The following is a 288,358-nucleotide window of genomic DNA, read 5'->3' on the forward strand; positions in this document are numbered from 1 at the left end:
TAACATTAACATGCAGTGCTTCTTTCAACATTGGTATTCATATTTCAAAATAGCAAACAGAATAGCTGACATATCCACTTACACTCATTTTTCAAGAAAGTGTTAAATTATAAAAAACAAACATTTTTATAGAAACAAATATTAAGAATAAAAACAAATTGAGAAAAATTGTTGTGTAATTCATTTCTGATAAAAATCAAGAGAAACCAGTCATGTTAAGCTGAGTTATTCAATGATTGTAACAAAAATAGCTAACTGTAACAGGTGATGCAATAAATATTTCCACCGTTGTAAATCCCCTTCTGACGTTATTTTGTTGATCGTTGCACGTTCTAATGCCACTACGTAGTAATTGTGTGCGTCGAGCGTTTACTGTCGGCTCTATGTGCAACAGTTCTAGTTGTAATTCTTCTACTCTTCATGCAGATCCTAAGAGGTTTGAAGTTCATTTAATCATCTCTATTAAACCAGGAGGGCAGCGCTATGCTAGTACTGCAGCAGAAATTGAATAATTCCCGACCGATTACACTCTGCAGAACCAGGTAGTTGCCGTGGAGTGCAACTGCGATAGCCCCATCAGCGATGAGATTGCCGGAGAACAACATTGCAGCATCACCGCGCATTTAATTCGAACGCTATTACCAGGACAAGCGGTAACATGATAGCAGGAGCGCGAACGGGATGAGGTTTGCGGTTTGTTGAGCGGGCGCTGTTTCTGGCGCTGGCTTTAGAGCCGAGCTGCTCCGTGGCGGGGTATTCGCAGCCCGTGCTGGCAAAATCAGAGCGTCTGAGCGAGGCGTGCTGTTTCGGAGGCAACTTGCTCCGGACCCGGCGCTGCGCTTCGCTACCGAGCCACAATACAATCAGCTAATGAGGCTGGCTCGCAGGCGAATCTGTGGAAGTTCTTGTGCCGCGTACTGCAAGCAGACAGAAATACCCGCGGTAAACAGTCAGATTAGCTCCACTGGGGGCTTATGAATAAGTAACATTATTAGTGAATGGTTTCCGGCTGCAGCTTTGATTAAGGAAAATTACGAATTTTGTACTAACTTACTGTTTCACCACTGAAAGAGAGATAAGTGATAACTGTTATTATTTACACACACTGAGGTGCAAAGGGCTTGGTATTGATATTTTCACACTTATAGGAAATTTCTGGTGTAAATATAGATACTGTATCAGTCGTCTCTCTTTCCAATCCACTCCTTTCCTCTTCAGTATATCCATCAGCTTGTTCCACCGAACTCTGTCAAAAGCCTTTTCCAACCAGCCTAAAAGCCTTTCTTAACAGAAAGTAAGGATAAGGATTGGAAATAAAATATCAGAAGGAAGCAACATTGGACGAGGTGTTAGACAAGGTTGTTGCCTTTCCCCAGTGTTCTTTAATGCATACCTTGAAGAGATTATTGCGAATGGCTTAGATGGGAAAAGAGGAATATGTGTTGGTGGAAACAGAATAGAATGCATAAAATTTACTGATGACATGGTATTAGTGGCAGAAATTGAGCGGACAGTGAATAACATGCTGAAAGATCTGAATGAAGCTTGTGTGGAATATGGGATGCAAATAAACACAGCAAAAACAAAGAGTATGGTCATCAGTACAAGACGCAGACTGTCCAATATTAAAATAGGACAGTCTACCATTGGCCAAGTAAAGGCAATTAAATATCTTTGCTGCACAATAACTGAAGACTTGAGATGCCACCAGGAGGTGAGAACTCGAATTGCCATAGCGAAGGAGGCATTCAACAGAAAGATGAGACTATTATGTGGCAAATTAAATAAAGCTCTAAGTAAAAGGCTTTGCAGATGTTTTGTCTGGAGAATGGCACTAAATGGGACAGAAACATGGACTCTGAGACGAGGGGATGAAAAAGGTTAGAAGCATGTGGAGGAGAATGGAGAGAATAAGCTGGATGGAAAGACTGAGTAATGAAAGAGTTTTGGAGAGGATTGGTGAGAGAAGATGTCTGCTAAAGATTGTAAGAGAAAGGAAAAAGAACTGGTTGGGACATTCATTGAGAAGGGATTGCTTGCTAGCAGATGCCTTGGAAGGAGTGGTTTGTGGGGAAGACTGAGAGGAAGAAGGAGATACAAGATGATAGACGACATAAAGTGAAGAGCAAATTATGCAGACCTGAAGAGGATGGCAGAAGACCGGACAGCCTGGGAAACCACAAGGTGAAAACCTACCTTTAAGCAGAACACTGATGATGATGATAGGAAATTTGTGGTCAGGTCTTATGGGACGAAACTGCTGAGGTCATCGATCCCTAAGATTACACACTACTTAATCTAACTTAAAGGAACTGACGCTAAGAACAGCACACACGCCCATGTCCGAGGGAGGACTCGAACCTCCGACAGGGGGAGCCGAGGGAACCGTGACAAGACGCCCTAGACCGTGCGGCTACCCCGCGCGGCTTCAAACTTATACTTGGCTTTAGTATCACGTATGCGAGATTTAAAAGGGCAGTGAATTGGCGTAGCTGACATTTGTACTCAGGTGATTCATGTGAAACTGTTTCAGACGTGATTACGACCCCACGACGGGAGTCAACAGATTTTGAACGCGAAACAGTGGTTAGAAATATACGACATTCCGTTTCGGAAATCGTTAGGCAATTCAGTATTCCGAGATCGACAGCGTCAAAATCGTACCGATGATGCCAGATTTGAGGCATTACCTCTCACCATGGGCGACGCAGTCGGCCTTCACTTAACGACCCAGAGCAGCAGCTTTTGCGTACAGTTGTCAGTACTAATAGATAAACAACACTCTGTGAAATAATCGCAGAAATCACTGTGGGGCGTACGACCTACGTATCCGTTAGGACAGTGCGGCGAAATCTGAAGTTAATGACCTGCAGCAGCAGACGATCGATGCGAATATCTTTGTAAACAGTACGACATCGCCTGCAACGCATCTCCAGGGCTCGTGACCATATCGGTTGGACGTTAGACGACTGGAAAACAGTGGCCTGATCAGACGAGTCAAGATGTCAGTTGGTAAGAGCTGAATGTAGGGTTCAAATATGAAGCAGGCCCCACGAAGTCATGGACCCAATCCCCAAAATGGTTCAAATGGCTCTGAGCACTATGGGACTTAACATCTATGGTCATCAGTCCCCTATATAACTTAGAACTACTTAAACCGAACTAACCAAAGGACATCACACAACACCCAGTCATCACGAGGCAGAGAAAATCTCTGACCCCGCCGGGAATCGAACCCGGGCGCGGGAAGCGAGAACGCTACCGCACGACCACGAGCTGCGGACCCCAGTCCCCACAATGGTGTGGGCTGTATTTACATGGAATGGACTGGGTTTCTAGGATGTGTTTACACGGAATGGACTATGTCCTCTGGTCCAGATGAGTCGATAATTGCCTGGAAATTGTGATGTTCAGGTACTTGGAGACCATTTACAGCCACTCATGGACTTCATATTCCCAAAGAACACAGGATTTTTTTTATGGATGACGATGCGCTGTGTCACTGGGCCACAATTGTTCGCGATTGATTTGTAGAACATTTTGGAGAATCCGGACGAATGGTTTGGCCTCCCAGATCACTCGATATGTATCCCACCGAGCATTTATGGGACATAGTTTAGAGTTCAGTCCGAGCACAAAATTCTGGATCGGAAACGTTTGAACAATTGTGGACGGCTGCAGAGGCAGCATGGATCAGTATTTCTGCACGGGCTCCCAGTGACTTTTTGTGTCCACGTCTTATCGAGCTGCCTGAACTACACGGCGAAAAGGGAGATCCAACATGATACACTCCTGGAAATGGAAAAAAGAACACATTGACACCGGTGTGTCAGACCCACCATACTTGCTCCGGACACTGCGAGAGGGCTGTACAAGCAATGATCACACGCACGGCACAGCGGACACACCAGGAACCGCGGTGTTGGCCGTCGAATGGCGCTAGCTGCGCAGCATTTGTGCACCGCCGCCGTCAGCGTCAGCCAGTTTGCCGTGGCATACGGAGCTCCATCGCAGTCTTTAACACTGGTAGCATGCTGCGACAGCGTGGACGTGAACCGTATGTGCAGTTGACAGACTTTGAGCGAGGGCGTATAGTGGGCATGCGGGAGGCCGGGTGGACGTACCGCCGAATTGCTCAACACGTGGGGCGTGAGGTCTCCACAGTACATCGATGTCGCCAGTGGTCGGCGGAAGGTGCACGTGCCCGTCGACCTGGGACCGGACCGCAGCGACGCACGGATGCACGCCAAGACCGTAGGATCCTACGCAGTGCCGTAGGGGACCGCACCGCCACTTCCCAGCAAATTAGGGACACTGTTGCTCCTGGGGTATCGGCGAGGACCATTCGCAACCGTCTCCATGAAGCTGGGCTACGGTCCCGCACACCGTTAGGCCGTCTTCCGCTCACGCCCCAACATCGTGCAGCCCGCCTCCAGTGGTGTCGCGACAGGCGTGAATGGAGGGACGAATGGAGACGTGTCGTCTTCAGCGATGAGAGTCGCTTCTGCCTTGGTGCCAATGATGGTCGTATGCGTGTTTGGCGCCGTGCAGATGAGCGCCACAATCAGGACTGCATACGACCGAGGCACACAGGGCCAACACCCGGCATCATGGTGTGGGGAGCGATCTCCTACACTGGCCGTACACCACTGGTGATCGTCGAGGGGACACTGAATAGTGCACGGTACATCCAAACCGTCATCGAACCCATCGTTCTACTATTCCTAGACCGGCAAGGGAACTTGCTGTTCCAACAGGACAATGCACGTCCGCATGTGTCCCGTGCCACCCAACGTGCTCTAGAAGGTGTAAGTCAACTACCCTGGCCAGCAAGATCTCCGGATCTGTCCCCCATTGAGCATGTTTGGGACTGGATGAAGCGTTGTCTCACGCGGTCTGCACGTCCAGCACGAACGCTGGTCCAACTGAGGCGCCAGGTGGAAAAGGCATGGCAAGCCGTTCCACAGGACTACATCCAGCATCTCTACGATCGTCTCCATGGGAGAATAGCAGCCTGCATTGCTGCGAAAGGTGGATATACACTGTACTAGTGCATGCTCTGTTGCCTGTGTCTATGTGCATGTGGTTCTGTCAGTGTGATCATGTGATGTATCTGACCCCAGGAATGTGTCAATAAAGTTTCCCCTTCCTGGGACAATGAATTCACGGTGTTCTAATTTCAATTTCCAGGAGTGTATTAGGAGGTATCTCATGACTTTTGCTGACTCAGTGTACAACGTATTTCACTGAACCAGTAGAGGCGGTAGAAACCCTAAGCCATGTCATAGAAAATAAGTTTAAAAAAATTATATTCGGAAAATTTGTTGGTTCACAGGAGGTTTTTTACGATGTTCGCAGGAATACACTATTTAAAATTTTGAAGGTAGAACTGATAAAGATGCGCAGAAACCATACTGTGGCGATGAGAGTCGAAGAGAAAGAAAGAGGAGCAGTGCTTGAGTAGGGGTCACACAGGATAGTAGGATATCCACGACTTTGTTCCAACTGTAGACTGAGAAAGTTGTAAACCAAGAAGAAACTGGGAGGGAATTAAAGTTCTTGAACCATTAACAACAAAGAGGAGGATTTCTGACGACATTATAAGTCAGTCAAAGGCATCAAACGACTGTTTAAGACTTCATAAGGTGAACAGAAACAAAAATAAAGCCAAGGAAATGAAACGTGGTGGAATTAAGTAGACTGTGCGAATGAGATTAGTAAATGAGACATTAAACTGTTAAATAAAATTTGTTACTTGAGGATGGAAATTACTGAGTTGGCTGACGTAGAGAGAAGATAAAATACTGATTGGCAACATCGAGAAAAACGTGTTTGAAATAGAGACATTTGTCAAAATAGAATATGAATTTAGATACCACAGACTCTTTTCTGTGGGTATTTATCTGGAGTTAAACCTTGTATGAGAGTGAAACGTTGAAGGGCTCACACAAGCAGGAGGATAGAAGCGTTCGAAATGTGGTGCTGTAGGAGAATTTTATAGACAGGTAAAACCGCAGAACTGACGACGACGTTCTGAATGGAATTGGGGACGAGAGAAATACGTGGCACAACTTGACTGAAAGAAGGCATCAGGATATAGGACACATACTGAGCCGTCAAGTAATCGTCAGTTTCATAATTGTGGCAAATGTGGCTTGGGAAAATTCTAGGAGGAGACCAAGGCTTAACTGTAGCTTGAAGGTTCAAATGGACGTAAGCTGCAGTAGTTACGCAGAAATAAACAGGCTTGCACAAGATAGACTAGCTCGAAGAGCAGCGCCAAACAAGTCTTCGTAATGAAGATCACAACAAACACGAATAATTAGTAATAAATGCGTAACTTACTTAATTTCAGAAAAGGTCCCTACAGGGACTTACTACAGTCATTCCCGTGTTAGAATAAACACATAATGGCACCTATAGACAAGGACTTCAGCCGAAATTTCTCCAAGAGGAGTAAGACACTAAAATTGTCAACCTGATTCTGTGAGACCGAAAACGTGATGTATCCCAAGAATTTACTGTATCTCAAACGATTGCTAGTTATCCACTTAATATTTTTAAGGTATGTTATTTTGAAACCCATTGGATAAACTTTAGGGTGGGTAGCGTACCCTGAGGTGCTAGGGCAGCCACGCGGCCACACTCAGGTGGATGTGTCCGGAACCCTTTGCCTCTTCATTGGCGTGCATTTCACCCCACTGTGTTCACGCAGCAGGAGGGAGAGAAACAGGATGGCTGAAAAAGCATGATCACGCTTTGCTGCTACGGGACACAATCGAATTTCGTAACATGGCTTTGAACGGTCCCTGGAGGTTTCACCCAGTACACCAGAGCAAAAATTGCAGTCGCACGATACTCCGAAGAGGACAGGTCACGATGTAAACTCATTTTAAGTAAAAAGAACACCTTTAACGACTAGACATAGGACATTCGTATTCACAGGACATGTACAATAGCACGTTCCGCAGAAATGATTAGCATTTCGGTTACCTCGGTTGAGAATGTGTCCTGTTGTCCATCATGGGCCCTACAGTTTGTTCCATGCGTGATGGCATCGACGCGTAAAAGACGCGAATGGCGTCCTGTGGTATAGCAATCCATTCACTTTGTTCCAAAGTTAATCTGTGGTAATTGGCATTGGGTTCCAGACTAGAACCCGTCGTTTCATCATATCCCACACATTTTCGATTGACGACAAGTCTGGTGAACTGGCGGGCCAAGGAAGAAGGCTGAGATTCTATGACACCATGAAGGCACGTATTTGTGCAGTAACATGCGGTCGTGCATTGTCTTGTCAAGAAACGACGTCTGGGGTGTTGTGGAGAAAGGTTGTGGCTACAGTTGCAGTTGCTACGTAGGTCACACTGGGCACTGAGCCCTGGACACGCACCAGCTGTGATTTGCGGTTGTCCGACCCAACAGCATTCCACAACACAAGGCCTCGAGATGGCGCTGTACTTCCTGTGCGAATGCAGTAGCTGTGATGATGCTCCTCCTGTTTGCGGCGAACAGGGCACCATGATTTTGCAGCATTTCAGATAAATGTTTAAGCCACTTTTCAATCAAATTTAAAACTTATGCGTCGCAATGGCAGACAATTACTGGGGTTGCGAGAGAGTGATACTTTTCTGAGCAGCAGGCACTGTTGCCCATTAAATCTGCAACTCCGGAAAGGATAGCCAGTTGCGGAATTTTCTTATTTTGCTTGTACATTATAGTAGGGATACAGTATTTACTTGGCATGTGATTTGTGGTAGAAAGCGTGCAAAGTATAGTAAGAGCTAATGCTACTTCTAGTAGCTATAATGCCTCTATCCTGCCTGGATGCCGAATCGACCTGAGCTTCCATGACATATATGATTATGTCGTTCAATGCAGCTTGAGCTTGTTCAGAGTCGAACAGTCGCTGTGTCTGGTGATGCACCAGTGCCTGGGGAACACATCGCCAAATGTGTTCAGTGTCTGAGAGAACTGGAGGGCCGCGCGGTGTAGCCGCTCGGTCTTAGGCTTCTTGTAACGGTTCGCGCGGCTCCCCCTCATCGGAGGTTCGAGTCGTCCCTCGGGCATGGGTGTGTGTGTTGTCATTGGCATAAGTTAGTTTACGTTACATTAACTAGTGTATAAGCCTAGCGGCCGATGACCTCAGCAGTTTGGCCTCATAGGAACTTACCACAAATTTCCTAAAATTTTCAAGAACTGGAAAACGTGCTGGCCAGGGCAACAGTAGCATAAACCCTGTATCGAGGTAGCCAGTGATAGAAGCGTGCGAGACACGTAGTCTTGCAATAGCTTTTTGAAAGGTAAGGTCACGGAGAAAGCTGCCCGCTTTACCTGGTCAGATACGTGACGACTAACGCCCAAATTATCAGTTCTTTGATCCAGAAGTGATCTACATCTACATCTACATAGATATTCCGCAAGACACTATACGGTGCCTGGCGGTGGGTACTCTGCGCCACTAATAGCCATTATCTTTCCTGTTCCACTCGCAAACAGAGAGAAGTAAAAACGACTGCCTACGTGCCGACGTATGAGCCCTGATTTCGGATATCAGCAGACCAGCAATACTCAAGAAAAGGTCGCACCAGCGTCCTATACACGGTATCCTTTACAGATGAACCACTCTTTAAATTTCCCAATAAACCTAAGTCGACCATTCGCCTTCCCTATCAAAGTTCTCACATGCTAGCTCCATGTAACATCACTTGACAACGTTATGCCCAGATACTGAAACGACTTGACTGCTTCAAGCAGAACAATAGTAAGACTGCATCCGAACGTTAAAGGTTCCTACTCACCCACATTCATTTACGTTCTTCCATATTTAGAGCTAGTTGCCATTTATCACACCAACTAGAAATTTTGTCTAAATCGTCTTGTATCTTCTTACAGTCACTCAACTTCGACACCTTGCCGTACACCACAGCATCACAGCAAACAACTGCTTATTATGGTCCATCCTATCCGCCAAATCATGTATTTATAGAAAGAACAATAGCGGTCCTATCCGACTTCCATAGGGCATTCCTGACGATACACTTGTCTCTGGCGAACAGTCGCCATCTAGTACAACATACTGGGTCCTATTTCATAAGAAATCATCAAGCCTCTCACATATCTGTGAACTTATCCCACATGCTCGTGCCTTCGTTAACAGCGTTCAAGGGTTGGGGGGACGGGGGGACGGGGGAGGGGCACTGAGTTGATCAAATGGCTCTGAGCACTATGGGACTTAACAGCTATGGTCATCAGTCCCCTAGAACTTAGAACTACTTAAACCTAACTAACCTAAGGACAGCACACAACACCCAGACATCACGAGGCAGATAAAATCCCTGACCCCGCCGGGAATCGAACCCGGGAACTCGGGCGTGGGAAACGAGAACGCTACCGCACGACCACGAGATGCGAGCACTCTGAGGTGATCCTTCACCGTTGTGAGAACTGCCAAAGGTGCTCCCTACACGCCGCTCCACTCACCCTGCCCCTCCCCGCCACTTTTTTTTCAGGAAAAACGATGTTTTCCCAAATATTTTCTCCACAGATTTAGCAAATTTTGTGGCACTTCCTATTTTTTGTTTTTGTTGTGTCATTTGCTAACAATTTCTATTTGCTCCTCCTAAGCTGCTTATAGTACATACATTATCAGAAATAAAATGAAAAGGGCTACAGTTAAGAGTTCTGTCTGTTTTACGTTTGTTTACATGTGGGTTCAATTACGTTGAAAAGAACACAGCTCTCTATAGGAACAAAGACTAAAAACTCTACTCACGTTATTGATCAGCCAGAGATGGCATATTCCTGAATTCAACAATATTGCTACTCACCATAAAGCGGAGATGCTGAGTCGCAGATAGGCACACCAAACAGACTGTCACAATATAAGCTTTCGACCATCAAGGCCTTTGTCGAAAATGGACGACAGACACACAAACAAGAATATTCTGTCTCTGGCTGACTGATTATGTTACTGGAGTTGTCAGTCATCACGCCTGTAGAGAGCTGTGCTCTGTTCACCGTGCTTAAACCTCCGTGTAAACAAATGTAAAACGGACAGTTTCTTAACCCTTAACTGCAGTCCCCTTTATTTTAATTCTAGAAATGTAAGCACCGTTAGCTTCCTAGAAGTTTCTAAGGGGAATTTCCGAGCACCCTGTATTCCTTTCCCTCGCCGATTCTGCGGAGAGTCTACTCGTGCCCTACCTCATCAGTCTATCTACATTTAAACATTCTCCTGAAGCTCCACATCTCAACCGCTTCGCTTCTTTTCTGTTCGTGATCTCCCACAGTCCATGTTTCACTACCATACAACGCTGCGCTCCAAACGTACATTCTCAGAAATTTCTTCCTCAGATTGACGCCTATATTATGTTTGATACTAACAAAATTTCTTCGCCAGGAATGCCCATTTTGGCAATGCCAGTCTGTTTTTCATGCCCTCCTTGCTCCGTCCTTCATGAATTATTTTGCTGCCTAGGTTCAGTATTCCTTTACTTCATGCACTTCTTGATCACCAGTCACTACTTTCTTTCGTCTTCCTTCGGTTTACACTCAGTCCATATTCTGTACTCAATAGACTCTTCATTTCGTTCAAAATATTCTATAGTTTTTTCTCACTTTCACTGAGCATAGAAATGTCATCAACAATCTCATCATCGATTTCCTTTTACTTTGAATTGTAACCCCACTGTGGAACCTTTCTTTTATTTCCGTCGTTGGTCCTTCGATGTATACATTCAACAGTAGGGGCGAAAGGGTACATCCCCGACTTATGCCCTTTTTAATCCGTGCACTTTCTTCTTCGTCTTCCGCTCCTGTTAATACCTCTTGGTTCTTGTGCATCTTGTATATTATCGACTTTCTCTACAGCTTACTCCTATTTTTCTCAAAAGTTCGACATATTGCACCATTTGATATTGTCCAACGCTTGCTCCAGGTTGACAAATCCTACGAACGTCTCTTTATTTTTCTTCAGGCTTCCTTCCATTACCTATCGCAACGTTAGGAGCCTTTACTTTGGCAAGGTCGACCTATCATAATCTAACACATCCTCAGTTTTCTTTCCCATTCTTCTGCACATTATTCTTGGCAGCAACTTGGATGCATGAGGTGTTAAGCTGATTGCCAGCTCTTGCAGTCTACGGATTCGTGTGGAAGAAAATTTCCCGAAAGTCAGGTGGTGCATCGCGAGACTCACGCATTCTACACACCGAAGTGAATAGTCCTTTTGTTACCATAGCTTCCAATGATTTTAGAAATTCTGATGGAATGTCGTCTATCTCTTCTGCTTTATTTGATCATAAGTTTTCCAAAGCTCTTTTAAAATCTTATTCTAATATTGTTCCCCTATGTCTTCTAAATCGACTCCTGTACCTTCTTCTATCACACCAGACAAATCTTCTCCCTCATAGATTCGTTCAATGTACTCTTTCCACCTATCCTCCCTTTATGTGCGTTTAACAGTGAATTTTCGTGCACTCATAATGTTACGTCCCTTACTCCAGCCATTTTGGTTTAGCGTCCCTGCACTTCCTATTTACTTCATTCTTCAACGATTTGTATTTCTGTTTCCCTGAATTTCTCTGAACATTTAGTACTACCTCCTTTTATCGATCAGGTGAAGTATTTCTGGTGTTTCTTTGTAGCTACATTCTTTGTACCTATGTTTGTATACTTCCATTAATTTTCCTTCGTGATCAGACAGTCCATTACATTTGTGTGCACATTGTCTATAAAAATGTTGTCGATCTGGGTCCAAAACTTAAGGACGAGATAGTTAACGTATTATAATATATTATCTACACGGTGGAAATGAATGAAAGAGCGGCAGCATTTTGTTGCTAGAATTATCCCAGTCTTGCACAAAAGGTTGGACGTCATATGGGATGTAGCCAGAGTGACTATATCGATAAATAGGGCTTGCTGTACAAAACGGGTCAGTTGAAGGAACGGCGAGAGACTGTGTGTAATTATCGACGAGTAGTTACGGTGCTCCGTGGTGTGTTCCTCATTGCGACATGGCTCGGAGTTAACATTATGATGATTTCACACAAGGAAGAATCATCGTGATACTTGAAGAAGGACAAAGTGGGACGAGTGTAGCCTAGGAGTTTGGTATTGTCGGCAGCGTTGTTTCACGTGCATGGAGAGCATTCCCACCCTCAGGCGCTGCTACTGAAAGGAGAGAAGGTCGTCGACCACGGTGTGCTGTAGCAGCACATGACTGTTACTTGGTGCAACAGGCAAGAACGGACCTATGTCAAACAGCGAGTGGAGAACGTTCTAATTATTTGTAATCTTAAAATATATATATACACTCCTGGAAATGGAAAAAAGAACACATTGACACCGGTGTGTCAGACCCACCATACTTGCTCCGGACACTGCGGGAGGGCTGTACAAGCAATGATCACACGCACGGCACAGCGGACACACCAGGAACCGCGGTGTTGGCCGTCGAATGGCGCTAGCTTCGCAGCATTTGTGCACCGCCGCCGTCAGTGTCAGCCAGTTTGCCGTGGCATACGGAGCTCCATCGCAGTCTTTAACACTGGTAGCATGCCGCGACAGCGTGGACGTGAACCGTATGTGCAGTTGACGGACTTTGAGCGAGGGCGTATAGTGGGCATGCGGGAGGCCGGGTGGACGTACCGCCGAATTGCTCAACACGTGGGGCGTGAGGTCTCCACAGTACATCGATGTTGTCACCAGTGGTCGGCGTAAGGTGCACGTGCCCGTCGACCTGGGACCGGACCGCAGCGACGCACGGATGCACGCCAAGACCGTAGGATCCTACGCAGTGCCGTAGGGGACCGCATCGCCACTTCCCAGCAAATTAGGGACACTGTTGCTCCTGGGGTATCGGCGAGGACCATTAGCAACCGTCTCCATGAAGCTGGGCTACGGTCCCGCACACCGTTAGGCCGTCTTCCGCTCACGCCCCAACATCGTGCAGCCCGCCTCCAGTGGTGTCGCGACAGGCGTGAATGGAGGGACGAATGGAGACGTGTCGTCTTCAGCGATGAGAGTCGCTTCTGCCTTGGTGCCAATGATGGTCGTATGCGTGTTTGGCGCCGTGCAGGTGAGAGCCACAATCAGGACTGCATACGACCGAGGCACACAGGGCCAACACCCGGCATCATGGTGTGGGGAGCGATCTCCTACACTGGCCGTACACCACTGGTGATCGTCGAGGGGACACTGAATAGTGCACGGTACATCCAAACCGTCATCGAACCCATCGTTCTACCATTCCTAGACCGGCAAGGGAACTTGCTGTTCCAACAGGACAATGCACGTCCGCATGTATCCCGTGCCACCCAACGTGCTCTAGAAGGTGTAAGTCAACTAACCTGGCCAGCAAGATCTCCGGATCTGTCCCCCATTGAGCATGTTTGGGACTGGATGAAGCGTCGTCTCACGCGGTCTGCACGTCCAGCACGAACGCTGGTCCAACTGAGGCGCCAGGTGGAAATGGCATGGCAAGCCGTTCCACAGGACTACATCCAGCATCTCTACGATCGTCTCCATGGGAGAATAGCAGCCTGCATTGCTGCGAAAGGTGGATATACACTGTACTAGTGCCGACATTGTGCATGCTCTGTTGCCTGTGTCTATGTGCCTGTGGTTCTGTCAACACGATCATGTGATGTATCTGACCCCAGGAATGTGTCAATAAAGTTTCCCCTTCCTGGGACAATGAATTCACGGTGTTCTTATTTCAATTTCCAGGAGTGTATATATATATATATATATATATATATATATATATATATATATATATTCTCCGATGTATATTTTAAAACAGAATATGTTTCACCTTTTTTTATAGAATCAAAATTTCGTTAAACATGTAATACGTGTGGCTGAATAGCGATTTCTCCTGCTGGCAGCGGACACCACTTGTGGGAAATAGAGATAAAAAAAAAAAGTTTTAAAAGTCACATAAATGTTTGTATTTAGTTGTCTGCCGAAATATCGTGGCAAGAAGAGGATATCTTGTAGCAGGAAAGCTACTGCATATCAACTGATACTTTTCTTCTGTCTCTTACCTGTGCAGTGTAGGACGCTATACATGCTGTTTTTATGCTATGCAGAAGTATTCTCAACAATATCACTAGCTGCTGCAATTCCCCCAACAGATGTTTACTGACAATAAAACGTCGAAATTATCGTAAATCTAAAGACAGTACATTATAAAATAGGTGGTGCAGTATTATGTAGAATATATCACAAAACTTGTCAGAGGTATCCTTGTTGAAAAAGCTTAAGATATCCCTTTGGAAAACACAGCTAATTCCTACACATTGTGTAAGCACTATTATGTAAACACAAACTGAGGAACTGTGACAATAACTTCTGAGTCTGAAATACCAGACTGTTGACTAGTCATTTCGCTGGGCGGAGTGGCCGCGGGATTTGAGGCGCCTTGTCACGGATTGTGCGGTCCCTCCCGCCGGAGGTTCGAGTCCTGCCTCGGGCATGGGTGTGTGCGTTGTTCTTACCGTATGTTAGTTTAAACAGTGTCTAAGTATAGGGACCGATGACCTCAGCTGTTTGTCCCTTAGAAATTCACAGACATTTGAACTTTTTTTTTACTAGTCATTTCGAAACATTGCAATACGAACTGCTGAGAAAATCCTTCGAGAAACAGCGCACAGCTTTTTGAAATATATAGCGGCTGAGTGCGCTGAGGAGGTCGGTATCGATATGGAAGAGTAACTACAGCTATCGGAGTCTCATTAAATTTTATGCCCCATAGCACGATCTTCCTTATCACCGCAGAATAATAAGGAAAACTGCCTCCAACGCTTCGCTGGGGACCGACGACAAACAACCGCATTTGGGTTGTTCCTGAGGGAGAAAATTGCTCTGTCAAAACGATAGGCCAGGCAACAAGTTTCACTGTGCACGAAAGCAACTGTGGTTTGGCCAGTACAAAATATGATACGACGCACAGGTGTTCCGCCAGTAAAATGTCCTTAAAAAGACTTAGTTTTGTTGGTTGTCCTGCTATTGAACAACATTCAAGCAACATCAACAACAAAAATAATTAAAATAGTCAAATGGACAAATACGTTTTAGGTAACGATTATGGTGCTGTAATTCTATATTGGTGAAATACGTAAGAAATGCTACAGCATACAAAAATGTTGTCAACGCAGGGTCTCACTGCACTGTCCTCGTTCTCAAATTTATTATTAGGGACCAAGCGAAACAGTGCTGTCATTAAAATAACGCAGATACTTTTGAGGGGACCAGACTTCAATCATCGTCTGGCTAAAGTGAATACCGGTTTACGTATGCTCTGCTAAACACTTAAGATCAAAGCCGAAATATTTGCTTTGAAAAGGACACGGTCGATCTTCACATCCAGTCCTTCACGAGTCAGAACTTCGTCGAGGCAATATTAAACTCTAATCTTCCAACTTCCTTATTTATTGTGATAATACTTCCAGTAGTTAACTAAGCAAACATGTTTTACATTTTTTGTATTAGTAAGATCAGTTTGTGTCAGAACACGCAAGGCGGTACTGACTCTAGGAATCATGGAAAAGGCAAATCTACGTCTTTCGTATGTGTATATTTAGAGAAAACTTCTGACAACTATGCTAGGAATTTATTTATTCAAGTCCTGAAGATAGTAAAGGTAAAATACAGAGAACCAGAAGTTACCAACAACTTGTACAGAACCCAAAGTGCAGGTGTAAGGGTCGAAGGTCGTGAAAAGAAGAAGGTAACAGAGAACGAAGCAAGACGTTGTTGTAGCCCGTCCCAGATGATATTATCCCAGCACACTGAGCTACTAGTAAAAGAAACCAAGGAGTAATTGGAGAGTGGAATTAAAGTCCAGGAAAGGAAATGATGGCAGCTGGGTTGGCCAGTGGAATTTTAGTTATGTCAGAGATAGCAGTGGACTTGGAAGAGCAATTGAACGGAATGGATGGTATCTTGAAAACAGGTTATAGCTCCAAAAAAAGTAAAACGATGAACGGAAAGCAGTCGCAATAAGTAAGGGAATTAGACTGGGAAATGATGCGCTAAAAGTAGGAGATGAGTTTTGCTATTTGGGCAGAAAAATAAGTGACAACCACCAAGGCAGAGAGAAAATGAAATGCCGACTTGTAATAACTTGAAAAGCTTTTCAGTAACCTTGTGCAGAAATGTAACGTGGATGATAAGCGTTTTAGATTAGAAAAGAATAAAAGCTTTGGGGCTCGTAACATTTCACCACGTTCTGCTCTCTGAAGGAAAACATCCTACTTGTCCTTCTTGGCTATAAACAAAATATAAACTAACATCGGTGTCCCAACAAGAGAAGCAATGAGTGACAATCGCTACGTAACTACGCACCTGAACCACTTTCACTGACTGGTACGGTAGGCGATAGCCTTAGGGAGGTGGGTGGCTAGTCCCATCTGTAAATTGTCTGCACATTAGCAGTGTAGTCAGCCCTCGCACTTTGTCCACCTGTAAGCTACCTTACTTTAACTGCAGTGCTGACTCTCATGCGTTGTTCGGCGCCCTGTGAGTTCTGTCTCTGTACAAAAGAGTGAAATTATTACGTGGAAGATAAAGTTTCCCCACTATTAAGGAAAGTAAAGTTCTAGTACAATTGGAGAATATTCTTCAGGCGCGTTAGGCTCTATAACCCATCTTAAAAAGTTTGAAGAACATTTAATGAAATTAAAAAAAAAATAAATATAAAATGAAATGATTTTGAAAAATGTACGGGGGGGATTGTAAATGTTACTTTTTAAATTGTTTTTTGTTATTTTATCTTTCTTTCAGTACGAACTTTGTTGTAGAACCCCTTATTTACGTGTGGTAATAAAAATTCATTTAGACAGAATTAAGCACATTTAAAATTGTCCATTATAATTATCCGGGCTGTTATGCCGTGGTCGGTTGATGAATTCTGTGGTGATTCCCAACGTTTCGTCTCCGACTGCGGGAGACATCTTCAAGGGGGTCCGTAGCTTGATGGAAGGTCCAACACACACACTGGCTCGCTACTGACTGCCGCTAAATTCCGTGTCCGCGCGCCCCCGCGCCGCGGCGTGACGTCACGTGTTTTGAAAACGTCAGTGCAATTGGCCGCTGTCCGTCGCCGTCGATCGCCGTTGCCATCACCCAGTAGTGGACGAGTGGTACACATCTTCTTTAACACCGGCATTCATATACCGTTTAATCTGACGCCCTCCTCCTTTCGGTTGAAATTATTTGAGTTTTTAGCGATTTCGATTGCCTCCCTTTAGAGCCTTTCGTAATATCCGCTCGTGGCCACTAGTACTTGCGTCTCCTCGAAACGAATATTGTGGTTCCCTGGCTGGAAAGCATGCTCCGCAACAGCTGATCGTTCCGTTTCTCCTCTTCTACAATTTCCCTTGTGCTCTTCCAAACGTTTGGAAACAGTTCTTTTAGTGGTACCCACATAAACATCACCACAGCTGCATGGGATCCTATACGCTCCAGATTTTTCCAATGGTTTGGGAGCGTCCTTGGCAGGCCTAAGGTATTCCTGTATCTTCCTGGTGGGCTTGTAAATTACGGTAATATTCCGCTTCGTCAAGATCCTACCTATTCTTTCCGTTACATTTTTAACAAACGGCAGGAAAACCTTAGATTTTGCAGTAGCCTGTACGTCAGTATGATTTCTGCGTGGCTGCCTCAACGCACGTTTTATTTCGGCGGACTAATATCCGTTCTTCGTTAGTGCATTGTGGAGATGTTCCAGCTCAGCGTCGAGCAACTCAGGTTCACAAATATTTCTAGCTCTGTCCGCTAACGTCTTGATAACACCCCGCTTCTGTTGTGGGTGGTGGTTCGAATCCCGGTGCAAATAACGGTCCGTGTGCGTGGGTTTGCATGACACTGAGTGGCCCAAACTACCATTTTCGTTTCTAAACACAAGCACATCGAGGAAATGTAGTTTGCCGTCTACCTCCTCCTCCATTGTAAACTGAATTCTTGAGTTTGTGTTGTTCAGATGTTCGTGGAACCGGCTTAGTTCCTCCCTACCATGTCTCCACAGCTCAAACGTGTCATCCACATATCGGAACCATACATTTGGTTTCTTGCTGGCAGTACCTAAGGCCTGTTCTTCGAATTTCTCCATAAAGAAGTTTGCAATTACGGGACTTAGGGGGCTTCCCATAGCCACGCCATCCGTTTGCTCACAAAACTGTTCATTCCACTTGAAGTATGTGGTCGTCAAACAACACTTAAACAGCCTTAAAATATCGGCAGGAAAAATTCGATCCAGCTGTTCCAATACATCATTAATTGGAACCATGGTAAACAGCGATACCACATCGAAGCTGACCAATACGTCCTCCGGCTGGACCACTATGCCATTCAATCTGCTGATTAAATGTGTCGAATTCTTTATATAAGAGTCCGAACGGCCCACATGTGGTTTTAACAGCGTAGTCAAAAACTTGGCTAACGAGTAGGTGGGCGAACCAATGGCACTTAGTATCGGTCTTAACGGAACATTTTCTTTATGAATTTTGGGCAATCCATAAAGCCTCGGTGGTAGCGCAACCGAATTGCAGAGACCTTTCTGTACACTCTCTTCAATGGAGGACTTTTTTATTAACCGCGACACAGTTCTGAGAACGTTGTTAGTGGGGTCCTTATTCAGCTTCCTATATGCTTACGGATCCAGTAGATCCGTAATTTTTCTCTTATAGTCGGCCACATCCATAACCACCGTTGCGCTTCCTTTGTCAGCTGGGAGAACCAAAACACTATCGTCGTCATTGAGGAGTTTTAAAGCTCTTCACTCACCCACAGTTATATTACTTTTCGGCGGTGTTGCATTGGCTAATATTCTCACTGTTTCTATACGGATTTATTCAGCTGTTACAGAATCTACACTGCGAATTCCTGCTTCTACATTGCCTATAATTTCTTCCGTGTGCACAAAACGCGGACTAACAGCAAAATTTCTTCCCTTGGCAAGCACAGATGTCTCATCGTCACATAACGAACGTTTGGACAAATTGATAACGGTCCGGGAAACGTCTAAATGGCGAACAGTCTGATTAGGTAGCAAATTATCAAACTTCTTCTTCTGTCTACTAGACGTCGTCAACACACGCTTCCCCATGGTATCATGCAGTAGTCTATCAATTTTATCCCAGTCACCGCTGCACAGTTTATTACTGATCGTAATATGGAGAGACATTAACTTACAGTTTGTGCTTGCCAAGTCCCGTCGGGTCTGCTGAACGCGCTCTCGTAGTAAGGCCTCCTAAGTCCGTTTGAAAATGCGTTGTGCCTTTCCCGAATAGAACAGTCGCTTTATCTTCAGAAACTTCGGTGTAACGCCGACGGCTCTGCAACGAGACAGGAATGTGAGGGAACACAAAAGCTGCACTCGCTTCTTCTGGAGTCCTTCCAGGCGTCGCACTTCTCTTGACATCTCCTCCCCGTAGAGGCGTCTGATACTAAAATGTAAACTTTCACGGCCGGAAATATCATGTCCATTATAATTATCTGGGCTGTTATGCCGTGGTCGGTTGATGAATTCTGTGGTGATTCCCAACGTTTCGTCTCCGACTGCGGGAGACATCTTCAAGGGGGTCCGTAGCTTGATGGAAGGTCCAACACACACACTGGCTCGCTACTGACTGCCGCTAAATTCCGTGTCCGCGCGCCCCCGCGCCGCCGCGTGACGTCACTTGTTTTGAAAACGTCAGTGCAATTGGCCGCTGTCCGTCGCCGTCGATCGCCGTTGCCATCACCCAGTAGTGGACGAGTGGCACACATCTTCTTTAACACCGGCATCCATATACCGCTTAATCTGACGCCCTCCTCCTTTCGGTTGAAATTATTTGGGTGTTTAGCGATTTCGATTGCCTCCCTGTAGAGCCTTTCGTAATATCCGCTCGTGGCCGCTAGTACTTGCGTCTCCTCGAAATTACGTGAACTTAGTCAACCCTCTCATGCTGATAAATTCATATTAACTGATTAAGAACATTTAGTTGAGAATTGTATAAATTAAATTTTTTTTATATATTTCGGCCTTGGCACACATTTTCTAAATGCAGTGGTTTTTTTTTTAAATATTTACTGAATTATTTTCCGGGGTTAGCTATGGAACACAAGACTGTCTCTGTTAGCAGAAAATGGTTAAATATTGCCAAGCCGACCTGAACGTTTAATTATAATTGATAAAACACACTTCACTATACGTTTAAGTTATTTGCTTCAGAAATTGAAAGAACCAACAAATTGTTAAACTTCAACGTTAACTATCCGCCTATGAATGCACAAATGTGAAACTAGTAATAAATTCCGTCAGTCTCAGGATCGCTGTAAAAGAAAAACATTTTCTTAATTCACTGCTACTTTTTATCTGCTCCTGATTTACGGGTTTGGTTAATTTTTCTAAGCGGAACTATTTTTTAAATGTGCCGCCGCTGCAAATCGTTCGGTCGCGGCACAGCCCAGCAACACCAGCGATAATTGCTAAAAATGCTGAAAATTCTTTAAAGAAATATTATAGATGACATGGGCAAGCTAATTTACATTAGTAATACACACTTTTGATAAATTGCAATGTATTTAGACCACAACAATAATTCAACTTACATTAGTTTGTAATTTCTCCTCTAATGGTGGCTAAATCTAGATACAGACAAATGAAGTCTACTCATTCATAAAATGCTACGTCACAGGTTCCTCTCTCTCTCAGCTCTCGAGGAACACGACAAAGAACCTCACACTATGTATTCCTATTTATACCACTGCCGACCGTTAATGTCTCTTTGCAATCTGCGGCTGTATTTTACATTTTTCTTGTCGCAGATATTGACATATTTCGTAATTATATTATGAGTATAGAAATATTACAATCATAAATAGATCGAGAATATTATTACAAAAAATATTACAATAATAACGAATATCCTTTATACAAAATTAAATAATATTTTTTGTTAAATAATTACAGTACATACAAATTGCTTCATAGCGGCGTATATAGTACAATTAAATCTTAGTTTATTAATAGTGTGTGTGCTGCCAGGGAACGTTTCAAACATCACAACTTCGTACTGCGCGACTCACTCTCCATTACGATGAGGACGTGTCGGTATGCCCCTCTGTGTGACTCTTACGCCATTGGTGCATTTTCCCGGCCGGTTCAGATTTGTAATGAATCTCATCACAATTGTGCTAACCCTAATTTCGCTCTCACGCGTATTTCTCCTCTATAGTACCAGTATTTTTCCAAAGAGACGATACGGAGCTAAACTGCCACAGTTGAAATTAGTAGTCATCGTAACAAACTGGTTGCCATCGACCGCTGCTCCACCGCCAAAGTGCAGAGCAGCAGCAGGAGCAAGCGCAGCAGCTGACTTACCATGTCCGAGGCATCTGTCTTGTTGTATAGAATACGCTATGACTTTGTCACCGTCACAGTCCAAATTTAACTTTAATTCGTAGTTATAAAATTGCGCAACCTACTTGCATGTTACTTGACACACTCTGGCTCTGTATGAGCACAGCACAAGACTTATTTATAAGATAGGAGGTAGTGACGCTGACAACCACTCGTCCTATTCGTTTCCAGAAATCTCATTCCAAACAATGGCGTTCCTGGAGCCCTTCCCTTTCTCTGTACCACTATTGCGTCATACACCGTCTTTTCCGTAAAACTTCGTGCTCATGCTTAACTCGTTGTTGTTGACTCCATAGCACTCCAATTGTTTTATAAAATTTTTACAGGTACTTCCTGCTTCACTTTAATAGTTTACCAACAGAACCACTTTATCTTTGCCGGCCGGTGGTGGTAGGACCAAGTCGCCTTTCCCAACGCGGAGGAGTGTCCGCTTATGGACACTGTGTTACAGTTTATGTCTACCTTTCCCCTGGCTGTATACCTCCGCTTCAATGCTCGTACAGGTCCCTGCTCCCACACGCCGACATCCGATTCGGCTCACTCCGTAAGCATTCGGCACTGCCAACCACGCGATGTCAACCAGCTCGCCTCAAGGCCGATATAAAACTGACTTCTGACTAGGTCCTCTTAAATAAAATCACTATAGGTTCTGTTTCGCTGCTCATATGGATATCCCATTTGCATCGCCAATAAACAGTTACTCTTATTCACGTATGTTGCAGTTTAAAAGTGGTACTAATACCAGTGTGTTAGCATGTTTGCTCTTTACATTGTTACGTTTCGGAATGTAATGGTGCAGATCTAACGGAAGAGAGCTGATTGCCGCAGGCAGGCGCACGTCATAATATGATTGCACCCCTTTACGCCGTTTACCAAAACTGGGGATACACTGTATTGTAGCAGCCATATCAAAACAAGCCAGTTTTGGCATGGATAAATATTTCCTGTGTGGCCAGACTGATCATGGCATCCACGGTTTATCAAACTGGCTAGTCATCGAGTCAGCATCAGCCGCAGTGTTGGCTTCTGTCGTGAGGCAGCTACAATTCTATCGTCACCCTGCCAGGACAGCCTACCTGGGTTCCAGCCACAGCAGTCATTGGCCCAGGGTCGAAGGCATGCGCTCCTAACCAAGGAACCACTTGGCGAAGCGCCAGCTACTGCCAGTCGGATACAACTTGGGTCTCATTCATATATGCTTCTCACGTTTTACGCTGGGCCGACTGCTATCCAGACACCCTCGCCTACGACCAAGCCGACCATGCCACCTCACACCACAACTGAGACAGCAGCCTAAGAATGCTGACGTTACGTGTCACTACGCTGAGCTAGACATAGTTCCATCAGCGCTACGCTCCCTATACTGATGTCCAACACCACGAAATCCACCATCCAGTGCCTGTCTGATGTGGGTGTGACCTTCAGTAAAATGTTGTGCAGTAGATATAGGCTACTACTAACATCGGGCTGCTTTCGTGTCACCCTTACCCATCACCCTCCTCTGGATAACAACGAGCTTGTTGCATATTCAAAACAGTTGGAATAAAAAAATGTTGAGGTAATCAACATAAGGAGGGAGAATAATTAATGACACATTCAGAGTAAAAAAGTGATCAATGAATAGGACACGTCCTGGGGTATCGTGGACCCCTCAGTTTGGTGATGGGGGGAAGTGAGGCTGTTAAGTTTCTACAGAGAGGCCGAGGCTTGAATACAGTAATCCAGTTCCCTTGGATGCGAGTCGTACTAGTAATTGTACAGCATAGGATAGCGCGGAGGGTGGTATGAATCTTAACACAACGATAAAAATGTCAGGAGACCATTCAAACTTATCAAACGTTTGGCTCCCGTGACTGCTTCCTTGCCTCGAGACATTGTCGCTATTTGCTCCCCCCACCCCCTCCTCCCACTTTACACATTCACCAAAAGGAGGGCCAAACGATTTCCTGGACGGTCGTCTTCTGACCTATGTCAGCTACGCTGCCGAAAAGCCGTCCTCACGGGGCACGCGTTAGTAACGTTGCCGTCCAGCTGTGCGAGTTTTGTGACGTCACTTCCTGCTATTTCGTGTTGAGGAGCTATACCGCTCTGTGACATACGAAAATAGTCTGCGATATTTCGGCAACGTACCTCCTAAAGTAGAACCAATAAGAAGCAAGAATAGCCTCTACGTCATGAGCGGAACTTTAGAGACAGCATATTGTACACTCCTGGAAATGGAAAAAAGAACACATTGACACCGGTGTGTCAGACCCACCATACTTGCTCCGGACACTGCGAGAGGGCTGTACAAGCAATGATCACACGCACGGCACAGCGGACACACCAGGAACCGCAGTGTTGGCCGTCGAATGGCGCTAGCTGCGCAGCATTTGTGCACCGCCGCCGTCAGAGTCAGCCAGTTTGCCGTGGCATACGAAGCTCCATCGCAGTCTTTTAACACTGGTAGCATGCCGCGACAGCGTGGACATGAACCGTATGTGCAGCTGACGGACTTTGAGCGAGGGCGTATTGTGGGCATGCGGGAGGCCGGGTGGACGTACCGCCGAATTGCTCAACACGTGGGGCGTGAGGTCTCCACAGTACATCGATGTTGTCGCCAGTGGTCGGCGGAAGGTCCACGTGCCCAACGACCTGGGACCGGACCGCAGCGACGCACGGATGCACGCCAAGACCGTAGGATCCTACGCAGTGCCGTAGGGGACCGCACCGCCACTTCGCAGCAAATTAGGGACACTGTTGCTCCTGGGGTATCGGCGAGGACCATTCGCAACCGTCTCCATGAAGCTGGGCTACGGTCCCGCACACCGTTAGGCCGTCTTCCGCTCACGCCCCAACATCGCGCAGCCCGCCTCCAGTGGTGTCGCGACAGGCGTGAATGGAGGGACGAATGGAGACGTGTCGTCTTCAGCAATGAGAGTCGCTTCTGCCTTCGTGCCAATGATGGTCGTATGCGTGTTTGGCGCCGTGCAGGTGAGCGCCACAATCAGGGCTGCATACGACCGAGGCACACAGGGCCAACACCCGGCATCATGGACTGGGGAGCGATCTCCTACACTGGCCGTACACCACTGGTGATCGTCGAGGGGACACTGAATAGTGCACGGTACATCCAAACCGTCATCGAACCCATCGTTCTACCATTCCTAGACCGGCAAGGGAACTTGCTGTTCCAACAGGACAATGCACGTCCGCATGTATCCCGTGCCACCCAACGTGCTCTAGAAGGTGTAAGTCAACTACCCTGGCCAGCAAGATCTCCGGATCTGTCCCCCATTGAGCATGTTTGGGACTGGATGAAGCGTCGTCTCACGCGGTCTGCACGTCCAGCACGAACGCTGGTCCAACTGAGGCGCCAGGTGGAAATGGCATGGCAAGCCGTTCCACAGGACTACATCCAGCATCTCTACGATCGTCTCCATGGGAGAATAGCAGCCTGCATTGCTGCGAAAGGTGGATATACACTGTACTAGTGCCGACATTGTGCATGCTCTGTTGCCTGTGTCTATGTGCCTGTGGTTCTGTCAGTGTGATCATGTGATGTATATGACCCCAGTAATGTGTCAATAAAGTTTCCCCTTCCTGGGACAATGAATTCACGGTGTTCTTATTTCAATTTCCAGAAGTGTATTTGAAGGTTTCAGTAGAGACCCACGTATATTCGACATCAACATGCAATAACCACTCACAAACAGTGGAAGGTATATAAAGAGTGTCGATGGGGGAGGGTTGTCTGACGTCCAAAACGGCATGATCATTGGCTTCCAGGCCAAGTGTGGTGGCATTTACAAAATGGCTAAGGCTGCAAACCGTTCTGCCGGCCGTTGTGGCCGAGCGGTTCTAGGCGCTTCAGTCCGGAACCGCGACGCTGCTATGGTCGCAGGTTCGAATCCTGCCTCGGGCATGGATGTGCGTGATGTCCTTATGTTAGTTAGGTTTAAGTAGGTCTAAGTCTAGGCGACTGATGACCTGAGATGTTAAGTCCCATAGTGCTTAGAGCCATTTGCGCCATTTGAGCAAACCGTTCTGGTGCCGCTGTGGTTAAAGTGGGCCGTGCATGGCAAAATGGAGCTGGCCAAAATGCCACCGAGGCCACTGTGGTGCACCTCAGGCCATGGGTGACTGGGATGAATGACGGCTGCGGACACGTTTACAGGCGAGGAGACGAGCAACTGTTGCGCAAAAGACCACGAACCATGGGACTATCAACAGTGTCACATCAATGGCCGTTCGGCAAACGTTGCTGCGTATCGGGCTTCGCATCAGGCGCCTTATTCATCCACCAATCCTAACTGCTGTTCATCAGCGACAATGGGTGGAACTGGAACGACAGTACTACGACTGGATATCCACTCAGTCGGGACAGGTGGACTTTTCAGATGAATCACGCCTTATGCTCCATCGGCCTGAACCGTCTGAAAGCAAACACCCTGCAACAATCGTCGGAATTTTCCAGGCCGGAGGAGCGATGGTGGAATATTTTCGTGGTATTTTCTGGGTGATCTCGTCAGTCAGGATGGTATAATTGTACAACACAAGTATGCGTCTATCCTTGACAATGGTGTCCAACCCTTCATGCTGTTTATTTTTCCCCGGTCCTATGGTATCTAGTAGAAGGACAATGGAACATGTTACATAGCTTTCATTGTACGCGCGCTGTCTGAAGAACACCACGATAGCTTTGCCTTACTCGCCTTTGCACCTAGTGCAGCTGGATACGGCACAGGAGTCAGTACGGCCCCACATCCCTGTCATTACCGCACACAATCTCGTTGACTCTCCTACTGCACATCTCGCAGTGGTTCACGTTGCAAAAGTTTGCTATTCAAACTTTTATCAGGTAGTCACATTAATATGACTGGACAGGATGAGTCACCGGACTTCCCCACCGAAATCACCTCCCAAACCACAAAAAACACTGAATAACCAATTCCGCAGACCGAAAGAGAGGAGAGGGGCTGGTATAATTGGTCAATACAAACCATTGAGAAATACACGGAAGTATGATTTTCAACACATACTTATGATTTTTATTAAATGGAAACCTGTTATTATTTTTAGCACAAATGAAAATAGAAAAAAATACTTAACCAATGCCGTTTCTTACACTGTAAAATGTTAATTACATTATAAGCAATTTGTAACGTAAAGTTGACGCTTGCGTAAGTCCTCAGCAGTTCGATCGTGTGTACTGGAGAGAACCGAAATAATTAGGGATGCAAAATGAACATGATGTAACGTAGGTACAGAAAAGACATGAACAGCATGTTACATCCACAAGCTAACATTTTTATTAGTCTTCTAATCTGAAGAATACTGTACGGCACTGATTTGTGAGAAGAAAATCTACACCAACATGAGAATGTAGCTAAACTTACAAATTGGTTTCTGTTCACAATTGCAGAAAGTAAAAGAGTCTGTCCTGACATTTCAGGCCAATAAATGTTCAAAGTGGTGCCCATCATTTGCAGCACACATTCGCAGTCTGCCGTGTAGTGAATGTCTTACACAACGCAGTACATGTGAAGTAATGTTGCCAAAGGCTGCCTCTGTACGATGTTTTATACCCTCTGGGTTTGTAGCACGTCACGGTAGGCGTTGTCACTTAACGTACCCTACAGACAGAAGTCTAAAGGTGTAAGATCAGGAGAAAGGGCTGGCCAATTTATGCGTCCGCGACGTCCTATGAAACGCCGGTCGAACATTCTGTCAAGGTTCAAGCTAGTGTTCATTGCAGAATGAGCAGGAGCACCATTATGTTGGCACCACATACGAGTACGTCTACGCGTTTCCAGCGGGACATTTTCTACCAATGTTGGCAGATCATTTTGTAGAAACACTATGTATTTTGCAGCTGTTTGGGTGCCTTCAATGAAGTGAGGACCAATGAGATGGTCGCCAATTACTCGGCACCATACATTTACATTCCACGGTCGCTGTTGCTGTACCTGTCGAAGCCAGCGAGGATTGTCCACGGACCAGTAATGCATGATTCGTATATTCACTGCACCGTGGTTTGTGAAACCTGCTTCATCGATAAACCGGTAGAAATGCAACGCAGTCTCTTTTAACCCTCATTGACAAAAATTCACTCGATTACTAAAGTCATCTCCATGTAATTGCTGGTGCAGCGAAACATGATACTGGTGAAATCTGTGACGATGAAGTATGCGCATTACACTACTTTGACTAACTGCGCTGCTTCTAGCGATGACATGTGAACTCATGTGCGGGTTCACGGCAACAGTAGCTAACACACCACCTGCACCTGCTTCTCCTGTGATGGGTTTGTTACGCACCCGATTGCGTGTTACGACCATACCTGTTCTATACAATAGTTTGGAGATGTTTTCAGCTGTGCGGAGCGTTGGATGATCTCTGTCCGGGTACCTTTCTGGATACAACCTGCAGCCTGCAGCTGCGTTTCGTCCACAATCGCCGTAGATGGTTATTACCTCTGCCTTTTCAGAGTTAGAATAAACCATTTTCACAGTTCTTACAATACTGTACACACTGTTCCTACTGTGATTAATTCTGTTCTCACTAGTGTACAGTACACTATCACAGACGTCTGGTAATACAGTGTACTACAGTTATTCTGAGTACAAGAACTAATTCAGCAAGCGCTGCAAGCAGACACTGAGACAGCCAAACTAGTAAAATCGTAGTCTTCGTAAATATACGCCTACAGATCTTGTTTGTCACAACACTCCCTGAACGTCTGAGGTTTCAAGCGTCAGCTTTACGTTACGAACTACCGCGGAGGTACTTAACATTTTACAATGTAATAAACGGCATTAATTATTTGTTCTAATTTTCATTTGTGCTAAAACTAATAACAGGTTTATTCATTATTTGTTGAGGTTAGGTAGGTGTTTCCAGTGGGCGCTAGGACCGCAAATAACGCCAACTGACACGTCCCATGGGACGCGGACGCTGCTCCTCTTAACGCTGGATTTCCCGTCATCGCCCACGTCAACGTTAGCTACCTTTTCCCGTGTGAGGACGGTTTTAACAACCGGTTCACCGCGGAAGCGACCCGCGATGGGTCAACGCTACACCTCACTGAGGCCAACGTAGAGTACTAACCAACCAACTTGGCATAGATTCGTTTTTATAAAAAACTCAAATCGCTAAAAGGGCTTCAGCCAAGTATCCCTTAAAGCCCTGGAACACGGTAGTAGGAACATACGATAGGGTGGGGCGTCAGCGTATACAGGGTGTCTCTCCTAAGTGGCGTCACACGGACTTTCTCTAGTGTTCCAGCAGGCAATTGCCATTTCGTTTTAGCATTGTGTAACTGGACTCAGCCCAGACAAACAACGCCCAACACGTCTGTGATGCAACACCCTGTGCTGTTGGGAAGAGTGGGTTTGTTACCCGTCTCGAAGAAAAGTATTTTTAATATGCAATTTTACGTCCCTATGCGCACAATAGAGTGGTCCCAGATTCGTCTAGTACGATACTTGTTATATCGGTATGTACTAACAGGGAGATTATACACTCCTGGAAATGGAAAAAAGAACACATTGACACCGGTGTGTCAGACCCACCATACTTGCTCCGGACACTGCGAGAGGGCTGTACAAGCAATGATCACACGCACGGCACAGCGGACACACCAGGAACCGCGGTGTTGGCCGTCGAATGGCGCTAGCTTCGCAGCGTTTGTGCACCGCCGCCGTCAGTGTCAGCCAGTTTGCCGTAGCATACGGAGCTCCATCGCAGTCTTTAACACTGGTAGCATGCCGCGACAGCGTGGACGTGAACCGTATGTGCAGTTGACGGACTTTGAGCGAGGGCGTATAGTGGGCATGCGGGAGGCCGGGTGGACGTACCGCCGAATTGCTCAACACGTGGGGCGTGAGGTCTCCACAGTACATCGATGTTGTCGCCAGTGGTCGGCGGAAGGTGCACGTGCCCGTCGACCTGGGACCGGACCGCAGCGACGCACGGATGCACGCCAAGACCGTAGGATCCTACGCAGTGCCGTAGGGGACCGCACCGCCACTTCCCAGCAAATTAGGGACACTGTTGCTCCTGGGGTATCGGCGAGGACCATTCGCAACCGTCTCCATGAAGCTGGGCTACGGTCCCGCACACCGTTAGGCCGTCTTCCGCTCACGCCCCAACATCGTGCAGCCCGCCTCCAGTGGTGTCGCGACAGGCGTGAATGGAGGGACGAATGGAGACGTGTCGTCTTCAGCGATGAGAGTCGCTTCTGCCTTGGTGCCAATGATGGTCGTATGCGTGTTTGGCGCCGTGCAGGTGAGCGCCATAATCAGGACTGCATACGACCGGGGCACACAGGGCCAACACCCGGCATCATGGTGTGGGGAGCGATCTCCTACACTGGCCGTACACCACTGGTGATCGTCGAGGGGACACTGAATAGTGCACGGTACATCCAAACCGTCATCGAACCCATCGTTCTACCATTCCTAGACCGGCAAGGGAACTTGCTGTTCCAACAGGACAATGCACGTCCGCATGTATCCCGTGCCACCCAACGTGCTCTAGAAGGTGTAAGTCAACTACCCTGGCCAGCAAGATCTCCGGATCTGTCCCCCATTGAGCATGTTTGGGACTGGATGAAGCGTCGTCTCACGCGGTCTGCACGTCCAGCACGAACGCTGGTCCAACTGAGGCGCCAGGTGGAAATGGCATGGCAAGCCGTTCCACAGGACTACATCCAGCATCTCTACGATCGTCTCCATGGGAGAATAGCAGCCTGCATTGCTGCGAAAGGTGGATATACACTGTACTAGTGCCGACATTGTGCATGCTCTGTTGCCTGTGTCTATGTGCCTGTGGTTCTGTCAGTGTGATCATGTGATGTATCTGACCCCAGGAATGTGTCAATAAAGTTTCCCCTTCCTGGGACAATGAATTCACGGTGTTCTTATTTCAATTTCCAGGAGTGTAGTTCGGAGAATAACCAGTACTCTAGTAGTGATTGCAGTACCCTGGTCCACTCTGACTGCTACGGCCAAGCAAGCAGGGCTGCTGGATTGCTTTTTATTCTTCGCATTCTACTGTCTCTGTTAATACATATCTATGAAACGAATATCAGACTTGACAAGATTGAGTATGCTGCATCGAATGTGCACATAAAATTCCGATTGTAATTTTGTTTGTAAACGAAACTAAAAACTAAACTGATCTCCGTCCGAATACGCCTTGGAAGGCCCAACGGCACCGACCGATCGCTGTCTCATCCTCAACCCACAGGATGCGGATGTGGAGGGGCATGTTGGTCAGCACACCGCTCTACCGGCCGCATGTCAGTTTAAGAGACCGGAGTCGCAACTTCTCAGTCAAGTACCTCCTCTCTTTGCCTCACAAGGGCTGAATGCACCCCACATGCCAAAAGCGCTCGGCAGGCCAGATGGTCACGCACCCAAGTGCTAGCCCAGCCCGATAGTGCTTAACTTCGGTGATCTGACGGAAACCGGTGTTACCACTGCGGCCAATCCGTTGGCAATTTTGCTTGTAATAGACATGATGATAAGTAATTATCTGGGATGACTCCACTTACACAATGCAAAAACGAAATTGCAAATATCCATCGCAACATCAGAGAAAATGCGCCTGACATCTCTTAGTAGACACATTCGATGTATACGCTGGAATAGCTTGCCTATGGTCCCTCTCACGTCTAACGACGAAGTCAAAATACCCGATATATGTTCATGGAAATGAAACCTCGCAGTATGATGTCCCTTGGAACTGCCTGCCAGATTCTAACAGTGTGCTGGACCGGCTCTCGAAACTTGGACCTATACCTGTCATGGGCATGCACGCTCCTCCACCTTAGCTATCGAAGCAGTTCATACCACCTAACCCTCACAGATTTACTTCCACCAAAGGAATCACACTGCACTACAGAGTGAGAAGTCACTTTCGAAAGCACCCTCTACCCTGTTGCTAAGCCATTTCACGACAGAGTATTTCATTCTGGAAGTAATAGTCCCGCAAGGTAATCCGAAGAACTTCCGCAGAATTTGGAGGTTAGGAGAGAGCTAGCGGTAGAAGTAGAGCTCTGAAGAGAGGTCGTGAGTCTTGTTTGGGTACTTTAGTCGGTAGAGCACTTGTCCATGAAAGTAATAGGCCACGGTTTAGAATTCCAGTAAGGCACACAGTTATGATCTGCTAGGAACTCACTAATCAAATGGTTGAAATGGCCCTGAGCACTATGCGACTTAACTTCTGACGTCATCAGTCACCTAGACCTTAGAACTAATTAAACCTAACTAACCCAAGGACATCACAAACATCCATGCCCGAGGCAGGATTCTAACCTGCGACCGTAGCGGTCGCTCGGTTCCAGACTGTAGCGCCTAGAACCGCACGGCCACTCCGGCCGGCAGTCACTAATCAGCGCTCACACTGCTGCAAAGTGAAAATTCCTTCTAGAAACAATGCAATACGCTGTGGATATGTCAATTCTTCGTAATTTTCTTCCTTCCAAGCTCGCTAGTCCCGTAAGATAGATCTGATGTAACAGGAAGTTTAAAAAAATTGTTCAAATGGCTCTGAGCACTATGGGACTAAACTGCTGAGGTCAAATGGTTCAAATGGCTCTGAGCACTATGGGACTTAACAGCTATGGTCATCAGTCCCCTAGAACTTAGAACTACTTAAACCTAACTAACCTAAAGACAGCACACAACACCCAGCCATCACGAGGCAGAGAAAATCCATGACCCCGCCGGGAATCGAACCCGGGAACCCGGGCGTGGGAAGCGAGAACGCTACCGCACGACCACGAGATGCGGGCAACTGCTGAGGTCATCAGTCCCCTAGAACGTAGAACTACTTAAACCTAACTACCTAAGGACATCTCACGCATCCATGCCCGAGGCAGGATTCGAACCTGCGACCGTAGCGGTCGCGCGGTTCCAGACTGAAGCGCCTAGAACCGCTCGGCCACTCCGACCGGCAGGAAGTTTCAGATCAGCACGCAGTCTACTGCAGAGTTAAACTTTCCTCTGGAAAAAATTATGCTGGCTGTGGCTAAGCCATTGCTGTGTAGTTCATGTTGATAATTATTGACAAATTTTAACATCCCTTACGGATTGATTTCCTTTCTCTACCACGTGTTGGCGTTTTGCCTGTAATAACAGTTCAGCTGTTGTCCGTAAAGAGAATGATTTCGTCATCTAACATGGTTGCAAAGTCCCTGATGTATAACAAGAAAACATTCTTAATTGGCTACCTTGAGGATTCTTATATTACGGACTACGGATTTGATAAATATTTCATGAACATGTACTACCGGTATGTTTAACCTCTGTGTCCTGGCCTCCGGATGTAATAAGCACTACTAATTTTCTACCTGCAAGTTGGCCTGAGTCTTAGTAGAATTTTATAGTATAGTATGCTGCGTGTATGTACTATACGCAACATAAGGGAATGGTTCCAAGTGGTGAAATCTCATGCTGTCTTCAAGGCATTTATAATTTTACTTTTTCAGTTTTCAACTGCATTCCCTGTGCAAACACTGCTTAGCTCCTCAAATGTGCTGTCCTCAAAAATTAATATAGGTTTTATCGTACCCTACAGCCTGATAACTGAAATGAACTTCTCCAGTTTCTCGTGTACTCTTCGAACTTCATAAGATATTTAAACAGTACCCTTATCAGAAAATTGTCACCAGTATTTCGTGGTGTTGTTGTTGATGAATTGTATGCAACGCGCATTATAGAAAAAGCCAGACACTAAAATAAGTAATACGACACAGTTTTTTTCTGAAAGCTGTTTAGGTTTATGCAGGATTCCCAAGCTCCATATTATTCTCCACTTCTTGGCTACTGAACTCTATTTTCCAATATAATCTCCATTTCAATGTGACGGCCTCACGCCACGTTACTGGTAAGGCCTGTGTTCCCGCACTGGTCGACGTCGGAGGCAACGTCTTGCAGCATCAGTAATCTCCACGCTTCCCGAGGAATGCATCGTTCACTGCGCCAAAGATGCGAGATCCTGGCTGTTGGGTAGATGAGGACGAATATTTCGATGCAGTTTTGTGAGCTTACCTAGGGTGCACAAACTTATGTGTCGCCTTGTTTTGTCACGGAGGAAGAGAGTTTATTTGCATTTTTGTGACGAAAAACACGCTGAAGTCGTTTCTTCGATTTGGTGAAGGTAGCACAACATACTTCAGAGTTGATAGTTGCGTCACGAGGGAGGACATCAAACAGAGTAATCTCTTCAGTGTCACGGAAGGTCGTAGTCATGACTTAACCGGCTGTGGGCGCGGCTTTGACCTTTTTCTCCGGAGAAGAGCTAGTGTGGCAGCAGTCCATAGACTTTTGTTTCTTTCCGACACGAAGTGATGAACCCATGTTTCACCATCTCAGACGGTGTTCGACAGAAAATCTGCCGATCATCCTCGTAACGCGCAAGCAGTTCCACACAGGTATTCCCTCGTTGCTGTTTATGATTTTCGGTTAGGCGACGAGAAACCCAGAGGGCCTACACCTCTGAGTACCCCAGGTGGTGGACGAGCATGTCAGCACTACCAACAAAGGCGAGTGATATGTTTGATTGTGATCAGCTGAGGATGTCCGCGCGTCCTAGCACTGCAGGAGACACAGCTGTGTGCCGCAGGTCGGCACCCGAGAGATCGGGTAGATTTACACGACCTTGTTGCATTGACGACAGGCGCCTCACCCAACGACTCACAGTGATTGTGTTCACAGCCAGGTCTTCGCAGACATTTCGTTAGCGTTTGTGAACATCTGCGATGCTTTAATAAAATTTTCTATGGGCTTCCAGATTCGTCAGGTGGTTAAAATCCCACGAGCTTTCGACCGAGCTCTCCTCAGTCATTGTCAGGTGGTAAGAATGACTGCTGTGTCGCCGTGGCCGCGCCGTTATACAGGGTGTTACAATAGTGCTCTCTTCCTCGCCATATACGGTAATGTTTTCATCCCGCGTCCGTCACACCTCTTTTAACCTCGCGATGGCCGAGTCTCAGGCTGTGCTGAGCTCCAAACCGCCGTCCTTGTTGATGGTGTTTTCAGAGGTTTTTATTTCAATAGCTTCTTTTATGAGGCTATCCCAAAATCCCTTCGTCCTCATAACGACAGATGTTTCGTCGAATAGAAGTCGGTGTTCATTTTCTAAGGCGTGTTCTGCCACGGTTGGTTTTTCTGGATAGCGTAGGCGTAAGCACCTCTCGTGTTCCGTCCGGAGTTGCTCCACCGTGCGTACTGTTTGGCCGACGCACTAACAGCCACACTGACGTGGTATCTTGTACACTCCAGGCGTTCTAAGCCCTAGATCGTCCTCCACAGGCCTCATGAGCTGTCGAATTTTTGTTTGGGGCCTGAACACCGAGAAAATGTTATATCTCGTCAGGAGCCGACTAATCTTTCCCAACACTGTACCACAGAAAGGCAAAAACACAAGTTACATGCTTTCTTTTTCGGTGGTGTTCTCTTCTATGTTGGTGTGTTGCTTGCGAGGTTGAAACGGGAGCGTGGGACGCGGGGTGAAAACATTACCACATATGGCGAGGAAGAGAGCACTAGTGACGTCACAGCCAGCAGTGCGGCTATATAACGACGCGGCCACGATGACACGGCAGTCCTGCTATGCATCTTCCGAGGCGCTTCTCGACGCGCCAACTCCACGAGAAGACCGGGATCCTGCCTCTCCGAGACAGGTTTCGCGCCATCGCCTGGAAGTTCTACAAGAAGGCGGGACGCTCCCGCAACCGGCTCATCCGTGGACTGGGCCAACAACCTCATCACAGGCCAACAACGCGTTGGCCTGACCTGCTGAGGGATGAAGTTTTACTAATCCCTCAACAGAGTGTGTCTCTCTCTTTTTCAGGTCACACCAGCTACGACCAATCAACAAGAGTGGTAACATATCTTTCTCTCTCTTACAGGAACCACAGGAATGACAAATTTTGTCTAAACTGCACCACCACGAGCCAAAGACAGGCTCGTCATTCCAGCGTCAGCGACACGGCAGTCAGTCTTAACACTTGACAATGACTGAGGAGAGCTCGGTCGAAAGCTCGTGGGATTTTAACCACCTGACGTGGCTGGAAGCCCGAGAATATTTTATTAATTCATATCGCCGCGGAACCATGCATTCATACATTTGCGATGCTGTCTTTTTCCGCCAAAAGAAACTCAATGACAGTTGTCTGCCTGGAACTCACCTCTGTTACATTTTGGAGCGTACGTACAGCACCGCCAGCTATCGGAACTTGATGAAGCTCTGAAGAGGGATTATTCCACGATGTCCCACAATAAATTTCGCATTTTTTCAACCGAAATTGACGGGGGAAAATACGTGTTGCATTGCTCATTCAACGCTCCTCGTAAAATCTGGTAACGACTAAAGGGAAACATAACAAGTAGATATATTTAAAACACATTTCTCAAGTTCTAGAATTTAAGAAGATGTAATTGTACCTTGTCATGTTGTTTAACAACACTGAATATGTCCTACGTATAATTCTTTGACAACGTCAATGAAGCACTCAAAATTTAATTCATACATGGTGTAAAACAGACAGCTTTTTTAAAACGACTGTCGTATATCATTGTATCCTTTCACTGGAATTCTCATTCTGTACACTGCTATCACTGCCATGCAAATTAGTAGTCAGGGTGCATGGGATAACCACGAGAGCGCTCCTGCAGTCACACGAAATCGTACACCAGACCATAGCTCCAGGTGTAGTTCCAATGTGTCTAGCAGGCAGGTAGGGTTCAGGCCCTCAAGTGTCCTCCTTCTGATCAAAACATATCACAGCATGTCACAGAGGCACAACCAGCTTTCTTTAGAAGACACAACTAGACCGCCATCCGGCACTTCAATGAGCTTTCGCTTGACACCATTGAAGTGGGAAATTGTGGTTGTTTGGTGTCAGTGAAATGCTGCTGTGGATGCTACAGGGTGTCTGACTCGGAGCTGTCTTTAAAGTAACCGATTTTTAACAGTTCGTTGTGTCTCTGTGGTGCCAGTTGCTGCTCAGACTCCTGCTGCAGGTGGAGTACGATGCAACAAAGCCATCCACTGAACACGATGGCTCTTACTCTCGGTAGTGTTAGGAAGCCGTTAGGACTTCTGTTATCTTGCGAACGTACGTATTCATGACTCCCACTGTGAGCAATCATGAACATTGGCTACATTCTTGCCAAGTTTTTCTGTAACATCGGGGAAGGAACTTTCATGTTCTCGCTGCCCCATCACACACCTGGTTCGAAGTCAGTGAGGTGTTGATAATGGTGTCTTTGTGGCTTTAAAAGTATTATACACTAACATCAACTCACCACGTCCAGTTTCAAAGCTAACTAATGCTCATGACCGTTACAGTTTATATTTAAAGTAAACCCGATTTGGATCCCCATAGTGGTGCTACAACCGAAATTTGAATGTTGTTGTTGTGGTCTTCAGTCCCGAGACTGGTTTGATGCAGCTCTCCATGCTACTCTATCCTGTGCAAGCTTCTTCATCTCCCAGTATCTACTGCAACCTACATCCTTCTGAATCTGCTTAGTGTATTCATCTCTTGGTCTCCCTCTACGATTTTTACCCTCCACACTGCCCTCCAATGCTAAATTTGTGATCCCTTGATGCCTCAAAACATGTCCTACCAACCGATCCCTTCTTCTAGTCAAGTTGTGCCACAAACTTCTCCTCTCCCCAATCCTGTTCAATACCTCCTCATTAGTTACGTGATCTACCCACCTTATCTTCAGCATTCTTCTGTAGCACCACATTTCGAAAGCTTCTATTCTCTTCTTGTCCAAACTAGTTATCGTCCATGTTTCACTTCCATACATGGCTACACTCCATACAAATACTTTCAGAAATGACTTCCTGACACTTAAATCTATACTCGATGTTAACAAATTCCTCTTCTTGAGAAACGCTTTCCTTGCCATTGCCAGTCTACATTTTATATCCTCTCTACTTCGACCATCATCGGTTATTTTACTCCCTAAATAGCAAAACTCCTTTACTACTTTAAGTGTCTCGTTTCCTAATCTAATTCCCTCAGCATCACCTGACTTAATTTGACTACATTCCATTATCCTCGTTTTGCGTTTGTTGATGTTCATCTTCTATCCTCCTTTCAAGACACTGTCCATTCCGTTCAACTGCTCTTCCAAGTCCTTTGCTGTCTCTGACAGAATTACAATGTCATCGGCGAACCTCAAACTTTTTACTTCTTCTCCATGAATTTTAATACCTACTCCGAATTTTTCTTTTGTTTCCTTTACTGCTTGCTCAATATACAGATTGAATAACATCGGGGATAGGCTACAACCCTGTCTTACTCCTTTCCCAACCACTGCTTCCCTTTCATGCCCCTCGACTCTTATAACTGCCATCTGGTTTCTGTACAAACCGTAAATAGCCTTTCGCTCCCTGTATTTTACCCCTGCCACCTTCAGAATTTGAAAGAGAGTATTCCAGTTAACATTGTCAAAAGCGTTCTCTAAGTCTACAAATGCTAGAAACGTAGGTTTGCCTTTTCTTAATCTTTCTTCTAAGATAAGTCGTAAGGTTAGTATTGCCTCTCGTGTTCCAACATTTCTACGGAATCCAAACTGATCTTCCCCGAGGTCGGCTTCTACTAGTTTTTCCATTCGTCTGTAAAGAATTCGCGTTAGTATTTTGCAGCTGTGACTTATTAAACTGATAGTTCGGTAATTTTCACATCTGTCAACACCTGCTTTCTTTGGGATTGGAATTATTATATTCTTCTTGAAGTCTGAGGGTATTTCGCCTGTCTCATACATCGTGCTCACCAGATGGTAGAGTTTTGTCATGACTGGCTCTCCCGAGGCCATCAGTAGTTCAAATGGAAGGTTGTCTACTCCCGGGACCTTGTTTCGACTCAGGTCTTTCAGTGCTCTGTCAAACTCTTCACGCAGTATCTTATCTCCCATTTCGTCTTCATCTACATCCTCTTCCATTTCCATAATATTGTCCTCAAGTACATCGCCCTTGTATAAACCCTCTATATACTCCTTCCACCTTTCTGCCTTCCCTTCTTTGCTTAGAACTGGGTTGCCATCTGAGCTCTTGATATTCATACAAGTGGTTCTCTTCTCTCCAAAGGTCTCTTTAATTTTCCTGTAGGCAGTATCTATCTTACCCCTAGTGAGACAAGCCTCTACATTCTTACATTTGTCCTCTAGCCATCCCTGCTTAGCCATTTTGCACTTCCTGTCGATATCATTTTTGAGACGTTTGTATTCCTTTTTGCCTGCTTCATTTACTGCATTTTTATATTTTCTCCTTTCATCAATTAAATTCAATATTTCTTCAGTTACCCAAGGATTTCTATTAGCCCTCGTCTTTTTACCTACTTGATCCTCTGCTGCCTTCACTACTTCATCCCTCAGAGCTACCCATTCTTCTTCTACTGTATTTCTTTCCCCCATTCCTGTCAATTGTTCCCTTATGCTCTCCCTGAAACTCTCTACAACCTCTGGTTCTTTCAGTTTATCCAGGTCCCATCTCCTTAAATTCCCACCTTTTTGCAGTTTCTTCAGTTTCAATCTGCAGTTCATAACCAATAGATTATGGTCAGAATCCAAAATTTGAATAGGCATCATCTTTTAGGTATGGAAACAAGGCTGTCAGCTCTCGTGTATGTCACACAACTCCTTTTTGGTATTGCGACTTTTTTACGTCAGTATATACCTTCTGGGGAACAGAAACCCATCATCTGAGTCTCAATTCTTGTTTGTTTTTTAAAATTTATATTATCATGTAAGTATGTACAATACAGCCAATACAATGTCACATAAGTGGTACATCTGACGTTTAGATGGAAGTTCCGTAAGATTACAAACATAAAATAGTAGCTAACAATAAAATGTAGTAACTCATCACGGAAACAAGAATCACGAAAATTCCTTAAGTTTATTTAAGAGAAAAGCAGTAGATAGCAGCGCAAACAGATTAATCTGTTCTTAGGTGAAGCTGCTACGGTATCTTACATATTCGAGGTTGTTCTGTAAGAAATACCTCCTGTTCTGGTGAGGTGTTGTGACTATTGTTAGAACTTAACTCTTACCATGAGTAGTTAAAAAAAATCTGAGTTATTAAGCTATGCTGTAATATGTGAAACCTTACGTCCCAGAAAACAAACTGGAAATGCTCCATCACCACATATATTTAACGAAATAGTCACACATACTCACTCACACACACACACACACACACACACACACACACACACACACACACACACGCACGCACAAATGGTTGAAATGGCTCTGAGCACTATGGGACTTAACATCTATCGTCATCAGTCCCCTAGAACTTAGAACTACTTAAACCTATCTAACCTAAGGACATCACACAACACCCAGTCATCACGAGGCAGAGAAAATCCCTGACCCCGCCGGGAATCGAACCCGGGAATCGAACCCGGGAACCGGGGCGCGGGAAGCGAGAACGCTACCGCACGACCACGAGCTGCGGACACACACACACACACACACACACACACACACACACACACACACACACACACATCGGCACAATCATATGCGAGCAAAGGAAATGAATTTTCCATTGCCATTTGTTCACACATTAAGCAATAGGCAATTTTTCACCAAGAAACTGTCCAAAAATTATAGTGTGTGCTTGCTTTGGCTTTTATCCCAAGCAGAGCAACCGAGGATGTTCCCTCTCTCTAGTCTCTGAATCTAGACTGGAAAGATTAATGAAACCAGTACTTTCTTCAACCAGTAAGATTAGAATGCCAGATCACTATACACTGAATTCAAAAATCAGCAGTCCTCTAGAACAGCAACCGACGACTTACCTTCCCCATCTAAAACCTAAGTCCTCGCAAAGAAGTAGAGTATTTATTGCTACTAATTGGTTGCAATTGTAAAATGTAATTAATTTAGTTAACTATTTTTACCCTTCACAGAGCATTTACGTGATTAAGCCAACAGCATCAAGTTTGTACAAAAAATGGCGGACTAGCTGCGTTAAGCGGAGATAATAAATGAAATGACGTGGCTTATACGATTTAAGCAGAGAACATTATAATCTTGCACGTACATTATTCTCAAAAGAATGCCGCTGGCTTACAAAGTCCACATAGGTCCTGAAAGTGGCAAACACAGAAGACTGTCGCTAAGAATAAACGGAAGCCTATGCTCTCATTACATAACTTCTAATAAGACAGTTACTGTTTTATAACGCTGGAGGGAATGGTAATTTTGCATCTATAGCATGACGAATTGAAAACGAAGTATTTGATCCTAAAAACTTTCATTTAACTTGGAATTTTGAGAGTTTCTATTTCAATACGCGGAAGGAAATTATAACATGTATGAACATGGAGTGATCGCAAGTTAACTGTTGAGAATTTAGGAATACACTTCTAAAATAAACTATAAATTCAACTGCTAGTTACCACGCCAAGTAGTTGGAAAAGATCTCACCCATTTTCTTCATCACTGCATACACTTTAATCACCTCGCATCAACACCTCACAATGACTTACTGCCTCGAAGAGAACAGAACAGAACAGACCAGAAAATAACACGACGAAAATCAGCATCACTGGAGAACGGCGAATACACATTTGAACTATTTGATCTTGTAGTTCCAAAAACTACTACGATTTCTGTTGGCCGATACTGAACTTACCTACAAAGATGCGAACCCATCACTGTCGATACAATATGCGATCAAAAGTATTCGGAGACCTGGCTGAAAAGACTTACAAGTTGGTGGCGCCCTCCATTGGTATTGCTGGAATTCAATATGGTGTTGGCCCACCCTCAGCCTTGACGACAGCTTCCACTCTGGCAGGCATACGTTCAATCAGGTGCTGGAAGGTTTCTTGCGGAATGGCAGCCCATTCTCACCGGAGTGCAGCACTTAGGAGAGGTTTCGATGGCGATCGGTGAGGCCTGGCACGAATCGGAGTTCCAAAACATCCCAAAGGTATTCTATTTCTATTCAGGTCAGGACTCTGTGCAGGTCAGTCCATTATAGGGATGTTATTGTCGTGTAACCAAACTACCACAAGCCGTGCATTATGAACAGGTGCTCGATCGTGTTGGAACATGCAGTCGTCATCCCCGAACTGCTCTTTGACGGTGGGAAGCAAGAGGGTGCTTAAAACATCAATGAAGCCTGTGCTGTGAGAGTGCCACGCAAAACAACGAGGGGTGCAAAGCCCACTGAATGGAAAAGATGACCACACCATAACTCACCACCTCCGAATTTTACTGTTGGCACTACACACGCTGGCAAATGACGTTCACCGGGCATTCGCCATTCCCACATTCCCCATCGGATTGCCACATTGTGTACCGTAATTCGTCACTCCACACAACGTTTTTCCACTGTTCAATCGGCCAATGTTTACGCATCTTACACCAAAAGAGGCTTCAATTGTCATTTATCGGCGTGATGTGTGGCTTATGACCAGCCGCTCGACCATGAAATCCAAGTTTTATAATCTCCTGCCTAACTGTCGTAGTACTTGCAGTGGATCCTGATGCAGTTAGGAATTCCTGTGTGATTTCTGGATAGATATCTGCCTATTACACACTACGAGCCTCTTCAACTGTCGGCGGTCTCTGTCAGTCAACAGAAGAGGTGGGCCTGTACGCTTTTGTGCTGTATGTGTCCCTTCGCGTTTCCACTTGATTATCTCATCGGAAACAACGGACCTAGGGATGTTTAGGAGTGTGGAAATTTAGCTTATAGACATATGACACAAGTGACGCCCAATGACCTGACCACGTTCGAAGTCCGTGAGTTCCACGGAGCACGACATCCTGCTCTCTCACGATGTCTAATGACTACTGAGGTCGCTGACATGGAGTACCAGGCAGTAGGTGGCAGCACAATGCACCTAATGTGGAAAACGTATGTTGTTGGGTGTGTCCGAATACTTATGATCACTTAGTGTTCGAAGGGATTGCTCACAGGGCTTATTTCGGCTATTTGACGCTGACTATAGCAAAAACACGCAAATCATTGGTAAGAAAACTCTTGATTGAAGAAGAGCTCGCAAATATAGTGTTTGTTAACTGGAATAGGTATATAATGTGTTCTGGAGAATACCAGCAGTGAACATCCTACCATATTCCTAAGATAAAAACTATTAAATAGAGAAAATCTTAGTTAAAAGGTTTGCTTTGTAAATGATTTAAGTGAAAGCAACATCATGGCAGAGACTATGGGCTTGATATTACGGAATACTAAGCCAGTGCTTCCCAGATGTCTAGTTTCGTGACTAGCATAACTTGTAATTAACATGGTGGAAGCTTCAGGTCAGGTACTACATGAAATTGAGCAACGTATCTCATTTCTTTATATTCAATGGTTTTTAAGATGATAATCTGAAATAAAAAGAAAACATTAAGTACTTGAAATTCTTAAGAAGAAAGGAAATGCTGCAAACCGACGTAACTGACTTCAGAAGAACTTGACTGTACTGGACGAGGTGGTACTGTGGTTAACATGCTGGATTTGTAGTCGGTAGAACGACTATTCAAGCCCGCGTGTGACCACGCTGATTTAGGTTTTCTGTGATTGCCCCAATCACTTCTGCTAAATGCGGTGATGGTTCCTGTGGAAGGGTGTGGCCGACTTTCTTCCCCATTCTTCCTTAATCCGATGGGACTGATAATCTCACTGTTTGGTCTCCTCCCCAAAATCAGCCTACCTTGACAATTTTAGATAGCTGTCAGACTCATATTCTGAAAAACAATTTAGTTTCAGGCATAAATATCTCAATTGACTAATAACCATTCATGCACATGAAAATGTAAATTAATAAAACGTACATACAGTAGCATAGACACAGATTAATAAGTAACTATTAAATTTTACTTAGACAATAGTAATATGCTCTAAATCACTTTATGTTATTTAATTTGTGTGTGTGTGTGTGTGTGTGTGTGTATGTGTGTGCGTGTGTGTGTGTGTGTGTATACATAACGATTATTAAAAATAAGATTTAGTTATTTTACATTAACGAGTGAGGAAAAGCCCTCTCATGTGGTGGTGTAATAAGAGAAATCGTTTCATTTTAAAGTACTGAATGTAATTACTTACAAATAGAAATGTTCGATGATTACACAACACCTAAAACCCATTATAAAAAACATGATACTGATCTTAGAATAATGAAGAAAATGATAAGGTAATATGTATGTATAATAAGGTAACATATGTGTTACCAGAATGTACTTCCTACAAACATATCCTGTAAGTTCTCTTTTATCACTTTCACCATTAGAACCTTCTGATAAGGTAGTACTTGTAAAGTGAGATTTCAGTATCTGCATCCGAACTGCAGGGTCGCATATTGGCATGGTTCTTGACAGTGCGGGCATTGTACTAGGCATGGCCTTCACCTCAACAGGAATGGGAAGTAAACTGGCTCCACTACTAGCAAAAAATTTAAGGGGGTGGGGTGTGCTGCAGTGACTTGTAGAATAACAGCTGGTACAGGTGTCAGAGCAGCACTTTTTTATGATATAAAGGAAAAAAGAAATAAGATTTTAAGAATGATCAGCTTTGAAACAAAACTTCAGTTTATGAAAGAAATTAAACAATATAATTTATATTGCACCAGCACAAAAAGAGCAATTAGTTAAAAATTTTTAGCGGCCAGTAGAAATTTCGTTTCCATCTAATTTTATTGTCAGGAATCTTTATTGATACAAAACATTCGAGTGCTAAGAAGAAAAATAAAAAAAAAACCACCTGTCTGCATTGAAGAATTACAGTCATCAAACCAAGATGACAATCTGCCTCTCTGAACACCATATGGCCACGCTTATAGATGTGTTTTATGTTATAGGATTTAAGGTAGCATCTCACTTCTGTAGCAGAATTGGAGAACGGAGGAGTTGCCGCATGCGTTTAGCAGTTGTCATAAATTTAATAAATAAGACATTCATAAATTTTAATTGGAACAGCTTGTGAAAGTATGTGTGACAATTAGAATTTCGTAATAATTACTGAGTAATAATAAGTGAATACCTAGTATCTGCAGGTAATTTAAATCTGCTCATAATTCACCTAGAATCTATACTGGCCTAATAACGAGCAAAACCAAAGACATAGGTATTTCTGATAATTTAAATATTTATTTTCTTAAAAATTCTTCCAGTATGAATTTATTACAATCAGGAACATTATTACTCAACTTAATTCATACTATAAACTTTTCAATTAGGGTTATCGTTAATATCTTTATAGAAATTTCTGATGACTAAAGCATATTACAAAAACAATAGTCAATGGCCACAAAGACTATAACGTGCACTTCCTTTTGTTAACTGTTAATTTTGAAAAGGATATAAAATGTAGTAAATTTGAGTTCAAGACAGTAGCCAGTAAGCCAAGAATCGTTTATTTTAGAACACTCCTAAAAAAAATGAACTGGAGTGTTGTATATAGTGTTCATGGGATGAATGAAAAATACTGAAGTCTTGCTAGTGATGCCTGTATCTTATTCGAAAATTGTCCTGTCCCAAAAGTAACTCAGGTTATACTATAATCTACAAAGAAAGCAAGGATTACTCAAGGAATAAAGATTACAACCTGACATGCCGGATCGAGCAGCAAACTTCTAAACTTTTTACTGCCAGCCGAAGAGTTAAGTGCGCTGAATACTGTGGCTCTAAGGGGTATTTGCGCACCGCCGTAATTGTGTGTTCCCATTAAGTGTGGTTCTGCGGAGTCTTGCTGGAAATCTCTTACATTACATTTTAAGTGGACAATTTCATAAAAATATTGTATGTGACAATATCAGCTATATATTTTGATAGAAGTTTATTTTCTCAAATTTCTAAATCAGCTTAGTATACGTTCTTCGAGGCTAAGGAGCTTGAGTCGTTACAGAACAGGCTCACCGTAGAGAGTACATGACTTAGTCGAAGGAATCGTCAACAGCTTTTCTACAGTTCCGTTAAATATCTCTACAACTTTTCATACTATTTCGTAAGTGCCCGATCCGCTGCTCAAGCTATCGTTTCGCCCGTACTGGCTACCAAACGACCCGTCACCTTCGGTTTCCAAAGCTGACTGCCTCCACGTATCTACCTGCGTCTAGCTATCTGTCATTGCATACCTTCGACTCCTTTGGACTCTGATGTCACAGCTTCGGTGTCAGATCGCATCTCACCGGTACAACGTAAGCTTTTACTAACTGTAATTGTGGTTGTAAAATGGCATGCAGCTGTGTCTCAGTTTATACGTTACATTAACGTGTCTATTAACTAATTCATTCTGGGCCGACCTCAGGGTAGCAACCGTTCCCATTCTTCTCATGCTAACGGAGTTCCCCAGACGTCACGCTGTTGACTGAGAACTTTGCAGCTCCTTTGCCCGTAGCCGTCCGTCTTTCCTCTGCTCCCTGGCGGCATTTTCGAGCCCACTAGAGTCCAGCGGCTCTGTACGGAAATTGCCAACCCGAAAGTCCGTTTACTACACCTCCAATAAAGTTGTCTGTAAACGTGGTGCAAAGACTAGTTTACTGGCACTGCTACGTACTTTGTTTGGAATCAACTATGTTTCACCCTTTGCTTAAAAAAATGTTGTCTTTGTGCAGAAATCGTCAATAGTAGGTATTCCAGACTATTTCTAACACTGTACCATTATCTACAAATACAAGAGAAATGCAACAGAATGAATAATACACACATTAAAAAAAGTTTAGCATCACCTCGATTCCGACAGTTCCGGACCTGTACAGAATATTGGAATAGAGATCAATATAAACTTCATTTCCGCTCTTTTTATTGCTCATGAAAACCACACACTGCATGTTTAACCAACATACAGCGAGACCTTCAGATGTTGTGGTCCAGATTGCTTTACAACCGGTCCCTCTGATACATAGTAGCACGTACTCTTGCACTGATGCATGCCTGTATTCGTCGTGGCATACTACACACAAGTTCATCACGGCACTGTTGGTCCACACTGTCCCACTCTTGAACGGCGATTCTGCGTTGATCCATCAGAGTAGTTGGTGCGTCACGTCGTCCATTAACAGCCCTGTTCAATCTATTCCAGGCATGTTCGATACGGTTCATGTCTGGCTACTCTAGTCGAGCGACGTCGTTATCCTGAAGTCACTCACAAGATGTGCACGATGGGGCTGCTAATTGCCACCCATGATGAAGAATGTCCCGCCAATATGTTGCCGATATGGTAGCACTATCTGTCGGAGGATGGCATTCAAGTATCGTGTTGCCGTTACGGCGCCTTCCATAACCATCAGCGGCGTACGTCGCGCCCACATAATGCCACTCCAAAACAGCAGGGAACCTCCACCTTTCTGCACTCGCTGGACAGTGTGTCAAAGGCGTTCAGACTGACTGGGTTGCCCCCAAACACGTCCCGATATTGTCTGGTTGAAGGCATATGCGACCTTCACCCGTGAGGAGAACATGATGCCAATGAAGAGTTGTCCAATTGGCATTTTGTTGGGCCCATCTATACCGCACTGCATGGTGTCGTGGTTGCAAAGATGGACCTCGCCGTGGACGTCGGGAGTGAAGTTGTGCATCATGCGGCCTGTTGCGCACAGTTTGAGTCGTAACATGATGTCCTGTGGCCGCACGAAAAGCGTTATTCAACATGGTGGCGTTGCTGTAAGGTTTCCTCGGAGCCATAATCCGTGGGTAGCGATCATCCATTGCCGTAGTAGCCCTTGGGTGGCCTGAGCGAGGCATGTCATTGACAGTTCCTGTCTCTATGTATGTCCTCCATGTCCGAACCACATCGCTCTGGTTCACTCCAAGCTGACTGAACACTTCCCTTGTTGAGAGCCCTTCCTGGCACAAAGTAACAACGCGGACGCTATCGAACCGCGGTATTGACCATCTAGACATAGCTGAAGCACAGACAACACGAGCCGTGTACCTCCTTCCAGGTGGAATGATTGGAAGTGATCGGCTCTCAGGCCCCCTCGGTCTAATAGGTGCTGCCTATGCATGGTTGTTTACATCTTTGGGCGGGTTTCAAAAAATGGCTCTGAGCACTATGGGACTCAACATCTTAGGTCATAAGTCCCCTAGAACTTAGAACTACTTAAACCTAACTAACCTAAGGACATCACACACACCCATGCCCGAGGCAGGATTCGAACCTGCGACCGTAGCAGTCCCGCGGTTCCGGACTGCAGCGCCAGAACCGCTAGATCACCGCGGCCGGCTGGGCGGGTTTAGTGACAACTCTGAAAAGTGAAAGGGAATGTGTCTGTGATGCAATATCACCAGTCAATGTCTATCTTCACAGGTTCTGGGAACTGGAGTGATGTGTGCATAACATAAATAAGAAATATAAAAATTACTACAGCTCTCTCTGTTGATGAATCAACAAGAAATTTGCCTACCGCTTTTGAAAGCCTCGACAGACATACAAATTTTCTGAAGTTCTTGGCATATGGTTACAGATTGGTATGAAACTTTCCTATGCATTCGTCACACCAAAATTGCAAAGAAATAAACAGAACAACACATGTTAAATGCACCAGAATTGACTCACGCTCACTTTGGTTTGCCTTCCTTATCTCCTTCATGCATGTCGTGGAGTCAGGCGGCAGCGACAGGCCGAGACAGACGCAGCAGCTAGGAAGTAACCGAGTTTTGGCTTTTACGAGTTCCTAACCAGGAGCGAACTGTATGATTTCATCTGTGTGTTTTGATAGTTTAGTTTCTTGAGTTTCTGCGTCTTACTTTAATATCTAATAGGCACAATTATCGCGTTTTCGTTTGTGTAGGAGAGTAACCCGATATTGTGACATATTACAAGTTCCTAATCAGGGGCGAATTATTTAGTTTCACCTGAGTGCTTTGGTAGTTAGGGTTATGAATTTCTGCGTATTATTAGACACAGTTCCTGCGTTTTAGTTACAGTGTACAGTAGAGTTCCGCAGCAATAGCCAACAGTCCGTTTATCTCGGAAGTTTAGTTTTGGCTAATGGCTCTGAGCACTATGAGACTCAACTGCTGAGGTCATTAGTCCCCTAGAACTTAGAATTAGTTAAACCTAACTAACCTAAGGACATCACACAAATCCATGCCCGAGGCAGGATTCGAACCTGCGACCGTAGCGGTCTCGCGGTTCCAGACTGCAGCGCCTGAACCGCGCGGCCACTTCGGCCGGCGAAGTTTAGTTTTCCATGGTCTTTAGTATGGATAGGGACTGCGATTGTTGTGTGCGGATGCGAGCCAAGTTGGTGACACTTCGCTCTCTGCTCCAGACTGTGATGGCTTCGGTTACGCCAGCCGGTGTGGCCGTGCGGTTCTAGGCACTTCAGTCTGGAATCGCGTGACCGCTGCGCTCGCTGGTTCAAATCCTGCCTTGGGCATGGATGTGTGTGATGTCCTTAGGTTAGTTAGTTTTAAGTTCTCGGGGACTGATGACCACAGATGTTAAGTCCCATAGTGCTCAGCGCCATTTGAACCATTTGAGCTTCGGTTACACACCTTTAAGATGCAGTGGAGGAGCACCACTGTTGTGGGACGGCCATGGGGATCCAATGGCCGTCCAGTACGTCTGAGCCTTCTGATCGAACCTTACCGATGGGCAGCCCAGTTACTGTTCGCACTGAAATTGACCCCTCGCCTTTGGTTGAAAGGGAGGTCGCCACGGGGTGTGACATGCGGCAAAAGAGTTCCCAGGGAGCTGTACGTAACGCCTCCATGGTTAGTCTGACAAATATGTTCCAAGTGCTGTCTTTAGCTGACACTGTCGCCCAGGCAGATTCAGTCGCCTGTCCTGTTTCAGAGGAAACGTCTCAGCCTGCAACATCTGGGGAATCACAGAGGGTGAGTTTATTGATAGTTCGGAGCACGTTGTGAGGGCCCCACAGGGACATGGCTGCCAAGAAGGGGAAGAAAGCCTATGTGCACTCTGTGTGCATACTGAGTGGAGTCATTCCAGATGTGGAACAGGTCCTTCAGAAAGCCATGAAGAGGACAGGGTGCAGCCAACTGCATATGGTTGCTCACGTCGGTACCAATGATGTGTGACACTTTGGATCAGAAGAGATCCTCTGGTTTCTAGCGGTTGTGAGAAGTGGTCAAGGCTGCCAGTCTTGCATGCGAGATGAAAGCAGAGCTGACCATTTCAGCGTAGTCGACAGAACCGATTGCTGACCTCTAGTACAGATTAGAGTGGAGGGTCTGTATCAGAGGCTCAGGCGATTCTGTGACCGTGTAGGCTGCATATTTCTCGACTTGCACCATTGGGTGGTTGTCTGTTTCGGGTTCCGCTGAATAGGTCAGGAGTCTTCTGCACGCAAGAGCGGGGGTTGTCTGGCTCGGACTGGGTGGTTTTTCAGAATAGAGTGTCTCGGGAAAACATAAAAACAGCTTCAGTCACAAGGTCCAGGCCGAACACAGGAAGAACGTAGGTACAGGAACCATCGGTATATCTGTAAATGGTCGTAGCTGCGTTGGGAAAGTACCAGAGCTCGAAGCGCTAATAGGAAGCACTGATGCTCAAATCGCTATAGGCACTGAAAGCTGGCTAAAGCCGGAGATAAATTCAGCTTAAATTTTTGCGAAGAATCTAAAGGTGTTCCGAAAGGATAGCTAAACACAGTTGTCGGTGGCCTGTTTGTCGCTGTTTTTGTTATCGCGAAATTTAAGTAGATAGTTTCTGTGAGTTTCTGATCATTCTTGGCAACCGGAATAAAATAATAATTTGATCCTTTTACGGACCTCCCAATTGAGATGGTACAATTGCTGAAAGGGTCAAAGAAAACTCGAGTTTAATTTCAAACATGTGCCCGACTCACAAAATTATAGTTGGTGGTGCTTTCAAGTTACCCTCGATATGTTGGTGAAAATATGTGTTTAATTCCGGAGGTACGCATAAAAAGTGATCCGAAATTGTCCTAAACACATTCTCTGAAAATTACACTGTTCCACAAAAAAAACATTTTTCTATTTCTGATAAAAAATATTGTGATCCTAGTTGTACTTTGAGTGCTGAATTAAAAACTGTTTTCGGTTTTTTTCTGTCAGGGATAGTTTATGAGTAATCGCAATTTTATTTTTCTTTTCAGTTTCTGATATAGTGCAGCAAACGTGAGGTGAAATTCGACAAACAAATGCACATCTTTATGATGTTATAAGTTCATCACATTAATTGAGGGTGAATCTAACATATAACACAGTAACCTTTGTGTATACACTTTGAAGCATTTATTTGACATGAGAAATTACAGAAAATTGACAAACAATGAGCTACTGCCTTGTAATGCACATCACTTTTTTCTCTTGTATTGTGAATCTTTCTTTTCTCGAATGATATTCCAGCAATAATCTGCTAACATAGAAGGTACCCACTTCCCTTCATAACGCCATTCTATGGTAGAAATGTCTTTATGGAATCTTTCCCCATGTTCATCGGATACCTCATTACAACTCTCTGTGAAGTAGTCCAGATGAGAGTCCATCATTGTACCTTCAAAGACATACTGCACCCCAAATCCTGATATGCTTTGATCATATCCTTCACCATTGCTTTGTAGTTAGCAGCTCTTCTTCTTCCGAGGAAGTTTTCCGACACCATCTTGAAACAGTCCCATGCGGTTTTTTCTTTATCAGTTAAACATGCTTCAAAATTTGCATCTTTCTGCAGCTCCCTGATTTGTGGGCCCACAAATACACCTTCCTTTATTTTTGCAGCTGAAAGACGGGGGAATTTGGTAGCTAGATACGCAAACCCACAGCCTTTTGGATCCATGGTCTTCACGAATTGTTTCATCAGGCCAAGTTTGATGTGAAGCGATGGAAGTAGTATATATTCAGGAGCTACCAGACTTTCACGATGTACATTCTTTTCGCCAACTTTCCATCTCCATCTTCGCCTAGGCCATTTCTTTTTCACGTAGTGAGAATTTCGGTCTTGACTATCCCACTCGCAAATAAAACAGGCATACTTAGTGTAGCCTTGTTACATTCCCAGTACCATAGTAATTACCTTGAAATCTGCACATGTATTCCATTTGTGTTCATTGTATTTTAATGAATTTAGCATCCTTTGTACGAATTCGTAATTCTCTTTTGTCAAAGTAGCGCAATCTACTGGAACAGAGGGTATTTTATTTCTGTTATGGAGCAAAACACCCTTCAGACTTGTTTTCGATGCATCTATGAAAAGTCTCCACTCCTGTGAAATATAAGTGAAGTTCAGCACTTTCATCAGGCCAACAACGTCATTGCAAAATGTCAGTGCTTCGTCAGTTGAAAAAAAAGAAATAAAGGCATGTTCTCTATGCCTGAACGCATTGATTGTAGTACTTTGGAGCAGTAGATTATACTCTTGTAAGCTTGAACCAAGCAGCTGCACCTTTTATTTACTTAGGCCTAGATAACGTACTAAATCATTTAAATCTGCCTGTGTTAACAAATGTGGCGATGACTCACTTGTGCAGTGATATAAAGAATCATCATCTGTGATTTCTTCAGTACTACTTATTTCACTGTCACTCGGAATTTGACCTCGAGCTCTTGAAGGTACTGGAAGGTTGTCGGAATGCTGCACTGGCATTCTCGCTGAAGGCAGATCTGGGTAAACAATGTGCCTCTTCGACTTTTTGTTTGTAAAACCCTGAATTTTTGTTAGACAGAAATAACAATCAGTAACATGGTCCTTAGGCTCCCTCCACACCATGGGAACAGCAAACAACGCCACATTCTCTTTACCTTTCCACCACTGAATTAGTCTGCAGTAACATGTAGCACAACAGAAATGTGGTGCCCATTCTTTATCTTGGTCCCCTACCTCTACTCCAAAGTAATGTTTGTATGCTTTCTTTATGACTGAAGAAATTTTCTTCCTATTTCTTGCAAAAGTGAACTTCCCACAGATGTAGCAGAAGTTGTCCGGCTTATATCGACATCCACGACGACGTGGCATTTCTGCAAATTTAAAAATACCACTTTGGTAATACACCTGTATTAAATTAATAGTAGGGAACTAGAGGAACGCTGATGTGTAAAAACAAGCAGTCGTTTTACCTTCAGCACCAGGCTCAATCAGTTTACACACAGGAACTAAAAAATTCAACCGTGCTCGGAAATATGACAGACAGTTACTTGTCAGCCAAAACACCCACTTGTTAAGACTGACACAAATTGCGGCAAACACCACTGTTGTAAACTCGATGCACCTGCCCCTAGTAGGAGTGAAGCTTTACTGCTGAGGCAGCGACCGGCTGTCGCCGTTCGAGTTAATGAGATGTTTCAGGTGGTCTTAATGACGTAGGTGTGGCGGGGGATAACCTAATGATGTCTGATTCTTCTCACCTGCTGTTGCACAAGAAATTATCACGTTCAATCACTACAAAATGCGGCAACATACCCGTATTTCTCTATAACGTCTCTGTGTTTGGCATGAATTGTGAATATACATATATATACATATTACATAAAAAGTATCCCTGACAATGATGTTTTGTTTACATATTCGAATTTCCCACGGTAACATCGTCTAGAAGCACATACTTTAATATCAGAAATAGAACCCATGTCGAACAGTGTTATTTGAGCACTTAGTTCACGAGCCCACGCGGTTGCCAAAACACACTTGATCTCTTAATAACAAATAATCCTGAGTTCATAACGAGCATCAAAACGGATAGAGGAATAAGTGAACAGGGTTGTTGTAGCGAGAATGACTGTTGCAACCCACAAATCCTCCAAAAATAAAAGAAAAATGAACCTGTTCAAAAAAGAAGATATAAATTCACTTTCTGAGAGACAATTTCCACTCATTCCAAATTAATAATATAAGTGTAGACCATATACGGCTTGAATTCAAAGAAATAGTATCTGCAGAAATTGAGAGACTGATACCAAATAAATTAACAAACGACGGAGCTGATCCTCCTTGGTACTCAAAACAGGTTAGAACACTGTTGCAGAAACAACGAAAAAAACATATCAAATTTAAACAGATGCTAAATCTCTAAGATTATCGATCTTTTACAGAGCGATGAAATGAAGCACAGGCTTCAATGCGAGATGCTGATAGTAGTTTCCGCAACGAAACTTTGTCTAAAAACCTGGCGGAAAATCCAATGGGATTCTGTCCCAAGCGAGGTATCCTAGCGACAAGACACAATCAATACCTTCTCTGCGCAATAACAATGGAGATACAATCGAAGATGGTGCTGCCAAAGCAGAGTTACTTAACACAGCCTTCCGAAATTCCTTCAAGAAGGAAGACGAAGTAAATATTCCAGAACTCGAATCAAGAACAGCTGGCAACATGAATAACATAGAAGTAGATAACCTCGGAGTAGTGAAGCAACTTAAAACACATACAAGTCTTCTGGTCCTGACTGTATATCAATTAGGTTCCTTTCAGAGCATGCCGACCCAATACCTCCATACTTAACAATCCTATACAACCGTTCGTTCGACGAAAGATTCGTCCCAATGAGTAGAAAGTTGCACAGGGCACACCAATATTCATGAAAGGTAGTAGGAGTAATCCAGTAAATTGCAGGTCCATATTGTTAACGTAATATGCAGTAGGATTTTGTAACATAGGCTGTGTTCGAACATTACAAATTACCTCGAAGAAAACGGTCTATTGGCACACAGTCAATAAGATTTGAAAAACATCGCTCTTGCGAAACACAACTAGCCCTTTATTCACATGAAATGTTGAGTGTTATTGACAAGGGATTTCAGATCTATTCCGTATTTCTGGATTTCCAGAAGGCTTTTAATACTGTACCACACAAGCGGCTTATAGTGAAATTGCGTGCTTATGGAATGTTGTTCAGTTATGTGACTGGGTTCGTGATTTCCAGTCAGAGAGGTTACAGTTCGTAATAATTGACAGAAAGTCATTGAGTAAAACGGTAGTGATATCTGACGTTCCCAAGGTAGTGTCATAGGGCCTTTGCTGTTTCCTAACTATATAAATGCTTTGGGAGACAATTTGAGCAGCCGTCTTAGGTCGTTTGCAGATGACGCTGTCGTTTATCGACTAGTTAAGTCAACAGAAGATCAAAACAAAACGCAAAACGATTTAGAAAAGATATATGTACGGAGAGAAAATCGGGAATTGACCCTAAGTAACGAAAAGTGTGAGGTCATCCTCATGAGTGCTAAAAGGAATCCGTTAAACTTCGGCTACACGATAAAATAGTCAAAACTAAAGGCCGTGAATTCAACTAAATAACTACGAATTACAATTACAAACAACTCAAATTGGAAGGAACACATAGGAAATGTTGTGAGGAGGGCTAACCAAAGTTGAATATACGGCCTTAAGACCCCAAGTTTAACGGATTCCTTTTAGGACTCATGTGGATGACCTCACACTTTTCATTATTTAGGGTCAACTGCCCATTTCCGCACCATACAGATATCTTTTCTAAATCGTTTTGCAATTTGTTTTGATCTTCTGATGATTGTATTAGTCGATAAACGACAGTGTCATCTGCAAACAACCTAAGACGGCTGCTCAGATTTTCTCCCAAATCGTTTATATAGATAAGGAACAGCAAAGGGCCCATAACACTACCTTGTGGAACGCCAATCAACTCTGTTTTACTCGATGACTTTCCGTTAATTACCACGAACTGTGACTTCTCTGACAGGATATTATGAATCTAATCACATAACTGGGACGATATTCCATAAACACGCAATTTCGCTACAAGCCGCATGTGTCGCGCAGTGTCAAAAGCCTTGCGGAAATCTAGAAATACGGAATGAACTTGAAATCCCTTGTCAATAGCACTCAACACTTCATGCGAGTAAAGAGCTAGTGGTGTTTCACAAGAACGATGTTTTTTAAATGCGTCTTGACTGTGTGTCATTAGAACATTTTGTTCAAGGTAATTCATAATGTTCGAACACAATGTACGAGGTGCATTCAAGTTCTAAGGCTACCGATTTTTTTTCTCTGTACTGGAAAGAGATAGAACCGTGAGCATAGTAAATGAGGCCGCGTTCATTGTCAATACGTCCCAGAGATGGCAGCACCGTACGGCAAATGGAATTTTACCGCCAGCGGCAAGAATGAGAACTGTTTTAAATACTTAAAATTGCGACGTTTTCCTTACTTGAACAGCGTGCAATCATTCGTTTTCTGAATTTGCGTGGTGTGAAACCAATTGAAATTCATCGACAGTTGAAGGAGACATGTGGTGATGGAGTTACGAATGTGTCGAAAGTGCGTTCGTGGGTGCGACAGTTTAATAAAGGAAGAATATTGTGTGACAACAAACCGAAACAACCTCAGGCTCGCACAAGCCGGTCTGACGACATGATCGAGAAAGTGGAGAGAATTGATTTGGGGGATCGCCGAATGACTGTTGAACACATCGCCTCCAGAGTTGGCTTTTCTCTGGGTTATGTGCACACAATCCTGCACGACGACCTGAAAATGCGAAAAGTGTCATCCAGGTGGGTGCCACAAATGCTGACGGACGACCACACGGCTGCCCGTGTGGCATGTTGCCGAGCAATGTTGACGCGCAACGACAGGATGAATGGGACTTTCTTTTCGTCAGTTGTGACAATGGATGAGACGTGGATGCCATTTTTCAATCCAGAAACAAAGCGCCAGTCAGCTCAATGGAAACACACATATTCACCGCCACCAAATAAATTTAGGGTAACCGCCAGTGCTGAAAAATTGATGGTGTTCATGTTCGGGGACAGCGAAGGCATAATCCTTACCCACTGCGTTCCAAAGGGCACTACGGTAACAGGTGCATCCTACGAATATGTTTTGAAGAACAAATTCCTTCCTGCACTGCAACAAAAACGTCCGGAAAGGGCTGCGTGTGTGCTGTTTCACCAAGACAACGCAACCGCACATCGAGCTAACGTTACGCAACAGTTTCTTCGTGATAACAACTTCGAAGTGATTCCTCATGCTCCCTACTCACCTGACCTGGCTCCTAGTGACTTTTGGCTTTTTCCAACAATGAAAGACACTCTCCGTGGCCGCACATTCACCAGCCGTGCTGCTATTGCCTCAGCGATTTTCCAGAGGTCAAAACAGACTCCTAAAGAAGCCTTCACCACTGCCATGGAATCATGTCGTCAGCGTTGTGAAAAATGTGTACGTCTGCAGGGCGATTACGTCGGGAAGTAACGCCAGTTTCACCGATTTCGGGTGAGTAGTTAATTAGAAAAAAAATCAGAGGCCTTAGAACTTGAATGCACCTCGTATGTTCCAAAATCATGCTGCATTTCGACGTTAATGACATGGGCCTGTAGTTTACTGGATTACTCCTGCTACCTTTCATGAATACTGAACGGAGCAGAAACGAATGGGGAACTATTTTAGAGACGATAATGCGGATATCCTCCGACTGCAGTGATCTTCACAAAAACCAGATTGTTGTTGCTCAATACCTGGGAGCGAGCATCTCGGATACGGCGTAGCTGGTCGGCTGTTCGCGTGCTACTGTCGTTAGCATCTATGGGAAGTAGCTGAAGAATGTTGAGACCATGAAAAGGCGACAAGAATTTGGATATCCATACCTCATCACGGAACATGGGGATCGGAGGCTTGCCGTCTCACAATAATGGCATAGGCGGCGATCTGTGGCAGATCTGACGACAGAGATCAGTGACGGTGCAGGCAAGCGTGTTCTGGAAAACGTCGTTCTGCAGCAGGGGACCTCTACGCGTTGCCATGCTGACCCAACTATATAGTCAATTATGATTACAGTGGGCACGAGGTCATCGAGATTGGACCGCGGAGCAGTGAACTCCTGTTGCCTGGTCGGATGAATCAATTTATTGTTAAATTAGCTCGACGGTCATGTCCAGATACGCCGTCACACAGGCGAACAGGAAGCGCGCCATGGACGCTGGCAGTGGGAGTAGTATTATGTTATTAGGAACATTAATCTGGGCTTCCATGGGACCTGAAATAGCAATCGAAGGCTCCATTACAGCTGTGGACTATGTGAACATTATTAGGGACCACCTTAACCCCTTACGGTTCATGTCTTCCGCAGTAGCGGTGGCATCTTTCAGCACGATATCCGTCTCTGTCACAGGGCTAGGATCGCGCTGCAATAGTTTGAGTAGCACGATAGTGAACTCACGTTGATGCCGCGTCCATCAAATTCGGCGTATCTGAGTCCGATGAAACCCAACTGGGACACTATCGGGAGCCAGCTGCGTGCCTACAAACCACCTCCAGTAAAAAACGGGAAGTGTGTAACCTGTGCATTGGAATCTAGTGCCAGAAACATTTGGGAACCAATCACGTACTTTTCGAATCCACAGCACGCAGAATCACAGCTGAACTGCGTTCCACGAGGTGAAACAACACGCTTTTAAGTAGGTGGTCATAATGTTTTTACTCATCAGCGTATTGTAAACTGTCTACCGTTTCAAACGAAGACTACGGGAATAACCTAAAAGTTTTCTACCGTGTGAGTATGCTTAAATGAATGACAGTACCATGGAAATAGACATGATACAAAACAGTTACTCCGTCATCAGTCCCATTTCTGAAATTGCTTAGAATTCAGAGTGAGTATGTAATAATAACTAACAATCAAATTTACGTGTTAACAGTTTTTCTACCTCTAAAGCCATCGGTCGGCTCACTTGGTCTTTCTTACTCACACCATTACTTAGTCCACTTTTACACCACCTGACGCCGTATTTTATAAACGTGGGTCAGATATTACTGGAATACGACGTAGTCTATGGTACGAAAAACTAAACTTTACTCTACTCACAAATATCATTCATAAAAGACACAATGAACCAAGAAGATAGTGTTTAAATGGAAGGCTGAAAAGACGACCCATAAATGACGTTTTAATGCAGGAAAAGTCGTATTATTTTGTCCCAACCGACACGTATCTACTTAATATTCGTTGAAGCATGTGGGTAATTGTGACTCTTATTGCTAAAGATCCCGTATGACATATGAACGCATCATCCTTTTTCACTTGATCGACTTTTTCATTAGTGCTTAAACTCGCAAAAAGCGGAACTGTCACCATAATCAAGTGGAGCGCTTCTTGCGAAAAGCACCTAAATTTCCATATATTTTCTGGCGTAGCTGAAAAAGGTTTTCGCCTTAATTCTGGAAACAATGGCACCGATGGAATGGGCTTCGTCTGTCGCTCCATTGTCCCCTACAGCTGATAACGACGTATGCTTCTTTTAGAAACAACAAAGTAGGCATTACACAGTATCGCAATGCGTTTACGAAGAACAATGGACAACTCGGAGAGAGCCAGCGGCATGGAAGGAGACGGAGATAAGTCGCGTATTTAGCGCCGCTCTCCGCTTATCGCGTCAGGGACCACAGCATTACGTACCTGCGTTTCTTCTTTTGTGAGCCCCCTTCCTTGTACTTTCCTGCTCATGCGGCTTAATGAAAGCAAAGTCCTACAATTAACGTGACTGTTTCCGCAGTAAAACAATGGGCGGAATTGTACTAAGTATTTCAGATGTTTCGGCACTACCTATGGCTCCTTGTAGCGTTACATAAACTTTAATTCGCGAAGCAGTACGGGTCGTAGCTTTGGATATCGAAATTGTTGATAAATATGTCGATGGTAGTATGGTCGTCAGAGCCGTTAATGAATATCGAACGATGTTCCTTCTCGTATACGAAATTGCTGCGACAGTACCCAGGATCACGTTTTGGCACTTTACTCCAGATTATCAGACTATGTTGACACAGATTTGGTGTTCGTCGCTGATAAAACTGATTGATCAATTGCCTTGTTATGCATTGAGAACCAGTCTGCAGCTGGAAGGCATGTTTCGTCAATTCGCACAGTAAGGGGCAGAAGGTTTTATTCCCTATTGGTTATCACCAAAAGCGTTCTTCACGTAAAAGTATGAGAAAATGCTAGGTGACTGACTTTACAACTCGGAAAAAGGCAATGAGACATGAAATCAAGGTGCGCAAATTGTACCGCCTACTGGTTAGGATTTAGTGAAAAACCATCACAGTAATTTTTGATCTGCGTCATAAACTGAAAGTACTGAAGGAAACGAAAGATATAGTGTGATAAAAGGTGATCAGCGACTCTGATGAACACTTACACGTCACTCTGTGATCTCTGATTCTGATTACAAAAGGCATTAGTAATTACAATTCATCCCTTTTCTTGTCCAGCGAACAAAGATTGACCCTGGGTGTCTTAAGATTACCGCTGGTTTAGACGGACTTGATTCTAATAGCTCTTGTTAAAACACAGGTCTCCGAACAATAATTGTAATAATTGTTTACTTAAGCGGTTTCAGAATAGAGCAGTACATCAATTAATTATAAAAAAATTTAATCAAATTACCTTCCATCATGCATGTGGGTGCACCCACCGAATGTCATATTCGGACCAAACAACAGGGGACTGACGGACTAGGACATGCACTGATATCATGAAATAGAGCGTTGATAACGGCTAGACACTAGTTGAAATCTAGATATGCCTAATAAAACCTGTAAGAAAAGGACGACTGATTCCTGTGCTCTATCATTTGAAAATACAAAAACTTTATTTATTTATAACATAGTGCCCTCACCTGAGGTACTGAAGATAGTTTAATGCAGTTTCACTTCTGTTGTGTCGGTCACCATTGCTATTGGCCTAATTTCGTCAATTACTGACCTTCAAGCCTAATTATGAGAAAGGTCATTCAATCTTTACCCAAAGTTAAAGGTAAATGTTTAATCACAAAATTTCTTGTACTTTATATCTTTTTTATCGTCCTGATCGTACAGGACATACGCTGCTGAGTACATTCAGCTTGCCGTAGTCTCTATCAAAGCGAACAAGAATATTGATTGAAAATACAGGCTGGTTGCAATGTGAATATTAGCAACAGTGTAATACACCTTTACATATAAACGAATCCATTTCCGAGTGAATTCCATCAGAATTTCATTTATTCAGCTATACTGAAATATATTGCTCTGATGTTTGTAGAAGTAACTTGCGCAAACCTTTTGCGCTTTTGCCCACAAACAGCTAAGAATATTTACATAGCATCAGTGTGTTGTCGGCGTTATAATTATGTTTGAGTATTAATGTGGTTTTCTGGAAATATCAGTTGTTAACGCAAGGACTGACGATAGTAATTTTAACTTTCATTTACATTTAAAGCAAGTTTAAAGGTGATTTAAATGCAATATTCATGCAAACACAATACGACACGTCACAAAATCAATCTTCTGATTACTGATTTGTCCTAAGCAGTATGGCCGGCCGGTGTGGCCGAGCGGTTCTAGGCGCTTCAGTCTGGAACCGCGCGATCGCTACGGTCGCAGGTTCGAATCCTGCCTCGGGTATGGATGTGTGTGATGTCCTTGGGTTAGTTAGGTTTAAGTAGTTCTAAGTTCTAGGGGACTGATGACCTCAGATGTTAAGTCCCATAGTGCTCAGAGCCATTTTTTCCTAAGCAGTATGATGCCTGTTGATGAATGTAAGTCAAGTGCCTAACTTTCACGATGTGATTGTTAACAGTATTAATGATACGAAGCCGTGGAGGGTGTCTGGGTTAAACATATAAACTGGCGGTTTGCTTCCAAAAGTATGATAACGCTTGTCTTCATATAAATGTGCGTTAGCAGTTATGTGGACTCTTCAGCAGAGGATGTTCTGTGTGCTTTCTTTCGCGGAGCTGAAGTCTATTACTCTGGTACTGCTGTGGCCGTCCATTTCATACATCGTAGCACCTACTGCATCGGCATCCCACTTCACATCTAACCAACACGGGATGCCTGCATCATAGGGCGTATATTCGCCAGGAAAACCTACGTCCTCTGTGTTGTCAACACAAATATTTACCAGACGCTACAACACAACACAAGTCTTCACCAACGGCCGCCAGGGACCGATAACCGTTCGCAGAGCCTGCAGAACAGCTTCACCAGAGGTTGCGGCTAGCCCAGGAACTACTTTGCGACGCCAGGCACGTGATCGCTAATTGTTCCGACAGGTACATCCACCAAACTGGCCTTAAAGGGCGGCGCACTGCCCGCAAAAGGGAGGTCGACGCACCGTTTGGAAGTATACAGAGCTGCCACCCCGCCATCTGCCGCTAGACGCCTCTTCGAGCTGGCCGATCTATTGTAGATGGACTTGGTATAGTCGACGAACATCTTAACATGTAGAATTTTTGTACTGTAATCTCTTCCCGTGAAAAGTCGAGTCTTCTATATTACTGGTACTGGCAGAAGTAAAGCTGTGAGGACGGGGCGTGAGTCGTGCTCGGAGAGATCAGATGATAGAGCACTTGCCCGTGAAAGGCAAAGGTCTCGAGTTCGAGTCTCGGTCCGGCACACAGTTTTAATCTGCCAGGAAGTTTCATATCAGCGCACACTCAGCTGCAGAGTGAAAGTCTCATTCTGGAAACATCCCCTAGGCAGTGGCTAAGCCATGTCTCCGCAATATCCTTTCTTTCAGGAGTGCTGGTTCTGCAAGGTTCGCAGGACAGCTTCTGTAAAGTTTGGAAGGTAGGAGACGAGGTACTGGCAGAAGTAAAGCTGTGAGGACGGGGGGTGAGTCGTGCTTGGGTAGTTCAGTTGATAGAGTACTTGCCCGCGTAAGGCAAGGGTCCCGAGTTCGAGTCTCGGTCGGGCACACAGTATTAATCTGCCAGGAAGTTACATATCAGCGCAGAGTTTTCTATTACTATTTGTTATTTTATGTTTGTGGTGATCCGCAGTTGGGATCGAGTATGTTATTCTTTTGGAGATTGTATTATTGTTTCGGACTTGTGTTTTCAGCATTTCTATTCTGCTAGCTCAGATACTTTAGGTACAATCTCGTTTTCGGCGCGAATAGGGACTGCGACCAACTGGCGATGTTACCACTTACGTACTAACCAAGACATTGGAAAAGCAGATTTGGGAAACAAGTTTATTTTCGATGTCGAGCCACTGCGTCACGAACGCACGTAGTTTCAGAGGCAAATGTGGAATTAATCCGTACATCCTTCCAGTGGATGTTCTTAAGGTATCCGAAAAGCAAGTGGGCATTTAAGCTAGGTATGCAAGTGCGAGTTTTTCACTCTCAGAAAGCTTTCGCGAGTACTACCAGGTGGTTATAACTACTTTCCCTATTTAAAACTTTGAAACTAATTACCGTACGAGTACCAAACTAGGTAGCATTAATGTTCAGATCATGGGGTGTATGATTTCCATACGTCACAGCGCCTCCGTACAGTTCCAACTGTGGCCACCAGATGCCGTGATCAGTCATCGTGTTTCGTAGTCTCACACACCTGACCAGTCGCAGTGCATTTGTTGATGTGTCAACATGAGCTTCCACAAAAGGAGCAAGGAATTATTGGTAAAGCTCTATTACCAAAACAATATTAATGCTGCAGCTGCACTTCGAGAATATCGCCAGCTGAATGATTACGGAAGGGTCGCCTTTCTCCACCTGCTGAGCATGATGAAGAAGTTCGAATCAACTGGAGAATTGGGGGTTGCTTCGGGAAGAGGCCGACGACCAGTTGCACCACAGGTGGTTGATAAAATTGCTGTTGTTATGGCAGACAATGCAGCGCGCAATTCCCGATCGTCAAGCAGTGCGTGTGCTGTGTCACGACAGTTGAACATCCTGTGGTCCAACGTGGGGAAGATGCTTCGAACTATTCTCAAATCGTGTCCGTACAAGATCCACATCGTACAACAGCTTGCATCACAAGACCCACAACGACGTGTTGACTTTGCTCTCCACTTTCTCTCAAGGATTGAAGTTGATGAGGGCTGGCCGTGGACCATCCTATAGACAGACAAAGCTCATTTTTCTCTGACAGGTGAGGTGAACACACAGAATTCCCGACTGCGGGGATCTTCACCTCCAGTCACTGTCCATGAAGTTCCTCTGTAAGGTTAACGCTTCACCGCATGGCGTGGCTTCACGGCTATGTTCGTAATTGGCCCATTCATTTTTGAGCAGGTTGGCGCTCAAGGCCAAAGACGTGTAGTGTGATTGGCCAACGTTATTGCTGTATGCTTCGCCAGAATGTCATACCAGCCCTACAGGAGAGAGACGCATTGAATTAAATACACTCCTGGAAATTGAAATAAGTACACCGTGAATTCATTGTCCCAGGAAGGGGAAACTTTATTGACACATTCCTGGGGTCAGATACATCACATGATCACACTGACAGAACCACAGGCACATAGACACAGGCAACAGAGCATGCACAATGTCGGCACTAGTACAGTGTATATCCACCTTTCGCAGCAATGCAGGCTGCTATTCTCCCATGGAGACGATCGTAGAGATGATGGATGTAGTCCTGTGGAACGGCTTGCCATGCCATTTCCACCTGGCGCCTCAGTTGGACCAGCGTTCGTGCTGGACGTGCAGACCGCGTGAGAAGACGCTTCATCCAGTCCCAAACATGCTCAATGGGGGACAGATCCGGAGATCTTGCTGGCCAGGGTAGTTGACTTACACCTTCTAGAGCACGTTGGGTGGCACGGGATACATGTGGACGTGCATTGTCCTGTTGGAACAGCAAGTTCCCCTTCCGGTCTAGGAATGGTAGAACGATGGGTTCGATGACGGTTTGGATGTACCGTGCACTATTCAGTGTCCCCTCGACGATCACCAGTGGTGTACGGCCAGTGTAGGAGATCGCTCCCCACACCATGATGCCGGGTGTTGGCCCTGTGTGCCTCGGTCGTATGCAGTCCTGATTGTGGCGCTCACCTGCACGGCGCCAAACACGCATACGACCATCATTGGCACCAAGGCAGAAGCGACTCTCATCGCTGAAGACAACCCGTCTCCATTCGTCCCTCCATTCACGCCTGTCGCGACACCACTGGTGGCGGGCTGCACGATGTTGGGGCGTGAGCGGAAGACGGCCTAACGGTGTGCGAGACCGTAGCCCAGCTTCATGGAGACGGTTGCGAATGGTATTCGCCGATACCCCAGGAGCAACAGTGTCCCTAATTTGCTGTTCTAGGCGCGCAGTCCGGAACCGCGCGACTGCTACGGTCGCAGGTTCGAATCCTGCCTCGGGCATGGATGTGTGTGATGTCCTTAGGTTAGTTAGGTTTAAGTAGTTCTAAGTTCTAGGGGACTGATGACCACAGATGTTAAGTCCCATGGTGCTCAGAGCCATTTGAACCTAATTTGCTGGGAAGTGGCGGTGCGGTCCCCTACGGCACTGCGTAGGATCCTACGGTCTTGGCGTGCATCCGTGCGTCGCTGCGGTCCGGTCCCAGGTCGACGGGCACGTGCACCTTCCGCCGACCACTGGCGACAACATCGATGTACTGTGGAGACCTCACGCCCCACGTGTTGAGCAATTCGGCGGTACGTCCACCCGGCCTCCCGCATGCCCACTATACGCCCTCGCTCAAAGTCCGTCAACTGCACATACGGTTCACGTCCACGCTGTCGCGGCATGCTACCAGTGTTAAAGACTGCGATGGAGCTCCGTATGCCACGGCAAACTGGCTGACACTGACGGTGGCGGTGCACAAATGCTGCGCAGCTAGCGCCATTCGACGGCCAACACCGCGGTTCCTGGTGTGTCCGCTGTGCCGTGCGTGTGATCATTGCTTGTTTAGCCCTCTCGCAGTGTCCGGAGCAAGTATGGTGGGTCTGACACACCGGTGTCAATGTGTTCTTTTTTCCATTTCCAGGAGTGTAGTTTTCATCCAAGATGGAAACCCACCGCACATCGCTCGTGAAGTTCACCCGCTTCTCCGAAACACACTCAGAAACGGTCGAACTATGATCACCTGATCAAACTCCCTGTGATATCTGGTTGTTGGTCTGCCTGAAGGACAGGGCAACATTCACACATGTGATGATCTGAAGCGCAGCATATCGACAGAGGCAGCCAACATACCTACAGATGTGCTTCGTTCTGCTGTACAGAACGTAATCCTGCTTTCATACTCTTCTGGACAATGATGGGCGTCTTAGTGAGCCCCTTTTATAGCAGCAATAGTACCGGTATGTAATGGTGTGACGCACGTAGCAGCACATTAAAAGAGGTTCGATAGAATTGGTTCTGCATTATTTCTCTTCCCCATGTCCTTGCTACCAAGTTTGGTACTCTTACAGTAATTAGTTTCCGTGTTATGAGTGCAAAATACGGAAAGTTTAATTATAGCCCCCCCGGTACGAGTCGTGTAAACGAAGCCGGGAGTCAGGTAGCCGGCAGTGTCCGAGAATGGGGAAAGAATTCAGATAGTCGCTATCTGCGAGCTAGACATTTCGTGTAGATGGTAACTTCCATCTCTCGAAAGCTGCTCGGCGTAGCTCTCGGACAAGAAAAACCATAGCGACATTGTCAGGAGAGCTGAGAGTAGTCGGAGAATGATGAGTTGCCGTAATGCATCCCGTATTTGTACCGTATTTCACAGTTTGTGCGCTACCACACCTTGGCGATATATTTAGCCGTACCCTCATATACATTTAATGGAAGTACCCTCGCAACTGCATGGTTTGAGCCATAAGAGCTGTGGCATTTATCTGAGTGAAGAAATAGATCGTTTCACCTCACAAACGAACAGTACGAGCAGCGAGCCAATTTAGAAAGGTCTAGACTTAGACAATGCTACTCAGCAGATTACAAAAATATCGTAGATGCATTATACAGAATTAACAAACGAAAATAGAAAAGTCGTCACTAGAGACACTAGATCCCATATTAATAAAAACCTAAGAACGACCGACAAACGCGCTACCTACGGCTCCACTTCAGCAGTGCAGCGCTTCACACTTCAAATGTGTACAACCAAGGGCGGGACAACTGAAACCACTGTCGCAATGGAGACGCACTAAGAGTGAATGTCAGCGATGTGAATGAGGGAAACAGCCAGTAAGTTATTCAGGTCGAATTTGTGTATTTAATTAGTTTGTAGAGGGGAAGGCCAGCGTTACTGAATGTACGGTTATTGTGCTACAGGGACTGAAATAAGAAATAAAGTCTCTTGGCTGAGGTGGCTACAGTTTTGAATGCCCCCACAGCAGACATTTACCTCATTACCCACAGTGCAAGGAATCGGGCAAAACAGTCTTATAACGCAGATTAATTAACACAAGGAAACAAGTGAAGCTATGTTAGAAAGTCAAAGTTCTGAAACAGAATATTGCCGTTTGACTACAAGTAATACAGCTGTGTCTATAATTTTATATGGCACGGTATGTATTGATTGTATTATTATACTGGGTGCTGAAGAACAGACCTCCAGAGATAAACGAGTTGTTCTTCAAGTCAATACAAGCAAAAATGATCAAATGAATCTATGTCCAGAAATGCTTCATTTATCAGATAACCGCTGTATTAGACTTTCTAACTTCTGTGGGTATCGAGATCAAATTAATGTAGTGTTATTTCATCATAATTGTTACGTTACCAAATATTAAAGAGAATAAATGTTAGTGTCACCAGCAGTGTGTCTTTACCACTAATGAATTTACGCTTAATGTTATCTAGATAGGCGATTTGAGTCCAATTACGAAGAGCATTTCTTCCTTCTCCATCGCTGTCATTCTCGCAAAATTTCTATAATTTTGTGGATATCCCATCAGAAGATCTACAATGAGATTCTCACATGCACCAAAATCATCCTGCCACCTGATCCGCTCTCTTACCCAACACGAACAGGGTCGTTTGCATTTTTTCTTAGGGGCGAACAATGGTAAAAGTGCAGCTGCAGCCAGACGCTCTTCCATCGCAACCTTTTCCTTCACGCACAGAACAAAGACAGAAAAATTTCTCTCAGCTCTCACAGCATGTTTAAGGCCTACTAAGCGTCACAAGCCGCAGCTTAGGGCGCCAAGTTGAGAAGGGCGCCAGAGGAATCACAACTGCACAGTTGTGAGACTTCTGTACAGAACGTAGAGCAATTAGGAACGGTCTCTTGGGAGGGGCAAAGGGGGGGGGGGGAGGGGGGCGAGCGAAGTGGGAATGGTGCCCAAGTGAAATATCGTACAACAGTTAACAGCGAAAACTGAAGAGATGGAAGTGTACTAGGAAAAAAGGGGGCAGGGAGGGCGCCAAATGAAAAGTTTGCATGTGTGGACAAACGTTCTGGGACCGGTCCTGCTCTCAGGCACTCTAGGCCTGGGACGCTTCCAGCATCCGCTCTCCCAAGACGCCCAGACACTTACAGAAAGCACTCACAAGGAACTGTCCTGTCGCTATCATTGAAAACTCGTCCCTGGTGTAAACAGTTCTCAGGGTACTATGTAAGAGAACCAAACTATCTGACAGTAAGAAACCCTCACGTGTGTCCCAGCCCTTACAGTTACCTCGCTCCACAGTTCACGACATCGTACATGAACATTTGCGCCTACGAGTGTATACAAACTGTGAAACTTCTAAATATAATTTTTTACTTAAACCGAAATAACTGAAAAGGTGAAACGTCTACGTTTTTGCTTAAATTGCTTAAGGCAACTAAACCTTCGTAAACTGGTGAGTGAAACTGAACGTACTCTTACTTTGATTTTTTTTTAATTTTTCATTTCACTTCTGACCTACAGAAATATTCCTGACAAATACAACTCAAACTTATTCTTTTATTACCCACTATATACAAAGATAACTCAATATGACTATTAATTAACACAAAAGAATGGCCCCGAATTGGAAGAAATCCTAACAATAACCCATACCTTTGATAAATCACTTGTTGTTGTTGTGGTCTTCAGTCCTGAGAGTGGTTTGATGCAGCTCTCCATGCTACTCTATTATGTGCAAGCTTATTCATCTCCCAGTATCTACTGCAACCTACATCCTTCTGAATCTGCTTAGTGTATTCCTCTCTTGGTCTCCCTCTACGATTTTTACCCTCCACACTACCCTCCAATGCTGAATTTGTGATCCCTTCATGTCTCAAAACATGTCCTACCAACCGATCCCTTCTTCTAGTCAAGTTGTGCCACAACCTTCTCTTCTCCCCAATCCTATTCAATACCTCATCATTAGTTACGTGATCTACCCACCTTATCTTCAGCATTCTTCTGTAGCACCACATTTCGAAAGCTTCTATTCTCTTCTTGTCCAAACTAGTTATCGTCCATGTTTCATTTCCATACATGGCTACACTCCATACAAATACTTTCAGAAACGACTTCCTGACACTTAAATCTATACTCGATGTTAACAAATTCCTCTTCTTGAGAAACGCTTTCCTTGCCATTGCCAGTCTACATTTTATATCCTCTCTACTTTGACCATCATCGGTTATTTTACTCCCTAAATAGCAAAACTCCTTTACTACTTTAAGTGTCTCATTTCCTAATCTAATTCCCTCAGCATCACCCGACTTAATTTGACTACATTCCATTATCCTCGTTTTGCTTTTGTTGATGTTCATCTTATATCCTCCTTTCAAGACACTGTCCATTCCGTTCAACTGCTCTTCCAAGTCCTTTGCTGTCTCTGACAGAATCACAATGTCATCGGCGAACCTCAAAGTTTTTACTTCTTCTCCATGAATTTTAATACCTACTCCAAATTTTTCGTTTGTTTCTTTTACTGCTTGCGCAATATACAGATTGAATAACATCGGGGAGAGGCTACAACCCTGTCTTACTCCTTTCCCAACCACTGCTTCCCTTTCATGCCCCTCGACTCTTATAACTGCCATCTGGTTTCTGTCAAACTGTAAATAGCCTTTCGCTCCCTGTATTTTACCCCTGCCACCTTCAGAATTTGAAAGAGAGTATTCCAGTTAACATTGTCAAAAGCTTTCTCTAAGTCTACAAATGCTAGAAACGTAGGTTTGCCTTTTCTTAATCTTTCTTCTAAGATAAGTCGTAAGGTCAGTATTGCCTCACGTGTTCCAACATTTCTACGGAATCCAAACTGATCTTCCCCGAGGTCGGCTTCTACCAGTTTTTCCATTCGTCTGTAAAGAATTCGCGTTAGTATTTTGCAGCTGTGACTTATTAAACTGATAGTTCGGTAATTTTCACATCTGTCAACACCTGCTTTCTTTGGGATTGGAATTATTATATTCTTCTTGAAGTCTGAGGGTATTTCGCCTGTCTCATACATCGTGCTCACCAGATGGTAGAGTTTTGTCATGACTGGCTCTCCCGAGGCCATCAGTAGTTCAAATGGTATGTTGTCTACTCCCGGGGCCTTGTTTCGACTCAGGTCTTTCAGTGCTCTGTCAAACTCTTCACGCAGTATCTTATCTCCCATTTTGTCTTCATCTACATCCTCTTCCATTTCCATAATATTGTCCTCAAGTACATCGCCCTTGTATAAACCCTCTATATACTCCTTCCACCTTTCTGCCTTCCCTTCTTTGCTTAGAACTGGGTTGCCATCTGAGCTCTTGATATTCATACAGGTGGTTCTCTTCTCTCCAAAGGTCTCTTTAATTTTCCTGTAGGCAGTATCTATCTTACCCCTAGTGAGATAAGCCTCTACATCCTTACATTTGTCCTCTAGCCATCCCTACTTAGCCATTTTGCACTTCCTGTCGATATCATTTTTGAGACGTTTGTATTCCTTTTTGCCTGCTTCATAAATCACTTACCCCACAGAAAATCTTCATGACACGAACTACAGCAAATACAGCAGGTATACAGCCAGCTATACAAAAAGATTCTAAGTACTGTAGGCTCTAAATATTAATAGGCATGAAGTTACAGAAGGAAAGATTTCGTGGCAGTGGAAACAATGTATTTAGCAGATTTTACCTTAATCATGTGACAACCAGTTCAAAAAATTATATAATCGTCAATAATTCCATTACCCACATTTTGCAAATCATGTACAACCAATATTTAATCTCCATGAGGGACAAACGTCCAGACCGTCCACTCGCGCTACTAATACTTCTAGCCTCCATCACTCCTAACTATTAACTTCTAACTGCGGGTCCGACCAGCCACAGTGTCTCCTACAGAGAGCGCACGGCGCTGTCAGTGATATTAATGAAGTCTAAAGCGCTGCAAACAAACAAACATATAAACAGACTACTTATGCAGCTTCGTCACAATACCATGCCCGAGACCAGGCCGCGACGGAAGGCATTTCGGAGACCATTCTGGCAACAATGGATGAAAACGATGCATTCTTCGAAATCGTCTGTTATTAGGACGAGACTACGTTCCTCACTTCCGGCACGATAAACTCACGCAGTTGTTGCATTTGGGGAACTGAAAGCCCCCTCCCCCCTCTCTGTGACTGAGTGCGAAGATAACTCTCCGAAAGTGAATGTGAGGTGTGGATTGTTGAGGGACAGGGTTGAGGCCCATATTTCTCCACGGATCCTACAACTAAAGAAACAAATACTTAGGCACGTTGGAGCTGTATGCTGAGCCATAAATTAGTGACACGATCTTTCAACAAGAATGCGCACCATGTCATTATGTGAATATTGTGAGGGATGGTTTGGATCATTAATTTCCATATCGGCGGTTTGGGACATATTCCCTCGATTGCTTGGCCTCACAGAAGCCGTGGCATGACGTCACTTCATTTTCTTTCTGTGGGGTTTATCAAGAATCAAGTTTTCCATGCAGCATTAAGATTTCGATACAGTATTTCCTGAACTAGCATATCTGCGCCATTGGATCTGTGCAGAAATGGCAGATGTTACACCTGAAATGCTGCAAAACACTTGAGGGAAGTGGAATACACATTGGATGTCTTTCGCACCACTGATACCTGGCTTATCAGGGTGTATCAGACGCGTAAAAAAGTATTTTCAATTGCCATATTTGTAGAAAAACATTGTCAATAAATATCACAGTTACTTCTCAAGTCATTACATTTTACACATTACATGTTTAACCTTGAGACCCTGTATTTTTCAGTGACAATGCGTGATTAGGAATTTTACGTTATTGATAGTGACAGAATCCTAGATCGTTCCCACACGTTGTATTTCTGTTTTTCACTATGTACATCACCCACGAAACATAAAATTGGTGTATTAGTCGGCTGAACTCTGGAATCAGTATAATGGAAATAATTATAGTTAGACCCTTGGATTAAGGGAAAAAATAATACCCAACTAAATAAGATGACACATTTGATGTAAGTGAACGTTGATCATCAGAGAGAATGTCTGGAGAGTTAAATTTTAACAGAACGTTGAAGTGTCAAGTATTACAATGACGAATTTACAATAGTGCACGACAGTACATATATATTATGACCAACCGCTTAGCAATGAGTGGCCAGCCACTGGGACGACGTACAGGAGTGGTTTGGCCGTCCTCAGTGGGTTTCCGGACGTACGTGCTGCAAGGAGTCTACAAACAAGTCACGTCATTCCCACAAATTACGGGCTGGTGGTTAGTGGGCACGAAGCCGGTCGCCTATAGTGTGCCACATGTGCTCCGTCTGGTTCAGATCTGGGCGAGACATGAACATCGGTTTGTAACGCTGGAAATGCATATCCTCCTATTTCCATCTATTGTACTATAAATTTTTTCCTTATTTTGTTACCTCAAGATACGACATTTCTGTGTCTTTATATATTGTAACTGTTTTACTATATATATATATATATATATATATATATATATATATATATATATATATATATATATATATTGAAACGTCCCCTTTGAATAATTTATACAAGACTGTGCTTAAACTGACACACAATATTTTTAGCGCAACGCAATCTGACTTTCAAAAATCCCTACAAAAGAATGGCCCTGACTAACATTAACCTATACCTTTCACAAATCACTTACCTCACAAATATCTTCGTTACTCGAACTACTGCAATACGGCGAGCGCCACTACTGCCAGCTAAATAACAGATTCAAACTACGGAAGGCACTAACTACTGATAGGGATAGTTAGCAAATGAAAGATTTTAATAGAGAACAAACAATGTATTTACCTTAATAATCATAATATATATAGCAGTTCATAACATCCATTCTGTACTCAAAAATCCGCCATCTCATTTCCCACATCCACCACTGCTGGCGGCTCACCTCCAACTGCGCAACGCTACGCGCTGTTCACATCCAGCTGCCGCTGCCAAACGCTACAATGGCAGACAACAATGCAAACTAGCCACAGACTGCACACAGCACAGCCAGTGATTTTCATACAGAGTGCTACGTAACGTTGCCAATAAGAAAACATAAACAGCCTACTTACATAAAGAAAACATAAACAGCCTACTTACATAGCCCCCATGCTCCCCACAAAAAATTTTACAAATTGTTTAGGGCAGTGGCCAATAATGATTTGAAAAAAATTTTCATAATTACAATAACAAAGATATCAAATGCACACACTTATTTATAAAATGTTGGTCAAAAGCTACAATTTTCTCACACTCCATAAAGACAGTCCAGATTGTTCATCACAGTAAAATTTCAGCGGCTTTATTTCAAAGTCTGAGCAGTAAAAGACAATGCTCACGGAAGTAGTGGATTTCCATGCAGTCTTGAAGAAGTAGTTTTGTCCTTCCAACTGAAAGACAGTGCTGACTCTTGACATGCTGACAGGTAATGGGCCACAACAGAGCAAACCCACAGCAGAGTCATTCGACGTTTTGAAGAAGATTGGTAGGTAGGTCATCACAGAGCAGACCCACTGTAGTCCTGGTAGAGAGTATGGTATTGGTGGGTCATCAAAGATGCAGACCCACTGTAGTCCTTGTAGAGATGGCCAGCAGCCATCTGTTGTGACTGTGCGGGTGCACAATTACCATTGACGAGTCTTGCAGGTAATACAGCAAGTCCATAATCACCACTTGTGCACTCACAAAGTTTTGGGAATTGTCCTTAGAACCAGCAATGCTGTTATCCAGTCCCTTGCTGAATTATTAACACACATGTAAACACTAAGAGTCCCTACTTCTCACATATTGTCCATATACTATGACCAACAGAAATGTGTGCAGTGAAATGAATGCTTACAAGTTACTTAATTTGATTAACTGGTGTCAATTACAATATTATAACATGAGAATACAATTACAAAGGTACAAAATACATCATTAAAAACATAACAATACAGGTAACATTTGTAGTAATACAGGCTTTACAACAGAATATAAATAGACATATACATTAGTGTTACAGGAATTATGACATAAGTACATACATAAAAGATCAGAATAACTTTTGAAACATCAACTTCACACATGAGCATTAAAACAAAACAGAATAAATAATGTCTAAGCATATTTACAAGGTAAATCATTAATGCCAATTATGTTTGAGGATAACAGTATTCCTCATCATAGTGAATATAGCTTAGTATTAGAAGAAAAACTTCCTATGAAACTACACCGAGACAGGAAGAAAACAAATACACAAGGGTACACAAAAACATAGTGGGATAACACAAAAGGAAAGGACAGGGTTTGTTTTCAGTGTAACATTTGGCACTGCAGTCCAACCCAAAACTTCATTCCATAGATCTTTCGTCTTATTTCGATATTTGCTCCAGCCAAAAAAATCCTATCCAAGCATGCTTTCTGTATTTTTCTCGTATAACTTCTCAATGCATTTCTTCCAAGTCATCGCAACTCATTCTCTTATAGGCTACCCCCCCCCCCCCTTAAGCTAACTTAAATCTACTGAGCTCAGATGCTAAACTAAGGGACGAGGCAATGCAGCAGCACAGAACAATTAACACAAACAGCAATGACAACAAATTTAAATAGGCAAAGCAATGGCAATATTACAACTAATATAAGGCACTGTGCAGCAAACAAGGAAAATAAATCTGTAGTAAAACTGGCTTAACAGCGTAACACAAAGTCAAATTCAGTAACACTATGCCTGGCAAACAGCAGCAGCTATAACTTATACCTAAACATGACATAGCTCAAGCATAAAAAAAATATTACACCAAGGACAACAGTGCAGACAAGGGAAATGTATATTCACATCTTAATGTCTATGTAATTAAAGTGGTGCACCACAAAAACTAATTCTACAAAAAATTACCAAGTACTTGAAAAGAAAATTATATATGCAGTTATTGTTATTAGTCCCTTCTTATTGTTCTTTCTATTCCAAGAGCTCCTTTTTCGAAGAATGTGGATCATAAAATAATGATTTGATTGATCTGTTGACAGAAAGTGTTCACATTAGCAAATGCATCTAAGTTTATTTTATAAAACTAATGCTGAAACACAACTGGAAACCAGATATTAAACAATATGAGCAATCTCTCAACTACAAAGACAATAGATGTAAAATGTTTCTCATCATTTCATGAGGCATTTTAGTAAATATCTTTAATTAATAGCTCCACAGTGTTATCATGTTTTCAAGTTTGAGGGTGTCGTATTTACGATGCTTTCTACAAAGGAATGTCAATAGCGAGGATAATGGCCTCCCTGTTTTGTTTCTTTTCTACCTGTGCCTCTGAAAAGGCACGCACTAATGGCTTTTTCTCCAGGCGTCTGAAACAGCTGGGTGCTCACCACGCATTACATGCAGGTGGTCACTTAACTTTCTTACGGAAATATTTACGACACCAGTTTCCGCTACAGTGACAGTCTCATATGAAAATTTCACAGGTCGAAAATTTACGTTACAAATGCGTAGAAACAAAATCCTATGAATATAACAGTGTGCAAAAATTTTTCGCCTGCACTGTGATACATTCACGCATTTACACACATTTCATAACTCTTAAAGTACGATTCTTGGTTTCCAACATCCTTTTTCACAACTCAGAGTCCCTAACCACTATTCATTAATCCTTACCTTATTACACATATACATATTCATCGACACGTCAATCGTGCGACGACACTTCAATATTTCATCGTAATAAATACATAGCATAATCAAATTCCTTATATAGCATCAGCTTATTGATCATAAACATATCTCAACAGCATAATACACATCATCATCGTAATAATAACATCATAACACCTCAGTCAAATCTCAAACTCGTTGTAGATTCCTCCAATAATTTCAAAACCTAAAAAAAATTCTCTGCTCATGTCAAAAGTGTCATCTGCCTCAAACGTACTTTAAAAATCGTGATCCCATACCAAATATATCATTCAAAGTTCTCATAATATCACAATGGGTCCGAAAAAATATGAACAGTTCACAAAGTACAGACAAAATACAATTTCATAAGTGTAAAGTTACCCAACTGTGTAATTGCATAAACATGTGTCACTGACGTAATAAAAAAGTTTGTCTCTCTCAGTTAAATGATCAGATAGCTGTGTAATTATGTGTTAGAGAAATATGGTACCAATGTGTAAAGTTGTGTAAGCAAATACCATATTAGCTAGGGCTCCTTGTGCTTGCCAAACACATGATACACAAAGTAGGTGTGTACCCCCCTGACGATTAATGTAATTATACCCTCAGGTGCGATTACAGGAATGGAATGAAATGTATCACGGAAAACTTTCTTTGTAATTCAAAAATCTTGAAAAATAAATGGTTTAAGTACAAAATTAAGCACTCAAATGCGTGTCCTATAGCGCTAAATGTGCGTCTTGCTGTAAGATAATTCTGTGGAAGTGTCGTAGTTATTGTCCACCGAAAGCTAAGTTCTGCAACTGAGTCAATTTTAGCTTGCAGGGTCTCATGATTTTCATGAACAATGGTTTGCAGTTCTTTTATGGCTGCTTCGTGATTCTGTAATGCATTTTCATGCCGCAAAAAATAGGTTGAAAATGCTCACAAATTTGTGTTTTTACGTCATTACAGACTTTTTGACATTTCGATTCAATGTTATGTAACTCAGTAGTTAAATCTTCACGTGTTTGTTCAAGTGTGATGTCTAACTTCGAAGATTTTGTTCCATTGTGTCTAACGGTTGCTGTGTTTGTCTCTGGTGTTGTTCCATCGTGTCTAACTTTTGAAGTTTTTGCTGTGTTTGTCTCTGATTTTGTTCCATTGTGTCTAACTTTTGAAGATTTTGTTCCATTGTGTCTAACGTTTGAAGATTTTGTCCCATTTGTTTCTGATTTTGTTCAAGCGTTGTGTCTAACTTTTGTAGCCTTTGTCCCATTTGTTGCATTAACTGTAATAACAGTGAACTCGTGTCTGAAACATGTTCCTTAGTGCTATTCGGCAGTGCATTTGAACCGGCAATATTCGCATTTTGAAAAGCAGAAAATGTGTCTTGATTCATTTGAGAAAACGGTGAGGACGCAAAACCTGAATCTACAGTATTTGCAAGATTGTGTCCTGTCATTTCGGATTCCTGAGGCAAGCTGTTGCCGACCGATCGATCGATAATGCTTCCCTGTTCACTAATTGTTTCACTGTCCACACCATTGTTTGCCGCCTGTTCCATTTCCCTATGCACAATTACCAAATTACTACTTCGAATGTCTGTTAATTCACTACACAGTGGTGCTGATAAGCTACGCTCTTCGTCACTATTATTTATCAGTTTACTTTGGAGCCTAGTGTTACGTTTTTCACACGCCATTGTTGTCACAATATTTCACACGACAACACAGAAAAGCACAATTTGAAGAGCAAAAGTAAGAGAACACATTAACATAGCACTGAAAATAATATCTAGTTAATTGCAAGCGCAGCTACGAAATACTTGGTGCAAATCTAAATGCATGCCACAACTGTTTACAACAATGAAAAACTACAACTACAAAGGAAATTCTCTCTATAATTACGCGCTAGCAATAAACAAAATCTACACTAATTACACAAACTACAAGAAAAAATCAGAAGATTCCAGTGAGATATCCTTGGCTAAGGGTCGACATATGAAACATCCCCTTAGAAATATTATACATAACTGTGCTTAAACTGACACACAATATTTTTAGCGCAACGCAATCTGACTTTCAAAAATCCCTACAAAAGAATGGCCCTGACTAACATTAACCTATACCTTTCACAAATCACTTACCTCACAAAAATCTTCGTTACTCGAACTACTGCAATACGGCGAGCGCCACTACTGCCAGCTAAATAACAGATTCAAACTACGGAAGGCACTAACTACTGATATGGATAGTTAGCAAATGAAAGATTTTAATAGAGAACAAACAATGTATTTACCTTGATAATCATAATATATATAGCAGTTCATAACATCCATTCTGTACTCAAAAATCCGCCATCTCATTTCCCACATCCGCCACTGCTGGCGGCTCACCTCCAACTGTGCAACGCTACGCGCTGTTCACATCCAGCTGCCGCTGCCAAACACTACAATGGCAGACAACAACGCAAACTAGCCACTGACTGCACACAGCACAGCCAGTGATTTTCATGCAGAGCGCTACATAACGTTGCTAATAAGAAAACATAAACAGCCTACTTACAATATATATATATATATATATATATATATATATATATATATATATATATATATATATATATATATACATACATACATACATACATATATATATATATATATATATATATATATATATGTGTGTGTGTGTGTGTGTGTGTGTGTGTGTGTGTGTGTGTATATATATATGTCGATGTATAGGGGAGAGCGGGGCAATGCCGTACAGCGGGGTAATACCGTGCACCGCTTTATCCAGTTGCGCAGAGAGCGCAAAAAGCGCTGCACGGTGCTGCCACATAGTGCAAGTAACTATAATCAGATACAGAGGCGCAGACGTCTTCGACAATCAGTTTCAACTGATTTCGACGGTTTTCTTATAAAATCTGAAGATAATAAGTGTAGAGGTGAGAGAAATACGTTAATAGCAACAATATTTAAAGTAGCTCTATTTCATTACGCATATCCTTATCTTCTTTTAAACATCAAATGTTAGACGTTTAATTTCGTGGTTGTTGGGTTAGAATTTACAATGGCGAGTCATGTTGTCTCAGGGCAATACCGTGTCTGATGCATGGTATTGCCCCGTGGGGAACGGTATTGCCCCATCTGGTAATTTCTTTTGGTATTTTCGTGAACTACATATTTGGAAGTGTGTGCGTATGTGTGTCATCTTACAAGTTTTCTTTCTTTTTTTATGGCGAGAAACTTAGCCAGGGTGTAGTGCATGTGACACAGCTGAAAACTATATTTGCCACCACTGCCATTAAAACAGGGGATAAATGTGTTCAGAGACAAGTTGACACCATAATCCAATAATATTGTTTTACCAGTAAAAGGATATTCTGTCTTTAGAAACTTTAATAAGTTGTAAAATTCATGTTTTTCAATTCTAAATAAATTCTGAATTTCGAATTTCTTAATTTCATTTATTTTTACAGAGTTTTTGTCATTTTATGTGCTAAGCTGTATCATAAGATATATTGCGTGATATTAGACAACCCCTTGGGGTAATACCATGCAATGTAACACTTTTGTAAAACAGCTGTAGGAACGTAAATCGATTTAATACAGCAAATATGAAGCCATAAACGTGTGTGGCATTGCTTTATTGCCCAATAAAAGGTGTTCAGCATTTCAATTGAGTTCGAAAAATACAAAGTATCTGAAAAATGGCTTACGTGCACGGTATTTCCACGCTCTCCCCTAATTGGTTTGTTTTGTAAATATTATTTGTATTTTTACGATGGGTCTTGCCTAGGGAAAACTATGCTATCGAAAGATTACATCGATAGGCCGTGTGGAGATCCAAAGTGTTTAGGATCTTTCGTAGTGTTAACGCTGTCACATGGAGTGCGGGCAGAGGGGAGTCTGGCTGGAGAAGGGCGGTGGAGCTAAGTGTTTAGGATCTTTGGTAGTGTTAGCGCTGCCGCATGGAGCGCGGGCAGAGGAGATTCTGGCTGGAGTAGGGCGGTGGAGCAGGTGTGTTGTGTGACGCTCCCGCTAGTTGTCGCGCTTTCGGAGTTTGGCAGCATGTAATTGCGCTCGACTTGCTATGATAGTTTCTGACACGGTATCGCAGATGGGAAGCATTAGCTGGCTCACATCAAGAGCCCGTTTTGCCTGGTGACCGTGTCGAGAAGAAGGCGCGCCAACATCCAGCTTCTGCAACAGCGATGGGCGACAATGAGGGACTGTCGCCACCTCTCCAGTCGACGACTGCAACCTTCAGTCAACCAACAAGGAAGACTAAAAGCACATAAAGTTTTAGAACTATATGGCAGACTTCAGTTTTTCAAACTGTTGCATCACAAATAATACAGCAACTTAGCATGAACCTTTGTTGCTCATTGTCCCAATTGCATTACCAAGCAGGGTCCCTTCCTTTTCCGGAATACACTCGAGTGTCATTGAAATTCAAACTCCAGCATTAAAGTAGTATCATTCGATTTCACTGCTTTAATTTCAAAGTTCAGTTAAGGTATTCATAGGTGGCTGCAATATTTGGATTACACAAGCACAAATTAAGAGTGAGAGTTTTGTTAGCATATTTTAGCTTACCTGTGATTGCAGCTCAGCTTGGTACGTACTAAATGTTACTACTGTTAATTGTCCAGAATCATTTAATTCAAGTTCAAAGTTAAATCTCTTATTTCTAAATTGAGTAGATTCAAGTAGCTTTTGAAATGATTGTTGAGATAGCGCAAGAATAACCTAATTTTATTGAATTTCGTAGTGCTTCAGAAACAAAGTTCACTATTAATTTCAGTCACTAAATTAACTTTCAATTTTCCGGTTTTTTTAATTCTTTTGCTAAATTAAGTCAGAGTGTAGCGAAATTTATTACTTCTGACAAACATTCAGTTTTCACACAACACGTGTCAACCTTCAGTTGCGACGCTTTTAGTGCTAATTATATGTGCATTAATCTTTCATTTTCAGCTATTATAGTATATGTCCATAGGACTGGCGATCGCAATTTCCCCCAAATCTCAAATATCTAACTAACGCCAATTAATTGTTAACGTAACAACCGCACATTTACTTTCTATATTAATTTTAACCTTTTCTCAAAATTAATTTCAACCAATTTCATTTGCATTTTTCCTTTCATTTATATGTAACCCTTTCCTCCCTCTTTACCGACAAATTAACGATTGACGTGACGATTGGTTTTCCCAAATTTCCATTAGGTGCACGCAGTTTAATTTTTCGCTGTCATTAAGGTCGATAAGTGAGGGGGACGTTACAGGTTGTCAATCAAGCCGTAAAAACCACCGTAGCACGATTCTGGCATTGCTGCATACACAGTTTTCCTGTTGGAAGACAACATCGTCCTTGAAAGGTAGCAGGTGGTGTGCAATAACTTACACTTAGTTCACAGCCATGATGGTGACTTCTATTATCGCCACAGGTCACACAGGAGTACAGATGATCTGTCAAATAGCAGAATACTGTCCGCAAAGACGGGTGGTGCATGTTTCGACGAGCCGTTCGCCCGAATAACGTCGGCTACAGTCAAGAACATGTCTGATGCAACAGGAGGCGTTGTTCATTAGACCAGGCGACGCGTTTCCATTCCTCCTCTGTCCAACCTCGAATATCCCGCGCCGACAGCCAGTGTTTATTCTCAATACCATTGTGTCAACGTGGGAAAACGTCGTGGCCTTCCACTACGGAACACCACGTTGAACAAGTGCACTCAACGGCGTGACCCGGAAAACCTTTTCGCTCACCTGTATTCTACTCTGCCGTTAGAACTGCCACAGATCGCGGACTATCCTGCTTTGCAGAACGTGCCAGTTTTGTAGGTTCGGTGATGAGCAATGAGATTTGGATGTAAGTGTTGACACCTACTCGTGATTTCACCGTCCTTGAAGCACTTCCCATAGATGCTCACTGGAGTAGCACTCTGACAGCCGACCAGCTTCAAAGTTTCCTGCAGTTTTGTAAGGTATTTGTTCGATCTTGCTTAGATTATGATCTACGGATCAGCCCGTCCTTCCTACCTCATGATGGTAGATATCGACTGGAGCGTTTCGAACCAGCACAGTTCCGAGTCTGTGAGCAGAGGCTGGTGAACCACGATTCTGGATTCGGCGTCGTATCCTTTTGGCTTGACAGGCGCTGAAAGTCTCAGCGTCACCTCAGTCATTGGCATTCAGTTCAGTGGTCCAACCCACCTTTGAACGACTGTTCAGGAATGGGCCCCAAGCGAGCAAGCCATTTGGTATATGTGCTACAGACTGTGTCAAGGATCTGGATCTCTCAGGCATCAAATTACACACCCAGGGATGGAACGCACTGCCGTCTTGGCGTCTTCAGAGGTCCAAAGTGATTTCAACGTTGACATACTGCAAGGAAACTTGTACTCCAGGTTTTGTTTTTACAACTTCGTTTTAGCCTATTTTAAATACATACCACAGTTTTATCGTTATTAATATAGATGGATCCCAGCAGGAGAATTCATCCGGTTGTTCTGCTGTTTTACCTGGTAGGGTATTTAAAGGGAGAGTTCCAGAACAATTTATATGGCATTCTGGTGGCACTGTAGAGTGTTCACAGACATCACCGTACAAAGGTTTCTTGTCTGCTCCGACTCTCTTAATACAGTGCAAGCACTTCACCAAATATATCCAGTAGACTCGCTGATTCAGCTCATCTATGACTCTTCGAAGCGGCTACAACACCGTGGCAAGGAGGTGATCATTCGCTGGGTACCTGGCCACATTGGGATACAGGGTAACGACATGGCCGACAACCCCGCCAAGTAAGCATGATGGAGTAGTGCTGTCCATCAATGTCCCATCCCGTTGCGCTTCATCAATTCATTTTCTGACAGATGCATCATGCGTCTGTGGGAGACTGAATGGTTGCCGGTGACCGACAACAAACTGCGGTGGCTCGAATCGACCACAAAGGCTTGGCAGGCTTCATGTCAGCCTCGCTGCTTGAAGAGGTTTTGCTTATCAGACTGCGCATCGAGCATAACCCTTTCGCAAACGGTTTACTCCTCCGATGGAAGGATCCACCACTCTGTGAAGTTTGTGGCGTGCCGCTTTCAGTTCAGCATATTGTGGCTACGTGTGTCCTGTATACTGATATTAGGGTAGCCCTCAGCCCACTGGAGATCTGCCCACCAGTGTTACATAGCTGGCGAAATTTTGTGAACTGTCAGGTCTCATCCCTAAATTGGTGGGCAAGGGCGGCGGACTTGATTACGTTATAAACTGCTCCACAGGTGGGGACAGCCGTCGTCCCCAGCCATGAGATTTGCATGCTGAATTTTAGTCAGGGCGGTGATGACCATGATGTCGAGCACCCCGTCAACCCAAATAATCATCATCATCGAAGTTTCCTGCTGTTAGTTTCCAGGCGCCGGGCCATAATGATCTCTCCTTTATCAAAGTCACTTATATCAGTGCAGTCCCCCATTTGCGACCAATCATTACAAAGCCATAAAGAAAAGCTGCATGCCCTCTGGAATATAACACGGCTGCTGTTTCCCCTTACTTCCCGCTGTCGTAGTATCAGTATAGCGGATAGTTATCCCCTGCTCCTTCTGAAAGAACTGCTGCTACGTTCAGAAATCACATGGCTGCTTGGCCCTTTGTTGTCGTTGCAACTAAAGAAGATGTTAGATGCTGTCCACTATGAGGGCATTCGGATATCGACTGGAGCCTTTCGAAGCAGCCCATTTCCGAGTGTGTGTGCAGAGGCTGGTGAACCACCACTCTGGATTCGGCGACGTATCCTTTTGGCTCGACAGGCGCTGAAAATATCAGCGTCACGTCCGTCATTGGCATTTAGTTCAGTGGTCCAACCCACCTTTGAACGACTGTTCAGGAATCGGCCCCAAGCGACCAAGCCATTTGGTATATGTGCTACAGATTGTCTCAAGGTGTCTACAAACAAGTCAAGCCATTCCCACAAAATACGGGCTGCCGGTTTGTGGGCCCGAAGATGGTCGCCTGTAGTGTGCCACATGTGTTCCGTAAGGTTCAGATACGGCCGAGACATGAACATTGGTTCTTAATAAAGCTGGACAAACCACAGTACAGCTGTCACTATCGCTGGGGTACGCAAGCCACTCCACATCGGTAACTTCCATGGTTCATTGTGGAATGCAACAATCATAAATGATAAATTGCCAGATATCTTGTAGCTAACGTTACCTTCAAATACTAAATGGTCTGAAGACACTGATATTCTGATTAACGATGTTACAATTTTAGTTAGCAGAATCTACCACATTTCGTGAATTTGTATGTCTCCAAAGGCGTGTATTTTGATAAATTTTGCGGGTGACATGTGAATGAAATTTTGTCATTATAGAAAAGGAAATAAAGGGAGACATTAAGCGCTTGTCTTGTGTTCAAATATGTAACGTGTACGTACGACACTATTATTTGTCCTTGTGTAATACTTATAAATTTGCCATGAATCACTATACTGATGAAAGATCAATAATTGTGCTTCGTTGCATTCACATTTAAAATGCCACACATTCATTGGCTGTGGATGTGATGATGATGATGTTTGGTTTGTGGGGCGCTCAACTGCGTGGTTATCAGCGCCCGTACAATTACCCAATCTTTGCTCAGTCCAATTTCGCCACTTTCCTGGATGATGATGAAATGATGAGGACAACACAAACACCCAGTCATCTCGAGGCAGGTGAAAATCCCTGACCCCGCCGGGAATCGAACCCGGGACCCCGTGCTCGGGAAGCGAGAACGCTACCGCGAGGCCACGAGCGGCGGACTGGCTGTGGATGTGCGCTCGTACACGAGGCATGACACTAGCGCCACATTAAGTTTCCTGGTACTGTTGGCTGTGTAGCCTTCCAGTTTGCTTCTGACTTGCTAAGCAGGAACATCTTCATTGTGACAGTCATCTGTAAACATTTTACAAATCATGTATTGCCATTTTGTTGTTTATTATTAAGATCAGGCACTTTCAGTGCATGTATGTCTCAATTCCAATAATTAATTTGTGTTTATATTATAGTTCCATATTTTTATTTTCTGTACACTGAAAACAATGTACTATTTTTTGTAGCACCAGTAGGCCAGACTTGAGCATGAACCACTTGGTTCGATACTAGTTGCCAAACGTATTGGCTGCATCTGTGATAAATTTGATAACAACCGTTTCATGAAATAATGAAAAAGTTGCAGGTCCCGTGTAAACAAAATGTTGAATTGAAAAAAATCATTGCAGGTATATGTATAAGTAGATATGTTGCGTGACGTAACCTTGTAGCTGTTACGGTTCGTCCTATAGATGTGTATCGTTGGTACAAAGAACTTCTCTCACAATGTATAAAAAAATTATCAAAATACTGCCAATACTTCAAATTTCGCTAAAATGTCCTTACGACAGTTACTTCACAGGTATAATGCACAGTCAATATGAGGAGGGTCCATCCGAGTCAAATCAGAGATGGAGAAACTCAGGTCGGGAAGAATCTCACGCTGACGCCCTCACGCAAGTATGACGTTGAGCCAAGGAGGCTGACTCGTGCATGGGCAAATATTGATGAGTTCTGTGTGCCGCCAGAGATCTGTGTCACGTAACAGATTTTGGAGCCTCCCCAATAAGGTGCATTTTAGGACGCGGCTAAGAAAAATTAAATGCCTCACGCACCTGCGCCATCCATGCCATGCTCGGTACGTGGCTTGGTGTTGATGTCGCCTGCGTACTGTATGGGTGTGCTGCATGGCGGGCGGATAGTACACCCAAGTGAGGAGGTGTTTGGAATATCATGTGGAAGTGTGAAACTTAGCAGTAATCGCCCTGCGTGTGGAGCGTCGCAATGGACGAAACATTACCACCGGATGGCCCTTGAACTCTTGGTTGCAGGTTACTGAGGCGCAGTTCACTGATGATATTCTGGAACTGCCTCTAAGCAACTAGTCCGCCGCTCGTGGTCTCGCGGTAGCGTTCTCGCTTCCCGAGCACGGGGTCCCGGGTTCGATTCCCGGCGGGGTCAGGGATTTTCACCTGCCTCGAGATGACTGGGTGTTTGTGTTGTCCTCATCATTTCATCATCATCCAGGAAAGTGGCGAAATTGGACTGAGCAAAAGCTTGGGTAATTGTACGGGCGCTGATAACCACGCAGTTGAGCGCCCCACAAACCAAACATCATCATCATCACCTAAGCAACTAGAAAACGTGAAAACTGGACTAATGGTTTGGTCATTGGAGTCCTGTTTTACTGTAATGTCCCTTGCCGTGTATGGAGAACAATATGTTTTGTAACGATTTTTTCACATGGTGAGGGAAACTTGTGTTTAAATTACAATGAGAGGATTACCCTTAGCTGCATACAGGCGTTGATATAAGTCAAAGGGGACAGTGGAAAATGTGTGCCCCTACCGGCACTCGAACCCGCGATCTCCTGCTTACATGGCAGACGCTTTATCCATCTGAGCTACCGAGGACAAAGAGGATAATGCGACTGCCGGGACTTAATCTCTCGCACGTCTCCCGTGGGACCCACATTCCCAGCTTATTGACCCGCACTATATTCATAGTGTCACTGCCCATTATACTCATTACTCGCGGCACTGTTTGTGCATCTATACAGAAGAAGATGGTCAAATGGCCGGTGGGCCTTAACTATATATATATATATATATATATATATATATATATATATATATATATATATATAGTATTTGTTCTTTCGGACATGTCCGAAAGAACAGATACCATCTTCATATATAAACGTGTATTTGGTTATTTCTCCAGAAACTCACTATGTTTAAGGCCACGCACACTTTTCTTGTGCGTGGGATTTTGTAATAGATGTCCATTACGATTTTCATGCCGAGAGGTGTGCCATGTATTATTTAGTCCACAGCTACATTTCCAACACGGATTTCGTGTTCCAATAGGCCACTGGCTGGGTGTATCCCTTTTTGTACTTACGTATAGACCGTGTGTATAACACAGCGTTCTTTATGTTGTAGTAAATTGGCCGATTAGTACGAGTGGCCTTTGTAATATGTATTCAACACATTCACCTCCAAGAAGCCGATCGTAATCGATGTGTTGAATCATCGGCTTTACTACAGAGAGGCAGTTTATAATTGAGTCATTACTTTTAAACACTAAAGGTAAATTATGATATTCAATTGAAAATTGTTCCCCTTGTGAATTGTAGTTTACTCCCTTGATTATCTCTTTTGTAACTGTAATAAGGTGATGATTCTTTGTCTGAGGCCCGTTAGCCGGCCGGAGTGGCCATGCGGTTCTAGGCGCTACAGTGTGGAGCCGAGCGACCGCTCCGGTCGCAGATTCGAATCCTGCCTCTGGCATGGATGTGTGTGTTGTCCTTAGGTTAGTTAGGTTTAATTAGTTCTAAATTCTAGGCGACTGATGACCTCCGAAGTTAAGTCGCATAGTGCTCAGAGCCTTTTTTTGAGGCCCGTTAACTGTGGTCAGTTTAAGTGAGCCTTCCTTGCAAGCTACTTTTCTTAAGTGGTGTTAAAGTTTGGTTCTAGCTTGTCATTTAAATTTTGCCAAATTTTCTTTGCAGGTTTACTTAGGAGACAGAGCTTAACAAATTAAAAAAGTCAACAACACGTTGGTCCACCAGTGACCCTTATGAAAGTGCTTATTCGGCTTGCCTGTCATTGATAGACTTGCTGGAAGTCCTCCTGAAGTAATCGTGCCAAATTCTGTCCAATTAGTGGGTTAGATCGTTAAAATGCCGATATGGTTGGAAAACCTGCCCACAGTTCTCCAAACGTTCTCCACTGAGAAGAGATCCGGCGACTTTGTAGACCAAGGTAGGGTTTGTCGAGCACGAAAACAAGCACTAGAGGCACTCGCCGTCTGCGTGCGGACATTATCTTGCTGAAATGTAGTCCCAGGTTGGCTTATCATGAAGGCTAGCAAAACGGAGCATAGAATGTCGACGACTTACAGCTGTGCTGTAACGGTGCCGCAGATGACAACCAAAGGGGTGCTGCTATGAACGGAAATGGCACCCAATACCATCACTCATGGATGTTGCGCCGTATGGCGGGCGACGGTCACGTTGGTATTCCACCACAATCGGGGGCATCTGCAGACACTTAGATCCGGTCTGGAACTTCATTGGGTGGAGTGAAATGTCTTCAGTTACGAACCCTGCTACTAAACGAGCCCCTAAGACCAGCGAAGACGCATCTGGAGACGCTCCAGGCAGAGCTGGGATACTATGCTGTCGCCCGGCATATTGCCCAACAGCCATGGATGATGGGCTGGGGTGCTATTTCTGTGCATAGGAGGTCCCAGCTGGTAGTCATCCGTGGCATCCTTAAACCCCAGTCCTGTTGCAGAATCTCTCCCGATGTTTAACGCCTTTAACGTACCATTTTTGCAACAGTCCATTGCAGATGTACTGATAACGTCTGTAATACACTACTGGCCATTAAAATTGCTACACCAAGAAGAAATGCAGATGATGAACGGCTATTCATTGGACAAATATATTATACTAGAACTGACATGTGATTACATTTTCACGCAATTTGGGTGCATAGATCCTGAGAAATCAGTACCCAGAACAACCACCTCTGGCCGTAATAACGGCCTTGATACGCCTGCGCATTGAGTCAAACAGAGCTCGGATGGCGTGTACAGGTACAGCTACCCATGCAGCTTCAACACGATACCACAGTTCATCAGGAGTATTGACTGGCGTATTGTGACGAGCCAGTTGCTTGGTCACCATTGACCAGACGGTTTCAGATGGTGAGAGATCTGGAGAATGTGCTGGCCAGGGCAGCAGTCGAAAATTTTCTGTATCCAGAAAGGCCCGTACAGGACTTGCAACATGCGGTCGTGCATTATCCTGCTGAAATGTAGGATTTCGCAGGGATCGAATGAAAGGTAGAGCCACGGGTCGTAACACATTTCAAACGTAACGTCCAGTGTTCAAAGTGCCCTCAATGCGAACAAGAGGTGACCGAGACTTGTAACCAATGGCACCCCATACCATCACGCCGGGTGATACGCCAGTATGGCGATGACGAATACAGGCTTCCAATGTGCGTTCACCGCGATGTCGGCAAACACGGATCCGACAATCATGATGCTGTACACAGAACCTGGATTCATCCGAAAAAATGAGGTTTCGCCATTCGTGCACTCAGGTTCGTCGTTGAGTACACGATCGCAGGCGCTCCTGTCTGTGATGCAGCGTCAAGGGTAACCGCAGCCGTGGTCTCCGAGCTGATAGACCATGCTGCTGCAAACGTCGTCGAACTGTTCGTGCAGATGGTTGTTGTCTTGCAGACGCCCCCATCTGTTGACTCAGGGATCGAGACGTGGGTGCACGATCCGTTACAGCCATGCGGATAAGATGCCTTTCATCTCGACTGCTAGTCATACGAGGCCGTAGGAATCCAGCACGGCGTTCCATATTACACTCCTGAATTCACCGATTCCATATTCTGCTAACAGTCATTGGATCTCGACCAACGCGAGCAGCAATGTCGCGATACGATAAACCGCAATCGCGATAGGCTACAATCCGACCTTTATCAAAGTGGGAAACGTCATGGTACGCATTTCTCCTCCTTACACGAGGCATCAAAACAACGTTTCACCAGGCAACGCCGGTCAACTGCTGTTTGTGTATGAGAAATCGGTTGGACACTTTCCTCATGTCAGCACGTTGCAGGTGTCGCCACCAGCGCCAACCTTGAGTGAATGCTCTGAAAAGCTAATCATTTGCATATCACATCATCGCCTTCCTGTCGGTTAAATTTCGCGTCAGTAACACGTCACCTTCGTGGTGTAGCAATTTTATTGGCCAGTAATGTAATTAAGCTTAATGTGTTGCTGCCACACCAAAGAACGCATTGATGGTAGTGGCCGTGTTTTCCTGTGAGTTCGTTTCCGGATGTTACACATCGACACTTGTTGTTCTCGCGTCGTATGGATGTCATTGCTTACGAGATTTAGCTGACAGTGGCTTATATCTGCTGGTGTAGCACATCAGTCATAAGAATTGTAGAGATCATGCTACAAGCTCATCCGCACTGTCGTTTTTTCGGCTGGTCTTCACAATCGTCAATTCCGGAAAGCATCCTAAGACAGACGTTTCACAGAATGCTGGAACGGGGGGAGGAAAACCAAACAAAATTGAAACGTTGTGTCATGTCTGCTACCATCCCCTAAATAGATTGTGCATGTTGATTTGCATATTAGTGTATATACGAAAATGTGTAAAAAATTATTCGTCTCCTAGAAGATATCAAGTTAATACTGTGGAGCGCTGCTGCCATTAAACTTTCCTGTTGATGTGGAAATTTGGCGACAAAGAGCGTCCACAAATATCTTCAAGTGCGTCATATCCAGCTGAAGCCGAGCCAAGCAATGTAAGTAGCCTGTTTATATGTCTGTATGTTGGCAGCGAGATAAACCGAATTAATAACTCTGACACCGCTGTGCGAACTCTGTAAGAGACTCTGTGGCTGGTCGGACTAGCTGTTGGAAGTTAACAGTCAGCGGCAATGGCAGTTGGAGGTGAGCAGTCAGCAATGATGGAAGTTAGAGGTTAATAATTAGTAGTGTTGGAGGTTTGCAGTATAAACATAAACAGCCTACTTACATAAAGAAAACATATACAGCCTACTTACATAAAGAAAACATAAACAGCCTACTTCCATAGCCCCCATGCTCCCCACAAAAAATTTTACAAATTGTTTTGGGCAGTGGCCAATACAGATTTGAAAAAAAATTTTCATAATTACAATAACAAAGAAATCAAATGCACACACTTATTGATACAATGTTGGTCAAAAGCTAAAACTTTCTCACAGTCCATAAAGATAGTCCTGATCATTCATCATAATAGGAATTACAGTTTTTTTTACAAAGTCTCATTAGTAAAAGAAATTGCACACAGAAGTAATGGATTTCCATGCAGTGTTGAAGAAGTAGTGTTGTCCTTCCAATGGAAAGACAGTGCTGACTCTTGACATGCAAACAGGTAATGGATCACAACAGAGCAAATCCACAGCAGAGTCATTCGAAGTTTTGAAGAATATTGGAAGGTAGGTCATCACAGAGCAGACCACTGTAGTGTTGTTAGAGATTACGGTATTGGTGGGCCACCAAAGGTTCAGACCCACTGCAGTCCCTGTAGAAATAATGATATTGGTGAGTCATCAAAGATGCAGACCCACTGTAGTCCATGTAGAGACGGCCAGCAGCCATCTGTGGCGACTGTGCAGGTGCACAATCACCATCGAAGAGTCTTGCGGAGAATATAGCAAGTCCATAAACCACCACTTGTGCACTCACAAAGTTTTTGGAATTGTCCTTAGAACCAGCAATGCTGTTATCCAGTCCCTTGCTGAATTATCAACACACGTGCAAACTCTAACAGTCCCTACTTCTCACATATTGTCCATATACTATGACCAACAGAAATGTGTGCAGTGAAATGTAACTACAAGTTAACAATATGATGAACCGGTGTCAATTACGATTTTATAACATGAGAATACAATTACAAAGGTACAAAATACATCATTAAAGAACATAACAATACAGATAACATTTGTAGTACAGGCTTTACAACAGAATAGAAATAAACATATACATCAGTGTTACAGGAATTATGACATGAGTACATACATAAAAGATCAGAATAATTATTGAAACATCAACTCCACACATGAGCATTAAAACAAAACAGAATAAATAATGTCTAAGCATATTTACAACGTAAATAACATATTATTAATGCCATAAGAATAAGTAAAGAGAAAGTAGGCTCAGTATGTTCAGTTTCACTCAGCAATTTCAGAATTAAATAACGTAGAAGTTTCACCCTCTCAGTAATTTCTATTTAAGTAAAAAATTCATTTAATTAAGAAGTTTCACCAATGACAATTAGGGCCTGAAGACCTCCCAAATGTGGACACCTGTGATTCATTTCACCGGCTGTTTCAAATAGTTGCTAATCAGGCAGCTTACAGGGCCGATCGAAGAGCGACAGAGTTTCTGAATGCTCGAAGACCAGGAACGTAAGCCTGGAGCCAGGTCAAATGTCAAATTAAGTTCCTATGGGACCAAACTGCTAAGGTCATCGGTCCCTAGGCTTACACACTACTTAATCTAACTTAAACTAACACTAACGACAACACACACACACACACACACACACACACACACACACACACACACACATACACACACCCACACCCACACACACACACACACACACACACACACACACACGCCCCAGGGAGTACTCGAACCTCCGACGAGGGGAGCCGCACGAACCATGGCAAGGCGCCCAAGACCGCACGACTACCCCGCGCGGGAATCAGCCATGTGAACATGGGTGTTGGCACCTTGGATAATGGGACTTTCCACCATGGCACACTCATCATTAAAATGTAGACATATCACCGAGAATTCTGACTTTTTATTTTTATTTTTTTAGGCATCTAGAATCAGAAGTAGAACTGAAAAGTTTCACGAACTGCGACATAGTCGCAGCATAGTCCGCAATAACTCAGAAGAGTTTTATTATTCGTTCCATTACTGTACCTTACACCAGATAATATATTTCGGTCTGATACAACCGTCTGCAAGACCTACAGATTAATAAGGGAGAGGCTGTACAAACTGAACTAAACTTACAATGTAAGCGAGCAGGGTGGGCTGTGAGCAGTACATTCAAACCGCGCTTCATCCAACGGACAAGTAATATTCAGAAAAAAAAGCACTAAATTAAAAGATGAGATAATCACAAGAGAATTTAAAACTTTTAAAGGTGAAATTAATGGATTGTTTTATGTACAAGAAGCTCGATTTACTTCACTGTCTGTTTAAAACAGGAATAATAAAAAATGTAAAACGCAAACCATAAGAATACGTTTCAAACATGTAAAATACGATATAATAAAACACTTATCTTAAAAAAACACTTGACTATCACCAAAACTTCAGGACCTCGCCTGGGAAAGTCTGCTGTTGAAGGGGAAAAAGAGCAGCTGTTATGTATGGTAGGAGGGTGAAAGGATGGCGGACTGATGAATATTATCGCTGGAGGAGGAGTGCACGTTTGGAGATTAGAAGGCAGTAGCAGTTGGCTCGGCATGTCCATAATGTGAAGGGGAAAAAGGGATAGGTGATGAAGAGGGGAAGCGTTGTGGAAAGATAGGGAGGTGAGGGAAGGGAAAGGGAGCCCAGGTGAGGTGTGGCTGGTGGGGAGGTTTTGTGGTTGGTGGGATGGGTAAAAGTCAGAACAGAGTTCATGTTTTGGGATAGGGAGACCGATGAAATTTCGTTAGAAGAGGATATGGAGGGCTTGTAACTAGAGGGTTCGTGGGATGTGTCGGTAAACGAGCGACTGCCTTCTGGGATTGGAAATTAGAGAGTAAACAATAGAATTATTGGAATCAGCTCTGTGGATCCTTTCCTCCTCGTCTCACATCCTAACCAACTTATCAGCTTTCCACACCTTCTTCTCTTCCTACGCCACCTTTGGATTCAATACCTTTATCAAAAAAACTGAGTCCTATCACACTGTATCCCATCATCAATACTCTGCTGCACCACTGCATTCATATTGCACACTCCATGTGCTTTCATGACTTCTTCACTTTTTTCCATGTCCCTTCATGACTTCTTCATTCTTTTCCGATGGAATTTCAACCACCTCCCACACCCAAGGAATGAAATCTGACCCGAGATGTGACCCTCATTCGAACACCTAGTCATAATGCACAACCTTACAGCATTCTTTCATTTTTCTCGTTCCATATTTCAACACAGTGCTGATTTTTAGCCACTACCAGCAACTGCACATAGTCCCCTACTGTAACTCATCATTCCACCTCCATTATGACCATGATCATTTTCGTACAGCACATTATCATCAGTGATTATGTTTTAAGTGTAATATAAAATCATCTATAATGATTCAAAAAACGTCAGTATTGTCCACCTCTGAATTTTTTTTAAAAAAATCCCTTTGTCATCTTGCATTATCTAAAAACAGCAACGTGATTTCTGAAAATCGTCACTTACGTTCATCTCTTTTCACTTATTTTAAAACATTTCTCTAAGGTGTCTAAGTTAAGGCTTCAGCACGGTGTTATTCGCTACCAGTCCATCCATTAGTGCGGAATTGAAGTGGCAATATCGCAACCAATGAGGCTCATGCGACGTGCAATTATTGATAGTTGAAAACATTTCAATACCAAGAAAAACTTATTTTAAAGAATGAACTGAAGCCAAGTTCAGGTAACAATTTTAGTACAGCATGAAAACAATTTAAAAGTGTTCAGCACCCCACAGTGGTACATCTGGAAAGCGAGTGTACTCTGTTATGTGAATCTGTTACAACGCATAAATTGATATCTCACTGGCTTACTTTGTAGGTTAAGTGCAATATGCACGGCAAGACACATGTGACATATTATTTTGTAGGTACTGTCAACGACCACCACAGACGGAAATTAATTACCTGAGGAAAAACGTTTAATGGTTTGCAACAGCGTGTAAGATGGGTATTCTATAAATAAAAACATACCGACTAGATTCCGAAATAGAGACTGTCAAGGGAGTTAAATTCATGCAATATACAATGTAATCAGTGCTCATGATAACCTGGATGAGTGGGCCCAACTCACAGAACCACCTCCAGCTCGGTCTGCATCCTTCAGACCCTGCAGATTACATGCGTCATGAGGGCATCGGCGCGTCCGAAGAGGCAGCTCAGGTAGCTGTTCGTCAGAAATTGGATATTTTTGGTAAGTTCTATGGGACCAAACTGCTGAGGTCATCGGTCCCTAAGCTTACGCACTATTGAATCGAACTTAAACTAACTTACGCTATGGACAACACAAACGCCCATGCCCGAGGGAGGACTCGACTGCCCGACTGGGGTAGCCGCGCGAGCCGTGACAAGTCGCTGTAGACCGTGCGGCTTCCCCGTGCGGCCCGTTCGTCAGCTTCTGTGTTACACTGCCCACTGAATCCTTATGCGCCACTATGATCGATGACCTGGGTGAGGTACCTGACACAAACCAGCCATTACATGGAGTTTTCTGGTTGAGAAGAAAACATTCATTGACAACAGCAGTTCTTTTCGGGCTTAAAATCGATTGTCCTTCACAGTCGTCCTTGTCCATGTTACTTAAGAACACTTATGCCACGTTACACGGGTGCGAGTGGATATATCATTTTTACTAAAAATTATACCAGCCTATGTCCCACCATCATCCAATTTAAATACTGATGCACGAAGGATACATCATCATTTGCAGACAGTTTGGACAATCTGCTGTTATACATCATCACATCAGGTTACTTCATTTAAGACATGGGCAGGTCCTAACAGAATAAGCTCCGATCTGTCATTTGGTCACCTTTCAGCATCGACACACACACACACACACACACACACACACACACACACACACACACACCAATTTATTCTATGACTCACGTACCACCTACAGAGCTAACAACGAAATCACTCTTTCTCTGTTATTGGAGTAATTCATATTATTTTATTCACTATGCGTATGAAAGTATGTGTGTATGTATGTATGTGATTGTGCGCAACTGTATATATATAGGGTGGTCCATTGATCGTGACCGGACCAAATATCTCACGAAATAAGCGTCAAACGAAAAAACTACAAAGAATGAAACTTGTCCAGCTTGAAGGGGGAAACCAGATGGCGATATGGTTGGCCCCCTAGATGGTGCTGCCATAGGTCAAACGGATATCGACTGCGGTTCTTTTAAATAGGAACCCCCATTTTTATTACATATTCGTGTAGTACGTAAAGAAATATGAATCTAAAAGATTCTTTTTTCGCTTTGTGATAGATGGCGCTGTAATAGTCAGAAACATATGGCTCACAATTTTAGACGAACAGTTGGTACAGGTGGGGTTTTGAAATTAAAATACAGAACGTAGGTACGTTTGAACATTTTATTTCGGTTGTTCCAATGTGATATATGTACCTTTGTGAACTTATCATTTCTGAGAATGAATGCTGTTACAGCGTGATTACCTGTAAATACCACATTAATGCAGTAAGTGCTGAAAATGATGTCCGTCAACCTCAATCCATTTGGCAATACATGTAACGAAATTCCTCTCAACAGCGAGTAGTTCGCCTTCCGTAATGTTCGCACATACATTGACAATGCGCTGACGCATGTTGTCAGGCGTTGTCGGTGGATCACGATAGCAAATATCCTTCAACTTTCCCCACGGCAAGAAATCCGGGGTCGTCAGATCCAGTGAACGTTTTGCCCATGGTATGATGCTTAGACGACCAATCCACCTGTCATGAAATATGCTTTTCAATACCGCTTCAACCGCACGCGAGCTATGTGCCGGACATCCATCATGTTGTAAGTACATCGCCATTCTGTCATGCAGTGAAACATCTTATAGTAAGATCGGTAGAACATTACGTAGGAAATCAGCATACATTGCACCATTTAGATTGCCATAGATAAAATGGGGCCAATTATCCTTCGTCCCATAATGCCGCACCATACAGTAACCAGCCAAGATCGCTGATGTTCCACTTGTAGCAGCCATCGAGGATTTTCCGCTGCTCAATAGTGCATATTATGCTGGTTTACGTTATCGCTGTTGGTGAATGACGCTTCGTCGCTAAATAGAACGCGTGCAAAGCATCTGTCATCACCCCGTAATTTCTCTTGTGCCCAGTTGCAATACTGTACACGACGTTCAAAGTCGTCGCCATGCAATTCCTGGTGCATAGAAATATGGTACGAGTGCAATCGATGTTGATGTAGCATTCTCAACACCGACGTTTTTGAGATTCCCAATTCTCGCGTCATTTTTCTCCTACTGATGTGCGGATTAGCATCATAATTTGTTGCAGGTCGTGGATGACGTTTCACATGTGGCTGAACACTTTCTGTTTCCTTAAATAACGTAACTACCCGGCGAACGGTCCGGAACTTGGATGATGTCGTCAAGGATACCAAGCAGCATACATAGCACACGCCCGCTGGGCATTTTGATCACAGTAGCCATACATCAACACGATATCGACCTTTTCCGCAATGGGTAAACGGTCCATTTTAACACGGGTAATCCATCACGAAGCAAATACCGTCCGCACTGGCGGAATGTTACGTGATACTACGTACTTACACGTTTGTGACTATTACAGCGCCATCTATCACAAAGCGAAAAAAGTGGTCCCACTAAACAGTCATATTTCTGTACGTACAACACGAATATGTAATAAAAATGGGGGTTCCTATTTAAAAAAACGCAGTTGACATCCGTTTGACCTATGGCAGCGCCATCTAGCGGGCCAACCATAGAGCTATCTGGTTTCCCCTTGCAAGCTAGGCGAGTTTCGTTCTTTGTAGTTCTTTTTAGTTTGATGCTAATTTCGTGAGATATTTGGCCCGGTCGCTATCAATGAACCACCCTGTATACAGGGTGTTACAAAAAGGTACGGCCAAACTTTCAGGAAACATTCCTCACACACAAATAAAGAAAAGACGTTATGTGGACATTTGTCTGGAAACGCTTAATTTCCATGTTAGAGGTCATTTTAGTTTCGTCAGTATGTACTGTACTTCCTCGATTCACCGCCAGTTGGCCCAATTGACGGAAGGTAATGTTGACTCCGGTGCTTGTGTTGACATGCGACTCATTGCTCTACAGTACTAGCATCAAGGACATCAGTACGTAGCATCAACAGGTTAGTGTTCATCACGAACGTGGTTTTGCAGTCAGTGCAATGTTTACAAATGCGGAGTTGGCAGATGTCCATTTGATGTATGGATTACCACGGGGCAATAGCCGTGGCGCGGTACGTTTGTATCGAGACAGATTTGCAGAACGAAGGTGTCCCGACAGGAAGACGTTCGAAGCAATTGATCGACGTCTTAGGGAGCACGGAACATTCCAGCCTAGGACTCGCGACTGTGGAAGACCCAGGACGACGAGGACACCTGCAATGGACGAGGCAATTCTTCGTGCAGTTGACGATAACGCTAATGTCAGCGTCAGAGAAGTTACTGCTGTACAAGGTAACGTTGACCACGTCACTGTGTGGAGAGTGCTACGGGAGAACCAGTTGTTTCCGTACCATGTACAGCGTGTGCAGGAACTATCAGCAGCTGATTGGCCTCCACGGGTACACTTCTGCGAATGGTTCATCCAACAATGTGTCAATCCTCATTTCAGTGCAACTGTTCTCTTTACGGTTGAGGCTTGATTCCAACGTGATCAAATTGTAAATTTTCACAATAAACATATGCGGGCTGGCAAGAATCCGCACGCAATTCTGCAATTACGTCAACAACACAGCTTTTCTGTGAACGTTTGGGCAGGCGTTGTTGGTGATGTCTTGATTGGGCCCCATGTTCTTCCACCTACGCTCAATGGTGCACGTTATCATGATTTCATACGGGATACTCCACCTGTGCTGCTAGAACATGTGCCTTTACAAGTACGGCACAACATGTGGTTCATGCACGATGGAGCTCCTGCACATTTCAGTCGAAGCGTTCGTACGCTTCTCAACAACAGATTCGGTCACCGATGGATTGGTAGAGGCGGACCAATTCCATGGCCTCCACGCTCTCCTGACCTCAACCTTCTTGACTTTCATTTATGGGGGCATTTGAAAGCTCTTGTCTACGCAACACCGGTACCAAATGTAGAGACTCTTCGTGCTCGTATTGTGGACGGCTCTGATACAATACGCCATTCTCCAGGGCTGCATCAGCGCATCAGGGATGCCATGCGACGGAGGGTGGATGCATGTATCCTCGCTAACGGAGGACATTTTGAACATTTCCTGTAATAAAGTGTTTAAACTCACGCTGGTACGTTCTGTTGCTGTGTGTTTCCATCCCATGATTAATGTGATTTGAAGAGAAGTAATAAAATGAGCTCTAAAATGGAAAGTAAGCGTTTCCGGACACATTTCCACATAACATATTTTCTTTCTTTGTGTGTGAGGAATGTTTCCTGAAAGTTTGGCAGTACCATTTTGTAACACCCTATATACAGTATATATATATATATATATATATATATATATATATATATATATATATATATATATATATCATTTAAGACTGATTATGCCTCTCAGCGTTCAGTCTGGAGCATAGCCCCCCTTATACAGTTCCTCCATGATCCCCTATTCAGTGCTAACATTGGTGCCTCTTCTGATGTTAAACCTATTACTTCAAAATCATTCTTAACCGAATCCAGGTACCTTCTCCTCGGTCTGCCCCGACTCCTCCTACCCTCTACTGCTGAATCCATGAGTCTCTTGGGTAACCTTGCTTCTCCCATGCGTGTAACATGACCCCACCATCTAAGCCTGTTCGCCCTGACTGCTACATCTATAGAGTTCATTCCCAGTTTTTCTTTGATTTCCTCATTGTGGACACCCTCCTGCCATTGTTCCCATCTACTAGTACCTGCAATCATCCTAGCTACTTTCATATCCGTAACCTCAACCTTGTTGATAAGGTAACCAGAATCCACCCAGCTTTCGCTCCCATACAACAAAGTTGGTCGAAAGATTGAACGGTGCACAGATAACTTAGTCTTGGTACTGACTTCATATATATATATATATATATATATATATATATATATATATATATATATATATATGTGTGTGTCTTAAGCAGTATGAAGTGAATGGTGTACAGACCTTCAACTTGCCCACACATGACTTGTTTCCACAGCCGACTCCGAGCTACACAGTGTTCGCCATGTGAGCCGTCTACTTGCCCCGACAGCCACGGACCCCCTCGTTCGTTCCGGTGCTGGAGGCCCCGGCGGACGGAGAGCTCGCTTAAGTGGTCCGGTCCGCCGGTGGCGGCGCTGCGGATTAGCGGACCAGCAGGCGACTGCGACATGGCCTGTTAAGCGGCGCCAAGTTCTGCCCGGCGCGGGGCGTGGCGGGCAGCGTTATTAACGGCACTTTCGGAGGGCTCGGTGCAGACGACCCCATAAAGCCCCCCTGCCCCCCGCCTTCCTCCCCTCCCCCCTCCTCCTCCCCCCGTCACCGCCACGCCATGCAAATGAGGCGGAGGTCGGCGCTGACCTTCGGCCTCTGGGATGGCACTGCAGCGGCTGCCTGGTTGCCTCGGCGCAGTGCAGGCCGCCGTCCTCTGGCCTTGCTGCCAGAGTGCGCTAATTACTTTTAAATGTTGCATCCACCTGGCGCGCGCGGTACGCCGTTACTGCGCCCGGCTCGAACGGACTCGCGGCTAATTGCGTGCACTGCACATGCGCCCGTGATCTAGGGGAAGCGCCTTTCACTACTAATCAAAATTTTCTTGGGCCTGGGTTCGAATCCCGTCAGTGTTTGAATCGTTATAATGAGCAATGGCGTCCGAGGACTGCCGGCATAAGAACTCAGTCTCATTCCGCCACTTCTGAAAGAGGACGGAGGGGCAGACTGAGGTTCAGGACACACCCTTGCCTTGGGAGGGGAAACTGGCTCTAAAAAGAGGAAGGATCAGCAGTGATCGACGGCATGAGAATGAAGATGCAGAAGGCAATGGAAGCATCTTTTTACGACACATACGTAATCTATATCCACAAAACATGTGGTTCGTAATTGAAGAAGTGTCATCAGGATCTCTCCACTGGCAAAAGATCCTGGAGTAGTTCCCCATTCGGATGTGTACGAAGGCAATGCCAAGAAGAAGGTGACCATGAGGAAAAGATTGAATAACATCTACATCTACATCTACATTTATACTCCGCAAGCCACCCAACGGTGTGTGGCGGAGGGCACTTTACGTGCCACTGTCATTACCTCCCTTTCCTGTTCCAGTCGCGTATGGTTCGCGGGAAGAGCGACTGTCTGAAAGCCTCCGTGCGCGCTCTAATCCCTCTAATTTTACATTCGTGATCTCCTCGGGAGGTATAAGTAGGGGGAAGCAATATATTCGATACCTCATCCAGAAACGCACCCCTCGAAACCTGGACAGCAAGCTACACCGCGATGCAGAGCGCCTCTCTTGCAGAGTCTGTCACTTGAGTTTGTTAAACATCTCCGTAACGCTATCACGGTTACCAAATAACCCTGTGACGAAACGCGCCGCTCTTCTTTGGATCTTCTCTATCTCCTCCGTCAACCCGATCTGGTACGGATCCCACACTGATGAGCAATACTCAATATAGGTCGAACGAGTGTTTTGTAAGCCACCTCCTTTGTTGATGGACTACATTTTCTAAGGACTCTCCCAATGAATCTCAACCTGGTACCCGCCCCACCAACAATTAATTTTATATGATCATTCCACTTCAAATCGTTCCGCACGCATACTCCCAGATATTTTACAGAAGTAACTGCTACCAGTGTTTGTTCCGCTATCATATAATCATACAATAAAGGATCCTCCTTTCTATGTATTCGCAATACATTACATTTGTCTATGTCAAGGGTCAGTTGCCACTCCCTGCACCAAGTGCCTATCCGCTGCAGATCTTCCTGCATTTCGCTACAATTTTCTAATGCTGCAACTTCTCTGTATATTACAGCATCATCCGCGAAAAGCCGCATGGAACTTCCGACACTATCTACTAGGTCATTTATATATATTGTGAAAAGCAATGGTCCCATAACACTCCCCTGTGGCACACCAGAGGTTACTTTAACGTCTGTAGACTTCTCTCCATTGATAACAACATGCTGTGTTCTGTTCGCTAAAAACTCTTCACTCCAGCCACACAGCTGGTCTGATATTCCGTAGGCTCTTACTTTGTTTATCAGGCGACAGTGCGGAACTGTATCGAACGCCTTCCGGAATTCAAGAAAAATAGCATCTACCTGGGAGCCTGTATCTAATATTTTCTGGGTCTCATGAACAAATAAAGCGAGTTGGGTCTCACACGATCGCTGTTTCCGGAATCCATGTTGATTCCTACATAGTAGATTCTGAGTTTCCAAAAACGACATGATACTCGAGCAAAAACATGTTCTAAAACTCTACAACAGATCGACGTCAGAGATATAGGTCTATAGTTTTGCGCATCTGCTCGACGACCCTTCTTGAAGACTGGGACTACCTGTGCTCTTTCCCAATCATTTGGAACCTTCCGTTCCTCTAGAGACTTGCGGTACACGGCTGTTAGAAGGGGGGCAAGTTCTTTCGCGTACTCTGTGTGGAATCGAATTGGTATCCCGTCAGGTCCAGTGGACTTTCCTCTGTTGAGTGATTCCAGTTGCTTTTCTATTCCTTGGACACTTATTTCGATGTCAGCCATTTTTCCGTTTGTGTGAGGATTTAGAGAAGGAACTGCAGTGCGGTCCTCCTCTGTTTCACAGAGGAGAGAAACCTATGAAACGATAGCGTTCTGAGAGTCGTGGAGCGGGATGTCAGGACTTTTCCTTTGGTAGGGAACCCTGAAAATTTGGAAAGGTAAATGCTAAGGCTCAATCTAGATACAGCTGGGAACAGTGAAATGGAAGGAAGACATAGATTTCCGTTCAGTTGCAGAATAAAATAAAGTCGTCAGTTGCATATATATGTTTATTTCGAACTACCGGTTTCGGCAGACTAAGTCGTCTTCTTCAGAAGCTTAGTATGGTTTTAGACGACGTCAGTATCTTCTTCATAGAAGCATAATGTCATGATATGTCCAAAAATTGTAAGGCATGTGATGATTGTAAACATAGACTAACAATTTACACTATACTATGCAAAGCTTCTGAAGATTACAAATCAATTTGTCCAAACCTTTAAATCGAGATAAAAATATATTTTCAACTGAAGACTGAACTTTATGCTGAAATATATAATAGAGCTGATGAAATTTACAGCCATCAATAAAATAATACTTAGTGACATGAGTGAAAGGTAATATCAATGAGCAGAAAAAAATGGTATAACGGGACTAGGATTCGTTATGAAGAGGAAGGTAGGGGAGAGACTGAGCTACTGTGAATAGTCAGTGATAAGATTGTTCTCATCAGAATCGGTAGCAAAACAACACCGACAACAATAGTTCAGGAATACAGGCCCACGTCGCAAGCAGAGGATCAAGAGACAGAGAAAGTTTATGACGCTATTGAACGGGTAATTCAGTACGTAAAGGAAGATGAAAATCTGATAGTTATGGGGGATTGGAATGTGGTTTTATCGGAAAGGGTTACGGGAAAGTCTGACCTTGGTATTATGAATGGGAGAGGAGAAAGAATTAGTTCCGCATTAAATTTCAGCAAGTAATAGCGAACACTCTGTTCACAAGAGGGGTGAGGTATACTTGGAAAAGACAGGGAGACACGGAAAGATTCAGTTAGATGTCTTAGGCAAGCAGAGATACCGAAATCAGATAGTCGTCTGTAGGTCACACCCAAAAATAGAAATCGGGTCAGATCACAATTTAATAGTGATGAAGAGTAATCAGACGTTTAACAGACTAGCGAGGAGAAACGAATGCGCAAAGAAGTGGCATACAGAGGTACTAAGGAATTAAGAGATGTAGTTGGCTATGGAAACTACTATAAGGATCAGCTTAGTAGGAAGTTCAGTTGATTGGGAATGAGCATCTCTAAAACGGACAATCACAATATGTGGGAAGAAAAACACAGGTAAAGAGAAAATAACTGTAAGGAAACAATAGGTAACAGAAGAAATACTGCAGTTGGTTGATGAAAGAAGGAATTACAAAAATGTTCAGGGAATTTCAAGAATACAGAAATATAAGTCACTTAGGAATGAAACAAGCAGGAAGTGCACGGCAGCTAAGACGAGAAGGCTGCATGAAAAATGTGAAGAAATCGGAAACGATTCTGTGTAGGACTGACTCAACATATGAAAAAGTCAAAGCAACCTTCGGTGAAATGTCAAAGTAAAGATAAGAGCATTGCAATGGGTGTCACTGAGTTAAATGTAGAGGAGAGAGTGGATAGGTGGACAGAATGTATTGAAGTCCTCTGAGTGGGAAGACTTGCTGGTGACGTGATAGAAGAAGATTTGAGAGTCGGTAGGGAAGAGTTAGGCGATCCAGTTTTAAAATCACAATTACGCTTGACGCTTACTGCATAAGAAAATAAAATCTCATTTAATGCTTTTAGTAAAGTAATATATACCTATCAGATCGTACCTGCATCTTCCATGCACCCACAATCTCATCAAAACGCTTTCTTTCAATATGCTATTCACAGAGCTACTTCTAATCCACTCTCGAAAGAAAAATTCGAGGAAGAAATTAATTTAATCAAAACAATAGTAGTTAATACCGAATACGTAACTGCCATAGTGGATGACACCCTTAAAAAGAAAACTGTTAAAAGAGTTACTAACTCGAGACCTCTATCATTGAGTACAGCCTAAGAGGAAGTTTTTTTCTATTCCTTTCTTGGGACCGACCTCCGATGAGATAAAATGCCTTCTTCGTAATAAATACAGCTGTAATGTCGCCTTTTCAACTGGTTAAAAATTTTTATTCATTATTTAAAATCGACCCGTTCCTCTTTGGAAAACTCTGGTGCCTATAACGTATTTTGCCATACTTTCTCTTCTTACTACATAGGACAAACAGGACGAGCCTTTACAGTCAGATACAAAAAACATCTTTTAAGACAAAATGGCACTAGAACACAAAATTCGTATTTTTCCGACCACCTTCTAAATTACAGGTAACGCGTCTAACGTTGTTCAAGCTATCAACATTTTGCACACTGGAAAGAAAGGGCGCAGATTAGATGTTATCGAAGAATTAGAATTTTTTAAACATCTTTCTCGAAATGATGGCTTCATTTTTAATGAGTAGCTGCAATTACGTAATAAAAGCTTCTTCAGCGGTATGTTCCCCCACGCAGTTCCCGAAAAATTTTTTGCTATCTAAGTCGACTCATAATTTTCTTTTATTAAATGGTTTATGTTAACAACATTTCATGTTATATCGTTTTTCTAATCGCTGAGTTGTTCAGCTCCCTTTGTTGGTCTATAATGGCGTTTTCAGACCTTAAACTGTACTTCTAAACTCTTATGTAGACAAATTCTTACCATGTCTGCTGCTGTCAGATAAAATACTGTCTTTCATTTCATGTACTAAATAGCGTTCATCACAATATTTGTCTATGTTTTGAATGTTAAGTAGCCTGTTTGTATTTGAGGCTACCAGATGGCACTCTTGGTGTAATGTTCACTTGCCCGCATTTGCTAACGCGGGCGCCTCAGTCCGATGCCACCGTAGCTCGGCATGTGTGAGCAGCCTATAGTGGCTTCCATTCAATGTATCCTATTTCAAAAATTTTGTGACTAAACCTTTATTTTACGAGTGACATGTAAGTACTGTCTCTTTTTTTTTTGTACTGGTAGTCAGTACTTACACTTAAAATTTTTTTCCTATAATTTTGTACTTACGTTATACGCTAGTTTGAGTGTTTCACTTCTGATGAAGGCACTCATAGTAGTGCCGAAACCTAGATCAAAGACTTCCCTTTTGCGATCGAGGGCTGTTATTGCTATAATTTTATTTAAAAGAGCGCCTGAAACCTTAAATCGAACAGGGCAGAGGGGATGGATAAAATGCTATCAGAATTTCTAAAATTCTTAAAGGAAGTGGCAACAAAATAGCTATTCACGTTGGCGTGCAGAATGTATGCGACTGAAGATATTCCGTCCGTTCGGAAAAACATCATCCACACAATTCCGAAGGCTGAAAGAGCCGAAAAATGCGAGAATTACCGCACAGTCAGCTTAAAAGCTAATGCATCCAAGCTGCAAAGAAGAATGAGGTACAGAATAATGGAAAAGAAAACGCAGGATGAATTAGATGACGATCAGTTTGGCTTAAGGGGGCGCAGTCTTTCGCCCCTAATGTTCAACATATACATCAAAAAGCCTACGACAAAAATAAAAGAAAGGTTCAAGAGCGGAATTAAAATTCAATGTGAAAGGATATCAATAAAAAGATTCGCTGAAGACATTGCTATCATCAGTCGAAATGAAGAAGAATAGCAAAATGTGCTGAATGGAGTGAACAATCTAATGAGTACAGAATATGGGTTTAGAATAAATTGAACGAAGGCTAAAGTAATGAGTAGCAGCATAAATGAAAACAGAGGGTTAATTAACATTAGGATTGGTTACCACAAAGAACAGGAAATAAAGGCATTTTTATGCCTAGGCAGCAAGATAACGCATCGTGGTTCGAGCCATGTTGACACAAAAAGCATACTAGTACTGGCAAATACGGCATTCCTTATGAAGATAAGTCTGCTCGTGTTAAATATAGACCTTAATACGAGGGAAAAATTTCGGAGAATATACGTTTGGAGCATAGAATTGTATGATAGTAAAACATGGTCTTCCAGAAAACTGGAAAATAGGAGAACCAAAGTATTTGAGATGTGGTGGTACAGAATAATGTTGAAAAGTAGGTGGACTGATAAGGTAAGGAATGATGAGCTTCTTCTTAGGCTCGGGGAGGAAAAGAATATATGCGAAACACTGACAAGGGGAAGAGATAGGAGGGTAGGACATTTTTTAAAATTTCGCGGTACAATTTCCATGGTGACATAGGATGCTGAGAGGGTAAAAACTGTAGAGGAAATGAGAGACTGGAATACATCCAGCAAATAATTGAGGACGTAGGTCGCTGGTTCTACACGGAATGAAGAAGTTGGCAACGAGATGAATTCGTGGTGGGCCGCATCAAGCCACCCAGAAGAGTAATGACTCAAAAGGGAAGGAAAAAGAAAAAAAGATAGGGATGCAGTCTTATGCCTTAATTTTCAATCTGTACACCGAAGAAGCAGTGACGCAAATGAAAGAATATTCATGAGTGACATTAAAATTCAAGGAGAGTGCTACTCTCAATGACTGTAATATCTGCGGTCACGAAGTAGAGGATGTTAAGTAATCCTGCTGCTATTGACCAAAGTATTCCGTGACGGATAGAGCAAGGAGTGCAGAAGAAGCAGACTGCCAATGGCAAAAGTACGTTCGTGCTGGAGAGAAGTTACTAGTATCAAATGTGTGGCTAAATCTGAGAAGAAATTTCTGAGAGTGTACGTTTGCAGCACAGCACTGTATAGTAGGAAATGATGGATTGTGGAAAAAACGGAACGGAAGATAACTGAGGCATTTTAGGTGTGCTACTGGAGAGGAATTTTGAGATTTAGTTGGACTGATAGGGTAAGAAATGTGGAGGTACTCTGCTGGGTCGGCGAGGAAAGGAATAGATGGAAAAAACTAACAAGAAGAAAGGACAGGATGATAGAACATGCCTTAAGCCATCGCAGAATACTTCGATGATACTAGAGGAAGGTGTAGAAGACAAAAGCTGTGGAGTAAGAGAGAGACTGGAATGTGTTGTTGTTGTTGTGGTCTTCAGTCCTGAGACTGGTTTGATGCAGCTCTCCATGCTACTCTATCCTGTGCAAGCTTCTTCATCTCCCAGTACCTACTGCAACCTATATCCTTCTGAATCTGCTTAGCGTATTCATCTCTTGGTCTCCCTCTACGATTTTTACCCTCCACGCTGCCCTCCAATACTAAACTCGTGATCCCTTGATGCCTCAGAACATGTCCTACCAACCGATCGCTTCTTCTGGTCAGGTTGTGACACAAACTTCTCTTCTCCCCAATTCTATTCAATACTTCCTCATTATTTATGTGAATTACCCATCTAATCTTCAGCATTCTTCTGTAGCACCACATTTCGAAAGCTTCTATTCTCTTCTTGTCCAAACTGTTTATCGTCCATGTTTCACTTCCATACATGGCTACACTCCATACAAATACTTTCAGAAATGACTTCCTGACACTTAAATCTATACTCAATGTTAACAAATTTCTCTTCTTCAGAAACGCTTTCCTTGCCATTGCCAGTCTACATTTTATGTCCTCTCTACTTCGACCATCATCAGTTATTTTGCTCACCAAATAGCAAAACTCCTTTACTACTTTAAGTGTCTCATTTCCTAATCCAATTCCCTCAGCATCACCCGACTTAATCCGACTACATTCCATTATCCTCGTTTTGCTTTTGTTGATGTTCATCTTACATCCTGCTTTCAAGACACTGTCCATTCCGTTCAACTGCTCTTCCAAGTCCTTTGCTGTCTCTGACAGAATTACAATGTCATCGGCGAACCTCAAAGTTTTATATTTCTTCTCCAGGCATTTTAATACCTACTCCGAGTTGTTCTTTTGTTTCCTTTACTGCTTGCTCAATATACAGATTGAATAACGTTGGGGAGAGACTACAACCCTGTCTTACTCCCTTCCGAATCACTGCTTCCCTTTCATGCCTATCGACTCTTATAACTGCCATCTGGTTTCTGGACAAATTGTAAATAGCCTTTCGCTCCCGGTATTTTACCCCTGACACCTTTAGAATTTGCAAGAGAGTATTTCAGTCAACATTGTCAAAAGCTTTCTCTAAGTCTACAAATGCTATAAACGTAGGTTTGTCTTTCCTTATTCTTTCTTCTAAGATAAGTCGTAAGGTCAGTATTGCCTGACACGTTCCAGTATTTCTACGGAATCCAAACTGATCTTCCCCGAGGTCGGCTTCTACTAGTTTTTCCATTCGTCTGTAAAGAATTCGTGTTAATATTTTGCAGCTGTGGCTTATTAAACTGATTGTTCGGTAATTTTCACATCTGTCAACACCTGCTTTCTTTGGGATTGGAATTATTATATTCTTCTTGAAGTCTGAGGGTATTTTGCCTGTTTCATACATCTTGCTCATTGTCAGTAGTTCCAATGGAATGTTGTCTACTCCGGGGGCCTTGTTTCGACTCAGATCTTTCAGTGCTCTGTCAAACTCTTCACGCAGTATCGTATCTCCCATTTCATCTTCATCTACATCCTCTTCCATTTCCATAATATTGTCCTCAAGTACATCGCCCTTGTATAGATCCTCTATATACTCCTTCCACCTTTCTGCTTTCCCTTCTTTGCTTAGAACTGGGTTTCCATCTGAGCTCTTGATGTTCATACAAGTGGTTCTCTTTACTCCAAAGGTCTCTTTAATTTTCCTGTAGGCAGTATCTATCTTACCCCTCGTGAGATAAGCCTCTACATCGTTACATTTGTCCTCTGGAATACATCCAGCAAATAATTGAGGACGTAGGCTGCTCTTACTACTATGAGACAAGAAGATTAGAAGAAGGCAGTAATTCGCGAGGGTGCATGGGACCAGTGAGGAGACTGATGAGCCAAACAGATCACCTGCTCGATTGTGTACCTATCATGTTATCACAAAAAATGGTTACGAAGGTGACAGTATTTATTATGACAGATATAATGATGGATAAAGGGTGACTTTCAAGAGTATTGTATAGAGAGATCGCTTATTTGGAGGAAGGTAATACACATGAGTCTATTTTGCTCCAAGCGCTAGCCAAACGATTATTGTGGTGTAAACATTTCTTGTGTTTAACATTATCTATGTGTTGTTATCCACGCTGAATGATAAGTTAGGTTTTTAGTGTTGCAATCGGCCTCCTCCCTACACTGTTAGTTAAAATTAATTCGTTAGGAAAGTAAAAAAGTAAATTATATGTAATTTAAACATCGTGTAAAAGTAATTTTTATGGTGTATGACAGTGCTGAGGAAGTGTTAGAGAGCGTGACACCAGTCAAGCTCTGAGAACCCTGAGCACAGTTGTCAAGTAATGATGGTAAACCAGTTACCAACCAATCCAGAAGTAAACGAAAGTTTTTATCCAGGGACACATGCCTAGTAGCCTCTGCCAGCCATCAGAGGGCTGGGAGCAGTTATGTGGGGGATGCGGTTTGGGCTGCCCAGAGGGCCCTGGTACCAAGTGGTTTGCGCTTTGCCAGCTCCCATCCACATATGTTCTCCAGCTCCTCATTTTGGGCGTCAACCTCTGAGTCGCGCTGCGGAAGCCTTCTGCACGCTGGAGTTTGTATTTTCCCTTTGCTTCTACGTAATAGTAGATAATAAACTCCAGTCAATGATCTAAACGCTTCTGGTTTCGCTTTGTACAAACATCTTGGCGCTCCCAGACGCCCACATCACGCATAAATCCTAATCTCGATCCATTCGTGCACAACTGGTGCTAGTCGCAGGATTAAAATTTTCCGTTCAGTCCAGGTTATTGGCACTTTCCCTTGCAGTTTGTTGGCCCATATTAATTCCATGGGAGGCAGTTGGCTGCACACTGTTAGCCCATACCTTTGCTAAATTGGACTGGACTACGTACTGGTCAAAATTTCTTTGCCGGTTCGATGCATCTAGAAAGTGCCAGCCACGTGAAAAAGCGTGAAAGGTGTACTGCCACTGTATTCTGTCGTGAACGGTGCTTTTCGCAGAATAACACGCTAGAGGCCACCTATCTGCCGACCACCTCCACAAAGATGCGGGTGCCAGTCTGGCTTGAGCTGGCGAGAATGGTACCATCATCCAGAATAATGTCTGATACATGGGACGCACTAGCTGCATATTTTTTTGCTAAATACAACGAAATTGAAAGTTTCAGGCGACGTGCACCCCCATATAAACTCCACGGAAGCAATACTCGATGCGACAGCATTGGATATCCTGACTAAAAGGTTAACAAAGCGCTAGCCTGATAAGAGAGGACTTTCTTATTACTGAGATCTTCTATCTACTTTGCGCAAGGAAAATGGTGAATGTTTCGAGGCTTCCGCAGATCCTGTTGTACATATTCGCTGGGAAAACGTACCGTGTAGAATGAGGTTCTAATCTGAGGCAAGAGATGTTGATGTATCATTAGGTGGTTAAACCAGAGGATTGGGACGAAGCTAAAGTGGCTTCCCTCATCTGAATAAACGAAGCTGTGAGACCGGCTGTGAGGCTGACTCTTTTTCGTTTCAACCCCTGCACAAAACAATGAGCCATGCCATACTCAAATTACCATCGGTGAGGAAAGCCATACATCTGAACACTTGAACACTGCTAAGCACCGTGTTGTACGATAGCACACACAGGCGATAGCTACCCGTTAAATAAAAGACGAATTTATCCACAGCGGAATGCTCCACAGAATAGAAAGCCAATATTAGTCCCTGGGGGGGGGGGGGGGGAAGAATGGGGAACAGGCAGTGGGACCCCACCCCTCCCCTTTGCGAACAATGAATCCTGCAAGCAAATGAGTAGTTGATGAGATGGCAAATGTAGCTTTAGAGGGCAAACTCAAATGGAAACCTGTCAAAATGTTTGTAGACACAGGGCCTCAGATAAGCGTAGTATTTGTTTCACAAAATGGTAAGCATGTATTAAAGCCACTGCGTTATAGTATATTTGGATTAAGCAAGAACATAATAGTGTCTTCAGGAACCTGATATGTAAATTTACGGACTGATGGGGAGAAAATTGCGTTTGATATGGAGGCAGCGAGGAAATGTATACGGGATCTCGATGTCATTTTAGTGTACAACATCGAACACCATTTTTAGGTGGTGATGGATTACAAGACACGTACTGTGCAGTTCGGTGAGGCAACTCAGTTTCTTGACAAGCGTTTTTGGTGATCCTCTGATATGAGGCCTCTTCCACAAGCTCCTATAGAAACGCGTAAGTGGGCATTAAAAACTAAGTACCTTGTCACCGTCACCAGAGTTACAGGAAAAGTCGGTATTGATGTCAAAATCCGGAAAACACAGAGATCAAACTTTCTGGTTGACCTCAGCCAGAAAGACATCTCGACTGGTTACAAATTTATGTTAAAAGGATTACAAGTAAACCGGAAGTACTAGGGAAGACGTTTCGACTACAAATATATGTCGATAACTGTGGCCCAGGAGATAAAGGGATTTAACGTGGAACTGTACTTGCTATTGGTAAGTAAGTAATGAAAGCAGAAGTTCAGTTCGAACAAGAGATAAAAGGAAAAAAAAAGAAACAGATGCCAGGAAGAGATTTTCACACAACTGCACCCTTACTAAGAAATCAGTTGTGTAGGCCTAGTTAGCGAACTTCCTTAGTCAGAAAAGACACATACATCCACCACCTGGGTGCAAGTAGAATCTGCTTTCATCGATGAAGACCACGGCATTTAATTCCAAGCGATCGTCCGACGACACCATTCGAGCCGTGCACATGGATGCTGCGGCGCGAGTGGGAGACAGGCTAGGTGTGAGCGTATCGATAGTCTCACTGCTAATAATCAGTTCTCAACAGTTGGTGTCGACACTCCTAGGTTCACAAGCCCTCTCATCTGTGCAGAGTTAGCTGTACGATCTGTCACTGCTGCCCTTACTATAGGTTGATCCTGGCGGGCGTCTGAGTCGCGTGGACGTTCAGAGCCTTGTCTACGCCTGTGAGCCGGCCAGAGTGGCCGAGCGGTTCTAGGCACTACAGTATGGAACTGCGCGACCGCTGCGGTCGCAGGTTCGAATCCTGCCTCGGGCATGGATGTATGTGTTGTCCTTAGGTTAGTTAGGTTTAAGTAGTTCTAAGTTCTAGGGGACTGATGACCTCCGAAGTTAAGTCCCATAGTGCTCAGAGATATTTGAACCATTTTTTAAGCCTGTGAGAATGTTCACTTGAACACTGGTACCATTATCGTTGCACAGCTGACACAGCACGTACAGCTTGAGTGTTAATTCTACGAAAGGACCATACCATCACTTGGTAGACTACAATCTGACCCTATTCAGACCCGCTCAGTGGGCTTTAGAAACCACGAGTGAATCGCCATGGCATGGTTACCTGCTTGCTTTACACGTTTTCATCACACCAGTGTTCTGTCTGTGAGCATTCCCTGTTAGACGGTAGACACAGATGGTGTTGTGGTAGTTATGCCACTGCGCTATCTGTTGGTGGAGGACGCTGAAACTAATGTCAGTATATCTACTATCTCCTAGGCAGCATATGCCGTCATCGGATCAAAATCGACTTTGCCTTTCTATGTACACAAATTTTATCCGACAGTGTATATTGAAAAATGTATAGCCTGTGTCTACCAGAGCGTTTATTAGAGTCTTGTGTGAAAATACGAAATAAATCGGTCTACAACTTCTCCAGTTTTTTAATCAAAATGTATCCCGTTATGCACTGGATATACAGTTATATAGTATATATGTTAAAAAAATATGTAGCCAATGTCTCTCTGAACGTTTTTAGAGTATCGTGAAACACTTAAAGTAAATTGCCCAAGTACTTTTCGAGATTTTTGGTAACAATGCAAATCAACAACTTACACACACACACACACACACACACATATATATATATATATATATATATATATATATATATATATATATATATATATATATATATAACATATGTCCGTCCGAAATAAATATTTTGAATTAAATCGGTCAAGAAATTTCCAAGATTTTTGTAACCTAGTACTACCACATAAAGGCAACTTGCCAAATTGTAGTTTAACGTTATTATCGAAATTATTGATCAGTTTACTTCAAATTTGTGCACGTCACTCCAGACAACAATCGCACAGACGCCTCTACTGTTGTTTTCTGGAGTATCGTGCATAAATTTGAAGTAAACTAATTTAGAATTTGAGTAACAATGTTAAAATAGAACTTGTCTTTATGTAGTAGTATTAGGTTAGCGTTCGCTGCCTCGCTCGCGTAGGCTGTATCGTCAACATTTTTTTCTTGTTTTGTTTTTTCTTAATCGAATTTTTATGTTGTTCACAAGCTCCAACACCTTCTAAACTTTTCATGGTAAGTAAGGTCACAGAAGCACGGTGTTTGCCGAATGTATTTCAGACCAAAACGCGATTCTGGTAGCTGGTGTCCTAAGATTTGCTGGCGACACTCACGTTGTTGTTCCTCTGTTGTCCAGGGAGTCTCCAGTCGCGTCTTCGAGGTGGAATCTCATTGACTGGCATCTTCAGTGACGAGTCCCGCTTCCAAGTGAGCCCCGATGACCAGGAAAGATGTGTCTGCAGAGCCCGCGGTCACCGGTGCCGCATCAACCTGTCGTCTGCCATACTGCGCGACAGCCAGGGGTGACGATCTGGGGTGCCTTTTCTTTTCATAGCAGGATCTCTTTGGTTGTCATCCGCCACACCACTTTAGTCCGAACTGCAAGTGTTTAGGAGCTAATCGCAATTTGCATTTTGTGTGTGGCAGCCTAAACATCTCTCCAGTTAAGTCATTGCTTGTTAAGTCTTCACATATTGGAAGAATTTCGAGCGTGTACCCGACGTGCACTCGGTTCTATGCTCATAAAATCTAAACGAATGCGAATTTCGCTTTGAAATTTTAACAGCGTATTCTTTGATAGTTAAGCTAACGATCTGTGCAATAAAGAAAATTTGATTTTTTGAACCTCCTAATTCGTTTTACCCCTCCATCCCCGCCCCCTCTCCCTTAAGGGGCTCCGGAACGCCCTATACTTGCAATGTTAAAATAACGCTTATAAATTACATCTTTCCTCACAAAGTATTTGAGGTAGGAAGTTGAACTTTTTACAGATTATTTATTGGAATATGGGCTACAACTTAACACAGGGATTTTACAAAATTTTAGTTCAGTTATTAAAGATGATTTTTTTTCAATTGTAATGAAAATTCACAACATTTTTTGCTATTTTTTATTTATATATTCAAAAATATACAGTTTTTTGGAAAAAGGCTGTCTTAAATTATGCAGAAGGTACTGTGTAACATTTACTGAAAGTTTGAAACAAATATGTTTGGAAGATCCTTAGAAAACATGTAATTAGTATGAGAAAATAAAAGTTTTGGGAATCGAGCGACAAAGATTGGATTAACTTTTTAGTGCATTCCAGGTCCATAGGATGGATTATCTTCATCCTCTGCAAACTCCTCCTCCAGCTTCCTCTTGTTCCTCCTCCTGTTTACTCTTGCTTGTATTTCTAGACTCTTTACAGCCCTGTCTGCAGCCCAAAGGCGTTCCTTGTCTAAAGCAAGCATCGCTCGTATCATGTTAGAATGTTATTATTTACAGTAATAACACATACCTTTGGCTTTCCAACATTTCTCCTTTTCTTAAAAGCCTTCAGAGGATTTCTAATAACTTTAATTTTACTCATTATTATACTTCAACAAAACAGAGACTCAAGAAACAGAATTAATTACGAATATTTTCGAGACAACGACAGAGTAAATAAACATGAAACAATCGACAATCACACCAGCGATATATATTGAACCATCACAGGTTAGCCACAACACATACTTTATCTCACATCACTAAAATGTACCTGATGAACACGGACGTTAATAATAATACCATTTGACAGCAGTTTAACAGCGCCACAGTGGGTCACGCCCATGTAGAACACATTTCAAAAAAAATTTAAAAATAGTTGTAGTCTTCGGAATTGAATAAATTATATATCTATTAAAAGGTTATAGTCTGCAGATTCAGAAAACGCAAAAAAGTAAAAATTGAACTTTTCATGATTTTGAGCCTTTCCGGAGCCCCTTAACGGTCAAAGCTATATACCCTTTTATCAGCGGGTTCTCCGCGTAGCGCCCCGACGGAAATAGGCGCCGCTGGTTGCCTGCAGGCAGGGGAGTGGGCTCCCGCAGCTGCGGCCGGGTCTGGTCGTCACCTTGCAGGGCAGACGGCAGTCGGCTGTCTGCATACGACACGGGGCGGGAAGCGACGCGTTTAATTACGGCACGGAGGGCTTGGTGCCGCCGCCGAATGCGTAATGCTCTAATTAGAGGAGTCACTGCAAAGGCCGGGCTGCACCAGCAGTCGCCACCCGCGAAGCCTTTCAGCCTCCCAGCCGCCTGCAGCTAAGCGTCGAAGTTTTCCGAGTAGCTTCTGGGTTGCGCAACTCTTACTGGCGTAATTAAACTTCCCGGATACGTTTCTAAGGGAAATTAATGCATGATGTTCGTGCCACTTTCTAATGAATCCTTTTGTATTGTACGGTATTGAATCAATCGCTAGTGAACGGAGAATTTCCACCCGTTCGTGTTTATAATCATTAACCTTTCAACTGTATCTAACGCCGTGCACGCAAATATCACTAATCCTCTGAGGGGTAAAAGATATTTCATAAATGACGAGTATACAATCAATATAAAATTTTTCTGCGACTGATTCGATATGTAAACTACAACGTATGCTGTAAGTGAGTGTTGACATTTGCCACTCAATATTTTCAACTTCTTTGTACGCAGTGTTATTCTTTCGTGGATACAGGAGCGAGTAATAGTTGCTGTTCATGAACAGCTAATTAAGATATTAATTTAATCCACATCTTACGTAAAATGGTAAAAACGATACAAAACTTTGTTGCTGTATTTGCAGCGTTAGTTGGTAAGAGTAGCTTTGAATGTTTAAACATATACAGAACAGCAAATGTACAAATCAGTCAGTCTCCAATACAATAACTATTCAGCAGATCATGAGCCCTGGCCACTATGAAAGTCTGTGAATGTTATTCAACTGGTAAATGCACAAAATGGGGTCAGTGCATGAATGTTGGAACTGAAACACACCCACCGCTGGATCTCTGGAGAGGGGATGCTTGCATCTCATTAGCAGCGACGTAATTGTTCGTGGCAGCGTCCTCGTGCCACGGTGGTAGATGTACGAAACACGGCGGCTTAATTGGCGGCGTGTTTATTTGAAAGTGCGACCGACTGGATACCGCATACCACTGAATGGGCTAAGCAGACGTTCCGCGAAATGAAATGCACGAATCGTAGTCACACAGTTTTCATTACCAACTCGAAAAAGCAAATTTATGGCATTAGTTTTCTCGTTGTTTGTGGGTACATGCCAACAGTCAGTGCAAGCATTCCATTTCTTCTTCACAGTACCGCAACAAGTAACTAGCGGAGCCAGAACAAAATGGTGCAGCCCATTGATAAATACGAGAATGGTGCAGGAAATCGATTTCTGCATTGAAGGCGAACTACGCCCGAACACTTAGTGCTGAACTGTTGCAAGTTTGAGCCACGGCTCCGCCCAGCAAAGCAGATGTGACAGGGAGAGCAATGCCAGCCACCTCTGCAAGTAGATGCCTTGTAGCAAGAACACACACTCAGCATGCAAGAACCACTACCCAACAATCAGGCACTGTGGGAGACGCCCAATCATTCTGAAACGTGAAGTTGCTACAGCTTTACAGTATCACCGGGTTGTGAAGTTGCTGACACGACGTAAGAACTGGAGTACGATATCATGGTTACTGAGTGGATGGGTGTCACGCTTTGGCTTAGTGGACAAACCGGTATTGTCACAGAAACAACAGCAGACCTGGCTACCACAGAAACCGGCAGATTTAGGTACTCATTCTCGGTCATAAGCAGTCACTAGTCGAGGTGGGGTCCACGCCTCTCTATTCCTAAAGATGGGCCAGCCAGTTGCCGTCACCGGACTCTGCTGTCATTAGCAGCAGGTTATTGTCGGAGGTGATTCAGAATGCTGTCGAACTGGCAGGTTTCCACCATTGCGTCCTCTGCTGATAGTCATGTGCTGTTTATCGCTTTCTTGAAAGAGCAGATCCAAGCTTTGGCCATCAGCTACCTACCCGCCTCCGCCGTGTGCAGACAAACTCTGTCGCTATCCATTGCTAGTGTGGCAACGTGCCTTCGTCATCAGCCATGCCGGAAACTGCGCTTTGACACCGCCAGCCCCAATGTCATTGACTCTGAGTCGCAGGAGCAGGCCAGCAACTGCGGCAGCTTTCTGTGGTTCAACACTGGTCGCCACACTATGTCAACACATCTGCTATTTCATGCCCATTATGATAATCCGGTCTGTTATGCCGTGGTCGGTTGATGAATTTTGTCTCAATTCCCAACGTTTCGTCCACGTCTGCAGGAGACATCTTCAAGGGGGTCTGTAGCTCGATGGAAGGTCGATCGAGCCACCCACAACAGAAGCGGCGTGTTATCGAGACGTTAGCGGACCGAGCTAGAAATATTTGTGAACCTGAGTTGCTCGACGCAGAGATGGAACATCTCCACAATGCACTAATGAAGAACTGATATTTGTCCGCCGGAATAACACGTGCGTTGAGACAGCCACGCAGAAATCATAGTGACGTACAGGCTACTGCAGAATCTAAGGTTTTCCTGCCGTTTGTTAAAAATGTAACGGAAAGAATAGGGAGGATCTTGACGAAGCGGAATATTACCGTAATTGACAAGCCCACCAGGAAGATACAGGAATACCTTAAGCCTGTTGCGGAACATGCTTTCCAGCCAGGGAACCACCATATTCGTTTCGAGGAGACGAAGTACTAGCTGCCACAATCGGATGTTACGAAAGGCTCTACAGGGAGGCAATCGAAATCGCTAAACACTCTAATAACTTCAATCGAAAGGAGGAGGGCTTGAAATTAAACGGCATATGTATGCCGGTGTTAAAGAAGATGTGTACCACTCGTCCACTACTGGGTGATGGCAACGGCGATCGACGGCAGTGGACAGCGGCCAATTGCACTGACGTTTTCAAAACACGTGACGTCACAGCGCGGCGCGGGAGCGTGCGGACACGGAATTTAGCGGCAGTCAGTAGCGAGCCAGCGGGTGTGTTGGACCTTCCATCGAGTTACAGATCCCCTTGAAGATGTCTCCCGCAGACGGGGACGAAACGTTGGGAATTGAGACAAAATTCATCAACCGACCACGGCATAACAGCCCGGATAATCATAATGGACATGACATTTCCGGCCGTGAAAGTGTACATTATAGTAACATCTGCTATTGTGCTGACAGTTGCACAGCGCCAGCCGCTGTCACCGCGCTGGGGAACTTTTAACGTGGTGAGCTACAATTGACTCTGGAATGCCACACTGACTGTGGACGCCATCTTATTCACTGAGGCCATTAACCCCATTTCAAACTCGGTCTCTGCTGCTGTAATTGTTGTTATAGTGGCTTTCTATAAGTAAAGTAACACATTTTTTCTCGGCCAGTTTCTGATAAAAATATGCGAAATTTGTTGTAGGACACTGTGAAATATCCACGCTTCAGTCCCAATAATTTTCTGAAGTTCCAACAGGTGGTATCCGTGACAGAGATGTGATCCAAGTAGAGAGGTGTCATTGAGTTTCTTATGGAAAAATCAGAGCGTCACAAATATTTAAAGACGCTGGCAGAAATCCTACGGAGACCTTTCAGTGAGTGGTCAGTGAGATGTTTATCATCATCGCAACAAGGTTGCTCAAACATCTCCCCGCAGATGACAGTCACCTGTGACTCGGCCTTGTTGGATCGTGCGGACACTCTCATTCGAGGTGATCGACGGATCACAATCAAACGTCTTGCTGATCAACTATATGTGTCTGTTGGTATTCCATTCGTCCACCAGTTGGATTCTCAAAGGTGTGTCTCCTCTGCGTTCCTCGCTACCAAACAGAAGATTATAAAAGCAACAAAGGACCATTTGCGAGGAACTGCTTCCGCACTGAGAGGTTGATTTTGATAATTTTTTGTTGAACATCGTCACATGCAGCGAAACAAGGGTTTATTACTTCGAATAGGAAACAACCGGCAACTGATGAAGTGTCGCCACGCCACCTCTTCTCCGAAGAAAAGTTTCGAAGTCGGACAATCAGCTGCTAGTCATGGAAACGGTCTTCTGGGTCTCTGAAAGGGTATTCTGTTCGATGTCCTCCCTCATGGTGCAACGATAAATTCTCAAGGGTACTGTGATACCCTCAGAAAACTAAACAAACGATGTCAGCATGTTGGTGCCACAAAAATGCAAACGAACTCTTCTCCGTGCCAACGCAAGGCCGCACGCAAATCTGCGCACCCGAGGGGAAATCACAAAACTTCATTGGACTGTTATTCCTAATCCAGCCTACACCTTCCATCTGCTGCACCCAATGAAAGATGCACTCTGCGGGAAACAGTAAGGGATTGATGGGGAGGTCATTAATGAAGTAAGACGTTAGCTCCGACGTTGACTAGCAGAGTGGTGCCATGTGGGTATACAGGCCTCCCCAGTAATGTGGCGTAAGGTCGTCGAACTGAATGGAGATTATGTTGACAAACAGGGTTTCGTAGCCGAAAGAGTGGGGAATGATAAGATGTCTTGCAATCATGAATAAAACCAATCTATTTTCAGAAAAAAATTGTATTTCGTTACTTACTGAAAGCACGCTGTAAAATAAAGGACTAAATCAAACAGCATTCTTTTCATGAAGGATCACAGCCCAACAGCTGCAACCACTCCACTGCTGCCACACATAGAACACATAGAAAATGTTGTGGGGAAGGCTAACCAAAGGCTGCGTTTTATTGGCAGGACACTTAGAAAATGTAACAGACCTATACTAAGGAGACTGCCAGCACTACGCTTGTCCGTCCTCTTTTAGAATTCTGCTGCACTGTGTGGGATCCTTACCAGGTAGGACTGACGGAGAACATCGAAAAAGTTCAAAGAAAGGCAGCACATTTTGTATTATCGCGAAATATAGGAGAGAGTATCACAGAAATGATACAGGATTTGGGCTGGAAATCATTAGAAGAAAGGCGTTTTTCGTTGCGACGGAGTCTTCTCACGAAATTCCAATCACCAAGTGTCTCCATCGAATGCGAAAATATTTTGTTGACACCTACCGGCGGAACGATCACCACGATAAAATAAGGGAAATCACAGCTCATACGGAAAGATATAGGTGTTCATTCTTTCCGCGCGCTGTACGAGATTGGAATAATAGAGAATTGTGAATGTGGTTCGATGAACCCTCTGCAAGGCCCTTAAATGTGAGTATCCATGTAGATGTAGATGTAGATGTTGATGTAGAGCCGGCCGATGTGGCCGAGCGGTTCTAGGCGCTTCAGCTTGGAACCGCGCTACCGCTACGGTCGCAGGTTCGAATCCTGCCTCGGGCAAGGATGTGTGTGATGTCCTTAGGTTAGTTAGGTTTATGTAGCTCTAAGTTCTAGGGGACTGATGACCTCAGATGTTGAGTCCCATAGTGCTCAGAGCCATTTGTAGATGGCTCTGAGCACTATGGGACTTAACATCTATGGTCATCAGTCCCCTAGAACTTAGAACTACTTAAACCTAACTAGCCTAAGGACAGCACACAACAACCAGCCATCACGAGGCAGAGAAAATCCCTGACCCCGCCGGGAATCGAACCCGGGAACCCGGGCGTGGGAAGCGAGAACGCTACCGCACGACCACGAGATGCGGGCATTTGTAGATGTAGACCCCTTGGGACGAGAATTCCATCTCGACCTACATCTACCAATTTCACCTTTCAACATAGCAGTCACTAACCCCGATCACTGTACGTGATGCTTGATAGTCGTGGCTACTAGCAACGGATGGATTATGGACGTCATCGCCTGCTCCAACTTGCAGCTTCGACAATGTAGTGTGGCGAATGGAATTGTTATTTAATCCCTCACCTGTTTTCGTACGAGGTGACAGTATGGAAAACTGATTGTCACAGTAACTTGAAGGTGCACTTTGTGAGGGTGCAGGAAGCTGCCAACCTTTCTCAGTTCAGAGGGAATGATAGGAAAGATTACGATGGTATGCGCCCGGTGAGATGCACAAAATGAAATGTATTGAGTGACAGCACGCCTTGTGCACAGTCACACTCTGTTAAGTGTAAGCAATGCTGGGATTATGGTGATCTTGCCAAGCAGCGTATGGAGTCGATATGGAAGATAACTAGACGAATATTTTAAGACACGGCGCGTGAGTACTGCGAATGCCTTTATTATTGATGTGTTTGTTCTCTGTTGTTCTGTTTTCCTACATTTTCGTGGTTAAAGTTTCTGCAAATTCAGAATCAGATGCGCAAGGTGTTTCCTTACAAGAAGCGGTTCTAGTTTTGTTAGATCAAATAGAACTAGAGCTAGGCGACATGTAGGTGCAGAACGAAGTAGCTTAACTCAGCGACGGCAGAGCTTCGTCCACTGTACCACGCCTTTCTCAGATTCAACAAGGCCAGTCTGATTGCCCCTGTTTCGGACAAGATAACGGAGGACGTCTTGGCTTTCGTAGGAGACGTTGAAGCAGGTGCAAGGCTGGGATTCTGTACCGACGGATGGCTGTTTTACATGCCCAGATTGCTCCTAAAGTATGAAGCTGAGACGCATGTCATGTACGTATCACCAGAATTTAGAAATGTGTATACGTGTCAACTACTTAATTGAGGGCTCTTACAACGCTATCAAATGCAGAATAGTACGCAGTTCAGTGGAGTGTGTTAGGAAGTGAATGAAACAGTGGTGAACTTTCTTGATAAGATAAGGAAGTTAAATGCACAGACATATCGTTTGTTGCAGAATGATGAGGGAACAGCGTGTATAGCATTAGCTGCATTTCTAAGAGTGCTCTCCCCCTCCCCCGCCACCACCATGTCGACCAGAGTGGGTGCAGAAAACTCGAAGGATTTGCCCACCGCCATCAGGGCAGCCACGCATCTACTTGTGTTATTCCAGACAAAATGGATGTCATCACTGCGTATATAAGGTGCTATAGATGTTGGCGTACAGCAACTTTCAGAAGCACTGACACCAACTGCGGTGTTACTAGTGTCGAGCAGTATTGTATCAATAAAAAGCGGAACTGGGAAGGGCGAAATAATCCATCATTAAATGGCAGTGGAGACGCCATATTCGCCGGGCTATGTTCCGAATACGTTAAAGTGCTTTGAAGACGTATGCTGAGGCGAAGTGTTACTTATGTGGCGTAGTAAATATTAGACAGCGTGAAACTGGACCCAGGGACTCATGTGCCTGCGACGTGTCTCTAACTCATGGATAAAAGGGTATTAAACGCTCCACGTTACAGGTTCCATGAGGTAGGGAACAACGAAATGTAATCGCTATGTCCAGCGATATTTTCAGATGGGAACAACATGATTCAGGGAGGGTATGGAAGATTTGACCTGAGTGGTTACATACTAGTGCAATGTGATTGGATCTTTTAAATAAACGTCAGGAAAAACTCATCTTACGCAGCTCAAGGTGGAACTCGGTGGAAAATACTGCTGCAAATGACGCACTGCCGCGAGTTTCTCCTGTCATGACGTTATAACCAACTAAACTGCGTACCAAGTCATTAAGACTCGATTCGTGTGATAAAGTTCAGCAGGGAACAGAGATACTGCTTTTGGAGAGCTTAGGTGGCCGGCCGGAGTGGCCGAGCGGTTCTAGGCGCTACAGTCTGGAACCTCGCGACCGCTACCGTCGTAGGTTATAATCCTGCATCGGGCATGGATGTGTGTGATGTCCTTTGGTTGGTGAGTTTTAAGTATTTCTGAGTTATAGGGGACTGATGACCTCGGCAGTTAAGTCCCATAGTGCTCAGAGCCATTTGAACCATTTTTGAGAGCTTATGTACAGACCTAAAGACATACGTACATGTTATGCAACTAGGCCGTCCTGGAACCTTAGTTTACCTTTGCCAGCTTCGTACCTGATCCCGACTGAACTTCACCGGAGATCGGTTAGTTCCATATGAGTTCATATGCGTGGTGTAAATCAAACTCACGCAGTAAATATTGCAAAAGATAACCCTCCAAAATGCACACAGATTCCGGTCCTGCATTATCAATTAAGAAGGACAAAAGGGCAGGGGATGTCTGAGCTCTGAAAAGAGAGATTGAACGCAGGTTGTTCTATTTTATTTACTCTAGTGTGTACACACAACTGTATTAGCCTTAAAAAGATAGAGATTTTACATATGAAGGAAAACAACATTAGATTACGCATGTCGTTCGTGTGGACCAGGAACTGGGAGGGTAGATTAGAAGAATAGTCATTCCGAACAATCTGGCTGAAGGCGGCTTTGGGAACTTAGATAGAGATGAATGTTCTGGTAATACTGTATGTTAATATTACTCATCCCTGCAAGGAGTTAACTGTTCGGACGAGGCACCGTATGGACAACAAAGCCGAGAAATGCATGCCCAAAGATCCACTTGGATGACTACGATCGGAAGTTAAAATAAAACACAAAACATTATCGCGATGCTACAAGCAACCACGCGTCCCCACAAGAACTCTCACTAACACTAATTCATGTTCTGTTTTCTGAATCTATTAACCACGTGCCAAAACAATGCTCACTATTGAAAAAACGCTTTCAGGTATCTAAAGACGTGTTCTGATGCCAGCAAAACGTCCGTTAGAGGCTAAGACCGCTTTCGTCATGGTGCTGCGTCAGTCAGCAAACATGTGTGCCCGTCGGAAGCTAAGAGTCAGGGAGCTCTTGTCGGTGACAGAAACACACCGTTCTTGTAGAAGACTCAAAACCTAATGCATCTAAAAATCTTCTCTGTCTTAAGTGTCTCAATAGAGGAAACGCTTCTAAAACTGCGCTATAGGTCATCGGAACAGCTAACTTGTGGTCACACAGTTCAAGAAAAATACTTCAGTCAAAAATTGCATGCAGAAAAGAGAGAGAGAGAGGAAAGTAAAAGAGGGAAAGAGAGACAGAGAGAGAGACAGAGAGAGAGAGAGAGAGAGAGAGAGAGCTGTTTTCACTGCCGGGCTAGTGTCAAGTTATTCCAGGAAACCTAACTGTGCATAACTGCCTTCATGGGCCCGAAAGAAACGCCCACACATCGACATGAAGAACAGGCTTCAGCTCGGACTAGTTGCGTTTCACACACCTTTCTTTTAAGCCATTCCTGTTGTGAGTCTTTAGAATATCAGCGAAACTCACCAGCATCGAGGGCCGCAACACAGTTCAGATGGTTCAAATGGCTCTGAGCACTATGGGACTTAACATCTGAGGTCATCAGTCCCCTAGAACTTAGAACTACTTAAAACTAACTAAACTAAGGACATCACACACATCCATGCCCGAGGCAGGATTCGAACCTGCGACCGTAACAGTCACGCGGTTACGGCCTGAAGCGCCTAGAACCGCTCGGGCACCGCGGCCGGCCGCAACACAGTCTCATCCCAAAGTACCACTTGGTAAACAATCCCCATATTTATTTATGGAAAGTTCTTATGTAGGCACCACAGGTCTGGCTGTCGGCTGAGTGGCACCATACTGGGCTCATCGGGATTTGTCGCTGGGTCTCTCCACTCCACAGTTTACGAGAGAGTAACCGATAAACGCGTGCTGACAGAGAGGACCCCTAATACGACTCTGGGTGCAAAAGAGTTTGTGCGCCGCTATTTCACAGAGTGGGTACATGTGTGGCCTAACTTGTGTATCCTCAACTATTGGAGAGACGATCTCCTTCTGTTCGACCTTACAAAGAAGGTCCTCACTAACTGCAGGATGGCCGATGGCATGTCCCTAACCACAGCTCCTATCTACATCCGAGTTGGAAATTCATGCCCATATTGGATAAATAAAATTTGCCGATGTCATGCCTCTACTGCGAGAGTCATCTGCGTTACTATGACAAAAAGGAGATCAGAGACGGGTAGACACACTGCATTTGAACCATTGTCTCTACTACTTTTCGACTATTATTTCCATTCCTATTGCCAATGTGGCAAAAACTAGTATCATACACTCCTGGAAATGGAAAAAAGAACACACTGACACCGGTGTGTCAGACCCACCATACTTGCTCCGGACATTGCGAGAGGGCTGTACAAGCAATGATCACACGCACGGCACAGCGGACACACCAGGAACCGCGGTGTTGGCCGTCGAATGGCGCTAGCTGCGCAGCATTTGTGCACCGCCGCCGTCAGTGTCAGCCAGTTTGCCGTGGCATATGGAGCTCCATCGCAGTCTTTAACACTGGTAGCATGCCGCGACAGCGTGGACGTGAACCGTATGTGCAGTTGACGGACTTTGAGCGAGGGCGTATAGTGGGCATGCGGGAGGCCGGGTGGACGTACCGCCGAATTGCTCAACACGTGGGGCGTGAGGTCTCCACAGCACATCGATGTTGTCGCCAGTGGTCGGCGGAAGGTGCACGTGCCCGTCGACCTGGGACCGGACCGCAGCGACGCACGGATGCACGCCAAGACCGTAGGATCCTACGCAGTGCCGTAGGGGACCGCACCGCCACTTCCCAGCAAATTAGGGACACTGTTGCTCCTGGGGTATCGGCGAGGACCATTCGCAACCGTCTCCATGAAGCTGGGCTACGGTCTCGCACACCGTTAGGCCGTCTTCCGCTCACGCCCCAACATCGTGCAGCCCGCCTCCAGTGGTGTCGCGACAGGCGTGAATGGAGGGACGAATGGAGACGTGTCGTCTTCAGCGATGAGAGTTGCTTCTGCCTTGGTGCCAATGATGGTCGTATGCATGTTTGGCGCCGTGCAGGTGAGCGCCACAATCAGGACTGCATACGACCGAGGCACACAGGGCCAACACCCGGCATCATGGTGTGGGGAGCGATCTCCTACACTGGCCGTCCACCACTGGTGATCGTCGAGGGGACACTGATTAGTGCACGGTACATCCAAACCGTCATCGAACCCATCGTTCTACCATTTCTAGACCGACAAGGGAACTTGCTGTTCCAACAGGAAATTGCACGTCCGCATGTATCCCGTGCCACCCAACGTGCTCTAGAAGGTGTAAGTCAACTACCCTGGCCAGCAAGATCTCCGGATCTGTCCCCCATTGAGCATGTTTGGGACTGGATGAAGCGTCGTCTCACGTGGTCTGCACGTCCAGCACGAACGCTGGTCCAACTGAGGCGCCAGGTGGAAATGGCATGGCAAGCCGTTCCACAGGACTACATCCAGCATCTCTACGATCGTCTCCATGGGAGAATAGCAGCCTGCATTGCTGCGAAAGGTGGATATACACTGTACTAGTGCCGACATTGTGCATGCTCTGTTGCCTGTGTCTATGTGCCTGTGGTTCTGTCAGTGTGATCATGTGATGTATCTGACGCCAGGAATGTGTCAATAATGTTTCCCCTTCCTGGGACAATGAATTCACGGTGTTCTTATTTCAATTTCCGGGAGTGTATAAAGCGAATATGGGAGGAGTCAGCAGGAAAATTGGCTGTTGCCTTTCGTCACCTGGAATTCGACAAAAATACAATCTACAGAGCTTATAAATAATGTAAAACCTTTTGTAAACTCTGTAATTAAAAAAGCTTTACTGAATTTTAGGAAAAATGTAGAACTTTTTTAAACAGTATAAAGACAAAAAACTTTGTTATGTTTTAGTAAGCAGATATCAAACCGGGCAAGAAATCAAGGCTACAGTATGACGATCGGCTCAAGCCTATACTAGTATCAGTCCAATAAAATCATTTTTTTTTTAAATTTGATGCTGGTTGCAGTATTTCGTACATCGTCATTTACGAATTCAGGCGCTGTCTTCACTACTACAGCCGATAAAGTAATGGAACTAAAGGAAGAAATAAGAATAATTTCAAGAAATACAAGATGCCGCTGAGGCCTTACAAGAAATGAAAGAATGACAAAAGAAATATGCGAACAAAATTTCCTACAGAAACAAGATTCAGGAAAGAAATGTCAGAGTTCATTATATCACGAAACGAAACTTGAATATTTGTTTTCTGTAAAGCAAGAATAACAAAACCTGTTGATATAGAGATTTAGAACATATTCCTGGAAAAATGCCAGTATAAAAGCACGAGAAGTGGGAGTTTCAATTTCACTGCAACCGTCCATACTACCAGAGATATGCTGAACAATTCTCCGAAATTTTGGAAACAGAATTAGGAAGAAATCGGTATATAGAAGTACCATGTGAGGAAGACCACGTTGTATGCTGGGTGAAGCAATGCTTGCCGTGTGAAAGTCGTAGTTATCTGCCTGGATCAATATCTGAGGCTGTGGAGTTGGCAGAATGATGATCCACACAAAATAGAACAGAAGAAGCAAGAAGAGTCAAGACGAAACGCAAATGAAAGAAACGAGAGAAGACGCGATGACACTCAAAACTATATGCGAGATAAGTATGACTTACCGACAAATATAGAGAAAGAAGTTGGAATGAGAGAGAATAGCTAACGTCATTCGTATGTAAATGAATTGGTATGAAGTAGACTATGCCGAAAAGTGGCGTAACGTAGGTTGACCGCTTACAAGGACGTAAATGTTATTTAGTAGAAAAGAAACACAAGAAGAGGCACAATGAGACAGCAAGAGCATAGACAATGATGAGTTTCTGCGTGTTACAGCCACGCAAAAAGTTTGTGCGGTACTCAGAAGTTACAGAACACGAACAATGATATATTTAGGATTCGTATTGTATGTACGAGGTGCATTCAAGTTCTAAGGCCTCCGATATTTTTTCTAACTAACTACCCACCCGAAATCGATGAAACTGGCGTCACTTCTCGACGTAATCGCCCTGCAGACGTACACATTTTTCACAACGCTGACGCCATGTTTCCATGGCAGCGCCGAAGGCTCCTTTAGGAGTCTGTTTTGACCACTGGAAAATCGCTGAGGCAATAGCAGCACGGCTGGTGAATGTGCGGCCACGGAGAGTGTCTTTCATTGTTGGAAAAAGTCAAAAGTCACTAGGAGTCAGGTCAGGTGAGTAGGGAGCATGAGGAATCACTTCAAAGTTGTTATCACGAAGAAACTGTTGCGTAACGTTAGCTCGATGTGCGGGTGCGTTGTCTTGGTGAAACAGCACACGCGCAGCCCTTCCCGGACGTTTCTGTTGCAGTGAAGGAAGGAATTTGCTCTTCAAAACATTTTCGTAGGATGCACCTGTTACCGTAGTGCTCTTTGGAACGCAATGGGTAAGGATTACGCCCTCGCTGTCCCAGAACATGGACACCATCATTTTTTCAGCACTGGCGGTGAATCTGTGTGCTTCCATTGAGCTGACTGGCGCTTTGTTTCTGGATTGAAAAATGGCATCCACGTCTCATCCATTGTCACAACCGACAAAAAGAAAGTCCCATTCATGCTGTCGTTGCGCGTCAACATTGCTTGGCAACATGCCACACGGGCAGCCATGTGGTCGTCCGTCAGCATTCGTGGCACCCACCTGGATGACACTTTTCGCATTTTCAGGTCGTCATGCAGGATTCTGTGCACAGAACCCAAAGAAATGCCAACTCTGGAGGCGATCTGTTCAACAGTCATTCGGTGATCCCCCAAAACAATTCTCTCCACTTTCTCGATCAGGTCGTCAGACTGGTTTGTGCGAGTCCGAGGTTGTTTCGGTTTGTTGTCACACGATGCTCTGCCTTCATGAAACTGTAGCACCCACGAACGCACTTTCGACACATCCATAACTCCAATACCACATGTCTCCTTCAACTGTCGATGAATTTCAATTGGTTTCACACCACACAAATTCAGAAAACGAATGATTGCACGCTGTTCAAGTAAGGAAAACGTCGCCATTTTAAGTATTTAAAACAGTTCTCATTATCGCCGCTGGTGGTAACATTCCATGTGCCGTACGGTGCTGCCATCTCTGGGACGTATTGACAATGAACGCGGCCTCATTTTAAAACTATGTGCATGTTTCTATCTCTTTCTAGTCCGGAGAAAAAAAATCGGAGACCTTAGAACTTGAATGCACCTCGTATTAATGCGCCGTGTACTGCGCTCAAAAGCTATGTAGACTGTCGTTATAGTGAACAGTCCAATTTTCTTTCTCTTTACCATTTTCCGGTTCCGACACGAACAAACAACTACTCCTACAGAGAAATTTTTAATTTCTTATCCGGCGCCTGGACACTGAGCCAATTTCTTATTCACATGTCAGAGGAGCTACAGTGAAGACAGTGGCAGGGGCATGCTGTTACCCCTTCCACGTGGCCATTTTCGCTGCAACCTGACGGCCTTTGCTTTGGAACACCGTCCATACGGCCTCTATGGCGACATGGCGACGAGGGCACAGAAGGGCCGCGTGTAGGTCGCCGAACTTCGGCTGCGGCGCCGGCCGCTACGCAACAATCGACGCCCACCGCGTTTGCCTGGCATCCTAAGCGGGACGTGAACTTCTAAGGCCGGTATTACAGTGCACCTATCGTATGCAAGTCTTTACAAGGGCCCCATGCGTTCAGGTCTGGAAGTACCAGCTTTCTCGTTTGCCCTGTTGCACGATACACCTAAAGAGCAAGTCTGCCCTAGCGCCCCAAGGGTACATATTCGGGAACCACAGGCTAGTATACGCCAGTTACGTAATTGAGTGCGAAAGTTCATATTTTTGTAGAGCTGCTATTTACTCATACTGCAAGTTCTGAGTTAAGCGGTTTAGCAGTTATTGCTACCTTGAACAGCTATAACGAAATTACGTTATGATTATACAGAATTATGGACTGAAGGGTTCGATTTATGTTATCCTGCTACAAGCAAATGAGTATATATGTTTACGATTCGCAGCATTATACAGGGTGAGTCACCTAACATTACCGCTGGATATATTTCGTAAACCACATCAAATACTGACGAATCGATTCCACAGACCGAACGTGAGGAGAGGGGCTAGTGTAATTGGTTAATACAAACCATAAAAAATGCACGGAAGTATGTTTTTTAACACAAACCTACGTTTTTTTAAATGGAACCTCGTTAGTTTTGTTAGTACATCTGAACATATAAACAAATACGTAATCAGTGCCGTTTGTTGCATTGTAAAATGTTAATTACATCCGGAGATATTGTAACCTAAAGTTGACGCTTGAGTACCACTCCTCCGCTGTTCGATCGTGTGTATCGGAGAGCACCGAATTGCGTAGGGATCCAAAGGGAACGGTGATGGACCTTAGGTACAGAAGAGACTGGAACAGCACATTACCTCCACATACTAACACCTTTTTATTGGTTGGTTGGTTGGTTTGGGGAAGGAGACCAGACAGCGTGGTCATCGGTCTCGTCGGATTAGGGAAGGATTGGGAAGGACGTCGGCCGTGCCCTTTCAGAGGAACCATCCCGGCATTTGCCTGGAGTGATTTAGGGAAATCACGGAAAACCTAAATCAGGATGGCCGGACGCGGGATTGAACCGTCGTCCTCCCGCCTTTTTATTGGTGTTTTTCACTGACGCACATGTACATTACCATGAGGGGTGAGGTACACGTACACACGTGGTTTCCGTTTTCAATTACGGAGTGGAATAGAGTGTGTCCCGGCATGTCAGGCCAATAGATGTTCAATTTGGTGGCCATCATTTGCTGCACACAATTGCAGTCTCTGGCGTAATAAATGTCGTACACGCCGCAGTACATCTGGTGTAATGTCGCCGCAGGCTGCCACAATACGTTGTTTCATATTCTCTGGGGTTCTAGGCACATCACGGTACACACGGTACATGATGGCCACCACATTGAACATCTATTGGCCTGACATGTCGGGACACACTCTATTCCACTCCGTAATTGAAAACGGAAACCACGTGTGTACGCGTACCTCACCCCTCCTGGTAATGTACATGTGCGTCAGTGAAAAATACCAATAAAAAGGTGTTAGCATGTGGACGTAATGTGCTGTTCCAGTCTCTTCTGTACCTAAGGTCCCTCACCGTTCCCTTTGGATCCCTACGCAATTCGGTGCTCTCCGATACACACGATCGAACAGCGGAGGAGTGGTACTCATGCGTCGACTTTAGGTTACAATATCTCCGGATGTAATTAACATTTTACAATGCAACAAACGGCACTGATTACGTATTTGTTCATATGTTCAGATGTACTAACAAAACTAACGAGGTTCCATTTAGAAAAACGTAGGTTTGTGTTAAAAAACATACTTCCGTGCATTTTTGTATGGTTTGTATTAACCAATTACACTAGCCCCTCTCCTCACGTTCGGTCTGTGGAATCGGTTCGTCATTATTGGATGTGGTTTACGGAATATATCCAAAGGTAACGTTAGGTGACTCACCCTGTATACGTGGAGGATGCAATTATCTATGCAGTACTTGCCGCGACCGTGTCCGCCTCAGTCGTGAGGGAAAAGGGCAGAAAGTAATGGCAGGAGCAGCAACTGGGTTCGACTCTTTCTTGGAAGAAGGGGCGAAGTCAGTGACATATAATCCTTGCTAATGACGCTAAGGCCTGAAGATCCACAGGTATTGAGAAACTTTGTCAGAATGGATGTGCCTTGTAGGTCGTACATGAAGGGGTTTGCGCTGATGACACAGTAATGATGTAAGCTACTGCACTATAGTCCGACCGCTAGGATGCAACGTGGGTTTCAAAGTCCTCACCGGTCGTAGACGGCACAATTGTTCTGATTCCTGTGGCTGTTTTCTCAAGACTCATTCCTGGCTTGCTCAAATAATACAAAAGATGCAGTGAAATCGATACTTTTACGAATTAATGTGATATACACATACATCGAAAGAACATTATACGTAACATTACTAAGACATTTAAGCTTAGAATTAAACATTTTTAGATGCACCTTCTTACGGTACAGCTTTCCTGGAGATCATATACAAACCTTCCCTTGCTATATACCTCAATAAGCACAATTACAATTTCTGTATTTTATTCCAGTTCCACAGTAAGAAACTATCACTAGAAATACAGGTTTTCTCAAGGGCAAAACAAAAATGAGAATTTTGTTTTCTTTCATTTCTGTGTTTATAAAAAATGACTCATTGAAAAATATGTAGCATATCTCGTGCCACAGTCAAAAGAGTCTTTCGGAACTCAAGTATTTCTCGTCCGCTTACCACACGTGAAAACAATATCAAGGAGAAAGCCCGCTAGAAATGCTACATTCTGCGCATGCGCGCATACACCTCTTCTACTGCACTTCTGGAGATCGACAGCAGAATAGAAGGGTTCCTATTTCTCCCCGCGGATACATCATCTATTGAAATCGCAGCTTCACCCGTTCTGCTGCTAGGTAGCAGGCTGTCTACAGCTCCCTCGTAAACGTTAGGTACGTCGATAATACAGTATTAAATAAGCTGTTATGACCACCTGTCTGTGAATTTGAGCATTGCTCAAAGTGTTGTGAGGAAAAGAAAACAGTCGAGAATGCAAGTGTTTGCTTGTGGTCTGTTTCAGCTTACTAGTCATCAACTTGTATGTATTTATGTTAAAAAGCTTTCTTTTCCCATTTTCAACCTATTTCTCTCTGTCATGATGGTTAACATACTTGAGCATGATATCATATTTCCTGTCGTAGATTTATGAGTTCATGTTATTTTAAGTTTCATTACCACTTATGTAATGTCATAGTATTTTATGTATAGTTACTTGTACAACGATATTTCTTTGCCATACGCTGTTAAATGATTGAATATAAAAGATAGTTGAGGTACGATAAGTGCTGAGCTTAAGGAAGTATGCCTGAAAGAGTTAAAAGACGTATTTTTATTACTGTCAAAAGGTACTTACACTGAAGTCAGTTTTAAAAAAAGGAAAAAGTATAAAATATTTTATGAATGTGTCTCTATTGTAGGAATATAATCCTTTTTGTTGAGGGAAGTTAATGATTAGGATGAGTTGTACACCACAGAGACGTAACGGATTACAAAGAAATTGTGGTGTTTTGACTGATGTATAATCTTGATGTTTGATCAGTTTCGTTTAAAGTGCCTTGATTGGATACTTCTCACATATATTTACAAACTGTGAATTATTTTAAATTTTCGGTATAGGGACGAGAAAATGCGATGTGCGCCTGATAGTTTCCTTGTATTGTCTTTTTATTATAGTTCAGTATAGAGCCGTTTCTTGGTTGCTTGTAACATCCAATTATTTGTTTTCATAGAGACCTTTTGCTGGGTCAAAATATCTTTGTACATTATATCTATTTTTCTGGCATAAAATAATTCTGCCGTTACTTTGAAGGGTTGTATGGAGCACTGAACTCTTTTTTGTAGTGACGTAGTGATATTTTACTCCATATTTACTACAACTTTCTCGATTTTTCGAAGCTGAGCGCTTCTTTGCTATGGAGCTTGCTGTTACCATCAGCAATGCCCCAGCACTGCTGGTCACACGTCGAGAGCGTTTTTGTTGAGCTTCAGCACAGAGCGGGCCTGCGCAGCCTTATTGATATAAATAGCTTGAAGAATTTGCTGGTAAGTATAACTAAGAGTTGAAAATATTGCGTCAGTTTGTAGGACGAAAGTATCTCAGTAACTCATTTATTTCGTGGGAAGGTGGGCAGGATTACTTATGATATTTATGGTTGCAGTAGTATCGCGTCTGTTAAACAGTACCTTTCATGAGGGAACACACTGATAATGGACCATAAACGAAAAGGCTTCTGTGGTCGGAGATTAACTGGTTAATTAATGTGGAACTGCTCTGTGACAGTGGTTATTTAGTGTGCACATGAAATGAGTTTAACTTTAACAGAAAATAGGGTGAGTTTAGGCATTGTCAGGGAAGTCTGTTACATACTAATAGGACAATAAAACAAAGTAATTTGGCTTACAAAATTTTTTGTACATGGCTGCACGTTCAGAGACCGTTAATAGTTACAATTGAAAGAAAAAACAACCCTCGGTCACTATTTTCAACGAATTTACAGGATTTCGACACTGCTAGGAGAGTCTTCCTCAGAATTTCAATGAAAGAATGGTCTATATTCTATAACATGGTCACAGAATCATGACTAAAAACGTATGATAGAGTATAAGTACGGAATTATTCTGAAAGACTGGGAGTACTTATATGTCATTAATAAAATAATAAATATGCCAAAAGGGCATTAGTCACAAAGATATTTACGATAAAGAAAACTGTGATGGCGAGCCACTAAGGGCTGCTCGTTACTTACTTAGTCTGTTTTGGAACCTGCACCACGCAAGTAACGAGCAGCCCTTAGTGGCTCACCATCACAGGTTTCCTTATCTTAAATATTTTTGTGACTAATGCCCTTTTGGCATGTTTATTATTTTATAAATTACATGTAAGTACTGCCAGTCTTTCACGATAATTCCGTACTTATACTCTATCATACGTTTTTAGTCATGATTCTGTGACCATGTTGTAGAATATTTAAATTCTGAGGAAGACACGCCTAGCAGTGTCGAAACCCGGTAAATTCGTTAATAATAGTGACCGAGGGCTGTTTTTCTTTCAGTTGTGATTTGGCTTATTTCAAAGTGACATTTTAAATTCTTCAAATGAACTAGTTTGTGGTGGCCCTGGGTCCAGCGGATGCCGGGAGGTGCCGTGCAGCACAAGGCTCGCGTGTTTCCCTGACCCCGCCGTGGTTCTATGCAGCAGCAGTGTGACCGAGGCATCCAGTGGCTTCCTGTGTGTTGTCATCCAGCAGTGCTGACTGAGTGCTGCGTTGGCCGAGCAGTGGCATGTGACGTAAGTGTCTCTGTCGGAGACGACTCTGGTCCCGGCAGTCTCCTAGCTAAAGCTGTGAGTGCTGTGGCGTGGCTCACGCCTCCAGCACTGTCCATGAGGCGGCAGGCAGGTGACGTAACGGGCGTGACCCACTGCCCCTTGTTAATGGGCGGCAAACTGCATCCTACAGGACGTGTTGGCCCAATGTGACAGCAGCTCCAGCTCCTGTGCTGACCTGATGCAGCAGCGAACTGCAGTCCGCAAACAGTAACAGCTTTAGTAAATAGCATAGAAATTATAGATTAGCATAGATCTTCTTAGTTAAAGGCAAGCAAAGGATTGGACACTGAGGATCAATGGCTTGATGACTAATTCCAGGTCTAAGGCGCTGCAGCCATGGACTGTGCGGCTGGTCCCGGCGGAGGTTCGAGTCCTCCCTCGGGCATGGTTGTGTGTGTTTGTCCTTAGGATAATTTAAGTTACGTAGTGTGTAAGCTTAGGGACTGAAGACCTTAGCAGTTAAGTCCCATAATATTTCACATACATTTGAATATTTTTTGAACTAATTCCAAGGCTTTCATCCTCAGTTCCCCAGGGTAGAGGGACTATAAACTTCTTCCTTTCCTATCTTCTTTTCTCTTCTTCGTTCTAAACTACATTTTTGTATTTCTTCTTCTAAATTTAAACTTCATGTGAATTTTTGTTAAACGGTTTGGGAAAGCTGTCATAAAGAAAAGAAAAGAAAGGTAACCAGCAAACAAAGCTAACCAAGTAAAAGAAAACAAAATAAAAGAGGCAAAAACAAAACACGATCAACTATGACCCTCCTCCACGTGGCGGGACACCGGCAACGGTGCGATCGGATGCGGGAACTGGTGTGGAGGTTCAGCCGTATCAGCGCCCATATACCGATCGAAGCGGCTAAGTGGTCAATAAAGACCCACCTCAAGCAATTAGGTGGTGGGTCGTAAAATCAGGGCGGCAATTGAGAAAAAAAGAAAAAAAGTGAAAAAGTGCACAAACGGTATTTAGTCTAGCTGCAATACTAACGCAATGCTTAGGTATATGTAAGCTTCTGGACTTCGCCTACTTGGACTTTACGGTGCCTTACAGCACTTGCCCTGAACACTTCCATGACTGTCAGTGTGGAAAGGCTTCTGCCTTTTTCTGATTAGCTATTGAAGCGTCAAATGTTATCACCCTTAGAGAGGCGGGCTCCCCTCACAACTTTTTGATCGCTGTGTTGTACCTTGAAGGGCATAGCACCTGCAGCTGGCTATGGCTGGCGTTGCTGCAATTTACTTCCACCTCAGCTCATGTCCGACCAGATGTGATTGGTGGGCTATAAGTTCAATATTTGAGGAGTATAAGCGATAAGATTTCGTATGAGGTACATGGTCATATTCATTTCGTAAAGAAGCAATTTCTCCATGTAACTTGACTTCGAAGGCAGGAAAGTTAACTGCATGAGGACATTATAGTTACACAGTTAAAATTTTTAGTGTTTATTTATGAGCCTTTGCCAACGGCCTTGCGGCAGTCGTAAACCAGTTAGCATCAGATCGCCGAAGTTAAGTGATGTCGGACTTCGCTAGCACTTGTCTCGGTCTACCGAGTGCTGTTGGCAAGCGGCGTGGACCCAATCCCTGTGAGGCCAATTGAGGAACTACCTGAGTCAGAACTAGCGGCACTGGTCACGGAAAGCGACAACTGCCGAGAGAGTGGTGTGCTGACCACATGCCCATTTGTATCCCCATCCGGTGACGCCTAAGGGATGAGGACGGCACGGCGTCCAGTGGATACGGTAGGGCCTTCAAGGCCTGTTAGGACCAGCACCAGTGCGGAGATTAAAGTGTTGCATATTTAATAAGTATACCACAGTAACATCAATGAAAATCTGATATTGTTGTACATGATGGATTTATTTTCTTTTTTAACATTACTGGTAAGAAAAAGATTTAATTTGTGTGTAAATCATATTTCACTGATCTCAACAAAAAAATAGTCAGTTACGGATATTGTGAAGCATGTACAGTCACATTTCCTTTGAGGAAAAATGTGGTGCAAAATGCAACAGATGCTCCTCAGCTTCTCTAAGTGACGCTATGCCTCCCAAATTGTTAGTGGACTATTAGATCAACGTGCACAATTAGTAGAAGTAAAAAATGTACCCTTTACAACTCTGAGGCCTTATTTTACTAATAATAATGGAATCAAGGTATGATTTAATAGAATAAATCAAAAGAGGTGCTCTGGGATGTGTGTACGTGTACCTCACCCCTCATGGTAATGTACATGTGTGTCAGTGAAAAAGACCAATAAAAAGGTGTTAGCATGTGGACGTAATGTGCTGTTCCAGTCTCTTCTGTACCTAAGGTCCATCACCGTTCCCTTTGGATCCCTACGTAATTCGGTGCTCTCCGATACACACAATCGAACAGCGGAGGAGTGGTGCTCAAGCGTCAACTTTAGGTTACAATATCTCCGGATGTAATTATCATTTTACAATGCAACGTAAGGCACTGATTACGTATTTGTTTATATGTTCAGCTGTGCTAACAAAACTAACGGGGTTCCATAAAAAACGTAGGTTTGTCTTAAAAACATACTTCCGTGCATTTTTGTAAGGTTTGTATTAACCAATTACACTAGCCCCTCTCCTCACGTTCGGTCTGTGGAATCGATTCGTCAGTATTTGATGTGGTTTACGAAATATATCCAGCGGTAACGTTAGGTGACTCACCCTGTATAATGCTGCGAATCGTAATCATATATACTCATTTGCTTGTAGCAGGATGACATAAATCGAACCCTTCAGTCCAAAATTCTGTATAATCATAACGTAATTTCGTTTTCCACTTTGCTCTGGGATGAGTATATACAGAAACGGACACTGCTGTGGAATTCAGTATACTCCACACTAAATTAATTTTCCTAAAAATTGATCCAGCAAGCCCATTAAAAAGCAGGTAACTCAAGGATAACTAAATGGATTAAAGTATGATGTAGGAGGGAGACGGAGATTTATATGAAGACCACAGAAAAACAATATCTGACATGACTTGCAATCTACGAAAAACACTGTAGTACTTTAACGATAGTCATTAAAATGTCCAGAAACATGCACGCTCAGACAGAGGTTAATAACGCAGATTATAAAATCAAAACTATATTGAATATTGTGAACTGGAAGAAGAGACAATCAGTCAGTGTAAAAGATACCATAACAAGTGAACTAAACGACAGTGTTGTATCTGATACGTCACAAATTTCAAGTATTTTAACAATCTCTTTTTAAATGTGGGTGCAGGATTAACATGAAATAGATCAGTTGAATAAGCAAGAAAATTCACTGTTCAGCAAACTTAAAACTCAAAATATTATGTAAGATGGGTTCTGTACGACAACATTTTGAAATTATTATAGTCGAATCATAATCTCAATAATTTTAAGCAACAGTTTATGGTTCTCAATAATTTTTTTAGCAAATTCCATAAATATTTTAAATTTATCACTTGAACTAAACCCAAAAATTAAAGTCTTAGTAGTAGTGTAATGTCGCGAGTCAATACACAATAGCATTTGTTGCACTACTTTGCAATATGACTTGTAGCTTTGGAGCCGTTGGCGGTGACAGAAACAGCTGCTTGTACCTTAGTGTGACTCATTCGCACCTATCTCTAGCCTAGCCGTGGGAAGCGGTACCTGTGTTAATTCTAGCGACAAAATATTCAAGCCCCTAAGAATCTAAATAAACTATAATAAATATTATTCAATTTAGTTAAAAGTCAATATAATGTCCTTTGTTATTAAAAAGAAGATTGTGTTAAAATCTTAGCTTTCTATCTGGCATACTTTCAGAGTTAGAGAAAATTACCTAAAACATCCCAAACCGACACTTACAAGGACAAAGTCAGTTACGATTCATAGCAGTTTGTCTTTTAGTATCATATGGAATTATTACTGAAGTTCACTAAACGACAGAAAAATTTATTTAGATTTTTTATAATTAAAAACGTTCACCATTTTTCATTTTCGTAACATAGAATTCAGAAAGGATTAATATTTATTTAATAACTATTTGTTTTGTTGTGGAATAAATGAGAATGAGTGAGAGTGTGTATGTGGGACATACGTAAAGATTCAACATTATCTCATGTTAACCATTACGTAACTACCTCATGGGAAAGTATTAAGCAAGCAAGTTGCAATGAAAAATGCAATTTCCCCACCTTGCTAATGAAGTATGTCCAAGACTACTTGCTTTTGTAAGAAGGCAACCAGAATAGCCCTTTGCAGAGTAAATTTAATTCAAGTTTAGTTTTCCTTTCGTCTGGTTTTGCGAAACATTATATTGATATTTGCATGATAAAGTGACGTAAATGCATCTGTGAATGTTGATTGGCGTAAGACAGTTTTAGCGGGAAAAAGAACTCGAAGGATTATTTTGATTGGCTGGTCATTGTGAACAAGCAATCAGAATTAAGCATTTCCCTCACATTGCAGATGGTTATAGGCTGTGGAAGGAGCAGCATTCAGGAGTCGTTAGATAGAATCAGACGTACAAGTCGTGTTGGACGTCTCCGTCTACTATTAGTAAAATGAAGAAGTTACTGGTATTTCACGTCGTGTTGGACGTGTCCGTCTACTATGAGTAAAATGAAGAAGTTACTGGTATTTCGCATCCTGTTTGTATTGCCGTGAAAACGGTAGCATTTACAGACAGCTTGTGAAAATTTGAGTTTGGTGAAGTGATTAGCTAGAGAGATAAACACGTGTGAACTTTCGGCCTTTGTAGAATTCCACGTGGCATGTTTCATATTCGTCTGTGGAATATTTGGCGAGGAATTTCTTCATTAGAAATCAACTGAAAAAGTAGCGAATGTGAAACTCGTATATTTTAGCAGAGTAATGACTTTAAATCGCGTAATAATTCGGGTCGGACTTAAGTACATTCCTGGCTGCCTTGCGTGTGTGCTGGATTGTATGAACTGTGAGCTGAGGATAGTGATATTATTCGTTAATTAAATACGGGCTGATGGTGAATGTTTAATTTTGAACCTAAAGAAATAAAAGAACTCGTTGCAAAATTTTGCCATTTTTCTAAAGAGATGAAGCAATCGCCCTCCACCCGACATTTGTTATACGATATTACAGGATAGCTTGCTATCAGAGTTTACTTTGCAAACGCAAGTATTGTCGATGTTTTTCTTCATCGCCACTTTTAACATCGTCTGAACAGTATCTACGTATGCAGAGAAACGGGCTGGTGATAAGACGCCGTACTAAGGTAGGTGGAACTTTTGTAGTGCACAGTACGACGAGAGACAATGATCAAACATCCAGAACGTACCAAACTAAACCCTCCCCGCGTCATTAGGTATAACTTTCCTCGTGACTCTCATATTCAATTTTTTCAGGTTCAGGACCTTACTTCCACATTAATCTCTCTTTAAAGGACAAGGCATGAGCAAAAGTTAAATACAATTGACGGAACTTGAATTTTCTACTTTATTTTTAAGGTGAGCATCAAGTACGACACGTTAATGAAACAGTTTTGACATTTCTAAGCGTGTGCTATAAGATGTTTACATGATTTGGACACTACTAACACATCACTACCTCTATAAATACTAAGTTTTAATATAAGTCATTACAGTTAACGAATTTTGGTTGTTCAAAATTTTGTTTATGGTAAGCGTAAGCGTAAGGTACCTCTCATCGGTAGTGACTTTTATGGAAAATACGTTGATATTGCTCTGTTTAAGACCGAGGTAGATTCTGTAACATAACATATTAACTACTGAGTGGAAATGAGTGAAAGTTGCAGAACGTGTTCGTAAAGGTCTCTCAGTCGTGCACAGGTAGATGGACTTCACTTGTCTTGAATCAGCATTATTAAAGTTTCAAATGAAGCTGACCGCGAAACATGAGGCATTTGAACGGACGGAAAAGATAGCGTGCGTCAGCCAACAAGCAGTTGCTGTACTCTGCCAAGGTGTTCTTCATTACAATATAGCCCAAGCGAACGAATCATCCAGAAACTGGAAGGAGGAAAAAGTATGTGGAGTGCAACCCAAGAGTTTGGTATTGCTAGCAGCATTGTTTCAAGTGAATGGGGAGCGTTCAAAACCACAGGCACTGCTGCCAAGAGGAGATGAGGTGATCAACAGATAAGTACAGCAATAGATGACCGCTACGTTGTGCAACAGGCGATGTGAGGTACACGTCGACCAATGGTCCAATTGCAACCAAATTTATCAGGACTGCAAGGCATTCTCCAGAACGGAGCGATGACTGCATGGAGGTGGTCTGTTTGCGGGATTACGAGTACGTGTTCCATTGACACCCACACGTAGCTGGCACCGATTCTGATGGTGCCAAGAGAGTAGGGACTGGACCACCGAGGAGTGGGGTCATGTGCTCTTCTCGGATGAGAGTAGGTTCAGGCTGAGTTGCGATTTAGGACGTATCCCTGTAGTGCGATAGATGAGAACACGTAATGCACCTTGGAACATTGTCTAACGGTGACCATTTCTGTGGCCCAGGTGTTATGGTGTGAGGCATAATGTTGCATGGGCGTAGTGGCCTCCAAATGTCACCGCCCAACGTTATTGTGACACTGTACATCTACATCTACATCTACGTGATTACTCTGCTATTCAAAATGAAGTGCCTGGCAGAGGGTTCAATGAACCACCATGAAGCTGTCTCTCTACCGTTCCATTCTCGAAAGGCGCGCGGGAAAAATGAGCACTTACTTTTTCTGTGCGAGCCCTGATTTCTCTTATTTTGTCGTGATGATCATTTCTCCCTATGTAGGTGGGTGCCAGCAGAATGTTTTCGCAATCGGGGGACAAAACTAGTGATTGAAGTTTCGAGAGAAGATACCGTCGCAAAGAGAAACGCCTGTGTTTTAATGATTGCCACTCCAATTCACGTATCGTGTCTGCGGCAATACTCCCCTATTTCTCGATAGCACAAAAAGAGCTGCCGTTCTTTGAACCTTGTCGGTGCCATCCGTCAGTCCCACCTGATGCGCATCCCACACATTATAGCAATACTCCAGTTTAGGACGGACAAGCTTAGTGTAAGCAGTCTCTTAAGTACACCTGTTGCACCTTCTAAGTGTTCTGCCAGTGAATCGCAGTCTTTGGTTTGTTCTACTCAGAACAATTTCTGTGTGATCATTCCAATTTAGGTTTTTCGTACTTGTAATCCCTAAGTATTTAGTTGAATTTACCGCCTTCAGATCTGTGTGACTTATCGCATAATCGAAATTAAGCTGATTTCTTTTAGTACTCATGTTAATAACTTCACACTTTTCTTTATTCAGGGTCAATTGCCAGTTTTCGCACCATACACATATCTTACCTAAATCATTTTGGAATTCCTTTCGGTCATCTGATGACTTTACAAGACAGTAAACGGCAGCATCATCTGCAAACAATCTAGTAGGGCTACTTAGATTGTCTCCTATGTCCTTAATATAGATCAGGAATAATAGAGGGACTAGAACAGTTCCTTGGGGAACGCCGGATATTGCTTCTGTTCTACCCGATGACTTTCTGTCAATTACTACGAACTATGACCTTTCTGGTAGGAAATCACGAATCCAGTAGAACAACTGAGGAGATATTCCATAGGTAAGCAATTTGATTAGAAGACGCTTGTGAGGAACGGTGTCGAAAGCCTTCTGGAAATTTAAAAAAGTATGAAGAACTAGTTGTGTTTCACAAGAACGATATTTTCTGAATCCGAGTCATGTGTCACTACATCGTTTTCTTGGAGGTACTCCATAATGTTCGAATACAGTATATGTTCCAAGACCCAACTGCAAATCGACGTTAGTGATATGGACATGTAATTCAGGGGATAACTCCTACTTCCCCTTTAGGGTATTGGTGTGACTTGAGAAATTTTCCAGTCTTTACGTACGGATCTCTCTGTGAACAAGCGGTTGTATATAACTGCTAAATATGGAGGTATTTTATCAGCATACTCTGAGAGGAGCCTGACTAGTATACAATCTAGATCGGAGGCCTTGCCTTTATTAAGTGATTTAATCTGCTTTTCCACACCGAGGATATCTACTTCTATGTTTCTCCTCTTGGCAGTTGCTCTTGATTGGAATTCAGGAATATTTACTTCTTCTTTGGTGAAGGAGTTTCGGAAAACCGTCCTTAATGGCTCTGCTTTAGTAGCACTGTCATCAGTGAATTCACCATACTATTTCCCACTGGCTTCTTTTCAGATTATATACCATGTCACGCCTTCTGTTGTGTCCCGGGGGACGATCATGAAGTCGCTATGAAATCAGTATAATTAGTGTTTTTGAATGAAAGTAACATTTAAGTTCGACCCATTGTGCATTTCTTTCAGTCATTTTCTGTAGTATAATGTAGCAGATTTTTCTGTGTATGGCTGAAGTTTCATCGATCTACGTTACTTCACGGTGAAACATGGTGCAAAAGCTACTTTCATCCTTTAGTTTTTCACACCAATGTCTACTGAAAATGTGATTCCATAAAACTTTAAGCTGCTAGATAGAGCGAAAACATTATTCACTGAAATTGATAGAATTATTAAAACTACAACAATCCAAGGCTCTTTTCGTGTTAATGGAATATCAGACAGAATTTTGAAACACAGTTTTCAATAATTCAGTAATGTCGTTCGTGATACATACACAGCGAATTTTTCCAGACTTGTTAAAATAAGGCAATGCTAGACATCTTTCTAAGAAAGGTGGCGAGAAAGAATTATTTATCGTCCAGTTTTCTTACTGACGACTTTTCCCAAAATATTCGAAAAACTAATGTACTGAAGAGAAATTCCACAGTGAAGCAGAAACAATTTGCATAGCACATCAGATTTTGGACTCTCAGAAGTGTTGCTTGACTGAGAACACAATTTTTACATTCACTCACCAAATTTTACCAGATTTAAAAAGTAAAATGCCTACCTTTCTTACTTTTGTGGTTGCATAATCGTGTTACTCACATAGAAAAACTTAAGTTTCGTGTGTTTCATACACTAACACGCGAATGAGTCGAATTATTTTTAAGAAACAGAATGCAAAACGTTGTGCTCAGTAATTCAAAGTATGTTAGAAAGAGAGAAAATTTTAGTGAATGTGGAGGTTTCTCGAAGGGGCTCCCATAAGTTTAAGTTTCGGAGTCACTCCTACTTTTTGGATGTGTGAATGACTTCCAGGTTGCATTCACAAAGCAGAATTGCTGGTTTTTGCAGACTATTATAGTGATATAACAAATTTCTTTATAGGAAGAGAGAAACAGAAGAGATTGTTAATGATTCTTTTTTTTTTTTTTCAAATAAGTATTAAGTGCTTCTCTGAAAATAGCCATACACAAATATTGAACATACCCACTATAATCATTTATATACAACAAATTTAGTCATACCAGTAACCTATGTAGCACATGACATATTTTGCATATTTCCAATCACCGATCTTTTATCGAAGAATTTTCTGAGGTAAGTGATATTATACTTTAAGCACTGACTATATAACTACCAGTAGTCAGAATAATATAAGCTGTTTTCGTGTGGTCGTCTTACAAAAAAATGGCTCTGAGCACTATGGGACTTAAAATCTGAAGTCATCAGTCCCCTAGAACTTAGAACTACTTAAACCTTACTAACCTAAGGACATCACACACATCCATGCCCGAGACAGCATTCGAACCTGCGACCGTAGCGGTGGCGCGGTTCCAGACTGAAGCACCTAGAACCGCTCGTCCGCACCGGCCGGCGGTCGTCTTACAGCTTGCAAGAACCCCAACTCGTGCTAAATCTCCAGAAATGTCTGTTTAGCGGGTGAGTCCGTAGATGAAGGTATAAGGGGCGTACAGTATAACTGACCAGGCTTTTCCATCCAATATTTAGGATAATTAAGCCAGTAATGTTATGTTCGCTCTGCTCGTTATGGTTTCTATTTAGTTCCCTCCAAATACCACTTCTCTCCATCTCCAATTTACTCCTTTCCACCCATTACTGGATGTTTCGTCCCCTGAAATTGCATCTAGGTAGTGTAAAGCTTGTAAAATACTTTTTGTTTTCTTTTCCGATATCCCTATTGATTTTTTTATGAACAGTCATTGGTAGTTTAACCAATATTGCAACAATAAGGTGTTCCTCACTAAATGGGTTAACTAAATACAAGTTCATATCGCAGAAACTTTGAAAATAATCTTTTTAGCTATCACACTCACTGTTTACGAAATTACTCCCCATGAAGATGTTATTTCTATCATTATATTGAGTATTGTTAGACCAGTACTTGTCTAAGAATTTTTATAAATTCTTCATCCATTATAAATGGTTGGCCATCTCCACACGAAAGAGCATCTTCTTCCATTCTACTCGTAACAAATCATATTTTTCTCGTGTCGTCCCATTTTTCTGGTAATAAACCTTGTAACTATTTCACAAAAGCCTTAGGATGAAGTTCCCCTTTTGCTGAAAAATTATGTAAAGTACAAACTTGTAAATAGTGGTCCTCATTTGTATTGGATTCACTATTATTTACAGCATTAACATCATTTAACTTTCAATCTAATTTCTTTTCAACCTTGTCAGCAAAGATGCAGTGACTCTGTTAGTAAAATCATGACCTCATTCTGAACAGTGGTTACATTTGTGAATATCTGTTTAGTATTTGTTTATACTGAAGAATTCTCTATTACATAAAGCTATCTCTTTTTCATGTACTTTTTTTATTTACATTAGAGATCGACGCATTACATTTTTTAGCCTCCTTAACAAAATTGTGATCTAAGATTTTAATATTCTGTTGTAGTTCCTTAACAAATTTCCTGTTATTTACTACGGCTGCTTCCCTGCTGGTGACACTTTCTTCCAAATTTTGGGCCATTGCCCCCTGTTCATTGATTATATTCTCAATTTTTTCATCTACAACTTATAAATTTTGATTAGTATCCCTAATACATTTATGCAGCCTATCAGCTTTGTTCTTCTTAATTTCCTTCTTAATTTTTATCAAATGTTCTTTAGTGTCTCTAGGACTGTCCTCTATTCTCTTATTAATTGCTTCGAGTTTTTGGTTATTTTCTTCTAGTTTCCATAACAGTTTCATCTCGTTTGTTATTAGTCGTTTCCTGTTGAGTTTCCGTAGCACTGTCCTCTAGTTTATTCATCCTGCTTTGAACTATGGCTTCCTTATTAAATTTTGAACCATTAATTTTGTTAGGTTCATTTTCTGTCGTGATACTTTCTTTAACCACTGTCTGAGTGTCTCAATCAGTAGCATTTTCCGTGATACTGAAAGCATTTGATGGGGCTTCCTCACCCTCGTTACCTACAATATCATTCATCTTGACAACAAGGCCTGCTTTTGATTTTGTAAGCCGAAATACACAATGCGCCTCTGACAAGTAAAAGGTGTGCTGAGCAATTTTCTCGCTAGTATTTGGTTCGCTCATTTTACTTTTAGTTGTCCTCCCGCTTCTAAGTAACATTAATCATGTACAACACTATTCCGTCACCTTAACTTACATTGATAATTGTGTATTTTACTGGGCGCAGTAATGCTCCGCTGTGTAGGTATGGGTCGAACCCCGGACCTCAGCTGGAGCGCCTCCAGCGCACCCCTTCCCTGCTGCTGTGCTGCACTCAGTCGCTATTCACGCGACGCCGCTGTATCGCGATGTTTCCTCCGATTACGCGCTTGCCTTGCCACGTTGGACGTCACTATCTTCTTTCTTCTGTTACGTTCTCTTCTCGACGATAGTTGGCCTTTCTTCAGTCTCTAAGTGTTCGTAGTCCCGTGAAGCGAATAGTATCTTTCGCTTTGCGAAACTTTTCACTTTACATGACACACTTCCTGCAGTACTTGACTCACACAGTTTTAGTGTTACACACTACAGTAACTTCTAACAGTTATTGTTCACTTCCTCCTTCTTTTCTCGTCGCGTTCCTTTATCAAAATTACAGTTCCTATTTTGTCCATAAATTTGCAATAAACAGCTTTTATTCTTCCGCAAGTTATTTTTTTACAGTCGTGCTACACAAGGTGCCAAGTCCAAGACGCATACACTGCAAATTATCCAGACTGCGACGAAGGGGGAGAAGCATCCACTGTAATCTATACAAATTTGCGAAAAATCAATCTTCCCACAGTGGACGCCAGGGGCAAGAACTTCCCACTCCTACTAAACGTCCGGAAATGCTCAGTTTAGCCGGTGAGTCCGAGATATAGAGTATAAATGGCCACACATTCGCACCCAAGTTTTGCCATAAATATGCCAGTCCGTCCTTGAACTGACAGTGTGCTGTCGAGTAGGAACTCTTCCTACTTGCTATGTGAAGATGCTCTCTTAGCTTTGTGTCCCCTTGGAGAGTCGTAGCAGCCGCGCGGGATAAGCCGAGCGGTTAAGCCGGCACGGTAGCTCAGCATGTTCGGTCAGAGAGCTGGTTGACCTCTGTAACAAAAAAACTGAATGGAAGGACCAACACTGAACTTGAACGGGTGTCCTGGGACATCCGCACCGAACAAATGCAATGAACACCATCGGAAAAAAATCGGTCTAAGGCGCTGCAGTCATGGACTGTGCGGCTGGTCCCGGCGGTGGTCGAATCCTTCCTCGGGCATGGGTGTGTGTGTTTGTCTTTAGGATAATTTAGGTTAAGTAGTGTGTAAGCTTAGGGACTGATGACCTTAGCAGTTAAGTCCCATAAGATTTCACTCACATTCGAACAATTTTTGAGAGTCGTAGCAGCGCCGTCGGATACTGAAAGTGCAATACAACTATCTATATTTGAAGTAATTAAGCGGGAAGAAGTTTCTTGTGCAAGTAGTTTTTACATAAGATGCTATTACGATGCGTTTATTTAATAAACACAGTAAAATGAAATTATTCACACTGATTATAAGCTAACATTAACGGTATGGGAGCATAGTCTACCGCATGACTAGATCGAAAGCCATCCTAACGACAACTGCCGACTAAGGTGCACATTCTGTAACCTGAGTGTACAGTCGATGCAATTCGTATAAAATCTCACATTTTCGGTTATGCCGAATTTATTCATTTATTTATTAATGCCAACGTTTCTTGACATCGTAAAATTACTGAAAAGTAGTATATATGACCCGCAGACCCCTCCTAATGATTGAGAGGCAAAATTTTGTTAGCAAATCTTTATTAATAACAATTACTTAATTGGCGCCAAAATGAAAGTACTGTCCCTACGTATTTCTTTGCTGAAGTCGCGAACGTTTTCTACAACAGCACGTCATCCCACCGGCTCTGAAAGCGCCAGATGGCCTCAGCTAGTCAGCGTGGGGACTCACGTGTCACTCCCCACTCCATACGTACCAGTGTGCTGACATTCACTTCAAGTACGTGAAATAGCAAAACTGGAAATAAAGTAAAGCGTGCTGTTATCTCCTTACAAGGATCCTCTTACAGAAGTTAGGCTTTTTACCTGCACCATCTCAATACATATTTTCACTGATGAGTTTAGTCATAAGTAATCCATAACATTTAAGAATAGTTGTGTGCATGCCTACGACACTAGAGGAAAAATGGCCCTTATTATCCATTACTGGAGCTGTCAGTGTCTCAGGAAGGTGTTCAATATGCAGCAAAAAAAAAAAACGTGTTTGACCATTTGCCCAATGACACAAAATGTCCGATAGGTACCAAAGCACAGTTTAAATTTAAATTTAAAATTAAAATTATTTGTCCTAGACACTTCCTTCTATTTCTGTTTAAAAAGTAGTTGCCTTTAAACAGAGGAAACACCAATTTTCAAGTGTAGTTGCCGTAGTAGGACAAAATAATGTTATATTCCTTAAAATGTACGACTAATCATGGGTACATTTGCTGAAAACCAACTCATTGGCACAGCATTTCGATAAAACAGTCGTCCAAATGATATATGGAACTTGTAACTAACCAGTACTCTTCCAACAGTAATAAGAGACTTCACCAATATGGTCTTCTCTCGAAATCTCAACACTGCTGTAACTTCTCACTCAAGCCGCTCCTAATGCCATTCCTGTACTTCGTTTTTAGTTTGCACTGAAAAATGTCTCCCTGATGGCCGTCTCAGCCTGCCGTTCACTTGAAGCTACACAACTTTATTCCTAATGTTGTGACGACGACAGCAGTTCTGGCCTCACAAACCACTGATATGATTACTGGTCACCTGCCCCTGAAACCCAACTGTCGGGGGTTGAAATGATACTTGCATTCGTACTAACACTGGCTGCCACGTTTCCTACCACAGCCAATGACGTAACAGGCTCCATGCCATCCTTCTGTCCCACGCAGGCTAAGCAATATCGCCTCCACCTAGCAGTGCCTTCAGACTAGCCGCTGGTCTACAAGCGACCACTAGGCCTGAAGGCTCTCAGTGTCTTGCTGGTAACACCGAGGAGTATCGCCTACAGGGTACCTTCATCCGGCATTCCAGGAACTCCAGGGATCCTGAGTTCAGTACAGGACATCCCCACTTTGAGCTGCCGTTCACGGCCACAGCGGAATAAGCCCGCTGCCTGAAGGGGCGCGTACCTTGCGTCAGCACAGACGATGCCTTCCGCTGAGTCATAATTAGGGAAAAACATTAGCTTGTGTTCCTGAGTAGGTAGACGTATGGAGGAATATCTTTTCACGGATACAAACGTTAAGTTTGTTTCAAAAACCGCTTTCCAGTTTTGTCACTATAATTGAATGCAGCTACAGTCAAAAGCACACAATATCTCTCGCAAGAATATCTTCATTCCAGAGCAGCTCAAACCGAATAGAACGTAGATGAAGAAGAAGACGTTTCCTTCGTCAGACTTGCAAGCCATGTGGAGTGCTTGAGCGCTCTCAGTTCGCATTGTATGAGACCACACTCGCCTCATATATCTTAGGCAAGGTATACGTATGGCAGTAGTAAATATACGAAAAATCGATCAGTGGGGATAGACGCGACATAAAAGGCTGATGGTGAATAATACGCAAGTAAGAACGCAGCACAGAGATGTTGGCCAAATATAACAGACAATATTCAAGTTTCATTGGACCTCAGAGTGGGAGGATTCTTCAGTAATTTGAAACAAGTGTTGACCATCGGTCCCGTGTTGTTGTTTCCAAACTATGAGATGGAATTCCTATTCCTATATGAATGAGGAACTATGTGCTTTGTTGTGCATTGCATCAACAAGCAGACAGAGCAGGGCAACTTCAGACGTGTGCCTCCTGTGATTTAAATAAAGCTGGAAAAAACTACTCTTAAGTCTAGAAGGAAGTGATGAGCCTCATGTATGGTACAACATACTTTTGATGATGTACGTATGGCACTTAACGTAACGTAATAACGGAAGCCTACTAAGGCAGACAGATAATCAAACTTGTTAACACATTGAGCACTGAAAGTGAGGTAGTTCGATTTTGAGGGAACCCATTGACGGAGTAGACGATAGGGCAATAACGATGGCCTCTGTTAAAAGGTTCGTAGGATACGAAGAGTGGGTTACACCACTGCAGAGCGACACAAAGTGGAAGTACTTGACAAAGACCGAAAGCTACTTGCAACACAATCATAGTTCACTATGTGCGTGTGTGTTACGTACGAAAAAAAACTCATGTATCATGTAAATTCAGCCACGTTGCGGAAGGAAGTATGGAGACAGGCACAGTGTCACATGTTAGGCCATGGGGGTCGAAGAAACACAGACGAACATATAGCTAAACAGTACTAGTTGTTAACCATTAAGCAGGATGTGGAGCAACCTGTGAAGAACTGTTTAACATATGTAGAGGTCTGGACTGAGTCATCATCGTACTCCACCACAAAGATTAATTACCAGAGACTGATAAACTATCTTGAACGATTGACATTGTCATCCTAGGTCCACCTGAGCAAGAAATGGCAGGAAATCAGTGTATACTGACATAACAATTTTTTGTGCTATGTGGAAATGGAGGCTATTTCAAATCATCGTGCTGCCATGATTGCCCAGGCAATGGTAAATAAGTTATTGTGGAAATTTGACATTGCAGAGACGTTGATTACAGATCGGTACATCTGTTGTATGCCACAGTTAATGAAGCAACTTTGTCATTTACTGTGTAAGTTAAGGAAAAGCATATTACATCTGGTAACCGATTGCGAGAAGAGAATCAGCTTTTCGAACAGTAGGGAAGATGTTATGTCACTAAGTAATTACTCATTCGAGCGACTGGGATGCACTCCTACCATACGTTGCCTTAAAATAAAATTCTAAGTTTCTCAAGAGCATGAGTGATACATCCTGAAGGGAAAAACAAAGAAATTCTTTACTCGTTATCAAGGTACATATCAAACAATTGAGGTGCCATCGATGGTGAACATGAAGCTACAATTTTCTACTCGTACAAAAGTCATGTAAGTCAGTGATATGCGTCACTTTTGGAGCACACCAGATTGTTTACTTACGATATTGGCTTAATTTTGAAAAATACAGGAAGGAAAAGGTAACACAGCACGCACAGCAGATCACTACTGCACGTTCTCTGCACGAGCTGCCATATGCATTAAAACAAAATGCAAGCTGGTATGGAGGCCAAAGGAGAGTGACAGACTTCCCTACTTCAGTTAAAAACCATTGGAGATGATCGCAAAGAACATCTCATTACTGGCGCCGCTGCACCTCTGCAGCGCCTCTACTGTAGCAGTGGGCAAGTGGCCTGCAGGTACTTTTAGATTAGATTAGATTAGTACTCGTTCCGTAGATCATGAATACAATACTTCGTAATGATGTGGAACGTGTCAGGTTAATAAAAGGTGTCCATACAAGATATTACATTGGACAAAATATTGCATGACACACAATCATTTTTTTGTGGAGGTTGGGAAATTACCCACATACTATATCCAAAAATGCATCTAATGAGTAGAAGGAGTTGCCATTGAGAAATTCTTTTAATTTCCTTGTAAATGCTATATGGCTATCTGTCAGACTTTTGATGCTATTAGGTAAGTGACCAAAGACTTTTGTGGCAGCATAATTTACCCCCTTCTGAGCCACAGTTAGATTTAACCTTGAGTAGTGAAGATCATCCTTTCTCCTAGTATTGTAGCCATCTACACTACTATTGCTTTTGAATTTGTTCGGATTGTTAATAACAAATTTCATAAGTGAATATATATATTGTGAGGCTACAGTGAAGATTTCTAGCTCTTTAAATAAGTGTCTGCAGGATGATCTTGGATGAGCTCCAGCAATTATTCTGATTACACGCTTTTGTGCAATGAACACTCTTTTACTCAGTGATGAGTTACCCCAGAATATGATGCCATACAAAAGCAGAGAGTGAAAATAGGTGTGGTAAGCTAATTGACTCAGATGTATATCGCCAAAATTTGCAATGACCCTAATAGCATAAGTAGCTGAACTCAAACGTTTCAGCTGATCCTCAGTGTGTTTTTTCCAGTTCAAGCTCTCATCAATGCATACACCTAGAAATTTTGAATATTCTACCTTAGCTACTGATTTCTGATCAAAGTCTATATTTATTAATGGGGACATTCCATTTACTGCGTGGAACTGTATATACAGTGTTTTGTCAAAGTTTAATGGGAGCCCATTTGCAGAGAACCTCTTAATGATTTTCTGAAAAACATCATTTACAATGTCACCAGTTAATTCTTGTCTGTCGGGTGTGATAGCTATACTTGTATCATCGACAAAAAGTATCAGCTTTGCATCATCGTGAATGTAGAATGGCATGTCATTAATATATATTAATAACAGCAGAGGACCCAAGACTGAACCTTGCGTCACCCCATTCTTGATTGTTCAGCATTAGGTGCTTTGCCACGGGCAACAATCTTCAGGAACAGTTACAGTGGCCAATGGATTTGGTTCTACACACTTTGAGAAGGCGTCTACGGAGTGGATGGATGCAGGAAGTAGGGTATTAAATTCTGTGTTGAAAAGAGCTAACTCGGACGGCATATGACAAGTAACAGACACGTTGACTCAGGTGGTAATGGAAGCAAAAAGTACCACAGCCCTGGCACAGTGGCATACTACCCATCTGAAAAAAATGGGAGGTTTTTTAATTACTAGGCTGTTGCTTGGGTTGATAGTGAAACTGACTAGTTGCCTAAGGATGGCAATCAGTTTACTGAATCAAGATTTAAACATGCTGCAGACCCGACTAGACCCGTTAGATTCCCGGTAGTCAGTTCCTGGTTGGTCTACATCAGGCACGAGAGGAAACACCTATTCTGGAAATCGTTATACCCCCAGAAGAAAATACCGTACCAGCATACTGATAGCTGACGACAGTGAAGGTCAGCAGCGACTGAGAATTCCTCCAAGTGCTTGGACAATTACCAGTGGTGGATGCCAACGCCAGATCCGATTAGATGTAATATTTGAGATATTCCTAGATTTCCAGAAGGCTTTTGATACCGTTCCTCAGACGCAACTATTAATCAAATTGCGTGACTATTGGTTATCGTCTCAGTTTTTTGACTGGATTCGTGATTTCCTCTCAGAGAGGTCACAGTTCGTTGTGATAGACGGTAAATCATTGAATAGAACAGAAGTGCTGTCTAGCGCTCCGCAAGGTAGTGTCATAGGCCCTCTGCTGTTCCTAATTTATATAAATGACCTAGGTGATAATACGAGCAGCCCCCTTAGATTGTTTGCAGATGACACTGTAATTTACCATCTAGTACATTCGTCAGAAGATTAATTCTAGTTACAAAATGATCTAGAGAGAATTTCTGTATTGTGCAAAAAGCGGCAATTAGCACTAAAGAAAGAAAAGTGCGCAGGCATCCACATGGGTACTAAAAGAAATCCGATAAATTTGGGGTATACGATGAATCACACAAATCTAAGGGCTGTCAATTCGACTAAGTACTTAGGAATTACAATTACGAGCAACTGAAATAGGAAAGACCTGTAACGCCGGAAATGCATATCCTCCTATTTCCATCTATTTTACTATACATTTTTTTCCTTGTTTTGTTACCTGAAGATATGACATTTCTGTGTCTTTATATATTGTAATTTTTCTACTATTTGTGTGTATATATATATATATATGCATTTATGTCGATGTATTATTGATTTGTTTTGTAAATATTATTTGTATTTTTACGCTGGGTCTTACGTAGGGAAAACTATGCTATCGAACGGTTACATCGATAGGTCGGGTGGAGAACCAAAGTGTTTAGGATCTTTGGAAGTGTGAACTCTGCCGCATGGAGCGCGGGCAGGGAGAGTCTGGCTGGAGTAGGGCGGTGGAGCAGGTGTGTGACGCAGGTGTGTGACGCTCCCGCGAGTTGCCGCGCTGTCGGGGTTTGGCAGCATGTAATTGCGCTCGACTTGCGATGATAGTTTCTGACACGGTGTCGCGGACGGAAAGCGTTAGCTGGCACACATGAAGAGCCCGTTTCACCTGGTGAGCGAGTCCAGCTTCTGCAACAGTGACGGCCGACGATGAGTGACTGTCGCCACCTCCTCGATCGACGACTTCAAACCTTCAATCAACCAACAAGGAATACTGGTAGCACGTAAAGTTTTAGAACTGTATGGCAGACCTCAGATTTTCTAATTGTTAAATTTATTTCACTAAATTACAGCTACGTAGCATGAACCTGTGTTGCTCATTGTCCCAATTGCATTACCAAGCAGGGTCCCTTCCTTTTCCGGAATGAACCCGAGTGTCGTTGAAATTCAAACGCCAGCATTAAAGTAATATCATTGGATTTCACTGCTTCAATTTCAAAGTTCAGTTAAGGTATTCATAGCTGGCTACAATATTTAGATTAAACAAGCACACATTAAGAGTGCGAGCTTTGTTAGCATATTTTAGCTTACCTGTGATTGCAGCTCAGCTTGGCACGTACTATATGTTACTTCTGTTTATTGTCCAGAATCATTTAATTCAAGTTCAAAGTTAAATCTCTTATTTCTAAATAGCGTAGATTCAAGTAACTTTTGAAATCAATGCTGAGGTAGCCCTAGACTAACGTTATTTTACTGAATTTCGTAGTGCTTAAGAAACAAATCTCACTATTATTTTCAGTCACTAAATTAACTTTCAATTTTCCAGTTTTATTAATTCTTTTGCTAAATTAAGTCAGAGTGTAGCGAAATTTATTACTTCTGACAAACTTTCAGTTTTCACAAAACACGTGTCAACCTTCAGTTGCCACGCTTTTAGTGCTAATTATATGTGCAATAACTTTTCTGTTTCAGTTATTATACTAGTTGTCCTTAGGACTGGCGACCGTAATTTTCCTCAAATCTCAAATATCTAATTAACGCCAATTAATTGTTAACGTGACGACCGCACATTTACTTTCTTTACTAATTTTACCCTTTTCTCAAAATTAATTTCCATCAACTTCATTTGCGTTTTTCCTTTCATTTAGATGTAACCCTTTCCTCCCTCTTTACCGACTTCGGTGACGATTGATTTTCCCAAATTTCCATTAGGTACACGCGGTTTATTTTTTCACTGTATTAAGGTCGAAAATTGAAGGGGAGGTTACAGACCACATAGTTAGCAGAACGCTTAGAAGATGCGACAAACCCACTAAAGAGGCAGCCTACATTACAATTGTACGTACTCTCCTGAAATATTGCTGCGCCGTATGGGGTCTTTACCAGGTAGGATTGACGAAAGACAACGAAAAAGTGCAAAGAAGGGCAGCTCGTTTCGTGTTATTGCGCAATAGGGGCGAGAGTGTCACTTATATGATACGCGAGTTGGGGTGGCAGTCACTGAAACAAAGGCGGTTTTCTTGGCGGCGAGACCTGTTTACGAAATTTCAATCACCATCTTTCTCTTCCGAATGCGTAAATACTTTGTTGACACCCGCCTACGCAGGAAGAAATGATCATGATAATCAAATAAGAGAAATCAGAGCTCGAACGGAAAGAGCTAGGTGTTCCTTTTTCCCACGCGCCATTCGAGAGTGGAATAGTGGAGAAGTAGTATGAAAATGGTTCGATGAACCCTCGGCCCGGCCGTTAAGTGTGAACTGCAGAGTAACGATATAGATGTAGATGTTTAGGTGTTTGAAGGCACTTATCGACCAGATCATCAGCGACCTCCAGATTTCAATGCTATATAATTCGTCTGTATCCTGTAATATGGGGGACTTCAAGGAAAATTTGTACATTACAGGCTAATGAAATTTTGTGGGTTACATCAGACAGGAAAAGCCACACTCTGATGTCAGCAGATGAGCTATGGCATTGCCGAAGAGAAGAGATTACGACCCTCCATGGTAGTCGAAACTGTCATAGAGACATCCGAGACAGACCTGTTTCTCAGGAAGGCAGGTGCAGAAGGATGCCCAAAAGACATCCTTGCAAAGCAACCATATCTCCAGAAGGCAGGAACTTACTCGGTGTACTCAGTATATTACCCAGTTGGAGTTTACACCATTTGCTACGAACAGGACGTTCAAGGGAACCAGGATGGGCCATTGCGGTACCACCGAAAGGTTCGAAGTGTGAGAGCTCGGTATCCACTTTCCGGCTTCAGGTGACAATGGCAGAGACTACTGCTCCGAACTCCATCTATCCTCTACAATAATAATAATATCGTATAGGTCAACAGGCTGGTGTAAGTCTTTCAGTTGGATGCCATTTCGGTTACTTGTACTTCAATATCGTCTATTATATTTGTCCAATAATACTCTTAGAGTATTAGGAATCTGATCTACGTGAATAACCTTAGGTCCCACCACACGGTTCTCTCGAAGTGTTTGTAACTGCAGTGAACGGGGAGCATTAGTGAGGGACAGATGCCGCGCGGGATTAGCCGAGCGGTCTGGGGCGCTGCAGTCATGGACTGTGCGGCTGGTCCCGGCGGAGGTTCAAGTCCTCCCTCGGGCATGGGTGTGTGTGTGTTTGTCTTTGGGATACTCTAGGTTAAGTAGTGTGTAAGCTTAGGGACTGATGAAATGGCTAAATGGCTCTGAGCACTATGTGACTTAACATCTATGGTCATCAGTCCCCTAGAACTTAGAACTACTTAAACCTAACTAACCGAAGGACAGCACACAACACCCAGCCATCACGAGGCAGAGAAAATCCCTGACCCCGCCGGGAATCGAACCCGGGAACCCGGGCGTGGGAAGCGAGAACGCTACCGCACGACCACGAGATGCGGGCTAGGGACTGATGACCTTAGCAGTTAAGTCCCATACGATTTAACACACATTTGAACATTTTTGAGGGACAGATGTTGTAAGGTACTCAGCAATACTGCAGCAGGTACTAGCACGAGATTCCGGTAGGAATATCGTCCAGGGGTACCATCTTAATTCTGCTCATCGCTTCTATAGCATATGTCTATCATTGGTGCAGAAGAAGCTACCCATCCGAACTTCTGGTCCATTACTTACCGACTGAGCGGGTCAGTACCAAGGCTTCAGCAGTTGTGGACATAACAATTTCTGTACACCAAGTGACGGGGTGACCAAAGAAAAAAGACAGTCAATGCAGAAGTCGTAAATAAGAATACACTAGAATGTAAAATCAGTAGCACTGCGTTATTTTAAGCCATTCGCAGATTTAAGCAACAGTCTGAAAACCGATAGCCCTAACCTTCTTGAGGCTGAGGAGTTCAGCTGCAGCGACCGCAATTCAGAGTTTGCAACCTGTTGACAGGCATAGGGGCTTACTGCCTTCTTATTGCTGTTGCTTGGCGGTGGTATGCTGCTGGCAAAGCATGGTGCGAGAGCCCAGTCTGCATCGGTGGTGGGGTGAATTTCCGAATGCTGTGGCACAGCACTCCCATGGCCGGTTACGTGACCGGAGGCGGGGTCCTGACACATCACGTCTGGGAAGAGCAACTGTGAACACCCGCCTATTCCACGACTTCCGACTGAAACTGGTGCCGGAAGAGTCTGCACGCCAGCTGACAGTCCCATGTAGGCCAAGCAACTTCCGTCACACCTCGCAGTTTCATCAGGCTAGCCGCTAGTGTACAAGGTACCACTAGACTTGTTGGATATGGGCCTCAGGCCAGCTCACCAAGTAAGGATCACCGCTGCCTCGTGTTCATCCTTCACTCCGGTAATTCTGCTGACTGGCAGAGGCGACACTAAATTTGTTCAATACGTTATAGGAAAGCAATATTTATTAATATCGGATCTCAATTTCCCCATTCACTTCAAAGTGAAGAATATTACTGTTTCTGATATGATCCTTTATAAATGTGAAAGTCTGTGAGTGTGAAAATAGTCTGCATAAACAAATAGTTATGAAGATGTTTTGAGATGTAGAAACATATTTGTAAAAAAATCTTTGTAACTGTCTTTTATGTAAGTTATTCTCGTTGTATACTGTGCAAGGAACACAGAGTGGGTTGTTTAGTATGTGTGCTACTCTACACAAAAGTATCATAAGAGAACTTGAAGCCAACAGAGTAAAGCAGGACCCCACGCCTAAAAAATATTATGTAAAAATGGCAAAGTACACAGAGAAACACCCACTTGAGAATGGGAATCACTTTCTCAAAAGTGTTATGTAAAAAAAATTACCATTAGCAGAAAAGTTATGTTGTATACAAATCGATTTTATAACTTCTCCACACACCTCAGTCGATCTGTGACTGGTAGTTGTAACCTCCCCCTCACTTATCGACCTTAATGACAGTGAAAAATTAAACCGCGTGTACCTAATCGAAATTTGGGAAAAGCAATCGTCACCGAAGTTAATCTGTCGGTAAAGAGGGAGGAAAGGGTTACATCTAAATGAAAGGAAAAATGCTAATGAAACAGGTGGAAATTAATTTTGAAAAGGGGTAAAGTAAATGTGCGGCCGTTACGTTAACAATTAACTAGCGTTAATTAGATATTTGCTGTAATTATAGTTACGAAAATGGTACAGTTTGAAAAGCTGAGGTCTGCCATACAGTTCTAAAACTTTACGTGCTTCCAGTCTTCCTTGTTGGTTGATTGAAGGTTTGAAGCCGTCGATCGAGGAGGTGGCGACAGTCACTCACTGTCGGCCGTCGCTGTTGCAGAAGCTGGATGTTGGCGCGCCTTCTTCTCGACACGGTCACCAGGCGAAACGGGCTCTTGATGTGCGCCAGCTAATGCTTCCCGTCCGTGACACCATGTCAGAAACTATTATTGCGAGTCGAGCGCAATTACATGCTGCCAAACCCCGAAAGCGCGGCAACACGCGGGAGCGTCACACAACACACCTGCTCCACTGCACTACCCCCGCCAGCCTCCTCTGCCCGCGCTCCACGCGGCAGAGTTAACACTACCAAAGATCCTACACACTTTGATTCTTCACACGACCTATCGATGTAATCGTTCGATAGCTGTTTTCTCTAGGCAAGACCCAGCGTAAAAATACAAATAATATTTACGAAACAAACCAATTATACATCGACATAAATATATATATACAAACAGTAAAACAATTACAATATATAAAGAGACAGAAATGTCATATCTTGAGGTAACAAAGCAAGGAGAAAAAATTATAGTGCAATGGATGGAAATAGGAGGATATGCATTTCCGGCGTTACATAGTTACTGCCTTCCAGAAATGGATCACGTAAATAAACTCATTCAAGCCACTGAATATCAAATAAGGCAAAGAGTGTTTTCGAAAGGAAACAGCAGCAGGAAGCTGTTGCAATATGACCTTATTATTCACCATGACAAAAGAAACTTTCTTCCAGTTGATCAGTGAAACAATGTATTTGTTGAGTTTTTCTGTCCATGGCCATAGAAACGTGACTCGAATAACAGAATGTAGATACAGCAATGACTGAATGGGCAAGATAATTCTATAGGAATATGTTAAATGGGTAGGGGAATACACGAAGTTAAAAGATAGAGAAATAACGGAAAGACAATTTTTCTCAACAGAGAAAACTAACTTTGAATCAAATGTATTTAAGTATTTAGTCCTCAAACATTTACAGGAGTAAGATGAAAGGAAATATAATTCAGTGCGTCCGTGAAACAGATTGTGCTGCTATTACATAGTGAAATATTTTGATAGTTACAAAAGTTTTAAGGTTATAGACAAATTAAAGATGCACAGAAATGTTTGAAAATAGCTTACTAAGTAAAAGTTTGGGAGACGAGATAAATTACATCCCAGCAGCTATATTTAATTATTTTCTAGGGACAGAAGCTAATTTAACAGCTACAAAATTAAGGGACTGTTACTTTTTGTGACCCCTTAAACTCGAAATTTAGTTCAAAGGAAACAGACACGTAACTGGCTGAACGACAGAATTCTCTAACTAAATTAGAGAAACAAGTGATCGAGACACATATTACTATATTTTTACTAAACACAAAGGATAAACTCAGTTAATACACAACAAATCAGAGATGCAGAGCAGGTTAATGCAAAGCAATTAAAACGTAGAAGATGTGTCTATATCAAAACATACAGCATATAATCTCATATGAAACTGAATGTACGGTAAATTGAAAACTTAAGCATTTCCACGGAGACTGCTACTACTATGCGATAGCTAGTTTGAACATCCACAAAACAAAAGGCCGCAAGTAGTCAACAGTGTCATAGTAACCCACTGGAACATCTTACGAACGTATACTGGCCTTGGGGGAGAAAATTACCCACGACACTTTGAAAGGTAGTAACTATACAACTGGAAAAACTGGAGGGACGTAAAAAAAATATAAAGCCGGAAACATAAATGCCTATTCTACCAGTCGGGAAGGAGAGTGTCCTCGTAATAAAGGGGGCGAAAGGTGTTAAATTCGAGCTGCAGCAGCATTTGTTTGTCGTTACGTGTCAATAAAAGAAGTTATGAGGCGTTACCAAGCACAAATGCCTGTTCTGCATTCATATGGAACAGATATGAAAAATGCAGATCCCTTGAATTCATTGCTGTAGTTATTCGGTGCTGATCGTAAACCGACTGTGGTGGCAACTTCAACTGTAGAAAAGATTGACACAACGTCAGAGGCGGTAAAATTTTAACTGCAAGCGGATATGAAAAATTCTTTTAAACACAGTCTAAAATACTTTCATTCAGTTTTATAATTAGATAGTTAAGGCAGCAGAATATCTCAGGCAACCTTCTAAACATGGACAGTAATTACATTTGGTTATCTTTTATTTGTAGATTAATACATGAAAATGCATCTTGCACGGGAAGAAAATGTGAAGGAAGTTAGGTGTAATATACATACACTGATTATCAGGAGGACAAGCGAGGACTGTTATCTTCAAGAGCTATCACTCCTTTCTTCTAACCGAATGGAGTACTACAGTGTGTCTGGTGGTAATGATGATATCGGACCTCGGTTAGGTGTTGTAAGTCTATCTGGGAGACGCGACGCAATGATAATCGCACGAGTGCCGTACGTGGGTGGTGCAGACTTCACATCCCTGTCCAATTAGCCTGTGTTTGGGACTTTGTGGTGTCTCTAAAACACTCTAAGTTGTTGCTGTACGGTATGTTTCACCCGTTCACAGTTAATTTCTCTAACCAGCGTTAACCCTTCCAAGCTCGTGCTCCGACTTCAGCTGTCATTACACGAATGCGATGTTTTCTCTCAGTGTAAATGATCGCAGGCGGACATGGACGGTGAGTTACATTAGGCATTACATACTTTCATGTGTGGGCACTGGGCTTTCCACCGACCACCAGCACAAGAGCGTAAAGAATTCTGAAAGCGATAATTGGTGCGATGAACAAAGACGACGGATATATTGTCGAAGGTAGAAATCAGCGCCAACTACTCATAATATTATTAGAGTATATAGCTGGAATGTAGTTCTATGTTGGTGGAACAAGATAGTAAATCCATCATTCCACACCGGTGCGTATGTTAACGTGGCATCGAGACGCGCTATGCAGTACTACAAGGCACTCTTAATACAGGTGGTTCCCCCTGCGGTCTTTCACTGAGGGTTTAATGTAATGAATAGTCCTTTCTCCGTTTCATATTTTACGTCGTACACCTGCATGTTTAACACGCACTGGAACTCCTATCCCTCTGCATAGTTTCCTTAAAAATCCTTGCTCGTGAAGTTACGTAACTGAAATAGCTTCCAGTTTTCACAGCATAGACGATATCGAGTGGTAAGATGTCGCATTTGTACAAAGCGATGAAAATTGTTTGTGGCCGGTCAAAGGTCAGCATTGCTCCTCCAATGCCTTCGAAAGCATGTACGGTCCATGATGTAATGCTATTGTCGTTTTAGACACAGATTCTATTCAGATCGAAACAGCACTTTCACGTCTACAGGGTGACCTGCCATAGGTTTTCTTCTCAAAAATCTTTTGAGCTACCAGATGTGTCTGTAACATCGATTCATCTTGACGATATCTAACTAGGGACTCATGGCACAAAGCACAAGACTTTTTTTTACCTCGTCAGTCGTCGATACAGGTATACAGTTTTAATGGAAGTATGGCACTTTTTGCATTGTAATGGAAGTTGTTTCTGAGCCAGATTATGTAGTATATCTCACATGTATATCTATCGAAAAATGTCAGTTCAAAAATAAATTAAGTATTTCGTTATTTTGCCCCTGTAGTGGCAGTTTAAATAGCATCCCTGCCTTACGTTTAAGCCTCTCCCTGGTTTAGTACCACTGTAGGGGTTGATACTTGGCGATATGGCCACTCTCAACGAAGATGGGAGAATGGAATACATTTGTGTACCATTCAGACTCACCAACAGCACAAATACCCCCACAAATAATTCAGTTTTGCTCTGTAATTTGGTGTCAGACCTACATAAAGCTATATTGCTGAATTTCTCTCGCCTTCATAGACTACTTTTTCGGGAAAAAATACCGTAGCTTCATTTGAAAGGAAGATTTTTAATGTGTCGATCTTAGTGGTCAATGAATTTGTGAAAACGTGTTCTCCATTATTACATGAAAACCTGATTACTAGTCACTTAGAAGAGATCATGAATGCTATCACGGGCGTATTAGCTGGGTCGATTAATTGTTGTAGAACGAATTTTCGATGGGATGACGTGCCATCATCATCAAGTTACTCCTGCTGACTGAACACTTGGTGCAGTGGATGCGATACATACACCGGTCGTCTCCCTCCTCCACTGGCTCCGCGTATGGATCGTGCGACGTGCCTTCCGTGATGAGGGGGGGGGGGGGGGAGTCACGCTCGGGAGTCGAATGGCAGGCCTCAGACTGCGCTCCGCCATCGCCGTGCTCGGCGTTCCGTTTCCACTTCCACTACGTTTGGAGAACTTCCAGTGCCGGAGTCCACGCTTGAATAAGTTGAAATCCACTGTCCATGTTGATGACGTTCTCATGTAGCTCAATTTCGATAGCCTCCTTGTATACATTATCCCAACAGTGGGAAGTGTTGTGTAGAATTTTTGTACTTTCGTGTTTCATCTTGCGATTGATTGCAAGGCAATGTTCGCAGTTGCTGATTTTGTGGGCTGCTAGAGATAGGTTTGGCGTTTGTGTTCCATGTTCCATGAACCTTTCTTCAACTGTGTGGACTCTTTGTCCGGCATGTGAATTTCTGCACTCGTGTGTAGTTCACTCCAGTCCCAGTTCGTCTTTTAATGTCCATAAAAGGTATTTGGTACTTTCTTGCGGGCAGCACGCACGTTTGATATTTTGTCGTCATAAAATTCTACCCGTTTTTCCAGATACGTTCGCCATGAATGGAATGTAGGCTATCGTTCTCCGTTGGTTTTCATCGGGTGTTGGCTGTAGTGTGGGCCTCTGCTTGAAGGTGTGTCAGATTTAGCCTTCGCTATAGCCGTTTGCCTGGAAAACGTCCCTAAGGTGGTCCAGCTCAGGTTTTAGACTCTCCTTGTCGAAGATCACACGAGATTTGTGGATCGGCGTTGTGGACGCTGTGTGGCAGTGTTTCATCCAGTTATCTCCGTACCAAAACTTCCAAGATCGCAGATGATCGTTTTGCTCCATCTACATTCTTAAATTGCATTTATTTGCGGATAGAGTTCAGTAGAAGCTCAGGTTTCCCGTGAGGCAGAATGATGAATGTATCTTCAGCATATCTGTAAAAGGCTCTCTGTTTAGGGTTCTGAGTCTACTGTCTCGTCCTCAATGCAGAAACTGCTCGGGACTAGTATACATTCAGCAAATATTTTACGGTCGTTTCTACATCATAACAGACAACATTCATCAGTATCTTCTGGAATTGTACAGAAGCCATGAAATGATTTCTATTCAGTAACTGGGCGAATACGCTCAGAGCTGATAGCTTAAACCATCGCTGTCAGTAGAAATGTGGTCCTCTTTCACCAAAAATAGAACAGTAGTTAAGCTTGTACAAAGCTCATCAACCACCAAAATAATTCTAGAATACATAGTCCTTACGAACATTAATGTGGCAATACATTAGTTTTCTCGATCTTTGTAAAAAAATAATAAAAAAAAAAGCAGTTACGTTTTGTGGTCTGAAAGTTGACATACTAAAACAAAATTCATACAAGACGTCATTAACGTAATAACAACATAACAAATGTTTTAAATAGACACAAAGTGAAATTAGTTACACTGAAAATAAGACCATAATGTGGTAATACCAGTGTTATTTTAAAATTATTAAATTGATAACCGTCATGTACAAGGGCTATACAAAATTTATCAAACTGAAAAGTGTATGAAATGAATTCAAAACGTGGTTGGACTGTGTCTTTGACACAATTTAGGGTGAATATTCTCAAATTATATGCAGACTTTGTGCAGACAGTACTCAACTTCTAAGTGTAGAAGATAAATTTAAAGTGTGTAATCTTAGCAGCGTGAGAGGATAACTGAGATACGTGTGCATGCCTAAGAGGTTATGTTGTGGCTTCTATGGCCACATAAAACTTGCATTAAATACTAATAGTCTAAGGGACTCTCCAGTATACAGATACTCAAAAAGTAAATATGCATCTATATTCCGAGATATTGATTCACAAATTTCATTGCATAACATATTTAAAAAGGTTTTTTGTAAGTCACAACAAGAAGTATACCTTCTACACATGTTACTCATTATCGAACTAGTTCAACAAAGCAGTATGAAAAGATTGTCAAGAGCTTACCTAGCCAATCACGAAAAGATTATCACAGCAAAACTATAGAATTATTTCTGCTTAACACAACTGTAAAAAAAAAGTGTCACAACGAGCCTGTTCAACAGACCAAATAAGTTCACAAATTTAAATTATACCCTGAATAACATACAAAATTTTTTGTGAACATTCGACAGGTTTATATTAAAGGTTGTTTTTGTTTATTGCATTACTTATTGCAGAGTTGTGGGGAGATGGTTCATTATAATTTCGCAACGCAAGGGGTGTGTCCCGAAAGCACACAGGTATGATCAAAAAGCTACAACTTTTAACAACCTTAGAGTGGAGACAAAACAGTGTCACTCAGTGTACCATGACCCATCTTGGTGGAGTGGGCTGTTGACAGACATTTGTTTAGGTGCTCATCTGGAGCGTGTTTGGATTCAGTACACCAATTAACTTCCTCCAAAATGGTTCAGCATTTGGCTTGACTCAAGTATCAGAGTCATTTGCCTTGTTCCTTTCATGTTCTGCATGTCAACTTAGAACCTCCTCACTCAAGTTGGCATACTTTTACTTGTAACACATTGAAATGAATATTCATTACTTCTTATACAGTGGTCTTCTAGTCTAGTGTAATTACACAAATATGCATTCAAACCACACTTATACATTTAAATATGTGACACTAGAACACACTCATCTGTTTGACCATTGCTTAAACAGGGTGAAAAGTATTTAAACCGACAAACGCTGGCTGGTTTGGCCGAGCGGTTCTAGGCGCTACAGTCTGGGACCGCGTGACCGCTACGGTCGCAGGTTCGAATCCTGCCTCGGGCATGGGTGTGTGTGATGTCCTTAGGTTAGTTAGGTTTAAGTAGTTCTAAGTTCTAGGGGACTTATGACCTCAGATGTTGAGTCCCATAGTGCTCAGAGCCATTTGAACCCATTTTTTAAACCGACAAACTCTGGGAGGTTGTAGGAGACATCAAAACAAATATTTTTCCCTAATGTCATTTTTTCCTATATGCATTATTTAAACCGGTGGAGGCCGTATTACGCTCTTCAGTTGTTAGTGGCCGTATTACCATCTTCAGTTGTTAGAGGGCGTATTACGCTCTTCAATTGTAGGTAACTGCTGTCCACCAATGTAGTAGGGCATTGTCTCTATTTACTAATGGAGCGATACACCTGGAGTGAGTACACTGATATGGTTGGTGCGTACTACGTAGCACATCACAACGGACGAGCAGCACAGCGGGTTTATCAACGACAGTATCCTAATCCCCGTATCCCGCATCATACGACCTTTGCTGCTGTGTACCAACGTCTGCGTGAGACCGGGTCATTTAGCAGATTACCTGGACAGAGACGCCGTCGCACGGTAAGAACGCTGCAATTTGAGGAAGCTGTCTTGCAGCATGTGGAGCGGGATCCTTCACTCAGCACTCGTGCAACTGCGCGTAACATGGAGATGAATCAGACGAATGTAAGAACAGTCCTTCGAGAGCAGTTGTTACGGCCATTTCACTTACAGCGTGTCCACAACCTGGAACCAGTTCATTATCCACCCAGAGAACCGTTTTCACAGTGGTACCTGGAACAGTATGAAATGCATCCTACATTTCCATCCTCTGTGTTGTTTGCCGATGAAGCAACGTTCGGGCGTGATGGAGTCTTCAACATACACAATTCGCATGTATGGAGTGAGGATAACCCACATGCCACAGTTACAAGCGCCCATCAAGTGCGGTTCTTCGTTAATGTGTGGGTCGGTGTTGTTGGGGATTGTTTAATTGGGCCGTATCTGCTACCTAGGCCATTAAATGGCAGGCACTATTACAATTTTCTCGCCAGAATTGCTGGAAGACGTCCCGCTCCCAAGAAGACAACGCATGTGGTTCCAACATGACGGGGCGCCGGCACATTTCAGTCGTCGTGTGAGTCGATTCCTGGACCGACGGTTTCCAGAAACGTGGTTTGGCAGAGGCGGTCCTGTACCGTGGCCTGCTCGATCCCGAGATATGTCCCTTTGGACTTTTTTGTGTGGGGAGAGATGCGCAACCTTTTTTACGCAACTCCTGTTGCATCAGAAGAGGATCTGGTTGCCCGGATAGTAGCAGCAGCAGGAAGAATTCAGGATACTCCTGGGGTTTTTGCCCGTGTCAGACAGAACATGATCCGACGGAGTAACCTCTGTTTACGTGTCAATGGAGGCATTTTTGAAAAGCTACTGTAATTGAAATTGGGTTGAGTTAATGAGTTATCTCTTGGTCATAAATAATGAAAAAGTGTTTATTGGTTTAATTAATTTACCGCCAGAGAAATCTTCCTCTACTGGTTTAAATACTCCTCATATGAAAAAATGACATTAGGGAAAAATATTTGTTTTGATGTCCCCTACAACCTCCCAGAGTTTGTCGGTTTAAATACTTTTCACCCTGTATATCTCAATAAATTTCATTACATTTTCTTTTAACGTAGGTATGTCAACACAGTACATTTTACTAATTGAGTGCATTCCTTCTGACAGCTCACTAATACTGCAACAACTTCGTTGTAAATATGGCCAGAACAATTGCTACTCAACACCACTACAGAACCCACTACAAAATGTACAGAAACTGATTGCAATAAACTGCATGTGCTATACTACTTCCTGATTGCAAGTCCATGGCACGTATTCATCACTGAAGTCATCCAAATCAAAAACTCGGCCACATACTCAAGAAAAGTCGTAGAATACTTATACATACTAGATAAATAAGCATTCAGCTTGTAACATAGCAAGTATATTATGTAAAATTATATAAATGTGTCCCCCTTTATCCGCCTTCATGTTTTATTTGGAAGTCACAGTAATAATGTCGGAAAACAACAATAATGCTAAGAGTTTCAACTAAATGTAAAAGACATGTGATTAACCCATTTATTTACAAGGGAAGTCACGTAAAAGACAGCACATAAAATGACGTTGGTCAGCCATTCAAGTGACCGTCACGTATAGAAGGCTCTGGAACATTCTAGCCGTTTAAGTTCAGTAACTGACAATGCCAGATGTTGGATGGGCGAGCCATTTGCTCGGGAAAACAGAGAGTATGTATGACGACCTGCAGTCCCGAGGAGAACTGTTACGCTGGATCCAGCAACACAGCCACATAACTTGGTTCTCCCTCGCCCATTACCGCTCCGGCGAGCTGTCTGGGGCGCTTAGTCCTGCCTTGGCAGCCGTTACAAATGGAACTCCCACTCTCGTCTCACACTTGGTGATTGGTTTTTTGTGTGCAAAAACGACTGCGCTTGTGGACATGCAATGCCAGCTATGTAATGTCTACGGAGAAACGTGCATGAGGGTACAACATGTGCGCAAATGGTGCAGAGAATTCAAAGACGGACTTACAGACCTCCATGACGAACAGCGTTCTGAACGGCCATCGATTCTGGATGAAACGACTGCGAAAGTAGAAGTAACAATGCTGAATAGTTCAGGTGTCCACTTATGCAGGAGGCGGCTACGCGGGTAGCAGGGGCTGAGTGGCGTGGACTGGGCGGTTTTTTAGGTTAGAGGGCCTCGGGAAAACACAAGAAGGGCTTCAGTCTCATACAGTGCAGGCTGAACATACGATAAACGTAGATACAGGAACCATTGGTGTAACAGTTGGAAATTGTCGTAGCTGTGTTGGGAAAGTAGCAAAGCTCCAAGTACTAATAGAAAGCTCTGATGCTCAAATAGTTATAGGCACTGAAAGCCGGCTAAAGCCAGATATAAGCTCAGCAGAAATTTCTGTGAAGAACCTAACGGTGTTCAGAAAGGACAGGCTAAACACGGTTGGCGGAGGCGTGTTTGTTGCTGTCAGAAGTAGTTTATCTTGTCGCAAAATTGAAGTAGATACTTCCTGTGAGTTAGTGTGGGCAGAGGTCATTGTTGGCAACCGGAATAAAATAATAATTGGATCCTTTTACCGACCTCCCAATTCAGATGATACAGCTGCTGATAGGTTCAAAGAAAATTTGAGTTTGATTTCAAACACGTACCCGAGTCATACGACAGTAGTTGGTGGTGACTTTAATTTACCCTCGATATGTTGGCGAAAATACATGTTTAATTCCGGAGGTACGCATAAAATATTATCCGAAATTGTGCTAAACGAATTCGCTGAAAATTATCTCGAGCAATTAGTTCAAGAGCCCACGCGAATAATAAACGGTTGTGAAAATACACTTGACCTCTTCGCAACAAATAATCCTGAGTTAATAACGAGTATCAAAACCGATTCAGGGATTAGTGAACACAGGGCTATCGTAGCGAGATTGAATATTGTAATTCCCAAATCCTCGAAAAATAAGCGAAAAATATACCTAATCAAAAAAGCAGATAAAAATTCACTTGACGACTTTCTGAGAGACAATCTCTACTCATTCCAAATTAATAATGTAAGTGTAGACCAGATGTGGCTTAAATTCAAAGAAATAGTATCGGCAGCAATTGAGAGATTTATACCAAATAAATTAACAAACGACGGAGCCGATCCTCCTTGGTACACAAAACGGGTTAGACCACTGTTGCAGAAACAACGAAACAAACATGCCAAATTTAAACAGTCGCAAAATCCCCAAGATTGGCGATCTTTTACAGAACCTCTAAATTTAGCGTGGACTTCAATGCGAGATGCTTATAACAGTTTCCACAACGATACTTTGTCTCGAAACCTCTGGTCGTATGTGAAGTATGTTAACGGCAAGAAACAATCAATGCCTTCTATGCGATAGCAATGGAGGTTCTATCGAAGACAGTGCTGCCAAAGCAGAGTTACTAAACACAGCCTTCCGAAATGCCTTCACAAAAGAAGACGAAGTAAATATTCCAGTATTCGAATCGAGAACAGCTGCCAACATGAGTAACGTAGAAGTAAATATCCTCGGAGTAGAGAAGCAATACCAATTAGGTTCCTTTCGTACTATCCTGGTGCATTAGCTCCATACTTAACAATCATATACAACCGTTAGCTCGACGAAAGATCGGTACCCGAAGACTGGAAAGTTGCACAGGTCACAATAATGTTCAAGAAAGGGAGAAGGAGTAGTCCACTAAATTACGGGCCCATATCGTTAACGTCGATATACAGCAGGATTTTAGAACATATATTACCTCGAAGGAAACGGTCTATTGACACACATTCAACATGGGTTTAGAAAACATCGTTCTTGTGAAATACAACTAGCTCTTTATTCACATGAAGTACTGAGTGCTGTTGACAAGGGACTTCAGATCGATTCCGTATTTCTGGATTTCCGGAAGGCTTTTGACACTCTGCCACACAAGAGGCTCGTGGTGAAATTGCGTGCTTATGGAATATCGTCTCAGCTATGTGACTGAATCTGTGATTTCCTGTCAGAGAGGTCACAGTTCGTTGTAATTGACGGAAAGTCATCGAGTAAGAAACAGGAGTGATTTCTGGCGTTCCCCAAGGAACTGTTATAGTCCCTTTGCGGTTCCTTATCTATATAAACGATTTGGGAGACAATCTGAGCAGCCGTCTTAGGTTGTTTGCAGATGACGCTGTCGTTTATCGACTAATAATGTCATCAAAAGATCAAAACAAACTGCAAAACGATTTAGAAGAAATATCGGAATAGTGCGAAAAGTGGCCGTTGACCTTAAACAACGAAACGTGTGAGATCATCCACATGAGTGCTAAAAGGAACGCGTTAAACTTCGGTTACACGATAAATCAGTCTAATGTAAAATCCGTAAATTCAACTAAGTACCTAGGCATTACAGTTACGAACAATTTAAATTGGAAGGAACACATAGAAAATGTTGTGGGGAAGGCTAAACAAAGACTGTTTTATTGGCAGGACACGTAGAAAATGTTACAGACCTACTACACTACGCTTGTCCGTCCTCTTTTAGAATAATGTTGCGCGGTGTGGGATCCTTACTAGATAGGACTGACTGAGTACATCGAAAAAAGTTCAAAGAAAGGCAGCACGTTTTGTATTAACGCGAAATATGGGAGAGAGTGTCACAGAAATGATGCAGGATTTCGGCTGGAAATCATTAAAAGAAAGGCGTTCTTCTTTGCGACGGAATCTTCTCACGAAATTCCAATCACCAACTTTCTCCTCCGCATGCAAAAATATTTTGTTGACACCAACTTACATAGTGAGGAACGACCACCAAGATAAAATAAGGGAAATTAGAGCTCGTACGGAAAGATATAGGTGTTCATTCTTCCTCCGAGCTGTACCCGATTGGAATAATAGAAAATTGTGAATGTGGTTGGATGAACCCTCTGCCGGGCACTTAAATGTGATTTGCAGAGTATCCATGTAGATGTAGATGTAGAAAGATCGAAGGGTGATGATTTGGGAGCTCAGCGAGATGATCCCTCATGTCAGCAAGACAATCACTGACAAAATTTTGAGACACCATTTAGGGTAGGACAAGTTTTGTGCAAGGTGTGTCCCGAGAATGCTTATGGCAGACGACGAATGGAAACGTCTAGAAGCAGCCCGCGAATTTCTTCAGGTCCACGCAACTACTGGTGATGAATTGTTGGACTTTGCTGTCACTGGGAATGAGACCTGGGTCCACTACAAAATACCGGAAACGAAAGAAGAATCCCGCGGTAGGAACATCCAGCGTCAACAACAACACAGATGTTTAAACAAACACTCTCTGCTGGCAAAGTGATGGGGAGTGTGTTTTGTGATAGAAAGGGGCTATTGTTGTATGAATTCCTGCCTACTGATACAATAATCAATGTGGACTGCTACTGAGAAATGTTGAAGAAACTTCGCCACAGGATCTAAGACAAGAGCAGTGATTTACTCTCGAAGGGAGTGCATTTCCATCAGGACAACCCTCGTCCGCACACAGGCTGTGTCGCAACCAATACCACCAACAAATTTGGATGGGATACTATCACACACTCGCCCTACAGTCCAGACACAGCTTCCTTCTCTTCCCTGAATTGCAGAAACACCTTGGATAGGATGCATTTCATAACCGGAGAAGATCTAAAGGAAGAGGTTTTAAGCTACCCTCGTGGGGTGGCAGAAGAGTTCTGTGATGCAGGCGTACGGAAAGTGGTACACCACATGCAACGATGCATTGATCTGAATGACGACTATGTCGAAAAATAGGTAAAAGTCTATGCTTTCCACACATACATTGATCAATACCAATAAACACGTTTTTAATTGTGAAAAATAGCCAGGGACCTTATTTTACGGATAACCCTCATACTATGTCCTACAACAGCCCTGGCGTAGGTAGACCACCACCACTAGAAATTGCATGGAATTGTTATGTGTAAGACGAAACCCCCTACTGGTTTTCCATGTAGAGAGTCAGTTATTGGGGATGTCATAAAGTAATCCCTGTAGTTTCTTAACCACCAAGATTGAGCTATTTCATTGTGCAGAATACTCATCTCTAGCAGACAAAATAGGAAGTGCTTTTATTTAACACACTATCCGTTTCGTTCTTGTTTCCACCTTCAGGCGGTTTACATTTATTTACATGGTTCCATACTCAGTGCCAGAGCTGAGTATAGGTGGAGCAACAGTGTGAGTACTCCAGCTGTAACGAACAATAAGTGTGGAAACATGTAAACCAATACGAACCATCTGAAAATTGGCACAAGCCCGAAACCGGCCATGTGTCAAATAAAATCACCTTCTGTTGTGACTGGTAATGGTTGATACTCTATACCCTACAAAAGAACAGCCACAGAGTTCATCTGCATCGATTATGGATGGAATTGACTTCAGAACTAGTTACTTTACATAATGAGCTAGTCGACGGAAGAGACAGCTAATGAGTTTGTTTCCTCGCTTGATTTTAGTATTCAATCTTTCAGTTGCAAATTTGTGTATGTCTAATGTGAGGAGTGCCAGCTGAGGTGTTGGTGTGCTCGCAACTGCAGGTCGCTACTGGATAGCCTTAAAGAGGTCACCTATATGGACATTGCACTGAAAATCTTCATTCCGGTATTGATTTAGTTCTTTCAAACTGCTAACGCTAATTCTGACACTGCTCCATGTGTTCGAAACAGCATCAGAATAGCGACACGTTATCATTCAGTAGTAATTAGACAAAAGGAATGTGTCATATAGGAAGTGACCATTGATTGTGTGTGTGACCACAGTGTCTAATTGTGTCGATTCTTAGACGTGTTTTAGTATAACTGGTAAGTGATCCAGCACATGGTTTTGTATTTGTGAGGCTTTCTGATTTTTGTATTCAAAGTTCAATCACGCAGTTGGCCGCCTGGACAAGTTTTGGAAGTGTGATGGCCTGATCTTTTGGTACGGATTCATAATGCTCATGTCATGAAATGTTTCTCTTAGAATCTTTCTTAAAGTCCCCAGGGAGTGAAAATTTCGTTGTATAATATTTTACAATTTTATTGATCGTTAAATTCAAATTGAGTGTTGTTGTTTTCTTAGGTTTTGCAAATGGAGTGTTCTTTCTGTAGCGTGTTTCTATTTCGTGCTAAAGATGAAGATTAACATGATTGTCGGAAGTACTGTTAATGGAGTGCAAGCAGGGACATTCTCAGATAAATATGCGTTAAAACAACATGTAACAAAGACGACTGTAATTCTCAGTCCTTTTGCTAATGTGAGATGTAGATTCACAGAGGAAAATGTACCTCTTATTTGAAACTGATGTTTCACATGTATTTTGATTTTTTAATTTGTGACTAACCTCCTACTTGCCAATCCGTCTCATATTATTATTTACGAACTTTCTCAATTATTTAAAATAACAGAAGGATTATTTAATGTGAATTAATGTGTAGATACAATATTGCACATAATTCCAACAAAGTGGTGTGGAGTACGTCGTCTAAGTTGTGTGGAGTACGTCGTCTTCTGAAACTGAAGAAGAATTAATAGAGAAAATGTAAGAAGGTATGTTGTGTTGAAAACACTGTAATCGGTATAGAAGACGCTGGTAATAATGAGGACCCTGTTAGCTACAAGGAGAATATTAGGAGGTTTACTTCTGAAGATGATGCCGATAATCAGGATAAATATGTTCTGAGAGAGAGTACGTATTGATGTTGAGCTTTGTGAGTTAGATACACAAGAAATGTGGCAGCAGGCATAAAACACGTGCAATCTATCACTTCGTAACTGGCTGACTAAGTTGCGTCTTTCTCTACCCTTTGTTACCAGTAATAAGAAAGCAAGGAATTTTTCTGATTTTAGTAGAAAAGAAATAACGATTAGTTGTCAGTAGAGGCTGACAGAATGTTACGAATGACATCATGCCTGTAATTACTACTCAGATAGATTTTACTGCTGAAATTTTAGCAGATGAAGGTTCAGAGGTGTCAGCTTTGTCCACGGAGTTCTATGAACCTTTCTGGATAAAGAAAATCTTACAGTTGTACCAGTTACAGGTTTTAGAGTTTTTGGAAACTTACTAGAGCAATTAAGACTGCGGTGTTGTTACTTATAGTGCGGAACAGGAAAATGGTAGTGCATAATTTCTTAACTATTACAAAATTTTAGTTAGAAATTGTTAGTAGGTACTGTTTTGTGAATGAATTCCAATGCTCTCTAGATTTTGACGCTAAAAATATGAAGCGGTGGATGAAATACCAACTAATAGTACTTCCATTTACAAATCAGTTTCAGTTACTGACTATTTTCAGGACCACAATGTACCAAATCAGATAGTCGTTGGAGGAGTTAAAGTAAAGGCAAATAACAATGGAATCTGAACGAGAAGATACCATTGAAGAAAATAGGGAAATAGTAGAGACAGTAGAAGTTTGGTTCATTAATTTTCTCATGGAATATCATAGTCCCTTCATCGGGAAATTGTGTCCACATGAAAATGCTGATTGGACGAGCGTGTGTCGTGCTTGGGTAGCTCAATTGGTAGAGCACTTGCCCGCGAAAGGCAAAGGTCCCGAGTTCGAGTCTCGGTCCGGCACACAGTTTTGATCTGCCAGGAAGTTTCGAAAATTCTGAAAGTTTGATGCATCATATAATTAAAAAGAAAGGTAAGAAATATGTTCTGCATAGTGGGAATTAAGTCCATGGGGATCGGTCGATCTGTGACTGATACACAGTGTGGCTGGTGTTTGTCCCCAGATATCGAATGGCTTTCCTCATCCTATGAGACCATTCATTCTGCTCACTTCTACATCTGGCTCCTAAAAATAAGACTGAGACTTTCAATAGTGACAATCCTCTAGTTATTTCTATGGGCAACCAAGTTTGGATAGTTGCAAGTAGGCTGTTTAGGTTTTTATATTGGTAACGCCACGTAGCGCACTTTATAAAAATCACTGGCTGTGCTGTGTGCAGTCTGTGGCTGGGTGGCACTGTTATAATATTCGCTTTGTAGTGTTGGGCTGTTGGCTGTTAACAGTGCGTAGCGTTGCGCAGTTGGAGGTGAGCCACCAGCAGTGGTGGATGTGGGGAGAGAAACGGCGGAGTTTTGAGTGCGGATGATCTGGACGTGTGTCCATCAGGTACAGTAAATTTGTAAGACTGGATGTCATGAACTGCTATATATTATGACTTTGAACACTATTAAGGTAAATACATTGTTTGTTCTCTATCAAAATCTTTCATTTGATAACTGTACCTATCAGTAGTTAGTGCCTTCAGTAGTTTGAATCTTTTATTTAGCTGGGAGCAGTTCGAGTAACGAAGATTTTTGTGAGGTAAGTGATTTGTGAAAGGTATAGTTTAATGTTAGCCAGGGCCATTCTTTTGTAGGGATTATTGAAACTCAGACTGCGTTGCGCTAAAAATATTGTATGTCAGTTTAGTGTTGATGAGAATAGGTAAAGAGCGAAATGTCTGACTCCGTTCAGTTCTGCTCTGCTGTTTGAAGATCAAATAATGTAAGAGGTTTATCAGCACAGTAATTCATTAGTTTTTTGTAAGGGGACGTTTCATAGGCTTCTTGAAGCAACTATGGCCACAAATTTTGTAGGCTTTTGATATGTGTAAATAGATTTGAGTGCATTTAAGGAAGGCTGGAAAATAAAGATCTGAGTGCAATGACCAATATATAATCTAAAAAGGCAAAAACGAAGCTTAAATGATTTTAATGACGACTAAAATGCTATGAAAACTGAAAATATGTGTAGGGTACTAACGCTGTAAAGTGAGAGCATTCAGGTAAGACAGGGTAGTTTGGGGAACCAGTATAATAAAATGGCTTGGTGAGGGAGTAATTGTCGATGTAAAAATGCACCGAACAGCAAGTGTGAAGCAGATAAGGGCCCCCACCAGGATTTTAGTAGTAACGGTCATACTGCCAAAGCCTTGTTGTTAATTATTAGGTTTGTATAGTGTCTTCTACCAATCACATAAATGAAATTAAGCATGTAAATTTATTTTCGTTTGCCCACTGATCAGTTCCTGGAAGCACATATATTTCATTTCTGTAAGTACAAGACATATGAAACTATGTAGCAAATACAAACTAAGTGAGTTATGGAAGAAAATACGTTAGTGTAGGCAAATACACCGACAACAGTGATAAATTTTAGAGAAAATTGAAGGAATATCATAGTCAAGGTAGGTAAAAAATTTAATCTTGGGAAAGGTCAGACAGTTGTGACAAAACTGTCGGGTTCATAAGCTGGACATACACAAAAATCTTGGAATAAATGATATTAACTGGAAGGAAAACTTGAAAATAAACTAAGATGAATGTTTGTTAACAAAGGTACAAATTATTTAAGCAATGTCAATGTAAAAACGAAGTTTGTTTTGGGATGATTGTTTCATGATTTGTGGAAGTAAAATTTTTATGCAAAGAATGTTTAACGTTTTCTACTATTAGTGCCCTGGAAGATTGTCTGTAGAGACTGAAATATTCCTTCACTGGTTGATAAGCGATATAGTTGTGAATGATTACAGAGATATGATATTCCTGCCTTCGCAGATAGTATAGCTTCTTAGGTTAAATGTGATGAGAACCTTTGTCTTAGTTATAAGGTCACATGGCATAGATTTTAAAAGGTCTCCTTGTAGCTAAAGATGTGGTAGATGTCAACGAATGTATAACTGTGTGAAGTTTAAGAAGAACGAAGTATAAGTGAATACCTATTCTGACACAGTGTTTGAAAAGTATACCAAGTAGAGAATCTTAGAAATTATGATACATAGAGCTCAGCGATTAACAACGAAAGGAGCAAAATAAGGAAACAATAACGGTAAAAACTCCCAGCTAGTAACGTTGAAAGTCCACGGTTAGGAAAACTCACTTCATACTAGGAAGTGGCAGACAGCAACCCACCAGCAGCCTTGCCATGCAGGCTACACAGGAAGCCAACATGCTCATGTGGGACATGAAGGGGACTAACGCCATCACACACGTAGCGCGGAAAGTTACAAACATTTTCTCGTGTACCCAGATATGAAAATGATTGTGACCTCGTTACACAGCACAACCATATAAGCTAAAAAATTACATGAGTATAAGAAATTACTAAAACCAAACAGAGGAAACGCAAGGGCATATACCAACAAGCCTATTAACAATAACCAAGCACGTCATCTTCATGGTGCAGCAACTTTAATGACCAGTAGTGTATATTGTCTGTTACATATGAGCTGGAAGATGCTTTTAGGAACCTAAGTTAGACTTAGTAATGAGAAATGCAGAGTCATTCGAGATACGAAAGGGTATCCGCTGCGTTGGGTATGAGTGTGTGGATCGAACCATATCTGAAGGGCAGTTAGTGAAATAATATTACCTTTTTGGCGGTATTCACTTAATCGGGGCAGTTTTATGTAGCACTCATGACCTCAACCACAAATACAAATAAATTAAGTCTATAATATATTGTATTACAGACACTGTATAAGTTCTTTTATCTTTTGAAGATATTTCGTCCCTTGCCTGTCTTTAAAGACACTAGGCTGCCATTTATATGATACCCTTTGTACGCTGGATACCTTAGACTGCTGTTCTCGTCAGTTATTTTTCTCGTGACTTCTCATTTATTTTACTGTCTACGTCAGAGAACTGTCAAAAACAATCTGATACTTCCGTCTGTCTTCCTGGGGTCCTCTTTATACCGTAAAGCTCTGTCGACCCGTGCGGCGTTCACCTCATCTGAGGGATGAAAATAACGCGACCGCCTCGGACCTGGCCAGAGCAAACTTCCTTTCTTGCAGTTTATATAGACACAGGGGAGACGGCCGTTCGTCTTCCGCGGCGCTCCATCTCCGCTCCCCTGGCGTCCGCCTCTTGCTTCCGCCGTGCCTCGCGCAGGCTCTCTAAGAACTAATACAATTCGTTTCCTTTACCGGGAGTTGCTGCTGTTCCCCGGCGAGGAATATAACTTCCCGTGAAGTGGCTAAATAGCGGGTCTGTGCTGAGCAGTCTGCGACGCCGTCCGAAGTTAGGCTCGGAATAGGGTCTCGCCCACGATTTAGATGGCTACTCCAGAGCCATCTCTCCCTCGACCACTGAGGTAATGTCGCAACCGTACAGTCTCATACAGGCCACGTGTCTAAAGATTTCGCGGTCGCAGTTTTCACTGCAGCAAACACCAGTTTTATTTTACGTTTACAGTCAGACGGAAATGGGAACTGCTATACCATGAAGCAGGAGCTCGATATTTATGGAGCTCTGTGGAGAGGTGTATCACATAACGGACATTAAGGGGCTCCGGAACGCCCTATACTTGCAATGTTAAAATAACACTTATAAATTACATCTTTCCTCACAAAGTATTTGAGGTTGGAAGTTGAACTTTTTACAGATTATTTATTGGAATATGGGCTACAACTTAACACAGCGATTTTACAAAATTTTAGTTCAGTTATTAAAGATGATTTTTTTTCGATTGTAATGAAAATTCACAACATTTTTTTTGCAATTTTTTATTTATATATTCAAAAATATATAGTTTTTTGGAAAAAGGCTGTGTTAAATTATGCAGAAAGTACTGTGTAACATTTACTGAAAGTTTGAAACAAATATGTTTGGAAGATCCTTAGAAAACATGTAATTAGTGTGAGAAAATAAAAGTTTTGGGAATCGAGCGACAAAGATTGGATTACCTTTTTAGTGCATTCCAGGTCCATACGATGGATTATCTTCATCCTCTGCAAACTCCTCCTCCAGCTTCCTCTTGTTCCTCCTCCTGTTTACTCTTGCTTGTATTTCTAGACTCTTTACAGCCCTGTCTGCAGCCCGAAGGCGTTCCTTGTCTAAAGCAAGCATCGCTCGTACCATGTTAGAACCTATCTTCATTCCCATATTTCTAAATACCTTGCACCTTACAATGTTGCCATCATTGAAAGTCGCAACAGCATCATACACACCAAAGTGAAGTGTTTCTATTCCAACAAATACAGTCTTGGGGATTCTCGACCATATAACACTATTTACACTTTCATTGGGGTTTTGAGTTTTTCCGTGAATACACTTTTTCAACAGTTCAGGTGCTGCTAAGTCTCTGAAAATAGGTTAGCCACAACACATACTTTATCTCACATCACTAAAATGTACCTGATGAACACGGACGTTAATAATAACACCATTTGACAGCAGTTTAACAGCGCCACAGTGGGTCACGCCCATGTAGAACACATTTCAAAAAAAATTTAAAAATAGTTGTAGTCTTCGGAATTGAATAAATTATATATCTATTAAAAGGTAATAGTCTGCAGATTCAGAAAACGCAAGAAAGTAAAAATTGAACTTTTCATGATTTTGAGCCTTTCCGGAGCCCCTTAAATGTTTAAAATTCTATTCCATTCGCAATCGATGTGAATCAGGAACGAGGGTATAAGGAGTCACCCTCGATGTCAAGAACACGCTGATACATTGAGATCCATGGAAGATAACAACTTCTAGATGTAATTCTCAGGAATTTGTTACCTTACCCAGATCTCATGCTGTTTAAGAAAATATACGTCTTCCTATCCCACGCGGAGTTGCTTCAGAGTTAACTACTCTGGGGACCACGTTGTACACAACTGGGAATTAATTGGATCGCAGAATTTTTATTTCTGAATCCTTGTCTAAACTTGGAGTGGAAAACCTCTTGTTCTGGTCCAGGCTCATCTTCTTCCAAAAACGAGGTAATATATACGGAAAGACGAGTAGTATACAATGTGTACAAAAGCCAAGACGGAACAATAAGAGCTGCCCTGAGTGGCCGAGTGGTTCTAGGCGCTACAGTCTGGAACCGCGTGACCGCTACGGTCGCAGGTTCGAATCCCGCCTCGGGCATGGATGCGTGTGTTGTCCTGACGTTAGTCATTTTTAAGTAGTTCCAAGTTCTAGGCGACTGATGACCTCAGAAGTTAAGTACCATAGTGCTCAGAGCCATTTGAACCTTTTTTTTTTTTTTTGGAACAATAAGAGTGCGGGTCCAAGAAAGAAGTGCTCGGATTGAAAAGGATATAAGACAGGGTGAAGCTTTGCGCTCCTAACGCTAAATCTATGCGTCGAGGAAGCATGCCGGGGTTAAAGAAAGATTCAAGCGCGGGAATAAAATTCGGGATGAAAGGCTACCAACGATAAGATTCGCTGAAGACATTGGTATCCTCAGTGAACGTGAGGAAGAATTACAAGATCTGTACAATGGAATGGTCTAATGAGTACAGAATATGAACAGAGAGTAAATCGAAAGAACATGAAAGTAATGAGATATATTTGAAATGAGGACAGCGAGAAACTTAAAAAAATGGTGATCACAAAGCTACCAAAGCCACCTAAGCAGTAAGATAACCAATGACGGATGGAGCAAGGAGAACATCAAAAGCAGACTCGCTATGCACAAAATGCATTCCTGGCCAAGAGAAATCTACTAAGATATCGACCTTCATTTGAGGAAGAAATTTCTGAGGAAGTACGTCTTGATTTCAGCATTGTATGGTAGTGAAACATAGTGAAACGTGGACTGTGGGAAAACCAGAACTGAAGGGAATTCAAACATCTCAGATGTGGTGCTACAGAATAATGTTGAAAATTAGGTGGACTGGTAAGTTAAGGAATGAGGAGGCTCTGCGCAGAATCGAAGATGAAAGGAACATGTGAAAAACACTGACAAGAAAAGGGGACACCATGATAGGACCAAGGTTAAGGCGTCTGGGAATGATTTCCAAGGTGTTAGTGGGAGTTGTAGAGGGCAAAAACTGCGGAGGAAGACAGAGGTTGGAACACGTCCAACAGTTAACTGACGACGTAGGTTGCAGTTGTTACTCTGAGACGAAGAGGTTGGCACAGGAGAAGAGTTCGTTTTGGGCTTCATCAAAGATTTCAGCTGTTGCCGGGTTGACTGTAGTTGCTTACCTCGGGACATTCGGCCGTCGCCAAGAGGCAATACATCCGTTTCTGTGAAAGTGTGTGTGTGTCTTTGTGACTATGTGTGCGTGTTGGAAGTTTATCTTCTCCCTGATTTCTTTCCCCAGCACATTTTCACCAGTTAGACATCTGAACGTATCCCCGGTAATGGCGTCTCACCGACTCTGTATTCGGGGGAACTGTGTTTAGATCTCTATGTATCGTCCAACCTAAATTAACGCTCGTGTTTCGTGAATCATTTGTGGCGATTACTGTCCTAATTCTATTACGAGGGTTGCTCAGAAAGTAATGAACCAAATTTTTTTCTTCAATAATTCTTTATGGAACATAATGAGAATTATGTACAAGAAAGAATGGTGTTTTGTATACACAACCTATTTTTCCACGTAATCTATTCCGTTCTGCGTCCTTCCTCCAGTGCGAAATAAGGGCGTGTATGCCCTGTCCGTACCATTCCTTGTCCTGGTGGCGGATCCAGTGCTTCACTGTGTGAATCACTTCCTCATCGTCCTGCAAATGTCTTCCACCACTGACACCCTTTAATGACACAAACAAGTGGAAGTCCCGCGGGGGGGGGGGGGGGGCAGGTCAGGGCCATAGTGTGGTTGGGGTAACAATATCCAACCCTGATTTGCGATGTGTGGGGCCGAGCGTTATCGTGTTGCAGCAAAACATCTCCTCTGCTGCTCTGGCGCCGAAGTCTCCGGAAACACGTTTTGAGTTTTGTTACTGTGCTGACATATTCTCCTGAATTAATGGTACCGCTTCTTGGTATCACATCAATGAGAGTCAAGCCTTCACAGTCCCAGAACACCCAGTGCCCATGACCTTACCGGCGGAAGCAGTTGCTTTGAATTTTTTAATTCTCTGATGATGATGATGTTTGGTGTCTGGGGCGCTCTTTGGACAGTCCGATGTAGCCACTGTCACGAATTATGATGATGAGGATGAAATGATGAGGACAACACAAACACCAAGTCCCTGGGCAGAGAAAATCCCTAACCGGGCCGGGAATCGAACCCAGTAACCCGTGATCCAGAGGGAGCAACGCTAGCCACTTTTTTGTGCTCAAAGTGGTGAAGCCAAGTTTCGTCACCTGTAAAAATTCGAGACAAGAACGCCTCCCATTCAGATTCAAAACGTTGCAACAAATCAAAACAAATGTTTTTTCTGTGCGATTTGCGATCCACCATTACACATCGCGGGAGTCATCTTCCACAGACATTTGAATATCCAAGAGTGCGGATAATTGCATCCACACTTCCTTTGCTGCTTGGCAGATGCAGCGGCAACTGCCGAGTCTTAATGCGACTGGCCTCGCGAATGACATCACCACTTCGCTGCAACATGTCAGGTATGACAGCCTTGTGTGGTCGCCCCGACCTCTGCAAATCGTGGAGCTCTGGCGAACCACCTTCTGATGACCTCACACTCCGTGGCCACTACTATACTTCTGTCGACAGTAGATGCTCCACAGGCTCTGCACAAGCGTTTGTAAATATTCCCAACAGTTTCTCTCTCTGCAGGGAGACATTCAATGACGGCACGTTGCCTGTAACGTATATAACCTACAGACGCCATTTTGAAACTTTCCTGCAGCTACGCTATTTGTCGGAAGTGACTGAGACTTGTCGCGCTCACATATGTAGCTTTCACATTCGTAGCATTGTCTTCCGGCCGCGTGGGATAGCCGCCCGGTCTGAGGCGCCCTGTCACGGTCCGTGAGGCTCCCCACGTCGAAGGTACGAATCCTCCCTCGGGAATGGATGTGTGTATTGTCCATAGTTAGTTTAAGTTGAATGAAGTAGTGTGTACGCGTAGGGACCGATGACCTCAGCAGTTTGGCCCCATAACACCATACCACAAATTTTCCATTGTCTTAGGCTCAGAAAAAGAATGCGGTGCATTACTTTCTGGGCAACCCTCGTATATGAAGCTACTCCCAATTATTTCCTACATAACAGTACTATCACTAACTCTGTTCCACGCTGAATTAAAGGAGAAAGAGGAGATTAGTCAACGAGGTTATTAGGGACGGAGCACATGCTCGGAGTAGGGAAGGATGTAGAAGGAAAGTGGACGTGATTATGGAAGAAACTATCCCAGCATTTGCCTTTAGTGATTAAGGGAAATTGATGAAGTCAGTTATATTGTACTAGTGATGCATGAACACCATTTTCAGTTTTTTTCCATCTGAAATTTTTGTTCTATTGTAACTTCCGTGACACAGTACTCGTTAAAGCCTGTGCCATGGTAAGTGAGCGGGATTCACCTTATGAGAAAGGATTTTCGTATAGATATTGACCGCGTGTACCTGAACGGTGGCAAATCAGACTTACATACACACTGTAATAACAATGATCCGTCAAGTAAGTTCGGAATGCAATTATACGTCAGGATGGATCAAAAGCAACCCAGATGATGCTACCAATTTGATACTAATACGGTCGGCTGCCTAATTAGGCATTAACTGAGTTTCTTCCGGCCGGCCGGTGTGGCCGTGCGGTTCTAGGCGCTTCAGTCTGGAACTGCGTGACCGCTACGTTCGCAGGTTCGAATCCTGCCTCGGGCATGGATGTGTGTGATGTCCTTAGGTTAGTTAGGTTTAATTAGTTCTAAGTTCTAGGCGACTGATGACCTCAGAAGTTAAGTCGCATAGTGCTCAGAGCCATTTGAACCCAGTTTCTTCCCTGTACAAGTTGACATATTTTCATGCAAAACAACAAGTTGTAACACTGCATAATATAGTAGAATTTTAGAACTAGAAAATCTATTGATCTAATAGTTTCACGTTCTGTACTGATATGTAAAACCAGGAATACATAACACTACACTATAATGTATACTACAAAACTTTATACTGTCTATTAATCTGATTAAAATCGGGCATAGGTTACCTTAGAAATTGCACTTTCGTGCCACACGCAAAATGTCAATTTTGATAAAGATAAAACACTGATAAATTTTGAGTTTTATAATGACTTTAACCTTTGCTGGTCAAACCAATTTAGAACACTTCAGAATTCAAATGAATGAGGGGGGACCCTGAAACTGTTATGATCAATGTATTTAAAAAAAGGGTTACTGAATTTATTATGCGTTCAAGTTTTCCAGTGTATAAGTTACTACTCTTTTCATCTTATTTACTGCTCATTTAAATGCGTTTAAATCTGTCTCGAAATAATAAACTTCATTACTATATCAATACTAAAGTTAGCTTTCAACTTCGTTAGATCTTCGTTATACATTTACTGGTTCATTAACCAACCATTTCTTTAAACACCTTTCTAATATAGCTAGTTCTGCAAATAATTATTATTAACACAATTTTAAATTTTCATTTCGGGACACTCGGACTGCACAACATTTGGAAAGGACCCTGTCTAGGTTAGTTGTGGGGATAATTAAATGATGGAAAAGTTCTGGTAAAATTTAGGTTATTATTGCACCAAACAAACACAGTTCACTGTCTGATCCACACGAATACAGTACTAAATGTTTCGACCTGCTAGTATCGATGCGGCGGTTGGCGGGCGACGAGATGGCGAGGCACAGAGCACACATACAACCACAGCTATGGCTCTTGATGTATCGCTAATTTAATTCTTCTTAGTGTCGCAATACTTTTCCATTTAGTGCCTATGGAATTTTGCCAAGCTGTGTGGGCGTTGCAACAGCGTACCCGAGGCTCAGTGAAGCTATTCTTCCAGGAGAACCTCCTCGCTGCAGAAGGTGTTGCTCAAACCAATGCCAAACTCCAACTACTACTGAGCCAGTTGTGCCATGCAGTGCCCGCGTGCATTTTCCCGCGCTCGCCTGCCATCCACCTTTTACCGCTCCCTGACAGACTGGGTATTCATCCGAGATTTTGCATTCTACATATCCTAACACATTGCCTACGTATGGACCAGACGCACAGTTACAATTTTAAACATCTTACAACAGTTTCAACATTTGTTACATTTCAATTCTATTACAATATTACTTGACATTTGACATGAACATTAATATTCACATTGAAACCTATTTACAGTTTTCTTAACCTAATGGCATAAAACAAAAGGAAATGAAATCAGAACATCAATTGCACATGTTTATCGTAAATCAGTAGAAAAGAAGTACATATATGTACAATAGTACAGAGACGTTGTTGTTAGACTATGAACTTTACATTTTCATGCAAACTCTGTTTCTTCTTGGAAACGACCACTCAGTCGATTTCAGTTGCTCTTCATGGAATTTCACCTTAAATTCATCTTGAATTACCTGCATCCAGTGTATCTACCCATGCCATCTTCATATAAATGCATCCACCGTTACTATCTTCATGGAATTAGCTGGATCATCTAAAAGCTGACGGCTTACCGATCTTGGTGTGAATGTAAATCTAAAATTTACTTCATAGTAAACGTTTGGAGCAAGGCCGAAAATGAGAGTGGTGTTCCACAAGAGGGGCTAGGGATTGAATTTTAGGTGTGCTCCGACATGACGGATCACACTGACTGTTTCGGATTTCACGCACGAAGCCTCCCATTCGTCGCTTACAGAACACAGACGAGGATTGCTGCGTTTAAATTTTAATGAGTAAACAGTGTTCATTAAAATTCTGTAACGTCGCCGGCTCCCGTAATTACAAGAGTCGTTGTTGACACCTGTTTCCAAACCTTTCAGCAATTAGTCATTCGTGAAATATGTTTGTGATTTATCGGCGCGCAAGGGGTTCGTTTTCTGCGGCCCCGGGCGCGGGCCGCAGTGCCTGATTTACGAGCCGAGCGCCGCTCATTTCTGGCGTACCTGCGTCCGGCGCCCTCCTAATAAAATTTATTGCTGATTTTAATTTGTTGCACATCAAACGGACCGCACACGCGTCTGTTCCAGCAGACGGAGCTACCTCGTATTCCGCAATATCCAATAAAAGTTGAGCAAATTGGTGACGTCCGGACGTTTCTTTTTAAATTTGATTTGCCCTGGCACATTCAGGGCAAAATCTAATACACAAATTTATTTTAGCATTACGTCGTGCAGTTGGGGACTTATTGATCTACTTTTTGTCGATCATGCGAGTATAGAAATAATCTCATTCGCAATATGCCCGCTGTAGCGTACATACATGGTGATTTTTTTCAAAGTGTACAAACTGTAGGGATTGATCAATGAGAGGACACGGAACAAAAAAGGTCTAATGAAGTTATGTCCGGAAGTGCACGGTTTCCATGCTAGAGACTATTTATTCTGTCATATACACTCCTGGAAATTGAAATAAGCACACCGTGAATTCATTGTCCCAGGAAGGGGAAACTTCATTGACACATTCCTGGGGTCAGATACATCACATGATCACACTGACAGAACCACAGGCACATAGACACAGGCAACAGAGCATGCACAATGTCGGCACTAGTACAGTGTATATCCACCTTTCGCAGCAATGCAGGCTGCTATTCTCCCATGGAGACGATCGTAGAGATGCTGGATGTAGTCCTGTGGAACGGCTTGCCATGCCATTTCCACCTGGCGCCTCAGTTGGACCAGCGTTCGTGCTGGACGTGCAGACCGCGTGAGACGACGCTTCATCCAGTCCCAAACATGCTCAATGGGGGACAGATCCGGAGATCTTGCTGGCCAGGGTAGTTGACTTACGCCTTCTAGAGCACGTTGGGTGGCACGGGATACATGCGAACGTGCATTGTCCTGTTGGAACAGCAAGTTCCCTTGCCGGTCTAGGAATGGTAGAACGATGTACCGTGCACTATTCAGTGTCCCCTCGACGATCACCAGTGGTGTACGGCCAGTGTAGGAGATCGCTCTCCACATCATGATGCCGGGTGTTGGCCCTGTGTGCCTCGGTCGTGTGCAGTCCTGATTGTGGCGCTCACCTGCACGGCGCCAAACACGCATACGACCATCATTGGCACCAAGGCAGAGGCGACTCTCATCGCTGAAGACGACACGTCTCCATTCGTCCCTCTATTCACGCCTGTCGCGACACCACTGGAGGCGGGCTGCACGATGTTGGGGCGTGAGCGGAAGACGGCCTAACGGTGTGTGGGACCGTAGCCCAGCTTCATGGAGACGGTTGCGAATGGTCCTCGCCGATACCCCAGGAGCAACAGTGTCCCTAATTTGCTGGGAAGTGGCGGTGCGATCCCCTACGGCACTGCGTAGGATCCTACGGTCTTGGCGTGCATACGTGCGTCGCTGCGGTCCGGTCCCAGGTCGATGGGCACGTGCACCTTCCGCCGACCACTGGCGACAGCATCGATGTACTGTGGAGACCTCACGCCCCACGTGTTGAGCAATTCGGCGGTACGTCCACCCGGCCTCCCGCATGCCCACTATACGCCCTCGCTCAAAGTCCGTCAACTGTACATACGGTTCACGTCCACGCTGTCGCGGCATGCTACCAGTGTTAAAGACTGCGATGGAGCTCCGTATGCCACGGCAAACTGGCTGACATTGACGGCGGCGGTGCACAAATGCTGCGCAGCTAGCTCCATTCGACGGCCAACACCGCGGTTCCTGGTGTGTCCGCTGTGCCGTGCGTGTGATCATTGCTTGTACAGCCCTCTCGCAGTGTCCGGAGCAAGTATGGTGGGTCTGACACACCGGTGTCAATGTGTTCTTTTTTCCATTTCCAGGAGTGTATTTTTGCAGAGACCGGTGTCTATTACGCGCTGTACCATGAAGCCACTGTTACAGTATGTGTTGAAAATGGTTTTCGTGTGCCTCAGCGTAAGCGTGTAAGCGCCGTAGCATGTTCTGTCTCACTCGTTCACATCGTCCAGGCAGTATGAATACGCTACTCCAGTTTCTTCTCGTCTGGAATGGGCTCTGCACACGCGCTACTCGTCTGGATGGCCTCGTAACCAGAAATCTCGCTGACTGAAATCCGTTGAACGAGCAGGACATGCAACTGGACAACCTCGTCCGATCCATCGACCAGGGAAGACACGGTTGAGATGTGTCCGGATGTTAACAGTGAAATGGGCTGGAGCACCGTCATGTAGAAGCCGTACAACCCTTCGAATCATCAGTGGCATTTCTTCCAGAAGGGGAAGCAAAGTCACCAGCAAGAAATTCCTGTAGTTCCGGCCTGTCAGGCGACGTAAGGAGGACTTGTCCCAAAACATGGTCGCCGATTTTCCTGGTCCACATATCCCTGCTGCACCGATGCTGATGATTCCCTCTCACCATAACATGTAGGTTCTGCGTACTATCCCACAGATGACTGTTATGAAAGCTGAAGATACCACTCTACGTAAAGGTCGCCTCATCTGCGAATAGAATGGATGACAAGTACCGGAACCGCGGTTGCCCAGCGAAGTAACCAGTGACAAAACTGCTCCCCATGTGGAAAGTCTGTCGCTACCTAGCTCTGAACTCGATGTAAGTGATATGGGCAGTAACAACACGGTCGTCTGGCTTAGCATGTAGTGGCGGGCCAACTCCCTGATACTGACAAGGCTGTCGCCTGCCACGGTCCATCCAAGTATGGTGTCCGAACATTTCCGAAACGTTCGTCATGAATTGCTGCTTTCTGAAACGACCCTGACTCATACAAACCTTCGAAACACTGTTGCAGACACCGATTGCTGTGGTTGTTGTCGGCGGGGATAGGTCCCCAGCTACAGCCTTGCTGCTCGCCGCCCATTACCATTCGCCTTTTCGTAAGTGGCTCTGAGCACTATGGGACTTAACATCTGAGACTTAGAACTACTTAAACCTATTAACAGAATCTTCCGTCGGTTCTTGGTAGAACAACATTATAATAATAAATGATAAGCACCAGTTTGCTTTTGTTCTACAATATTATTTTTATTGCTAACCGGTTTTCGGCTTACAAGGCCATCTTCAGACATTTACTGAGTATTATCACCAAAGAAGTTAAATGTTAGCTGACAACATTGGAAGAGAAGTAACACATCTAGAGTGAAGTAGAAACATACAGTGAGTAACATCTTTGCAATGAAATAGTAAAAACTGAACAGCACATAAATAACAATGGAGTTGACAGGAAAACCTTTAGCACAAAATAGGAATAGCATGCCAACATAACAGTTTCTATTAATAAACAAAACTAATGAAATAAGATAAAATTAGTACTAGAAAAGGCTGCATCAAGAGGTATGTTCTTCATACTGTTATGTAGGCATGCTATTCCTATTTTGTGCTAAAGGTTTTCCTGTCAACTCCATTGTTATTTATGTACTGTTCAGTTTTTACTATTTCATTGCAAAGATGTTACTCACTGTATGTTTCTACTTCACTCTAGATGTGTTACTTCTCTTCCAATGTTGTCAGCTAACATTTAACTTCTTTGGTGATAATACTCAGTAAATGTCTGAAGATGGCCTTGTAAGCCGAAAACCGGTTAGCAATAAAAATAATATTGTAGAACAAAAGCAAACAGGTGCTTTTCATTTATTATTACTTAAACCTAATTTGACCTAAGGGCATCACACACATCCTTACCCGAGGCAGGATTCGAACCTGCGACCGTAGCAGCAACGCGATTCCGGACTGAGGCGCCTAGAACCGCTCCGCCACAGAGGCCGGTTTTTCCGCAAGTAAACACCATGTCGGCAAGCTCTCGATTCGAGCACGGAACCATTCTGTAGAACGCTCTATCACATCCACTAGAAGGTGAATCAGCAAGAGAAGTGAATCTGACACAACATTACCAATTGCTATGACAGGAGATGGCGCTAGGGCATGACGTATGTGGAGCAGTTCCACCATCTAGTGGGAAGCCATGCATATTGTAACTGTGGCTGCTTGGTATAGCGGGTATTAATCCGAAGTCTCTGTAAGAATGTATGATTGTATAAATGGTTTCTAGGATGGATACCATGCATATCTGGTTCAAAAATGGTTCAAATGGCTCTGAGCGCTATGGGACTTAACAGCTATGGTCATCAGTCCCCTAGAACTTAGAACTACTTAAACCAACTAACCTAAGGACAGCACACAACACCCAGCCATCACGAGGCAGAGAAAATCCCTGACCCCGCCGGGAATCGAACCCGGGAACCTGGGCGTGGGAAGCGAGAACGCTACCGCACGACCACGAGATGCGGGCTGCATATCTGGACAGAAGTTTATTAGACCTTTTTGTTCCGTATCTTCTTATCGATCAATCCCTAGAGTTTGCACACGGTGGAAACAATCACCATATATATTACTAACCGACTATACCGGAACCCGCGCGTAATTAGTTCCCAAATTTTGAAAATATAAAACACTGGCATAAACTGCTCATTAAAAGGCGTAATTTTACGTTAAATATTTAACGTAAGAAGACAATTATTACAGTCAAAGACAGTGTGTTTCTACTGAGGGTGTGTAACTGGTGGTGCACAATTATCCGCACATTATCACCCACCAGTTGAAAATGAATTTTTAAATTTTTTTATTAAAACTGAAACTCCTCCCGCTGTACTCATATTTATTTGGCTACTAATTTCGACGTTGCGTCAACGCCATCTTCAGGCCACATAAATATGAAATCTTAAGTACAGCTGGACGAGTTTCATTTTTAATAAAATACTATACCAGCTGATGTCCCACCATCATCCAATTTCAATGGGGATGAAGGGACAAAAAAAGTTGAAAATGATGTCACGCAACAACTTACAGCTAAATTTAGGCATAATTTAAAAACGTTTTGCAAACTACTCTCGCTTACATGCTTAATGTCTAATGTTAGACACATTAAAAGATTTTTAATACAATCAGACGTTTGAAGCTGTTTTATGCGTGCAAATTCGACTTTTTAAGAACTGAGCTTTGAATTCCTATTTAACAAAACGGTCAGTTGTAGTAATTTTATATTTAGCCGTAAGTCATTGCATTGAAATAGTTGTACGGGGGAGTCAAGCGAAAACGAACAGTTCTCAGACAATTGCATATGAAATTGCAAATGAACGTATTACCGCCAATTTCTACAAACCAAATACATGCAGTATCTCCAAGAAATACAGATTCATCTTTGACTCAACTCACTTGTCAGAAATACTCTTACAAGGGAATGCCACGACGTTGGGATCACGGATTTACTTCAAACTTTGTACACCTTCAGTAGGCCACCAAAACAACGTACTGTGCAAGTCATAAGGCGTACTACTCTGTCAGTTCCGAGAAAATCGCAAGAGAAGTTTTACACGTCTGTTATGTAACTGATATACCTGTGCGAAAGCGCCAGTCGTAAGGACTCGTTACGGCCAAGTGGTTAGCGTCCTCGCTTTGCTCCTGGGTCGTGGATGAGGCGACAGTTGGAATTCCTCTAACACTTTTTTTTTTTGTAGTCTATATTTCTTTCATCATTGGTTAAGTTATTTAGTTTGTGACATGTAAGAGATAATATAAAGAAAAAAACCCAAGTGCATTCTAATGACGTATTTGCGAATTTCGTACGCTATTTGACTATTTATTATTTGTAGTTAAATTTGCACGAACGGAGGACAGGTTTAGAAAGCCCAAGTCAAACCTCTATAAACAATGATGGGATTCAAGATATTCAAAACAGTAATATAGTAAGTCACAATGTACCAGACCACAAAGTAATGTAGAGTTCCTCGTCGGCTGTGCTCTCGACATTACACGTTGCAGGATGGTGTTTGTTCCGGCGTAACGACAGGAGCCGCCACGAAGATCAAGAACGATACAGCAGAGAGGGCTGCGAGACGACGTCAGCCAACAGCACGCTGACTATGACGTCACCATGACAGGAGCGGCACCTACGCGAAAAGAATAAAAGCGATTCGCCGCCTAGCAGTGGCCGCACAAGTAAACCCGCACTAGAATAGAGGACTGGAATATTTGTAGTAGGACCGGACACTAGAAGAGTCAGACAGTAGAAGACGCGCACTAGAAGAGCCGGAGTGATATTAACGAGAGCAGTGACTTATGAACTTGAGTGATTAACTTGCATGGAAACTGTATATGTCAAAGGACATTGATTATTTGCATTTCGCCAATTGCTTGCGACCCAGCATGTAGAAACGAAAGTTGAGTATTGCCAATTCAATTACTGTTATAAAGTCCATTAATACGATTTGCTTGAATTGTTTCCAGGCGATCCGGGCAAACAGCTTCCTAGGCCCCTATAAGAGACGAGTGGGCATGGTCCCACACTGGCGACGAGTTATCAGAAGAACCCACTTCCTGGCAGCCACGGAATTTTTTTGCTTTGCTCGGACCTTAAATCTCTCTTGTCTTTTCTTTGCAGGGGAGTTTACTTATTTTAACAGTCTCTAATCATTTTTTGCTAATCAGCGTTTTCAGGTGGGCGTTGCAGAAATTTTATTTGCTTTTGGACTTCTTTTTCTTGCCTACCTTGTCTGTTTCTTTCATTTGTCTCTTCCAACATGCCCACACCAAATATCCCGCCCCCTGCACGAGCGTTAGATGGAACACAGATAATGCAGATGTTTCGATTCCAGACACAGCAAATATCTACGTTGCTCAACATGGTGCAGCAGCTACTGGTCAACGCGGGTGCCCGATGGAACAAGCACCAGTGAAAAAAGATAAGTGAAGGAGAAAGCTCGTACATGTGATCAATTATGGTGTTGGGGATTTGAACTTGTGATAGATTTTTGTTATGGATGTAAGGAGAATGGCTTTCTCACCGAGAAAATCGGACATCTTGAATAAATAATAAATGATAATAATACATAGAAGTACAGTTTTCGAGAGAATATCGTGTTGGAATTTGAATTTGGCGCCATTTTCTAGTGGAGGTAGGCCTATAACAATAAATGCTAATGAATGATAATAAATGATAATGATGGATAATAAATGACAATGAATGATAGTGAATGTTAATAAATAATAATGAATAATAATGAACAAAAGTAAGGTTTTGCAGCCATTATCGTGTTGGAATTTGAATTCGGAGGGAATTTTCTAGTGGAGGCTGGTCAATAATAATAAATAATAATGAATGTTAATGAATGATAATCAATAATAATAAAAAGACAAGTACGGTCTTTGCATGCATTATCTTGTTGGAATTAAAACTTCCCGCCATTTTTTTTTTCTTCTGGAGGCTTAGGTTAGTGGATGTAGCACAATTGGACTATTTTCCCGCCAAAATTCTAAATTGCCACTATTTTTTCTTGAGGTTAGGTTAGTGGATGTAGCACAATTGGACTATTCTCCCGCCAAAATCCGCCTTCTTGGATGACGTCATGCGATGTTGACATGTCTACATGCCGCCATCTTGGATGACGTCATCGCCGCCATCTTGAATAAATTTGGCAACATTGCAGCGTGGCCTGGCACCACCCTTGTCCCCCTTTAGTTTTGTGAACAAGAAGATGGGTGGCCCGGGTGGTTGCAACAATTTGAAGCACACATACCTATTCACGACGTACTAGGTACTGTGAAACTTTCATATCCATTATCCACAGTAGGAAGTGCAGTATTCCGATTAACTCAGAAGTTGTTTCCTAACGCCAATCCGAGTGAACTTGCTTATAAACAGGTGGTAGATTCGTTAACTATTATGAACAACAAGTGAATGTGGTAGCAGCTAGGTCTCAAGTCATCAATTGCAAAAAACGGCTGGAACAAACTTACCTCGCGTGGGCAATAGATTTTCGGGGTATGACAAGAAAATGCAAATTCAAATATTCTTGTGGTGCCATATATTCAGATGTTATGTTGAGTGACGCGATCTTGTACAATGTGGAAATAAAGTCCCATGCTTCTTGACAGATCGTACGGGAATGATGCGGGAGACTAGCACCACCATACTAGGCTAGGTCCTCCTAATGGAGGTGGTTTGCCATTGCCTTCCTCTGACCATAATGGGGATGAATGATGATGATGAAGACAACACAACAACACCCAGTTTTCTCAGGGCAGGTGAAAATCGTTGACCCCGCCAGGAATCGAAACCAGGACCGCGTGCTCGGGAAGCGAGAACGCTACCGCGAAACCACGAGCTGCGGACATGTGTATAATGTACATGATGTCAAACTCAGAGAACAGATTTTGAAACAGTCCTATCCATCATTTCAGCAGGTAGTGTAATTACTAGGCCAGTACGGTTCAGGTGCTGTGTCGACTGATAAATCTGAGCAGCCAGCTATTTATTGGGTTGAGTCCCTTGTTTGCGATTGGCCCATTCAGTGGCAGCTTACGCTAGCCACGCCAAGTAAACAACGCTTCTCACCGTGTAAGCAGTTTGCTAAACAGGCGGCTACACAGGCGAACAGAATTAAGTTTGTTCAGTGATATGCCTGTCAAATAAACTTTTCATTCATTTACTTCTTTGTGGGCAATGTGTGAAATTTCAGTTGGACACAGGTGCCTCTGTCACACTGCTAAATCGTCACACATATGGACTGTTAAGCTCCGACGCCTGTCTAAAACTAGCAAACAACTGACATCCCATTCTTAAAAAATGTACATTGCCTGCCATGTATCACTCGCATATGCAAACAGTGACTTTCACAGTGCTACAATCAGGCGAGTGTGAGCACGTATTTGGTTTTGATTCTTTTAATTTGTTTGGCTTTAACATTCAGGACAAAGTACTGTTTGTGTCGAAATTCCATGTAAAAGACGGTGCCGCTAGCTTGCTAAAAGAATTCCCGGAACTCTTTTCTGAAGATTTATTCAAAGCTAACAATTTTGTTGCACATATTACTCAGAAAAACAATGCTCAGTCAAAATTATTCCAGGCCAGAACTGTTCCCGTTGCATTACGGGACAAAGTCGCTGCTGGACTTAAAGAATTGCAAGATGCGGAGCTATTGCGTCCATACAAGCTAGTGAGTTGGCAAGTTCACTAGTTTTTCTCCCCAAACCTTCAGGTCGCATTCGTCTCTGTGGTGACTAAGTCTACAGTCAGCTGACCAACAATGGTGGATAATTATCCTGTGCCACTCTCAGAGGACGTCATGGACAAATGAAGTGCTGGGCGCAACTGCTCAAATATTAATTTGCGCGACGCATATCTTCTAATACCGCTCGATGAAGAATCTCAAAAAGTGTTGAAGTAAATATTCATTTGGGTTTGTTTAAATATTTGCGTTTGCCTTTTGGTAGTGCTTCCGCACCCGTAATTTTGAAATGGTATTTGGAATAGCTGACTGCGCAAATACCAAACTGTTCAAACTATTTGGACAATATTGTCGGAACAGGTCGTACACCTGAAGAAAATATTGCAAATTTACGTGCTTTGTTTCATGTGTTGTCTGATGCAGGAATTAATTGTAGACAGGACAAGTGTGCATTTTTCTTAAACCGGAGTTCCAGTATCTTATTCATGACATAAACAGTCAAGATCCTCTTCAGTCGCATTTGTTAGCCATACGGGATTTACCATTTTCTCGCAGTGTCATAGAACTGCAGTCAGTCTTAGGGAAAATGAACAATTACATTCGGTTCAAACCGAATGCTGCGCAAATAGCGGCTCCATTGCATCGCTTGCGTCGCAAGAATGAGTCCTTTGTTTGGACAGATGAGTGCCAAGTAGCTTTTCAAAAACCTAAGGATGCATTGCTCAGTGATCGATGCTTAGTTCATTTTGATCCTGACAAATCAGCTGTATTGCAAGTTGACACTTTCTATTACGGAATCGGTGCAATGCTTTCTCATAGAATTGGTGATAAAGACAGACCCAGTGCTTTCGCATCGAAAGTGTTGTCGAAACCTCCGTGTAACTATTCACAAATTGAAAAAGAGGCTTTGGCTACTGTGTTTGGTGTCACCGAATTCTACCACTATTTGAATGGCATAAAATGCTACGGATCACAGCCTTTGCAGTCCTTGTTTCGTCCGACGAAATCGGTTCCTTTACGAACTTCCCAAAAATTACAAAGATGGCCTCTGTTGTAGTCTCAGTAGCAGTACGAGATTGTGTATCGTCCGACAGCTGAACATGGTAATGTGGACGCACTTTCACGTCTTCCGATTGGCCCTGATACAGACTTTGACGCTTCTGCTTCGTCTTGCTGTCACATGGATCATGGATGCTCAGGATTCTGAGCAGCTGCAGTCTTTTCCGCTGAACTAAAAGAAAATTGCACAGGCCACGGAAGCTGCCTCAGTTTTGAACATTTTGCTAACATACATTCGCAGATCCTGGCCTCGTTCCTTGGATAGCATAAAGAACTCTTCAGTATATCTATACTTTCCCCCTCGGCATAGCCTCACTGTACAGAAAGGTGTGATTCTTGTTCTAAATTACGGTGGATAGTCACATGTGTTGATCCCTAAACTTTGCAAAACGAAGTGTTGCAGTTGCTTCACCAAAGACACTGGGAGATTGTTCGTGCGAAATAGTTAGTGCGTCGACACTGTACTTCGCAGGGTACGGACACCCAAGTAGAACAGATGACGCCACAGTGTCGCGCATGTGCGGAAAATCGGTTCGCTCCGCCACAAAAATTCTCAGCTTGGCCTACGTCGCTATCGCCATGGCTACGTGTGCACATAGACTTTGCGGGACCATTTTGGAACACTCGCTGGTTGATTGTGGTTATCTCTAAATCTACATGGATACTCCGCAAATCACATTCAAGTGCCTGTCAGAGGGTTCATAGAACCACCTTCACAATTCTCTATTATTACAATGTCGTATAGCGCGTGGAAAGAATGAACACCTATACCTTTCCGTACGAGCTCTGATTACCCTTATTTTATCGTGGCGATAGTCGGTGTCAAGAAAATAGTTTCGCATTCGGAGGAGAAAGTTGGTGATTGGAATATCGCGAGAAGATTCCGTCGCAACGAAAAAGGCCTTTCTTTTAATGATTTCCAGCCCAAACCCTGTATCATTTCTGTGACACTCTCTCCCATATTTCGCGATAGTACAAAACATGTTACCTTTCCTTGAACTCTTTCGATGTACTCCGTCAGTCCTATCTGATAAGGATCCCACACGCGCAACAGTATTCTGAAAGAGGACGGAGAAGCGTAGTGTAGGTCTGTTACGTTTTCTAAGTGTCCTGCCAATAAAATGCAGTCTTTGGTTAGCCTTTCCCACAACATTTTCTATGTGTTCTTTCCAATTTAACTTGTTCGTAATTTTAATACCTCAGTCTTTAGTTGAATTTACGGCTTTTAGATTAGACTGATTTATCGTGTAAGCGAAGTTTAACGAGTTCCCTTTAAGCAATCATGTGGATGAAACCTTACTTTTCGTTATTTAGGGTCACCTGCCACTTTTCACACCATTCCGATATCCTTTCTAAATTGTTTTGCAGTTTTTTCATCTTCTGATGACTTTATTAGTCGATAAACGACAGCGTCATCTGCAAACAACCGAAGACGGCTGCTCAGATTGTCTCCCAAATAGTTTATATAGAAAAGGAACAGCAAAGGGACTATAACACTTCCTTGGGGAACGCCAAAAATCTCTTTTGTTTTACTCGATGACTTTCCGTCAGTTACTACGAACCGTGACCTGTCTGACAGGAAATCACAAATCCAGTCACATAACTGAGACGATATTCCATAAGCACGCAATTTCATTACGAGTCGCTTGTGTGATACAGCGTCAAAAGCCTTCTGGAAATACAGAAATACGGAATCGATCTGAAACCCCTTGCCAATAGCCCTCAACACTTCACGTGGTTAAAGAGCTAGTCGTGTATCACAGGAACGATGTTTTCTAAACCCATGTTGACTATGTGTCAATACATCGTTCCCTTCGAGGTAATTCATAATGTTCGAACACAATATATGTTCTAAAATCCTGCTGCATATCGACGTTAACGATATGGGCCTGTAATTTAGTGGATTACTCGTGCTACCTTTCTTGAATATTGGTGTGACCTGTGCAACTTTCCATTCTTTGGGTACGGATCTTTCGTCGAGTAAACGGTTGTATATGATTGTTATGTGTGGAGCTAATGCATCAGCATACTCCGAAAGGAACCTAATTAGTATACAATCTGGACCAGAAGACTTGCTTTATTAAGTGATTTAAGATGCTTCACTACTCCGAGGATATTTACTTCTACGTTACTCATTCTGGCAGCTGTTCTCGATTCGAATTCTGGAATATTTACTTCATCTTCTTTTCTGAAGGCATTTCCGAAGGCTGTGTTTAGTACCTCTGCTTTGGCAGGATTGTCTTCGATAGTATCTCTATTGCTATCGTGCAGAGAAGGCATCGATTGTCTCTTCCGCTAACATTCTTCACATACGACCAGAATCTCTTTGAATTTTCTGCCAGGATTCGAGACAAAGTTTCGTTGTGGAAGCTGTTATAGGCATCTCGCATTGAAGTCAGCGCTAAATTTCGAGCTTCTGTAAAGGATCGCCAATCATGGGAATTTTGAATCTGTTTAAATTTGGCGTGTTTGTTTCGTTGTTTCTGCAACAGTGTTCTAACTCGGTTTGTGTACCAAGGAGGATCAGCTCCGTCGTTTGTTTTTATTTGGTATAAATCTCTCAATTGCTGCCGATACTATTTCTTTGAATTTAAGCCACATCTTATCTACACTTATATTATTAAATGGAAATGAGTGCAGACTGTCTCTTAGGAAGGCGTCAAGTGAATTTTTATCTGCTTTTTTGAATAGGTAAATTTTTCACTTATATTTCGAGGATTTGGGTATTACAGCATTCAGTCTCGCTACCACAACTCTGTGTTCACAAATCCCTGAATCGGTTTTGATTTTCGTTGTTAACTCAGGATTATTTGTTGGTAAGAGGTCAAGTGTGTTTTAACAGCCGTTTACTATTCGCATGGGCTCATGAACTAACTGCTCGAAATAATTTTCAGAGAATCCGTTTAGCACAATTTCGTATGATATTCTATGCTTAACTCCGGAGTTAAACACGTATTTTTGCCAACATATCGAAGGTAAATTAAAGTCACCGCCAACTATTATCGTATGACTCGGGTACGTGTTTGAAATCAAACTCAAGATTTCATTGAACCTTTCAGCAGCTGTTGTTGTTGTGGTCTTCAGTCCTGAGACTGGTTTGATGCAGCTCTCCATGCTATTCTATCCTGTGCAAGCTTCTTCATCTCCCAGTATCTACTACAACCTACATCCTTCTGAATCTGCTTAGTGTATTCATCTCTTGGTCTTCCTCTACGATTTTTACCCTCCACACTGCCCTCCAATGCTAAATTTGTGGTCCCTTGATGCCTCAAAACATGTCCTACCAACCGATCCCTCCTTCTAGTCAAGTTGTGCCACAAACTTCTCTTGTCTCCAATCCTATTCAATACCTCCTCATTAGTTACGTGATCTACCCACCTTATCTTCAGCATTCTTCTGTAGCACCACATTTCGAAAGCTTCTATTCTCTTCTTGTCCAAACTAGTTATCGTCCATGTTTCACTTCCATACATGGCTACACTCCATACAAATACTTTCAGAAACGACTTCCTGACACTTAAATCTATACTCGATGTTAACAAATTCCTCTTCTTGAGAAACGCTTTCCTTGCCATTGCTAGTCTACATTTTATATCCTCTCTACTTCGACCATCATCAGTTATTTTACACCCTAAATAGCAAAACTCCTTTACTACTTTAAGTGTCTCATTTCCTAATCTAATTCCCTCAGCACCACCCGACTTAATTTGACTACATTCCATTATCCTCGTTTTGCTTTTGTTGATGTTCATCTTATATCCTCCTTTCAAGACACCGTCCATTCCGTTCAACTGCTCTTCCAAGTCCTTTGCTGTCTCTGACAGAATTACAATGTCATCGGCGAACCTCAAAGTTTTTACTTCTTCTCCATGAATTTTAATACCTACTCCGAATTTTTCTTTTGTTTCCTTTACTGCTTGCTCAGTATACAGGGGAGAGGCTACAACCCTGTCTTACTCCTTTCCCAACCACTGCTTCCCTTTCATGCCCCTCGACTCTTATAACTGCCATCTGGTTTCTGTACAAACTGTAAATAGCCTTTCGCTCCCTGTATTTTACCCCTGCCACCTTCAGAATTTGAAAGAGAGTATTCCAGTTAACATTGACAAAAGCTTTCTCTAAGTCTACAAATGCTAGAAACATAGGTTTGCCTTTTCTTAATCTTTCTTCTAAGATAAGTCGTAAGGTCAGTATTGCCTCACGTGTTCCAACATTTCTACGGAATCAAAACTGATCTTCCCCGAGGTCGGCTTCTACCAGTTTTTCCATTCGTCTGTAAAGAATTCGCGTTAGTATTTTGCAGCTGTGACTTATTAAACTGATAGTTCGGTAATTTTCACATCTGTCAACACTTGCTTTCTTTGGGATTGGAATTATTATATTCTTCTTGAAGTCTGAGGGTATTTCGCCTGTCTCATACATCGTCCTCACCAGATGGTAGAGTTTTGTCATGACTGGCTCTCCAGAGGCCATCAGTAGTTCAAATGGAATGTTGTCTACTCCCGGGGCCTTGTTTCGACTCAGGTCTTTCAGTGCTCTGTCAAACTCTTCACGCAGTATCTTATCTCCCATTTCGTCTTCATCTACATCCTCTTCCATTTCCATAATATTGTCCTCAAGTACATCGCCCTTGTATAAACCCTCTATATACTCCTTCCACCTTTCTGCCTTCCCTTCTTTGCTTAGAACTGGGTTGCCATCTGAGCTCTTGATATTCATACAAGTGGTTCTCTTCTCTCCAAAGGTCTCTTTAATTTTCCTGTAGGCAGTATCTATCTTACCCCTAGTGAGACAAGCCTCTACATCCTTACATTTGTCCTCTAACCATCCGTGCTTAGCCATTTTGCACTTCCTGTCGATACCATTTTTGAGACGTTTGTATTCCTTTTTGCCTGCTTCATTTACTGCATTTTTATATTTTCTCCATGCATCAATTAAATTCAATATTTCTTCTGTTACCCAAGGATTTCTATTAGCCCTCGTCTTTTTACCTACTTGATCCTCTGCTGCCTTCACTACTACATCCCTCAGAGCTACCCATTCTTCTTCTACTGTATTTCTTTCCCCAATTCCTGTCAATTGTTCCCTTATGCTCTCCCTGAAACTCTCTACAACCTCTGGTTCTTTCAGTTTATCCAGGTCCCATCTCCTTAAATTCCCACCTTTTTGCAGTTTCTTCAGTTTCAATCTGCAGTTCATAACCAATAGATTGTGGTCAGACTCAACATCTGCCCCAGGAAATGTCTTACAATTTAAAACCTGGTTCCTAAATCTCTGTCTTACCATTATATAATCTATCTGATACCTTTTAGTATCTCCAGGATTCTTCCAGGTATACAACCTTCTTTTATGATTCTTGAACCAAGTGTTGGCTATGATTAAGTTATGCTCTGTGCAAAATTCTACAAGGCGGCTTCCTCTTTCATTCCTCCCCCCAATCCATATTCACCTACTATGTTTCCTTCTCTCCCTTTTCCTACTGACGAATTCCAGTCACCCATGACTATTAAATTTTCGTCTCCCTTCACTACCTGAATAATTTCTTTTATCTCGTCATACATTTCATCTATTTCATCATCATCTGCAGAGGTAGTTGGCATATAAACTTGTACTACTGTAGTAGGCATGGGATTTGTGTCTATCTTGGCCACAATAAAGCGTTCACTATGCTGTTTGTAGTAGCTAACCCGCATTCCTATTTTTTTATTCATTATTAAACCTACTCCTGCATTACCCCTATTTGATTTTGTATTTATAACCCTGTAATCACCTGACCAAAAGTCTTGTTCCTCCTGCCAACGAACTTCTCTAATTCCCACTATATCTAACTTTAACCTATCCATTTCCCTTTTTAAATTTTCTAACCTACCTGCCCGATTATGGGATCTGACATTCCACGCTCCGATCCGTAGAACGCCAGTTTTCTTTCTCCTGATAACGACGTCCTCCTGAGTAGTCCCCGCCCGGAGATCCGAATGGGGGACTATTTTACCTCCATAATATTTTACCCAAGAGGACGCCATCATCATTTAATCATACAGTAGAGCTGCATGTCCTCGGGAAAAATTACGGCTGTAGTTTCCCCTTGCTTTCAGCCGTTCGCAGTACCAGCACAGCAAGGCCGTTTTGGTTAATGTTACAAGGCCAGATCAGTCAATCATCCAGACTGTTGCCCCTGCAACTACTGAAAAGGCTGCTGCCCCTCTTCAGGAACCACATGTTTGTCTGGCCTCTCAACAGATACCCCTCCGTTGTGGTTGCACCTATCGTACGGCCATCTGTATCGCTGAGGCACGCAAGCCTCCCCACCAACGGCAAGGTCCATGGTTCATGGGGGGGGGGGGGGGTTCAGCAGCTGTATCATCTGAATTGGGAGGCCGGTAAAAGGATACTATTATAAATTATTCCGGTTACCAACAATGACCTCTGCCCATACTAACTCACAGAAACTACAAGTGTAATAAGAAATGCCAAGAAAGGAAGGAAAATATATTTGCTTAACAAGAGTGATAGGGCACAAATCGCAGAATATCTGAGTGACCACCATCAAACGTTCATTTCTGAGGAAGAGGATGTGGAACAAAAATGGAAAAAATTCAGAAACATCGTCCAGTACGCCTTAGATAAGTTCGTACCGACTAAGGTCCAAAGCGAGGGGAAAGATCCACCGTGGTATAACAATCATGTACGAAAGGTACTACGGAAACAAAGAAAGCTTCATCATAGGTTTAAGAGTAGTCGAATCATAGCTGATAAGGAAAAGCTGAGCGAAGCGAAAAAGAGCGTAAAGAGAGCAATGAGAGAAGCATTCAACGAATTCGAACATAAAACATTGGCAAACAATCTAAACAAGAACCCTAAAAAGTTTTGGTCATATGTAAAATCGGTAAGCGGATCTAAATCCCCTATTCAGTCACTCGTTGACCACGATGGCACCGAAACAGAGGACGACCGAAGAAAGGCAGAAATACTGAATTCAGTGTTCCGAAACTGTTTCACTGCGGAAAATCGTAACACGGTCCCTGACTTCAGCCGTCGCACGGACGCCAAAATGGAAAATATTGAAATAAACGATATCGGAATTGAAAAACAACTGCTATCACTTAGTAGCGGAAAAGCATCCGGACCAGACGAGATACCCTTAAGATTCTACAGTGATTATGCTAAAGAACTTGCCCCCTTTCTATCAGCAATTTATCGTAGATCGCTGGAAGAACGTAAAGTACCTAGCGACTGGAAGAAAGCGCAGGTCGTTCCCATTTTCAAGAAGGGTCATAAATCAGATGCGAATAATTATAGGCCTATTTCGCTTACGTCAATCTGTTGTAGAATAACGGAACATGTTTTGTGTTCTCGTATTATGACGTTCTTAGATAATACAAATCTCCTTCATCATAACCAACATGGATTCCGCAAACAGAGATCATGTGAAACTCAGCTCGCCCTATTTGCCCAAGAAATTCACAGTGCCGTAGACACTGGCGAGCAGATTGATGCCGTATTCCTGGACTTCAGGAAGGCTTTTGATACGGTTCCGCACTTACGTTTAATGAAAAAAATACGAGCTTACGGAATATCGGACCAGGTTTGTGATTGGATTCAGGATTTCCTAGAAGAAAGAACACAACATGTCATTCTTAACGGTTCAAAATCTGCAGATGTAGAGGTAATTTCGGGAGTACCGCAAGGAAGCGTGATAGGACCTTTATTGTTTACAATATACATAAATGACTTAGTTGACAACATCGGTAGCTCCGTGAGGCTATTTGCAGATGACACGGTTGTCTACAAGAAAGTAGCAACATCAGAAGACTCGTACGTACTCCAGGAAGACCTGCAGAGGATTAATGCATGGTGCGACAGCTGGCAGCTTTCCCTAAACGTAGATAAATGTAATATAATTCGCATACATAGGGGCAGAAATCCATTCCAGTACGATTATGCCATAGGTGGTAAATCATTGGAAGCGGTAACGACCGTAAAATACTTAGGAGTTACTATCCGGAGCGATCTGAAGTGGAATGATCACATAAAAGAAATAGTGGGAAAAGCAGGCGCCAGGTTGAGATTCATAGGAAGAATTCTAAGAAAATGTGACTCATCGACGAAAGAAGTAGCTTACAAAACGCTTGTTCGTCCGATTCTTGAGTATTGCTCATCAGTGTGGGACCCTTACCAGGTTGGATTGATAGAAGAGATAGACATGATCCAGCGAAAAGCAGCGCGATTCGTCATGGGGACATTTAGTCAGCGCGAGAGCGTTACGGAGATGCTGAACAAGCTCCAGTGGCGGACACTTCAAGAAAGGCGTTACGCAATACGGAGAGGTTTATTATCGAAATTACGAGAGAGCACATTCCGGGAAGAGATGGGCAACATATTACTACCGCCCACATATATCTCGCGTAATGATCACAACGAAAAGATCCGAGAAATTAGAGCAAATACGGAGACTTACAAGCAGTCGTTCTTCCCACGCACAATTCGTGAATGGAACAGGGAAGGGGGGATCAGATAGTGGTACAATAAGTACCCTCCGCCACACACCGTAAGGTGGCTCGCGGAGTATAGATGTAGATGTAGAAAGTATCAACTTCATTTTCGCGACATGGTAAGGTAAACTACTTATGACATCGACAAACACCCCATTGCCAGTTGTGTTTTGCCCATCCTTTCGGAACACCGTTAGGCTCTTCACAAAAATTTCGGCTGAGCTTATATCCGGCTTTAGCCAGCTTTTAGTACCTATAACGATTTGAGCATCAGTGCTTTCTATTAGCGCTTGGAGCTCTAGTACTTTCCCAACACAGCTACTACAATTTACAACTGTTATACCAATGGTTCCTGTATCTACGTTATTTTTGTGTTCAGCATGCACCCTTTGTGACTGAAGCCCTTCTTGTGTTTTCCCGAGACGCTCTAACCTAAAAAACCGCCCAGTCCACGCCACACAGCTCCTGCTACCCGTGTAGCCGCTTCCTGCGTGTAGTGGACACCTGACCTATTCCGTGGAACCCGAAACCCAACCACCGTTCGGCGCAAGTCGAGGAATCTGCAGCCTACGCGGTCGTAGAAACGTCTGAGCCTCTGATTCAGACCCACCACTCGGCTCTGTACCAGAGGTCCGCAATCGGTCCTGTCGACTGCTGCAAATGGTCAATGGACTCGTATAGCAAGTTTCCTTTTGCTGTGCCAATGAACTTGACAACGCCACGTAGCACCACAACTCAAGTCTTGTCCTCTATTTTTTGCCTCGAAAGTTTACCTGAAGTAATAGTGTCAGACTTCGGCCCTCAGTTCACGTCAGATGAATTTGAAATATTCTGTGAACGTAATGGCAGACAGCATCTCACCAGTGCACCGTTCTATCCACAGTCAAAGGGCGAAGCGGAACGTTTCGTCAGAACATTCAAGCAGCAGATGTCCAATTTTCGCCCCGCACACACCGGGGATCAAGCATTGCAACTGTTTCTCGCCTCCTATCCTTCGCATACACGAGATGGACCATCGTCGGCGGAAGTGCTTCAAGGCCGCCGCCATCGGACACAGCTCCTCCTGCTCCACCCTCCTCAGCATCCGGCGCCGAAGGAAGCCCGCAAGTATCGCTTCGCGTCGCATGACATTGTGTTTTACAGGGTTTTTAGTGGAGCAGACGGTGGACGTGAGCGAGATCGTCCGCCGACTTGACGCTTGCATGTATCTTATTTCAAGTCCAGACGACTTGCAGCTCCGCCATCACTATCAGATTTCCCACTGTCTCGTGCACGGTGATTCTTCTGTGTCTCTTCCTCCATATTCACGGATCCCGAGGACAGCGAGGCCACAGAGCCGCCAGAGGGTGTCATCACGACACCGCGGGACGACGCGATGGAGACGGACCCTTCACCTCCTCCGCCTCCTCTTGTCCTACCAATGGAGCTGGACCCGCCCATACCTCAGCAGACGACGCCTTCCACATCTGGTTATTGGCCTCCGGAGGTGTACACATACCATTCTGGTCGTTTTCTGGGGGACATTTCCGCCAGAGTGAAGGCCTGATGGCGGGGTACGACCAGAAGCCTGAAGTCCCCTGAAGCCACAGTTTCAGATTCAGCGATGGCGCACACTCCTGTCTCCCCCGCCGTTGTCGCACTCCCTACACAACGACGGTCCTAGTGATGGGGAGGGGGGGGGGGCGGAAGGAATATCCCGGCGTAACAACAAGCAACGGCACGAAGATCAAGAACGATATAGCAGAGAGAGCTGTGAGACGACGTCAGCCCATAGCACGTTGCCTAGGACGTCACCACAACAGGAGCGGCATCTACGGAAAGGGGAGACACGCGATGCGCCGCCTAGCCGTGGCTGCACTAGTAGACCTGCACTAAAAGAGAGGACTAGAATAGTCGCACTACGAACCGGAAAATAGTAGACCGGACAGTAGAATACGCGCACTGGAAGAGCCGCAATGATATTGTAGAGTGGTACTTAAGATAGGTAAATAAATTAGTGAAATGAATGTGAAGTAGAAATTAGAAGATAAACGAAAAACTTAGTTTAGTTTAGAAGAGTTAAACACTGGCAAACAGCGAGCAGAGCAGCAGTGGCAACGGCCAGCGCTTGCAAGTCAGCACGTTCAGGAGAAGCCATCGCCCTCACCACATAAGTGGAAGCTGCCGATTCAGCTGTCAGGGCATCGCCCGACCGGCTCACATGTTTCTCAATTGTCACATGTGATTAAAGGCCCTCGCCTACATTCCAAGAGCCAATGACCGGCGTTAAGAAGATTCCTCGAGAAGCTTTTCAACGTGACAGAAGAGGGAATGACCGTGAAGTCGTTCACCTCCAGTGAACTGAAGTAAATAAATACGTGAGACGCAATGGGCCCGACAATATTTTTCAGTTTAGTTTTGGTTCGAGTTGAGTTCAAGTACCGTTCAGTCGGTGCTGAAGACCGTCATGCAGGAAGAGACTACATCGTACACAGAAGCACCAAGTCCGCCGCTGTAATGGAATAGTAAGCAACAGCCTCACTACCAGAAGACAGAAGTTAGAAGGTATTTGAAGACTGATTTTTATGTACTCGGGTGACTCGTGAGGATGGGAACGAGACGGCCTCACATCAGCTGTCACCTGTGAGCTGGTGATGAAGATCTGACAGCCGAAGACTGGCAAGCTGGAGTCCGTTGTTCGAGTCCGGGACACTGGCTTCTCCCGCCGCTCCGCTCTTCTGGCCGACGCACAACACTGACACATGCAGCCGCATAGAGAGAGAAACACTGGGACGCCACATCCAAGATATCACCAACTGATTCACGACTTCGTTCTCAATAATTAAACGGGCAACCTCACGATGCGTGTCTCCAGTAAACTGGGCGAAACGGCGACACGGGATACACACTGCCGGCGTAATCAGACGCCGCCGCTCACGCAGCAGAAGGCTTCGCAAACGACACAGCTGCCGCTCTCCCAGCCAGAACAATCCAGTAAGGAAACAATTGCACAACTCTTTCAATAAAAGTTATCTTATGTAAAAATGCTGTTTCATTCTACCTCATACGTGAGCCAAGGAAGAACCCACCCAGCCCCACATGTTGCTAAGAGAGAAAAACTAATTTATTTAGTGTTTTTAACCCTGACATTATGCTTCAGAATCAAATGCCCTTTGCAGTAATGCTCATCCTGGCAATTGAGTAGCATCAAAAGAGTTTACCCAGTTACAATATTAACGGTAGCAGTGACGTATGAACTTGAGTGATTAACTTGCATGGGAATTATATACATCGAAGGACATTGATTTATTTCATGTCGCCAGCTGCTTATGACCCCACATATAGAAACAGAAGTTAAGTATATACTTATATCGATATGGTGTCTGTTCTTTTGGACGTGTCCGAAAGAACAGACACCATATCCACGTAAGTATATAGTTCTGGCAATACCGTCCATAATTCTTCTATGCGGATGCACATATATTCCCCGAACTCTTACAGGACTTGGTAGGAAAGTCTTCCACGAGTAACGAGTGTGTTTGGGTGGGACACTTCGAATGTAGTGAGTTGACATAAAAGGTGAAATTGTGAGTCTCATGGGAGGCGTGCGCGAGATAGTCCCTGCAGTCGCACAATCCTCTATGCCCTCGGTGGCTCAGGTGGATAGAGCGTCTGCCATGTATGCAAGAGGATCCCTGGTTCGAGTCCCGATCAGTACACACAGTTTAACCTGTCCTCGATGACATATATCAATGCCTGTCAGCAGCTGAAGGTATTGATATTAAGTCTAATCTCGTTCAAAAGTTAAGTATTTTCAATTCAACTGCTGTAATGAACTCCATTAATATGAATTGCTTGTATGTTGTCCAGCATCCGAAAAAACAGCTTCCTAGGCACCCTATAGGAGACGAGTGGGCGAGATCCTACAGTATTTATCATACAGACGTGGAAAACATCAACCGAAATTTCATGGAATAGCTCATGTAAATACATGTGTTTTTTGTTATTTTACCTCTCAAATGTCATATAAATGGAATAACATGACCAGTGATAAAAATACATTAGTAATTAACTCTAAGCGTGAGTCGAACCACTGCCTTGTACACGTTCGTCTCAGAAAGGTCGAACGTTGATCGCTTGACCACCATGAGCTTCATAATGTAGTACCTACGCACAGATACATAAGCCACGTGATAGACACGTAAGACTTCTCTTGCGATTTTCTCGTAACTGCATCTTATTCCTTGCACATTATGTTGTTTTAATGACCTAGTAAAGGTGTACAAGTAAACCTGATCCCAACGTCGTGGCCTCCCCATGTTAGTACACACAGGCCTCAGTGCTGTGGTGCAACGACCTGTTGAGACGTGGTATTTACGGCGTGTTCTCGCACCCGTGTGACGCGTTAGCGAATGAGAAATCTACATGCGCGAACTATCGAAGGCCACATCAATCGTAAACATTAAGCTGCCACTCAGAATCTAAGCCTAAGTTAAACGTAATCAGAAGCCTGTATCTTAATTAATGGAGAAAATATAAGGGGCAGTCAGATGAAAACGAGGCAGACGGAAAGAAAAGTAAGTAAACTAATCTAAGGGTCATAAATGTTGATATACACTCCTGGAAATTGAAATAAGAACACCGTGAATTCATTGTCCCAGGAAGGGGAAACTTTATTGACACATTCCTGGGGTCAGATACATCACATGATCACACTGACAGAACCACAGGCACATAGACACAGGCAACAGAGCATGCACAATGTCGGCACTAGTACAGTGTATATCCACCTTTCGCAGCAATGCAGGCTGCTATTCTCCCATGGAGACGATCGTAGAGATGCTGGATGTAGTCCTGTGGAACGGCTTGCCATGCCATTTCCACCTGGCGCCTCAGTTGGACCAGCGTTCGTGCTGGTCGAGCAGACCGCGTGAGACGACGCTTCATCCAGTCCCAAACATGCTCAATGGGGGACAGATCCGGAGATCTTGCTGACCAGGGTAGTTGACTTACACCTTCTAGAGCACGTTGGGTGGCACGGGATACATGCGGACGTGCATTGTCCTGTTGGAACAGCAAGTTCCCTTGCCGGTCTAGGAATGGTAGAACGATGGGTTCGATGACGGTTTGGATGTACCGTGCACTATTCAGTGTCCCCTCGACGATCACCAGTGGTGTACGGCCAGTGTAGGAGATCGCTCCCCACAGGATGATGCCGGGTGTTGGCCCTGTGTGCCTCGGTCGTATGCAGTCCTGATTGTGGCGCTCACCTGCACGGCGCCAAACACGCATACGACCATCATTGGCACCAAGTCAGAAGCGACTCTCATCGCTGAAGACGACACGTCTCCATTCGTCCCTCCATTCACGCCTGTCGCGACACCACTGGAGGCGGGCTGCACGATGTTGGGGCGTGAGCGGAAGACGGCCTAACGGTGTGCGGGACCGTAGCCCAGCTTCATGGAGACGGTTGCGAATGGTCCTCGCCGATACCCCAGGAGCAACAGTGTCCCTAATTTGCTGGGAAGTGGCGGTGCGGTCCCCTACGGCACTGCGTAGGATCCTACGGTCTTGGCGTGCATCCGTGCGTCGCTGCGGTCCGGTCCCAGGTCGACGGGCACGTGCACCTTCCGCCGACCACTGGCGACAACATCGATGTACTGTGGAGACCTCACGCCCCACGTGTTGAGCAATTCGGCGGTACGTCCACCCGGCCTCCCGCTTGCCCACTATACGCCCTCGCTCAAAGTCCGTCAACTGCACATACGGTTCACGTCCACGCTGTCGCGGCATGCTACCAGTGTTAAAGACTGCGATGGAGCTCCGTATGCCACGGCAAACTGGCTGACACTGACGGCGGCGGTGCACAAATGCTGCGCAGCTAGCGCCATTCGACGGCCAACACCGCGGTTCCTGGTGTGTCCGCTGTGCCGTGCGTGTGATCATTGCTTGTACAGCCCTCTCGCAGTGTCCGGAGCAAGTATGGTGGGTCTGACACACCGGTGTCAATGTGTTCTTTTTTCCATTTCCAGGAGTGTATTTATCCTTGTGTCAAAGTTGACGCTCAGAGCCTGCAACGCTTGCGGTTGCCTACGGAACCATGACGTACTCACGTGTGCACCTTTTCGTCCGAAGAAAATCGGTGGCCAAATAAGCAAATCGCATAGGGGAGAGGTCGGGACAATTTGGAAGACGTGTAACACACCGCCCACATGTCGTCAAGTTATTGTCGACTATGCCGCAGAAGTTTCGCTGGAAAGCCTTCGCGAGTCCTCGATGCTCTCCCGATCACTCGCCAACTCTGAACCTTAAAGAAAGACATTCGCAGCTTCAGTTTGTTTCGGACGACAGGTGCACCTCTGGGAAGAATCACGGTTGCGCAGGCTACCACATCATTATTCCATGAGGGCACTGACCATCTTGCCTCACAGCTGGATAAACGCATTAAATGTTATGGCGATTACTGTTGAAATAGTAACCATTGTACATATTTTGTTTCCCTCTGTCTGTCTTCATTTGTCCGCCCAGTATACCTTTTTCATTAATTAATATAGCGACTTGCTCTTAATGTAAACTTAAGAATCGAAGCTGTAAATCTAGCTTGGTGCCAGTTGTATGTTTCCGAATCGTGTGGTTTCCCAGTAGCAGTCTACCTCGTGCACCTAGATTGCTCGCTAGCTCATTCGCCACGTAAGTGTGAGAACATGCCGAAAACATCATTTCCCAACAGGTCGGAGCACCACCACACTGGGGCCTGTATGTACTAAGAGTATTTCTTACCAGTCAGTTGAGTCAAAGACGGATCTCTGTTTCTTGTAGGTGGAGCCTATATTTGATTTATAGAGACTGATAATATCTTATACCGGGTGAACAAAAAGTTAGTATAAATTTGAAAACTTAATAAACCACGGAATAATGTAGATAGAGAGGTAACAATTGACACACGTACTTGGAATGACATGGGGTTTTATATATATATATTGCATGGGGGCTTAATAAAATGTAATGCAAATATTTTTTAATTTTCTGTAAGTCCGATTACGCTGTTTCGTAAACGGCTGGCCCTGACAACTAATTGTTACGCTATCTGACTGCATAGAATGACAACAAAGAATGAAATGAAAATTTTCGTTAACACAGTTAATTAATTAAGTCCCCAGCAACTATAAAATCTATGAAACCAACAAAGCACAAGTGTCGCTGTTCTGTGTGTGGTAGTGTGACTCGACGCACATCTGGCACGGTTCTTCTTCAACAAGACAAAAAATGTTAAATACCAATTATACTGACGTGATAAAAGAAAATTAGAAATACTATAATGGCGCAAGAAAATCAGAATTACACTCTAATACAAGAACACAAGCCAGATGCTTTGTTGACTGAACCTGTAATGACACATTATTCAGGACACACAAATATAAGAAAATAAAGAACAGTAGTTAGTTACCTTAATTTATATTGACGAAAAGCACTCAGATCATTACAATATCTGCATTGGAACAACATCTGCTATCTCTCCCATCAACAACTGCATAAAACATGGAACAACACTCTGCACTACCACATCTCATCCCACTTCAGCTACAAGCTGTGTCCACCACAACTGCTCGGCAAGAACTGCCTGCCGCTACCTCTCAATGAGCACTGCCAGTGGAGGCGGCGGAACAATACTCTCTCTGGCGCGATTTTTGGCGCTGTGGCTCAGTGTAGCCACCTTTCATACAGTGTAGCCACCTTTCATATGCCCTTCCTCCACGGGCTAGAATTTGATGGTATTTTTGCCAGCATTGGTGGTGAAAATACCACCAAATTCGTCAAAAAAAAAAAAAATACAGACAAAAATAAAAGATAATATTAATACGTAAATATCATATAACTAGATAAAATTTTGGCTTTGCACTGACCTTTCAATAGCCTAATATATAAAATACACTAAGCAATACAAATTCTTTCATACATGTGACTTTACATAATAGTTTACAGAAATATCATGTGGTTAAACAATTCAATCGATAACGTCAGCAATGACGAATATGAGCAGGTAAGAGTCTTATAACTTTTCACAAACAGTAATACACAAAAAATCAGTTAATACAAATATTCACAACAAGTAGTTCACAGTTCCAGCAGTAGCACCCAGCACTGTTGAATAGGTGCTGACAGCAACAAGTGACATCATCTCAGTAGAAGCAGTCCATCAGTGGCATCCAGCAATGTTGAGTAGGTGCAGACAGCAAGAAGTAACATCATTTCAGTAGAAGCAGTCCATCAATGGCACCCAGCAATGTTGGGTAGGTGCAGACACCGACAAATGACATTAAACAACTATCACTGATCACACTGTTCCTCATCACAAATTAAACATGTCCTAGTGGCACCAATCATGTAGAAAAAGTACAAGTAACAGTCCATAATCAGTCACTATTTAGACAGTTCAAGCATGAACAATAGTTTGAATGCACATACAAATGCTTTTACAATGCTCTTACACTAAACATACAAATCATAACAAACACACAAATGATATCAGATAATTGTCATATTACTATTACAAGTACACAAACATCAGTAAACCTATAATATTTATGGGTGTCAGTGCAAGCCACTACAAACAAATAAAATAATATTTAGGAGATAGGTGGGTAGGATTAGGAAAGGAAAACACACAAAACACACTCACTCATCTTTCATCCACATTAAGTACTACTGTGTAATTGTATAGTGTTAACTGTCTGAATCCACTTCTGTCAAATTTCATGTTCATCATGTGTATCAAGTAATAGTGGCAGCAATGTATAACAGTCAATAATAGTTAAGTCAACGTCATAGTCATCATGTCAAGACCAATGTTTGCCAAGCCAGATCAAAATGTACGGTTGCTGAACAACTGTCAGTGTGCCAAGATATGCAACTTCCTCTCTCCAAAAAAAATACATACTGCTTAGTGATTTAACAAATTGTGTGTAGACAATCTTCCTTCCATTTTAGTGTTCTAGTCTGCTATCTTCATCCTCCTTGTTCCATATAGACCAACAACAAAAAAAATATGCACCTCACTTACTTCATGGGGGCTTAATAAAATGTAATGCAAATACTTTTTAGTAGCTGTTTGTCCGATTACGCAAGTCTCGTAAACGGCTGGCCCTGACAACTAATATTGTTACGCTATCTGACTGCATAGAACCACAACAAAGAATGAAATTAAACTTTTCATTAACACAATTAATTAATTAAGTCCCCAGCAACTATAAAATCTACGAAGCCAACAAAGCACAAGTGTAGCTGTTCTGTGTGTGGGAGTGTGACTCAACGCACATCTGGCACGGTTCTTCTTCAACAAGACAAGAATTTTTAAATATCATTTATACTGACGTGATAAAGGAAAATTAGAAATACTATAACTGTGCAAGAAAACCAAAATTACACTCTAATACAAGAACACAAGCCAGATGCTTTGTTGACTGAACCTGTAATGAAGCATTATTCAGGACACACAATAATAAGAAAATAAAGAACAGTAGTTAGTTACCTTAATTTATATTGACGAAAAGCACTCAGATGATTACAATATCTCCATTGGATCAACATCTGCTATCTCTCCCATCAAACCACTGCATAAAACATGGAACAACACTCTGCACTACCGCATCTCACTCTAACCTCAGCTACAATCAGTGTCCACCACAACTTCTCGGCAAGAACTCTCGGCAAGAACTGCTTGCCGCTACCTCTCAACACGCACTGCCAGTGGAGGCGGCGGAACAATACTCTCTCTGGCGCGATTTTTGGCGCTGTGGCTCAGTGTAGCCACCTTTCATATGCCCTTCCTCCACGGGCTAGAATTTGATGGTATTTTTGCCAGCATTGGTGGTGAAAATACCACCAAATTCGTCAAAAAAAATACAGACAAAAATAAAAGATAATATTAATACGTGAATATCATATAACTAGATAAAATTTTGGCTCTGCACTGACCTTTCAATAGCCTAATATACAAAATACACTAAGCAATATAAATTCTTTCATACATGTGACTTTACATAATAGTTTACAGAAATATCATGTGGTTAAACAATTCAATCGATAACGTCAGCAATGACGAATATGTGCAGGTAAGAGTTTTATAACTTTCACAAACAGTAATGCACAAAAAATCAGTTAATACAAATATTCACAACAAGTAGTTCACAGTTCCAGCAGTAGCACCCAGCACTGTTGAATAGGTGCTGACAGCAACAAGTGACATCATCTCAGTAGAAGCAGTCCATCAGTGGCACCCAGCATTGTGGAACAGGTGCAAACAGCAACAGGTGACATCATCTCAGTAGAATCAGTCCATCAGTGGCACCCAGCAATGTTGAACAGGTGCAGACACCATCAGGTGACATTATGTCAGTAGAAGCAGTTCCATCAGTGGCACCCAGCATTGTGGAGTAGGTTCAGACTCCAACAGGTGACATCATTTCAGTAGAAGCAGTTCCATCAGTGGCACCCAGCATTGTGGAACAGGTGCAAACAGCAACAGGTGACATCATTTCAGTAGAAGCAGTCCATCAATGGCACCCAGCAATGTTGAGTAGGTGCAGACAACAACAGGTGACATCATTTCAGTAGAAGCAGTCCATCAATGGCACCCAGCAATGTTGAGTAGGTGCAGACAACAACAGGTGACATCATTTCAGTAGAAGCAGTCCATCAATGGCACCCAGCATTGTGGAACAGGTGCAAACAGCAACAGGTGACATCATCTCAGTAGAATCAGTTCATCAGTGGCACCCAGCATTGTGGAACATGTGCCGACTCCAACGGGTGACATCATTTCAGTAGAAGCACTTCATCAGTGGCACCCAGCATTGTGGAACAGGTGCAGAGAGCAGTCCATCATATTCACTATCACTGATCACACAGTTCATTAGCAGAAATTAAACATGTCCTAGTGGCACCAATCATGTAGAAACAGTACAAGTAACAGTCCATAATTTCGTCCCTACTCAGACAGTTCAAGCATGAACAATAGTTTGAATACACTTACAAATGCTTTTACAATGCTTTTACACTAAACATACAAATCATAACAAACACACAAATGATATCAGATAATTGTTATATTACTATTACAAATACACAAACATCAGTTAATATTTTTGGGTGTCAGTGCAAGCCACTACAAACAAATAAAATAATATTTAGGAGATAGGTGGGTAGGATTAGGAAAGGAAAACACACAAAACACACTCAGTCATCTTTCATGCACATTAAGTACTACTGTGTAATTGTATAGTGTTAACTGTCTGAATCCACTTCTGTCAAATTTCATGTTCATCATGTGTATCAAGTAGTAGTGACAGCAATGTATAACAGTCAATAATAGTTAAGTCAACGTCATAGTCATCATGTCAAGACCAATGTTTGCCAAGCCAGATCAAAATGTACGGTTGTTGAACAACTGTCAGTGTGCCAAGATATGCAATGCTTCCTCTCTCCAAAAAAAATACATACTGCTTAGTGATTTAACAGAGTGTGTGTAGACAATCTTACTTCCATTTTAGTGTTCTAGTCTGCTATCTTCATCCTCCTTGTTCCATATAGACCAACAACAAAAAAATATGCACCTCACTTACTTGCCTCTTATCCACTAAGACTCAAATCAACTTCATATAATCTCAATACCTCTATAATACCTCTTCAATACGTCGCTACATATAAACCTTAGCACCAATATCATTTCACTTCCATAATAACTCTTTCCTCTAGTCAGTTTCGTCGATAAAATCCTAATGCAAACCTCCTCATCCCATACAATCCGAAGACACACTGTCAACACACAACCTCTGTGTAATCCATGTGACCAAAATCTTCTACTCATTATGAATTATAAACAAAGAATGCATACATGACCTCTAACAGACTTAGTTCGAATAACTCTCAGTAATTAAGTACGATTACGCAGTGTGAATGATCCTAATATTTCACAGTGTGTACACCACTTCAAGAATTATGGCAAACAGAAGCAAACATGTGGAGTATTTCTTGTGTCAAGTGTCACTTCCTATTTCAATTGCTCACGAAAAAATGCAGTGTAATAACTGTCAATGGTCTAAACCTAGTTTTGGTATGTCATGTCGTTAGCTTCCTTCCTATTGGCATACATTTATACAGCTTTAATAAAACCTCCAGCTCATGTGACTTCTATGAAGTTTCTTGTACTAATGTCGTTCGTCGAATTACTGCAGTTCATTTTCTTATGTTAAAAATATAAAGCACTGAGCGTAAGCAAAACAAGCAATAGCGAGTAAATATACCAGTAGAGAACAGAATGTCAACAAGTGGATGCAGCACAAATCTTACAACGAGGCTCTGCCAAGCGAACAATTTGTAACTAGTACCATAGTGTAACCTAAACTCTATGTTCATACACAGTATAATAGCATTTCTATATACAAAATTAAAGAGTAGTTGTGACAACAAACAGAAATGTATAAATATGCAATCCATACGCATAGCAGCAAACATATCTTACGTAATAAACAGGTCATCAGCATCGTATAACCGTAAGCAAATAAATGTTCATATGTAATCTAATAAATAAACATGAAGGCGCAAGCAAATAAGTAAACATGAAGGCGCAAGCAGATAAATCACAAAGTATAACTTACATACCTAACCACATCAGCACAATTTATCAGGTGACAATTATAATTTAAATAAATAGGCACAGCAGGCACATAATTAAAAATATGACATCAGTGAAAAAGCATAGCAGCCAAGCGATGCATAATATACACAAGTTACAACTCAGTTCATTAATCATTATTGTCAAAATCAGTTAACGTACGCAAGCACGTCGCTTCACAAGTAAATTCATAGCACATGTAATTAGCACAAAGTATGAATCACGTAATCGCGAGCAGCAAATTACGTCTAAGGTACGTACCTAAGTGGAAATATGTTACCTGAAAAATAAACTCAATTAATAGTTACCTTTTTTACTTTATTACTTTCTTCTTTGAAATGACATTTTTCCTGAAATTTTCTCGACAGCAAGTCGTCTTAACGTCGGACACGCACAGAATTTACCTGAAGTTCTTAAATATTTTATAGAACCGTATCCTGAAAAATTCTGAATGTTAATAACAGAATTCAACAAGTCACTATAGCTTTATACTAAATTTAGTCGGAGAAATTAGACTGTGTATTTATTTACGGCTGTCAGTGCATTCGCACTGAGCGCTCGATCAGCTGTACGCGCGTGACGTAGGAAGTGATTGTTTGCGGTCAACGACTGCCTTTAACGGCGCGCAGACTTGACTGTTGCTTTGAGTATACGCCGCCGCCAAAACACAGCGCGGTATCCTTGTACTCTCCGTGTGTTTACATACAACTGTTAGTTTCTCAAAAGTATGTCATTCTACAAAAATTTTTCTAAAGTATATCATTCCACAAAAATTTTAACGTTAGATATATGATGTATTCCCTTAGAGCGTCGTGATTTAAGAGTTTCTACTTCTACAGTGTTATCATGTATAATTTTGCGAATTCTATATGGGCCGTTATAAAGCAGAAAAAATTTGCGACACAAGCCCTTTCCTTTGTGAGACAGACGGTGAGACTTAATTAACACCTTCTGACCAACTGACAAGATTTTTAAACGACCAGGACGCTTAGCTGATTTCTCTCTTCTAGCAGCCGCAGATGCAATATTTAGCAGAGCCAGGTTCACAACTTCAGAATGCCGCAGTTTCCGTGTAGGCGGAAAAGGAACGATTTCAGAAATGCGATTTGTCGGTGCTTTGTTTTTTAATATCAGTATAGGCGGTAAAGAAGTTGAATCATTAGGAAGTTCATTCAGAATGTTTTGAAAAATATGAAGATACTGATCCCAAGTTCTGTGATTCTGATGACAATAAAGACGACACAATTTATTGATTTCCTTCATCCCTCTCTCCGAAGCGTTAGATTGAGGGTGAAAAAGTGAGATGAAGATTGGTTTAATTTTACGACGCTGTAGAGTACGAAGCCAAATTTTAGAACGAAACTGTGATCCATTATCTGATATAACCTTATCAACATGACCCACTTCTTTAAGAAAATGGTTAATGAAAGCATTAGATACTGAATGAGCTGTTGCTTTGCGTAACGGTGTAAAACACACATATTTTGATGTCAACTCCACTGCTACGAAAATGTACGCAAAACCATTAGTAGATCGAACCACTGGACCGAACAAATCAACTGCAGCCATGTCCTTTAATTTTGCTGGAATGATAGGAAACAACGGTGCTCTGTGAGAAATAGTTGGCGGCTTTTGACATAATTTGCATAAACGAGGTGTGGCCAAATCGTCCAATCTAACAAAACGTCTAAGAAAATTACAGACGCCAAGGAAACTACGAACATCACGTTTTGTGGTAGGAACAGCATAATTACGAATAGCGTCAATTTCTCTGGATCCGGGAGAATACCTTCTGTAGAAATAATGTGACCGAGAAATTTCACCTGAGAACGACCAAATTCAGATTTTTCTAAGTTCACTGTAATGCCAACTCTTGCAAAAATACGTAATAATGAATCCAAAATTTTGTTGTGCTCACTCCAAGAATGTTTAGCAATAAGAATGTCGTCAACATACGAAGTAATATTGTCACGAAGATAAACAGGTAAAATTTCATTTAAACTACGAATGAATGCTGCTGAAGATACAGTAAGTCCAAACGGTAATTTTCGAAATCACTTTTGGGTAAATTAGTCAAATCCGGTTATTGTTTATCTACTCTCTAGAGGAACGCGATCAACCCTGGGTACGATGCTACAAATAGATAGCTTAGCCTGCCCCCCCATGTGCGTTGCTAATAGCCTTCACCAAATCAGCCAGCCGCTGAAAGGAGCCGAGGATGGCCTCAGAACCCAAGCGGCAGGCGTAATTCGTGTCGACATGTGCCACTACATGCAGCCGGTTGCACCCAGTGCTCTCGGTAGCCACCGGCAGGGTTTCCTCCACATCACGGATGAGACCTCCCGGCAAACATACCGAATGCACATTGGAATTATTTCCCGCCTTGCCTGCTGTCTCCCTGAAGGGCTCCGTCACCCGCCTATCATTGGAGCTTCCAGTGACAATCATACCCACGCTCTGTACTTGTCCGAACTGGGAAGGAAAATCGACCGCTGGCCAACAGGACAGGCATGTCGTGCTGGGTCGGAGTTATCATTAACACTGGGAAGCACATCGTACCTGTTACTAAGACGTAGGGAGCCACCCGCAAGGCCTGCTACCTCTTTCGCCCTCCGCCCAGTGACACGCGAACCCACCACTGCCTTCCACCCACTATGGAGTGAGGACAGACAAGTCAAATGTTGCTTATCAGAAGCCGCAGCGACGTCCGGGTCACCAGGGGACTCCAGTGGCACCAAAGGTGTTGCAGGTCTCATCACTAGCGCCCCGACGTCCCCGCAACTTTGAGCATTAGCTAGAAGCTTGTAGACGGTAACCAACGCAGCTTCCAACTGTTTACAGACAGCAACCAACACTCCCTGTGTCCGCTCACAGCAAGCACAGTCCTTAGCCATATCATACTGTCTATAAAACAGATATAATGTCTGAAATGGCGCTAATGAGTCTGAAATATTCTAAAGGAGAATAAAGTAAGACTAAAAATTTCTGTGGAGATATCTCACTGTACTCTGAGATGTTGATGTATTTTGAGGTACTTGTTATTAGAAACCCTGTTTACCGAAAAGTTACTGCACGAGATAAATATCTTAACTAGAATGCACTGATCTAAGCTGTATGCTTACTACTAGCACAAAACAAAAACTTAGTGGCGTGATGGATTTTCTGCAGACGGGAAAATTTACATTAGGAAGCCGCCCTACACAGGGATATCAAAAGACTTACGCAAAAACAAAAACTGCGGTTTATTTTCTAACCAGTAGTCTACGCAGCACAGGGTGTTTATAAATGAATATCGGGGTTTTAACGCTTTATAATATTTATTATATTAAACTTACAGTTATAAACGATATGTCAAATGAAAGAGCAACTCAGACAATTTTACCAAGAACCTCATAAATGTTCTATTTGAGCACCATTTGTCACACGGCACACACGAAGTCTATAGCCGAGTTCTTCCCAAACGTTGATAAGTGTGTCTTCAGTGATTGTATCAACAGCTGCTTCAATCCGGTTTCTTAATTCAGGGAGGTCTGCTGGTAGCAGAGGCGCGTACACACGATCCTTGATGAAGCCCCAAAGGAAAAAATCGCATGGCGTTAGGATGGGTGAACGTGGAGGCCATGCAAAGCAATCCCTGTCATTGAGCCCCTTGCGGCCTACCCAGCGCTTGGTTACAGTGAAGTTCAACCAATCGCGTACGTCGCTATGCCAGTGAGGTGGAGCGCCATCTTGCTGGAAAATGAATTTCTCTGCCTCATCTTCTTCCAACTGAGGGAAGAGTCGTTGCTCTAGCGCAGGCTCATCCAAACTGTGCCCCTGGGGCGCCAGCGCCGGCGATCGCCCGCGGCCAGAGCCCCGGGCGCATTCGAATGTTGTCGCAGAGGCCGAGCCGTGTCGCTTAGCTGGCCGTGCAGACCGCCCGACCGCCCGCCGCGCCTCGCCATGCCCCTAAACGCGCGCTTCTGAAGGACGACAGACCGCCGCGCCAGCAGACACAAAGCCGTCAGTCAACAGACAAAGGCTACAGTGGATCGAGATGGATGGTTAACAGCAGCAGACAAAAAGAAAGGGGAGCGGCGGGTCCGCACTATTTAAACCCGAGTGGGAAATTAATTTCATTTCTATTGCTATCGAAAATCATGCCAAATGTTTAGTATGTTGTCAGAACCTTATGTATTTAAAAAAGTACTCGACTGAACGGCATTTTAATACCTGTCACAAATATCAGTTCGAAAATTTGTCGCAAGAGGAACGCCAGTCAAAGGGTGAAGAACTGACAGAAAATTTCAAGCAGCATTATAGTGAAGTAAGTGTTTCCTATCGTATGACTCTTTATTATTTATAAAGATGATAAATAAAATTATATTTTATAATCTGACATGTCACTTAGCAATATCAGATTGTCAGCAACAAGGAACATTCCTTTTCGGTTAATTTTCATATTTGGGTTGCATTAAATCGCGTCGCACAGACATATGAAAAAGTTTAATGTGCATTATTTTTTCCCACTTTCTGAAAAGCCGTCACAAACGCTCTCTCGGACAGCAAAGAGTCACTAAGAGTCATTCTTTGTTTTTGTAAATTTTAGTTTTTATGGATGGGAAAACACATGTTGTAGTTTGGTCTATGTTTTCAATTAAATAAAACGCAAATATTTTAATAGATAAAAATTTATTTTGCGACCACATTTTTCTGTCCTTGCTAGCGTCTAAGGCCGCTTTTCAGCGGAACTGGGGGAAATCTCACCTAAAACCAATCTTTTTCAGTTAGTTTTTTATTTGAATTTCAATGAATGAAACAATTAATTGTTAAAATGTCAAAAGTGTTTTAAAAAACAGGATTGTACAAAATTAATTGTATGTTCTTATTTTGTCGTGGTAGGAGCAGGAAACAGGTGGGCCAAGTTTGCGCGAAAGTTACAAATGCTCGCTGAGAATAGCGAAAGCAGGGAAACCTCTGCGGCTGGGATTGCCTGGTCGACTCGACGACTTGTATTTGTCCTGCAGACCCCACGGAAAAATTTGAAAAAATAGCTCTTTCGCCTCAAACTGTTGCTCGCCGAGTCGAAGATATGGCCTTAGAAATGGAGCAGCAATTAATGGAGAGAGTGCCAAACTTCATTTCATTTTCTATCGCTCTTGACGAGTCCACGGACGTTGCGGACATATCTCACCTCGTCATATTCATTCTAGGTGTCGACGACAATCTGCGTGTCACATTATACCATTAAAAGACACAACCACAGGTTTGGATATTTTTCTAGCCGTGGAAAACGTCTTAGAGTCAGTGGGTTTAAAATGGGAACGCCTGACCAGTGTAACAACGGATCGAGCTTCTGCCGCCACTCCGGCCGGCTCATTTGAGAATTACAAGAACAGTTTGAAAACAGATTTTTGGAGATAAATGAGCTTCAACCGACCTTAGAAATATTTGTTCGCCTGTTTCCCCTTCGGGCAGAGGACGTCTCACAATTGGAGCTGATTGACATGCAGTGCGATATCGCCTGAATGACCGCTTTATTATCTGTAAAACTTCGGATGACTTTTACAGCTGTCTTCCACGACAGAAATATCCTCTTTTGCACAAGAAGACGGCCAAAGTTCTCTCAATGTTGGGTTACACGTATATTTGTGAGCGCTTTTTCTCTCTTTTAAAGCTTGCTAAAACTGAGAACCGTTCATTACTTGGCGATAAAAATTTAACTAATTCTTTGAGGTTAGCAGTATCGCGGAATAATGTACCAAACCTAGACAAAATCGTTTCCTCGAAAAAGAAAAACGTGTAAAATGTTAATTGTCTTCTTTAACAATGTTGACTGTAACAATTAAAAAGCTTTATAACCTTAAATCTATTTTTAATAAGTTTTCAAACTTGGGCAGTTAAAATTATTACGTACAAAACAACAAACTAAGGATCAAATTTCTAAACTCTGAAAAGGGATACAAAAAGCTGTAGCACGAAGTATAAAAAAAATATTAACTTGTAACTACTAACAGGAAGAATGAGACTCTATATCCCTTACATAAAATTATTTGTAAAATAGAATATTTTGTTTACGATGGATCTGACCGCGGGACAGTCCAGCCAGCGCAGGGCAGTGGTGTGCGGCGTCACTCGCTCCGCAGCTCTCTCTCTCTCTCTCTCTCTCTCTCTCTCTCTCGCTCCTACGCCGACACTAGCGACACACGGTCGCGGACGGGGCGCTGAACTACACTGCCTTGCACCCGCTGGGCGCGGGCATGCCCTCCGGGCGCAATCCTTGGATGAGCCTGCTCTAGTGTATCAAGGTAAGAAGTGCCAGTTACAGTAGGTTCACCAAAAAAGAAAGGCCCATACACTTTCCCCCGGGGTACGGCACAAGAAACAGTCACTTTAGGGGAATCTCGTTCCATTTGTACCAACTCGTATGGAATTTTCTGAGCCCCAGATACGCATGTTGCGAGTGTTAACATGTCCACTAAGGTGAAAGGTCGATTCACCACTGAAGACACACTTATCAACGTTTGGGAAGAACTCGGCTATAGACTTGATGTGTGCCGTGTGACAAATGGTGCTCACATTGAACATTTGCAAAGTTCTTCGTAAAAGTGTTTCAGTTGCTCCTTCATTTGACATATTATTTGTAACTCTAAGTTTAATGTATAAATATTATAAAGCGTTAAAACTCCGATATTCATTTATAAACACCCTGTACGATACACAAGTATTTTTTCTGCATTCGGCGAAAATGTGTAAGCAGTTTCAGAATTCCCTCACTTGTACAAATTTCTAAGCAACCATTTTCTTGGGGACGGCATTAAGCTCTCTGATGGGCGAGTAACTACAAAAGCGACGGTCTAAAATGTGCTATCATTAGATAAAGAAAGAATAAAAATCTACGCCCCACTGTCACGATCCCTCCTACATGTTAAGTATAGAGATTGCCAGTGTGTCTGTCTGCCGTTTAACTTTTATCGAGAACCACTACTCAGGTGATTCGCTATCTGTTGCCAGAAGAGGAGCTGATGGCAGACTTGTTTAAAATTGTTAACATATCTTTTTGATTCTGAATTTTCAAAGAAGGGTGAACAGAAAACATTAGCGAGTGCTTATGGAACTAATGAGCATTTCTAGAGAACGATTCTCATTGACGTTGAAAAATTACAGGTCTGTAATAGACAGGACATACTGTGATTCTAGAAAAAAGTGCCAACAATTACTAATTCCTTATTTGGCTTCTATTCTGGCCTTCTGTCACTCGGCATTAAATATATTTTAAAAGAACGGAAAATTCAGGGATGTGGAAATACTCTGTTTTCGCAAATTACAGGTACTAGTCGCTTTTAAGCACATCCTCCTACGACAGTAATGATACGTCCCCTGTGTGTGTTGCTTCTCTGAAATAATGCCCAAGACATTCCACTGTCGAACACTTTATCTTTGAGAATGGAAGACGATCAGAAACAGTTTATGTCATCTACTTCGCTTTATAGAACTTCGCCTGATGTGTCTGAAGTAGTGGCCATCCTGGATGGAAATACACTCCTGGAAATTGAAATAAGAACACCGTGAATTCATTGTCCCAGGAAGGGGAAACTTTATTGACACATTCCTGGGGTCAGATACATCACATGATCACACTGACAGAACCACAGGCACATAGACACAGGCAACAGAGCATGCACAATGTCGGCACTAGTACAGTGTATATCCACCTTTCGCAGCAATGCAGGCTGCTATTCTCCCATGGAGACGATCGTAGAGATGCTAGATGTAGTCCTGTGGAACGGCTTGCCATGCCATTTCCACCTGGCGCCTCAGTTGGACCAGCGTTCGTGCTGGACGTGCAGACCGCGTGAGACGACGCTTCATCCAGTCCCAAACATGCTCAATGGGGGACAGATCCGGAGATCTTGCTGGCCAGGGTAGTTGACTTACACCTTCTAGAGCACGTTGGGTGGCACGGGATACATGCGGACGTGCATTGTCCTGTTGGAACAGCAAGTTCCCTTGCCGGTCTAGGAATGGTAGAACGGTGGGTTCGATGACGGTTTGGATGTACCGTGCACTATTCAGTGTCCCCTCGACGATCACCAGTGGTGTACGGCCAGTGTAGGAGATCGCTCCCCACAGGATGATGCCGGGTGTTGGCCCTGTGTGCCTCGGTCGTATGCAGTCCTGATTGTGGCGCTCACCTGCACGGCGCCAAACACGCATACGACCATCATTGGCACCAAGGCAGAAGCGACTCTCATCGCTGAAGACAACACGTCTCCATTCGTCCCTCCATTCACGCCTGTCGCGACACCACTGGAGGCGGGCTGCACGATGTTGGGGCGTGAGCGGAAGACGGCCTAACGGTGTGCGGGACCGTAGCCCAGCTTCATGGAGACGGTTGCGAATGGTCCTCGCCGATACCCCAGGAGCAACAGTGTCCCTAATTTGCTGGGAAGTGGCGGTGCGGTCCCCTACGGCACTGCGTAGGATCCTACGGTCTTGGCGTGCATCCGTGCGCCGCTGCGGTCCGGTCCCAGGTCGACGGGCACGTGCACCTTCCGCCGACCACTGGCGACAACATCGATGTACTGTGGAGACCTCACGCCCCACGTGTTGAGCAATTCGGCGGTACGTCCACCCGGCCTCCCGCATGCCCACTATACGCCCTCGCTCAAAGTCCGTCAACTGCACATACGGTTCACGTCCACGCTGTCGCGGCATGCTACCAGTGTTAAAAACTGCGATGGAGCTCCGTATGCCACGGCAAACTGGCTGACACTGACGGCGGCGGTGCACAAATGCTGCGCAGCTAGCGCCATTCGACGGCCAACACCGCGGTTCCTGGTGTGTTCGCTGTGCCGTGCGTGTGATCATTGCTTGTACAGCCCTCTCGCAGTGTCCGGAGCAAGTATGGTGGGTCTGACACACCGGTGTCAATGTGTTCTTTTTTCCATTTCCAGGAGTGTAAATTTTAGATGTGAGGCTGCTGCAACATCTGCTTCGGTAGAATGTGTTGAACGCACAGCAGAGGGTTTCGGAAATATGGCTGGTGGCACTGTACATCGTACTGCGAAGTACGGCAACACACTGGGGACATCTTCGAGAGAATTACTCCGTCTTCTTCAAACGCTGATATCAGAATACGAATGGAGAGAATTTCTGTCAGGAGGAGGTTTATTAATGCTACCTGACAAGTGCATGCGTACATCTCAAATTCCGAGCTCCTGTTTAACGAGGCTACCGCAGCTGACACTCTGTCGAAAGAAAAAATAATATTCCTGACAGATTAATTGGCAGGATTTCGTAGAAATATCCTCACACGACGCTCAAGATATTTAAAGTGCTCTAATGGAACCAGATTTTTGTTAGGGGGCGCTACCTCAAAATGACACTGAAGAAAGGAAAAGCGTAGCATCAAATAGTTTTAAATCTGTTAAATGATATTCGGCAACTGTAAGACGGATTTAACAAATTACGTAATTGCTATACACAACGCGCAATTAGTAAATCTTATGTTTGTGACAGAGTGGTAGACTGCATCCTGCCCCTCGCTGGTAGTTCTGCTTTGTTCTGATGTCATTTCAACTTGCAATAGCACTTCGTTTCGTGGGGAGCCAACCTTTATACAATGGCCTTGTATATACTTGCATCGAAAATTACGGGATGTGTGGTCGCAAGTTTCCATTAGTCAAGAATATCCTTCGTTATGGCCACCTGAGGGAGTCTTAACCGTTAATCATGTGTTTTCAGAAGATTTTGCGCCGACCACTGTGGCTGGGTGGTTCTAGGTGCTTCAGTTCGGAACCGCGCTGCTGCTACGGTCGCAGGATCGAATCCTGCCTCGGGCATGGATGTGTGTGGTGTCCTTAGGTTAGTTAGGTTTAAGTAGTTCTAAGTCTAGGGAACTGATGACCTCAGATGTTAAGTTCCATAGTGCTTAGAGCCATTTCAATCATATTTTGAAGATGTTGGAACGAAAACACACTTTTGTAACAGACGCGACGCTTAAAGCCATGTGGAATTCCTCCTTATTGTCGACGTGGGGAACTCATTCTGTCTTGGCTATATCATGTAAAGCTAGTTTCACCACGGCGCAGTGTAGATATAGTGAAGACAAGGTGAATTTACCTCTTCACGCTCCATCTCACATATGTTGAAGCTTTTCCCTCCAACTGTAATCTGAAGCCCAGCTAGAAATTCGTCTATTTTCAGTGATTTATCAGAAATTCTGCGGCATACCACGACACTAGATATAGAGGGTTAACATTAATGAAACCTTGTAAATTATAGATTGTAGAAATCAGTCTTCCTTTTTATATTTTATTATGCAGATCTAGATTTCGGCTAGAAGCTAACATTTCTCAATGCTAAGAATACAACAAGTACATAGTCAGATGATGTCATAAAAAGTTACAAGTTATGGCCTAACTCAAATGGTTTGTATATTACATACCACTATTATTTTCGCACAAAGCATGTAAGGCCCTGTTCATCGGGCTTCACCCACAGTTCATTGAATCCTGCTGTTTGCAGAAGGCAGGCTGTATGGAGAACACATCTGTTGGTTACAAGGCGCCATCTGCATGAACTACGTATATAAAATTCAAGGTAAGTAAACCACTTCAAATTTGCATGAGAATTACAGAAAATGATACATAAGTAAAATTCTTGACATTGTAGTCCAACTTATTTCATATTTGCCGGCAAGTAATAAAATTACCCTGTTCACTCCTTTGAGTCTGCTATTATTATTAAAACATCTAAATTATGTCAAATGGGTAAAACTTTTAAATTTTTTAAAAATTTATAAGACACAAGAAGTCACGCGCTGTCGACACCTATTAGTTGACATGGCTCAAATATTTTTATTTTTATATTATATCTCCCTCTATTAAAATATAATAAGCCGTAGTATATCAAGAGGTTGTAACAATACAAAATTTTACTGAAATGCAGGAGGACCTGCAATGAATTGACACGCATTTTGTGAGTGTTAACATGTCCACTAAGGTGAAAGGTCGATTACGGCAGATATGCCCCCCCCCCTCCCCCTTCCAGTACACCTCTTGCAATATGCCGATGACACCGCATTCCTCGCCCTCGCTCCTACTCTCCAACGGTCCCAACGCCTTCTCCAGAATCACCTTGACCTTTTCGCTGCATAGTGTAACCAGTGGCTCCTGAAAATCAATCCTTCCAAGACCAAGGCAATCTTCGTAAGTCGTACCACTCGCTCCTTCCGGCTCCTGGATTTCTCCCTTACCGTCTGCACCCGTTCTGTCTGCCTCACCCACACCCTCACCTACCTTGGCTTCACCATTGACCGTCATCTCCACTCCATCCAATCCATAGCCCACAACCGCCTCCGACTCCTCAAACTCCTCTCTTGCCAGACATGGGGTTGGCACCCCTCTACCATCCTCCATACCTAAAAATCCTTAATCCGTCGCATCCTCTGTTATGCCAGTCCCGCCTGGATATCTGCCCCCCCAAATTCTATAAGTCTCACCAGATCATTGAGCGTCATGCACTCCGCCTCGCCTTACGTATATGCCTCCCGTCCCCCACGCGGATCCTCTATGACCTCATTCCTTTCCCCATCTGCTCCTATTCCTCGAACATATCTGCATACTCTACATCTCCCACCGCCTTGATCCCCCTCACCCCTGGTTGCTCCTCTCCTCTCCCATCCCCACCTCCTGCCACCTCTTCAGTGTTGTGTCCCCCCTACCCTCCATCTGTACACCCTTCATCTCCTTTCCCAAGGTGGCTTCCATCAACTCACTCTCCCAGATGATGCCCTCTCACCCACCATTTATCCCTCCTATCAACTCTGATCCTCCCCCCCCCCTCCATTCATCTGTCCATTTCCTAGGCTCCCTCTCCCCTTCCTTCATCTTTTTCCCCCACCTACCCTCTCTCTGCCCGCCTTCTCTCCCCTGAGTCCTTTTGCATTTCTCTCCTCTGTCTTTTCCCATTCCCTATGGTGTCTGCCCTGCCCCTCCCCCCTTACGAGTCCTCACCCTCATTTGGTTCCCCCCTTTTCGTTTTTCCTCTCCTCCCTCCTTGTTTTCCCCCTCATCTTTCCAGGTCCCCCCCAACCCCCATCTGCCCTTGGCTAAGGTGTGTCATCTTTGTGCCGACATTTTAGTGCAGTGTTTATAGTGAGTATTCAGTGTTGTGTATCTTTTCGGAAGTTTGCGAATTGACATCATACTGTCGCTGGGTGTGAATTTTATATCTCTTGCGAACAGAAACCAGACTGTTGCCATGTTTTTTAATTGTCTATCTACTATGTTACCTCTCTGCTTCCTGTGTATTTTATTAGCATTGCCAAACCTTTGCTTTCTGTTTTGACTTTCCACAAATTTCCGCCGTTTTCCAATTTAAGTCACCGTTTTATCGCCTGCTTTTATTGTTTCTTATCTTCTTCTTACGTTTTAAAAGTCTGTAGGCTGCAGAGGTACGCTGCTGCTGGCCCCTCCCCCTTCGGGCCGGGGGGGGGGGGGGGCAATCGGGATTCAATAAAGGAAAAAAAAGGTGTTCCGTCGTTCCGCTTGAGTCGAACTCTACACAGTTTTCCAGCAACAAATATTCGGACAATTCCCAGAATTCCTTTTTCGTAACAACCTGGTTATTGGGCAGACTGCTGTGGGAATTATTGTGATGGCTGAAGCTCTCGAGCTGTTCTAGGAAGTTGAGGAACCTGCCCTTCTACATCTGCATCCATACTCCGCAAGCCATCTGACGATGTGGGGGGGAGGGTACTTTGAAAATCTCTATCGGTTTTCCATTCTATTCCAGTCTCGTATTGTTCGTGGAAAGATAGATTGTCGGTATGCCACTGTGTAGGCTCTAGTCTCTCTGATTTTATCCTTTCAGTCTCTTCGCGAGATATATGTAGGAGGTAGCAATATACTGTTTGACTCCTCGGTGAATGTATGTTCCCGAAACTTCAACAAAAGCCCGTACCGAGCTACTGAGCGTCTCTCTTGCATGGTCTTCCATTGAAGTTTATCTATCATCTCCGTAACGCTTTCGCGATTACTAAATGATCTTGTAACGAAGCGCGCTGCTCTCCTTCGGATCATCTCTGTCTCTTCTATCAACCCTGTCTGGTACGGATCCCACACCGGTGAGCAGTATTCTAGCAGTGGGTGAACATGTGTTCTGCACCCTACATCCTTTGTTTTCGGATTGCATTTCCTTAGGATTCTTCAAATGAATCTCAGTCAGGCCTCTGCTTTACCGACGATTAACTTTATATGGTCATTCCATTTTAAATCACTCCTAATGCCTACTCCCAGATAATCCATGGAAATAACTGCTTCTAGTTACTGACCCGTTATATTGTAGATAAATGATCTTTCTCTCTACGTATTTGCAGCACATTACATTCGTCTACATTGAGACTCAATTGCCATTCCCTGCACCATGCGTCAATTCATTGCAGCTCCTCCTGCATTTCAGTACAATTTTGTATTGTTACAACCTCTCGATATACTACAGCATCATCCGCTAAAAGCCTCAGTGAACTTCCGATGTTATTCACAGGGTAACACTTATGACAAGGAAAATCGATTTTAAGGGATAATGAGGTTAGTACTCTTTATACCTATAGCGGAATAGCCAAATTGCACCAACCATGCATATGACTGACATTTGGCGCCGTCTATGAACTATTTATTAAATTGATGAACAATACGCTTATTATGTTTTAATAAAGGGAGATATAATAAAAATATTTAAGGCATTTCAACGAATAGGTGTCTACAGCTCGTGTCTTCTTGTGTCTCATAAATTTGTAAAAAAATTTAAAAAGTTTTACCCATCTGACGTAATTTAGATGTTTTAAAAATAAATACGCACTCACAAGGAGCGAACATGGAAATTTTATTACTTGCTGGCAAATATGAAATTAGTCGGACTACAGTGTAAAGAATTTTACTTATGTTTCATTTTCTGTAATTCTCATGCAAATTTGAAGTGGTTTACTTACCTTGAATTTTACGAGGTGCATTCAAGTTCTAAGGCTTCAGATTTTTTTTCTCCGGACTGGAAAGAGATAGAAACATGTGCATTGTTTTAAAATGAGGCCGCGTTCATTGTCAATACGTCCCAGAGATGGCAGCACCTTACGGCAGATGGAATTTTACCGCCAGCGGCGAGAATGAGAACTGTTTTAAATACTAAAAATGGCGACGTTTTCCTTACTTGAACAACGTGCAATCATTCGTTTTCTGAATTTGCGTGGTGTGAAACCAATTGAAATTCATCGACAGTTGAAGGAGACATGTGGTGATGGAGTTATGGATGTGTCGAAAGTGCGTTCGTGGGTGCGACAGTTTCATAAAGGCAGAACATCGTGTGACATCAAACCGAAACAACCTCGGGCTCGCACAAGCCGGTCTGACGACATGATCGAGAAAGTGGAGAGAATTTTTTTGGGGGATCGCCGAATGACTGTTGAACAGATCGCCTCCAGAGTTGGCATTTCTGTGGATTCTGTGCACACAATCCTGCATGACCTGAAAATGCGAAAAGTGTCATCTAGGTGGGTGCCACGAATGCTGACGGACGACCACATGGCTGCCTGTGTGGCATGTTGCCAAGCAATGTTGACACGCAACGACAGCATGAATGGGACTTTCTTTTCGTCGTTTGTGACAATGGATGAGACGTGGATGCCATTTTTCAATCCAGAAACAAAGCGCCATTCAGCTCAATGGAAGCACACAGATTCACCGCCACCAAAAAAATTTCGGGTAACCGCCAGTGCTGAAAAAATGATGGTGTCCATGTTCTGGGACAGCGAGGGCGTAATCCTTACCCATTGCTTTCCAAAGGGGCACTACGGTAACAGGTGCATCCTACGAAAATGTTTTGAAGAACAAATTCCTTCCTGCACTGCAACAAAAACGTCCGTGAAGGGCTGCGCGTGTGCTGTTTCACCAAAGCAACGGACCCGCATATCGAGCAACAGTTTCTTCGTGATAACAACTTTGAAGTGATTCCTCATGCTCCCTACTCACCTGACCTGGCTCCTAGTGGCTTTTGGATTTTTCCGACAATGAAAGACAATCTCCGTGGCCGCACATTCACCAGCCGTGCTGCTATTGCCTCAGCGATTTTCCAGTGGTCAAAACAGACTCCTAAAGAAGCCTTCGCCGCTGCCATGGTATCATGGCATCAGCGTTGTGAAAAATGTGTACGTCTGCAGGGCGATTACGTTGAGAAGTAACGCCAGTTTCATCGATTTCGGGTGAGTAGTTAATTAGAAAAAAATCGGAGGCCCTAGAACTTGAATGCACCTCGTATATACGTAGTTCATGTAGATGGCGCCTTGTATTCAACCGATGTGTTCTCCATACAACCTGCCTTCTGCAAATAGCAGGATTCAATGAACTGTGGGTGAAGCCCTATCAACAGGGACTTACATGCTTTGAGCGAAAATTAACCTGTTTAATAAAACCAACAAATTACAGGGAATGATTCCTGACCGGAAATGCAGACAAAAAGTCCAATGAACATCTTTCAGGAAAAGGATGGTGTGTGTGCAACGACGACAGGTCGTCTCGGAACACAGTAGAGAGCTGTAGCGGTTTTACGCCACAACAGAACTTCAGAGTGGCCTCCACGGGGTTGCGAGTGACAGGGATATTAGCGGTTGACTTGCAGGACACACATAATCGTAGTTTGGCTTAAACTATGTTGTCGGGCGACTTGCTTGGAGTTTGTACAAGAGTTCGTCTCCCTGCACGTTCGTCTTTCTGAAAGGACCCATAATCACACAAACGTCCAAAAAGGGCTTGAAATGTTTTGTGATGTGGTCGGTGTCTGTGACGGCGCTTGTTTTGGAATAGCCATGCTGCCTCTTGAGCGTTTACGTCTCCCTGGTAGTGCAGAAACTCCATCTCGCCTTGTTTACGACACGAATACCGGACCATTCTGCTGCTTACAGCACAGCGACAATCACAAAGCCTGCAATACCTAAGGAACACATGGCACGTGGTACGACCTGTCATTCGTCAGTGTCATCTACCGTGTGAACCATGCATTTCCGGAGACAGATTCGTAGGACTTTTTGTCCTCAATTTCCAGTCAGGAATCCGTCCCTGTAGTTTGTCGGTTTTATTAATGTTCACCTGTGTAGATCCGCCTTTATAGATCCACCAACACCCTACAGCGATGGATGTAACCTCACCTAGAGTTAACGAAACTAAAATATTAATAAACCATTTCAAAACGATTCAGCACCAAAAATTTTCGAAATGTAGGTGTAATATGAGAGAATTTTTGGACCCCACTAAACGTTCCTAGCCGCCCCCTCCCCCCCCCCCCCAATTTTTTATTGCAAAGTTTAATTTTAACGTAAATAATGCAAACAAGCCATGTTTAAAAGTTTTCTTTTAATTTTCGCAGCTTACATAAAGGCAATACTTAACAAAATTAAGCTTTCTTTTAGTTTTTTTAGCGTATAACTATTTTACAATCCCCGGTGTAGTGTTTGAGTAATTGACTCTCACCACAACATTGTAATGATGACAAGTAGAGTGAGGTGTAAGAGACTACGTTGGAAAAATGAATGCTTAAAGACGTGGGATACTGAAGTACTAAGGAATGATAACTTGCCCTTGAAATCTACAGATACTGCGATAACGAACATCTTTGTAAAGAGTTCAGTGAAACAGTCATGAACATCTCTACAAAGGACAATCATAGAAGTTGGAAAGGATAACATAGGTACAAGGACTGTGACTGCCTTGAAAGCTTGGGAAACAGAGGAAGTAATTCAACTGATCGGTGAAAGCTGGAAGTGCAATAGAAGTTCATTAATGCAGAAACACAACTTACTTAGCTATTAATTAAACAGGAAGAACAGGGAAGAGAAGGCTAAATGGCTGTAAAAAATTGTAAAGAAAACTGAAAAATAAATGGTCGTCGGAAGGACTGATTCAAATGGTTCAAATGGCTCTGAGCACTATGGGACTTAACATCTGTGGTCATCAGTCCCCTAGAACTTAGAACTACTTAAACCTAACTAACCTAAGGACATCACACACATCCATGCCCGAGGCAGGATTCGAACCTGCGAAAGGACTGATTCATCATGAAGTGAAAACAGCATTCAGTGAAATTAAAAGCATGGATGGCAACAGTGAGTTTGCAACGGTAATTCGCTTTTAAGCCCAGATGAGAGAGCGGATATGCGGCAAAAGTACAATGAAGGGCTCTACGAAGGGGAGAACCTCACTCACAACGTGATTGACGAAGACATGGGAGTCTATGTCAAAGACACAGGGGGTCCTGTATTAGAGTGACAATTTAAATGAGCTTTAGAAGACATGCAGTCACATGATGTGGATGGCATAGATAACAGTCCTACAGAATTTCTTAAATGACTGGAGGAAGTTTCAAAGAAGCGAGTATTTAATTTGGTTTGTAGAATCTATGAGTCCGGAGTCAGCATCACACTTTCAGAAAAGTATCGTCCTTTTTTTTTTGTCATCAGTCTACTGTCTGGTTTGATGCGGCCCGCCACGAATTCCTTTCCTGTGCTAACCTCTTCATCTCAGAGTAGCACTTGCAACCTACGTCCTCAATTACTTGCTTGACGTATTCCAATCTCTGTCTTCCTCTACAGTTTTTGCCCTCTACAGCTCCCTCTAGTACCATGGAAGTCATTCCCTCATGTCTTAGCAGATGTCCTATCATCGTGTCCCTTCTCCTTATCAGTGTTTTCCACATATTCCTTTCCTCTCCGATTCTGCGTAGAACCTGCTCATTCCTTACCTTATCAGTCCACCTAATTTTCAACATTCGTCTATAGCACCACATCTCAAATGCTTCGATTCTTTCTGTTCCGGTTTTCCCACAGTCCATGTTTCACTACCATACAATGCTGTACTCCAGACGTACATCCTCGGAAATGTCTTCCAAAAAATTAAGGCCGGTATTTGATATTAGTAGGCTTCTCTTGGCCAGTAATGCCTTTTTTGCCATAGCGAGTCTGCTTTTGATGCCCTCCTTGCTCCGTCCGTCATTGGTTATTTTACTGCCTACCTAGCAGAATTCCTTAACTTCATTGACTTCGTGACCATCAATCCTGATGTTAAGTTTCTCGCTGTTCTCATTTCTAACACTTCTCATTACCTTCGTCTTTCTCCGATTTACTCGCAAACCATACTGTGTAATCATTAGACTGTTCATTCCGTTCAGCAGGTCATTTAATTCTTCTTCACTTTCACTCAGGATAGCAATGTCATCAGAGAATCGTATCATTGATATCCTTTCACCTTGTATTTTAATTCCACTCCTGAACCTTTCTTTTATTACCGACATTGCTTCCTCGATGTACAGATTGAAGAGTAGGGGCGAAAGGCTACAGCCTTAATACGAGCACTTCGTTCTTGATCGTCCACTCTTATTATTCCCTCTTGGTTGTTGTACATATTGTATATGACCCGTCTCTCCCTATAGCTTACCCCTACTTTTTTTCAGAATCTCGAACAGCTTGCACCATTTTATATTGTCGAACGCTTTTTCCAGGTCGACAAATCCTATGAAAGTGTCTTGATTTTTCTTTAGCCTTGCTTCCATTATTAGCCGTAACGTCATAATTGCCTCTCTCGTCCCTTTGCTTTTCCTAAAGCCAAACTGATAGTCACCTAGCGCATTCTCAATTTTCTTTTCCATTCTTCTGTATATTATTCTTGTAAGCAGCTTCGATGCATGAGCTGTTAAGCTGATTGTGCGATAATTCTCGCACTTGTCAGCTCTTGCCGTCTTCGGAATTGTGTGGATGATGCTTTTCCGAAAGTCAGATGGCATATCGCCAGACTCATATATTCTACGCACCAACGTGAATAGTAGTTTTGTTGCCACTTCCCCCAATGATTTTAGAAATTCTGATGGAATGTTATCTATCCCTTCTGCCTTATTTGACCGCAAGTCCTCCAAAGCTCTTTTAAACTCCGATTCTCATACTGGATCCCCTATCTCTTCTAAATCGACTCCCGTTTCTTCTTCTGTCACATCAGACAAATCTTCACCCTCATAGAGGCTTTCAATGTATTCTTTCCACCTATCTGCTCTCTCCTCTGCATTTAACAATGGAATTCCCGTTGCACTCTTAATGTCACCACCGTTGCTTTTAATGTCACCAAAGGTTGTTTTGACTTTACTGCATGCTGAGTCTGTCCTTCCGACAATCATATCTTTTTCGATGTCTTCACATTTTTCCTGCATCCATTTCGTCTTAGCTTCCCTGCACTTCCTATTTACTTCATTCCTCAGCGACTTGTATTTCTGTATTCCTGATTTTCCCGGAACATGTTTGTACTTCCTCCTTTCATCAATCAACTGAAGTATTTCTTCTGTTACCCATGGTTTCTTCACAGTTACCTTCTTTGTACCTATGTTTTCCTTCCCAACTTCTGTGATGGCCCTTTTTAGAGATGTCCATTCCTCTTCAACTGTACTGCCTACTGCGCTATTCATTATTGCTGTATCTATAGCGTTAGAGAACTTCAAACGTATCTCGTCATTCCATAGTACTTCCGTATTCCACTTCTTTGCGTATTGATTCTTCCTGACTAATGTCTTGAACTTCAGCCTACTCTTCATCACTACAGTATTGTGATTTGAGTCTATATCTGCTCCTGGGTACGCCTTACAATCCAGTATCTGATTTCGGAATCTCTGTCTGACCATGATGTAATCAAATTGAAATCTTCCCGTATCTCCCGGCCTTTTCCAAGTATACCTCTTCCTCTTGTGATTCTTGAACAGGGTATTCGCTATTACTAGCTGAAACTTGTTACAGAACTCAATTAGTCTTTCTCCTCTTTCATTCCATGTCCCAGGCCTATAGTCTCCTGTAACCTTTTCTTCTACTCCTTCCCCTACAACTGCATTCCAGTCGCCCATGACTATTAGATTTTCGTCCCCCTTTACATACTGCATTACCCTTTCAATATTCTCATACACTTTCTCAATCTGGTCATCTTCAGCTTGCGACGTCGGCATGTATACCTGAACTATCGTTGTCGGTGTTGGTCTGCTGTCGATTCTTATTAGAACAACCCGGTCACTGAACTGTTCACAGTAACACACCTTCTGCCCTACCTTCCTATTCATAACGAATCCTACACCTGTTATACCATTTTCTGCTGCTGTTGATATTACCCGATACTCATCTAACCAGAAATCCTTGTCTTCCTTCCACTTCACTTCACTGACCCCTACTATATCTAGATTGAGCCTTTGCATTTCCCTTTTCATATTTTCTAGTTTCCCTACCACGTGCAAGCTTCTGGCATTCCACGCCCCGACTCGTAGAACGTTGTCCTTTCGTTGATTATTCAATCTTCTTCTTATGGTAACCTCCCCCTTGGCAGTCCCCTCCCGGAGATCCGAATGGGGGACTATTCCGGAATCTTTTGCCAAAGGAGAGATCATCATGACACTTCTTCAATTACAGGCCACATCCTGTGGATACACGTTACGTCCACAGAATTCCAAAGACAGTAGGTGTAGATAAGTGTGAGAACTATCGCACAATCAGCTTAAAGCCTCATGCATCCAAGCTGCTGCCAAAATAATTTACACAAGAACGGAAAAGAAAACAAGATAAATTAGATGACGATCAGTACGGCTTTCGGGATGGTATGAGCATCAGAGAAGCGCTTCTGAAATAGCGATTGATAATGGAAGGAAGACTTACGAAAAATGAAGGAAGTTATCAGCCTGGGAAAAGCGTTCGACAATGAGAAATGGTACTAGATGTTCGTTATTCGGATAAAACTGCGAGTAAGCTATAGTGAAAGACTGATTATACGCAATTTGTACAAGAACAAATAGGTAACAATATGAAAGGAACACCAAGAACGAAATACTCGGGTTAAAAAGGTGGTAAGACGGGGGTTTAGCCTTTCGTTCCTACTGTTTAGTCTATACATCGAAGAATCAATGTCACAAACGAAAGGAAGATTCTAGAGTAGGTTTAAAATTCAGGGTGGAAGGATATGAGTGACAACATTCACTGATGTCATTGCTGTCCTCGGCGAAAGTGGAGAAGAACTAAAAGATATGTTGAATGGAATTAACTGTCTGGTGAGTACAGAATACGAAATGAGAGTAAATCGAAAAAGACTAAAGTAATGAGTAGTAGAAATGACATTAGCGATAAACTTAACTTCAGAGTTGGTGACGACGAAGCAGATGAAGTGAACGAATTAATTCAGCTATCTTAGAGTCAAAATAACACCCGAACAAGGCGAGGAGGGCGTAAAAAGAAGATTAGCACAGGCAGAGAGGATATTCCTGGCCAAGAGAAGTTTGCTGGTATTAACATGTGCCTTAATGTGAGGAAGAAATTTCTGCGAAAGTACGTGCCATGCACATGTATGGTGGTGAATCTGAGGCTGTGGGACAACCAAGAGCGAAGAGAGGCGTAGCATTGGGGAGATGGTGCGTAGAGTGATATTGAAAATTAAGTCGACTGATGAGGTAGTGAATGAGATTCTGTGCAGAATCACTAAGTGAAGAAACATGTGGAGAACCCTGACAAAAAAAAATATGAGACACCGGTAGGACTTGTGATAAGACATGAGGGAATAACTTCTTTGGCACAAGGATGAGTTGCAGGGAATAAAAACTGTAGAGGACAGCAGGATTTTAATACAAATAATAGAGGACGTACTGCGCAATGGTTACTATGAGTTGAAGATGGTTCCAAAAGAAAGGAATTCGTGGCGAACCGTTTCGAGTCACTCAGAAGGCTGTTTACTCCCCCCCCCCCCCGCAAAAAAAGAGCTACTGTGCGTTCTAACGCTGACTCTGTTGCGATCATAATTCATCCAAGAAGCCACTCTTGCCCCCTCTTATTTCTCAATCAATTCTAAGCTCTTGCAAGCATCCTGAATGACCTCTCTACCTGCACGATAGTACCAGGCGAAGTGCAGAAAATCCGCAAGGCTATCAGTCGTATATTTCGAAAAATGTCATTAAAAGTGCACTTATGAAGAGGACTGTGAAGGCGCAGGGGGGAAGTAGCTCTGACTCAAATTTACCTTCGTGCTTATTTTGTAACCACAAAGGTTCTTCTTCCAAATCTTGTTAATTACCGTCTACACTGTACAAAGATGTTGTTACAACACGCTCTTCTAGTGTAGAATCATCTAGACTTACATAGATCCACTAGAAACGAAATGTGTCCGTGTTGTATAAGACGCATGCCTTATAGCTAAATGTTACATAAATGTATCTACTGTAGCACTGAAAGTTTAAAATTATCACTCGGCGTTAGGTTTAAATCTTCTTTTGATGTTCCATATACTAAGTATTTTCTTTTACCTTTCTGTTTCCCTGTGCTCTGAGTCAATTCATTCAAGTCAGGTGATATTCCAATATCTTCTGCTTCCTTGCAACTGCTTGCTTAAATAGTATCCCGATTCTTTCTCATTTTATTTAATTCTTCCACTACACTATTAATATTTCCACTTTCAGCATTTTTCGTGGTTTCTCTTGCTTGAAACACAAGGTTACGTACAGGTATGTTTCTTACACCTAATCCTTTCTACCTCACTAAAGACACCAAGACGCACTGAAATAATTTCAAAATAGTTCTGAACGCCCTTTAGTTCGTAATCTAGCCCCGCATTCAAATTAAAGTTAAAATCAAGTTCGACCGCCCTTTGTAAGCCTGGCAAATGCGTAGCAAAAGGTTGCTTGGCATCTCTCTGTGTTAACCGTCTCATTTCCGGTACCCCGTGAAGGAACGCTTCAACATTTTCTTTTAAGACTTCCCATCATTGAGAACAAGTACGAAAAACCCTAATTGTTTTCGAAACAGTTCCGATAAACTCTCCGCAGCGTGGACACCACAAAGACTAGCACTGCAAGGAGGAAAACTTGTCAGCCCATTTTCTTTTAATAAACGCGCGTGAGCTGCCTGGTAAGTTTCACTCATAGAGTTCCCCTTGACTTACCCCTGCTCACCACTGTCTGAAAGCTGTAAGCTACAGCGTTCCGTCTCACCGCTAGTCACTTTAACGATTGACTGACTTGTCTTAGGGTGGCAGTCAACAACGTAGAGGAAACACACTATAATTCTGTACTAATTTCCTGCAACGAGGGCAACGTAACGCAGTGCAAAAATATTCTGCTCTGGGTCTCACCAGGAATCGCATCTACCACAACAGAAGCCTCCAACTATTTCAGTGAATTCGTTCTGCACATCGCGTGGTAAATGAACAATGCGTTTTCCCCTTTGTTACGACGCTTTAACTTTACTTAACGGCTCTTTCATAACTGGATGAAACTTCGCCAAAAACTCTGAAAGGTAGCCAAACATTTGCTGTTTTGATGATCTCCGTCAAAGCCACATCATCTCTCAAAGATAAACCTCTTTCCACTTCAAAAAAGAATTGCTTCGATTATTCGATATAATATTCCGGTCAAGTACCGCTCTTGTCTTATAACATTTCACATTGAAAGATTTTATATGGCGCATTTCATAATTTGCGCCATTCTAAGTACAACGGTTTGCGAGAGCGGTGCTCTCTTGTTTACTCAGCTTTTGTTTTAATTTTTTCCCGCTTCTTGATAATCCACGGCCGTAGCCTAAGGCCGAATCAGACCTAACAGACATCCATGGGTCGCGAAAACAGCCGGTAAGCAAAACAGTGCAACGCTTTCTTTCCTTTGCTCCAGACAATCCACCCCATTTTTCAAATTTCTCCATTCTTTAAGATGCGCTCAAACACATTTGAAGGGAAAGATTATATTTATTGTTTATGCCCTGAGGCAGTCTTTTCAGTGTTTGCTTAGATCCTCGCCAAACAGCTTCTGCTTTAAAACGGGACATTTTAAATTACGCTTATGGAAATCGAATGACCAAGTTTACTATTATATTACAAGTCACTGTTTATTTACTTCTTCAACGCCTTTCAAAGGTTCAACTCTGCATCATAAGGTGGATTTTAGTGTATTATGGTATGCGAGTATTGTGTTTGACATAGGCGTATCCTGTGGCACGGTCTAATAGAGAAAACAGAACATACTTTCAGAACATGGCTCTGTGGGGGTCTTTGACGAAAGAATGAACTTAAATCTAATTGCGAAACAGAATAACTAATGTAGAATACCTCCAGTGGCCACAGGTTCCCTTATCTATCGAAACATTTGAAGTATAAGATGTCACTCTTTGTAAACGAAGGCCGTGTCTAGACACTAATTAGAACAAAGAACACGTAGAAAAACCGAAACACTATTTCAGAGAACAAAGAAAATGTAGCAAAACAAAAGTAAACACAACACCTCGTAACTTCTGAGGCCCTTTTTGTCACTCCACAGACATATCGAGTCTTCTCTTCGCCGTCGATGTAGCTGGTAAAACGAATTCAACTCCTCGATCGATTTCGTTGCTATCACTGTTACTTACTCCAAAACTAACCCTTCCATTTATCTGGATGCACAACTCAACGAAAAAGCTACCATTCCGGTCGTTTCTCTCTTGATCGACTTGTTCCCATCTCTGCACCGTCGATGCTACAAATACTTCTAAACAACATATTTCTTGCATATCAACAGCTGCAAAATTTTGAAGAATAGCACTTAATTTTGAACGGCATGCTCGTTCGTAAGTATCTGCACCACAGCAACCATAATGAGTTATAACTTTAACTGTCTAATTAACGACGTGCATTGTCTATAAGAATCCTGATCCAGCTAACTATCAATTAAGCAAGCCTCAACTCCTCATTCGTCGCTGTCTCTTCGTAACAGCATTCTCTTTTTCAGTCTTAAGCTTTCGTTTTTGTTAAATTGAGGAACACTGTAACATTTTTACCGCTCGAAACATTCATTTCCTTTATGACAAAACTCTTAAAACTGTGTGACGCGTCGATACAAAAAAGTAACTTCTTACACAACAACAAAATAACAAGAGAATGTGCAGCAGAATATTCAGCTTGACTGACATCTTACCACGCCCTATGAGTATTGGCAAGCCACTAAACAACAACAATAAAGAAATAAATAAACATCTGTATGGCCACTGTCATGCAAATTCGGCGAATTCTCTGTCGTAATCAAGGCTTACCAAATCTTACTTTCGATCGTTGTACCTCTCTAGTAGTTAGTGATAGAGGGTACCTAACAGTAGCTCAGCCGGCCGGCCGCCTCCACAAGTAAACAAAAGAGTGTGAACACTTTTAAAATGACCGAAGAGTAAACCTTTCTTTGGCTACAATATCGACTTAACACCCTCTAAAAGTCGTAAAGAAGAAAGTATCAAAATAAATGTTGTAGATGTTCAATAAATTTCTTATGCATTTAACACTTCTATCTGGAGGATAAACAAAAAGCTACCAAACACGAAAACAGTTTTGAGACAATTATTTTACCTATGAATACTCTTTAGACACTTACATTATTACCATATGGAATTAGTCAAACAAAGTCTTAAGGTTGTCGAAGCGAGTGCCACAGCTAAGAAGAGGCTGGTGCAATCCGCCATGTTGACACCTACCCTGAAATTTTTCACACATGAAGAATACAGCGAAGGAAACATGCTGTCAAACGTCTATCTGCTAAGGCGCACTACAAAGTATCTTCTACAAAGTGTTAAAGTTACTCATTTTTTCAAGTTGAAGAAGCGCCATAATAGCAGTTTGCGCAGTCCTTCCTGCCTAGTGCGTGAATCCGCGAATGTGAAGACGCAGCCGTGACCAGCGAACGTAGCGCGAAATACAAACTGAAAATATGCGGAAATTTAGGCACTTAAACCATACCAAAAATATCTCAATGGATCAATAATTTAAATAGTTTGCAGTTCGTATCTACTGCTGCAGATGGAATTGTTACAAAAGGTACTTGCAGAGGAAAGAAAATCAAGGTAGATTATAAACTGTATTACAGGCTTCCTCCATTAATCAGTTGCTTATTTATTCCCTGTAGTCGCCACAAAAAATGTGAAGTGTCTATTGGATGAGGTACACTTTATGAAAGAAAAATCTGTGCATTCAGCCACTTCACAGTGATTACTAGTCTTATGTAGACAGAACTGGAATTGAGTAAGATAAAAATAAAAGACAGTAATGAACCGACGCTGTCATTGTTTCATAATCTTACTGTTGCGTAGGTCGTTTTCAACTGCAGCCAAGTTTGTAAATATCAATCTTAATCTCTATTAATTGCTGTTGTTCGCAGATGTAAGCTAGGTCTTTTATCGCTTGTGTACACTGTTGCGATTGTTACAGCTACGACTGACAGCTAACCCAGCGATGCTCTGTGGTTACAAGTTAGCCATCAAATTTTTTATAATACTTTTATTTTTATTTTTTACATCGGGTGGCTAAATGAAACTGTTAGTTCTGGGTGGAACCCGTATTTTTTTCTGTCGGAGCCGTATAGACGAAAGTGACATTAGGTCCAGGCCTTGAGTACAACTAAGACAATCAATTATTGTCTGCAAGTAGTAAGAAGACTTTTCCTCCCGATTTATCCGTGCTTTTCTACACCAATTACAAGATTATGGCAAGTCCATATCCCATTTTTTAATTCTTTGTTCTAATCTGGATTGTTGTACCTGAAGACAGATATATATACAGAGTGAAAAGTATTTAAACCGACAAACTCTGGTAGGTTGTAGGGGACATCAAAACAAATATTTTTCCCTAATGCCTTTTTTTCCCATGAGGATTATTTAAACCAGTGGAGGCAATGTTACGCTCTTCAGTTGTTACAGGCCGTACTACGATCTACAGTTGTTAGAGGGCGTATTACACTCTTCAGTTGTAGACACTGCTGTCCACCAGTGTAGTAGTGCAATGTCTCTGTTTGCTAATGGATCGATACACCTGGAGTGAGTACACTGATATGGTTGGTGCGTACTACGTAGCACACCACAGCGGACGAGCTGCACAGCGGGTTGATCAACAACAATATCCTAATCGCCGTATCCCGCATCATACGACCTTTGCTGCTGTGTACCAACGTCTGCGTGAGACCGGGTCATTTAGCAGATTACCTGGACAGGGACGCCGTCGCACGGTAAGAAGGATGCAGTTTGAGGAAGCTGTCTAGTAGCATGTGGAGCGGGATCCTTCAATCAGAACTTCTGCAATTGCACGTAACATGGGGACGAATCAGACGAATGTGAGAATAGTCCTTCGAGAGCAATTGTTACGTCCATTTCACTTACAGCGTGTCCACGACCTGGAACCAGTTGATTATCCACCCAGAGCACAGTTTTCGCAGTGTTACCTGGAACAGTGTGAAATTCATCCTAGATTTCCGTCTCCTGTGTTGTTTACCGATGAAGCAACGTTCGGGCGTGATGGAGTCTTCAACATGTACAATTCGCATGTTTGCAGTGAGATAACCCACATGCCACAGTTACTAGCGCTCATCAAGTGCGGTTCTTCGTTAATGTGTGGGTGAGTGTTGTTGGGGACTGTTTAATTGGGACCGTATCTGCTACCTAGGCCACTAAATGTCAGGCACTATTCCAATTTTCTCGCCAGAGCATTGCAAGAATTGCTGGTTCAAAAATGGTTCAAGTGGCTCTGAGCACTATGGGACTTAACATCTATGGTCATCAATCCCCTAGAACTTAGAGCTACTTGAACCTAACTAACCTAAGGACATCACACAACACCCAGTCATCACGAGGCAGAGAAAATCCCTGACCCCGCCGGGAATCGAACCCGGGAACCCGGGCGTGGGAAGCGACAACGCTACCGCACGACCACGAGCTGCGGACAGAATTGCTGGAAGACGTTCCGCTCCCTACAAGACAACACATGTGGTTCCAACATGACGGGGCTCCGGCATATTTCAGTCGTCGTGTGCGTCGATTCCTGGACCGACGGTTCCCAGAAACGTGGATTGGCAGGGGTTGTCCTGTACAATGGCCTGCTCGATCCCCAGATATGTCCCTCTGGACTTTTTTGTGCGGGGAGAGATGCGCAACATTGTTTACACAACTCCTGTTGCATCAGAAGAGGATCTGGTGGCCCGGATAGTAGCAGCAGCAGGAAGAATTCAGGATACTCCTGGGGTTTTTGCCCGTGTCAGACAGAACATGATCCGACGGTGTAACCTTTCTCTACGTGTCAATGTAGGCATTTTTGAAAATCTACTGTAATTGAAATTGGGTTGTGTTAAGGTGTTGTCCTTGGTCATAAAAATGGAAAAGTGTTTATTGGTTTAATTAATATGCCACCAGATAAATTTTCCTCTACTGGTTTAAATACTCGTCATAGGAAAAAATGACATTAGGGAAAAATATTTGTTTTGATGTCCCCTACAACGTCTCAGAGTTTGTCGGTTTAAATACTTCTCACCCTGTATATAGCTGTGGAAACAATAATCCAATGATACTTATCACTGGTGTTGTTGTATAAGAGTGTGTCATAACATTCATCTACAGCTCAAGCGACTGTCTTTATTTTTCCCGATATTATACGTTGAGGTTTGGACGCAATGCTTGCACAAAATCTGACTGACTGGCTTTATACACAACATTTTAGGGGACGAGAAGAAGCTCTCATAGATCTCCCTCCGTATTAGTGCATTGACTCTCATGAGCAGTTCTAAACCTTTCGAATAGTTTTTCTGTCAGAATTTTGATAGCTTCATTTTGGTGCATATTTCGTACTTGATGTGACTCTTTCCTCCACTTACTCAGTTCATATCAGCTGGCTTGGCGCACTGCTTAAATTTAGGCACTTTCTCACTTCTTTGTTCAATTAAAAAATTTATGACCACTTCTTTTCCGCTGAAAATTGTTACTGTATACGTTTCCTTTGGTACTGAAAGGTACTCCATTTTTTTCTGGACTTTAATTACCACATCATCTTTCGAACCCCAGTACCTGGTATTGTCTGAGTGGTTTTCTGTTACTTTTAATATTTCCACAGTCTGTAACAAAATTTCTACATTATAATCTCCAAGAAATTAACTAATAAGTTACTCAAGTGTAGGTCTCCGGGAGAATTAAGAAATTTCGTTTGCATGCCACGATCTTAATATTGCAATTTTGAAAGGCTGGAAACATTAATTGGAATCCACATTAGTGTAAAACTCTGGAAAGTGCACAAAGAAAGATGCTATTAGCAAGCATATACGAAGAAATCACAAAGAAAATTAGTGAGTTTTGTCTCTGTTGTTAACATATAGTAGTACTGCAAAGGCAACGGTTAATTTTTATGAATATTAAATGTGTTTGCAAATTCTAGCGAATAGTAAATGTAAACAATTTATTCGCTTCACACGCACGGGTTCCCGGGTTCCATTCCCGGCGGGGTCAGGGATTTTCTCTGCCTCGTGATGACTGGGTGTTGTGTGATGTCCTTATGTTAGTTAGGTTTAAGTAGTTCTAAGTTCTAGAGGACTGATGACCATAGATGTTAAGTCCCATAGTGCTCAGAGCCATTTGAACCATTTTTAAACAATTTATTGTGTCCCTGTCAACGGACCACTTGTTATCTATTTCAAAACGCTTGACTTTTCGTTGGGAATTCGTTTTGTGACTCCTTGGTATGACGAGCACCGTTGTGTCGCACCTGTCTGTACTTGTGGAAATGCCTCCTTCCATTAATTGTCCAAGCATCCAATGTTGTTGATGCGGAGATTATAATATGAGGAGCCGATCTTCCTTTCTTTCCCTAATTTTGTTGTGACCTGTGGAGGAAAAGGGTAGCTTTTCCCCTCCCAAAACGCCTAAATTCTTTCTCTTTTTCTCTCCCGCATTTCTTCCAGATATTCAGTATCGACTTGCCTGGTCTGCTGCACAGGAGACTTACGAGATGCCATTTTATTGCATCCTTCACTGTCATTGATTTCTGGAAAGTAGGACAAAGTGTACGTACTTGCTTCTTTCCCCATTGACGCACAACTTTGAAGAGTACTTCCAAAGTATAATAACCCGCTTGGTTCTAGTTTTTCTCCCCTTCATAGGCTTTGCTTTCCGGTACTTTTGGTCATTCTGTCCATACTCATCCTGATTACTAGTCTCATATCTTTTGCCATTGTTAGTTTGATTACTCCTGATAGTATCCTCATGTACCAGTGTAGTTCTTCCGCAGCTCTTTGCATCCATCTTTGACAACTAATCGGCTCGGTATTCCCCTTTCTCCATATGGTCAACACCATGTTATCCTAGTGTCATCGTCTCAGCAGCGTATAGAACTTCATTATTCACTGTTCCCTAGGGATTTCTCTTTCCATTTATTGGTATAGCCTCTTTATGACATCTGTCTCTGGCCATACAGAAGGGAGTAATTAAGATGAAGAGCACATTTTCGTTTTTTTCGAGGAATTGTTAGGTCCGAAGGGTCACGGGTGGTTGACCCTATTCTCAAGAACAATCGCGTGCACACAGTTTAAATATATAACAGGTCTCCATCTACAGGTGGATTTTTGTTGCTTTTGGATTAGCTTTGGAGAACCTAGACAATACTGACGTTTTAAGAAGGGGAAGAAAAAGTTTGAGGTTAGTTGCTTCGTCATAAAAATCGCAAATGAACATTGTTGCAAGGACGAAATGAATGAGCCTGACAAAAGAAGTGAAAATGTGAGATCGGCTGGTGTCTTTGAATGTTGTAATGTGTTTATGCATATAATGCTGCACAAAGCGGTTTTATAACATTTTAAGTTTGTTTTTAGTATCGTCGTAGGCAGCTGGCTCGCTGGTGTTGTGTTTCCAACCCTTGGGGATGTATTTTGTCTGTAACCGTAACTGCGTATACGTCGGAGTATTTCGTCAGATAAGTTACACAACGTGATGGAATTCGTTATGGTGTAATCGTGGGAGACAGTAATCGAGATGCAGCTTATTCTTCGAACTTGAGTGAGAACGAAAGTCAGTAGCCAAGTCTTCAGCTTTTAGTGATCATCAGTAAAGATGCATATTTTGAGGAGGAAAAGAGCAGGTTGCGTAGTTTAGAATCACAGCCAGTACTGACAGTCAATGGAAGTATGGCATAAATTTTCGCAAGGGGATAAGAAATTAACAGCTTCTATTTGAAAAAGGAGTCTCAAACAGTAGGGAGCGTTTCGTAAAAGCCGAGGCATGAAGTGGAAGACTTTTCTGTATTGAGCGGAACAGCCTTCTGGTACGTTGTTCAGAAACAGGCATTTAAATACAAAAGGCTCACTTACTGTGGTACAAATTGTTCCATAAACTTTCAAAACCAGAAATAAAATATGCCTTATACATAAAAAAAGCTTTCCACAAGAGGACTGATCAAGGTGGGATTTGCTGGAAATATAAAATTCAAAACCCGTCCTTCGCTGGAAAGAAAAAAAAAATCTGCGACATTCTCAATGTTGTTGGGTTTGTACAATACGTTGAATTATATTTTGTTAGGCCAAAACACCCTGCAGACAACCGTTGTGAAAATTAAGTACAGATATTGTCAAGAATGTTTCAGGAGCATTCTTAAAAGGTTATCCCACAGATCTTTGATTGATGTTAAAATCTTCTGGGTTCTTAGACAATGTCATATTTCTTCAAATAAACGGTGTTTCGAACCATCTGCTCTTATCTTCTTCAGGATCTTGTTATGTCCACAGTGTTCAGTCTACAGTGGACACCACAAAACCCTGAAGAAAATGGCAGCAAAGGGGGCGAAATGTCGATTATTTGAAGAAATATGAAGTGCCTAACACCCAGAAGATCTTAACTTCATTGACCACGGTCACGAAAGCCTGCAACTTACACAGATTTGTGATTTTTGTAGATCAGGCTCTTGTTACATGAAATATATCAATTATCACTAAATTCAGCCGTGAAATGGAGACAGAAGTCTGTTACAGATAGCCGCGAAAAGAATTATAGATTTCCTTTTTACAGTTCCGTATCTCAGTCGTTAAAAATGGAACCCTTACAGGATCACTTTGTTGTCCTTCTCTCTATCTGTCTGTTTGGATTTTAGAAACCGTTTTTCTCAAAAACTGGTAGACGGATGAAGTTGAAATTTATGTCACTTACTAAGATCTACAGTCCCTTGGCGAAGTAAAATACTGAATTTTTTGAGTCCATGGATTCAACAGGTTCGGCCATTTCTGTCACATATTTTGATTCTCACAAAATCACTCATTAATACCTATAGGGTACTTCTCAGTACCTATAGGGTACATTGGTGACATTTAGCTACAAGCAAGGTTTCACAGTACAGCTAAAGGAAAAAAATACAAAAATTGTTAATATAGCGCATGAAAAATGTCACCTGTTTCAGATGTCTGTTTGTACATCCACCTATTAAGACTCTTTTCTTCTTAGGAATGGACAGACGTATCACGTTGAAATTTGTGTCACGTACTAAGGTGCATGGTCCCTTAGCGGTATTACAGTCGTTAACTTCTAAGCCAATGCTAACAAAACACCCTGCTCACAAAAGCAATAGTGTATATTTAGTGACTATCTGAATAAAATTCTTGAAAAAGCACAACACGAAGTCAAGTCGCTGAACTGTCGGAGCTTAGACAAGAATCTTTACTCCAATCAGGATGTGACATGAGAGGATATCGAGAAGAAACTGTTTCATACCCTCAAATACTCTTTGAGCTTGGGCAACCCAGTTCGAGGAAGTATTTTTTACTTGTTAATGCACACAGTCATTTTTTAGTCAACATATTTAAATTCATAAGCCTGTCTCAAATTCACAATTCCAAAAATGGACGAACCTGTTTCCTCATTTCGGGAGTAGGGAAATCTAGAACGACCTTAGTTTTCTTTAGAGCAAGTAGAATCCCTGATACAATAAGAAAGTGTCCAAGGAATTTCACCTGACTTCAATTAAACTCTGATTTTCTAAATTCTCAGTGATACATACCTTTGAATGCGCTCAATAATCAGCGCAAAGCCTCATTGTGTTCCTTAATTATATTAAATTTCAGCCTCCAGTCGCATAAGCAAATAAACTTTACCTAGGTGTCGGCTATAATAATGTAGCCTTCTTCAGAATGTCCTGTCCTATAGGAAGTATCCAACGCAGAACAGAACGAATATATTGACTCAGACAATGACGGTTTTTAATGAATGAGCTATGCTTTGGAAGAAAAATTGGTCACGCAACACTGACAGATTGATGGCTAACAGCTCCCAAATCAGGAGCTTTTGTTGTTGTTGTGGTCTTCAGTCCTGAGACTAGTTTGATGCAGCTCTCCATGCTACCCTATCCTGTGCAAGCTTCTTCATCTCCCAGTACTTACTGCAACCCACATCCTTATGAATCTTCTTAGTGTATTCATCTCTTGGTCTCCCTCTACGATTTTTACCCTCCACGCTGCCCTGCAATGCTAAATTTGTGGTCCCTTCATGCCTCAGAACATGTCCTACTAACCGGTCCCCTCTTTTTGTCAAGTTGTGCCACATACTCCTCTTCTCCCCAATTCTATTCTATACTTCATCATTAGTTATGTGATCTACCCATCTAATCTTCAGCATTCTTCTGTAGCACCACATTTCGAAATCTTCTATTCTCTTCTTGTCCAAACTATTTATCGTCCATGTTTCACTTCCATACATGGCTACACTCCATACAAATACATTCAGAAACGACTACTTGACACTTAAATCTATACTCGATGTTTACAAATTTCTTGGACACTTTCTTCAGAAACGCTTTCCTTTCCATTGCCAGTCTACATTTTATATCTTCTCTACTTCGACCATCATCAGTTATTTTACTGCCCAAATAGCAAAACTCCTTTACTACTTTAAGTGTCTCATTTCCTTATCTAACTCCCTCAGCATCACCCGAATTAATTCGACTGCATTCCATTATCCTCGTTTTGCTTTTGTTGATGTTCATCTTATACCGTCCTTTCAAGACACTGTCCATTCTGTTCAACTGCTCTTCCAAGTCCTTTGCTGTCTCTGATAGAATTACAATGTAATCAGCGAACCTCAAAGTTTTTAATTCTTCACCATGGATTTTAATACCTACTCCGAATTTTTCTTTTGTTTCCTTTACTGCTTGCTAAATATACAGATTGAATAACATCGGGGAGAGGCTACAACCCTGCCTCACTCCCTTCCCAACCACTGCTTCCCTTTCATGCCCCTCTACTCTTATAACTGCCATCTGGTTTCTGTACAAATTGTAAATAGCCTTTCTCTCCCTGTATTTTACCCCTGCCACATTTAGAATTTGAAAGAGAGTATTCCAGTCAACATTGTCAAAAGCTTTCTCTAAGTCTACAAATGCTAGAAACGTAGGTTTCCCGTTTTCTTAATCTTTCTTCTAAGATAAGTCGTAAGGTCAGTATTGCCTCACGTGTTCCAATATTTCTGCGGAATCCAAACTGATCTTCCCCGAGGTCAGCTTCTACTAGTTTTACCATTCGTCTGCAAAGAATCTGCGTTAGTATTTTGCCGCTGTGACTTATTAAACTGATAGTTCGGTCATCTGTCAACACCAGATTTCTTTGGAATTGGAATTATTATATTCTTCCTGAAGTCTGAGGGTATTTCGCCTGTCTCATACATCTTGCTCACTAGATGGTAGAGTTTTGTCAGGACTGGCTCTCCCAAGGCCATCAAGAGTTCTAATGGAATGTTGTCTACTCCCGGGGTCTTGTTTCGACTCAGGTTTTTCAGTGCTCTGTCAAACTCTTCACGCAGTATCGTATCTCCAATTTCATCTTCATCTGCATCCTCTTCCATTTCCATAATATTGTCCTGAAGTACATCGCCCTTGTGTAAACCCTCTATATACTCCTTCCACCTTTCTGCTTTCCCTTCTTTGCTTAGAACAGGGTTTCCATCTGAGCTCTTGATATTCATACAAGTGGTTCTCTTTTCTCCGAAGGTCTCTTTAATTTTGCTGTAGGCAGTATCTACCTTACCCCTAGTGAGATAAGCCTCTACATCCTTACATTTGTCCTCTAGCCATCCCTGCTTAGCAGTTTAGAAATTCCTGTCGATCTCATTTTTGAGAAGTCTGTATTCCTTTTTGCCTGCTTCATTTACTGCATTTTTATATTTTCTCATTTCGTCAATTAAGTTCAATATTTCTACTGTTACCCAAGGAGTTCTACTAGCCCTTGTCTTTTTACCTACTTGATCCTCTGCTGCCTTCACTACTTCATCCCTCAGAGCTACCCATTCTTCTTCTACTGTACTTCTTTCCCCTATCCCTGTCAATTGTTCCCTTATGCTCTCCCTGAAACTCTGTACAACCTCTAGTTCTTTCAGTATATCGAGGTCCCATCTCCTTAAATTCCCACCTTTTTGCAGTTTCTTCAGTTTTAGTGTACAGTTCATAACCAATAGATTGTGGTTAGAGTCCACATCTGCCCCTGGAAATGTCTTACAATTTAAAACCTGGTTCCTAAATCTCTGTCTTACCATTATATAATCTATCTGATACCTTCTAGTATCTCCAGGATTCTTCCATGTATACAACCTTCTTTCATGATTCTTGAACCAAGTGTTAGCTATGAATAAGTTATGCTCTGTGCAAAACTGTACCAGTCGGCTTCCTCTTTCATTTCTTAGCCCCAATCCATATTCACCTGCTATGTTTCCTTTCCTCCCTTTTCCTACTCTCGAATTCCAGTCACCCATGACTATTAAATTTTCGTCTCCCTTCACTACCTGAATAATTTCTTTTATCTCATCATACATTTCTTCAATTTATTCATCATCTGCAGAGCTAGTTGGCATATAAACTTGTACTACTGTAGTAGGCGTGGGCTTCGTGTCTGTCTTGGCCACAATAATGCGTTCACTATGTTGTTTGTAGTAGCTTACCCGCACTCCTATTTTTTTATTCATTATTAAACCTACTCCTGCATTACCCCTATTTGATTTTGTATTTATAACCCTGTATTCACCTGACCAAAAGTCTTGTTCCTCCTGCTATCGAACTTCACTAATTCCCACTATATCTGACTATAACCTATCCATTCCCCTTTTTAAATTTTCTGATCTACCTGCCCGGTTAAGGGATCTGACATTCCACGCTCCGATCCGTAGAGGGCCAGTTTTCTTTTTCCTGATAACGACGTCCTCTTGAGTAGTCCCCGCCCGGAGATCCGAATGGTGGACTATTCTACCTCCGGAATATTTTACCCAAGAGGACGCCATCATCATTTATCCATACAGTAAAGTTGCATGCCCTCGGGAAAAATTACGGCCGTAGTTTCCCCTTGCTTTCAGCCGTTCGCAGTACCACCACAGCAAGGCCGTTTTGGTTAATGTTGCAGGCCAGGTCAGTCAATCATCCAGACTGTTGCCCTGCAACTACTGAAAAGGCTGCTGCCCATCTTCAGGAACCACACATTTGTCTGGCCTCTCAACAGATATCCCTCCGTTGTGGTTGCACCTACGGTACGGCCATCTGTATCGCCGAGGCACGCAAGCCTCCCCACCAACGGCAAGGTCCATGGTTCATGGGGAATACCTGAGAATAACATCTGTAAACGATAAGAAGTTGTAACCATGCCGAGGTATCCCCTAACTAGGCATTAAACCTGTAATAGCTACAGAGCAGAATTAGTAATACTACATCTTGAGATTCTATATTAGTTAAATATACGAGATTGTATATAAATGAAATATACTAACCACTTTCAGAGACACAAGGATGTAGACTAAATTGAAGTAGAATAGTAATTAGATTACGATAGGAGACAGGCTTAAGATAGCGACTCCACATTCATCCGAAGATGCTTCCCTGCACTCAGTTAATCATTAGGATCGAGATTAGTATGACATACAGATGCGAGTAGTTCTAAATATACTACCAAGGTCCTTCCATTTGGAATGGCACTGGCAGTGGGATCTGGCAATTACTTCTATCCTATCTTATATTCTTTCCGTCCTAGTCATATAATTGTAAGCTAAATTCTTCTAATTTCTCGATCTAATGATATTTTACAGCTTTTATTTAATCGTAAAAGCGTAATTGTATACTATGATACAATAAAAATGTCTTTTGTACAACTTGTAAAAGATACGTAATGCAAAAACGGAACATCTAAGTAGTTAGTTGATGGGCCATTAACAAAGATCTACGTTAATGCTAAAAACAATTAGTTCTTCAGAGAAAATACTGCTGCATGGCTGCTTTTCCCTAAAACTGTAATGCAACATATTTTGTGTTATCATATAAATCTACCCTTTGGTCAGAGTAGCCGATCTCTTATGCTGCATCATAACTGCAGACAGCATGCAGTACTACCAGTGACTACCTACCTAACTGCTTCTTACCTTTCTTTCTTTTATTACAGTGAACGCCTTGCTACATTCTTGCCGACCTGAAAGCTTCCAGGCTGGCTGGGGTAACATAGAAGTTTACTTAAAGGCGCCAGGAGAGGCCATAAACGAGTTCGGTACTGACGGGTGACTTTCAGCGCAGGTAGGCGAAAGTAGAGTGCGCTTCACTCACCCCCTGTTCTGCGGGAGATACAGAGGGACGGCTGTCTCATAATAAAAGGTATTTTTCTGACGCTGGGAAGAATCCTTCTTGGAAAGATACGAATGTAAACCGGGTCAGCCCTTCAGAGACAATGCAACTTGAGGAGCGCCGTTTGCCTTGGCAGCCACGCCACAGAAGAAAGTTCGTTTTGAATCCTTGTAACACGCATCCTAACTGTATCATAGCGTTAATTTCTGAAGAGTGCTCACTTGTTCAACTATTTCTAAGTATAAGCTTTTCAATTCATCAGCTACAGAATCAAATCATAGAGTGGGAGAGATTTTCCAGTTTCCTCCTCATGTCATGGCACTATTGGTTAATAACAGCAAAATGTGTAGGAGTAGGAATTTGTTGAGCGTATTTAAAATTAGCACCGGATGGAACTCGAAGTGTTTGCTGATATTGGCCAGAGAGATTCCAACTCCGTAAGACACAGCCAAGTTTGAGAACATTAAGACATAGAAAAATTGCCTCTGGTGGATCGAAGAGTAAACACCCTCGTGGACAAATTTGCTGCCATATGAGACTTGCTGCTTTATAGGAGGATGTCTTCACTTTAGTACTGAGTACAGAGGGCGAACTGGACTCAAAACACCACCTTCGAGCCTTCATGCTACGTGAGCGAGTAAGAATGGGCTTAATTGAAATCACTGATTCGGCAGGGATGCAACGTTAGTTAACTTCCTTAAGTGGCTAATTGCGCAGTTTTGAAGTTTTCCATCCAGCTAGTAGCTTCCACCTTGTACTCTGAGGATCTTTTGAGTTCTGCTATTCGTTTTTCCATGTTCTTTCTTTGATCCACTAACCATATCTGTAATCATTATCCATATCCATGATTATGCTTTTTTGCTCACCCAAATGTGTCAAAGTTGGATTTATAATCCTTTGCTGATTTATTAAACTTTCATTCATTATCTCAGTGGTAACTCATATGTTGATGCTTTATGATAATAAATCTGATTGTTATAGTGAACGAACATTTTTGGAAGGTGACTTATTAGCCGTCACATAATGTATAAACTGCAGCTCGGTCCATCGGACGCTTTTTCATTCAAAACCCAAATATCGACTGATTTTGGTCACAGACCATCTTCACGGATTAGGTTGAAAGCAGTTTAAGCCACAACATCACTTCTGTTATTACTTAAATAACCGCCACGTCTCATATACAGAGCATGCTATGAATTCCAGTATAACACATACAACCTTAAAAGGCAAATATGTGTAAAAAGAGCAGTCCTGTGTGTTATAATGGAATTCATGGCATGCTCTACATCTGAGACGTGACCATTTTTTAAGTAATGACAGATGTGTTTTAACTATAATGCATGGACATAGCTGAAATTGATAATTCTTTATAAAAATCGGAAAATTATGCAGCAGTTTATTCTATAGCAGATGCTAATTTGTCAAGACTTACTCAGGAGAAATGTCCACTGTTGCGAAGAATGCACTTAACAGGAATACGACAGCAGGTCTGATGAACAGTGTGATTTATTCTACAGCGAATGGTATTCCCGTACTAGTATCAGTGTGACTGGCGTTATGTCACCAATGTAAATGTGACGTGATGAGTTCCGAGTGACGTAAACAAGAAAGTACCCAGGATCTGAGCTTGGGGGAGGACTATTAACGTTACGTGAAATGATACATCCACTACATGTCCTGTTTTTGTGAAAAGTGGTACTGAAAAGTAAGTATCTGGATTTACTTTGCAAAGATTTTTCCTTCTTGTGTGGGACTGACTGCCACACTCCCCTGTCCCTCGACGGATACTTTAATTTCTCTCCCCATTAATTTGAAGATAAATTACTATGAATAAGATCTGGTTACTTGAATGGAAACTTCTGGGCGAGAGAAATTGCTTCCCCAGTATTTTTAACACAAATATCTGCCACACTCCCAGGTGTTAGTTTAATTTATGTTTGTTAATGGTATGTAAATGGCTGTTACAATTCTTAACCTCTCGATGTCGAAGTCTGCACCTGAAATAAAATTTCTGTTGTTCTGTATAATTTTGACGATCGTCGACACTGAACGTTCTTAATATATTCAGAGGCACAATCGAACGCTGTGGGGAGCCCGCCTTGGGTGCTATGACGTACTCACTTTGCAGCATGAAATCATCGTCCAAGTTGCGTATTAATTTCGATAAGAATCCAGAAATTAATCTCTCAAAATAAAGCTTATAGGGCCGTGGTGTAGGCTTCACCGATTTACAAGGATACAAAGTTCCTTACGAGTTACGACATACCAAATAACGTTCTGAGCCACAGACAAGAACAAGTTAAAATAACAAAAGAATTAAACTATCTTTTCCATTGATGAAATTATATTTTGATGGAATTATATTTTTCCGTAAATGATCTTCATAGCTATACTTCACATGTCATCCTTTTGTATGAGATGAAATGTTACCAATGTTGTCATAATTAATGAAGTTATATTGCGTATTTAAAGTGGCAGTTTTCAACATTGTCGCTAATTACTGTTCAGCTGCTGTCATACCACCCGATTCCTCTCCGCAATTGCTAAATCAGAAGTACATGTTCACAGTACATTTAATGTTCCACAATATATTCACAAAGTTTTTATACCACGACTCAGAGATAATCTCTCTCTCTCTCTCTCTCTCTCTCTCTCTCTCTCTCTCTCTCGCAGTCGTTGAATAATCCTTTGATATATATCTATGTGTGTGTGTGTGTGTGTGTGTGTGTGTGTGTGTATGTGTGTGCACTATAAAAGTTCAGTTTCGGAACTAGGTTAACATTATACCACATCAAATAACTGGGCAACAGTAGATCCATTCCAGGACCAGATTAATAACTAGGCAGCAGCAGCCCATTAATCAGCGGCATGTGGTATACCCACCGCTACGGACACTTACGCCGATTCGGTTAATCAGGATTTCAGGAAGACATCGTACAACAGCCTGCACCCCTCCCCCATATCCCACCCCGCCGCAAATGGGATGGTACGGACGACAGCTGAGGCCGAGCGGCTCCCGGCGCTTCAGTCCCCAACCGTGCTGCTGCTACGGTCGCAGGCTCGAATCCTGCCTCGGACATCGAAGTGCGCGATGTCCTTAGTTTAGTTAGGATTAAGTAATTCTAAGTCTAGGGGACTGATGACCTCATAAGTTAAGTCCCATAGTGCTTAGAGCAATTTGAACCATTTTTGAACTGACGTCCGAGCTGGTGTCTCACTTGTTTTATTGAAAACAGACTTGGTACACAGGAGTACCACATCAGACTTACAGTTCATAGAGAACCGGCGCATAGGTGGACGAGTGCTAACTTGCTGAAAAACAGCACCACAATAGTGTCAAATGAGGACGCAAGAAGCTCGTGACGCACCATTGTGTAACAGAAGTCACTCAATAACTGGCAGTCATGACCTGAAGTTACACCTCATGGTTCACTACACCTTGACTACAGGAGTAACGCCGCTGTGCCTCACCAAAACTTTGGAAGAATGAGTCCTTTGCCCAGGTCGCCGCCAGATACGCCAACGATGATGATCCGAGGCTGCAGATCTGTGACTCACTCCCGAACAAATGGCTCTGAGCACTATGGGACTCAACTGCTGTGGTCATAAGTCCCCTAGAACTTAGAACTACTTAAACCTAACTAACCTAAGGACATCACACACATCCATGCCCGAGGCAGGATTCGAACCTGCGACCGGAGCGGTCGTGCGGCTCCAGACTGTAGCGCCTTTAACCGCTCGGCCACTTCGGCCGGCTCACTCCCGAACACAATGTACCGTCACTGACCAGCAGTTCATGCCTCCCGGTAATGGCACCATTCCAAACGCTACCGTTTGCTTTGTGGTGTTAACGGCAGCATACGCACAAGACTGTAATTCCCTAGTCCGGGTGCTGTTAGTCTGTGAACTACGGTACAAATGACACAGAATGTTGCGGAGGATCCATCACCTGTTTCAGGATGACAGACGCATATGTGTAGGAATTACGAAGTGTTTGGTGCACAGTACCACGGCGATCCTCCGTTGTGGTGGTCAAACGTTGTCGACCGGAATCTTGACGACGAGTATGGCTGTCCTCAACCTTTTCATGCAGTCCAAGCCGGGCCACTGTTACATGTGAACGCTAAACACATCTACATGAGCGAAATGAGCAGTTGGCCAAACTGAGACTCACAATTAGCCCACTCTCAAACTGCCTCACGTGCTATTACCGCTGTGACCCACGCGTATGCTTCTCCGCTGTGTCTCCACAGTGATATCTCAACATGTGACGATGTTTACGTCTTTTATTAAAACCATATTTGGTATAAACACTAAACATCAACGAAACTATTGCATTCTGGCGACCATTCTACCTGTCGTAGACAAGATAACTCTAACGAGTTACATACCCATCTATGGTATTATGTTACATTGACTTCCAACGATTTCTTCTCGTACGATATTAGAAGAATCCTCCACTTTTGTGTGCATAGAATCAGAGGTCACTGTAGAAACAATTTATTAATACCTATATTATATTGAAAGTCGCGAGCACTATCTTCTTGTCACGTGTTTTCTACTGAAAATCTCGTGCTTGTACTCTCGTTAACTTTACTATTACAGAGATCGCCTAAACTTTATTTTATTTTTTATTGGTCCTGTGCGCAACAAATAACTTACTTGGTCTTTCTGGTACCACCGCTTGATCTGCTGCATTCCATTATTTAACAAAAACATAAAAAAACCTATTATTCTTGCTGAGTGCAATGCATGTTCTGTATGGCGGCTCCTGATGTTGCTGCTGCTCCTGCTGCTTACTACAACTACATATAATTCAAGAGAAAGGGTTTGGTCAAATATAAACTCGATAAATGATAACCCAAACAAAAAAAACTATATTCTGAAAGCGATTCTTTCTCATTCAATTAACAAAACGCTAGAAGCTCTTTGAACAATCGCTTCGTTTGTAAATCTGCCTCCAGTGGCATTAAAGCAATATTACAAATTAATGAAACTCTTGAGACAGACTGAAATACTTCTCAATTGAATACATAGTGAAACAACTGACAATTACACAAGAAATCAATGACAAAAATCAATACTTAATCTAACAATGGTTTCCCCTTAAGAATTCAACTCCTATCATTATCAAAATTACCGTCTGCTGCTACGCACATACACAAACCCTTTTCTTTAAATTAATAAGCGTGCGGCAAATTATAAAAAATATCAACTACATACCAAATCCTGTGTCGCTGCTGGCGGACACGGCAGTACGGCAGCTCGGCGACGACCCCTCGCCCAACACACGTGCGCACCACAGCAGGCGGGCTCCTACACTGGCTTCAAAACTGCCACTCATTAATCCGTGCGCTGCGAAGCGCGACAACAATATCTTAGATTCCAGAGCTTGTGTATGCGTGCTGTAGCCTACCTTTAAATCCTAAGAAAGTATTGCCAACTCTCATTATAACGATCTAGGAATTTTCGTCACGAAACATACGTTGCTTTATTCAGTGAAGACATTGGGGTAATACGGTTTCAACGTCCGTTTCTTACTTATAGTGGAAATGTGACGCAAACGTGCATGTTTCATTAGAGTTTTCCTCTGTGGTGCGGGTGCTGTGCATCATACAAAAATGAAACTGTGAAACAACAAAGTGCGAGAAACGAAACGTAACACAGCTGAAAATGAGATCTGTTACTGAGGAAACAACTTTGGGACAGCCAGTAACACGAACTGCTGCGAATCACCGAGCAGAACGAAGCTTGGGGAGGACTGCCTCCTCCCTCTCCCCGTTGTTCATTGTGAAAGAGTGACATCATTACCGAAAGCGACCGTACAAGGAATAAAAGATGTGCTCCAGCTCCTGTTTATCCTATTTTACCCCCGTCAAAGACGAAAAGAAAGAAAAAAAAACAAGTTTCTCTATCGATATCATCCTCCGCAGGTGTACCCTCTGGAGACGGTTTCTCATAGAGAGCAGAGGTACGTGGAAGATATTGAAAAACCTGGCCGTTGCCAGAAGGTCGGGTCGGTATTGCATATTTGGGAGTTTATCGCGGGCCTCAGCAAGGTGAGGTCGCCGGCGCAGAGCTGCCCTTTATTCTTCCCAGCAAGCGCTGAAGGGCCGGAGGAGGGTCGGGGGGAGGGGGGAGGTGGTAGGAGGGTGAGGCAGTCATGAGGAGAGGTGCGCTGTGGCGACCCGCGTCCCTCAATACTCGGCGACTCGGGCCGCTCTATCGCGACGCTACGCGGACGCGGCGGGGATCAATATCTGACCCGGGGCTGTATCTGGGACACGGGATATCAGCCGGCACAGCCGCAGACGCCGCCGCCGCTGCAGCTGCCGCTGTCCTTGTTGGCTGTCGCGGGACGCTCGTCCGGAAGCCCCCGCAATCCCTGTCAGTTAAGGCAAACCGCCAGGCCCCGAGTGGAGGGACGGACGGAGAACCCCCACCACCACAGCAGGCGGCGCCTGGGCGGGCGAGCGGATTCTGCGCTGGCCGTGGCTCTCCACTGTTACTGTAATCTTATTGCATGTAACGGCGGGAGCAACTCTGTTAGAGGATGGCGGCAAGACCATACCTTTGAGACTACATGTACACGAGAGCAACTTGAGTGATCCACGGGTACAAGTGTGCTAAACGTTAAGGCAACCGCTGAGGTTGACCCATAGTTGTCGTGTCCTTTCCGTCGTCTGTGATGGTATATCCCGTACAGACGGGACTGCTCCAGCACCTGAAGCCCACTACCCAGTAGACGCCATTTTATGCCCCATAGTCGAAGCAGGACTATATCGTATTTCAATTTGTTTGAGTTTTCCCATATATAAAGCTGATAGCCATCATCTTCGGTCTTCCGTGATTTTTTCACTCGATAGAAACGGTTCAGTTAAAGTTTAATATAGTTTAGCGTAGTTTTGCAGTTTTTTGCTCTTTCTGTGACTCATATTCACGACAACTCGATGTAATGTAGAATATGTCAGTAAATTTAGAAAAAAAGTTATATTTCCTCTGCGAAAGCATAGCTATTTACTAGAAATTCTCATAACAGAACTATTCTCAACTTCCTCTACCAGAAAACAGAATCGTAAATCCTTGTACCTAATATCTACTACGAGATTCATGTTAAGTACAAATGATTTAAAGTTGTTTTTAATACACGAAGGCGATGTTCAAATACTTTCGTGGGTGCACAGTCTGTTCCTATTTCAAATCTTACGTCTTGAGTCTAGAGCCAATCAAATATGTGACGAAAATACGTTGTATAAGGGTAAGTCAAAATTTTGAAACCGAATTTAAAAAGGGAAACATTTAAAGGGTCAAATACGAACTAGGACCATAATCTATTGGTTATGCACTGCAGATTAAAACCGCAGGGATTGCAAAAAATTAGGAGATTAAACAGATGGTATCTGGATACTCTGGAAGAACAAGGGATTGTTGACAGCTTCAAACGGAGTATGAGGCAACGATTGTCTGAAACAGGGATAAGGAACGCAATAAAGACGAATGGGTTGCTTTGGGATATCAAACATCAACAAAGGCTCAAGTAGGCAAATTGAAAAGACTAGTACAAATGCTTGCATAAAGAACGAGATATTGAATGTAACTGACGAAATTTTAAAAAATTAAGAAAATTAACCCAGCAGAAAAACGGGGAAGGTAGATGCACTGTACAGGAAATATTCCAAGCTATTGGAGATCAAGGAACCGGCTGTATGTATATTAAGAGCAGAGATGGGAATCCCCTATTAAGGAACCAAGGGACCTCCTCTTGAGTACCTCTACTTTTGTTTTTGGGACATTGACCTAGTGTGAAATAGATCCTACTCCCTTTTGGGCTACACGTCCCACATGATAATGTGTATGAAATGGAAACAAAATCCCTCACCCAACCCAAAGTACGATGCGATTCCGTGCTGTTGAGAGCATACGACGTGGGACGATGTCTCCCGTGAGTGGAGTCTTACGAGGACTGGGCGACCTCCCTGAATAATTAGCCTTGCATCAGTGTGGGCCTTCAATAGTGTGGACCAATATATGTAAGCAAAAAAAATTTTTTTTTTGACGTAATACACAAAATATCTCACACTGGACAATGAGCCGATGGAAGCTCTTCTGTAACTGGATTAGGGGAGCATCCAGTCCACGAAGTGGAAAATGATACTGAGAAGCTTCAAGAGATTATAGCCTGGTCTGTGAACAGACGAGGAACCCCCCTAGGGAACAAAAGTAAAATGAAGGTAGATAGCTAGATCTGTTACTGGTAGGTTCGAATAACACTCATGTGTTACGATATGCTTCGGGAACTCAAATGGGAATACCTGAAGGGAAGGCGACATTCTTTTCGAGGAACGTTAATGAGAAATTTTAGAGCACTGGTATTTGAAGCTGATTGCAGAACGATTATGTTACCTCCGTAAGGACCACGAATGTACAGGGTAAGATACGAGGAATTAGAACTCATAAGCGGCATACAGACACTTGTTTTCACCTCGTTCTGTTTGCAAGTGGGACGGAAATGGAATTGACTAGTAGTGGTACGGAGTACCCTCCGCCACATGCCCCTAAGGTGACTCGTGGGGTATCGATGTAGATGTAGGAATGGCTTCCTAAGAAGAGATGGAGAGAACTGAAAGGTCTTCATCATAAGGCAGCCAGTAAAATACAGGCTCAGAGTGAAAGGGATAGAAAAACCTCTTCAACTTCGAAGACAGGTAACAACCGAAAGAGGGAGGAGACTGAGACTGCCAGTTAACAGGACAATCCAGGAACATCTGAGGCAGGAAACGGGGACTAACACCTACACACATTTTCAGTTTTCAGGATGGAAGTATTCCAAAAAGCCTACCATCTTCTTAGCATTACCTGGCGACAAGAGTAGTTAGTCCAGATGACTCTCTCTGAAAAAAAGAAAGAAAAAGAAACTTGGTAGGACGTTGGTCAAGGACCATAAGTCAGGAGGCCTGTCAGTGAGGAGTGGGAGACAGTTGATTGGCTGAAACAGATGGAGCTCAAAAATATCTCCATGAGACTAGGGAGAGCCGCCGGTCAAGGCTGCTAAGACATCAGTCTGGGGTCAATCAGGGCACCAACACTACTCAAGAATATCACTAACTGGAAGGCTTTCACCAATGTGATGGACAAGAATATCGCTTATTTAATGAAAAAATGGGAGAATACAGCGAATACACTCTTGACGTACAAAACACACCTTAACCAATAATAGGTTCGTACTGGGATGTAGCAGTGTCCCATTAATTGATCAGTTTTAGTACATCTACAGAACGACTCAAGTACAACAAAATTAACACCAAAATTGTGGCAAAAATAAACCGGTATAGTGTAGCAGCATGTAACAGTGACGTCTCATCACTCTTTCATTCTTCTTTCGAAAACAAACAAAATTTCCTTAACAGCAGTCCTTGTTCATCAAGTGGTTAGAACATTCCACAGATTTATTAACTCGAACTATCAACAGAATCAGAAAATGACTCATAAAAGTCTTACCTCATTATTATTAGAAAAAAGCGAGGCATTATTTTGCTTGTTCGGTAATAATACGATTATCAGCTGAGTGTAAATATAGTAGCTCAGTTTTGGACATTAATAGGGTGCACTAGCGAAATCAACATGTGAAATCGAGAACTTCCATTCCATAAGCTGTAATATAAATCTGATACTTATAAAATTACCTTTTACCCTTAGCAAACATTGCGGACTTGAAACTTAACTGCCGTAATGAATCACAATTTTATTGTGTTGTGTAGGGAGAAATCTGTGAACATCATACATATTCCGTGGCATGTGCCTACCAGTTTCAACTTATGATACATAATTACCACAACAAAATAATGACTAGATGTCACACAAAACTGTCATTCCCGACAGGGATGTCCAAATTACAATAATAAAATAGCTTGTAAGTGTATTTGTGTCACACGGAAGAATAATACCCAGAACAAGTGATGTGTTGTGTACCATTCAACTCATGAGAACACAACAACTAGCAGCATTTAACGTAACATGTAACAGAAAAATAAGTCTACTTTACTATTTACATGCTACATATATCTAACTACGTGCAAAAGGACACAAAATAAATTTAACAATTTGATAATGAAAAAAAATTGAATGTAGTGGTGTCTCGATGAGAGCTTGATTTACGGAGTAATCATAAAAAATTTCGTCTTCTGAGATTGCACATTTCAGATTGCATAAGGATATGGCGGTAAAAAAGGACAATCCCCTCTGATGGCCGGTTTACATCGACACCTGTTTTGTGGTGGTCGTTACAGCGCTGACGAGGCACGCGTCAGCAGTTAATGTGAAGAACCTTCTCTGACTTCCTCGAAATCTGTTGTCTTGGATTCTCCTCATGCCCCTCCACAGCTTATCTCTTCTGCAAAAGACGAAAGACTCAGCAAGTCTTTCAACTACGCACGCCATTAACCTAGCACATGGTAAATGTACTTTGGCTTGACATTTTCATGCAGTTTATGTACACATAAAGCAGAGCAAATCAGAACAAGGTTCCAATAGCAATATTGAAGTTCAGATACTGATATATTCAAACTCTTTACATATTATCTGACTCAGATCTCGTCACTCACCAAAATCAAAAGTTTAACAGACTATTGGTACTCTTTCCTATGTCTGCCTACGTGGTAGTCCAGGTGGGATGTGGGATGTCCATAGCGAGTTCAGGGACGGTGGCGTGATAAAAATTAGACGCAACACATTCTAGTAATACAGAAATGAGGATGTACGAAAATGACATAGAGGAAGACAGAATTCCTAACTTCGTATCATCAGCGTTGCTCAGCACTCTATTGGTGAGAGCTTCAAAGTTGGACATCTGTGATTCTGCTGTGTGCATATGTAAACTCTGAGTCTGAGATACTACTATCGCGAGCAGCAGCGAACGAGCAGTTGTCTAGGGCAGTCGAAAGTGGTCGTGCTAATACCGCAGGAGGAGACTTTGGTATTAACTGAGATTTTAGGTAATTTGCCTCTTCGCTACACATAGCTGTTGGTGACTTGCTCACAGTAGGGATTTTGTCAGACTTTTGTATGCATACGTTGAGATTAATATTCGTATCTTTGTTATGGCCAGAAACGCGTTTATTGATTATAGAACATGTTGAATAATTAAAGGTCTGTGTAGTGTTTGTCAGTGTTTAAACAATATATTGCAAATATAGTAGACTGTAGACTTAACTGGTTTCGTTCATTTTTTTCCACCGTTTAAGTCCTGTTGACCAAACCCCTCCTGATCACTCAATTTCTATGTATAAAAATATAGCAATAATTTTTCAAATTAGTCCATCGATTGCAATCTGCATGGATCGCAGTATTGCTTTTGAAATATTTTAGCATGTTGGTGATCACGCTGTTGCAGCGGCAAGACGAGGTTTATTGTCTGTTGCGTCAGGGAGCATTGCGGAACAGTTGTTTGGAGACGTTAGATTAATTAGATTAATGGCTCTGAGCACTATGGGACTTAACTGCTGAGGTCATCAGTCCTCTAGAACTTAGAACTACTTAAACCTAACTAACCTAAGGACATCACACACATCCATGCCCGAGGCAGAATTCGAACCTGCGACCGTCGCAGTCGCGCGGTTCCGGACTGAAGCGCCTAGAACCGCTTGGCCACCGCGGCCGGCACTAATTCTCACATTTAACAAAAAAAAATATTTTTTACAAGGTGCATCTAGTGACAACACCATACGCATCATTCTACCAACGATTTTCCTCCAAATCGTACAAACGCATCATATGTGAAGATTCTGTAAAAAATTACTGCTAAACACAAGCAAGATCTTTACCAATGGGACACGCTGCTATTTCGGTGATGACCATCTCGGCCAACACTTTGACATCCTTGATTATACAGTGTATAATTGGCCCCTGTCTGCACTCTTAGGCTACTCACTACTTCATCAGCCTTGTTGAACACGGTCCATTGATGCATGGATGCAACTAGGCTACAGATTTCTACCACTGTCCCTCAAATTATCAGTCCTCCGCCTACTCTGTGCTAGCGGCAGTAATGGTGCCATGATTAGCTGTGCTCAGTCTACATCCTTAACAACTCCACACCTTGTTTGAGTGAACTACACTCTTCATATCCTGCAAGGTAAACTGGTTCTTCAGCTACGAATTTAAGTCGCTCCCCAAAATCCTCACTCTTTGAGATATTGATGAGTTCGTTTCCTTACAGTCCATATCCTCTGAAAAAGTGAGATGTTTGTTTCCCGCACATTCTTCAAGTTTGACTTATACTGCGCCAGCTTGAGTATGTTACTTTCCACCGCTTCTGTTACATTGATCAGCTGCTCATCCACTGACTTCAGTCGGAAATAAATATTTTTCGTTCGTATTCCTCTCATGCTCTTCTTTCTTCTCTGCTTCGGTTCTTTTCTAGTATTTATTTGATTCAGAATCTCCCGTGTTCCGAGATTCAAGCTGCTTTGCGGAACAGTCGACTCTGCTTCGCAAGATTCACACTGCTTGGCTATCGATGTAGTTTCGCGGTGTTCAGGCAACACAACTCGATCTGGCATCATTGGTTACAATGGGATTTCCAGGATTGCTGCCGGCCGGAGTGGCCGTGCGGTTCTAGGCGCTACAGTCTGGAAACGAGCGACCGCTACGGTGGCAGGTTCGAATCCTGCCTCGGGCATGGATGTGTGTGATGTCCTTAGGTTAGTTAGGTTTAATTAGTTCTAAGATATAGGCGACTGATTACCTCAGAAGTTAAGTCGCATAGTGCTCAGAGCCATTTGAACCATTTTTGAACCAGGATTGCTAATTGTGGCCTGAGATTCTCCACTGAAGAAGAATTAGGTGTTCCGCTGAAGAAGATCCAGACAGTGCGAATTCTGGTTAATTTTTAAATAACCAGTTTTCATTATTTATCTGCTACCTAATCTCTTTCCCTTCGGCATAATCAATCTAACTCTTTTACCTGAAGCACTGTAAAATAACGGTAAGCATGTATCATCCTATATTTCACACATGTGTATGGAGGAACCCACACTACTATTAAGGACACCATCACATGTTGCTTTCTCCACGCAAATGTGTGGAATATATGACGGTATAGGTTCACAATTTTTGTACTCCGATGCAAGTACCAGAAATACCTTGGTAATTCCCTAGGGGGTCAAATTAGCTAATAACTAAATCATGAGAAGCAGCTGTTGTTACAAAAACGAAACAGCCAACCCAGGAATTGACTTCCCTCAAGAAACTCTTCAGAACACTATCTCCACCCCAGAAGGCACATAAAGTTACCCACACACGCAAAGGCCTCTATCCAATCCAAAAAGTCGGGAGTTCCGGAAAAAAGTATATATTGAACGTTTAGGCCTTCCAGACAATACGATTCAGGAGCAGAATGTAGACATCTGAATTGACCATTTGCTGCTCCCGCTCTATAGTGCGTCTCCAGGTTTCTGCTTCCTGGCAATACTTTCCGAAGTTGCACGCCACCGACGTTGGTAAACACTTGCTGTCAAGCGCAAATTACTCTCTGAGAAAGTTAGTCCCATTTAGGAGAATTAAATAAAGACAAGGCCATTATCTTCAGGTAAAAAAAAGTCTAATTTTCCTGGCGAGGTACTAGCGAACAGGTACTGGCACACATGACCAAGCAGGTAATGATTTGCTGCAATGATACATTGGCTTATTTAATCTACTTTTTGTTTCAAAAGAAGTGCGAATATTAGTATTCTTAGTAAGGCTATGGAACCAGACTGCACCAAAAAGACTGAAACTAGTGAGCGCCATAGATACTGCTTCAAAATGTTTCACTGTGTATCAGGACAAATTATATATTCCTTTTATTTGTTGAAACCATTGTTTGATTTTGACGTAACCCGTATGTAGCTTTACTTTTAGCTTTGAAACATATTTTCATGACTTTTTGTATTGTAAGTATGATCATGTAGAAAACGGGCAATTTTTTGACGTAATTTAAATATCATTAGGTCAGCAGAAAGCTATTCGTAATGAAAGTAGGCCTAGGGGTATCCACTTTTATTACTAATCGGAACGTCCTAGTTTCCTAAGTAGAACTCAGTCACTGCTTAATACCTTAATAAAAATCGTCAGTAATGGTGACCAAAGGTTCTAGTATAAGGAGTCACCCTCGTTTTATTCAGTGGTCTGGTAAAAGAGGGCGAAGGGCGGTCTGAGATTCGGATCACGCTCTTGTCATTAGGAAGGGGAACTGCCCCAGAAAGGCGGAAGAATCAGCACATGATGAGCGGCTTGAAGATGCAGAGGACAACGGCTATCAATTAAAGATAAATAATGCATATTCACAGGATCCAGAGGACTTGTGGCCCGTAAATGGAGAAGTGTCATGATGGTATTTTCATTGGCAAAGGATTCCGGATTAGTCTCCCATTTGAATCTCCGGGAAGGGACTGTCAATGGGGCGGTGCTGATGAGAAAAAGACCCAATAACCAACGAATGTTTAACATTCTTAGAGTTGGCGCGTGTAATGACAGAAGTCTGAAAGTCCCAGGGAAGCTCGAAAGTCTGACAAGGGAAATGAAAGGCCTCAGACAAGATATAGTGGGTGTCACTGAAGTGAAGTAGTAGAAAGTTTAGGATTTCTGTCAGTCGAATGTAAGGAAGTATTGGCAATAGTTGTGGTGCATGAGTGCGACGTAATTGTTAGAGTCGCTAGCTGGCATGGTGCGGGTCTACGATTTGAACACGACCACCAGCAGTTATCTTTTACTTAGTGTTCATAATTTGGCGAAGGTTCTGGAAATTACATGTGCTAGTGTATTCTGGAACATTTCATGTCTGCACAAATAGCAAAACTCTCCATCCAAGAGCTCATTTCTCTTATGCCTGTACTGTGCTGTTTGTAATAAACGTTCTTTCAGTGTTGTACTTTAATGGTGACTCCGTTTCGGGTTTTGACTTGATTCTGAATACGACGCATTATTGTTTGCTGAAGACACTGATTACATGGCAACGTGCAACGTCGCCGTGGTTTCGATTAGGCAACTTAAAAGGTAATCGCCTACGCGGAGAGAAACCGGAACACAAGCAGTGGCTCGTTCTTACTGCCCGTATACTAAGGGGACCAATGGATTCAAAGCCGGAGTAAATAAGGAGCACAGCGGATATACGCCAGTGTTTTCCACAGTCGCTGCTCGGTACCCGACGAAATGGCTGAAAGGATTCGAAAGGCCGTCAAACACAACAGATGGGAGGGTATGACAAGCTTTACTTGGGCGGAAGTGCCCAGCAGCAGTTCGAAAACAACGGAGATAAGCTGAAAAGTTGAGATAAACTCGAAGCCAAGATGGAGAAAACGTTTGGTGACAATTAGCAACAAGTCTGCTTGCTGGAAGAACACCTGAAGAACAGAGCCGAAGCTAATGAGGAAACGACACAGTCCTACATATAGTATGTCTTGGTCTTAGGCAACATTGTGAATCCGATTAGGGAGATTTAGAAAGCATGTACCAGCCTGTGTGGGTAAAGTGTATTGTAGGGGACTCCTTCAGTTGGGAACAACACATCAAGGAAATGCAACCGAAGGAGTGTCAGGCGACTCCTGAACCTGATTTCTATGGCAGTTGTGGAAAATCGCCATGAACTTGCCTCCCTCATACATCGGGTTATAAAAGGAAAGATACGGCATTTTATAGTAGCTGCAACTGTCTAGCCGAGTGAGTAAGAGAAAGCAGCCTTGGGGAGACTTATGTCACTGGTGAACTGATGAGTTGCTGTTCAAAACTTCTTATTTACTGACGGGTTGCGGGCACCGCCGAATATCATAACATCGAAAAGGGAATTCTTGTTACAGACTTTGGAGTCACACATATAAGCCATCAGCATCAAAACAACACTAACTGACCTGACATATGCGGCTCCATATTCTATACGAAGAGTGTTCTTTTTGATGTTCTGAAGATAGGCCATATGAGAAACATACCAACGTATACACATTTCTGAACAGAAAGTGGCCATTCATTCTGGCGACCTATTCGGCTCTTCATGTTTAAGTGATGGTCGCAGGCCCCCTGTGTGACTTCATATCGCGCCTTAAGATACAGCAGCGATGAATGTCAACGCTGCTACGTCAGAAGGTAATACAGAATGTCAAGAAAGAGGTTCATAGATGTTGTGCACCAATCTCCGCTACCAGAGGAGCTCAAGAGGAAGAATGGACTCGGCGAAGTCTGACTTATGCCGTACCTGTCAAACGACAGCCGAGCACCCGACCAGCGCAGGTACAACAATTTCCGCCGCGGAATATAATGCCCAACAGTGGAAAAAATTTGAAAGACAGAGGACAACACGCTTTCTGTTTCCAACGTGGTCGCCCTGGACACAACGTTCGCTGAAGCAGAGAAAAAACAGCACTGTTCGGTGACTGTTAAGCCGCCAGACCTCAACCATCACAACAGTTCAAGTCACATCAGTCGACTGCAGACGATAATAGTCGGAGTGGGAGAGGAAGTCCATCGCTATACCCTCGACAAAGTAGCCATTCCTCATTGAATCTCACCTAGCCCAAAATTTCTGGAAAACCAAGAGAAGCGACCATCTATAGAGGTCAAACCGCCACCGATGAAAATCCTCCACGGATGACAGTTACCAAGATTTCAGGAAATCTCTTTGACACCAGCGGCCAATCTGTCTCAATGCTAGTTGACTCAGGGGCTTCCTTTCCTGTGATGCCAAATGCTTAGCATTAGCAGCTAAATAAGACTATGTTTCGTGATACGAACGTAATTGTGCTGAAAGTCGCAAGTGGTGAATACGTCCAGCCAACAGGAACATGTATTACAAGAAAAACTCACTGACAGAAAGTCCTTCGAATTCTTCGTTTTAACAGAATTTAGTGATAATGTTATTCTCGGATGTGACTTCTTCCAGGCATTACGTGCAATCATAGAGCGTGGAAGATTAGTGCTCCGGATTCACGAAGCTGATTCAACAAGCACGTTTAACAAATATTGCTCTGGGCGGAGTTATACTGCTATAATCAGCGAGAAGAGAGCCGATCATCAGCCTAGACGTTCAGTGAAACTGTGAAGCTTTGATGAATCTTCTAAAAGTTATTCTCATGGACAGACGAACTAAACAAGCAAGGTCAGCTTGATGCTATCGAACCGTGACCAGGTATCACTACAGACAGTGCAAGGCAGGAAGGTACTGTAGAACATCTAACAGGATCCGAACTGACCAGGTAACAGCTTCGGCGAGTGTTCTGCGCCAATATTCAATTTATTTAAAATTGGGAGTAGAAAAAAGACGGATCAAGCTGCCCATGATAAAGCACCGCATCGACACGGGAGTATCCAACAGTCAGCTAGCGCTCGTATACAGCGTCACCGACTGAGCGACGAATAATCTGGCAGGAAATGGAGAATACGGTGCAACATGACAGCGATGAACCTCCAGGGAGCCCTTGGTCTTCTATTATGGCCCGTAGCGTTTTTGTGACGACTATTGACGACAAAATAAAATCATGAAAAGAGATGTCTGTCGACTCCCGCTCATTGATGAAACCCTAGACTGCTTAAGGGGAGTAAAGTATTCCTGTCGTATGGACGTCCAGGAGAAAGAGTGATAGAGTTTTCAAGCCAGTTACCAGCCACAGAAATACAGCCCGGGAGACTAGGAGCGCATTTTTACGCCTGTACGGAATGTGGGACTATCGCAAAATTTACTGACGCGCTACTTGAGGATCGTCGTGGCCTTTGTCGTTTGTCGGATTTAATCTAATTACAAATTCTGTTCCTTAATATGGAGTTATAAGAAAACCTAAAATATCGACGAGTTACACAGAAAAAATGCTTACTTCAAAGTTTTAAATTGACATATTTCTACATATTTTGAGGATAATATATATTTCACGCTATACTAAGTAATTTTAAACATTTTAATAATTATTACTACACAATCATTATATACTTTTGTAGCCCATACTTTTTCTTTGCATAGCAAGGAAAGAAAAAATTAAATTTTATTATTGCCTTTCTCATACTGTCGTCATTTCCGTTACACTCGAAGTTAAACAGCATAAGTTCAGTGTAGAAAATTAATGCTTCTTGTTTCAAACTCTTCACGACGAATAATAGTTGCGTTTAACTTAACTATGTCACCGGTTGCGTCTTCATTTTCATCAAAGCTGAGAACAGAGATTTCTATTGACAATGGTTTAATCATTGATAGTAAAATAGTTCTCTGTCAAACATGTGACAAACGTATAGGATGTACGATGAAAACTGAGCAACATTTACGAGACAATCTACATATTAGGAATAACGAAGGGGTTCTTTCAAAGAAACAAGCTGTACTTACACAGTTGCAGCGACAACCTACAGCGTCTAATAGCGAATTTTACAAAGAGTGTACTCTGAGGAAAAATTACCTAGATTCATGCTATGTTAACATATTAGAAAAAAATCAGAACTGATACTGTCAAATCACCTATATGGCACTCTGATGACGGGTGCTGTAGGCAGTTTCGTCACTAATCTAATTCTGGACATTTAAATCCTATTTAATTCATTGTAATCCTTTGTAGGGAACAGCTATTTCAACAAATGCTAGGTAATGATAGAGTTTAGATACTATGGTCTGATGGCATGAAAGAAGAGTTTGTCCTATTAATGTACGCAGATGCAGCTCCATACAGGTTGACGGCGGGGAAATAAGTTAAAGTATTTTATCCAAACTTAGTGCATGGTACACTTACGGCTCATGCTTCGCAGCGAGTGGCAGAGGCATTACCAGAAGTAAATACACTGATACCAGTAACGAAGAAGGTTTCCTCCAAATGTTGTTATCGTATACAACGCTACTGGCAGCAGCTACCTTGTGTATCTCTGCCTCGGGACCCAGTGATAACAAGGTGGGCAACATGGACTGAAGCTCAGATTTTTTGCGGTAAGGCTCTGAAGCTGATGGAGAACTTTACTTTTGATCCTGCAAGGTCTGTAAGTGCATCCTTTTTGAGTTTCAACTGTTCTACAGTGCTCAAGTCAGTTTTATACATCGCAAGTGACTTCAGCTGGTTTTCCACTTACCAACTGGAAACTGCCAAATACGTCTCCCCTAGAGGTTTGTTGGAATAATAAAAGATGCAATTCGGAAGATCAGTGTTGTACCAAATAAAGTGGGTGGTGCAGTTTCCATTAAACTGCAATCTGTGTTGAATAAGAACCCTGGATACTCGAATCTTGTAATTTAATGTTGAAGTTGTAGAACCAATAGGAATGTTCTTCTTAGTAGAACCTTGCTGCAGAAAATAACATGCATCGTTGATTTCTTGCGAAGACGAAGGATCCATCTCTGTTTATAGAAACATCTTGTCAGACACGAGACTATACATGGCAACAGAACACTAGGAAAAGTATAATTAATTGTTTATTCTGTTCCAGATTGTCTTAAGTGCCTGAATGGGAGATATTTATACTTCATTACTCTGTAGCAGAAGTAAAGTGATTGAGAATTAACGTGAACATTTGACTAACCAATCTCTGGACTCTTATTTCCTAGCAAAAAAAAAATAAAAAAAATAGTTTTTACATACTACTTCTTCGTTACACGTTTATTTACACATTTCACCAATTTTAATTACATATTTATGTAAATATTTCTTAGTCTGGTGTCACATAAAATCCGGGCTCTTCATCAAGAAGACAAAAGCTCAGGAAGGTCCTCCACGTCTTCCGTCCTCCACGTCCTCCGTAGGAAGCAGTTCTACAGTTCTCAGGCACACATTCAAGATGAGACCTGCTCGTTCTAGGGGAATGAAGACCGGATCAAGGTTCACGAAACTTCGATGGAATGGGCTACCTACGAGAATATGACAAGACGACCAGAGTGCTAATGTCCGCCAACGCTACCATACAAAGAACTCTGACACGACCGAGGTCCTGGGTGCTGTGATCGGCTCCACTGTGAGTTTGTCGAAAACCAGCCTGCTGTTTGTCAACAAGGGTGAGCAGTGCTGCTTCCAGTGTAGCACGGCAATTAGTATCGTTGGCCTGCATCCTGTGGGTAGCCAGCTCGAAACCGAAAATCGGGGATTGTTTGTTGCTAAGCATGTCTCATTTCTGGAAGGTTTTCGAAATTTGTTACGTTTATGATGTTTATATTTTCTGGAGCATTCGAAGTTTATACACATCGCAGCATTCTCCATCCGAAAGATGTGTTCTGTGCTCCGTGTACTCCTGTGTTCGTAATAAACATGCTTTCACTGCTAGGTCACAGACGACCCTGCATTCGGATTAGGACTTGATTCCAGTTACGACGTGACAATATGATTTGCAGCAAATATTTGTGAGTAAGCTGTTTAGGTTTTTTTATTGGTAACGCGACGTAGCGCTCTATATGAAAATCACTGACTGTGCTGTGTGCAGTCTGAGGCTGTTCGGCATTGTTCCAATAGTCGCAATTGTAGTGTTGGGCAGTTGGCTTTTGACAGCGCGTAGCGTTGCGCAGTTGGAGGTTAGCCGCCAGCAGTGGTGGATGTGGGGAGAGAGATGGCGGAATTTTGAGAGCGGATGATCTGGACGTGTGTCCATCAGAAACAGTAAATTTGTAAGACTGGATATCATGGACTAATATATATGTCATGACTTTTGAACACTATTAAGGTAAATACATCGTTTGTTCTCTATCAAAATCTTTCTTTTGCTAACTATGCCTATCAGTAGTTAGTGCCTTCAGTGGTTTGAATCATTTATTTAGCTGGCAGTTTTGGCGCTCGCTGTATTGCAGTAGTTCCAGTAACGAAGATTTTTGTGAGGTAAGTGATTTGTGAAACGTATAGGTTAATTTAGTCAGGGCCATTCTCTTGTAGGGATTATTGAAAGTCAGACTGCGTTGCGCTATAAAATATTGTGTGTCAGTTTAAGCACAGTCATGTATAATTTTTCTAAGGGGACGTTTCATATGTCGACCCTTAGCCGAGGATACCTCACTGGAATCTTCTGATTTTTTCTTGTAGTTTGTGTAATTAGTGTAGCTATTGTTTATTGCTTGCGCGTAATTGTAGAGAGAATCTCCTTTTTAGTTACAGTCTTTCATTGTTGTACAGTGAAACAGTTGTGGCATGTATGCAGATTTGCACCAAGTATTTCGCAGCTGCGCTTGCAATTAACTAGATATTATTTTCAGTGCTATGCTAATGTTTTTTTCTTATTTTTCTCTTCAAGTTGTGCTTTTCTGTGTTATCATGTGAAATATTGTGACAATAATGGCGTCTGGAAAACGTAATAATAGGCTCCAAAGTAAACTAAGAAATGACAGTGAAGACGAAAGTAGTGCGTTAGCGCCACCGTGTAATGAATTAACTAACGTTCAAAGTAGTTATTTGGTAATTGTGCAAGGGAAATGGAGCGGGCTGCAAATAATGGTGTAGACAGTGAAACAATTAGTGAACAGGGAAGCATTATCGATCAATCGGTCGGCAACAGCTCGCCTCAGGAATCAGAAATGACAGGACACGATCTTGCAAATACTGTAGATTCAGGTTTTGCGTCCTCACCGTTTTCTCAAATAAGTCAAAAAAAATTTTCTGCTTTTCAGAATGCGAGTATTGTTGGTTCAAATGCACTGCCGAATAGCACTGAGGAACATGTTGCAGACACCAGTGCGTTGTTATTACAGTTAATGCAACAAATGGGACAAAGGCTACAAAAGTTAGACACAACGCTTGAACAAAATCAGAAACAAATGCGACAAAATCTTCAAAAGTTAGACACGATGGAACAAAATCAGAGACAAACACAGCGACAGCTTCTAAAGTTAGACTTATTGGAACAAACGCATGAACAAACACGTGATGGTTTAAGTGCTGAGTTACTTAAAATCGAATCGAAATGTCAAAAAATCTGTAATGACGTAAAAACACAAATTTGTGAGCATTTTCAACCTATTTTTTCACTTCATGAAAATGCATTACATAATCACAAAGCAGCCATAGAAGAACTGCAAACTATTGTTCATGAAAATCACAACACATTGCAAGCTAAAATTGACTCAGTTGCATCTACCGATTCGGTTACGCAACTTCCAAAAACTCAGGAAAACTTAAAAGACACAGTAAATACGATTTCAACACAAATGGACACTCTGAAACTTGGTTCAGAAAAACACACTGAGGAAATCTGTTCACTATCGGAGAAAGTAGCCGAACTTTCGGATCAGTTCATTAACTTATCTACAAAGGTAGATGATGATCTGAATGACACAAGACCTGTAGCCTTCACTGACACAGAAGAGTATGAACAAATTAGAAAATTCAAACAAAATCAAAATCAGATCAATACACAGTACAAAAGAGAAATCCGGGAAGTGCAAGATCAGTTGACGCTGGTAATACAAGAATTACATATTTCAGAGGACACTCGCGCTCCAACACGGGAAGAGGGACATGGAAATACGGAACAGCCACAAAATAATAACACAGGGCACTTCGGAAATTATGAAAGAAATTGGCAAGGTACACCGAATTTTGAGATGGAACCGCCGAAACGAAGTAACAATGACCGATATGCGACTTGCCGAGATGATGATTTTGACTAAAAGCGGTTCATTACTACACGTAAATTCAAAACATTTAAGAATTCTGGAAACGACATTCATCCACAAGCATGGCTCCATCTATTCTCTCATTGTTTTCCTCCCAACTGGTCATTACAGCACAGATTAGAATTTATGTGTGGCTATTTAGAGAATGAATCAGTTGTAAGAATGCGATCGGTCATTCACGATTGTCACAGTGAAGGAGAATTTTATCATTCCTGCTTGTTAGTTGTACGATTACGTAACGACTATAAGGCTCACATACTTAGAACATATACCAGTACTGCTAATGAGATTTTAATGCAACAATTTCGTTTACTTGAGAATACATTCTGGATTTAAAGTACTTTCTGTGAGATTAAAGATGACTTAGTATTTGGTTTATTTGACAGCTACACGATTATATCACGACGCTACTAATGAGTGACACAACTTGTATTATTGCTTTTGCTCTGTATCTGTTTTATATCTACACAGTTTTTCTCAGTTCTTCTGAAAAGTAAAACATGTTTTAGTAGTAACTTTTGTGGTATAGCTACAATGACATAGCCTTTTCTGTAGCACAACAATACGTTACAGCACAGTACTTTCTTCATCACGGCAATAAGCGTAATAACTAAGATATCTATACGCAAAGCATTTCACTTTTGTTTATGAGGAGGTGAGTACTTTGACTTCAGCAGAACTTTGCTTGCAGAGGACGATATCTACGACAATTCCACAGAATTATCTTACAGCAAGACGCACATTTAGCGCTGCAGGACACGTATTTGAGTGATTAATTTTGTACTTAAAACATTTATTTTTAAAGATTTTTGAATTACAATGATACAGAGGTTTTCCATGTTACATTTCATTCCATTGCTGTAATCTATAACACTTGATGTTATAATTACATTAATCCTCAGGGGGGTACACGCTTACTTAGTGTACTATGTGTGTGGCAAATACAAGGAGCCCTAGCTGATATGGAATTTGCTTATACAGCTTTACACATCGGTACCATACTTCTCTGACACAGAATTACACAGCTATCTGATTATTTAGCAGAGAATCAAACATTTTTTTACTATGTCAGTGACACATGTTTACAAAGTTGGATAACTTCACACTTATGAAATTGTATTTTGTCTGTACTTTGTGAACAGTTCATATTTTTTTGGAACCATTGTGATACTATGAGAGCTTTGAATGATGTATTTGGTGTGGGATCATGATTTTTAAAGTATGTTGGAGGTGGATGACACTATGAAATGAGCAGAGAATTTTTTTTAGGTTTTGAAATTATTGCAGAAAGCTAGGACGTTTTTGAGATTTGACTGAGGTGTTATGATGTTATTTTTACGACGACGATGTGTATTATGCTGTTGAGGTATGTTTATGATCAATAAGCTGATGCCATATGAGGAATCTGATTATGCTACATATTTATAATGATGAAATATTGAAGAATGTCGACGAATATGTATATGTGTAATAAGGTAAAGAATAATGAGTAGTGGTTAGGGACGCTGATTTGTGAAAAAGGATGTTGGAAACCAAGACTCGTACTTTAAGAGTTGTGAAATGTGTGTAAATGCGTGAATGTATTACAATGCCAAGGAAAATTTTTCGGACACTGTTATATTTATAGGATTTAGTTTCTACACATTTGTAATGCAAATTCTCGACCTGTGAAATTTTTTATATGAGACTGTCACTGTAGTGCAAATTCCTGTCGTAAATATTTCGGTAAGAAAGCCAAGTGACCTTGATGTAATGCGTTGTGAGCGGCCAGCTGTGCCAGCCGCCTGGAGCAAAATCCATTAGGTGGAGAAAAAAAGAGGCCATTAACCTTGCTATTGACATTCCTTTGTAGAAAGCATCGCAAATATGACACGCTATTACTTGGAAACATATGATTACACTGTGGAGCACATACTTTGTGCTACTTGCTGATATGCTTATGAGTTGATGGGAAATATTCTTACATCAGCACACCTGATTATGACAAGTGTCTTTCTACGAGACTCGAGAGAATTTCTGATGACTTATGAAACGCCACATGGCTATTGAATGGTGTTTTTAAGCTTTGCTTTAGATAGTTGCTTATTTCATTTGATATCTGGTTTCCAGCTGTGTTGGAGCATTGGTTATATGAAATAAAATTAAATGCATTTGCTAATGTGGACACTTTCAGTCAACAGATCTATTAAATAATAATTTTATGATCCACATTCTTGGAAAAAGGAGCACTTGGAAATGAAAGAACAACAAGAAGGGACTAATAACAGTAACAGCATATATAATTTTCATTTCAAGTACTTGGTAATTTTTTGTAGAATAAGTTTTTGTGGTGCACCATTTTAATTACATAGACATTAAGATGTGAATATACATTTCCCTTATCTGCATTGTTGTCTTTAGTGTACTATTATTTCTGCTTGTGGGTGTGCCATGTTTAGATATAAGATATTACATTTACTGCTGCATTTTGCCAGGCATAGTGCTACTGAATTTCATTTTGTATTACTCTGTTAAGCCAGTTTTACTACTGATTTATTTTTCTTACATGCTGCACATTGCCTTATACTAGTTGTAATGTTGCAATTGCTTTGCTAATTCAGATATACTGCTGCTTGCTTTGCCAATTTCCATGTTTTTGTCATTGCTGTTTGTGTTAATTGTTTTGTGCTGCTGCATTGCCTCATCCCTTAGTTTAGCATCTGAGCTCAGTAGATTTAAGTTAGCTTAAGATGGGGTAGGCTATATAAGAGAACGAGTTGTGATGAATTGGAAGAAACGCATTGAGAAGCTATAAGAAAATGGTTTGGCCAAAAAAAAAATTTTGAAAGAGGATATGTACAAAAAAGTAGGGTTGAGGGACAACAGGTTTAGGTAGTATTTTCTTGCAAATAAATGGTGAGGTAAGGCAATGGAAAATAAATAATGAGGTAAGAAATATGTGAACGTATAAATACAGAAAGCATGCTTGGATTCGATTTTTTTGGTGGAAACAAATGTTGAAACAAGACGAAAGGTCTGTGGAATGAAGTTTTGGGTTGGGCTGCAGTACCATATGTTACACTGAAAACAAACCCTGCCATTTCCTCTTGTGTTATTCTGCTATGTGTTTGTGTACCCTTGTGTATTTGTGTTTTTCCTGTCTTTATGTGTTTCGCTGATGAGAGTTATGTTGTAGAATTTTTCTAATACTATGTTATTTACTTTGTAAAGATGTTTAGACATTATTTAGCTGTTCTGTTTTGTTTCTCATGTGTGAAGTTGATGTTTCAAAAGTTATTCTGATCTTTAATGTATGTACTTATGTCATAATTCCTGTAACACTGATGTATATGTTATTTCGATTCTTTTGTAAAGCTCGTGTTACTACAAATGTTATCTGTATTGTTATGTTCTTTAATGATGTGTTTTGTATCTTTGTTATTGTATTCTCATTTTATAAAATTGTAATTGACACCAGTTCATCAAATTAAGTAACTTGTAAGCATTCATTTCACTGCACATATTTCTGTTGGTCACAGTATATGCACAATATGTGAAAAAAAGAGGACTGTTAGCGTTTGCACGTGTGTTAATAATTCAGCAAGAGAATGATTACCAGCATTGCTGGTTCTAAGTACAATTCCAAAAACTTTGTGAGTGCACAAGTGGTGGTTTATGGACTTGCTATATTGTCAGCAAGACTCTTCTATGGTGATTGTGCACCTGCAGAGTCGCAGCAGATGGCTGCTGGCCGTCTCTACAAGGACTACAGTGGGTCTGAATCTTTGATGGCCCACCAATACCATTATTTCTACAAGGAATGCAGTAGGTCTGCACCTCTGGTGGCCCACCAATACCATAATCTCTACCAGGACTACAGTGGGTCTACTCTGTGATGACCTAACTACCAATATTCTTCAGAACTTCGACTGACTCTGCGGTGGGTTTGCTCTGTTGTGGTCCTTTACCTGTCTGCATGTCAAGAGTCAGCACTGTCTTTCCGTTGGAAGGACAACACTACTTCTTCAAGACAGCATGGAAATCCACTACTTCCGTGTGCAGTTTCTTTTACTGCTCAGACTTTGAGAAAAACACTGCTATTTTACTGTGATGACCGATCAGTACTGTCTTAATGGACTGTGAGAAAATTTTAGCTTTTGACCAACATTGTATCAATAAGTGTGTGCATTTGATATCTTTGTTACTGTAACTATGAAATTTTTTTTTTCAAATCTGTATTGGCCACTGCCCAAAACAATTTGTAAAATTTTTTGTGGGGAGCATGGAGGCGATGTAAGTAGGCTGTTTAGGTTTTTTTTATCGGTAACGCGACGTAGCGCTCTATATGAAAATCACTGACTGTGCTGTGTGCAGTCTGAGGCTGGTCGGCGTTGTTGCAATAGTCGCTATTGTAGTGTTGGGCAGTTGGTTGTTAACAGCGCGTAGCGTTGCACAGTTGGAGGTGAGCCGCCAGCAGTGGTGGATGTGGGGAGACAGATGGCGGAATTTTGAGAGCAGATGATCTGGACATGTGTCCATCAGAGACAGTAAATTTGTAAGTCTGGATATCATGGACTGAACACTATTAAGGTAAATACATTGTTTGTTCTCTATCAAAATCTTTCCTTTGCTAACTATGCCTATCAGTAGTTAGTGCCTTCAGTGGTTTGAATCTTTTATTTAGCTGGCAGTATTGGCGCTCGCTGTATTGCAGTAGTTCGAGTAACTAAGATTTTTGTGAGGTAAGTGATTTGTGAAACGTATAGGTTAATTTAGTCAGGGCCATTATCTTGTAGGGATTATTGAAAGTCAGATTGCGTTGCGCTAAAAAAGTTGTGTGTCAGTTTAAGCACAGTCATATATAATTTTTCTAAGCGGACGTTTCACATTCTACAAAGGGAGTGGGCTCGTTATGTATAGTAAAATATGGTAAAGAGTGGGTTACAATGAAAAGTTCGGTAACAGTCTTATTCTCATGGGGGTCGATAGCAGACCGACGCCAACAACAATGGTTCAGGACTTCACAAGAATAAAGTGAAGGGATGTAGTGTATGAAGTAATTCATTATGTAAAGGCACATGATAATCTTGTATCGATGGGGAAATGGAAAGCTGTATGAGGGGAAGGAACGGAATACAAAATGTGTCAGTATATAGGCTTGTTGGTAGGAGAAGAAAGACTGTGTTCTGTTGTAAATTTAAGTTAGTACTGAAGAATATACTGTCGAAATATCACCAGAGGATGAAGTATATGTGGCAAAGGCCCTTAGGCGCTAGAAGATTGTAGCTACATTGCGTCAGAAAATTTTGCAAATTTGTGGTAATGTATTATGGGACAAAATTGCTGAGGTCATCGGTCCCTAAGCCTACACACTACTTAATCTAACTTAAACTAACTTACGCTATGGACAACACACACACACACACGCATGCCCGAGGGAGGACTGGAACCTCCGACGGGGAGAGCGACACAGACCGTGACATGGAGCCGCCTATCGCGCGGCTACCCCGCGCTGCATTGCTTCAGACAGAGAATCCAGAATGAGGTATTGTATTGTAAGGCGCACCCAGGAGCAGACATGATCACAGTTCACAGTTTGGTACAGATGAAGAGTAGACAGAAGTTTAAAAATATCATGCAGAACAATGATTACGAAAAGGAGTAGGATACTGAATAAGTGAGGAACGATGAGACGAGCTTGAAGTTCTGTATGTTTGTTGTCAGTGTGACAGTGAATACCACAAAAGGAAATTCAAATGAAGAGCAGCGCCTATCTGTGAAAAAGGCAGACATATACAGTAGACATACCAACATAGGTACATGGAAGGTGACTGAAGAAACCCTGGGCAACAGCAAAAATGTGCCAACTAATCTATTAAGGAAAGCAGTACAAAATTTTGAGGGAAAGACACTAATACAGGAATATAAGCCACACTGGGATAAAGTAAGTAGGAAGTGTAAGGAAGCCAACGTGCAATGGCTACACGAAGAAATGTAAAGACATGGAAAAAGTAGAGATCTTTCGAAGGACTGGTACAGGTTATAGAAAAATCAAAACAACCTTAGGTGAGATTGAAAGCAAATTAAGAGTGCATCAGGGACAGCTCTTCGACAAACAGAAAATATTGGAGCATTCTATGATAAGGACGAATAGTCTCAAGACTTAAGTGAAGAAGACAATGGAGGGGATATAGGAGACACAGAGGATCCAGTAAAGGGCAGTGTTCAGTAGAACTAGGGATTATTTGCGATCAAATAAGACGGAAACGGTGGATAACATTCCTTAGTGATTTCCAAAATTTCTGGGCGAAAGTACTCCAAAGGACTGCGAATATTCACGTAAGTGTGAAGAATGTATTAACTGCAGATATAGATCACTCTTGCGGAAAAATTTCATCCACACGTTTCCAGAGATCGCAAGAGCAGATAACTGCCAAACTATCGCACAGTCAGTTGCTAGCTTATGCATTCAACCAGATAACAAGAATAATATAGAGAAGAATGAAAAAGAAAATTCGGACTGTGTTAAACGACTATCAGTTCGGTTTTCAGAGAGGCAGTTTTCTAGTTACGCTTGGTAATGGCAACAGTACTAAAGAAATACCAAGACACGTTCATAGGATATCTTGATCTAAAAGTGACAGTGTAAAATGGTGCAAGACGTTCCACCTTGTGGAAAAATAGGCGTAAGCTACACGGAAAGAGGAATAATACACGAGCTGTGCAAGAAGCAAGAGAAAACAATGAGAGTGGAAAGCCAAGAAGGAACCATCCGATTTAGAAGAGAAGTAATAGAGCGGTTCAGTCTTTCTGCTCTACTTCTCAGTATATATATTGAATAAGCAAAGAAAGAAATAAAGGAAACGTCCAGGATTGTGAAAAGATTCACGGTGTAACTAAATCAGTGCTATCCGAAGTAAAAGCGAAGTAGAATTACAGGACCTATTGAATGGAACTAAAAGTGAGGTGAGTTCAGGATATTGTTCGCGCAAATAAATTTGACACTTGGCGCGGTGGCTGATGGGAGCGACTGTAAATTGAAAATGCCTTTACGGTCGCTCCCACCAGCCACCGCGCCGAGTGTCAACTTTGTTTGCTCATGTAATATGTACTGCTGTTAAACAGAAGAAAGACGAAAGCATTGAGGAATAGCGTAAACGAGGTTAGCGATAAATAAATGTTATAACTGGTGAGCACAGAGAAGGAAAATGTAAGAAATCATGCTGCTTGAGGAGTAAAATAATACATGGCTGACCAAAAGAGGAGGATGTAAAAAAGACAATAACACAGGCAAAGAGAGAAGGAGGTAGTCTACTATTATCAAATATAGGCATTAATTAGAGGAATAAATTTGTGAGTATGTACGTATGGAGCACACTACTTTATGCAAATGATTCAATTGTGGGGAGACAAGAATGGAACTGACGCGTTTTAGATGTGGTACTACGGAAGCATTCAGAAATTAGACGGACGGATGAGGACTGTGGGGTTTCTCAGCAGAACCAGCAAGGACATAACGTGTGGGAAACGAAAAGGAAGGAATCGGGTGGCTGGACATATATTAAGACATTAGGGAATAACATCCATGGTACTACAGTGAGATGTAGAAGGCAAGAACTTAAGTTACATGCAGAGATTGGGATGTATTGAACAAATAATAGGTGACGTCGTGCGCAAGTGTGTGTCTGAGATGAAGCGGTTGGCCCAGGAGAGGAATTCGTGGTGGGTCGCATCAATCCAGTCAGAAGACAGATGATACAAAAACAAAAATTAACAAATAAATTAATAAAATGGAAAAGAGAAAACCACAGCTTCCATGTCAGGTCGCCATATATCCCACCTGCTCGTTATGTTACACAGTGTACTTGTAGAGTGTAGTAACTAAGACTGATTGATATAAGCGAGATGCTTCTTTCGTTTCTAATATCTTCCCCCTGGGAACGAAGTGCAGGGTTACGTTTCCATTCGTTCGTTGTCCGATTCCCCGGTTAATGAAAAAAAAATGGTTCAAATGGCTCTGAGCTCTATGGGACTTAACATCTGAGGTCATCAGTCACCTAGACTTAGAAATACTTAAACCTAACCAACCTAAGGACATCACACACATCCATGCCCGAGGCAGGATTCGAACGTGCGACCGTAGCAGCAGCGCGGTTCCGGACTGAAGCCCTTGAAGCAGTCGGACACAGTGGCTGGCCCCGGTTAATTCATTTATCTCTTCTTTTACCTCGGACAATGTTCGTTAATATGGAAACTGGAGAGCTGCACCGTGGTTTGGCGTTCACTTTAAAGCGTAGTCCTTTCTGTAACTCAATGGATAATTGAATTCCAGTGTCAGAGGAAGCAACGATAGAGCATCTGCAGTAAGAGCAGGCCTACAGAGCACTTGAAACAGGTTTTCTTGTTAGTTTCTCGATTTTCGATAAGTACGTATTTAGTAGGTGTCACTGCACATCGTACGACAGAGGTTTCCGAAAGCCAATATAGAACGATGGCTGGATGGGTGGAGAGGGTTTTAAAGATGCAAGACGGCAAGGTCTTCAGCGCCCGCTCAGTAACAGATAGAGACGGGTTTCAAGAAAATACTCAGAACAGTAAGATAAAACAGAACGTAAAACACAGGTAACAAGTTTGGAAAAATATGTGCCTACCACACCGAAACGTGGGACGAAGCATGCCGTCAGCTTTAAAACATGGACAACACAAGAAGAAAGTGGTAGAGGGAGCTAAAAGGATGTAGCAGGTGGAAGTGGCTGGCTGACCGCAAGAAGGGGAGGAGCCAGCCACTGTGCAGTACACTATAACCTCCAGCCTAAAGGATTAGGTCAGAGTCCAGACACATCATAAAACTTTAAAACCCTAGACACACACGTCTCATAATTAGCTAAAACACAGGGCAGATCCCCATCAAATTGTGATTCTGCCCTTTGTGGTAGATTCTTTTATGTGTTTGTCTAGTTTTTGTTTTTCTGTTGTCGATGTATTATGCTCGCAGTAAAAGGTCGTGACAACGTGATAAAATCGTCTCTGATAGTGCTGTTAAAAGAATTACTGTTTGTTGCGCGTATGAAGAGACTTGGGAGAGACGGCTGGCTATTTTTAGCAACTATTTATGCATGAGATTGCAGGTTCGAGTGCTGTTGTCCGCGTCTCTTCCCGTACACGTCGCATTCAATCTGAAACAATTCTGCTATTTCAATACTCCTAAAAATACAAATAAAGGTCGTGACGCTCACCTTTGTTCTCATGAAATAATAACGATTTATTGTGTGTCTTGTACAATTCTCCACATAACATCAAAAGAAGCGAACAGAAAACTCTAGTCAGCCTTAGTTACGAGTAAATCACAGAGAGAGTAATATTCAGAGTGAACGATATAATTATCATATAGTCCCTCAGATAACGTCTTTGTCACTTAGCTTTCTCACAGTCGATTCAGTACATTACATATTTATTACACTACACGTTGCATTACGATCCTGAATGCAGTCTGTTATTATCTGGCGGACAGAAACGTAATACCACAAGCATCACAGAGCGGGGCTTCCTCCCGCCATAATAGAAAGCTATGTGTGAGAGGACAGTGCCCAATCCGAAGACGTGTATGGCGGACAGAAATGTGCACACCACAAGCATCACAAAGCGGGGCTTCCCCCCGCCATAATAGAAAGCTATGTGTGAGAGGACAGTGCCCAATCCGAAGACGTGTATGGGTAGCTTTTTCCTGCCTGAGCACCCGGCAGCAGGTACTCCACGGCCAAGTTGTTGTGAAACGTCGGCTTAGAAAAATTATACATGGCTGTGCTTAAACTGACACACAATATTTTTTTTTACCACAACGCAATCCTCCCGCCATAATAGAAAGCTATGTGTGAGAGGACAGTGCCCAATCCGAAGGCGTGTATGGCGGACAGAAACGTGCACACCACAAGCATCACAAAGTGGGGCTTCCCCCCACCATAATAGAAAGCTATGTGTGAGAGGACAGTGCCCAATCCGAAGACGTGTATGGGTAGCTTTTTCCTGCCTGAGCACCCGGCAGCAGGTACTCCACGGCCGAGTTGTTGTGAAACGTCGGCTTAGAAAAATTATACATGGCTGTGCTTAAACTGACACACAATATTTTTTTTTACCACAACGCAATCCTCCCGCCATAATAGAAAGCTATGTGTGAGAGGACAGTGCCCAATCCGAAGGCGTGTATGGCGGACAGAAACGTGCACACCACAAGCATCACAGAGCGGGGCTTCCTCCCGCCATAATAGAAAGCTGTGTGTGAGAGGACAGTGCCCAATCCGAAGACGTGTATGGCAGACAGAAACGTGCACACCACAAGCATCACAAAGCGGGGCTTCCCCCCGCCATAATAGAAAGCTATGTGTGAGAGGACAGTGCCCAATCCGAAGACGTGTATGGGTAGCTTTTTCCTGCCTGAGCACCCGGCAGCAGGTACTCCACGGCCAAGTTGTTGTGAAACGTCGGCTTAGAAAAATTATACATGGCTGTGCTTAAACTGACACACAATATTTTTTTTACCACAACGCAATCCTCCCACCATAATAGAAAGCTATGTGTGAGAGGACAGTGCCCAATCCGAAGACATGTATGGCGGACAGAAACGTGCACACCACAAGCATCACAAAGTGGGGCTTCCTCCCGCCATAATAGAAAGCTATGTGTGAGAGGACAGTGCCCAATCCGAAGACGTGTATGGGTAGCTTTTTCCTGCCTGAGCACCTGGCAGCAGGTACTCCACGGCCGAGTTGTTGTGAAACGTCGGCTTAGAAAAATTATACATGGCTGTGCTTAAACTGACACACAATATTTTTTTTACCACAACACAATCTGACTTTTAATAATCCCTACAAAATAATGGCCCTGACTAACATTAACCTATACCTTTCACAAATCACTTACCTCACAAAAATCTTCATTACTCGAACTACTGCAATACAGCGATCGCCACTACTGCCAGCTAAATAAGATGCAAACTACGGAGGGCACTAACTACTGATAGGCATAGTTAGCAAATGAAAGATTTTAATAGAGAACAAACAATGTATTTACCTTAATAGTGCTGAAAAATCATAATATACACAGCAGTTCATGACATCCAGTCTTACAAATTTCAAAACTCCGCCATTTCTCTCCCCACATCCGCCACTGCTGGCGGCTCACCTCCAACAGCGCAACGCTACGCGCTGTTCACGTCCAGCTGCCCAACACTACAATGGCAGACAACAATGCTGTTTTGTGAGTAAAAACTTTGGAATGTGCTTGTAAAATCTCAAAAAGGTCCTACCTATCAGTGTCATTACAATTCTCAATTGTTTGAATTTTATTCTGAATTAACTCATTAGTTTCAAATATGCCGTCGATATCATCCCTGTCAGTACTTGCAGAGTGATTGTTAGTGTCTAGTTCCGTAGAAAATTCCGAACTGTTGTCTAACATAAGGTAAAGCTGATTAATTTCCTCGTCATGGTTTGAGAGCCAGTCTTCAAATTTCAAAGCTATTGACTTACCTTCTTTCTCTAAACTTATTTCAGCATCGTGAAAGCTTACGATTGTTTTGTATTCATTCAAAAAGTCTACTCCCAGTATAATTTCCGTCGACAATAATGGAACAATAAGAAAGTTCATAGAGACGCTGTGGCTTTGACAAAAGAATTCTAAGTTGGTTTGTTGGCGCACATCTACACTTTTTCCAAAGATTGCGCCTTGTAATTTAATCTTACGTAACGGAAGTGTGGGGCAATCGTTCGATTTGTTGCACTTGCTAAAAGCTGTTTCACTAATTACGGAAATGGGACTGCCAGAGTCAAGTACTGCCATAAATTTTACGTCATTTAGAGTAATGTGAATCACAGGATATGCAATGTTGTT

Source organism: Schistocerca cancellata, chromosome 6, assembly GCF_023864275.1.
Source record: "Schistocerca cancellata isolate TAMUIC-IGC-003103 chromosome 6, iqSchCanc2.1, whole genome shotgun sequence".
Taxonomy (NCBI): Eukaryota; Metazoa; Arthropoda; class Insecta; order Orthoptera; family Acrididae; genus Schistocerca; species Schistocerca cancellata.